Source organism: Polypterus senegalus, chromosome 7, assembly GCF_016835505.1.
Source record: "Polypterus senegalus isolate Bchr_013 chromosome 7, ASM1683550v1, whole genome shotgun sequence".
In the NCBI taxonomy this organism is placed as follows: domain Eukaryota; kingdom Metazoa; phylum Chordata; class Cladistia; order Polypteriformes; family Polypteridae; genus Polypterus; species Polypterus senegalus.
This window is the reverse complement of record NC_053160.1, coordinates 166,418,549-166,669,320: the sequence shown is the minus strand read 5'-3', so window position 1 is coordinate 166,669,320 and position 250,772 is coordinate 166,418,549. Positions and strand designations below refer to the sequence as shown.

The 250,772-nt window shown below is 38.7% G+C and overlaps 5 protein-coding genes across 15 annotated transcripts; 4 read left to right on the top strand and 1 right to left on the bottom strand.

The window, feature by feature from the left end:
- The first annotated feature begins 19,739 nt into the window (after window positions 1-19,739).
- LOC120532976 (UDP-glucuronosyltransferase 2A1-like) lies at window positions 19,740-22,069 on the top strand. Its single transcript, XM_039759536.1, has one exon. The coding sequence runs from the start codon at window positions 19,911-19,913 to the stop codon at window positions 20,739-20,741; it is 831 nt and encodes a 276-aa protein (XP_039615470.1). The 5' UTR covers window positions 19,740-19,910; the 3' UTR covers window positions 20,742-22,069.
- Window positions 22,070-30,916: 8,847 nt separating this feature from the next.
- On the top strand, window positions 30,917-164,563 carry LOC120532975 (UDP-glucuronosyltransferase 2A1-like). 8 transcript variants are annotated; one of them, XM_039759535.1, is made up of 9 exons: window positions 109,768-110,208; window positions 110,578-110,605; window positions 121,451-121,462; window positions 130,734-131,102; window positions 150,049-150,197; window positions 152,850-152,981; window positions 156,062-156,149; window positions 159,457-159,676; window positions 160,736-164,563. In XM_039759535.1, the coding sequence occupies exons 1-9, from the start codon at window positions 109,882-109,884 to the stop codon at window positions 161,016-161,018; spliced, it is 1,608 nt and encodes a 535-aa protein (XP_039615469.1). In that variant the 5' UTR covers window positions 109,768-109,881; the 3' UTR covers window positions 161,019-164,563. The 8 variants fall into 8 exon arrangements, with proteins under 8 accessions (XP_039615464.1, XP_039615465.1, XP_039615466.1 ...); XM_039759533.1 differs by lacking the exons at window positions 109,768-110,208; window positions 110,578-110,605; window positions 121,451-121,462 and adding exons at window positions 133,099-133,105; window positions 143,701-144,323 and having other exon boundaries at window positions 130,170-131,102; XM_039759530.1 differs by lacking the exons at window positions 109,768-110,208; window positions 110,578-110,605; window positions 121,451-121,462; window positions 130,734-131,102 and adding an exon at window positions 30,917-31,617.
- LOC120532977 (UDP-glucuronosyltransferase 2A1-like) lies at window positions 79,100-80,143 on the top strand. The gene has a single exon (XM_039759537.1). The coding sequence runs from the start codon at window positions 79,498-79,500 to the stop codon at window positions 80,080-80,082; it is 585 nt and encodes a 194-aa protein (XP_039615471.1). The 5' UTR covers window positions 79,100-79,497; the 3' UTR covers window positions 80,083-80,143.
- Window positions 164,564-181,639: 17,076 nt separating the features above from the next.
- Window positions 181,640-227,595, bottom strand: ythdc1 (YTH domain containing 1). Of its 4 annotated transcripts, XM_039759522.1 has the most exons (17): window positions 227,400-227,594; window positions 213,584-213,685; window positions 208,985-209,244; window positions 205,377-205,794; window positions 204,789-204,878; window positions 204,128-204,181; window positions 202,635-202,729; window positions 200,293-200,401; window positions 200,086-200,203; window positions 199,868-199,952; window positions 198,318-198,484; window positions 195,964-196,043; window positions 190,844-190,917; window positions 190,206-190,265; window positions 189,295-189,360; window positions 183,606-183,740; window positions 181,640-182,545 (listed from the first exon to the last, which is right to left on the bottom strand). In XM_039759522.1, exons 1-17 carry the CDS (start codon window positions 227,425-227,427, stop codon window positions 182,318-182,320), a joined length of 2,169 nt encoding a protein of 722 aa, XP_039615456.1. In that variant the 5' UTR covers window positions 227,428-227,594; the 3' UTR covers window positions 181,640-182,317. The 4 variants fall into 4 exon arrangements, with proteins under 4 accessions (XP_039615456.1, XP_039615457.1, XP_039615459.1 ...); XM_039759523.1 differs by lacking the exon at window positions 190,206-190,265 and having other exon boundaries at window positions 227,400-227,595; XM_039759525.1 differs by lacking the exon at window positions 204,789-204,878 and having other exon boundaries at window positions 227,400-227,593.
- A 7,852-nt stretch (window positions 227,596-235,447) lies between these two features.
- On the top strand, window positions 235,448-250,243 carry dnajc25 (DnaJ (Hsp40) homolog, subfamily C, member 25). The gene is made up of 4 exons (XM_039759520.1): window positions 235,448-235,768; window positions 242,640-242,792; window positions 246,867-247,337; window positions 250,107-250,243. Exons 1-4 carry the CDS (start codon window positions 235,457-235,459, stop codon window positions 250,227-250,229), a joined length of 1,059 nt encoding a protein of 352 aa, XP_039615454.1. The 5' UTR covers window positions 235,448-235,456; the 3' UTR covers window positions 250,230-250,243.
- Window positions 250,244-250,772: the final 529 nt, after the last annotated feature.

The window sequence follows — 250,772 nt, the reverse complement described above, 5'->3', positions numbered from 1 at the left end:
TTATTTAATTCCATGACGCTCATTCTGCCATGGCAGACATTTCCAAAGCTGTTGATTTTCTCTTTTAACAGCGCTGTCAAAATGTTTTGTGGACCTGAGCAGATCAACATTACTGAGGCCTTCACTGTTCTTTATTTTCAGTTATTGTGTGATGGACGCAGGTTGTTGTTTATGTGTTGGTACATTTTGTGTCTTAATATTGTTTGGTTGCTAATTAAGGAAAAAAGAAATAATTAAGGGGCCTGAGTCTTAAGTTGTGCATCGATTAAAATGAAGGCAAAGAGTTAATTAGCAGCAAAATAAGCTCACTAATTAAGAAAACGGTTAGAATGAAAACCTGCAGCCATAGGAGCTCTCCATTTAGGACCCCTGTCCTAAATGCACTCAATTGTCCTGTGCACATGGCCACTTTCAGTCTTACGCAGTCATTTCCAACTTAGTTTTGTTATTCATTTTGATTTAGGCCTGCTTCCAGTTGCTTTAGATTTTATGCTTTTGTAGTTTTTTTTTTTTTTTTTAATTCTGTTTTACTTTCCTATCTCCATTATCTTGTATTTTCTGATAATTGGTGTAGGGGACTCTTCTGTTTTTGTTTTATTTAACTAAAGTGTGGTTTCCAAGTTTCTTATTTTTTTTTGTTAACTGTCCAAAATAGCTCCTTAATTTTTTTATTTTTTTTATTTTTTCAAGGCCCTTGTTAATTTTTAGCCCTGTTATCGGTTCTTGTGAAATAAACTAGGTTAATAAAATGGCACAGTTCAGGAAAAAATGAGTAGAGGATAGAGGGACAAATTATAGCTGTTATTATGTACTGAAACAAACTTTTCTTTTGAATCTGCTCTGTGCTAAACTGAAATGTAGCTGAATGACTCTATGCCCAACTCTGCTTTGGATTTATCAAACTTCATGCTGTACCAGGCGGGCCATATCACAAAACTTTGCAACAAAACAAAGGGCGTTGGAGTGTGTTTCTGCGTTAATCAAGGTTGGTGTAACATATGTGACAGTTCTTTTTAAATCCTGCTCTCCAAAATTTGAATTACTTATTATAAACTGTAAGCCGTTTTATTTACCATGAGAGTGTTCCTCAGTAATTCTAGCCAGTGTTTACATGTGCCCTTGTGCTAATGCTCACAAAGTGCAGTGGCGACTCGCTGGTGTAATCTCCGAGATTGAAAAAGACAACCCAGACTCGCAAATCATGATTTTGGGTCATTTTAACCATGTCAGTTTTAACCAGGTCCTTCCTAAATATCTATAGCAAATAATATGTCCAACCAGATATGGAAATTTTCTAGATTGCTGCTCTGCTGCTATTAAGAATGTATATCGTGCCCCCTTGGTAATTCTGACCATTCTGTGAATCACCTTATTCCTGCTTCCAAACAAAAGTAAACTGTAAAGTCAGTAAAAAGTAAAATAGTTAGAAAGTGGACCAACAAGACAATAGAGGGGTTTCGGGACTGCTTTGCCTGATCAGACTGAAGTGGCTACAAAACTGCCACTTCCAACATAAACAAATACACTGATGTTGTAACTTCATTTATTAGATTCTGTGAAAAAGTTTGCATTCCAACAAAAACAATTGTGAAATCTAGCACTGATAAGCCTTGGTATACCTCAGAGCTCAGACAACTGTGCCCGGAAAAAGAGTGTGCTTCCAGATCTGACAATCATAAGGAATACAGGAAAACCAAGTATATCTTAGAGAAAAGATCGAGGGTGTGAAAAAGAACGCACATCAGTCTGGAGAGGCCTTAAACAGGTCACTAACTACTTGAAACAAACATCAAATAGTTCTGCAGATCCCAGTCTGGCTAGTAGTCACTTTGAAAGACAATGGGACATAAATCTACCAGATGGTCTCAGTGTTACTACTCTATACTCCTATTCTTCTCAGCTAAACCCTCCTCTCATCACTGCAAAAGACATCTGCAGCTAATTCAAAAATCAAAATATTAAAGCCCAGACCTTATTTCCCCTTCCACACTCAGGCACTGTGCAGACCAGTTGTCTACAGTATTTGCAGACATTTTCAACCAAGGTCACAGGCCTAAATGACTACAGACTAGTAACTTTAACCTCTGTGGTAATGAAGAACTTGGAACATCTTATTCAGAATTTCCTCAAGAATCCTACAAAAGACTTCCTGGACCCATTTCAGTTTGCATCCAGAGCCAACCAGTCTGTGGATGATGCAGTGATTTTCGGTCAGAGCTTTATTTACCAACACCTTGAAAACCAGAGCCAAATGTGAGGATTTTTTTCTGGACTTTAGCTCTGCTTTCAACACAGAAATCCCAGAGCTCCTAGATAAGAAACTCACCCAGTTCAACCTGCCCAGATCAATCTGCCATTGGATCACCGACTTTCTTACATATAGGAAACAGTATGTACAATTGGGCACACACAGGTCAGGTCAGGTCAGGTTGGGGAGCATGAACTGGTACGGCGTATAGTCGCACCCAACACACGACAAAACAGCTCGGGATCCTGGTTGGTAACCCCCCAGGCAGATACACGGTCCAGTCCCATCCTCCAGGAATGACCCTCCATCTGCCGCAGCCAGGTGTTATGTGGGCATCCCCTTGGCCTGGTCCAGCCACTCGGGTCTTCAACAATGGATCACCCTCGGGGAATGGTGCCACATGGCCATAGTGCCATAACTGATGCTCCCTCACAAGCGATACCCAAGGATTCTCCAAAGAGACAAAGTACCGAAGGAGTCTGGTCTTCTTCTAAGATCACTGGATAGTGTCCATGTCTCGCAACCATATAGCAAGACAGGAACTACCTGGACTCTAAAGACTTGAACCTTCATCCCTTTGCATAGATATCAGGAGCACCACACACCCCTTTTCAGTGACCTCATGACCCCCCATGCTCTCCCAATCCATCTAATGACTTTATAGGAAGAGTGACCAGAGACATGAATGTCACTGCTGAGGTAAGTAAACCTCTCAACAAGGTCGACACTCTCTCTGCAGACAGACACACTGCTGATGGCTGTGCCCAAGAGGTCATTAAAGGTCTGGATCTTGGTTTTTATCCAGGACACTCACAAGCCCAGACACTCAGACTCCTTACTCAGTCTCTTGAGAGCCCTGATCAAAGCTTCCATTGACTCTGCAAAGATCACAGCATCATTAGCAAAGTCAAGTACAGTGAATCTTTCTTCACCAACAGATGCCCCACAGCTGCTGCAGCCCACACACATGTCCGACTTATTAAACCTTACTACTGGTGCATGCAGGGATATGTCATTTCCCCACTATTCTCATTTTAAACAAATGACTATATCTCTGGTGATTCACCTGTCAAAAATCTTAAGTATGAAGATGAAATAACACTAATGGGCCTCATTTCAAACAATGATGAGTCCATATACTGACAAGAGGTGAAAAATCTGACATTGTGGTACAGCCATAATAATTTGGACCATAATATTTAAAAAAGTCAGGAGATGATCATAGACTTCAGGAAACAGTAACCTGCTCACCTATCATTTCCTATAAATGGCTCAGCTGATGTGATGACAGAATCATTTAAGTTTATTGGCACTGTGCTGTCACAAAACCTTAAGTGGGACAATGACAATACATGCATTATTAAGAAAACCCATCAGAGAAGGTTCTTTTTGAGTCACCTGAGAAAATTCAATCTCCTTCAAATAATATTAGTCCAATTCTACACAACCATCATCGAGTCCATTCTGACCTCATGTATACCAGTCTCGGTTGGTGCTGCCTGTCAGGCTAAGGCCGAACTGCAGCGCATCATAAGAGGCTGCGAAAAGATCACTGGCTGTAATTTACCGCACATTGAAGTCCTTTATGTGTCCAGGGTAAGGAAAAGGGCTGCAAAGATCATAGCTGATCCGACTCATCCAGGGCGTCACCTATTCCAAAGACTTCCCTCCAGCAAAATGTCTTCATGCAGTGAAAGCTAAAAAAACATTTCATCTAAACAAATTTTTTCCATGTACAGCTTTTCTTACTAATCAGGTCTGAGCTTCTACTCAGTATCTATGTATACCTGTGCATCTGACTGCCTGGACATTTTTCTCCTACTATTTCTTTATTTTTTTGTATTGCTCTTCTATGCTGTATCATATTTTATCATTTTATATTTTAACTTTTTATATCTATCTTTTGTTTTCTGTGTTGTCCTGGTATGTTGCACCAATACTATAAAGACAAAATTCCTAGTATACATTAGTGTATCTTGCCAATAAAGTGAAATTAGGGCTTTCAGGTGCCAAAGCAGTGGATTGCAGTCACATTAAGGATACATAAAAGACTCTCGTTTGCCTCAAATCCTCACTGTGGCTTTGCCGTCAGCTCCCTGCTTTCTGAGTACGTCTCTTGCTCTGAACAATAGTTTGTATTTTGTTTTGAATTTTATTTTTTCTGGTTTATTGTTAGCTGTCTTACATGATTAATGATAATGTGGCTCTATCAGCTTGCTGGAGATTTGAAAATGTTAAGGTCAAGTTATACAAATTATTTCTGATTTTATTTCTATCTTTCAGTAACTGAACAGGAACTTGATCTGACTTTGTTATATCAAACTTTCTGGTGCTTTTGCTTATCACTTAGTTTCCCATTTTAGTCCAAATTTGATTATTCTTGTACCAAGGTGGTACATTTGTGAGTCCTATGGCTTAGGTAATAAAGAACCAGAACATAAACAGGAGGAAATTGGATAATTTATGAGCAAGAAAACAAAGAAAAAAAATAAGAAATGACTGTCAAAAAGAAAACAGAAACCAAAGGCTGTTTATAAAAAAAAGCCAAATATCTTTGTACTGCCTTTCCCCAGCTACGCCACTAAAGATCACATTCAAATCTAAAATTTGGGCACAAGTTATAGCACAACACCATTTTAGTAATGGTAATGCAATGATGCCAACACAGCACATCACTGGCAATGGGAATCAATACTGAAAACAATATTACCGCATCCATGAAAAAACAATAGAAAATTATCATACTTGCAGGAAAAACAACTTTAAAACAGCAGTTAGGTGACATAATAAAATAAAGATAATTATCAAAATAACAAAAAGAGTTATCATCTGTGAATAGGCTTCCTGTTTGTGCACTACTTTAATTTTCGAGTTATATGTTTTAGTATAAAATGCACACCTATGACACATTGTGAGCATATGACTAGATGACGTGACATGCATTATGGAACATGAGTAATGTGAGATTTTTTTCATGGACATTTTTGACAATAGCTTGCTTTTTGTCCAGCATTGCTCATCTTAAACTCCCATTCTATCAGAAATATTTTTATCTTTGTCTCCTTTAAACATTTTTTTGGTGAAAATCTTTTTCATAACCCTTTAGCATCCTGGACTCATAGGCTCACAAGGTTTTAAGATATTTTAAATAAGCAACTATTGTACCAGAATGTCACAGTTGGCTTAAAGTCATCCTTGAGAGAGCGCCAGAAGATTACCAATATAACAAAGGCACTTTATACTAACTTTTATCTATGTGGTTAAAGTATGCAGGCACTTCTCTAGAAAGAAGCCTCTAACCTTGAGTCTCAGCCCCATGAATATTCTGCATTATTAACTGTAAATCCTCCAACTTTACCTTTGAAGTAAATGTGCTCACCTAAATATTTCCTTGCTATCACCTGTATGTAAAGGTGCTCTTCTAAATTCATATCTATAAAAGCTTTAGCTGAACAAAAAAATCAATCAATCAATCAACATTTATTTATATAGCACATTTTCATACAAGAAAAATGTATCTCAAAGTGCTTTACAAAATGAAGAATAGAAAAATAGAAGACACAATAAAAAATAAACATAAGTCAACATTAATTAACATAATAAGTAAGGTCCAATGGCCAGGGTGGACAGAAAAAACAAAACAAAAAAAAAACTCTAAAGGCTGGAGAAGAAAAAATAAAATCTGTAGGGGTTCCAGACCAAGAGACCGCCCAGTCCCCTCTGGGCAATCTACCTAACATAAATGAAACAGTCCTCTTTGTATTTAGGGTTCTCAGGGAAGGACCGGATGATGATGGTCACGTAGACTTCTGGCTTTCAGTCCATCAATGTTGGAGCATCATGATGCTTTGAGTAGGTGGTGGTGGAACAGGCCGCCACCACAAAGAAACCGGAAGAAGAAACAGAAGAGAGAGTAGGGGTCAGTACGGATTTTGGAGCCACTGTGAATAGTTATTATGATGAATTGAACATACAGAGTATCAGTATTAAGTTAAAGTGAAGTTATAGAAAGGCCATGTTAAAGTAATGTGTTTTCAGCAGTTTTTTTAAAGTGCTCTACTGTATTTGCCTGGCGAATTCTTATTGGCAGGCTATTCCAGATATTAGGTGCATAACAGCAGAAGGCCGCCTCACCACTTCTTTTAAGTTTAGCTTTTGGAATTTGTGGTAGATTACGTGTTTTCTCGCACCCTTGTACCCTCGGACCACACGTCAGACACCAGATAAAAGTCCAAATTATTATTTATTATAATAATTATGTGCACAAAGCACGCTCCTCTCCACAATTCTCCAATAATAAATCACAAATACAATAAACCAATCCTCCACTCCCAGACGCTTAGCCACCCTGCCTCCCAACTCAGCTCGCCGTCTGGGAGCTCCCACAGTCCTTTTATATCCCCCGACCCGGAAGTGTTCCCAATCCAACAGTCCATAAGTCCTTATTCCTTCCGGGTCAGGGTAAACAATGCTTTTTCTCACCCCGGAAGCCCGTCGCTCTTCCTATGACGAACTTCCGGGTCATAGGGCACAAAGAACTCTTCGGTCCTCCCTGCAGCTCCCTCTTGGCCCCATGGCATCCAGCAGGGCGGTGCATAAAAACTCCATTGTCCATGATGCCCTGCTGGTCTTCTGGGGACCTCCATTCTGCAAGGAGGGCTCCACCTGGCGGCTTGGGGGTATTGACCGGGATAAACAGCCGGCCATCCTCCACAAATTATAAGGAGACACTCATTTGAGGATCCAAGGTTACGATTTGGAATATAAGGTGTCAGGCATTCCGATATATAAGATGGAGTGAGATTATTTAAGGCTTTATAAACCATAAGCAGAATTTTAAAGTCAATCCTGAATGACACAGGTAACCAGTGTAGTGACATCAAAACTGGAGAAATGTGTTCGGATTTTCTTTTCCTAGTTAGGATTCTAGCAGCTGCATTCTGCACTCGTTGCAAGTGATTTATGTCTTTTTTGGGTAGTCCTGAGAGGAGTGCGTTACAGTAATCTAGTCTACTGAAAACAAAAGCGTGAATTAATTTCTCAGCATCTTTCAATGATATAAGAGGTCTAACTTTTGCTATGTTTCTTAAGTGAAAAATGCTGTCCTAGTGGTCTGATGAATATGCGATTTAAAATTCAGATTACAGTCAACGGTTACCCCTAAGTTTTTTACTTCCGTCTTAACTTTTAATCCTAGTGCATCAAGTTTATTTCTGATAACCTCATTGAATCCATTATTGCCAATTACTAAAATTTCAGTTTTCTCTTTATTTAGTTTGAGAAAATTACTATTCATCCATTCAGAAATACCAGTAAGACATTGTGTTAGTGAATCGAGAAGTCGGAGTCATCAGGTGCTATTGATAAGTACAGCTGTGTGTCATCAGCATAGCTGTGGTAGCTCACGTTGTAACCTGAGATAATCTGACCTAACGGAAGCATATAGATTGAGAAGAGCGGACCCAGGATAGAGCCTTGTGGAACACCATATGGATATCATGTGTCTTTGAGATGTGATTACCACAACTCACAAAGAATTTTCTCCTGCCAGGTAGGATTCAAACCAATTTAAGACACTGCCAGAGAGGCCCACCCATTGACTAAGGCGATTTCTAAGAATATTGTGATCAATGGTGTCAAATGCAGCACTCAGATCTAAGAGGATGAGAACAGATAAATGGCCTCTGTCTGCATTTACCCGCAAGTCATTTACTACTTTAACAAGTGCAGTTTCTGTGCTGTGATTTGTTCTGAAACCTGACTGAAATGTATCAAGAATAGCATGTTTATTGAGGTGGTCATTTAACTGCATAATGACTGCCTTCTCTAGAATTTTACTTAAGAAGGGCAGGTTAGAGATGGGTCTAAAATTTTCAAAGGCAGAGGGGTCAAGATTATTTTCTTGAGCAGGGGTTTAACTACAGCAGTCTTAAGACAGTCTGGAAAGACCCCCGTATCTAATGACGAATTAACTATGTCCAGAATATTGTCAATTAGCACGCCTGATATTTCTTTGAAAAACCTTGTTGGTATTGGGTCAAGGACGCAGGTGGAGGGTTTCAGTTGAGAGATTATACTATGTAATTCAGGTAAATCTATCCTGGTGAAAGATTTAATTTGTTTATAATGGAGTACTGGGGCTTTGGAGGTTCTGCAGTGTTGGGGAGATATACTATGTTATCTCTAATATCATTAATTTTTTGATTGAAAAATACAGCAATGTTCTCACAGGTTTCACTGGAAGTATTCTGGGGGCATTCCTTTGTGTTACCTGGTTTAGCAGACGATCAATTGTAGAGAATAAGACTCTGGGATTACTAGCATTGTTATTTATAATATTAGAGAAATAGTAGCACCTCTCAGGGCAGACTGTGTTATTGTATTCTTGTATTATTTTAGCCTTCGATATCTCATAATGGATAGTTAGTTTAATTTTCCTCCATTTACGCTCAGCTCTATGACATGTTCTTTTTAAATCAGACACTCTTTGGGTCTTCCATGGAATAACAATACTAGAAGATTTTTAACTGTCTTTTCAGGTGCAACTATGTCAACAGCAGTTCTTACTTTAGAATTAAAGTTTTCCACTTTACTATTTACATTATCCTCGCTATTATAGTTGGCATTATAAACGGACTGATTGCTTAGAATGTTTGTAAGTTTTAAAGCTGCTGATGAGTCAAAGAAGGGTTTCAAAGAATGCTTCTCATGAGTGTTTTCTATCTTTATTTCTATATTAAATAGTAGAAGGAAATGGTCTGATAGACCGATATCAATGACCTGCTTTATATCAACTTTAAGTCCTTTAGTAATCACTAAGTCTAACGTATGACCTGCTTTATGTGTAGGCTGATTAACAGCTGTCTCAAATCAAAAGAGTCCAGGAGGTTCATGAATTCTTTTACTTTTTGGTCACACTGATTGTCGATATGAAAGTTAAAGTCGCCGACTATTAAGAGTGTGTCATAGTTTGTAATTAAAATTGACATTAAGTCAGAGAATTCCTCAAGGAAAGACGCGTTATATTTAGGAGGTCTATACACGGATAATACTAGAACGTGAGAATCTCCATGAATAACAACGGCGAGATACTCAAAGGACTTAAATTTACCAAAACTAACATCTTTACATTTTAACCGGCTCGAGTAAATGTTTGCCAATCCGCCTCCCTTTTCCCTGGCGGTCTGCACGAGTAAAACTGTAATCCGGGCGCAGATTCGATTAAAACAGCCGCTTGTGAATTAAGCCATGTTTCATTTAGTGCAATAAAATCAATCTTTCTATCACTAATAAGATCGTTTATAAAAAATGTCTTGTTAGTTAAAGCTCTAACATTTAATAGTGCCATATTTAATGTTTCTGAAGGGCAGAGCTGAATTTTATGCGTGTTATTGGTAATCGGAACAAAAATTAAGTTATTTTTGTTAACGCTCTGTGTGTATTTTTATGTAATCTACAATCCGTTTTTATAGTCTTAATGCATTGTTGATCTGAAGTAGTAATTTCAATTAAATTATTGGTGTTTATGCCGCACTGCCTAGATTTTTTACTTGCATTAAGATTGGTTATTAGATTATTAATGTTGTGCACTTTAACGGAAGACTCTGTTAAGCCATTATGTCCTATCAAAGCAGTAGCATTACGGAAGGGGTTAAAAGTAGAAGTAGACAGTCAAAATAGACGAATTACCTTAGCGATGTTTTTGGAGAGGACCCGGGCGCCAAATCTATTCGGATGCAGTCCATCCCGCTTGAAGAAGCGCGGCCTTTCCCAAAAAAGATTCCAGTTGTCTATAAACCCGATGTCTTGAGTCTCACAGAGGCCTCTCAGCCAGTTGTTTAAACCCAGTAGACGACTGTAGTATTCATTTGATCGTCTGACGAGAGGTAGTGGACCCGAGATGAAGATTTTTGCGGATGGGGTCCTCTCCGTGTCTTCAACTAGTGCTGCGAAGTCAGCCTTGAGAACCTCCGACTCTCAGTGCCTTATGTCGTTTATGCCGGCGTGTAGAATAATGGATCCAAAATGTTGGAATATCTGTGATTGCAGTGCAAGACTTACATCTAGAATGGTATGTTCATGAGATGTCTTTGTTAAATATATTTCTTATATACTTGCTGAAGTCCAGAGAGCCTTTGTACTCTATTGCCGAAGTGAACCTGATGATTAAGAAGAATAATCAGGAATGAAGAATATTTCTCTAGGAGTGCATAACATATAAAAGAACATACTGTAAATATTCTTTTATATGTTAATTGGTGGTTTGGGGGTTTGTTTTGAACTTTCAGTCTGTGAGAAAATCATAATAGACACCAGTTATATTAATCTTCACATATCACTGGAATTTGAATAAAAACCATATTGCAAAGCCTATCACCTGAAAGGATAGCTGAGTGATTGAGCTGAAGGAGAGTGGATTTGGATCCTAGTCTGTCCACTGTATATGTGTATGTGTCACTTGTACATTCAGACCATGTCTTCAGGGGGTTTTCTCTGTGTACTCCAGTTTCTGATATGTGCATGTTGGGTTAACTGGCAACTCCAACACTGACCTGTTGTGAGTGAGTGTGGCTGTGTGCGAGAACACTTAATCCAGAGTTGGAGCCTGCCTTACACCCAATGCCTCAAAATAGGCTCAATATGCCCATGAACCAAAACTAAACGTTTTGGATGGATTTAAAAAATTAATGGATGGATGAAGTGGCAAATGTTGATTAGAATATGCGAGTAAGAATTTCACTGTACTCTGTATGCATGATAATAATGACTCTATAAATCTATATAAAATAAAAATTACACTCAAAATTTCTTTGGACATCTCAATTGAAACCAGTACATGCCAGTACATACTAACAGTTTAGGAATTAAGAATCCAAAAAGACATAAAAAGGAACTATTAGCACCAAAATAATTTCCACCATTATTTAGTACAGGGTATCGTGACTGGGAAAACTCAAGGAGCCCACAGTAAACATTGGGGTGCCAGCTGATCAACTCTGTTTAATGAAAGGACCACAAATGTATTGTGGCTCATTACAGAAAGAAAAGTCGGCCAAATCCAACCTTGCTTAATAACAGAAAATCAGCGACAATAAGTAGTATAGCTTTAACAAAACAAGTTTGTCTGCTTCAGGTAGTTCAGGGGCTCCTTCCACTTTCAGCTATAAGGTCAAAATGAGATGTTGTACTTCTGGCACTCCTCCTTTTATTGGATCCCCACCTGGAGGGGCGAAGAGGGGTCTGGTGTGGAGGTTCTTCTCAGTACTGCAGATGAAAGAGGTTAGTGACAATGCCTCATCCTGGTCTGGGGTAGAATCACTTACCTTAGTTAAGCCCTGAAAGTAATCCCCAGGCACACCTGTGTGACAATGGATAATAATGCAAATACCCACTGCTTGCATTTGATTTAAACAATACACAGCTGCAATTCAGAACAAATAGTCCACCTGAAGCGAAGCATGGTTGGGTATAGCCAGTATATGGATGGGAGAACAACTAGATAAAGCTTGGGTTGTTTCTGGAAGAGGTGTTGGTGAAGCCATCGGTGGCACTTACCCCCTGGTCTATGTGTGGCTGTGTACTATTTTTTAATATGGCTAATTACTCGCTGTAATGTAAAATAGTTCTATTATGCATATGTAACAATTCCCATGAAAATAAAAATCTGTTTAAACTGTACATCCACATCCCCATATGCGAGCAACAGACCCGCAAAGAGGGTAGTGCGTAGCACAGGCCCGGTGTTGGTGAGAGAAGCGAGCAGGGGGGCAAAGCCCCAAGTATATATGTATATATGCACAGGTAAAAAATGTGTTATGTGATAGAGAATTTTTTTTTTCATTTTTGAATTCAACACCCAAAAATACATAAAGATTCCAAACCGATGCCCTTAAAGTGAAGGCATTTGTTGGGCATGATTTTCATCCAACACTCTTAAAGGTGTCTGCCAGAACTTCAGTGAATTGCTGTCCAGTTAGGAAATGCCATTTTACTATTTTTGCCAAATACTTTATTATTTCATTCAGGTAATTTTTACGCTCTTTAAATCTTGGTACAGTATCTCACAAAAGTGAGTACACTCCTCACATCTTTGTAAATATTGTATTATATCTTTCATGGGACAACACTGATATTGATACAATGTAAAGTATTCAGTGTACAGGTTGTATAACTGTGTAAATTTGCTGTCCCCTCAAAATAAATCAACACACAGCCATTAATGTCTAAACCGCTGGAACAAAAGTGAGTACATCCCTAAGTGTAAAATGTCCAAATTTGTGTGGCCACCATTATTTTCCAGCACTGCCTTAACTCTCTTGGGCATGGAGTTCACTAGAGCTTCACAGGTTGCCACGGGAATCCTCTTTCACTCCTCCATGATGACATCACGGAGCTGGTGGATGTTAGACACCTTGCACTTCTCCACTTTCCGTTTCAGGAAACCCTCACAGATGCTCAATAGGGTTTAGGTCTGGAGACGTGCTTGGCCAGTCCAGCACCTTTACCCTCAGTTTCTTTAGCAAGGCAGTGGTCGTCTTGGAGGTGTGTTTGGGGTCATTATCATGTTGGAATACTGCCCTGCGGCCCATTTTCCAAAGGAAGGGGATCATGCTCTGCTTCAGTATGTCACAGTACATGTTGGCATTCATGGTTCCCCCAATGAACTGTAGCTCCCCAGTGCCAGCAGCACTCATGCAACTCCAAATCATGACACTCCCACCACCATGCTTGACTGTAGGCAAGACACACTTGTCTTTGTACTCCTCACCTGGTTGCCGCCACACATGCTTAACACCATCTGAACCAAATAAGTTTATCTTGGTCTCATCAGACCACAGGACATGGTTCCAGTAATCCATGTCCTTAGTCTGCTTGTCTTCAGCAACCTCTTTGTGGGCTTTCTTGTGCATCATCTTTAGAAGAGGCATCCTTCTGGGACGACAGCCATTCAGACCAATATGATGCAGTGTGTCTGAGCACTGACAGGCTGACCCCCCACCCCTTCAATCTCTGCAGCAATGCTGGCAGCACTCGATACGTCAATTTTCAAAAGACAACCTCTAGATATGATGCAGAGCATGTGCACTCAACTTCTTTGGTCGACCATGTTGATGCCTGTTCTGAGTGGAACCTGTCCTGTTAAAACGCTGTATGGTCTTGGCCACCATGCTGCAGCTCAGTTTCAGGGTGTTGGCAATCTTCTTATAGCCTAGGCCATCTTTATGTAGAGCAACAATTCTTTTTTTCAGATCTTCGGAGAGTTCTTTGCCATGAGGTGCCATGTTGACCTTCCAGTGACCAGTATGAGAGAGTGTGAGAGCGATAACACCAAATTTAACACACCTGCTCCCCATTCACACTTGCAACCTTGTAACAATAACGAGTCACATGACACCGGGGAGGGAGAATGGCTAATTGGGCACAATTTGGACATTTTTCACTTAGAGATGTACTCACTTTTGTTGCCAGCGGTTTAGACATTAATGGCTGTGTGTTGAGTTATTTTGAGGGGACAGCAAATTTACACTGTTATACAAGCTGTACACTGACTACTTTACATTGTATCAAAGTGTCACATCTTCAGTGTTGTCCCATGAAAAGTTATAATAAAATATTTACAAAAATGTGAGGGGTGTATCCACTTTTGTGAGATACTGTACATTAAAAAAGGTTTGTTAAAAACGTATCAATGTATGTGAAATTTGTTCTATTTTAATAATGGTTTGGGACAAGGGGGCAAACAATTTTGGATGTCTGGCCCAGACTAGAAATCCCATTCTTGTTCAAATAATGTGATTAATTTACCAGTAAAATCACAGAAAATTGCCTGCACTGCTTGAATTGGTTGACCAATTTTAATAATAATAATATTTTATCCCTGAGGGAAAATATGTCCTTTTGCCTTTTTTGTGGAGGTGTTGAATAATTAGACTCAACTTGTGACCTCTCCGATTCTTTAAATGAAGTTCTTTATAGCAAGTGCAATCGCTACAGGTTGTCCAGTAAGAACAATCAGAAAGAGGAGATGTCCAAATAATTATTTATTAAAATACAAATCCATGCCACTCATATCTTCAAAAGTTGTTTACACCAGGGTCAGATAGTGAAGATTATATAAATGATGTACTGAATGTGTGTGTGGGTGATTGTGTGTGGTTTCCTTAAAACAAATGACACAGAAATACTACTATAATAAATGCAAATAATAACTAAGAACATGACTGAATTAAATAATGCAAAGGCACGCGCATTTACTACAAAAGAGAATTTACATTAGCAGCTGAAAAGATTATTTTCAAGAAAATATCCGTATACCTTTTCAAGTTGTTTTAGAAGACATGTTGCGCTCCACTAATTATGAAACATATGCCAAATTTGAGAGAACAGCTGAACCACAGCCTCGATTGCTCCATTGTGTTTGCCGACCACTGTTCAACAAGAAGTTGATTATCCCAGCAAGAAACTGGCAGGATGTCGTCATAGATACCCGAGAAAGTGGAATATTGAATGTGCCACCCACCAGTGCAGCTGCATGCATCTCTCAGAATTTTATTGGGTCTTTCCACGTTTTCAGAGCCAAAACAAGTTAAGCACAGGTACGCGCAGTAATTTCACAGTGGGCTGGGTGAACGATTACGATACACAACCGATTGCAGTAAAAAAGAACTTCGTCCCAGCCAGAACAGCGCCCGGGCTTTGCACCGAACCAAAACACGAGTGCTCGAATTGAAATTGCGTCCGTAACACCAAAGCGCACTGGACAAAGGCGATCGATGCTTTTTCAATAGTTGTGGTAAGGAAACTGCTTCATAATCAGGGGCGGATCTACCGGGGTGGCACGGGGTGGCAATTGCCACCCTGAGAAAAAGCCTTGCCACCCCATTTGCCACCCCAGCACTAGTATCTCAGTGTTCTAAAAATAAAAGAGTTTCCTCGACCGATTTACAGCAGCAACGCTCTATTATGATGACATAAAAATAGCATATACCCGTAAATAATAGAACAAAATCGTCTTTCTATTAAAGCGTAGTCCGAACAAACGACTCTTATGAACTGCTTCGTTTTAGTGAATCAAAGACATTTAGTGCAACCAGCGGGATCATCACAGACAAATTCCGGCATTTTTAACAAACCGAAGCAGTTAATTTTGATATCTTCGCGTATATCAATGACTAACAGTTTAACTGTAAACTATTTTCAAAAGTATGTTGTTCAGTAGCTTGCATCTTCAAGTCCGAACCTTTGATAAGTGGCGTCACGTGACAACAACGCCGTGTCCAGTCCATCGATATGCTGGAGTTGAGAAACAAAACCAGGTACTGAATTACTTTCATACTTAACAAATGAATGTTTAATTAAACATGTCTTAGTGTTGCCTGAGGTAGATGCTTGCTAGTTATATGACAACTAAACAGCAAGTATGTCTAATCAGTTCTATTTAACGCTAACCTGTATTACCTTGTTAGCTAGTGCAGCAATCAAAATATTCCATAGGAGCACATGAATTTACTGAGTTATTGTATAGCTTAATGTTTTCATATGTATTCATTAGGGACGTGAAATTTTTCAGTGTAGTGTATGTTTAGAAAGCTATAAAGTCTAAACTTCATACTTGTTGCATCTCCCAGGATACTATGAAAAGAAAGGCTGACATCCAGAGTTTTTTTAAACCAAAAGAAAAGGAAAATCAGAATCAGATACTGTGGGAGTGGAAGGTGAAGATAAGATAGAAAAGGGTACAAAAGAAGTTGTGGAAGACAGAGGAGGTGATGGAGTGTTGGACGAAAGAAATATAGAAATGGATGACAAAGAGCTAGAAAGAAGTGAAGAAGCAGAAGATATCCAGCATGAAGTGAGTGAAGAGGTGGAAGAAAGATGGTTAAGAGAGGAAGAGAGCTCAGACATTGAAAGAGAGGAGAGAGAGCTTGAAACACCAGCACCCTGTTTGTCAGGTGTCCATGGTATGTTGTTCATTGTGCTTTTCAAATATTTCTTTACATAAATAAAAAATAAGCACAACCTATTTGATTTATTTAACCTATAATCATTTAAAGAACCATAGCTCAATGTATGTTTAACCTTGCTTATCGTGGTTACAGTCAGTGTTCTTTATTAGATATTGTTGAGATATATGCCTAAAAAAAACCTTTAGACAAAGGTTGCTGCAGTAGTAGCTGTACATGAATGATTAGGTGTTAAATGTTTCATACTGTAACATTTAAATATAAGTGATTTTTATTTTACTTTACTAGGTATATCAAAATTTAGGTCAGAAGGCCCAGCCAAAACTACATACCTTCCCAAAGAAGACCTTTCCAGGCGGAGTCCGGAGGAGCTTCCGTGCTGATTGGTACCAAACACATCCATGGCTTGAATACTCACAGTCTAGAGATGCCTGCTACTGTTTTGCATGTAGACATTTTCTCTTCCTGATGCTCCAAAGAGTGTTTTTACCTCCTTTGAGGGGTACAGTAATTGGAAGAAGGCTACGTTTAAAGATAGTGGGTTTTCTTCTCATGCCAAATCTGAGAACCATGTAAACGCAATGGTAGCATGGGCAGAGAACAAAAAAACGCAGGAAAAAAAAATACTTCGCTGTTGGGTGTCATGGATGAACATTACGAGAAAAAGGTAACAGAGAATCGAAAATACATCAAAACATTGGCCAAAATTCTTGTCCTAACTGCTTCTGAAAATCTAGCCCAGCGGGGTCACAGAGAGTCTCCAGACTCAGACAGACGAGGTGTTTTTCTGGCCATGCTAGATTTGTTGGGCAAACATGATCCCATTGTTAAAAAGAGACTTGAACAGCAAGCTAAAATGCTAAGTATACAAGTAAAACCATCCAGAATGAAATACTGTCTTGTCTGGCAGAAATGGTGAAAGAGGAAATCATGAAAGAAGTTAAAGAGAGTGTACAGTTTTCTGTGATCGTAGATGAGACTAAAGATGTTCAGAAAAAAGAGAAAATGTCAATTGTTCTGAGATACTATTACAATGGTCTGATTTACGAAAGCTTTCTAGAATTTCAAGAGGCAGAAAAGCTTGATGCTGCTGTGTTAACTGAGAAAATAATTGGCTGTTTGGAAAAGTATGGTTTGGAGTACAAGAAAAATCTTGTAGGTCAGGGGTACGATGGAGCTGCTGTAATGAGTGGGGCCCATTCAGGTGTCCAAGCGAGAATAAAAGCAGTGGCCAAGCATGCATTTTATGTGCATTGCAGTGCACACAGTCTCAACCTGGTCATAGTAGATGCCGTCAAAAATGTGCCAGACGCTGGGAATTTCTTTTCTTTGTTGGAAAGACTTTGTGTTCTTGTCTGGATCTTATATGTCCATCAAAAATGGCTTGAAGTACAGCGGAACATGTATGATGGTGTATCAAGGGAGCTCCAGCGACTCAGTGATACACGCTGGGCTTGCAGACATGTAGCATGTCGCAATGTCATGGATAGATTGCCTGCTATTTTGCAAGTGCTTGAAGAGCTCTTGGATGAGAACAATCCTCAAAGAGCCGTTGAAGCAAAAGGCATATTAGCCAAAATTGATGTCAGTTTTGTTGGATGTCTTGTGCTCTTTCGAAAGGTGTTGAGTGACTCTAATATTTTGTCTGAGATGCTCCAATCTAAATCTGTTGACCACTCTAAGGCTGTTGAACTCATTGACGCACTAAAAGAAACACTGACAAATTATCGCAGTGAGGCTTTTTTTGAAGACCTATGGTCAGAAATACTTAATACGTGTGAAAAGAGGCACATTTCAACAACATTTCACACCAAAAAGCGGTCAAAACAGATGGCTACAAAATTTCAAGATTCCATCGTTACTTCCACACTTGGACAGCATGGAGAACCAGACAGCAAGGAGACTTTTCGAGTCAAAGTGTTCTACCCAGTCTTGGACACCATGATTGGGGAAATGGAAAGACGTTTTTCAGATACCGATTGCAACATCATGAAAGGCATTCAGGCTTTAAATCCATCAAGCTGTAGTTTTTTAAGGGAGGAAGAGATTGTCTCTTTGGCTAATGCTTATGAGTCAAGTGTTGAAGATATTAAACGTGAGCTTCACCAGGTAGGGAGAGTCCCAGATAGACTTAAGATGAATGGAAAAGAAAGTCCTACTACTCTGATGGAGTTTGCTCATTTTCTGGAACCATATAAGCTTGTTTTCTTTGAGCTGTTCAGGTTGTGCAAAATAGCTGTAGTGTTACCAGTTAGCAGCGCAACATGTGAAAGGAGTTTTTCAGCTCTGAAGATAATCAAAAATGACCTAAGGTCTACAATGGCAAAGAGTAGATTGTCGAATTTGGCTATTCTCAGCATTGAATCAAAACGCACCAAGGCCTTGAATTTAGATGACTTTGTTAAAAGATTTGCTGAACAACATGGCAATCGTCGCATTCAGTTACAGTAGGTTCAGTTACTTGCATTCTTTAGATGTGAGTAGTAAATATGTCTGCAACTGTACACATATGCACCAAAGCTGTTTGTTGGATGGTTTAATAGACTGCTGGTCATAACCTTGTTACACCAAAATTTGTAATTTAGTTTTCGGTCCATCCAAATTTGTTGGTTTTGTTAAAAAAAGAAGAGATACTTGGATTTAAAGGGACTTTTGTTGCTTTACTTGCACTAAAATTATTGAATTTGTTTTTATGTCTCATCCAAGATATTTGAATACTTTAAAATGTCATTTTGTTGCTCTTGTTGCACTGAATACTGTGATTTATTTTATTCATTTTGAAGACATATGTTGGTGATTTAAATGTGGTTTCTGCATATTTATTATGTGTTTTTGACTTAACGATCCATTGAGATTTTGTATCAATGTGCAGTCTGCATTGTTTGTCATGCTTAGTAAATTAAACTTGGCATAGACTTTGCGTAAAACGCATAGGTTTGCGTAAAACACAATAAAGAGAAGTTAAATATACCGTACCATCTCATTTAATTTATCTGACTTTCCAATCCAGATATCAGATTCAAGTCAATCACAAATCAGCCTTTATTTCATTTTTATAGAACAATGTAAAATGTGCACCCTAGTGTATACACCGAATAAAGAATAGCATTCCTTGAATCCACAAAAACCATGCAAGGATGCTTGCTTCAGTGTTGCCACCCCTCATAATTTTAATGCTGCATTACACCACAATATGAAATGTGTACAATTACACCGGACATAAGACAAAAATCAAAGAAAATTAAGAGGTTCTCAGCAGCTTACTGTAAATTTTCGTCTGTCTAGACCAAAACTCTTGAAACAGTTTTACTTTTATTTTTTATCACCTAACAGTTTTTTTCTTAGCGCTAAGTTTCAACTAATGCATCAGTATACACTCATTTACAAAAAAAGGTTAATCACAGGACAGAGCGAGCATAGGAAGGCCCTTGAAACAGTGCTGTTGTGTTTTTTTGTTATGATAATCACCCCTCGTACGGTCTTCCTGTATCAAATGAGCAGGTGAGCCAGTCCTTACTGAGATTTGCAGGTCACCTGTTCATACCGCCTGCACAGTGTCCCCCGCCGTTCCCTTTGACGTTGTACGCAATGAGCTCGTGAAAACGTTACCAGAGTATGCTGAGAAATCTATTGGTCCAACCTGACACTCCGATCGTAAAACGGGAAGTACTGCATTAACTACTGGGGACGCTTTAGCAATGGGGCCTGCCGTGCGAATCTTATCCATTCTTTTCCTACAGTTGCTCGTGCCCAAGCCAACCGTGGCCGGAAATGTGCTGGTGTGGCCCACGGAACACAGCCACTGGATTAATATGAAAGTCATTTTAGAGGCGTTGGAAGGCAGAGGTCACAGCGTCACCCTGCTGCACTATTCTGCCTCGACGCACTTTCACGACACCGGCCGCTTCAAGACGGAGATCTTTAAGGTTTCGTTTTCATTGGAATCCAGTCTTAACATATTAAATGGCGGGGTGCACCTATTCGTGAACGAATCGCCTTCACTGTCTTCATTGCAATTTATTTTGAAGATGCGGGGCTTGATTAAGAAAAGAGTTGTGCTCAATAAGCAGGTGTGTGACGGGGTGCTCCGTAACGAGGAGCTGCTGGAAAGACTGCGTCAGTCGCACTTCGAGGTTCTTCTCTCGGACCCAATGTTCCCCTGCGCAGAATTATTGGCAGACAAACTTGGGATCCCATTTATCTACACACTCCGCTTCTCCTTCGGCAGCAGCATGGAGAGACTATGTGGACAGCTACCCGCTCCCCCCTCCTACGTGCCCGCTATCCCCAGCCAACATACGGACACAATGGATTTCCAGTTGCGCCTAAAGAACTTCATGTGTTACTTTGGTTATGACCTACTTTTTAACGAGTGGTCATTTTCAAATTGGGATTCATATTACCGCGAAATAACAGGTGAGTTTAAATGCATGGTGGTTGATGAAGTGCCGCTTTTCTTTCCACAGCCAGCCTCTCATTCTCAGAACCACATGGACCAGGTTGACTCTCTGGCGAGGGTGCAGCGTTGAAAAAGTGCGCTTCACAACAGGCCACACCTACGAGGAGGGGACCCCTAGTACTAGGAACGTCTCTGTATTTAGGGCGAATGGGCCATCTCTCAGCAGATTGAGCTGTTGTTCACAAATTAAATAAGCTAGGCGGTGAACTTCCCCTAATAAGACGGGAAAGAAAATAAACTCGTGTAAGAGCGGGTGTAGAGAGCCCGCCGTTCTCCTTACCAGAATTCGGCGTCGGTCCTTTTTGGCCTGTGGGCGACCTCGACCTAGATAGCGTATCAGACCGAGTCCTCGTATGTGTGGGAAGGTACAGAGAGAAGATCACCCCAGTTTGTGGACTACTTGCCAATTGTATTTTAATTTGTTTTATAACACAAAGGTAAAGATACAGCACGGAGCTACACAAGAACATTTCTGTCTCTTTTTTCACCAATTGCTCCTTATATTTGGCAGTCATTTTCAATTGTTATCGATGGTGACGGCTACCAAGTGCCGTTTGGTTGCCGTGATAAATGTGCTAACACACAGTGGACACGAGTCAGGCACCTCAGGTTTAAAACAAAGGATGCAGTAGCGAAGGGTCAAACTGAGCAGTATATTGACACAGCAGCCAAAATTGGAAAGTCTTAATTTTAAAGAGAGTCTGTCCCATCCGACGATTGTATCGCGGCATGAGAAAGAAAAAACTAAAAACTGAAAAATGATATTTTATATGACAGGCTAGAGACCGTCAATAATCAGGAATGTGCTGTCACAACTGATATTTGGAACGAATACTTTGAGAAAACCTCTTTTATACATGCTACCATCCATTATATTAATGAGAAGTACAATCTCGTGTCAAGCAAGTATGATTAAAACGAGCGAAAAACATTCGCGCTTTACTGTTTGAAAAACTTTAATGTCCGAGGAGCACACGCGACCGCTGCTTTGCGTGGTAACACCAGATTAAACTGTAGTGGCCACATTCTTAACACGATTCTCTCAGTATTTTAAACATACTGGACAACAAGGCAAGCTTACGAGGTCACGTAAAGAGCCTGTCGAGAGAAGATCTAGTGCTGAATTCAGTGATGCGGCAATTTACCGATTGGTCGCATCAACAATAGATACAACTGTGATCTCTTTTCTGAAACCGTTCAATGATGCGACATTTCTCAGCCAAAACCTTCAGTTTCTATATCTTTTATTTAAAAGGATCGCAAAGGCACAGGTACAAGAAGAGATTTTTAATAACTTGTAATAATCGCAACTGAATCCAATTGTACTAAATCAAAAGAGTGCAATGAAATTCACTGGCCAGCTGTTAGTAAAGCCCTCTTTCTTCACAGAGATTGCGAGTCGACGAGGAGATACCAATACGTTCACAGCGCTTTGCTTCTTTACAGTGACAGTGTGCTTGTGTAATGTGGTATGTTTTAAAGAAAATGACATTTGTCTGTGTTGCTTAGTGTGATGGGCTATAAATAAATGTTTTAAAGAAAATGAAAAATTCTGCTACATGTTATTGTTGATGGCTATCTACAGGACATAAATATGTGCATGTCTTGCAAAAGATTCGCCTGCTTTGATTAATATCTCATCCACTAACAATATGGTGATACTGAACTGCCTGCATCCTTTGAAAATGAATGGGTTCTGGGCACATTGGTTTCTAATCAGGTACTTCTCGATAGCTAAAAACAACAGTACTGTATTGTTGAACCAAAGTAAATGTGTTTACATAATTGTTCGACATAGGAAATTGGCATGCACCATTGTTTAAACTGATCATGTTGATCTATCTGGGGTGGGCTGGCGCCCGGCCCTTGGTTTGTTTCCTTCCTTGCGCCCAATGTTGGCTGGGATTGGCCCCAGCTGATCCCCGTGACCCTGTACAGTATTTAGGATATAACGGGTTGGATTATGGATGGATGGGTGTTGATCTATCCAGAGACTGAAGCATTTATATACTTCTGGGTTATTGACAGTAAAGTGGATCAGAGAAGTATGGTCTGAGACTCGTAACAGCTGCCTGCTTCCTTTATGCTTTTGACAGAATATCGCAGTGGCTACACCATAGCAACAGTGGCTTGTACCTGGCCCAGATTCACCTCGGCTTCAGGCCGGTAACACTTGTATTGAAAAGCAAAAAGTACTCTGAGAGAATGGGGAGTATTTGCTAGGCTACCAGTAATACAGCGACTAGAAAAGCGTATATTTTAAGCAAAACGTATGTGTGACGTGCGCGTATAGCAGTTACTAACATATAGATCGTATTTATTTCAATACAGAACAGTAAGCAGTTGCCTGCTCACAAAGCTTTAACAAGACATGTTGCTTACACTACTCGTTTGCTCCTTTCTGTGAAAAAGACTTGTGCTCAGAAAGTATTATTTAAGTCCCATCGGAAGATCTGTATTATAAACTGGTGTAGTAGAATCGTCGCAAAAAATGTAAATGACAGTTGGGCCAAAATGGGAAACCGAAAGCCACCTGCTTGTACAAGATCGTGTTAAACCGGCTTATCAATCATACACGATGAAGCAATGTGTTTCTGAAAAACCGTGGGTGGACGGTTGGGAAGGAGTACTGCAGGAGCGGGATTAAACAAATCAGTCCGCACGGATCTCTAGGGCACGGAGCACCACCGAAAAATAAAAAAAATACGTCCAAGTTTAAAACAAATAAAGTTATTTATCCTTAATCCGTGTCTTTATATACGCTTTGTGGAAAATATATGTAATTTTCAAAGAAAACAAAATAGTCTGAGATTCCGCCATTTTAAAAGAAGACAAGGTGTGTGAGCAACTATACAATATTATGTATTTATACTCCTCCAATGAAGTCACTATTATCACACAAGGAAACAAAAAACGCATCCTTAACTCAAGAAAAATAGAACCAAGAATTTGCGATAAAAGATATTGGGCAAGATATATATATTTTTTTTTACATTTATAGAAAACACAACTTTAGAACACAATTATTTTAGCAAAGGTATGTATACCATGTTTGTAAAGAAACAACTTCGACCTGAAAAATACCAAACTTATCCGATAACTGCTCGGAAAATAAATGTAATTGAAATGTAACAAATTACATAATTTATATAGTGTTCTAAATCAATTTAACATTGTGATATTTAGTCAATCTAATATTTTTAAACTTACATGTTAAGAAAACAATACGTTTTATTAACTTGCATATAACGGCTCTAGTTTTTGTCACTTCCTCGTTTTTTTGACTCAAAACTTGGTTTGGTGGCTCACCGTTTGTACAGTTTTGCTAGTGTGCCACAATGACTCATCCAGCAATACTCTTCCACTATACTAATATATTGGGAAAGCGTATCAGTAGGGTAGCCAAGGACTGAGGGCCAGGGAGATTAGGACAGGGCAGGTTTAGAACTTCACATAAAGGGATGAACAGCGGCGGAATAACAAATACGCATAGTAAGTTAATTTCTAGCTCAAGGTTAAAGTGCCGCAAATTAGCTTCTCCTTCAGAATATTTTAATTGAATTGTCCTCATTATCACAACTTGTATCTTCATTTGGTCACCTAAAATCACTTTAGTTTGTCCAATAAAAAAAATCGACACCAGAATATTAACAAATTGTGGAATGAACCTTCAATATGGGGCAGCATGGTGGCCCATGGTAGCGCGCTGCTGCCTTGTAGCAAGGAGACCAGGGTTCAAGTCCTGGTCCTCAATGTGTGGAGCTTGCATGTTATCCCCGTGTCTGTGTGGGTTTCCTCCAGGTGCTCCAATTTCCTCCCACAGTTCAAAAGCATGCAGTTTAGGTGAATTGTGGATCCTAAATGGGCCCATGAGTGTACTTGACCTGTAATGGACTGGCATAAGAAAAACATACAAAATATTTAAAGTACAGGGCCTAGAAAATGGATCTGCCCACATTTGCTTGGGAGGAGGGGGGTATCAGGTCAATCAGGAATATAAAATTATTGTCATCCAGCACTGTTCAATCTATAATAGAAAAACTGACATATATATGGCACAGCTATGTATTTGTACAGGTTTCAAAGGAAAATAATATTAGTCGGTAAAAATGGAAACACAAATTTGTCTCAGAGCAGGGATTGGTGCTTCATATGATTCTGACAAATAAAAACAAACTGGTTATGATTAAAGATCAAATAAATTACAGCAGCTACTTCCTATAGGCGATAGTATTATTGCTTCATTAGCACTCCTGAGACTGTGTTTTAGTGATTTTTGTTATCTCTCAAAGGTACAATTGCATTGTCTAGGAAAGGTTGAAATTTACTTTCTTCATTGGCTACTTTATAGAGATATCTTGGAGTTCATTCAAAACTGAAACTCAAGCAAAAATAAGTTATGGTCTGGAAATCCCACATAATAAACTCGCCAGAGTCATCCTATACAGCCTGAATGCAATATGAAAATAATTAAAATAAATAGGAAATGACATTAATATAAATACACATAAGAATATAAAGTGACATGACCTGATGTGCACAAGAACACTGCATGTTTTTGCCAGATGGGCCCTAAAGTTGTGTCGTTTCAGCCGTGCCATCCCACGCTAAGCACAAGGCCAGTGAACTCTTCTCTGCTCTTTCGCTTCTTGGCACAACCAAGAAATGTTAAACTTTTCTGTCAGCCAAGAACATCATTTTCAGTGGGCACTTTACCTTAAGCATTGCTTTGAGAAATACTACAACAGTTATAAACTATCAACAGAGCCTTAGAAAATGTGAAGTATTCACACATTGTTTTATTATCATTGACAAAACAGTTTCTTTTTTGGTTTAAAAAGCAATTGAATTTTTTTATTTCTATTGCCCCAAAAGTTTCTCTTTATTGAGCCTGACATTTTCCAACCATGTAATTTTTGGAAACTGTGAATTAGTGACATAACTGCTGCTTATTGACAGATGACTAAGATGCCAGGCATAAACTTATGGCTTTAAAGACTGCCAGCAGGGCTACTGTGCCCTCTAGGCAGTGCATAAAGGCTGCAAGATGTGCTTTTACTTTATAAAGCGTCATTCAATACAAGTGTTATATCTTAAGTATTTTCTGCAAATAATAACTGTGACCAGTGCTAAATTTGTAAGTTACAGAATGACCAGATTTGTTTGCCTATCTGCTGCAGAAAGGCAGGTGCATTGTGTGGGCTTGTGCATTTTTGATTATTTTGAGGTGGAGTAGAACAATAAAGAACCCTGTTCTGCTGGCCTTCTCAATGGCGTCATACCTCATTTGTTGTAGTCTGCAGTTTCGTGGGGGTTTGGATTCAGCACATATCATGAGTAGCTTTTTTCAGAACAGAGATTTATGGTAACAAAATATTACATTCTGAAATTTCTGAGCATTTGTGGACTATATGTTGGTCATTATACAATTTATTAGATATTATAAATAATATAGAGTGGAGACAATCCAAATTAAGTTAAACAGAATGTTATTCAAATACATCAGCAGAAGCTTTTTTCTGCTATTCAAAAAAGTCATTTTGAAATAATTATTGTATTATTTCACAATATTACTGTGTTATTAGGACTGTATTACAGTATAAGAATTCACTGAACAGAATTAGAAAAATGGATGAATAGATGATATTGTTAGCATTAGTCAATAAGAATAAATATAACTCATAAGATTATATTTTACATGAGCGTTAAAAGGCATAATTTGGTACATCACCAGTTTTCAGTTTCAAATGTATTGTCACATATGTGTAAATAAGGGATAAAAAGATCATTGACTGATTGACGATTACAACGTGACTGATTATAGGCAGCGCTGTTGCCTCTCACTTCCAGACTCCCAGGTTCAAATCCTTGCTACATCATTTTTTAATATCATTTACATTTTCTTCCCATATTTACATGAATTTAATGGAATTATAAGCAAGTTTCATTAAAGCGGGTCACATAACTGAGTTCATTTATTAACATTTGGGATTTCGTTATATCATTGGAAATGCATAAACAGGATTACGTGCACGGTACGTGGTGTACCACTGCCTCTATAATGAAGTGCGTATTTTTCCCCTCCTCTTTGTGCTTCAGTGATGTTACGGTTACTGCAGTAAAGTCAGCTTTCTGTCAGTCTGCCAATCTAAATTCGTATTGCAACATACTGTTAAAAAAGAAAGACATGAAGCACGTAATGTTCTTTCAAACTGGCCACTGCATTTGCATCTGTGGCCCTAGCTATTGTAATAAGTATCCTGGCCATTAGGGGGTCCATACTGCCTCTTATCTCGGTGTACCGTGCAGTGTGTGAAGGCACCTCAGTAACCGGTATTGCAAGGCGAGACATTAGCCCGTGGAGCGAGACTCTGTGCCGTAAGTGCGTGCCGGTGGTCAGCGTGTGCGTGTCACTTCCCTGCCACTGGCCCTGAAAATATAAACGTACACTATACTTAATACCCATACCCCAAAATCATTTTTCTAAAAGAACATCTCCAAGGACAATTAGAATAAAAATGAAAAAGGTGTGTAACAAAACATATACAAGGAATTATAATATGGTGGTCACTGCTGTTAATAACTATTAAAAAGGAACACTAGGCTGCTTTATTTAAACTCAGATTTTATTATTAGGAGACTCCTGTGACCCTGTAGTTAGGTTATAGCGGGTTGGATAATAAATGGATGAATAAATGTATATTATATAAGTTATTAGAGAGACAGTGATAATTAAGAGACACGGTTCACATTTCAAGGTGCACCTCCCAACATGCACGAGAACACGTATTATGGGATGTTAGCGGAGATGTAAGATTAATTTGTGTTTGTTTTTCCTTGTTTGTTATTTTCGGCAAGGAGTTATAATAATGGCAATAGCTAAGAATTTCTAATATACCAAATCAGTCACGAAGTGTGCGTTAATGACCAGAGGTGGGTTAATTTGCATTTGACTTGTAGGTTTGTTATACGTTAAGACGCAACGCTTTTTAAAGTGTACAGGTACTGTTTAGCATTTATTTGTGGAATGTGCCGTAGTGTTATTTACATGCAATAATAGTTTATGTTGTTACATTAATGTATTTTACTATAAGTTTATTGATACTGTTCACTGATAAACTTTATTGATTTGAATCTCATACTGCCGATAAGCTAGTGCCTAATTTGAGTTATACTGACATCTAGTGCACTTTTGTGTAATTTATCAATAAGTTGTACGTATTCTTTTTTTATTGTAGACCACACACACATATTATGCCTATTCATATGCAGGTGGATTGCTTCGAATAAATAAGTCAATTTCATTCTAAGCTGCTGTGTGGAATTCTCTGCATCATTTACCAGTGTCCTGACAGACACTCCGGTGTAAACACTTCAAGTCCTGAACTCATCACAGATACAATTATTCCTTTGCTACAAAACTATTGCTATTTATTTAAAGTATGCTGTGAAAACATGACAGGTAAAATGTGTTTGCTTAAAAATGTTATATGACAGAGATTTTTTTTTTCATTTTTGAATTCAGCACCCAAAAATGAAATAATCAAAACAATATTTTTTCAGCTATACCTGTGAAATTCAAATTAATGCCCTTAGTGTGAAGGCATTTGTTGGGCACGATTTTTATCCAGCACTCTTAAAGGTGGCTGCCAGAACCTTGGTGAACTGCTGTCCGTTAAAAATTGCCACATTTTACTTTTTACTAAGTAGTTCTTTTTTCAGGTCATTTTGTTTTTGGTTTGCATTTATAAGCCTTGGCACATAAAACATGCCTGATAAAAACATACCAACCTATGTGAAATTTGTTGTACTTTAGGAAATGTTTGGGGGAGGGGGGAAAACAATTTTTGGATCCAGGCGCAGGCTAGAAATCCCACTCCTCTGTCCTATCACCCGACATGGGTTTCAACTTGTAATGCCATGTGCAAATTGAAGTCATGCTTTAATTTATTCTCCTCTTTCCTTTTTTGCCGTTTGTTTTTTTTTTCTGCTTACACAACACATGTTCCCTGAAACGATTGGTACTGTGTCTTCATCTGTCACCCCTTGAATCCGATCCAGTGCAGGAACTTTTACTAGCCCTGTAGTGTACTGCAGGCATAGAAAGAGCAGGGCTAACTGGCACAGCAAGCAAGAAAAGGCTGAGTTAAGTCCTTAGTCATTGCATGGATCCTGTAGACTTATTAGCCAGGCCTGCCTAAATTGCCCTAGCCTGCGTATTTCTATGAAATGTATGGAGCTACACAGGCACAGCACCATAGTAACCGCGGTGTACGCCAGCAGATTCAGGCCGGAAGTGACATCACCGCGTGTCTAGACCAGCAGTTTAGTAATAAACGTTTATAGCTCGTCACAAATAAAATTGACATGCTAACCACACCATACCAACCCCTAACCTTAACTTCCCTCCAATAACTGGTGGTCTACAACTGCTGGCATGGACCTGCGGTGACTAATGGTGGTCTACCTCTGCAGCTGGATATTATGTGTCTATTGGCTAGCGAGGATCACTCTCAGGGCCACCGATTTGGCGCATAACCTAAGGGTCTATTGGTGTCGCAAGACGGGTCCTTTTCTTTTGTATTGGGTATATTTGGTCTCACGACTCTTTTATTGATTCGTTCCTATTGTTTGTTTTTGTTCTGTGTCGCCGTGGGATAAGGGTCGGAGGTTTGAATACCTTCCCACGACATGAGCCCTTGAGAATGGTTGGGTCTGGGCTATGAAACCCGATCCTGCTTGTAAAACACCTCCTGTCCTATCCCTTTTTGGCCTTGTGAAATTGCCATTTGAGAAGGATTTTATGAACTCCCGGGATTACTGAGGAAGAGTGTTAGTTTACTTTGGAGGTACGGTTCCACTTGCTAGAAACACGGTGATTAGAAATATTCATTTAAGGAAAAGCGCCACGCGTCGACGCCATAGACTAAACCTTAACGGATTGAAAGCGCAGCACCAATTGGATGCGCAACCCACCAGTGCAGCTGCAGGAGTCTTGTTTTATGGGCTTTTCTATGTGTTTAGAGCCCAAAGAAGTTAAGCACGGGAGCGCAGGGTTTTCACAGTGGGTTGGAGTGCATGATTACAATACACATAAACCCGCGTTACTTTGGATCCAGAAAAACAATTGGAGCGTGTACGTCCACAACAGAGAAAGAAGAGACGACAATCGTCGGCCCCCGCCCAATGCAGTGCGGAGCTCTAGAATCGAAATTGCGGCCGCTCGACCAAAACGCGCTGGACAAAGGCGATCGATACTTTTTCAGTAGTCGTAGTAATGAAACTCCTCCCTAGGAATGTTTTAATTTCCTACACATCACACATAACTGTCATTTCAATTCTGCATGAGTTGCGATTTTGCTACTGAATCGTTTTTCAGAAGCAGTTGAAGCGCGTTCTGTTATGTTTTCGCAGGCCAGTGACGCTCGTTGACGGGACAGTAACATAGGACAGTGCCACGCGCTCACGGGCCAGTGTGCACTACAGGTTAGAGATCGTAAACTCCAAACCGCACTGGGCTGGGGCTCAATATGCGGCCCCTAAAGGCACAGGACGCCGATTACAATATCCAAGGGTTCTAACAGTGCAAGCAAGTGCAGGTGCCGTTACAAAGCATAACCTTTTTTCTTGAATCCAGACACAATTACAAAATATGTAATGTCTGAAATTATACTGGACCTATGATAAAAATTAGCATACTGTACATTTTAGTTTGTTCAGACCAATGCATCCCCGATTTGTTTTTACTTGTATTTTTTCCACCTGCTAACAGTTTTTCTTAGTGCTACGCTTTAGCTACTGTAGCAGCTTGGTGATCGACGCTAGGTGGTAACACCCTGTGCGCAACAGGTGCACTTCTAAAACTACTTTACTATGTATACACTCGTGTGCAAAAAAAGACTAATCACAGGGCAAAGGGAGCATAGCAAGACCCTCGAAACAGTGCCATGCTGTTGTGTATTTTTTGTGACGATAATCCCCCCGTGTACAGTCTTACTGTATCACATGAGCACGTGAACCAGTGCTTACGGAGATTTGTTGGTCACCTGTTCATACCCCCTACGGAGTTTCCCCTGCAGTTTCCTTTGACGTTGCACACAATGAGCTCGTGAAAAAGGTTACCAGAGAGTGCTGAACAATCAGATCCAATCCCACGATTGGCCAGTCTGACACTCCGGTCATTAAACTGCAAGACAGTATTGCGTTAACTACAGGGAAAGCTTCGGTAATGGGAACCGCCGTGCGAATCTTATCCTTTCTTCTGCTACAGTTGTTGGTGACCGAGCCCGCCTTGCCTGGAAATGTGCTGGTGTGGCCCACGGATCACAGCCACTGGCTCAATATGAAAGTCATTTTGGAGGCGCTGAACAGCAGGGGCCATAATGTCACTCTGCTACTATATTCGGCATCGCCGCGGGTTAATTGCACGAGCCGCTTCAATACGGAGATCTTCCAAGTTCCTTTTTCACAGGAATCTTTGCCTAACCTATTTAACGAGATTTCGTATTTCTGGTTGAATGAATCGCCTTCGCTGTCAACACTGCAGTTCATTTTAAAGATGCGGGACTTGATTAAGAAAGGAGTTGTGTTCAGTAAGCAGATGTGTGACGGAGTGCTCCGTAACGAGGAGCTGCTGGAAAGACTGCGTCAGTCGCACTTCGAAGTTCTTCTCTCGGACCCAATGTTCCCCTGCGCAGAATTAGTGGCAGACAAACTTGGGATCCCCTTTATTTACACGCTCCGCTTCTCCTTTGGCAGCAGCATGGAGAGACTATGTGGACAGTTACCCGCTCCCTCCTCCTACGTGCCCGCTATCCCCAGCCAACACACGGACACAATGGATTTTCAGTTGCGCCTGAAGAACTTCATGTCATACTTGAGTTATGACCTACTTTTTAACGAGTGGTCATTTTCAAATTGGGATTCATATTACCGCGAAATAACAGGTGAGTTTAAATGCAGGGGTTGATGAAGTGCCGCTTTTCTTTCCACAGCCAGCCGCTCATTCTCAGAACCTCATGGACCAGGTTGACTTTCTTGCGCGGGTGCAGCATTGAAAAAAGGCGCTTCGAGCCATCAGGCAGGCTTGACTACCGATCACACCTCCGATATGTAGACACCCAGTACTAGGGGCGTCTCTGTATTTAGGGCAAATGGACCATCTCTCAGCAGATGGCGATGTTGTTGACAAATTAAATAAGCTAAGCGGTTAACGTCCCTTAACAGAGGAATAAAAATTAAACTCAAAAATGTTTAGATTGTGAATAGTTATTTTTAAATGTTTTAGTTTAAAATTATTTTTATCTGCATTTATGAAGACAGTAAAATATTATTAGAATATTTCCATCATGTCAAATGTACAAATGATGTATTTTTCAAGTCAAAGATATTTTTTAACAAACATGGTGTATATATATATATATATATATATATATATATATATATATATATATATATATATATGCATTAGCCATACAAAATTATGGTCTAAAGTTAAGTGTTCTCCATTAATTATTTAAAAATATATAGCCTGTCTTGGCGTTTTATAATGGAAGCCATGGGGCAGGGAGCACCATCGACAGTATATGTCATTTCAAACAAAGAAAATATATATTATGAGATCCAGCCATTTTAAAAGAAGCCAAGCTGTGTGTGAAACCTTGGCAGTCTTTCACCTCTCACCCAAACCCCCATGGTTGGCATCATTTCCTTTTGAAAGACCAAATCACATGAAACTTTTTTTGCCACATTCCAGGTACAGTATCATGATAATTTACTTCTGTATTTATGTTAGAACTCCTCCCACGAATTAGCTACTGTCACACAAGGAAGCAGAATATGCAATCTTACCTCAAGGAAAATAGTACCAGAAATATGGGATAAAAAGATTATTTCCAGATCCCTTTTGTCACAAACATATGTCGGTAGCACAGAAGGCATGTTTTCTTATATTGAAGCTGTTGGTAAGTTTTTAGGCTTTAATTTTCCAGTGGTGCTATGTGCCCCATAGCTTCCATTATAAAACTCCAGAGTGGGCAGGATATTTTTTTTTAATTCATAGAAAACACTTGACTTTAGAATACAATTCTGTGTGGCAAATGCATATACACCATGTTTGTGAAGAAACAACTTTGACTTGAAAAATTTTAAACTTATCTTTTAACTACAAAACAGAAAAGACTTTTAATTGAAATGTAACAAATTATACAATGTATTAATGCATACAATATTACTCTAAATCAATTTAACATTGAGATATTTAATATTTTTAAACATATATATTATGAAAACAACACATATTTCACTGACTTACAAATAACTTCTCTAGTTTTTGTCACTTTCTCATTTTTTTGTTTCACTTTTACTTAAAATATACAATCTTGTAGCTTGTTTGCATACTTACAGCTGTAAAAAGTAATATTCTCATAGCAGCATTAATATAATTTAGGGTCGCTGTAATCTAACCTGAGAGTGATAGGCACAGGGCAGCAATCAGCACTGAACAGACACCAGGCTATTGTGCGGTCTGCCCATGCACACCCTCACACTCACACTGGGCCAATCTGGAATCATCATTTGAGCTAATTTGCACATCTTTGGCATGAGAGGGGAGAACTACAAAGACAGTGACTGCCTTCAAATGCTGCATTCTGGAATCTTGAGCTGCTGCACCACAGTGCCATTGTTTAACTGCAAACATGTTCATTTGATTTGTACTTTTGTGTGTTCATTTTCTGCAGTATACTATGATTCATATGATTTTCATTTATTGATGTGGAAAATACAGTGCTCATAATAATGTAACATTCTTAAACCTGCTTAATCCAAGTAAGGGGCAGGGGGGCCGGATCCAGTTGCAGCGTTTTAACACAAGGCAAGAAACAGCCAAGGACAAAGTGCAAGGCTATCAAAGGGCTTGATCACCCATCCCACACTCCCATTCACATCAGAGCCAATTTGGGCCACCAGTTAACCTGTCAGAACATGTGTTTGGGGGTATGGCAGGAACACAGGGAGATTGTGCATACTCCACATAGACAATGACTGGGCACAAGATTCGTACCCAGTGGGCATTATTTTGATCTGTCTGTAATCTTCAGATTTAATAAGAAAAACTGCATACCAGGTTGCATTTAACCATAGATTTAATAATTCTGGAGTTATACCTTTAACCATAGATTTAATAATTCTGGAGTTATATTAAGCTAGAATACATACACACTCTAGGGGTGTGTGTTGAAAAGAGCTTTAATTAGTATTTTACCAGTTACTACAGGTGTCCGCCTCCTTTCCCTTTGACATTACACCCAAATGTGCTCGTACAGAGGTTGTCACTGAGAATTGATAAAAAAGTATAGATCACATGATCGCCCAGCCTAAACATAAACGACAGGAGAAGCTTTGAAAATGAAACCTGCTGCGCCAATCTTATCCTTTCTTTTGTTAAAGTTGTTCATAATCTGGCTGGAAATGTGCTGGTGTGTCTATAATCTTAAAATTTAATAAGAACAAGTACAAACCAGGTTATATGTATCATATTAAGCCAAAAACACAAATTATGTGGGACAATATCTGTTCAAAAGCAATGTAATTTTAATAGTATTTTTATCATTTACTACAGTACTGACCTGTAAGTTGTCCGCCACCGTTCCCTTTGATGTTTCACACAATACAAAGGTTACCAGAGTAAGAACAAGCAGTCGATTGGCCCAACCTGACACTCCGGTTGTAAAACGGAAGTACTGAGTTAACTACAAGGACGCTTTAGCAATGGGGCCTGCCGTGCGAATCGTTTCTTTTTTTTTTCTACAGTTGTTCGTGACCGAGCCCGTCCTGGCTGGAAATGTGCTGGTGTGGCCCACAGAACACAGCCACTGGCTTAATATGAAAGTCCTTTTGGAGGCGCTGGACAGCAGGGGTCACAGTGTCACACTGCTTCACTGTTCGGCGTCGCCTCACTTTAACGACACCGGCCGCTTCAAGGCAGAGATTTTCGAGGTTTCCTATTCACTGGAATCAAGTCTTAACCTAGTAAATGACGGGTTGCATATATTCATGAACGAATCGCCTTCGCTGTCTTCATTGCAATTTATTTTGAAGATACGGGAGTTTATTACGAAAACCGCGGAGCTCAATAAGCAGATGTGTGACGGAGTGCTCCGCAACGAGGAGCTGCTGGACAGACTGCGTCAGTCGCACTTCGACGTTCTTCTCTCGGACCCAATAATCCCGTGCGGAGAATTAGTGGCAGATAAACTTGGGATTCCCTTTATCTACACGATTCGGGTCTCCTTCGGATTAGAAAAACTATGCGGACAGTTGCCGGCTCCCCCGTCCTACGTGCCCAGTATCCCCGGGCTGTACACAGACACCATGGATTTTCAGATGCGCCTGATAAACTTCATGTCTTACTTGAGTCTGTACGTGTATTTTAAAGAGTGGTCATTTTCAAATTGGGATGCGTATTACCACGAAATCACAGGTAAGATCAAATGTTCAGCCTGATGTGGTGCCACTTTTCTTTCGCACAGTCGCTCATTCTCAAAACATGGATCAGGCTCACTGTATCAATCAAGTAAATGGTGTAACATGAAGGTCCTTTGGGAGATTTAGTATGTGAGTGTGCAATTTGGTGCACTTTAAAAACATTCTAATCGCATCATCAAAGAGTTTGTTATCACAGGCGTGTCCATTTCATATTTTTTAACTGTTAGTAATTTTCAAAAATATCAGTAATAACAATGCAGTTCAACTGTTAAAAATACAAGTGACCCACTGGTTCTTCAGAGCAATGTCATAGGGGAACCAAGTCTGGACTCCAAAAGGCCCATCCATATGAAGGTTCCAAAAAGAACCTTTGTTTATTTATAACAGATTTGTAAAATATCAATAAATTGTGATTTTAAAAGGATGCTTCTTCTGTGGTGGGCTGGCGCCCTGCCCGGGGTTTGTTTCCTGCCTTGCGCCCTGTGTTGGCTGGGATTTGTTCCAGCAGACCCCAGTGCCCCTGTGTTAGGATATAGCGGGTTGGATAATGGATGGACGGATGCTTCTTGCATTCATCCAGTAACACAGGCTTTCTTAATTCGGCTTTCAGTTTTCTTAATTCTCTGTTACTGTCCTGCCATTTAGCCTACCATACATTAAAGATTATTAGTTTGTTTTTCAACATATCAGGAAGTTTGCTTCAAAGCACAAAGAACCAAGTATATATGCAGAAAACACTTCAAAGAATGCAATGATGTGCTGCCAAACAATAACTCAATGAGAGACCAAACCCAATAAACATAAAAATGCCATTTAATAAACATTTTTAACAGTGTACGTGTATTAGTAGTGTACGTAAAAGCTTTTTTGATACCTTTTTACTGTATGAGCTAGCTGAAGTTGCCTTCATAAACAGCAGATTCCAGCTCAAGTGATGAAAAGATTCCTGTACTATTGTTAGTTGACAAATGTGAAGGGCCTGCGGCTAACTGGAGTTTACATTTATTAAAATACTCTTCAAACTTTTTTTTTTGTAATTTTAAATCAGTGGTGAAGTCTCAAGCTAAAACTGTTGACTGTATCCCACATTGATCAGCTACATGTATGTGTCATGTTTGAAGTTTGCATATAAAATGCAGTTTTAGAGAAATACTAATTTATTGTAATTTTTGGGTCAAGGATTCTTAAACTTTTTAAGCAACGTGGATTAAAAGTCACTTCTGGTGCCCCTAAGGGATTAAGCTTAATTAGTTTCATAGTATATCTACCCCAAACTGGGATCCAAGAAGTGTATTATTACCATAATGAGAGCGGAGCCATACATAGACAAATAATATAATTGACAAATTAATAAGTTTTTGTTTCCAAACAAGAATATTTCTCACATGAATTTTACTAAAAGAGAAAAGTGGACCACAAACATATTGTTAATAAAATATTTCTCATACAGAACAGGAAATAGATTTCTGAGGTATATCACTGACAGAGCTAAAGCTTAGTAAGATTTAGTAAAACTATGAGAAATTAAAACTTCTTTATAAGAGGAGGAGTGCAGTGCAAGGATAAGATGATTTTTTGATAGTTATTAATGCCTTGACTCATGGTGCTGGATATGAAAGAAGTAGTTAAAAATTAAATAATAACGTTATTTACCTTGTCTTAAATAAAATTAGTATATTTTTAACTATGTTAGTGCTAATAATTTATTTTCCTTTAGTCCCAGGGCTGAATCTTTTTCCAAAAAACTGTTTTCTGAAAAGCACACAAAGCAATGGTTTCACGCATACATCAATATTAAATACTTATTTATGACGGATGTCACTCTGCTTTTTGCTCCATGAGCATCAAAAGCACGTCAATTCATATACTTATTACATACCCATTTGTCTAAATACTAAGAAGCTGAAAGGCACTTTTCTTAAAAAAAACAAAAAACGCTTGAAGTAGTCAGGTAGCTGGTAATCCATAGTGTATCACTAGCACACTGCATCATTTGAAGTCCAGTAGCCAGCTTGCCTCCCATGGATCTCTGTTGGTGTAATCCTCCCAGGAGAATGTTACCATAGGCGCGTCAGCTACACGAACATGTCCAGCACTATGATAAGATGGGGACTGATCAACTGATCCAGGTTCCTGTCTTTCGTTTTCAATTTCCAGATTGCTTGCATTAAAATCAGAGTTTGTATGTGTCTGTGTAGTCTTCCCAGGTGAACGTTGCCTTAGGTGCATCAGCTGCGTGATCATCTGATGCAGGTCCTGACTTTTGTTTTCAATCTCCAGATCACTTGGCATCAAAATCAGAGTTCAAGAAGTCCGAGTCTGATTCAGTAATAATATGCACAAAATAAATAAATAAATAAATAATAGAGTATTTTGCTTTGCACATTCGCTTCACTCTCTTGCAAGATGTCAGTGCCATTGTAGATGTTGCTTACTCTCTGCTACTCACACACATGCAGAAATTAGACTTCAAGTCGACGAGTCAAACATTGTCCCGAACAACCAGAGTGTACCTATGACGTAACGGCAGGTTTCGTCAATGTTAATAGCTGATTTTCACCCTATCAAAATCATTACTAAAAATGTATGCACTTTTTGTATTTTTTTTACTAGTGATAGTATAAATTTTGACAAAGAATTTTGTAAACATGTCAGTGTAGTTTGAAATGTTTAACACTGATGACTGACATTGTGTTGAATCCCAAAGTCCATTCTACATCCTGCCCTAATCTTTTGATGTTTTCTGCTGTTCTCAATGATCTAACAAACAGAAATTTCACACAATCATATTAGAATTTATCAAACCACTTTAAAACCTCGGGTCACGAACGTCTCAGAACACGTACAAATCGGGTTACGACCAAAAAGTTCGGCAAACTTTTGCATCTGTTCACGACCACACACTCGGGTGACGAACAAGCCAGTTTCCCTTCCGGTTCGTACGCGCCGATGATTTCCACACGTGTTCAGTCTCTCCCTGTGAAGAGAGAGAGAGAGAGAGAGAGCACGCGAGAAGGCAGTTAAAGAATGCACCGGGCTTGTTTTTAAAGAGACAGATTCGAGCCTTGTTTTAATCTCGTTGTATTTAATGAAGACTTTTTTCTATTGGATTTTAACCTCCACTTCACTTCTGTTTTTATGGGATCATTTATTTATTGAAGGACTCTGAAAGCACTGCACTTTATTTAATTTGTACTTTGTTTTTGATTGTTGTTTTGTTGATTTTAATAAAAGCACTTGGCACTTTTTGCACCATCTGATTGCTGCATTGTAGTGTCTGACTGTCGTGCTCATCGGTAACATTACCAACGGTGACAGGTTTAAGGGCTCCCGGAAGCGAGATGGGAGCATGCAGCGATCCCACATCATCACAGACTTTACCTCAAAACTGTAATCTCCTCTCTGCCCAGTTTCTCCTCACTTCCTTCATGCCAGAACTCAACTCATGTAAGGTTAGTTTTCTTGGTTGTTTATGGTTAGTTTTTGTATAAATTACGGATTTTTCAAATGTTCATTTTTTTCCCTGTGCTTAAAACTCATTAAAAAAGTGTTTACAGAGGGCGGTTTGTAAGGCTATAGCGTGAACTCTTGTTAGTTTTCTCTGTTCAAGGTTTTCAATGTTTTTACATTTAGTTTAGTATTACACTGTGCATTCTATGGTATAATTAACTATTTTTGTTCTTAAAAATATTTAAAAAAATATATTTACATACAGTTCGTATGGTCCGGAAAGGATTAATTGTATTTACATACAGTCCTGTGGGGGAAATTACTTCGGGTCACGACCAAATCGAGTCACAACCAGAGTTTTGGAATGAATTACAGTCGTGACCCGAGTTTCCACTGTATGTTTACAGATATTAGATTCAATATATGGCATAACAGCAAACACAAGGTGAGGCACCGACCAGTTGTACATGACCTCCGAAACTGAACTTGGCATAAAACACAACTATGGTACCATATATACTCCCACTATACTGGCAGCATCTCTGACAACTGTTACTAGTTACTGCTTCACCAGTCCTTTTCATTTCAATATTTCAGTCGCTGCAGTCCCTTCATCTCACAAGCTTGTCTGCCATTCCCTGCTCTGTTTTGCTATCTTATTGATGTATTTGTCTGTTAGTCATCTTAGTTTGACTGGTTCACAGGTTGATGTCATGGGGAACATTATTTTTAGTACCATGGAAATGAATGTTCTCTGTGAAACATCAATAGCATTGTTTCAGATACTACTGCAATAAACATCACGCTTAATAGTGGATGGTATATCATAGTATTCACATTTAAGACAAACTTGGCTAATTTTACTACACAGTCATGTGATGAACCATCAGAAACATGTCCATGACCCAACAGATTAAAAAACACTGATCTAGATAATGCATCTAGCATTTTTAATAGCGGGGGCATAGTGATACAATCCAGTCAGTATACTTTCCAGCGTTTGCATCACATGCCTAGTCATTATCTGTGTGGAGATTGTTCTCCCACTGTCTAAGTGTGTTTTCTATAAGGCACTATAGTTTCTCTTTTGTATTCCTAAAGACATGGAGATTCAGCTAATTGGCAACTCTGAATTGGCCCTCTGTAGGCGTACGCATGAGTGGACCAGGCGCCCCATCCAGAGCTGTTTCTTGCCTTGTATCCAGTGCTGCCGAGATTGTCTTCAGTTGCCTAAAGCTCCGAATTGATTTTATCAGGTTTGAGGTTGCGGTCTTTAATAGTATGAACCCTTGTATCGTTGTGTTGCCTTTTTCCACAGTACCCATGAAAGGTTATACAATTGGTGGGCTCCAAGCAGTGGGTATCTTGGTCAAACATTGATGTTGTCACAACTGTCAAATGTGAAACTTTAAGAAATGTGATGTAAGCAGCTTGCAATTTACTGGAAGTAAGAATTATAAATGCCAGATGAAATATGGGAGTGAAAATCTGAAAAGGTTTAACCATGGGTTTGATGAGAATTTACAGGGTAATTCTAAAAGGACTGAACACTATACACAATATGTATTATTCAGTAAGTATCATAGGAACACATAGTCTAAACCAAATTGTGAATGGATTCTCAAGAGTTTTTTTTTTTTTTGATCATACACATGCCCCAAATGGGTCCCTTTTGTCACAAGGCATACATCAGTTCTGTGTTTTGTCGCAGATCCCTTGTAGCTTATCACCATTGACGATGATTTGCTACAAATCATATAACAACCATGAAAAAAATTAACGGTAACTCTACAATGTGGTGCATACTACATGTTTATATGAAACTTAGTTACTTAGTAGTACATTTTTGAATATGCTCAGATCTTTTAGAAATTGACAATTCTAGATATTGGTTAGACAAACAAGTAAGAATTTCACTGTACTCTGTATACATGACAATACTACCACTACTGCTACATTTGCCAATATGTACATTGTTACTGTGCATGATTGACTGCTGCTGTGGAATGGTGCCACACACCCAGGGTTGGTTCCTGCCTTGTGCCTGAGGCTACTGGGAGAGACACCAGGCATCCATGGCACTTAACTGGATTAAGGAGGTTTGAGAATTTCATTTTATTTAATGCAAAATGTACCCCACTGGATGCCTTTACTAGTTTATTTTAGCAGTGTTCACTTTTAGAAGCTGTGATAAGAAAAGTCGGGGACACTGGTTCAACTTTATGGCCACTTACCAAAAGTGCAATGAAGATAATGTAAGATAACTTTATTACCCATTGTTAAGATGGGTTTTGAAACATTGTGTTTATTTCATCAACATGACATACAACATAAAAATAAAATAAGTATAAAATTACATTAAGAACGTTTAAAGCCATTAAAACGTAATCAACATTTAACTCATCGTTAAACTTAAAAGATCGTAACCTTCATTCAGTTCTCTGTACTTCCCATTTTAATTGATACTGGTACACAAGACCATATAAGAGGACCCAAAAATGTTTTCCTAATGGATGAAGCCGATACTGGGAGTGCAAAGCATGTATAGGATATGAGATATGTTTCTGGGTTTTCCCTAAAGATAGCTTGTTCATAGAGTGCTTTTAGAGAATTGTTTTGTTGTTTTGTAATGATTTTCATGGCTACCTGGATAAGTCCATTTATTTTCAACCTATGATGAAATGCCGGGTTTCACAACGCTGAAATGCCATAGTCTAATATGCAGTTTATAGCAGCAGGTAGTAAACATTCAGACAACTGAGGCACACAAGCTTCAAGACAGTACAAGGATTGTGAACATTTTTAACTTTGACCTTATTTGTGAATAATGAAGCGAATGAAAGTAAATCCAAGATCAAATTCTTAATATATTCTAAAGGAAAAACCATCCATCCATTATCCAACCCTCTATATCCTAACACAGGGTCACATTGTCAGCCAATATAGCCAACTTGTGATTTAATATCCTGTATCTTATTTTATAAGACTAGCTGTGTTAACCAGCTATATGCAGGACATTTTATAAGACAGTGTGCCTCAGTTGCACTGCTTTGAATTTATCAGATATCAGTAGTACTATGTAACTACGTACTTTTCTGCGAGGGATGCTAACAAAGTTTCCGTTCTTTTATATTTTTGTTGGAAATGGTGAAGGCAGGAGGAGTAGTAATTGGGCATTAAAAAGTTGGTACAACGCTGGGAAAATTACATCACAGACGAAGGTGACTATGTACAAAAGTGATGTTATTTGTTTTTGAAATTCTTAATAAATAGAGTTAAAAAAACTTTTTGAACATCCCTCGAATATACTTTATTTGTAGGATTTTTGTGCTTTGTGACCATGAGCAAGGCACCTGCTTGTGATCCAATTGGACAAACAAAAGAAATGTAACCAATTATATGTCAAATGTTGTAAGTCACCTTGGATAAAAACAGCAGTCAGATAATAAGTAATAATAATAATATTAGGTCGCTGGAACTGCTTACTCAAACATGTGATATAATTACACAGGATTAAAACATTTCTGCTTTTTTTGATAATGGGTGAAAAACTAAATTTTATAGGAAAGTGTACCGTTTTGAACTGAAACGGGTAATCAGTAAGAATAATGTGCAATTTGAGTATATACTGTCATTATTAGATGTTTATGATTTTCACTTGGTTTTGTCATTCACTCAAGTTTTTCTTTTTTGTGTTTTTCATCAGTTGAATGTCCAAACTTGTATTATTATTTATTTATTTTTGCCATAGGTAGACAATAAAGTTCTAACACTGAAAAGTGTTTTACTTTAACTTATTACAAACAGCAATGATATTTACGGGGCTGCATGTTTGACAGCTTATGTAGTGAACGATGTTTTTACGTTTGGGGTTGTTTTCTCTTGAGCTTCACATGGAGGAAGTCCACAGATACGAAAGTATATGTATATGTAAAAAACGTTGGAGAGCAGTGGAGAGAGGTGGGTGGGGCATCCCTATTCAAAGTAAGCAGACACATACATAAATGTAGATGATTTCAGAGGGTGGGCTGGAGGTCTCCAGTTAGTCCATAGATGCAAATGTGTATTACAATGGAGTAGTTCATAGTGGATGCATCTTCAATCGTACAAACCGGATTCCAAAAAAGTTGGGACACTATACAAATCGTGAATAAAAACTGAATGCAATGATGTGGAGGTGCCAACTTCTAATATTTTATTCAGAATAGAACATAAATCACGGAACAAAAGTTTAAACTGAGAAAATGTATCATTTTAAGGGAAAAATATGTTGATTCAGAATTTCATGGTGTCAACAAATCCCAAAAAAGTTGGGACAAGACCATTTCCACCACTGTGTGGCATCTCCCCTTCTTCTTACAACACTCAACAGACGTCTGGGGACCGAGGAGACCAGTTTCTCAAGTTTAGAAATAGGAATGCTCTCCCATTCTTGTCTAATACAGGCCTCTAACTGTTCAATCGTCTTGGGCCTTCTTTGTCGCACCTTCCTCTTTATGATGCGCCAAATGTTCTCTATAGGTGAAAGATCTGGACTGCAGACTGGCCATTTCAGTACCTTCTCCTACGCAGCCATGATGTTGTGATTGATGCAGAATGTGGTCTGGCATTATCTTGTTGAAAAATGCAGGGTCTTCCCTGAAAGAGATGACGTCTGGATGGGAGCATATGTTGTTCTAGAACCTGAATATATTTTTCTGCATTGATGGTGCCTTTCCAGACATGCAAGCTGCCCATGCCACACGCACTCATGCAACCCCATACCATCAGAGATGCAGGCTTCTGAACTGAGCGCTGATAACAACTTGGGTTGTTCTTGTCCTCTTTGGTCCGGATGACATGGCGTCCTAGATTTCCAAAAAGAACTTTGAATCGTGACTGCCTGACCACAGAACAGTCTTCCATTTTGCCACACTCCATTTTAAATGATCCCTGGCCCAGTGACAACGCCTGAGCTTGTGGATCTTGCTTAGAAATGGCTTCTTCTTTGCACTGTAGAGTTTCAGCTGGCAACGGCGGATGGCACGGTGGATTGTGTTCACTGACAATGGTTTCTGGAAGTATTCCTGAGCCCATTCTGTGATTTCCTTTACAGTAGCATTCCTGTTTGTGGTGCAGTGTCGTTTAAGGGCCCGGAGATCACGGGCATCCAGTATGGTTTTACGGCCTTGACCCTTACGCACAGAGATTGTTCCAGATTCTCTGAATCTTCGGATGATGTTATGCACAGTTGATGATGATAGATGCAAAGTCTTTGCAATTTTTCGCTGGGTAACACCTTTCTGATATTGCTCCACTATCTTTCTGCGCAACATTGTGGGAATTGGTGATCCTCTACCCATCTTGGCTTCTGAGAGACACTGCCACTCTGAGAAGCTCTTTTTATACCAATCATGTTGCCAATTGACCTAATTAGTGTTTATTGGTCTTCCAGCTCTTCGTTATGCTCAAATTTACTTTTTCCAGCCTCTTATTGCTACTTGTCCCAACTTTTTGGGATTTGTTGACACCGTGAAATTTTGAATCAACATATTTTTCCTTTAAAATGATACATTTACTCGGATTAAACGTTTGATCTGTCATCTACGTTCTATTACAAATAAAATATTGACATTTGCCATCTCCACATCATTGCATTCATTTTTTATTCACAATTTGTTTAGTGTCCCAACTTTTTTGGAATCCGGTTTGTATGTCCAGCCTATAGGCTAGTGCTGTTGTCAGTAGTTTGCATAAAGCCTCCTGTCAGTGCCACACAGAACATATAATTTAACAATATTATTAATAAATACTGACAAATAAAATATCCATCCATTATCCAACCTGCTGTATCCTAACTAAAGGGTTACGAGGGTCTGCTGGAGCCAATCCCAGCCAAACCCCGGGCAGGGCGCCAGCCCACCACAGGGCACACACACCTCCACACCAAGCACATACTAGGGACAATTTAGAAATGCCAATCCACCTAACCTGCATGCCTTTGGACTGTGGGAGGAAACCGGAGCACCCGGAGGAAACCCATGCAGACACGGGGAAAACATGCAAACTCCACGCAGGGAGGACCTGGGAAGCGAACCCGGGTCTCCTAACTGCGAGGCAGCAGCGCTACCCACTGCGCCACCATGCCGCCCCAAATAAAACATTTACTGAAAAATAAAATATATTTAGGGCAGTTTTCTTTTTTCTATAATGTGACCAAATTTCAGTCAAAGCATTTTTGAGATTTTGGAGTATTTTTTCCTATTGTAGGGGTGTATTTTTTTATCCATTAATATTGATATAGTAAAATGCTGTTTCTTAGCAGGTAGCTGCTGGCATAGATGTGTAATCCTGCCAAATTTTAGCATTTTACCTAAACAATAAATAGTAGTTTTTTTGATGAATGAGTGAGTCAGTCAGTCAGTTAGATAGTCAATTCTGGAGATATATATACTGCTCAAAAGAATTAAAGGAACACTTTTTAATCAGAGTATAGCATAAAGTCAATGAAACTTATGGGATATTAATCTGGTCGGTTAAGTAGCAGAGGGGGTTGTTAATCAGTTTCAGCTGCTATGGTGTTAATGAAATTAACAACAGATGCACTAGAGGGGCAACAATGAGATGACCGCCAAAACAGGAATGGTTTAACAGGTGGAGGCCATTGACATTTTTTCCCTCCTCATCTTTTATGACTGTTTCTTCGCTAGTTTTGCATTTGGCTACAGTCAGTGTCACTACTGGTAGCATGAGGCGATACCTGGACCCTACAGAGGTTTCACAGGTAGTCCAACTTCTCCAGGATGGCACATCAATACGTGTCATTGCCAGAAGGTTTGCTGTGTCTCCCTGCACAGTCTCAAGGGCATGGAGGAGATTCTAGGAGACAAGCAGTTACTCTAGGAGAGCTGGAGAGGGCCATAGAAGGTCCATAACCCATCAGCAGGAGCAGTATCTGCTCCTTTGGGCAAGGAGGAACAGGATGAGCACTGCCAGAGCCCTACAAAATGACCAAACAATCAGAAAAAGACTTCATGAGGGTTGCCTGAGGGCCCAAATGTCTACTGCGCCCTGTGCTCACTGCACAGCACTGGGGAGCTCAATTGGCATTTGCCATAGAATACCAGAATTGGCAGGTCCACCACTGGCGTCCTGTGCTTTTTACAGATGAGAGCAGGTTCACCCTGAGTATATGTGAAAGACGTGAAAGGGTCAGGAGAAGCCGTGGAGAATATTATGCTGCCTGTAACATCGTTTAGCATGACTGGTTTGGTGGTGGGTCAGTGATGATCTTGGAGGGATATCCATGGAGCGACTCACAGACCTCTACAGGCTAGACAACGGCATCTTGACTGCCATTAGGTATCAGGATGAAATCCTTGGACCCATTGTCAGACCCTACACTGGTGCAGTAGGTCCTGGTTTCCTCCTAATGCACAACAATGCCCGGCCTCATGTGGCAAGAGTATGCAGGCAGTACCTGGAGGATGAAGGAATTGAAACAATTGAATGGCCTTCACGATCCCCTGACTTAAACCCAATAGAACATCTGTGGGACATTATGTTTCAGTCCATTAGGCACCGCCAGGTTGCTCCTCAGACTGTACAACAGCTCAGGGATGCCCTTATACCGATCTGGGAGGAAATGCCACAAGACACTATCCGTCGTCTCATTAGGAGCATGCCCCGACGTTGTCAAGCATGCATACAAACTCGTGGGGGCCACACAAGATACTGAAAAGCATTTCAAGTAGCAGAAATTAAGTTTTTGAAAAAATGGACTAGCCTGCCACATCTTCATTTCACTCTGATTTTAGGGTGTCTACACAATTGAGCCCTCTGTAGGCAGAAAACTTTTATTTCCATTAAAAGACTTGGCATCCTTTTGTTCCTAAGACATTGCCCTGTCGTTATTTGTATAGATATCCAACTTCATATTGAGATCTGATGTATCTAATGTGTTTCTTTAAAGTGTTCCTTTAATTTTTGTGAGCAGTGTATATATACACTATGTGCACAATTATTAGGCAAGTGAGTATTTTGACCATATCATCATTTTTAATGCGTATATTCCAACTCCAAGCTGTATTAACTTGAATGCTTATTGGATTTAAGCACGTCAGGTGATGTGTATTTGTGTAATGAGGGAGGGTGTGGCCTAAGGAGATCAACACCCTATATCAAGGTGTGCAGAATTATTAGGCAGCTAGTTTTCCTCAGGCAAAATGGGCCAAAAAAGAGATTTAACTGACTCTGAAAAGTCAAAAATTGTAAAAAGTCTTTCAGAGGGATGCAGCACTTTTGGAATTGCTAAGATATTGGTGTGTGATCACAGAACCATCAAACATTTTGTTGCAAATAGTCAACAGGGTCGCAAGAAACGTGTTGAGAACAAAAGACGCAAATTAGCTGCCAAAGATTTGAGAAGAATCAAACGTGAAGCTACCAGGAACCCAATATCCTCCAGTACTTTCATATTCCAGAGGTGCAACCTACCTGGAGTGCCCAGAAGTACAAGGTGTTCAGTGCTCAAAGACATGGCCAAGGTAAGGAGGGCTGAAACCCAACCACCACTGAACAAGAAACATAAGTTGAAATGTCAAAACTGGGCCAAGAAATATCTGAAGACAGATTTTTTTCAAAGGTTTTATGGACCAATGAGATGAGAGTGACTCTTGATGGACCAGATGGATGGACCTGTGGATCAGTAATGGCACAGAGCTCCACTCCAACGTGGAGGTGGGGTACTGGTATGAGCTGGTATTTTTAAAGATGAGCTAGTTGGACCTTTTGCATTGAAGATGAACTCAAAATCAACTCCCAAACCTACTGCCAGTTTTTCGAAGACACTTTCTTCAAACAGTGATACAGGAAAAAGACCATGATTTTTATGCAGGCCAATGCTCCATCACTTGCATCGAAGTTCTCCACTGCGTGGCCAGCCAGTAAAGGCCTTAAAGATGAAGGAATAATGACATGGCCCCCCTTCCTCATCTGACCTAAACCCTATCGAGAACTTGTGGGCACTTCTTAAACGCTAGATTTACGGGGGAGAAAAACAATACACCTCTCTGAAGAGTGTCTGGGAGGCTGTAGTCACTGCTCCACAAAAAGCTGATCGTCAACAGATCAAGAAACTGACAGACTCCATGAATGGAAAGGCTTATGACTGTTATTGGAAAGAAGGGTGGCTATATTGGTCATTGATTGATTGATTTATTTTTTTTGAAATGTCAGAGATGTTTATTTGAAAATTTTGAGGTGTTTGTTTATTATTCTCACTGTAACAGATGAAAATAAACAAGTGAGATGGGAAATTTTTCATTTTTCCATTAGTTGCATAATAAATCTGCACACTAATAGTTGCCTAATAATTGTGCGCACATATGTATTCCCCTGATGATGTTCACACTCACATTTCCGTTGTGAAACATTCAGGTTTCAGGTTTATTAACATTTTGGATTGACTGATAGCACTGTGTTTGTTCCATATTAAAATTAATCCTCAAAAATACAACTTGCCTAATAATTCTGCACTCCCTGTATATACATACATACATACATACATACACACTGGCCACTTTTTTAGGTACACCTGTTCAACTGCTTGTTAGTGCAAATATGTAATTAGCCAATCACATGGCAGTATCTCAATGCAGTTAGGCCTGGAGACATTGTAAAAACCACCTGCTGAAGTTCAAACCTAGCTTCAGAATGGGGAAGAAGGTGATTTAAGCAACTTTGAGCATAGCATGGTTGTTGATGCCATTCATGTTTGAATATTTCAAAAACTGTTGATTTACTGGGATTTTCCGTAACAACCATCTCTAGGAGTTACGGAGAATGGTCTGAAAAAGGGAAAATATCCACTGAGTGGTGGCTCTCTGGACAACAATGCCTTGTTCAGAGGTTAGAGGAGAATGGCCACATTGGTTCGATGTGATAGGCAACATTAACACAAGTAACCACTTGTTACTACCATAGTATGCAGAAGAGCATGCCTGAATGCACAACACAATGCTAAGCCAGCTAAGAATAGGCAACTGAGGCTACAACTTGCATGGGCTCAACAAAATTAGACAACAGAAGATTGAAAAAATGTTGCCTGGTCTGATGAGCCTCGATTTCTGCTATAACATTTGCATGGTAGGGTCAGAGTTTGGCATCAACAACATGAAAGCATGGATCCATCCTGCCTTGTTTCAAATGGTCAGGCTGCTGGTGGTGGTTTAATGGTGTGGGGGGATAATTTCTTGGCACACTTTGGGCCCCTTAGTGGCAACTGATCATCGTTTAAATGCCACTGCTGACCATGTCCATCCTTTTATGACTTCAGTGTACCCATCTTCTGATATACAGTATAGTTCCAGCAGGATAATGCATCCATTTCACAAATTCCAGATCATCTCAGACTGGTTTCTTGAACATGACAATGAGTTCATTGTACTCAAATGGCCTCCACAGTCACCAGATCTCAATCCAACAGATCACCTTTGGGATGTGGTGGAACATGAGATTCACATTGTGAATGTGCAGCCAACATATCTGCAGTAACTGCATGATGTTATCGTGTCAATATGGACCAAGTCCCTGAGAAATGTTTTCAGCACCTGTTGAATATATGCCACAAACAATTATTGCAGTTCTGAAGGCATATATATATATGCATACTAGTGGGCTTTGCCCCCTGTTTGCTTCGCTTGCCAACCCCCTGGCCAGCGCTGTGAGCTAGCCTCTTTGTGGTTATGCCGCTCGTATATGGGGATGTGGATATATAATTTAAACAGTTTTAAATTTTCATGTGAAGTGTTAAATTTGCATCCACGTGACGTATAACTGCCTTTGATTGCATTTCGTTTCTTTCACTCTATTAAATAAAACAACTTTTTCGAATGTTGGGAAACTGTTAAAGTTTTAATACAAATGGCATATCAAGATTTCCTTTGGTGTCTTAATGTTATCTGTGGGAGATGTACTACATTACCTTTCTTAGATACATCCTTCTTTCTACAGTAATTCGTGCGGTGGAAGACCGGACGGTGTTAACGGTTGTAGATATTCTTCGTGATATTGTAAGTTGTTGTTTTCATCTTCTGCATGATCACCACCAACTGTTTCAGCATAGTCATCTATGGATACGAATTTAACCATTTTTCCATGTTACCGATTGACATTTTTGGAGTAAATTCATTTGACTTCATCTCTTCTCAGTGCTAGGATTGACCATATACTAATTTTTTCTGTTGATAACCCTTCATGATAAAATTCTTCAATAAGATTTGGAAATAATACGTTCTTTTTGATTGGGGACTTAAAAGGAAGGAAAGGAGGAAAACGTTAAAATTTATATGAGCTAAGAGTGCAGGAAGTGTGTCTGACAAAAGCATTCACAAGACTGAGAGGTGAGAGTACTGTGGTCTTGTTTGAAAATGGTTGCTAGGAGGGTGTGACTTTTAAAAATATCATGGCAATATTCTCGCCTTGCAGGACCTGAAAAAATTATTTCCAATAAGTCACGTCTCATCTCCTAAAAAGTCTTGTTGCATCGAAAGATTAAAAATATATATATATATATAAAATATATATACATATATAATGTACAAAGTATATGTAGATGTGTCCGCATCATATTTGTGGGCAGTGCTTGGGCCCAGTAATCAATCAGGTTACACGTGCCACCTTTGACAGCATGGAAAATTCTAAAGGCTCTGACACTTGACGTCCGTCATAAGGCTTTATAGGATAGTTGATATGCTCCATAATAGTAAAGGGAGAACGAAACTATACTGTTTATTGCATAACATGGGATTTCTGCTTACTTAGGAAGCTTTTATTTTTTGCACTCTGGTCTATACAAAATTGTTAACTGTATCAATTTAAAAAACAGCTTTTATTTAAGAATCACAGATTGTGGCCTTAAAAATCCTCGTGGAATCTTGAATCAAAATATTTTGTATCATTGCCTTACAGAAGCACATAAAATATACTTTTGTAAAGAGAAGTACCAAACACATGTAAATTAACAGTTCTTTTTTGGCTCAGTGTATTTTGGTGAACCCTGTGATTGACTTCTCCTTTTCAATGCCCCATTTGCCACTGGGATAGGAAACAGCTTAGTACACATCACAGTACAACTTGTACAATCAAACACACCATATAATAGAAGTAACAAGTCAAGTTGGGGAGCATGCACTGATACAGTGCATTGCTGCACCCACTACACGATGAAACAACTCGGGATCCCGGTTGGCAACCACTCCAGGCAAACACACGGTCCAGCCCCACTCTCCGGAAATGACCCTCTATCTGCTGCAGCCAGGTGTTATGCGGGTGACCCCTTGGCCTGGTCCAGCCAATCGAGTCCCCAACAATGAGGATCTTACGAGCTGAATCACCCACGGGGTAATGTGCCACATAGCCATAGTGCCGTAACTGATGCTCCCTCACAATGCAGGTAATGTGCCTCATTCGGGACTCCATGAGCAACCACTCATTCGACACAAAGTCAAACCAACGGTACCAAAGTATTTTCCGGAGAGACACAGTACCAAAGGAGTCCAGGCTTCGTCTCAGGTCACTGGATAACGTTCATGTCTCGCAACCATATAGCAAGACAGGAAGCACCAGGACACTAAAGACTTGGACCTTTGTCCTTTTACATAGATATTGGGAGCGCCACACACCCCTTTCCAGCAACCACATGACCCCCCATGCTCTCCCAATCACTCTACTGACTTTTTAGGAAGAGTCACAAGAGATATGAATGTCACTGCCAAGATAAGTAAACCACTCAACAAGGTTGACATTCTCTCCGCAAACAGACACACTGCTGATGGCTGTGCCCAAGAGGTCATTAAAGCCCTGGATCTTGGTTTTTATCCAGGACACTCGCAAGCCCAGACACTCAGACTCACATTGATATAAAACATAGGTTGTTTCAGGTATCAAGCTATATAAACACCAACATGAAAGCTAAGTTGACTCTAAAGTGAATAACAAAAAACGTAAACACATAAAACAATTGAATCAATAAAGAAAAATGAATAACAGATTAGGAATAATGGGAATCAGAACAGCACTACTCTTTTAATAGTACTATTTTACAGTAAGAGGTGGAATTATATTAAATCATTGATTAACAAGTTTACATCCATCCTCCAGAAATGTACTGCAAATGGGTCACAAATGTGCATAAAAAATGCAAACTTATTATCTCTTTAGATAATCCACTGGAGAGGTTTTACTTAAAATATAAAATCTAATAGCATTTTTCAGTACTTACAGCTGTACTAAGTAACTTTCTCAAATCAACAGCAATGCAATTTTGGCAGAAGGCAGCAATCAGACCTGGACAGGCACCAGTCTATTATGGGGTCAGCTAACACACATCCCAAGATTCAGACTGGGCCACTCTGGAATCATCACTTAAGACAGGGGGGGCCCAACTCCAAGCACAGAGGACTACAATGGCTCCGGGTCTTCATTGTAAACAGTTTCTTAATTAATAACCAATCTTTGCTGCTAGTTAATTTAATTGATTTGTTATTTAAGACTCAGACCCTTTAAATTGGGGGGGGTGGTGGGGTAGCCAACGTTGGTCCTCAACGGCTGCATATTTTTGATCAAACCGATTTGCTTCATGAGAAATCATTTATTACTGATGAAGCTGTCATTGCCTAAGTGACATTTTTCCCCATTTCATTTTGGTTGTCTCGCTTGTTAAGAATTTGTACCCTTAATTGCTTATTTTAGTCTTAAACAGCTGCATTCACTATTTTTAAATATTCTTTAGTAGTAATTAGGTGCAAACAACCAAGGAACCAGCAGCTCTCCATCTAGCTTGTTTCCATTTACACCTGTGTGTATTTGTCGTGCTGTGTTTCATTTAGTCAGGTACTGAAGAAGTGAAAATTATTCATTGTTTTAGACTTCAAATCATTAGAATGATATCATTAGAAAAGAAAAAAATCTACCATTTAAAATATACCTTACATTGCAGAGTTAAAACAATAACAAGTAATGATATTAAATAAGATCTGTTATTGGCAAGTATTGTTTTCTAATTAGATAACTGAGCTAAATTAAAAATCCAGCCATTGCAGCCCTCCATGAAGACGTTGATTACCCTTGATTTAAGTTAATCTGCACAATTTTGGGGCGATGCAGGATTTTGTAGTCAGTCAACATTAATTTGATCTGACTGTAATCTTCAAACTGAATACGATCAAGTACAAACCAGGTTATGTTAAAACACAGATTTCGTATTTTTTAATCATATTAAGCCAAAAATACATCAGACAAGATGTGCTGAAAGTCAATGTAATTTGAATGAGTATTTTTGTCAGTTACTACAGTACTGACCTACACGGTGTGCGCCGCCGTTCTCTTTGACGTTTCACACAGTGAACTCGTACAAAGGTTACCAGAGTAAGTAGAACAAAACAGTCGATTGGGACAACCTGACACTCCGGTCGTAAAACGGAAGTACTGTGTTAACTACAAGGGAAGCTTTAGCAATGGGGCCTGCCGTGCGAATCTTATCCTTTCTTTTGCTACAGTTATTCGTGACCGAGCCCGCCCTGTCTGGAAACATACTGGTGTGGCCCACGGAGTACAGCCACTGGATCAGTATGAAAGTCATTTTAGAGGCGCTGGACAGCAGGGGTCACGATGTCACCCTGCTGCACTGTTCGGCGTCGCCACACTTTAACGACACCGGCCGCTTCAAGGCGGAGATCTTCGAGGTTCCATTTTCACTGGAATACAGTCTCAAACTATTAAATGACGCGTTGCATTTCTTCTTGAACGAATCGCCTTCTTCATTGCAATTTATTTTGAAGATGCGGGAGTTTATTACTAAAACCGCGGAGCTCAATAAACAGATGTGTGACGGAGTGCTCCGCAACGAGGAGCTGCTGGACAGACTGCGACACTCGCACTTCGACGTTCTTCTGTCAGACCCACTAATCCCGTGCGGGGAATTAGTGGCAGATAAACTTGGGATTCCCTTTATCTACTCGTTCCGGGGAAACAGCATAGAGATATTGTGTGGACAGATGCCCGCACCCCCCTCCTACGTGCCCACTGTCCTCACCCTGCTCACGGACAAGATGGATTTTAAGTTGCGCCTGAAGAACTTTATGTCTTACTTGGGTGTGTACCTGTTTGCTCACGAATGGTCATTTTCAAATTGGGATTCGTATTACCGCGAAATCACAGGTAAGTTCAGATGCTCAGCCTGGAGAAGTGTCGCTTTTCTTTCGCACAATCGCTCATTCTCAGATCATGGATCAGGCTGACTGTATCAAGCAAGCAAATGTATGCAGGATGTAACGTGAAGGTCCTCTGGGAGACTTAGTAAGCGAGTTTTAAATTTAGAACATTTTAAAAAATTCTAATCACATGTGAAAGTGTTATAATTGTCTATTTCAGAGTTTTTAACAGTTATTTTCAGAAATATCAGTAACAGCAATTAATTCCAGTCTTAAAGTTGCCCGAGTGGTTCTTCAGGGTAATGGCATAGAGCCGGTCAACATGAAGGTTGCAGAAAGAACCTTTGTTTATTAAGATATATGAAGAACCACAAATAGATAAGATTTGTGAAATACCAGTAAATCATTATTTTAAAAGGACTCTTCTTGCTTATGTCTAGTAACACAGGCAAAGTCCAGGTTTTCTTACCAATCTGTTGTGTCATGCTAGATAGTCTACCATACATTAAATATTTCACTTTATTTTTCTACATATTAGGAAGTTTTCAAAGCAATAAGAACCAAGTAGTGTACGTAAAACCTTTTTAAAAACATTTTTGATACTTTTTTTACTGTATGAGCTGGCTGAAGTTGCCTTCATAAACAGCAGATTCCAGCTCAAGTGATGAAAAGATTCCTGTACTGTTGTTAGTTGACAAATGTGAAGGGCCTGCAGCTAACTGGAGTTTACATTTATTAAAATACTCTTCAAACTTTTTTTTTGTAATTTTAAATCAGTGGTGAAGTCTCAAGCTAAAACTGTTGACTGAATCCTACATTAATCATCTATCTGTCATGTTTGAAGTTTGCCTATAAAATACAGTTTTAGAGAAATACTAATTTATTGTAATCTTTGAGTCAGGGATTCTTAAACTTTTTAAGCAATGTGGATTAAAAGTCACTTCTGGTGCCTCTAAGGGATTAACCTTAATTAGTTTCATAGTATATCTGCCCCAAACTGGGACCCAAGAAGTGTATTATTACCATAATGAGAGCGGAGCCATACATAGACAAATAATATAATTGACAAATTAAAAAGTTTTTGTTTCCAAACAAGAATATTTCTCACATGAATGGTACTAAAAGAGAAAAGTGGACCACAAACATATTGTTAATAAAACATTTCTCATTCAGAACAGGAAATAGATTTCTGAGGTATATCACTGACAGAGCTAAAGCTTGGTAAGATTTAGTAAAACTATGAGAAATTAATACTTCTTTATAAGAGGAGGAGTGCAGTGCAAGGATAAGATGATTTTTTGATAGTTTTTAATGCCTTAACTCATGGTGCTGGATATGAAAGAAGTAGTCAGAAAAAATAAATAATGCTGTTATTTACCTTGTCATAAATAAAATAATTATTTTTAACTATGTTAGGGCTAATTATTTATTTTCCTTTAGTCTCAGGGCTGAATCTTTTTCCAAAAAACGGTTTTCTGAAAAGCACATAAAGCAATGGTTTCACACATACATCAACATTAAATACTTATTTATGACAAATGTCACTCTGCTTTTTGCTCCATGAGCATCAATAGCACGTAAATTCATATACGTATTACATACCCATTTGTCTAAATACTAAGAAGCTGAAAGGCACTTTCTTATAAAATACGGCTTGAAGTTGTCAGGTAGCTGGTAATCCATAGTGTATCACTAGCACATTGCATCATTTGAAGTCCAGTAGCCAGCTTGCCTCCCATGGATCTCGGTTGGTGTAATCCTCCCAGGAGAATGTTACCATAGGCGCGTCATCTACATGAACATGTCCAGCACTATGCTAAGATGGGGCCTGATCAGCTGATGCAGGTACCTGGTCTTTCGTTTTCAATTTCCAGATTGCTTGCATTAAAATCAGAATTCGTATGTGTCAGTGTAGTCTTCCCAGGTAAACGTTGCCTTAGGTGCATCAGCAGCTGCGTGATCATCTGATGCAGGTACCTGACTTTTGTTTTCAATCTCCAGATCACTTGGCATCAAAATCGGAGCTCAAGAAGTCAGACTCTGATTCAGCAATAATATGCAAAAAATAAATAATACAGAGTATTTTGCTTTGCACATTCGCTTCACTCTCTTGGCAGATGTCAGTGCCATTCTAGATGTTGCTTACTCTCTGCTACTCGCACACATGCAGGAATTAGACTTCAAGTCAACGAGTCTAACATTATCCCTAACAACCAGAGTGTACCTATGACGTAACAGCAAGTTTCGTCAATGTTAATAGCAGATTTTCACCCTCTACCCCGGATGTCAACTTTTCTTGATATAAGCCCTCAGGGTTACGTTTCAACAAACATCGACATCCGCATTAAAAGAGTTAAATAAGGGTTTTTAAATGACTTCCACCATTAACATTACATCCTTCTGAATAAGTTTGGTAATTGTTCTGCATATACCATTTTTCATTTAACAGCTTAATAACCTGAGCACAAAAAGTTGAGTCACATATCAAAATTATTACTAAAATTGTATGCACTGTTTGTATTTTTTACTAGTAATAGTATAAATTTTGACAAAGAATTTTGTAAACATGTCAGTCTAGTTTGTAATGTTTAACACTGATGACTAACATTGTGCTGAATCATAAAGTCCATTCTATATCCTGTTCTAATCATTTGATATTTTCTGCTGTTCTTAATGATCTAACAATCAGAACCTTCGCAAAATCTTATGATTTGAATTTATCAAACCACTGTAAAAATACATTACACGTATGTTTACAGATATTAGATTCAATATATGGCATAACAGCAAACACAAGGTGAGGCACCGACCAGTTGTACATGACCACCGAAACTGAACTTGGCATAAAACACAACTATGGTACCATATATACTCCCACTATACTGACAGCATCTCTGACAACTGTTACTAGTTACTGCCTCACCAGTCCTTTTCATTTCAATCGCTGCAGTCCCTTCATCTCACAAGCTTGTCACATTGAGCTACATTATTTGTATGAAAATGTGCTATATAAATAAATGTTGTCATTCCCTGCTCTAATTTGCTATCTTATTGATGTATTTGTCTGTTAGTCATCTTAGTTTGACTGGTTCACAGGTTGATGTCATGGGGAACATTATTTTTAGTACCATGGAAATGAAAGTTCTCTGTGAAACATCAATAGCATTGTTTCAGATACTTCTGCAATAAACAGCACGCTAAATAGTGGATGGTATATCATAGTATTCACATTTAAGACAAACTTGGCTAATTTTACTACACAGTCATGTGATGAACCATCAGAAACATGTCCAGGACCCAACAGATTAAAAAACACTGATCTAGATAAATGCATCTAGCATTTTTAATAGCGGGGGCACAGTGATACCATCCAGTCAGTATACTTTCCAGTGTTTGCATCACATGCCTAGTCGTTATCTGTGTGGAGATTGTTCTCCCACTGTCTAATTGTGTTTTCTATAAGACACTATAGTTTCTCTTTTGTATTCCTAAAGACATGGAGATTCAGCTAATTGGCAACTCTGAATTGGCCCTCTGTAGTTGTATGCATGAGTGGACCAGGCGCCCCATCCAGAGCTGTTTCTCTCCTTGTACCCAGTGCTGCCGAGATAGGATTCAGTTGGCTGTCTTTAATAGTATGAACCCTCGTATCATTTGTTGCCTTTTTCCACAGTACCCATGAAAAGTTATACAATTGGTGGGCTCCAAGCAGTGGGTATCTTGGTCCAACATTGATGTTGTCACAACTGTCAAATGTGAAACTTTAAGAAATGTGACGTAAGCAGCTTGCAACTTACTGGAAGTAAGAATTATAAATGCCAGATGAAATATGGGAGTGAAAATCTCAAAAGGTTTAACCATGGGCTTGATGACAATTTACAGGGTAATTGTAAAAGGACTGAACACTTTGAAATATGTGTTATTCAGTAAGTATCATAGGAACACACAGTCTAAACCAACTTGTGAATGGATTCTCAATAGTTTTTTTTAAATCATACAAATGCCCCAAATGGGTCCCTTTTGTCACAAGGCATACATCAGTTCTGTGTTTAGTTCCAGATCCCTTGTAGACTATCACCATTGACGACGATTTGCTACAAATCATACAGCAACCATGAAAAAAAATTAATGGTAACTCTACAATTTGGTACATACTACATGTTTATATGACACTTAGTTACTTAGTAATACATTTTTGAATATGATCAGATCTTTTAGAAATTGACAATTCTAGATATTGGTTAGACAAACAAGTAAGAATTTTACTGTACTCTGTATACATGACAATACTACCACTACTGCTACATTTGACTGCTGCTGTGGAATGGTGCCACACACCCAGGGTTGGTTCCTGCCTTGCACCCGGGGCTACTGGGAGAGACAGCAGACATCCATGGCACTTAACTGGATTAAGGAGGTTTAAGAATGTCATTTTATTTAATGTAAATTTACCCCACTGGATGCCTTTACTAGTTTAGTTTAGCAGTGTTCACTTTTAGAAGCTGTGATAAGAAAAGTCGGGGACACTGGTTCAACGTTATGGCCACTTACCAAAAGTGCAATTAAGATAATGTATGATAACTTTATTACGCATTGTTAAGATGGATTTTGAAACATTGTGTTCATTTCATCAACATGACATACAACATAAAAATAAAATAAGTATAAAATTACATTAAGAACATTTAAAGCAATTAAAACATAATCAACATTTAGCACATCGTTAAACTTAAAATATCGTAACCTTCATTCCATTTGTCTGTACTTCCCATTTTAATTGATACTGGTACACAAGGCCATATCAGTCCCAAAGGTATCACGTTCTAGTGAGCTGAATTACTTCCCGCCTGTCACTCTGACGTCACATGTGATGAAGACCATGAAGCGGTTGCTGCTTCACCACCTGAGACCACAGGTCCGCCACGCCAACGACCCTCTGCAGTTCGCATACCAGGAGAAGGTGGGAGCGGAGGATGCCATCATCTATATGTTACACTGATCCCTCCCCCACTTGGACAGAGGCAGTGGTACTGTAAGAATTATGTTTCTGGACTTCTGGACTTCTCTAGCGCCTTCAACACCATCCAACCTCTGCTCCTTAGGGACAAGCTGACAGAGATGGGAGTAGATTTATACATGGTGGCATGGATCGTGGACTATCTTACAGGCAGACCTCAGTATGTGCGTCTCGGGAACTGCAGGTCTGACATTGTGATCAGCAACACAGGAGCGCCGCAGGGGACCGTACTTTCTCCGGTCCTGTTCTGCCTATATACATCAGACTTCCAATACAACTCAGAGTCCTGCCACGTGCAAACGATCACTGACGACACTACTATGGTGGGCTGTATCAGGAGTGGGCAGGAGGAGGAGTATAGGAACTGTGACACACGTGTGCATAGGATGCAGCTGAAGGGCTTAGAAAGGACTGATTTTACATCTGCCCAGGGGGAGGCGGGGTACACTGATGCTCTTTCTAAGTTCCCTACAGGTCTTTCCCGGGAAATCCCACCAGGAGCCACCACCTCGAAGCGGGACACATCACTTCCGGCCCCGAGGACGACATCACTTCCGGTCCCGGGCCCGAGGACGACGTCACTTCCGCCCAACGTCCTATAAAGCCTCCCGTCTTTGCTCTGGGAGGCAGTTCTGTTTTGGACTCTGTCGTGTAAACTTGACTACATGAAACAATTGCTTAAACGGGTGGCTGCCCCAAACCTTGCCCTGCCACGAGTCTCTTCTTGTTACAGAACCTAATCAAGGACTTTGTTAAATGGTGCAACTCAAATCACTTACACCTGAACACCAGCAAAACCAAGGAGCTGGTGGTGGATTTTAGGAGACCCAGGCCCCTCATGGACCCCGTGATTATCAGAGGTGACTGTGTGCAGAGGGTACAGACCTATAAATACCTGGGAGTGCAGCTGGATGATAAATTGGACTGGACTGCCAATACTGATGCTCTGTGCAACAGAGCTGACTATACATCCTTAGAAGACTGGTATTCTTCAACATCTGCAGTAAGATGCTGCAGATGTTCTATCAGACAGTTGTGGCGAGTGCCCTCTTCTATGCAGTGGTGTGCTGGGGAGGCAGCGTAAAGAAGACGGACTCCTCATGCCTGGACAAACTGTAGAGGAAGGCAGGCTCTATTGTAGGCACGGAGCTGGACAGTTTGACATACGTGGCAGAGAGATGGGCGCTGAGCAGGCTCCTGTAATCATGGAGAATCCACTGCATCCACTGAACAGCATCATCTACAGACTGAGGAGATCGTTCCTCCCCCAGATTATGTGACTCTTCAATTCCACCCTGGTAGACATTAACATTATACAAAGTTAATGTCTGTTTTCCCTGCATTTATATCTCTCTTTAATTTAATACTGTTTTTTTTTTTTTTATCAGTATGCTGCTACTGGACTATGTGAATTTCCCCTTGGGATTAATAAAGTATCTATCTACCGTATGTGTCTATCAGAGGACCCAAAAATGTTTTTCTAATGGATAAAGCTGATACTGGGAGTGCAAAGCATGTATTGGATATGATATATTTTTCTGGGTTTGCCTGAAGATACATAGTGTTCATAGAGTGCTTTTAGAGAATTTTTTTGTTGCTTTGTAATGATTTTCATGGCTACCTGGATAAGTCCATTTATTTTCAACCTATGATGAAATGACGGGTTTCACAGTGCTGAAATGCCATAGTTTAATATGCAGTTTATAGCAGCAGGTAGTAAACATTCAGACAACTGAGGCACACAAGCTTCAAGACAGTACAAGAATTGTGAACATTTTTAACTTTGACCTTATTTGTGAATAATGAAGTGATTGAAAGTAAATCCATTATCAAATTCTTAATATTTTCTAAAGGAAAAACCATTGTCAGCCAATATAGCCAACTTGTGGTTTAATATCCTGTATCTTATATTATAACACTAGCTGTGTTAACTGGCTATATGCAGGACATTTCATAAGACATGTGCCTCAGTTGCAATGCTTTCAGTTAATCAGATATATCAGTAGTACTATGTAACTACGTACTTTTCTACGTGGGATGTTCAAAAAGTTTCCGTACTATTATATTTTTGTTGGAAATGGTGAAGGCAGGAGGAGTAGTAATTGGGCATTAAAAAGTTGGTACGACGCTGGGAAAATTGCATCACAGACGAAGGAGACTATCTACAAAAGTGATGTTATTTGTTTTTGACATTTTTAATAGAGTTAAAAAAACGTTTTGAACATCCCTCGAATATACTTTATTTGTAGGGTTTTTGCACTTTGTGACCATGAGCAAGGCACCTGCCTGTGATCCAATTGGACAAACAAAAGAAATGTAACCAATTATATCTCAAATGTTGTAAGTCACCTTGGATAAAAACATCAGTCAAATAATAAGTAATAATAAGTAGTAATAATATTATTATGTCACTGGAGCTGCTTACTCGAACATGTGATATATAATTGCACAGGAGTAAAACATTCCTGCTTTTCCTAGTGACTTGGCTTTTTTTTTTTTGATAATCGATGAAAAACAAAATTTTATAGGAAAGTGTAATCTTTTGAATTGAAACAGGTAATCAATAAGAATAATCTGAAATTTGAGTATAATCATTAGATGTTTACAATTTTCACTCAAGTTTCACTCAAGTCATGTCCAATGTCCAAATTTTGTATTATTATTTTTTTTGCCATAGGCAGACAAAGTTTTAACACTGAAATCTGTTTTACTTTATCTTATTACAAACAGCAATGACATTTACAGGCTGCATGTTTAGACAGGTCATCTACTGAACAGTGTTTTTACTTTTGGGGTTGTTTTATCTTGTGCTTTCAGTGGAAAAGAATAACTGCTGGTACTATGTCTTGGAGGCTTCTTAAATGATTGGGGATCTCCATTTAAAGTCCACAGCTACAAAAGTCAGTCAGTCATTGTCCAACCTGCTATATCCTAACACAGGATCACAGGGGTCTGCTGGAGCCAATCCCAGCCCACATAGGGCGCAAGATAGGAACAAATCCCCAGGCAGGGCACCAGCCCCCCACAGGGCACACACACACACACCTACATATTAGAGACAATTTAGGATTGTCAGTGCACCTAACCTGCATGTCTTTGGACTGTGAGAGGAAACTGGAGCACCTGGAGGAAACCCATGCAGACACAGGGAGAACATGCAAACTCCACGCAGGGAGGACCCGGGAAGCGAACCTGGGTCTTCTAACTGCGAGGCAGCAGCACTACCACTGCACCATCATGCTGCCCCAGATGCAAAATTATATGTAAAAAATTTTTGAGAGCAGTGGACAGATTGGGATGGGGCATCTCCATTCAAAGTAAGCAGACAGGCATGTAAATGTAAAAGATCTCAGAGGGTGGGGTGCTGGTGGGGGCCCTCGCGCTCTCTAAGATGCAAATGTGTATTAAAATGATGTAGTTGATAGTGGACACATTAAGTTTAAACTTATACCATTTGTTCCCCTTGTCTTAGATCCAAGGTCACTACTTCTGCCTTCTCCTTGACATCTTACTTCATGTGAAGCAACACCAACACTTAAGCTTTACAGGGCTTGCTAACCATTGAGCTTCTCCAAACATTCTCATTTTCATTACACATTTCACTGTACGTGGCAAACATGATTAAAAGTTGTTTTTCCTATCCAAGACACCACCTCTTCTTCAGTCATATGTTCAGCCAATTGACTAATGCTGCTGCGTCCTTTGTTTGCATAAAGCCTCCTGTCAGTGCCACACAGAACATGTAAGTTAACGCAGTATTAAAAAATACCAACAAATAAAAAAAATAACTGACAAATATATCTGGGCCAGTTTTCTTTTTTTTTTTTCCTATAATGTCACCAAATTTCAGTCAAAGCATTTTTGAGATTTTGGAGTATTTTTTCCTATTGTTGGAGTGTATTTTTTATCCATTAATATTGATATATTAAAATGCCCTTTCTTAGCGGATAGCTACTAGCATAGATGTATCTTCCTGACAAATTTTAGCATTTTATATAAACAGAAAATAGTATTTTTGTTGATGAATGAGTCAGTCAGTCAGTCAGTTAGTCAATTCTGGATTTATTATATATATATATAATATTTTCAGGGTGCTGTAATGGTGTTGGGGATGATTTCTTGAAACACTGTGGGCCCCGTAGTAGCAACTGATCATCATTTAAATGCCACAGGTGACCGTGTCCATCCCTTTATGACCGCAGTGTACCCATCTGATGTATATTTCCAGCAAGATAACGCGCCATGTCACAAATCTCAGATCATCTCAAACTGGTTTCTTGAACATGACAATAAGTTCACTGTACTCAAGTGGCCTCCACAGACACCAGATCTCAATCCAACAGATAACATATAGGATATGGTGGAACAGGAGATTCGCCTCGTGGATGTGCAGCCTACAGTAACTGCATGATGTTATTGTGTCAATATATGGACCAAAGTCCCTGAGGAATGTTTCCAGCACCTTGTTGAATCTATGCCAAAGAATTACGGCAGTTCTAAAGGCATATATAAACTACTCTAAAAAATTAAAGGAACACTTTGAAAACACATAAAATCTCAATGGGAAAAAAAATCATGCTTAATATCTATACTGATATGGACTTGGTAATATGTTAGAAAGGATGCCACATCGTTTGATGGAAATGAAAATTATCGCAGCAACTCAGAATCATACTCAGTGGTTTGTATGGCCCCCACTTGCTTCTATGCATTTCTGACAACATCGGGGTATGCTTCTAATGAGACGATGGATGATGTCCTGGGGGATCTCCTCCTAGATCTGGACCAGGGCATTACTGAGCTCCTGGACAATCTGAGGTGCAACCTGGCGGCATCTGATGGACCGAAACATAATGTCCCAGAGGTGTTGTATTTGATTTAGGTCAGGCGAATGTTGAGGCCAGTCAATGGTATAAATTCCTTCATCCTCCAGGAACTGCCTACATACTCTCGCCACATGAGGCCTGGCATTGCCATGCACCCGGAAGAACCCAGAACCCTCTTCACCAGCATAGGGTCTGACAATGGGTCCAAGGATTTCATCCCAATACCTAATGGCAGTCAGGGTGCCATTGTCTAGCCTGTAGAGGTCTGTGCGTCCCTCCATGGATATGCCTCCCTAGGCCATCACTGACCCATCACCAAACCAGTCATGCTGAACGATGTTACAGGCAGCAAAACATTCTCCATGGCTTCTCCAGACCCTTTCACGTCTGTCACATATGCTTAAGGTGAACCTGCTCTCATCTGTGAAAAGCACAGGGCACCAGTGGTGGACCTGCCAATTCTGGTATTCTATAGAAAATGCCAATCGAGCTCCACGGTGCTGGTCAGTGAGCACAGGGTCCACTAGAGGATGTCGGGACCTCAGGCCATCCTCATGAAGTCTATTTCTGATTGTTTGGTCAGTGACATTCACACCAGCGGCCTGCTGGAGGTCATTTTGTAGGGCTCTGGCAGTACTCATCCTGTTCCTCCTTGCCCAAAGGAGCAGATACCGGTCCTGCTGATGGGTTAAGGACCTTCTACTGCTCTGTCCAGCTCTCCTAGAGTTATTGCCTGTCTCCTAGAATCTCCTCAATGCCCTTGAGACTGTGCTGGGAGACACAGAAATGCTTCTGGCAATGGCACATATAGATGTGCCATCCTGGAGAAGCTGGACTACCTGTGCAACCTCTGTAGGGTCCCGGTATCACCTCATGCTGTTAGTAGTGACACTGACCATAGCCACATACAAAACTAGTGAAAAAAGTCAGTGGCCTCCACCTGTTAAACCATTCCTGTTTTGGTGGTTGTCTCATTTTCGCCCCTCTAGTGCACCTGTTGTTAATTTCATTAACACCAAAGCAGCTGAAACTGATCAACAACCCCCTCTGCTACTTAACTAACCAGATCAATATCCCAGAAGTTTCATTGACTTGATGCTATACTCGGATTAAAAAGGGTTCCTTAAAATTTTTTTGAGCAGAATTTTTTGTATCATTGCCTTGCACAAGCACATAAAATGTAGTTTTATAAAGAGAAATACTAAAGACATGTAAATTACCAGTTCTCTATTGGCTAAGTGCATTTTAGTGAGTCCTGTGATTGACTGCTCCTTTTCAGTGCCCCTGTTGCCATTGGGATAGGAAACAGCTTAGTACACATCACAGTACAACTTGTACAATCAAACATATCATATAATAGAAGTAACACGTTGATATAAAATATAGGTTGTTTCAGGTATCAAGCAATACAAACACCACGAACATGAAAGTTAAGTTGACTCTAAAGCAAATAACAAAAAATGTAAACACACGAAACAATTGAATCAATAAAGAAAAATGAATAAAAGATACAAGGCAAGATACAGCTCTGGATGGGGTGCCTAACCCACTCATGCATACCCCTACACAGGGCCAATTCAGAGTTGGCAATTTGCTCAATTTGCATGTCTTTAGGGATATGAAAGAAGAATTAGAGTGCCTTACAGAAAACATACCTAGACGGGGTAGAGATATTCACACAGATAACAACTAGGCCTGTGATTCAAACGCAGGGAAAGTGTACTCATTAGATGATGTCACTGTGTGTCCTGCTATTAAAGATTCTTGATGCATTACCTAGAGCAGTGTTTCTTAATGACATGTTTTTGATGGTTTATCCCATAACTGTGTAATATACGTAATTACCCAAATCCGTTTAAGTGTGTATTCCGTGGTGAGTGATATACTGTCCAATATTTACCGTAATGTTTCTTGCAATAGTTTCTGAAACAACGTAAATGATGCTTCACAGAGAACTTTCATTTCTCTGGTACTTTAAAATAATATTCCCTATGACACTTCAGGATTCAGCACAATGTCAGTTGTCAGCATTAAACATTTTAAACTAGATTAATGTGTTTACCAAATTCTTTGCTAAGATTTATGCTATTGCTAGTAAAAAAACACCAACAGTTCATGCAGTTTTAGGAATAATTTAGATATGCGAGTAAACCTTTTGTACTTAGTTTATTAAACTGTTAAATGAAAACTAGCTTATACAGAGCAATTACTAATCTCATTCAGAAGGTGGAGCTCATTTGAAAAAATCTGTATAAAATATTGTTATTTAAGATAAGGTAAATAAAACAGCATTATTTCATTTTTTTGGTTTCTCTAGCACTTTTGCTGAGTTTGTGCCAAACACTATTCTAACCCTGACCATCTCATCTTCCTTTGCATAAGCACAGTCCTTCACCAGCAATTTTAACTCCGTTACAAAGTGATCAAAAGTCTCGTTTATACCTTGCGTCTTCTCACTAAACTTGTATCTGCGAATATCGTATTCATCTTAGGCATGACAAACACCTCGTAGCGGCAGCGTGTCTATTGGATTGCTGCTGACGGACGGCCTTATATGGGCAGGCACTCAGTTATGTGGGAGGCGTGGGGATGGGGGACGCAATATAGGCAGGCAGCTAACTACGTGGGAGGCGGGGTGATGGGGGATGCAACTTGCCACACGGCGACCGAGCTGCAGGCTATGGCTGTATATATGTACGTAAGCAGGATTCAGTTATGACCATTACACGTAGAATTTCAAAATGAAACCTGCTTAACTTTTGTAAGTAAGCTGTAAGGAATGAGCCTGCCAAATTTCAGCCTTCTACCTACACGAGAATTAGTGATGAGTCAGTCAGTGAATCAGTCAGTCAGTGAGGGCTTTGCCTTTTATTAGTATAGATTACACTGTGCATTCTATGGTATAATTAACTTTTTTTGTGCTTAAATATATATTTACATACAGTTTGTATGGTCTGGAAAGGATTAATTGTATTTACATACAATCTTATGGGGAAATTATGTTTGGGTCACAACCAAATCGGGTCATGTCCAGAGTTTTGGAACGAATTACAGTGGTGACCAGAGGTACCACTGTATTGTCAAGGTTGGGTCACACAGTTGCACAAGAGACAGGAAGTTGAGTCCAGGTTTTAAAGGAAAATACAGGTGCTATATTACTGTATAGAGAAGGCAGGTACAGTCTCAAGACTTCAGACAGAATAGGAGTTGTTAGGAGCCGCAGCATGAGTGATCATCCTGCTTTAGCTCCCATCTTTAGATTAGAAGAACACAGTGGCTCTGAATCACCGCTGTGGTAGACTTGGTCTGGAGAAGACAGATCAGGAGCCTCATGTATAAACGGTGCGTTCACACAGAAATGTTCCGTAAGAACGTTTCCACGTTCAAATCGCAATGTATAAAACCTACATTTGGCGTAAAGCCATGCACATTTCCACGGTACCTCATACCCTGTGGTACACAAGTTCTCCGCTCAGTTTTGCAGACTGGCAGCACCCAGCGTCAAAGCAGTGCTACTGTTCCTGTATGGTTATCCTTTCTTATCCTGAAGCTGCTTTATAAATAAACTGAAATTAACCGCATATTGTTTATTAGTGTAATGCATCTGATTGTAATAAACCTGTAACAATATAATGGTCCAGGGAATAGGCATTGTATTCCAAATACCATAACTGCTTTAGCATTGTTACTCTCACTGCACCTTCTGCTTCTTCTTTCAGCTGCTCCCGTTAGGGGTTGCCACAGCGGATCATCTTTTTCCAAATTACTCTCACTGCACCACTTGGAGTATTTTTATCACTATATCTGAGTCGGGAATCACAGCAGCAGCTGATCGGAAAGAGAATTATCGGTATACAGCATCAAACATGCTGCCTCAGCCACGGCAAAACATTTCAAAGCCTTTCCTGTACGGACCTCACGGTTCAGAAAGAGTTTCATCCCAAGAACTATAAACGCACTCAATCAATTGCTCCTTGTAGAACTGTTTATACTTAAAATGCAATTACCCCACTGTAAACTTGCACTACAGTTATAATATTGCACAATCTGTGCCACTTTATAAAGCACGTATTTACATATGATGGCGATTTCATTTTTAAGATGAAATGCAGCAAAATATGTTGATTATATTACAAACCAGATTCCAAAAAAGTTGGGACACTATATAAATCGTGAATAAAAACTGAATGCAATGATGTGGAGGTGCCAACTTCTAATATTTTATTCAGAATAGAACATAAATCACGGAACAAAAGTTTAAACTGAGAAAAGGTATCATTTTAAGGGAAAAATATGTTGATTCAGAATTTCATGGTGTCAACAAATCCCAAAAAAGTTGGGACAAGGCCATTTTCACCACTGTGTGGCATCTCCCCTTCTTCTTACAACACTCAACAGACGTCTGGGGACCGAGGAGACCAGTTTCTCAAGTTTAGAAATAGGAATGCTCTCCCATTCTTGTCTAATACAGGCCTCTAACTGTTCAATCGTCTTGGGCCTTCTTTGTCGCACCTTCCTCTTTATGATGCGCCAAATGTTCTCTATAGGTAAAAGATCTGGACTGCAGACTGGCCATTTCAGTATCCGGATCCTTCTCCTACGCAGCCATGATGTTGTGATTGATGCAGAATGTTGTCTGGCATTATCTTGTTGAAAAATGCAGGGTCTTCCCTGAAAGAGATGACGTCTGGATGGGAGCATATGTTGTTCTTGAACCTGAATATATTTTTCTGCATTGATGGTGCCTTTCCAGACATGCAAGCTGCCCATGCCACACGCACTCATGCAACCCCATACCATCAGAGATGCAGGCTTCTGAACTGAGCGTTGATAACAACTTGGGTTGTCTTTGTCCTCTTTGGTCCGGATGACATGGCGTCCCAGATTTCCAAAAAGAAATTCGAATTGTGACTCGTCTGACAACAGAACAGTCTTACATTTTGCCACACTCCATTTTAAATGATCCCTGGACCAGTGACAACGCCTGAGCTTGTGGATCTTGCTTAGAAATGGCTTCTTCTTTGCACTGTAGAGTTTCAGCTGGCAACAGCGGATGGCACGGTGGATTGTGTTCACTGACAATGGTTTCTGGAAGTATTCCTGAGCCCATTCTGTGACTTCCTTTACAGTAGCATTCCTGTTTGTGGTGCAGTGTCGTTTAAGGGCCCGGAGATCACGGGCATCCAGTATGGTTTTACGGCCTTGACCCTTACGCACAGAGATTGTTCCAGATTCTCTGAATCTTCGGATGATGTTATGCACAGTTGATGATGATAGATGCAAAGTCTTTGCAATTTTTCGCTAGGTAACACCTTTCTGATATTGCTGCACTATCTTTCTGCGCAACATTGTGGGAATTGGTGATCCTCTACCCATCTTGGCTTCTGAGAGACACTGCCACTCTGAGAAGATCTTTTTATACCCAATCATGTTGCCAATTGACCTAATTAGTGTTTATTGGTCTTCCAGCTCTTTGTTATGCTCAAATTTACTTTTTCCAGCCTCTTATTGCTACTTGTCCCAACTTTTTTGGGATTTGTTGACACCGTGAAATTTTGAATCAACATATTTTTCCTTTAAAATGATACATTTACTCGGATTAAATGTTTGCTCTGTCATCTACGTTCTATTACAAATAAAATATTGACATTTGCCATCTCCACATCATTGCATTCAGTTTTTATTCACAATTTGTTTAGTGTCCCAACTTTTTTGGAATCCGGTTTGTATACAGATAAAACTTGAACTTCATTTAAATAATCTGTAGCGTTAATAATTAAACATGTGAGGACACGGTGCCGCAGCGCTAGCAAGTTCCTGCCTCGCGCTGTGTATTTACTGAGGCTGGCGCGACACTGGAAGGATAGCCGGATAGAATAATAAGCATGAGCTTTACTTTTCACTCTGACTGGGATTTATGGAGCGGAAGAACATGGAAGTTGGCAAACGCACAGATTCCTGCATCTGGATTTTTCTGTGCGTAAGCACATTTCGGCATTCTACGCACAGCGTTATGCATGAGGCCCCAGGAGAGTGTGGAGAAGAGAAGATTAAAGCCCGGTGTTAAATGTTAAACATAGTGCGATAAACACGGTATGTGGTAACCCAGATACTGCAGAGGACAACCAATTGATTTGCTCTTGGTTTACTGTTTACCATATGCAGCAGAGCAGCTTGCATCACTGCTGTTATACATGGCAAATTGGTTACAGTACTATATGTATTTTCTCCATTATAATGAAATTTCCATTATGAGAAAATATTTTTATGGTCCAGTGAGTTTCATTAAAACAAGATTCCACCTGCATTAATAAATACTAACAAATAAAATATATTTGGGATAATTTTCTTTTTTTCTATATCATTATCAAATTTCACTTAGAGCATTTTTTTTCATTTTTGGTATTCTTTCTGTTGTAGGGATGTTTTTTATCCATAAGTATTAATTTATGAAAATGTTTCGTAAAGGATACTTACTAGCCTAGATGTACAATCCTGCCAAACTTTAGCTTTTTAGCTAAACAAGACATAGTATTTTTGTGAGTGAGTGAGTGAATGAGTCCATCAGTTTTGGATTATGTATAATGTATGTGTATGTGTGTGTTTCAGCAGAACATTTATGGGCAGTTTTTGGGCCCAACAATCAGGTTACACATGCCAGCTTTGATAGCACGGAAAATGTGGAAGGCACTGACACTTCCATCAGGAGGCTTTATAAGCAGTGGCGGAATGTATTGTGGGGCACTGGGGTGCTGCCACCCAAATATTTTAAAAATTCTACTTAAATTAATCATGTAATGTGAAATAATCATGAAATAAATTTTTTATTTGCACAATGTGCCTGGTGTCAGCGCATGTCAAGATCTAAAAATTGTTTCACACTTCTATTTGTTCAATTTCTGCGTGAATTATAAAGAAAAATATGTGTGAATAGCTATATTTCCAGAGTGTAGGGCACTGGAGTCTATGTAAGTCCTTGTTCTTTTGGGAAGCAGGTGACCTGAAGCTGCACTTTAATTGTTTGCTTTCAGATTTTTCCATAAACGCAGCTCTGTGTGCCCTGGGCACTCCCACATTTATTGGCAGTGAATTAGTGTTGTTTGAGGGTTTTTTTTTAATCTAACTAGGGGCTCCGCCCCTTGCTCGCTTCACTTGCCCACCCCCAGGTTTGGTTTACCGGATATACAATTTAAAGAGATTAAATGTTATTTTCATGGGAATTGTTACATATGCATTATTTTCACTTTTACTTTAAAAACCATTGTAAAAACAATACTTGTCCTTTATTTCCAGCCCCGGATGTGGTTACATCTCTTTCTTGCAGGACGTATAACGCTGCTTGTGTTGTGAAGAGGGTGCGGTTGATCGCACGCTAAGGATATGCCGGATCATCTGCTGTCTTTCTGCTGCTGGTGAGGTGCCTGTTCTGGTTGTCGCATATCGTTGTTTTAAGAGTTGGGAGCACATGATGCGTGTCTGCCAAAAGCAATCCAACAACTGCTGGTTTGATGTCTGTGGACTTGTTTTAAATGGTGGCTCATTTCCTTGTCTCACGTGACGTAAAAACAATACTTGTCCTTTATTTCCGGTGGTTAAATGTCTTTCTCGCAGGACGTATAACGCTGCTCACGTTGAGAAGGGGGGGTGGGGGGTGATTGGCAGCATCGATCATTTTAAAGCCTGTACAGCCACTCTCCTTTTTGCCACTTCGTGTATCTGCTGCTCGCGTTGTGATCGCTTCTCCGTGATAATAAATATACACCTGACCGAATTATGTTTTCTTTGAAATTAAGCTTGCGGTTGCTTTAACTTTTGCGAGTCCACAGATTCCCATACCGTATGTTCCATTATTGTGTAAATCTACATTTTGTGCATTGAATGATGCGAAGACAAAAAGACTTTTTTTTCTGCTCTTTGCCTTTTATCTTTGACCTCGCTTTGTCCTGCTATTTTTTCAATTACACCTGGTCCTGATGATTAATTTCCTTTTGTTTGCACTAATGTGATCTTTACTATCCTTTTTTTTTTTTTATATACTGTAGCGACTGACGTAATAAAGAGTCACAAAAGTTTTACTTGAACAATCGCCGACTTCATAACACAACTTTCTAGCACCCTCTCCAACTCCTCATTCCCCGGGTCTCCCCCATTACCACATTAATCAATACCTCTCTATCAGTCTTCCGTGCTGTACTCCGCCCTCCCTCATCGGAACTAACAGTCACTTAAAACACAAAAGGATTCAACCTGGCTGGGACACTACAATACTTTAGAATTTTACTGCTTTCATATTTTTTACCTTTCTCTGTATTTGTATCGCACCATCATTTGTTTGAGCATTTTGAATTCCACTGCTTTCATAATCTGTTATCTGCCTTTTTTTCTCTCACGTCTCGTTTCCCTGCTTTTCCTTTCCATGATTTTTTGTTATAATAGAGAGTTATGATTCGACAATCATCGATGCGCTGTGCCATGTTGGTATCAATTGTTCACAGTTCACACCCGCCTTTAACGTTACGTAACTACAGATGAGTGAGTTCAACTTTAAGAAGATGGCAACTTAAAGTAGAAGTTCAGAAATCAAAGAAACTATGTTTATTTCTTTAATGAAACATTCCTTCATGAATCATTCACTTGAAGAAAAAACGGAGACAAAGGACCTTGGACCTGAACCACCTGACTTAAGCACGTAATCAAGGATGAGCTTACATGCTGACTTTTTCTAGCTCTTGTTATGACATACTGTAAGCTAATTATGAATACAGAATTGGCAAGTATTCGTGTGTATGTATTATTTACAAGGAGAACAGTTCCTGAAATTTTTTAATTCCTGAGTTTTTAATACTGCTTTTAGGGTTATTTTATGTAAGTGATCCCTTCTCCAAACCATGCATTAAAAAGGTTAAACATTGTGGTGCCTAAACCTGTAATGTAACAACAGTTGCCTGGATAACAAAGGGTCTTATTTTACTAGGCACTCTACCGCTCCCGCAACTATATGTATTCAAAATAGCCATGACGTGTAATCACAGAAGCAATTCAATGCTGTGCTAATTAATGTTATCTATACTAATAAAAGGCAAAGCCCTCACTCACTCACTCACTCACTCACTCACTCATCACTAATTCTCCAACTTCCCGTGTAGGTAGAAGGCTGAAATTTGGCAGGCTCATTCCTTACAGCTTACTTACAAAAGTTGGGCAGGTTTCATTTCGAAATTCTACGCCTAATGGTCATAACTGGAAGGTATTTTTATCCATTAACTGTAATGGAGTTGAGCTGGAAGGGCGGAGTTTCGTGTGACATCATCACGCCTCCCACGTAATCACGTGAACTGATTGTCAACGCAGTGCGTAGAAAACCAGGAAGACCTGCAAAAAGCGCTTAAGAAAACATGCATTATATAATTGAGAACGCAGCGAAAAACAATAAGAAGCGGCGAAAGTGACATATACTACCATATTCATGAGTGTTGCTGCCTCGGAAAGAAAGCAAGGTGTAAACCTAAACTTTAAATTAAGTTCATAGACAGGCTGCCGCTGGCGTTTCACATGCCCACAGGTAATGCGGGATACAAGTTTAATGAGAGGACGAGGATATAAACGAGTTTTGATCACTTTGTAACTAAGTTAAAATTGTAGGTGAAGGGGTGTGCTTATGCAAATTCCGAGACTGTGTTTGTGGGGATTGACAGTTAAGGCGGGTGGGGAGTCACGTCATCATCTCCCTCCCATTCATCTAATTTCGGTCTGAGCTGAGCTCAGCTAATGCCGTCTTCGAAGCAACTTTGTCAGACTGCCACCAAATACTCACAGAAAAATCCACAAGTTAATACACACGCTGTCTCTAGAGTTTCTCCACACTGAATCCTCCAGGCACTACTTACAAAAGGTCACATTGACAATCGTGTTACGTTATTTTTAAAATCTTTCCTTTTCTTAGCACAAGCACAGCTGAGAAGCTTCGATGCATGTGCTCCATAACGCTTAAAAATAATGCATTTAATCACACTTTGCATTACAAGCAAAGGGGAGCTTTTGTCAATGCATGATTTCCTGGTACTGTACACGATTACATTGATCAGCATCCCGATTCATTTTACCCTCGCACCACCTTAGTTTGAGAAGAAGTCTGAAAAATATGAGGTTAACACAGAAAAACATCACCAATTCAAGCTTTATGAATAATCGATTCGCCATCAATAATTGTTTTGGTAAAGCCATCCTCCTTCCATTTTATAATTTTTCCGCCACTAGCCATGATTAAATGAACGGTAAATAAAGTAAGAGCAAAGCGAGGGTGACTTATTTAGGCAGGCATATATATGACAGCAACACTCATGACAATGTCAATCATGTTACGTTATTATTAAAATGTTTCCTTTTCTTTTCATTACTTCTTTAACACACTACTTCTCCGCTGACGCTGGATTTTGCTATATATATAATATATGAATGACCTCCAAAGAGCGCTGAGACTTTTGATATCATGAACGTGTCTGCAAAAACTGTGGTCTCCTGCCCAGCAAAAGTCGAGCAGCCAGCGCGCGTGCATAGCTGTGCCGGCCTTTGAGACGCTGACTGCGCTTCTGCCTTAAGTCAAAGTGAGCACTTTTAATTTTTTTCATCCTCCCCTGCGCTATAGCCCAGACAAGTGCAAACACGGACCCCTTTTCTACACCAAAAAATAATATTAAGGCGATTCACACTTTCTTTTGCGTATACGATTATGAGGTCCTCACCTCGGATTATGAAACACGCACACGAGTGGAGGACTGACAGTGCCATCACAGCCGATTAATGGCGGGACGTCTCACCAGTCTACACAAGAGCGATCATAACGCCAGCGAACACATCTCTCTATACTATATAAAAGAAAAAGGCAACTTTCCTTTCTTTACACCTTTTTTCCTTTTATCCCAAACCAAAGCCTTTCTCTCTTAACACTGCAGAGGACACAAAACTAATTTTCTTTAAATGCCGGTAAGGCACATTACCAGAGGCACAAATTTGAACGTTCACATAGAAAATGTAATTTCTATACCACAGCCGTCGTGTAGCGCCTTTCAAAAGGGATCTACTACCGAGAGATGATCCATATACATTTTAGCTGCTGTTAGTTACTTACCTGTTGTGTTACACAGTCTTTAAAATGTAGTTTACCTGAAACCACTCCAGTAGTGCTCAATGTACCTGTACTTCTTAAAACGTTAATGTTTTACTGTTTAATAACTATATTTTATTATTTTTCCCTTGCACTCAGTGACCAAAGCTATACACACACATATAGACACATACAAACATACACACAAGTATATGTATGTGTATATATATGTATGTATGTGTATATATATATATATATAAACACACACACACCCCTATCTACATTATATATATATATATATATATATATACATACATACACACACACACACACACATACATACATACACACATATATATAATTTGTGTGTGTGTATGTATGTATGTGTATATATGATGTAGATAGGTATGTATGTATATATATATATGTGTATATGTAGATATGTATATAGATATGTAGATATGAAGATATGTATGTGTATATATATGTATGTGTGTGTGTGTGTGTGTGTGTGTGTGTGTGTGTGTGTGTGTGTATATATATATGACAGCAGCAATCCAAGCTGTGAGAAAACACTAAAAAGGAGGCGTGTCAGACGTTGTGGTACATTTTCTGATGCAGTTAGACTAAAAAACTTTGTGGCGCTGCCAAATACACAAAACAATTACTTTGACAATCATGTTACATTATTTTTAAAATGTTTCCTTTTCTTTTCATAACTTCTTTAACACATGACATCGCTGCGAAGCGCTGGTATTTTGCTATATATATATATATATATATCACAGCGACACTCATAACAGTGACAAAACAATTACATTGACAATCATGTTACGTTATTTTCAAAATGTTTCCTTTTCTTTCTCTTTCCTTCTTTAACACACTACTTCTCCGCTGCCAAGCGCGGGTATATATATATATATATATATATATATATATATATATATATATATATATATATATAGAGATAGATAGATAGATATGAAAACAACATATATATATATAGATAGATAGATATGAAAACAACATATATATATATATAGATAGATAGATATGAGAACAACACTCATATCAATGACAAAACAATTACATTAACAATCAAGTTACGTTGTTTTTCAAATTTTTCCTTTTCTTTTTCGTACCTTCTTTAACACACTACTTCTCAGCTGCGAAGCGCGGGTATTCTGCTAGTTTATTTCATAAAATACAAACTAAATATTAATAAATATAAATGAGCAAAATTATTTGCATACAACCTGAAAATAGACTTGGAATGTTGTGATTCAGACTCTTGTCTTTTCATTTTATACTGTATATTGTGTGTTTTATTTCTTTAGTGTGCTTTAGTAATAGGCCTACTGTTTGTTGAGGTCATGCAGGTTAAGAAGGTTGAATTGAGCGAGAGCTCAACAGAGAGAAAAACATTAATTTGACAGTGTTGTTCACCGTAGGCTATTATTGATGTCTGTAGTTTGGGTTCTATCATAGCAGTTAAATGTTTTTTGTTTTGTTTTTTGCATCATTGTAAAGTGGCTGGGTCTTTGAATTTGTGTGTGTGCATCTTCCAACGTTGTGTGCATTACTAAGCAGGGTTTTACTAGAGGATCCCCCTTGCTCAGCAACTGATGATGAAGTACTATAAACCGACTTATCTAGGTAAAATTTTATTTGTCTTCATAGTTTCATATATGCCCAACCACCAGCACATTTCTGGCTACACTACTAATAATAGTAATAATTCTTTATATTTATATAGCGCTCTCTGTGTAGGCAACATTACATTTTGCGTATGTTTTTACTTTCTCATATATGAAATATAGGGAAAGTATTGGAAACTTCCAAAAATTCAATTTCGAGATTTTGATGAGTCTGAAAATACAATTTTTGGAATTATTTCTGTGTGTGTGCGTGCATGTAAACACGATAACTTGAGTATGCTTTCACTTAGATCAACTAAATTTTGCATACGAGTATTAGGAACAAAACGTAGATTTCTATCAACTTTAGGGCTGTTTCTGCTAACCAGAAGTGGTACCTAACCTTTTATTCATGCAGCTGCAGAGTCAGATTTATTCAACTTTATTTTTATAATAATTGTTCAATATAATAATTTGATTTGTTATTGATGGTTCTTTAATGGACATAATATAAAGATATAATCATTGTCTTGTAGTTTACTCCTCAAATATCCATCCCCATATCTGAGTATACAAGAAAGTCGAGGGGAGACCACTCCCGATTTTTTTTCTTTTGCTTTCTACTAAGTTAGGAACTGTGCACCACCCAAATTTTTTTTACCAGCAGCCACTATTTACTAGACATTGGATCTGCTCCAAGCAAGTCAAGGATTAAACTATACCGTTTATTACATAACATGGGATTTCTGCTTTCTTATGAAACATTTATTTTTTATACTATGCACTATACAAAATTTTTAATACTATAAATTAAAAAAAAAAACTTTATTTTTTTAAGAATCGCTTATAAATTGTGTCGCTAAAAATCGACATAGAATTTCGAATCAAAATATTTTGTATCATTGCCTTACACAAACAAATGTATTTTTGGAATGAGAAATGCCGAAGACATGAGTGTTAGGTAAATTGCCAGTTCTCTGTTAGTTCAGTGTATGTTGGTGAATCCTGTGACTGACTACTCCTTTTCAATGCTCCTGTTGCCACTGGGATAGGAAACAAATTAGTACACGTCACAGTACAACTTGTACAATCCATGATACTATGTATTGTGATAAAGCTGGCACGTGTCAGTATTCAACATAGATTGTGCCAAATATCAACCAATATAAATACCACTAAAATGAAACCTAAGCTGACTCTAAACCAAGCTATAAAAAACATAAACACTTGAATTTGAATCAATAAAGAAAAAATGAATAACAGATAAGGTATAATGGGAATCAGAGTAGCACAAACCTTTTAACTGTACTACTTTTTTACATTGAGAGGTGGAATTAAATTGAAAATTACACTTTGTTGAACATATTTATATTCATCCTCCCCAACTATGCTGTGAATGGGGCAAAAATGTGCATAAAAAATACAAAAATCTTTAGATAATCCTCTGGAGATGTTTTACTTAAAATATATGAGCTTATAGCATTTTTCAGTATCTACATCTGTACCAAGAAACATTCTCAAATTATTATTAATCCAAGTTAGGAAAACTAGAAGGTAACTTGAGAGCAGAATGCAGCAATCAGCTCTGGACAGGCACCAACCAGTCTATTGTGGGGTCTGCTCACACACACCCACTCTCAAACTGGTCCATTCTGGAATCCTTAAATAGGCCATGGGTGCCCAAATTCAACCCCGGAGGAATACAATGCTTACAGGTTTTCATTCTAACCCACTTGTTAATTGGAAACCAGTTTTTGCTGCCAATTAATTTAATTGTTTTACTATTTAAGATTCATACCTTTTAAATCAGGGGAGGACATCATCGGTCCTGGAGGGCTTCAGGTTTTTGTTCCAACCCAACTCTTTAATGAGACATCATTTATGGCTAATGAAGTACTTATTGCTCAAAAAATGGCTTAATTGTAATTTAATCACTTGTTAAGATTTTGTACCCTTAATTTATTTAGGTCTTTAATATCTGCATTCACTATTTTTAAATTCTCCTTATTAGCAATAAGATACAGATAACCAAGGAACTAGCAGCTCTCTATCTAGCTTTTTTTCCATTTACACCTGTGTGTATTCATCATGTACTATTTGATTAAGTAAAATACTCAGAAGGAACTGAAGAAAAAGTGGAAAACTGAAAATGACTCATTCATTTCAGGCTTCATATTTTTTTGTATTTAGTACACTGTATTAATCCCTCAGGGGAAATTGTCCTTTCATATGACATTTTGTGGTCGGAGTCAGCCATTGTACAGCACCCCGGAGTAATTTTCAGGTTAAGGACCAGTGGGATTTGAACTGGCAACCTTTCAGATACCAGCACAGATCCTTAGTTTCAGAGCCACTACTCTGCTTCAAATGATGATATTATTAGAAAGGAAAACGGTGTTGTACCATGTTAGCCATTATGAATTTAGAGAAAAGCCAAGCAAAATGACACCTTTTATTAGCTAACTAAAAAGATTACAATATGCAAGCTTTCGAGGCAGCTAAGGCCCCTTCTTCAGCCTGAGGGTGGGGTGCTGGAACCAATCCCAGCCAGCATAGGGCACAAGGCAGGAACAAACCCAGAACAGGATACCAGTCCATCACATGGCAAACTTGTGCACACACACATTCCCATGATATTAAATAAGACCTGTTACTGGCAAGGATTGTTTTCTAATCAAGTAACTGGGTTAGAACAAAAACCTGCAGCCCTCCAGGATCAACACTGATCACCCTTGAATTAAGCTAATCTGCACAATTTTTGGGTGATGCAGGATTTGCAGTCAGTATGTATTAATGTGAGCTGACTATAATCTTCAAATTCAAATACAAACCATGTTAAGTTTAAACATAGATGTCATCATTTCTTTTAATCATACAAAGCCAAAACACAAATTATGTAAGACAAGATGTGTTAAAAATACTGTTAAAATTACATTGATTTTAATCAGCTACTACATTGATGACCTGCTCGATGTCTGCCGCATTTAACTTTTACATTGCAGACAATGTTCCCGTACAAAGGTTACCAGAATAAATAGAATAGTCGACTGGGCCAACCTGACACTCCCGCCGTAAAACGGAAGTACTGAGTTAACTACAGAGGACGCTTTAGCAATGGGGCCTGCCGTGCGAATCTTATCCCTTCTTTTTCTACAGTTATTCGTGCTTAAGCCCACCTTGGCTGGAAATGTGCTGGTGTGGCCCACGGAACACAGCCACTGGCTTAATATGAAAGTCATTTTGGAGGCTCTAGAAGGCAGAGGTCACAGTGTCACCCTGCTACACAGTTCATCGTCGCCGCACTTTAACGACACCGGCCGCTTCAAGACGGAGATCTTCGAGGTTTCCTTTTCATTTGAATCCAGTCTTAAACTATTACATGACGGATTGAATATATTCTTGATAGAATCGCAGTCGCTGTCTTCATTGCAGTTCATTTTGAAGATACGGGAGTTTATCACGAAAACCGCGGAGCTCAATAAGCAGATGTGTGACGGAGTGCTCCGCAACGAGGAGGTGCTGAAAAGATTGCGACAGTCGCACTTCGACGTTCTTCTCTCGGACCCAATATTCCCGTGCGGAGAATTAGTGGTGTCCTTCGGAAACTGCATGGAGAGACAATGCGGACAGTTGCCCGCTCCCCCCTCCTTTGTGCCCATTGTCTGCACACAGACACTATGGATTTTCAGATGCGCCTGAAGAACCTCTTAATTTACTTGGGTGCTGACATGTATTTGTACGAATGGTCATTTTCAAATTGGGATGCGTATTACCGCGAAATCACAGGTAAGATCAAATGCTCAGCCTGATGAAGTGCCGTTTTTCTTTCGCACAGTCGCTCATCTTAGAACATCATGGATCAGGCTGACTGTATCAGGTAAGTAGATGTACGCATGGTGTAACATGTAGGTCCTTTGATAGACTTGGTGAGCGAGTTTGTAATTTGGAGCATTTAAAAAATTCTAATCACATCATTAAAGTGCTTATTATTACAATTGTGTCTATTTCATAATTTTCAAAAACATCAGTAATAACAATGTAATTCCTCTCCTAAAAATCAAGTTGCTCAAGTGGTTCTTCTCCAAAGGACCCATCCAAATGAAGGTTCCAGAAAGAATCTTTGTTCATTTAGATCCATAACAGGCCCCATACTGTGAATAACCACAAGTAAATAAGAGATTTGTGAAATACCAATAAATCTTGATTTTAAAAGGACTTTTCTTGCATATGTCCAGTAACACCGGCGAAGTTCAGGTTTTCTTACCAATATGTTATGTCCTGCTAGATAGCCTACCATATATTAAACATTTATGTTTTGCATATGAGGAAGTTTTTCAAAGCACAAAGAGCTAACTTCATATGCATGAACATTTTCAAAAGAATGGAATGGTGCCTTATCAAGCAATGGCTCAATGAGGAACCACACAGCCCAATAAAGAATCATAAAATGCTATTACAGAATCATTTTTAAGAGTGTACATGTATTAGTAGTGAACATAAAACCTGTTTTGTTTTGGGTTTTTTTATACCTTTTTACTTAGTTTTATGGTAAACGTGTTTAGTCTAGTTTGAAATGTTTAATGCTGATGGCTGACATTGTTTAGAACCCCAATGTGTCATGGAGAATATTATTTTTAAGTACCAAAGAAATGAATGTTCTCTGTGCAGCATCAGTGGCATTGTTTCAGAAACTGCTGCAATAAACAGCACTAGCCAAAGCCCGCCGTAGCATACAGCGGTGTAACAACAGGAACGGAAAACGGTGAGAAAGGAATTCAGAAATCAAGAAGAAATGAATACTTCTTGAAAGACGCGGTTGTGAATAGGTGTTTTGGTGGTGACGACAGATAATGAGTCAAAAGATCTAACCCTAGAAAAAGCCACGTACAACTGACCATTGCTGAAGACTGGTCGTTAGAATTATTGTGAAGAGTAAACAGCATGTGGGTATGAAGAAGGCCGCGCTTCTGAAATTCAGTTACGTAAATATAATCAATAACAACCTGAAAAAGATGTTGTTGTAGAATGCCTCTAAGTAATTCTTGCAGCTTAATCCAAAAGAATCGTACTACAATATCAGGTCTGTGCTCCGGTCTTTGGGTATCTGACAGTGCATGTAGAATTTCCGGCCAAGCAGGATTACATGTGAAAGTGATAAATAAATGAGGCTGTCCGAATTTACGTTCTATGGAAACTCTGAAAGAAACTCTGCTCTAGATAATGCATCAAGCATCTTTCCTGTGTTTCAATCACATGCCTAGTTGTTATATATGTGGAGATTGTTCTTCCTCTGTCTAGGTATGTTTTCTGTAAGGCACTATAGTTTTTCTTTTATATTCCTAAAGACATGCAGATTCAGCTAATTGAAAACTGAATTGGCCCTATGTAGGTGTATGTATGAGCAGGCCAGGCACCCCATACAAAACTGTTTCTTGCCTTGTACCCAGTGTTACTGATATAGGCTCCAGCTGCCTATAACTTTGAGTTGATTTTACCAGGCTTGAGGTGGTTATCTTAAATATTATTAACCCATGTGTCATTGTGTTACCCATTTCTTTAAATAGTGCTTTCCTCAGTACCCATGAAACATTATACAACATTGGTGGGCTCCAAGCAGTGAGCATCTTGGTCACACACTGATATTGTCACAATTGTCAATTGTGAAACTTTATGAAATGTGACACAAGTGGCTTTCAACTTACTGGTAGTAAAAGTTATAAATGCCAGATGTAGTATCTGAATGGAAATCTCAAAAGGTTTAACAATTTGCAGGATAATTCAAAAAGGATTGAGCACTTTAAAATATGTTATATACACACACACACACACAAGTCAAGTCAAGTTAGGGAGCATGCACCGGTATAGTGCATTGCCGCACCCAGTGCACGGTGAAACAACTCAGGATCCCGGTTGGCAGCCTCCCAGGCAGACACGCGGTCCAGTCCTACCCTCCGGAAATGACCCTCCATCTGCCGCAGCCAGGTGTTATGTGGGCAACCCCTTGGCCTGGTCCAGCCACTTGGGTCCCCAACAATGAGGATCTTATGAGCCGGATCACCCTCGTGGAAACGCGCCACATGGCCGTAGTGCCGTAACTGACGCTCCCTCACAATGCAGGTAATGTGCCTCATTCAGGACTCCATGAGCAACACAAAGTCAAACCAATGGTACCCAAGGATTTTTCGGAGAGACGCAGTACCAAAGGAGTCCAGTCTTCGTCTCAGGTCACTGAATAAGGGTGTATTTTTATCCATTAATATTGATATATTAAAATGCCCTTTCTTAGCAGTTAGCTACTGGCGTATAGAGGAGGAGGAGGAGGTTGGGAGCATGCATCAAAGCGCAATTTGTTGCAACGTCTGGTTTTCCAAATGTAATTGGAGCTATTGACTACACACACATTGCTATAAAGGTGCCTTCAGCGAATGAATTTTCTCATTTAAATAGAAAGCATTTCCACTTTATTAATGTTCTAATTATCTGTGATGTGAAAATGTGTGTTATTAATGTTGTTGTGAGATATATAACTGTCGCGCCAATAATTACAGCGGCTTGCTGCTCAAATGGTATGAGTTACGGAATTCCACTTTCCACTCCAGTGTTGTTGACAGTCGCTTTTTCACATCAAATTTGATATCTGACCACTACTCTCTTCTTTTGGGCATTGTGTGACATTTTGAACTTGAATTTTTGAGTGCCACACCATTCTGTGCCACTCCTTCAACTTCATTTTGTTGCTTATACCACTGCTTAAGCTACCAAATATTATGTTTTTCTATGCCTCCACTTCACTGAGCAGGATATCCATTTCGTGTTTGCTGAACTTTTTCTGTTTTACTTATGCTTTTGCCATCTCCTTTTAACAAAAACACTGAACGAAAAGGCGATGTTTATATTGACTTAAGTATTTAAATTGGCAAAATTCTGGGTGGAGATGGGGTGGTACTGTGGGCTTGTGCATCTGTGTTAAAATTCATGTTGATTGGGATTTATGAAAGAAAAGTGTGTAGAACTTTGCTTACAAACAGTTTTATGCATCTGAATTTTTTTGTGCATACACATATTACATCATGTTTTAGTTAGAATTCTATGCAAGGCGTTATACATGAGGCTTCTGGACAGGCACCAGTCGTCGGCTCACACAAAGCACCACATTCACATTGGGCAACTCTGGAATCATCGCTTAAGCCAGGTGTGCTCAATTCCAACCATGGAGGGCTGCAATGGTTCCAGGTTTTCATTCTGACCAATTTTTTAATAAATAACCTGTTTTTTGCTGCAACTTAACTTAATTGATTTGCTATTTAAGACTCAGACCCTTTAAATCAGTGGTGGGCAATAACGGTCCCTAGAGGTCCTCCAGGATTTTGTTCCAACCCAGTTACTTCATGAGAAGTCATTTATTACTGATGAAGCACTTATTGCTCGTGACATTTTTCTGTTTCATTTTACTTGTCTAGCTTGTTAAGATTTTGTACCCTTAATTGCTCATTTTAGTCTTAAACAGCTGCATTCACTATTTTTAAGGCACCTTATTAGCAATTAGGTGCAAATGATCAAGGAACCAGCAGCTTTCCATCCAGTTTGTTTCCATTTGCACCCATGTTTTATTCATCAGTCACTATTTCATTTAATACTTGGAAGAAAACTGAAGACAAAGTGAAGAGCTGAAAATTACTCATTTGTTTTAGGCTTTAGATCATTTGGATGATATCATTAGAAAGGAAAAAAAAACTACCATTTAAGAATTACCTTGCATGGCAGAGTTAAAACATGTAAAAGTCATATTAAATAAGACCTGTTATTGGCAAGGATTGTTTTCCAGTTAAGCAACTGGGCGTAACAAACATCTGAAGCTGCTGTGGCTCTCCAGGACCAACATGGATCACCCTTGCTTTAAGCTAATCTGCACAATTTTGGGGCAATGCGGGATTTGTATCTAGTAGGAATTAATTTGATCATTAATTTTTTGGCGACTTACAACGTTTATGATGCTCTTGGTTACATTTCATTTTGGTATTTAAATTGCAGCACGAGCAGTTTCAATTGACTTGGTCATGGTCACACAGTGTCAGTAGCGGGATTCTGAACCCACAACCTCAGAGTATGAATTCCACAGCCTTAACCAATACACTACACTGACTACAATGTTCAAATTTAATAAGATCAAATATAAACCTGGTTACATGTAAACATAAATTTCATATTTTAATCATATTAAGCCAAAAAACAAATGCATCTAAGACAAGAGGTGTTCAAAATCGATGTAATTTGAATTAGTATTTTACTCAGTTACAACAGTACTGACCTGCACAGTGTCTACCGTCATTTCCTTTGACATTGCACAGAATGAGCTCATACAAAGGTTACCAAAATAAGTAGAATAAACAGTCAATTGGGCCAACCCAACACTCCGGTCGTAAAACAGAAGTACCACATTAGCTACAGAGGATGGGCTGGAAATGTCCTGGGGCCTCATGTATAAACGGTGTGTACGCACAAAAACACGCACATTTTCACAGTAGCTCCAACCCTGGCATACGCAAGTTCTCAGCTCGGTTTTGCAAACTGCCAGCACCCAGCGTCAAAGCAGTGCTCTTCTTCCCATGTGGTTTCCCCTTCTTTTTTAGATCCACATCCCTGATGCGGCTTTATAAATACACTGAATTTAACTGCATACTGTTTGTTAGTTTAATGCATCTTATTGTAATTAACCTGTAACAATATAATGGTCCACAGAATGGTCAAACTATTCTAAATACCATAGCTGCCTTAGCATTGTTACTCTCACTGCACCTTTTTCTTCTTCTTCTTTCAGCTACTCCCGTTAGGGGTTGTCACAGCGGATCATCTTTCTCCATATTACTCTCACTGCACCACTCAGAGTATTTATATCACTTTATCTGAGTGAGGAATCACAGCTTGTACAGCAGCTGACTGGAAAGAGAATTATTGGCATACAGCATCAAGAACATGCTGTCTATTGAACTGCTCTCAAATGGCAAACGCTTCAGAGCCTTTCCTCGCAGTTCAGAAACAGTTTCATCCCAAGAACTATAAACACACTCAATCAGTCTATCAATTGGTCCTTGTAGAACGCTTTGTACTTATATGTACAATTACCTCACTGTAAACTTGCGATACAGTTATAATATTGCACAACCTGAGCCACTTTATAAAGTGCATATTTACATATGATGACAATATCATTTTTAAAATGAAATGCAGCAAAATATGTTTATTATATTATACAGATAAACCTTTAACTTCATTTAAATAATGTATATTGTTAATAATTAAACATGTGAGGACACGTTCCCGCAGCGCCAGCGAAGAGCTGGTGCTCCGTTCACGGATTGTTCCTGTCTCGTGCTGTATTCTTGCTGGGGGCTGGCGCGTAAAGGGAAGGATAGATGGATGGAATAATTAAACATGTACTACGAAGATATTTCAATGTTCCTTAAAAGTTTTGAAGAATCTGCGTTCAAAGCTTACAGGTGGCTTAACGTTTATTACAGAGCTGATTGTGGCGATTGGTTATATGGAGAAAGAAAAGGAAGGACAGGAACTGGGAGTTAGTACGTTTGAAAGAGACAGTACTGCTGCAATAAATTATTTAATTGAAGGTCGCGCAGCAAGCATCTTGCGTGAGGCATGAACAATCACTGCACCACCGTGTTCCCATGTTTAATAACATGCTTTAACTCCTGTCATTATTAAAATTATATCACGTATACATCTCAGTATTTTAATTATTCAGAGAGCTGTAATATCATGAATGTAATGGATTCTGTGTCCTGTCAGAGGAAGAGAAAGCCCGTTTAAGAAGCACGTAGTGATTCACACACACAGAGCACATAAAAGATCAAATACAAAACAAAGCACTTAACATGCTACTTTGGTTACGTTGGGATTTGAGAAAGGAGTAAATTAAATGATTTTAAGATGACTTTTCTGATCTACTTTAATGACAAAATAAACTACATGATTAAAGTGGGAATTTAGAGATTAAAGTTGACATTTCGTGCTTTTTTCCCCCACTGTGTGCATATTTTTTTTTCTCTGTACCCTAATAAGCTTTTATATGAGACTCAGACGGTAGGCTACAACTCGGCTTTTCATGGCGACTTTGATATCTGACAACTTCTTTTTTATTTTGGGCACTGTGCGACTTTGTCAACTTGAGCTTTCGAGTTTCTCCAACACTCTGTGTCACTCGATCAATTTCCTTTTGTTGTTTATAGCACTGTTTAAACCAACAAATAGTATGATTTTCCTTGCCTACATTTGGTATTTTCTGAAATTCTTCTATTTCCCCCTTTGCTTTTGCCATTGCTTTTTCACAGAACGCTGAGCTTAATGGCTATTTATGTTGATGTTCATATTCAAAGAGGCGTAATTCTGGGAGGAGACGGGGCTAGACAGCAGGCGTGTGCACATGTGTTACTTTTCACGCTGACCGGGATTTATGTAGCGGAAGAACATGGAAGTTGGTGTCCGCACAGATTTATGCATCTGGAGTTTTTTTTACATAGGCACATTTTCACTTTTGTCCATATGCCATGTTATAGTGTGAATTCACAGCCACTGGATTAATATGAAAGTCATTTTGGAGGTGCTGGACAGCAGGGGCCACAGTGCCACTCTGCTGCACAGTTCAGTGTCGCCACACTTTAGCAATACCAGCAACTTCAAGACAGAGAACTTTGAAGTTTCCCTTTCACTGGAATCCAGTCTTAACCTGGTAAATGACAGGTTGAATATATTCTTGAACGAAACGTCTTCAATGCAATTTACTTTGAAGATGTGGGATTTTATTATAAAAACCGCAGAGCTCAATAAGCAGATGTGTGACGGAGTGCTGCTGGACAGACTGCGCCAGTCGCACTTCAAAGTTCTTCTGTTAGACCCAATAATGCCATATGGAAATTTAGTGGCAGATAAACTTGGAATTCCCTTTATCTACATGTTTCGGGCCTCCTTCGGAAAACAGCATGGAGAGACTTGCCTGCTCCCCCCTCCTACGTGCCCGCTCTTCCCAGCCTGAACACAGACACAATGGGTTTTCAATTGCGTATAAAGAACTTCATGTCTTGCGTGGGTGCGGACCTTGTTTTTAAAGAGTGGTCATTTTTAACTTCGGATTCGTATTACCGCGAAATCACAGGTAAGATCAGATGATCACTCTGATGAAGTGTCGCTTTTCTTTCACACAGTCGCTCATTCTTGCAGCATCACGGATCAAGTAAGTAAATGTACGCATGGTGTAATATGAAGGTCCGTTAGGAGACTTGGTATGAAAGTTTTAAATTTAGAGCATTTTTAATCACATCGTCAAAGTGTTTTATCACAAATGTGTCTATTTTATAATCTTTCATTTTCAAAAATATCAATAATAGAAACGTAATTCCATTCTTAAAAATAAAGGTGCCCGAGTGGTTCTTTAGTGTGATGCCATAGGGGAACCATGTCTAACCTTTGTTTATTTAGATCCATGAATAACCACAAATTGATAACAGATTTGTGAAATGCCAATAAATCATGATTTTAAAAGGACTCTTCTTGCATACATCCAGTAACACTGGCTAAGTTCAGGTTTTCCAACCTATCTGTTTTCCTGCTAGGTAGCCTGCCATACACAAAATATTTCATTTTGTTTTTCTACATATTAGGAAGTTCTTGTATTTCAAAACACAAAGAACCAACTTTATATGCAATGAACACTTCAAAGAATGGAATGGTGCTTTGTCAAGCCAAGTACTCAATGTGGAACCACACAACCCATTTAAGAACCATAAAATGCCATTAAATAAACATTATTTTTAAGAGTGTCTATGTGTTAGTAGTGTACCTAAAACCTGTTTTTTTTTTGTTTTTGTTTTTTTTTATACCTTTTTACTGTTTGAGCCAGCTCAAGTTGCCTTCTTAGACAGCAGGTTCAAGCTCATGTGATGAAAAGATTCTTGTGTTATTGTTAGTTGACAGATGTGGAGGGGCCTGTGAGCAACACTAGTTTACATTTATTAACATATAATATTCTTCAAACTCATTTTTTAAAGTTTTAAATCTGTGGATCAAGTTAAAATTGTTTAAACATGATTGATAGCTGATCACTGTGGAAGTTTGCCAACAAAATACAGTGTAAGAGAAGTACTGACTTACTGTAATCTTAGTGTCAGGGATTCTTAAACTTTTTTATCTGAGGAGCCAAAAACTGGGACCACTGATGGACCTACATTTTTGGTGCAGTGAAACTTGAACTATTGTAGAGGACGATGCGCAAACAGCAACGAGGTCAGGGTAACCACTGTTATATTCTTCATTGTGGTTGTTCAACGATAGATCACCACAACCATTGTTAAATGGAACCACTACATTAAAATTACTGTAGTAGTGAATTACACTATCATTATTATTTTTAAAACTCCTTCTCATACAGTAGAAACCCAAATAAGCAACATGGACTAAAGTCCCATCTGGGTCCGAAGCTTAAGCTTCATTTCTTTCATAGCAGATCCGTCCCTGACTGGGACAAAAGAAGTGTGTTATTACCATAATGAGAGCAGAGCCATACACAGACAAATAAAAATGACTATAATAAAAACAGTAAACTGTTTTTGTTTCCATTCCAGAATATTTTTCAAATGAATGTTACTAAGAAAGAAAAGTGGATCACCAACCCACTGTTAATAAAAATAATTATTCAGAACAGAAAATAGATTTTTGAGGTATATCACTGCTAGTGCATAAGCTTGGTGAGATTTAGTAAAGCTAAGGTAAATGAATGCTTTCTTACTTAACCTAGTCACTTGAATCATGGTGCTGTATAAGAAGAAAAGCAGTAAAAAAAATAATTTAATGCTGTTTCTTTACCTTGTCTTAAATAACCTTATTATTTTTAAATAAAGCTTTCAAATGAGCTCCACCATTGACAATACATCCTTTTGAATGAGTCTGGTAACTGTTCATCATATGCTAGTTTTCATTTAATAGTTTAATAAACTGAGTACAAAAGATCGAGTCGCATACCTACATTTTTCTTAGAAATGTATGCACACTTTTTATTTTTTACTAGTGATAGCATAAATCTTGGCAAAGAATTCAGTGAGCACGTCCATCTATTTTGAAATATTTAATGCTGATGACTGACACAGTGCTAAATGTCTGCTGTACAGCCTGTCTAATCATTTACTGTTTTCTGCTGTTGTCAATGATCTAAGAAATACATCCTTCATATTAACAGTACATTAAATTTTATCAAACCACTTTTAAATCATGTTAAGAGAAGGCATTTGCCCTTGCCAATCCTCTCTGCAAGTCTGATACAGATATTAGTTTCAATGTATACCATAACAGCAAACAAAGTGAGGCACCGACCAGTTGTACATGACTACTGAAACTGCATTTAGCATAAAACACTACCATGGCACCTCGCGTACTTCCACTATACTGACAACATAAATCTTTTCATCTTTGTGCCTCACCAGTTCTTTTCATTTCCAGAGCTGCAGTCCCTTCACCTCACAAGCCCATCTGTCATTCCCTGCTGTCTCCCGCTGTCTTATTTGAGTCTTTGTTTGTTAGTCATCTCAGTTTGACTGTTTCACAGGTTGGTGTCATAGGGAATATTATTTTTAAGAGCCATAGAAATGGTTCTCTGTGATGCATCAATAGCGTTATTTCAGATATCACTGCCATAAACAGTATGCTAAATTGAGGACTGTATATCAATCATCACAGAGATCACACTTAGATTTGGGTAATTTTACTAAAGTTCATGTGATTAACCATCACAAACATGTCAGTGACCCAACAGATTAAGAAACACTGCTCTAGATAATGCAGCTGTGAGGTTGTTTTTAGTGTAAAAGAAATACTGAGTACATGTTTAGTCAATGTAGCATAAAGTATGACCAAGACATCTTTCATGCATTTCTACAAAAGTTAAGTTGCTTTTATGTTATACTTTTACTGACATTAACATCAGAACCATATTGTTAGCATACTGTAGAATGAGGCCTTCCCCTGTTTTCATACATACTGTGATGAATGCACAATATCATTACTACCATGTTGAATAAATAAAGAATATTGTTAGGGAATCAAATACAAGAAATGTATGACATTATGTGTGCATTTATTTATGGTAACACTCGTTCAACTCCAACTATATCTAACCCTGCCTCATCCCATGTCCTGCAGAGCGGTGTACCTGCTTCAGCTCATGCAACTGCAGGTGTTTCACCGCTGTGTTGTCAGGTGCAACTATTGAATGAGTAAAAGGAAAAACTATATAAAAAAAATATATATGCAAGCTGAAGAAACCGCTCTCAGGGTAAATTTAAACAGTAAACTAATAAGTTGACATTGATCGTTTATTTCTTTGTTTTAAGATGTTTGAGTTGGCAGACTTCACCAAAGCTTTTCATTGAGAGATTTTGAAAGTTCAAAAATGTGTAGAGTGTGCTTTAGAAGAGGTATCGCAACAAAAACTGACACATCCCTGATAAATTGTCTTGAAGAATAAGTGTGCCAAATTTTAAGAAAATTGGTACACTGGGGTCCAAGATGTTACAGACCGAGAGACAGACAAACATGAGTACTGCAGTAGGTGATTTTCACATTATATGCAAATACACCTAAAAAAAAGGCTCTTTTGAGTTATAAGACCAAGAGCTTCACTATAAACTGCACTTCCAATGAGGGGACACCCAGTACCAGTGGCACTTCTGCATTTACTGCAAATTGGCCAACTCTCAGCAGGTGGCGGTGTTGTACAAAAATTTTAAAAAGCAGTATATTATTGTTCACATAATAGCCTCAATGTCTTGTCTAGAAAAATATATACTTTCTTGGAGTATGTGAAATTTTCTTTATGCCTGGAGCCACTAATCTATTTCTGGGCAGCATGGGCCTACATCGTGCAGTGTTTTTGGACTAACGTTGTTCGGGTGTGCACATGTGCAGTCTTAAGTTTTCAGTTCAGCTTTGGGATTTGAAGAATAGCACCCTTAGAATTGACTTTTTTTGTAACACAATTTAAAGTTTGCATGAATTTCTAAACCTTGCTATATTGTACTATGTGAAACACTATGTCTTTCAGTAGCAGCCTCACATGATTGATGTTTCTTGGCTCCTTCCATGCGGCTCCAGTGATATTTCTTTGTGCTGTGAGACCCATGCTTGTGTATGTATACCCCTACTCTCTTTTCTGTTTCTTTTTCCGGTTTGTTTGTGGTGGTGGCCTGCGCCACCTCCACCTACTCAAAGCTTCATGATGCTCCAACAATGATGGATGGATTTAAAACCCGAAGTCTACGTGACCATCATCATCAAGTCCTTCCATGTGAACCCTAAATCCAAAGAGGACTGTTTCATTTATGTTAGGTAGAATGCCCAGAGGGGACTGGGCAGTCTAATGGTCTGGAATCCCTACAGATTTTATTTTTTTCTCCAGCCGTCTGTAATTTTTTTTGTTTTTGTTTTTTTCTGTCCACCCTGGCCATTGGACCTTACTCTTATTCTGTGTTAAATAATGTTGACTTATTTTATTTTCTTACTGTGTCTTTTATTTTTCTATTCTTCATTATGTAAAGCACTTTGAGCTACTTTTTGTATGAAAATGTGCTATATAAATAAATGTTGTTGTTGTTGTACTGCCACCAGCTCCAAATTGCACCACTCACCTGGAGTCACAATTTGTCCTCGCTTTCCCCAAATTTGTTAGTTGAACCAATCCAAGCCTGGCTCCTTCCCAAGATCACCAATGGGTTTAAGCAGAGCAACAGATTTTGTAAGTGCTGTTGTTTAAGTACTTCATCTGTCTCTCTCAAAAACACGTAAACCCTCTGCATGACTCCTCCATATAGCATGGCCACTTCTCACAGGATCTCCCTGTCCTGTCCTTGTGGCTGCAAAATAATTTTTATGCCAAAAATGCCACTTCCCAATTCAGTTATATTGTAATATTTCCCTCAATTAACCCTTACCTTAACAGATGGCACAGCTTTCTAGCCAGTTAAAGTTGGTAGCTGTATTGAGCATAAGGTCTGGGCTTTAGCTATAGAGCCCTTAATTAACTGACAGCATTGTAAGAAAGTGTGGGAGATAGGAATTGATTCATTAAACTCATTCTTTGGTTTGGCCTTTGGCAATGGCAGTAATTAGACAGTTTAGTAAGTCTTCTACTTTATTCAGCCTACTTTCTCTGCAGATGAAGGTTCCTGGTCAAAAGATTTATTCAGTAATATCTTAACGAAATCTCTTGGAACAAAGCTCCCTTATAATGAATCTGGCATAAAACATGCCATGGGGCATGTACAAATGTAAGCACCAGTCAGTTAGAGTGCTGTGGTACTGATTGTGCCACTTCCTTACATCAAATATTCCTTGTCTGGCATTAATATTGTGTGTAGCGTACAATCCAAAGTGCATTTAAGATAGTGCAGGCTAACTTTATTACTCCTAGGGGAGACTGACTTTGAAACGTTGTGTCCACTTGATCAACATGACATTCAGCCTAAACATTAAATAAATATTAAATTATGTTAAAAAAACATTAAAACCTAATCAATATCTAGCTTATCATTAAACTAAAAAGATCATGAACTTCCTTCCATTTCTCTGCACTTTACATTTTTAATCGACATTGGTACGAAAGAATGCATTTAAAGACTCAAAAAAGCTTGCCTAATGGCTGAAGCTGATGCTAGGTGTGTGAAGCATGTGTGGGATCTGAGATGATTTTCTGAGTTTTCCTGAAGATAGCTTGTTCATACAGTGTTTTTAGAGAACAGTTTTGACATCCTCCAATAATTTTTCATGGCTGTCTGTCCAAATCCAGGTAATTTCGACTCAAGGTTGAGTGAGATGTTCCCAAATCAGGCTAAAATACCATAGTGTAATATGGTATTACCGCACATAAATAGAGAAGGATTATTTTTGTTCTTGCCAAACAGCCTTAATTATGTGCCTCTGAAAGAGTCTGCCAGTAGCGCAAATCCCAGCCATTTAGTAGCAAGTAGTAAACATTGGGACAACTGAGGCACACAAGCTTCAAGACAACACACTGATTGTGAATAGAATTGTGGGCTTTGACCTATATATGTAATTAATGATGTGACATCAAATGCTTAATATTTTTCAAAGGTAAAAGACTATTATAAACCTGTCTAACCTACTTGTAGCTTAATTACCAGTTTTTTTTTTTAATTTTTTTTTTATTTTTGCCTTCCAAGGATAAGGTTCTAGTCCATCACACACCCCACATTCACATATAATAAAATTTTCATAAAAATCTAAGATTTATAAGAAAAAGTTCTATGTCTTTTTTTTTTTTTTAATAAATCATCCTTAGGTGAGATAGCAGTGCTGTGTCATTGTGTGTCTGCAGTTAGAAAAACTAGGTAAAGGTTAATTCTAGACTGATAAAAATAAGGTTAGGGTCACAGCTCTTTAGGTCAAAAAAATTACAGCTAAGACACAATATTAATTTTATTACCAATATCATTGTTCAAGAGTTATTCACCACATGACTGCAACTTTCAATTGAAATAATGCCAATTCAGAAAGTGGATAATTTTTTTTTCTATTTTTTTTTTTTAAATCTGATACTTAATTACACCATAGAAATATTAAGTCCAGCACTTTGTGTATAAAATTAAAAAACACTGTTATGTGAACTGTGGCCAGTGGATGGCAGTGTGATGCCTAGGTTGCCCACAGCCTTTGCACCTTTTAGACAAAACAATAAAGGTAGGTGCAAATGAAAATGCATTGTGTATTTTTTTATTATTTTTTTTTTCAAAGAGTCCATGTTCTAATAAACAAAGCGTAATGCCAGTTGATCATTCTTCAATAAATACATATTTTGATAAAATCCAGTGCTCAGTTAAAAGGTTAAAATTCAATAATTAAAAGTAATAAATTCATCTAATAAAACCAAGGATAAAATCAATTAGGATTGGCCTTTATATCTTTTGCAGTGGTGCCCACTCTCTCACTTGTCTAGCCCCCCTCACCCATCTCCTGGGTATACTCAATAGAACAAAGCCAAGAGCAAATGAAGCTCCCCACCAAATGCCTGTCCCGACCACCTTCCTTCTTTTTTTGTCCACTGAGATGCGCCAACCCCAACTACAGTATGTCTTCAATCCACTGGATTCCTGGGAGCATTCGATCATTCCTGCTCTCGACTGTTCAACAAGAGCAAACCAGGCCGCCCCAGGAGCGACTCTTACTCTGCTCCTTCATGGGTTTTCCCTGACTGCTTCACTGCCTTTCTTCCACAATGCTTCAAATTCAATCATTTCCTCTAGTTTCACCAGTCAACCTTTCTCTAATTTTCTTCCCTCTCTCTCAATCCAACTCAGGGTCTTTATACTTTGTGGGTGTAGTTGCATTGCTTAAAAGGCCGCAGAGTGTCAATGAGGAACAGCTGAGCTTTCCCCATTAAACACCCCGTGGCCACACAGCTTTGCACTGGCATTCATTCTCACCCACTAGCATAAGCCACACTTTTTTTATTTGAAAAACTCGCACCACCACGGACCCCATGCTCACTTTGCCACAGGCAGTACCTGCTTGTGGTTCAGACCACAACAGTTTTACTATAAAGTTAAAATTTTTACACAGAATAACAACATAGAATTTTGGTTGCCTCCTGGAAAATTAAATTTGTTTATTATTTTGGTGTGGCACTTGGTGTGGCTAGCTACATCTTGTGTTCTGCAAATGTATTCAAATTCTTTTCATGCCATATTCTTATTACGTTACAAAGATACATGCATTACTTTAATGCCATTTTGATATTTTATTTAATCTGGTAATGTTTAAAATAAAGGCTTAACTGTGGGAAAAAGGTGATTCATTAAATACACATTTAGACCTACCATTGGCACCTGATGCACCTGATGGTCCTGATGTACACTTGTCAACTTGGTGCAGTGAGTGTTATTTCTTTTTCTTTTTTCCTTAAATCCTTGTTGGTCAAGGTCTACTGGACTCGGATTGTGTGTGTGCCTTTGACTTTGTTTGTAATAACTCACTGTGGACCCTCCACAGCTTTACTTCCTTCACTGATGCTGATGACTGGAATTGTTTTCCTCTCCTCCATTTCCATCTGGCTATAGTTCAACAAGTAATTACTGGACAGATACTGCTGGGCCCTGTTCACTATATGTTAAGCGGTTTCAAAACACTGTTTTCTTGTCTGTTTAAACAAGTCTGTATCTTTATGTACAGTCATCATATAAGTAGTAATTTGTTATGTTTGTATTTGCATCTACATTTGAACCTGTCATCACGCTCTGCACCTTCATACAGTGAGGAGAGCTTTACAATAATAAACTGAACTGAATTGTACATTTTAATACAATAAACTAATTTTAACTCGGACATAGTGGTATATCTTATTCAAATTAAATTCAACATCTCCTCTCCCATCCAACAACAGAACAAGAAATATGACGATTTAAATTTGAATATGAAATCATAATTCAGAAATAAGATTTTTTCAAGGCTGTTATAGCAACACCAGTATAAATGGAGATTGCCAGTACCTGCAGTGCCACCACTCAGTGTATTCTTATGGGGCCTTTCACTGCAACAGTCAAGTCAATTTACTGTTTAATTATGAAGATATGGCATATGACACAAATTTTTATATACAATTTATAGAACAATTTCCAGAAGGCTAATAGTGCAGACCACCAAAACAATTCTAATTCAGTCACTTCAGAAGTAACAAAAACTTAAACATGCAGCACATATTAAAAAGTAAATATTGAAAGACTTTACAAATCCCTGATTCATCCTTATGTTGGTCTTTTTGTGTGGATTACTTCTCTGATGAAAGGTGAGTTGAACAAATGGAGCAGATATTTCTCCTGTATTTGTCTGTACTTTGCTCCCCCTGGTAAGCTTTCCAGTTCACACTGAGAAGTAGCAGCTCCCTATCATGATAATGCAAACACCACTGTGGACAGAAGAGATCACAGCGACTCGGTCAGATGTTGCACCTGTTGTGAAAGGTGGAGTTAGACTAAAAGTCCCAATTTTTCCTTATTTCAGCTTTAATACAGGAAAACCCTGAAAGAGCCAAGCATATTCTCATACTGCAGTAGACAGATGTGGGACCCTCTAAATCTGGAAAACCCTTCCCCCTGACATCAGCTCTGATAATTTGGACATAATGATTGTTTTGAATCATAAGCAATTCCTTGTGCTCTTTAACAGAGACCTGTGACTATATCTCACTAGACTCCAGCAGTATGTGGGTGAGCAGGGTCCGAAGAGGCTTTCCATCTCATATCTCAAGGCAACAGTTGTTTCAGACTACTACGTATGGTTTCCTCCAAAAATTCCATAACACAGGCATTATATTATCAGAAAATTTAATTGGAATATCTCCTAAGTCAGAATGTTATGCAAAATAAAAGAAGAAAACAATATAGAAAAAGGAGGGTGATTTGCAAGCAAAAAAGCAGACAAACAAATCAGTTATGATTTAATGTATATACAGTAGATTACATGCAGCATTGTATTTCTGAATAAACTAAGCAGAGAGAGGGAATCTAATATATCCACAAATTATTCACCTTAATACTGAGGTCACTGGTCTGCGGTAGAGTCTCAGTGTAACATTCTGTACTTTTCAGCATTCTGCTTTTACTTTTACCTGGTTGCTAAGATGCTACCTGGTTGCTTGAAGCACATGGTAACTGTCCCGAGTTGCCATGGTGGCCTTGGTATATAAGTTTGTTTTGCACAGTAGTGTATTTCCTAACTTTGACACTCAATATTTAGGTCAAAATGTTCTAAGAGATTTGATTTAAACAACATAAATAATCAAATGTTTTTCTGCTGTTGATCTTGGCTTCATTCTTTACTCTTTGTTTTGATCTTCTAGTTGCTAGCAATTGCTCTCTCTCTTTGTATACCAAGCTTTGTCTTTGTCTCAAACTACTCTTTAGTATTCATCCCAAAAAAACTGTTTTAATTCATTTCTGCCACTCGCCAATTAAACTAATTGGGTTTTGGTCATATCTGCACAACACCTAGTGTTTTATACATGACATACATTATTGGCATTTACATATTCACAGAAGTGGTGACCAGGAAGATTATGTGACTTACACGAGTCCATTTAGTATACCTCATTGAACCTGAGACGTTTTGGTATACTGTTTAGTTCTTCAGTCACTAGGCTTCAGTCACCTCTTCTCTTGTGTCTTCTTTTCCTCTTCTTGTGTACACAATCTCAGTTCTTTCAGGAAGTATCAGAAAAGCTCTCCTTAACATATTCAGCCTAACAGAAGCCATTAGTTTTTTCAAGCAAGAAAATTGAGCAGTCAACATTTTGATCGGCAGTATATTCAGAGGTACATGATGCTACTTCATCTACTTTTTGTTTAGTTTAGCCAGCAATAAATAACTCGGAGACAATAAGGCCCCCACACTGGAAAATAACGAGGGAAGGAAATATCTAAATAAAGTAAAGTTTAAGTGTGATGGTTGAAAATTGAAAATGGATCAACAGCTTCAAAGGTAAGTATGCTCACCATTAAGCCTTTGTCAAACCTCATTTTGTTTCACTTTTCAATCTGAAGCTATAGTCTGCTAACCACTTCAAGCAGTCAAAACCCCATAGATAGTTTAAAAAATACCTACCTACTCCTGTTTTTTCTCCTCTTATGTAGTTGTGCTGTTCTACCTGTTTTTCTTTCCTGGTTAGATCCAGTTTGCCTCTTCTGTCAAGACAGTAATAGACACACCTGTTTGAAATGTACAGTTTTTTTTTGTAATCTATCACATGGGATAAACTTTATTTTGTAGAAAAAAACTGACACGTTTCTTGAGAATGTCATTTTTGAGCCCACAACTGAACAGAATAACGGGTTTAAGTAGTTAACAGGCTCTGCTAATACAATTAAAAAGATTTTTCGAATAACCAGTTAGCATGTAAACAGGGTTATTAAGGATAAGCGAAGGGGGTTTACCATTAGGACACTGAGGTGATTGCTGCTGAAAATTGGGCTTTACAGCCATATGTGAATAATAAATTAAACATCAGTCATTTCAAGCTGTAATTACAAACACTAGTAATGCCTTGACTGTATTTTTAAATTAATGTAATGGTATCTTGATAATAAAAGGTATCAATTTCTATTAAAAAAAATGTAAATTTCTGGGTGACTCCAAACTTGAACAGTTATCTGTTAAAGACCGGTAACAATATATTTTTAAAATATTTAATATTTGATATTCCTTGCCTTATATGCACTGTCAGCATTTGTCCTTGGCCATTCTTTGGTATCCTCGTGTGTCTCAACCTATCTTGGCTGGCGCATCTCAGGCTGTATTATTTCGAACTGTGTTGCTTGCCCCCTGTCCACTTTTTAACTACCACCAATGGTAGACAGGCCCCCATTACCCACTGTGAAAACATTATTTGTATTTTTTTCAAATACCTTCATCGTTCGAAGGCAACTCTCACTTTGTGTGAGCCGACCTCTCTTTCCTTATCCACCAAAGTACATGAAACATTAGTACTTGTACTCATGACAATAAAGAATTGAATTGAACATTAGGAAGAATATCTTAATCACTGCCTACTGTATTTATGTAGTAAATAAGATTAACAATCAGAGGAATGCTCTTAATGCCTCTTCAGTAAAACCTGACGTGTTAGCAGAAAACAGACACAAAAGAGAAATGGGAACATGAGAACTTGAGAAGTGTGTGAATTTCTTATCAAAAACAGCATTGCTAAACCTTATTAGGAGAACATTTTGGCTCTACTCAATAATGAGGGGTTTTAATTTAATTTGCAAAAGCTTCAAAGAAGGGGGATATATTACGAAGTAAGACATGTTCAATACAAAGTAAAACAATGTATGAATGTTGTTGGGTCACTTTCTTAAATACAACACCAATTCCAAAAAAGTTGGGACGCTATGTAAATAAAAACAGAATGCAATGATTTGCAAATCTCATAAACTTATATTTTATTCACAACAGAGCATAGAAAACATATCAAATGTTGAAAGTAAGACATTTTGCTATATAATGAAAAATATTAGCACATTTTGAATTTGATGGCAGCAACATGTTCCATGGGACTGGGCCATGTTTACCACTGTGTAGCATTCCCTCTTCTTTTAATAATGGTCCATAAACATCTGGCCACTGAGGAGACCAGTTGCTGGACTTTTCTGAGAGGAATGTTGTCTCATTCTTGTCTGATATAGGATTCTAGCTGCTTAACAGTCTTGGGGGTTCTTTGTCGTATTTTTTGTTTCATGATGTACCAGATGTTTTCAAATGTTGAAAGGTGTGGACTGCAGTTAGGCCAGTTTCAGAACCCAGACTGTTCAACTACGAAGCCATGCTTTTGTAATAGATGTAGTATGAGTTTTAGGATATGCAAGGCCTTCCCTGAGAAAGACATTGTCTGGATGGAAGCATATGTTGCTCTAAAACCTGTATATACTTTTCAGCTTTGATGGTGCCTTTCCAGATGTGCAAGCTACCATTTCCATAGGCACTGATGCACCCCCATACCATCAGAGATGAAGGATTTTGAACTGAGCGCTGATAACTAGCCGGATGGTCTCTGTTCTCTTTAGTCCAGAGGAAGTGACGTCCATGTTTTCCAAAAAAAAAATGTTTCAAATTTTGATTTGTTTGACCACAAAACAGATTTCTACTTTGGCCCAGAGAAGATGCTGGATCATGTTCATATATGGCTTCTTCTTTGCATGATAGAGCTTTAACCTGCATTTGTGGATGGCACAGAGAACTGTATTCACAGACAGTGATTTCTTAGTAGTATTCCTGAGCGCATGCAGTGATTTGCATGACAGAATCAGGCCTATTGTTAATGTATTGCCACCTGAGGGCCTGAAGATCATAGGCATCCATTATTGGTTTTTGTCCTTTTTCCTTGTGCACAGAGATTTCTCCAGATTCACTGAAACTTTCAGTGATATTATGTAATGTAAATGATGAAATATTCAAAGTCTTTGCAATTTTACATTGAGGAACATTATTCTGAAATCATTCCACAATTTGTAGGCGTTTTTTTTTTCCAAATTGGTGCACTTCTGCACATCCTTACTTCTGAGAGACTCTCCCTCTCTAAGATGCTCTTTTTATACCCAATCATGTTAGTGGCCTGTTGATGATTAACCGAATTAGTTGCAAAATGTTCCTCAAGCTTTTTCTTTTTAGTGCCACATTCTTTTCCATCCTTTTGTTGCCACAGTCCCAACTTTTTTGAGACATGTTGCTGCCATCAAATTCATAATTACTTAATATTTTTCTTGAAATAGTAAAATGCCTCACTTTCAACATTTGATGTGTTTTCTATGTTCTATTGTGCATAAAATAGGGGTTTCTGAGATTTGCAAATCATTTGCATTCTGGTTTTATTTATATTTTACACAGCGTCCCAACTTTTTGGGAATTGAGATTGTACATTCATACATCTAGTTTTTCATTTTGCCTGCCAAGGAAAGTTGCTGGATCATGCAATCTAGTTTGGGGTCACTGAGGTGATACACTGTGCAGTTCTGGTCACCACTGTACAAAAATACATTGTACAGCTAAAATCTGTTTATATACATTTCAAGTCACCCCAGACAAGGCTCGAGTTAATTCATAAATCTTATACTTCAAGTTCCAAACAAGTCATAATGTATTTTTCAACAAAGTTAATGCAATTTCTTAAAATAAAGTGCAAATATATATGTGTGGTGAGAATACAGATCTATTCATTAATCCATCTATCCATTTCGTTAGGCATCAATCACTGGGAGCAAAGCAGAAACAGAACTGGACATGGTGTCAGTCCATCACAGGGTGAACACACACAAGCCATTTTCAGCAATGCCAAGTCAAATAACCTGCATGTCATTTGACTGTGGAAGGAAACCCATGCAGACTTGGGGAGAACATGTCAGCTCTACACCAGGAGCACCCAGGATTTGAGCCCTCGTCTCCATGCTGTAAGGTAGCAGCACTACTATTATGCTACTATGCTGCACAAGGACTGACATAATGATTGAAAGTAACACAAATTAAATTGCAATGAGTAAGAATTAGAAATTATGAAACACAGTGGTAAAACTGTAAAGTGTAATCTCTCTATTATAAAAAAAAATCCTGTGAAATGAATGATTAGGAGATGATACATAATCTTCACGTTTAGCTCACGAAAGACAAATAAAAGAACCGCGAGACAAAAGAGAATGGGCAAAAAAAATCAGTAGTGTAAAGGGAAGCAGCACACACAGATACAGGTGTCTCAGTGCATATAAAGCGTATAAAGGACAATAGTTATATATGAAACGTCGACAAATAAAAGATCGCATTAGCACAAAAATAAGGAAATCATCAGGACCAGGGGCCTCATGTATAACGCCGTGCGTAGAACTCGCACTATAACATGGCGTAAGCACAAAAGCTGAAATGTGCTTACGCACAGAAAAATCCAGATGCAGTAATCTGTGCGTACTCCAACTTCCACGTTCTTCCGCTAAATGAATCCCGATCGGCGTGAAAACTAACGCTCGTGCACGTGCTTTATCTAACGCCCCAACTCCTCCCAGAATTACGCCTCTTTGAATATGCAAATGAATATAAATCGCCCTTAAGCTCAGCCTTCTGTGAAAAGCAGGGGGGAAAATATAAGAATTTCAGCGAATACCAAGTGGAGGTAAAGAAATAACATACTATTTGTTCAAATAAACCGTGGTATAATCAACAAAAGGAAGTTGATCGAGTGACATAGCGTGTTGGAGAAACTTGAAAGCTCACGTTCACAAAATCGCACAGTGCCGGAAATAAAAAAGAAGTCACGTATCAAAGTGTTGTAGCCCACTGTCTGAGTGTCATATGAAAGCTTATTAGGGTACAGAGAAAAAAAGGCACACAGTAGAGGAAAAAGCATGAAATGTCAACTTCAATCTCGACATTTCCACTTTAATCACGTAGTTTATTTTGTCATTAAAGTAGAACATCATAAACTTCATCTTAAAATCGTTTAATTAACCAGTTTTACAAATCACATTGTAATTAAAGTAGCACGTTAAATGCTTTGTTTTGTATTTGATCTTCTATGTGCTCTATGTGTGTGAATCACTACTTGCTTCTTAAACTGGCTCTCTTCCTCCAACTGGACACAGAATCCATTACATTCGTGATATTACAGCTCTCTGAATAACTAAAATACTGAGATGTATACGTGATATCATTTTCATGATGATAGGAGTTAAAGCACGTTATTAAACATGAGTTTCACGGCGCACTGATTGTGTGCGACCTTCAATGAAATAATTTATTGCAGCAGTACTCAGGGGCGGCTCTAGGCTTGTGGTGGCCTGGGGCAGAGGAAGAATCGGTGGCTCCTTCACCCGCCAATGTCAGTAAGGTAGCTTATGCACAGTGGATGGCCACGTCCGTTGCAGACACTGCATAGCCGCCTCGTGCTCATGACACAAGCATTTAACTTTTGCCGCAACTTGTTGCTGCGTTTTTAGCTGTGTTGTTATTTTCTCTTTCTGTTTTATATTCAATATATAATGGCGTAGCCGCCACTGCAGTCCTTGCTTTTCTTTCCCAAATACCCACTCACCACACAAACATCTCTGTAATAGAAGTTAAGCCATCTGTAAGCTTAGAGCGCCGATTCTTCAAAACGTTTAAGGAACATTGAAATATCTTCGTAGTACATGTTTAATTATTCTATCCTTCACGACACTCCCAGTGAAGAATATAGATTATTTAAATGAAGTTAAAGTTTTATCTGTATAATATAATAAACATATTTTTCTGCATTTCACCTTAAAAATGATATCATCATCATATGTAAATACGCGCTTTATAAAGTGGCTCAGGTTGTGCGATATTATAACTGTAGTGCAAGTTTACAGTGGGGTGATTGTACTTATAAGTACAAACAGTTCTATAAGGAGCAATTGATTGAGTGCGTTTATAGTTCTTGGGATGAAACTGTTTCTGAACCGCGAGGTCCGTACAAGAAAGGCTTTGAAACGTTTTGCCATGGCTGAGACAGCGTGTCCTTGAAGCTGTATACCGATAATTCTCTTTCCGATCAGCTGCTACTGTGATTCACACTCAGATCCAGTGATATAAATACTCCGAGTGGTGCAGTGAGAGCAATATGGAAAAAGATGATCCGCTGTGGCAGCTCCAAACGGGAGCAGCTGAAAGAAGAAGGTGCAGTTAGAGTAACAATGCTAAAGCAGTTATGGTATTTGGAATACTATGGCTATTCCCTGGACCATTATATTGTTACAAGTTAATTGCAATCAGATGCGTTACACTAATAAACAATATGCGGTTAGTTTCAGTGTATTTATAAAGCCGCGTCAGGAAAATAAGGTGTAACCACACAGGAACAGTAGCACTGCTTTGACGCTGGGTGCTGCCAGTCTGCAAAACTGAGCGGAGAACTTGCGTACGTCAAGGTATGAGGTACCGTGGAAAATTGCGTGGCTTTATGCCAAGTGTAGGTTTTATACATCGCGATTTGAACGTGGAAAAGTTCTTACGCAACATTTCTGTGCGGCCCCAGGTGTAATTGAAAAAATAGCAGGACAAAGCAAGGTCAGAAATAAAAGGAAAAGAGCAGAAAAAGTCTTTTCGCATTCGCAACATTCAATGCACAAAACGTAGATTTACACAATAATGGAACATACGCTATGGGAATCTGTGGACTCACAAAAGTAACGACAAATTTAATTTCAAAGAAAACGCAATTCGGTCAGGTGTATATTTATGATCACGGAGAAGCGATCACAATGCGAGCAGCAGAGACACAAAGTAGCAAAAATGAGAACGGCTGTACAGGCTTTAAAATGATCGAAGGACAGCGCAACAGCAGTCCGTCCCCCCCTCCCCCTAACCCAAAATGGGAGCAGCGTTATACATCCTGCAAGAAAGAATTTAACCACTCCCGGGGCTGGAAATGAAGGACAAGGATTGTTTTTAGAACGTCAAAGACCAGGCAGTGAGCCATCATTTAAAACAAGTCCACAGACATCTAACCTAGCAGTTGTTGGATTGCTTGTGGCAGACAAGCATCATGTGCTCCCAGCTCTTAAAACAACGACATGCAACAAGCAGAAGAGGCAGCTCGCAAGCAGCAAAAAGACCGTAAATGATCCAAAGGCATATCCTTAGCGTGCGTTCAGCTGATCCCCCTTCACAACGCGAGCAGCATTATACGTCTGGCAAGAAAGAGATGTAACCACGCAAATGCCAGAAATAAATTACAAAAATGTTTAAAGTAAAAGTGAAAATAATGCATATGTAACAATTCCCAAGAAAATAACAATCTCTTTAAATTGTATATTGTCTGCCTAAGGTAAAGTCATCCCTGATGGAGGATCGCAGGGATCGTGGGAAAGAGGGGTCCTTTCATATGATTAGCGCTATTTCAGATCAGGAATGGCAAAATGGGGGAGGCAGCTTGATGAATGAGGTCTCCAGGACTTAAAACAAATCCAAATCATATTATGTGATATCATCTAATGTGAAATTCTACTCTGTACTTAGAATTTTTATTTTTATACTGTATTGAGGATTTATTCTGTTCTATGTATTGTGCTGTATTGTATTGACCCCCATCTTTTTGACACCCACTACACGCCCAACCTACCTGGAAAGAAGTCTCTCTTTGAACTGCCTTCGATTTTTTTCCCTATAAGGGTTTTTTTTTGTGGGAGTTTTTTCTGGTCTTCTTAGAGGGTCAAGGCTTGGGGGGCTGTTAGGAGGCAGGGCCTGTTAAAGCCCATTGCGGCACTTCTTGTGTGATTTTGGACTACAGTAATCCCTCGCTATATCACGCTTCGACTTTCGCGGCTTCACTCTATCGCGGATTTTATATGTAAGCATAACTAAATATATAACGTGGATTTTTCGCTGCTTCGCAGGTTCTGCGGACAATGTGTCTTTTTACTTCCTGTACATGCTTCCTCAGTTGGTTTGCCCAGTTGATTTCATACAAGGGACGCTATTGGCGGATGACTGAGAAGCTAACCAATCAGAGCACGCAGTTAAGTTCCTGCGTGCTGAATGCAGTGTTAACCAGGAAGTCTCATCTCGCCATTCAGCATCAACGTGTTTCGCTGTGTAAAGAGTTGTGCTCTTTTGTGTTTATCTTTGTGCATAGTCAAGCCCTTCATTATGGCTCCAAAACGATCTGCTACTGCTTCAGGGGCCGTGCCCAAGCGCAAACGGAAGATGTTAACGATTGCCGAAAAGGTAAACGCTTTGGATTTGTTGAAGGCTACGATTCTTTTTATTTAAAAGTAGGAAAGGAATATAAGATCTACGGCCGCAGTGTCCTTTTAACCAGGGTGCAAAACAAGTTGTAAGTGGATGTAATAAGGCAGTAGTCTGGATGGAATCTGCTTTAGGGATTTGGATTGAAGACTGCCAGAAGAAGAACAACAGCAGTGCTACACAATCGCCTGAAGTGGCTCCTTTAAGGGCTGTAACGCTCTCCTTTGTTGTGCAGTAAAATAAAACTCATTGTTATCGGACAAGTCATCGTGTCATTGTTGGTGAGTAACCATAATTAATTTTCTACTTGCAGTACTTAGTACATGTACGTACGTTTAGTGTCACTGTACACACATTTACTGTATACTGTTTTTCTTGCATTGTACGTATTTATTGCTGGTGGCCTGTCTATCGTAATGGCTGTAAAATATGTGATATCGGAGACACTCAATATCTTTAAAATAATATTTAGGTTTTACTGTATATAAACAGTGTGTTTATGTACATAATTTCAGTGAATCTTACCTAATATCTAAGAGAATACAAAGGGATTATGCTGTATAACTCTGCGGGGAATATTTATAAACAGTTTGGGAGAGTTTATAAGGGCTTAAAATATATAAAAATAACCATACAAACATATGGTTTCTACTTCGCGGATTTTCACCTATCGCGGGGGTCTGGAACGCAACCCCCGTGATCGAGGAGGGATTACTTTATACCCAAAAAATAAATTGTATTGTATTGTATATCCGGTAAACCAAACACGGGGGTGGGAGAGGCCCCTAGTAAATAAAATAAATGAGAATTATTAAAGGCAACACAGTAAATATAAAGAAATAATAAATAAAACAAAGAAATCCGCATAAACAATCATGAAATATTTGTTAAATAATGAACAAGTACTGTAAGAGCCATTTTCCTAGTTATATAAGATTCATAAATATTTTACTAGATGACAATGTATAATCTATGGGAGGTTCCTAAAATCCCCATAAGTTGAGTAAAATTGGTATATTCTAGCTATTTCTATCTGCTTTGACTAAACCTTATTCTTCAGTTAGTGACCAGCCTTGCCATGTGTAAGATGTAGAAGGCATATGGTTTTAAACTGTGCCTACGGGCCTTTTGAGTGTGTGAAGTAAATCGTAAAACTGCATTTATTTAAGTGCATAACCGTACGTTTAAAGCGTACAGAAGAAGAAGCTGTAAACCTTTAAGTATATAAGAAGTTAAGAATCCTTAAATATACAGTGGTGTGAAAACCTATTTGCCCCCTTCCTGATTTCTTATTCTTTTGCATGTTTGTCACACAAAATGTTTCTGATCATCAAACACATTTAACCATTAGTCAAATATAACACAAGTAAACACAAAATGCAGTTTTTAAATGATGGTTTTTATTATTTAGGGAGAAAAAAAAATCCAAACCTACATGGCCCTGTGTGAAAAAGTAATGTAGTAGTGTGATGATCAGAAACATTTCGTGTGACAAACATGCAAAAGAATAAGAAATCAGGAAGGGGGCGAATAGTTTTTCACACCCCTGTAGAAGAAATAAAGAACTTTTAAGTACACAAACAACTAAAGTTTCTCAAGAAAAGCTAAGTTTAGAGAAGATACATTTTTCCTTTATTTTGCCTTTTATTCTATGTGTGCAACTGCTTTTTTTCTTTATTCCTGTGTGGATTATTTGCTTTTAACTTTACTTTCACTAAATAGTTTTAAAATGAACTTTTGGACTGAGAGATTTCTTTCTGCATGCATTTTACCCGTGCTTGATCTCGCCTTATACTTCAGCAGCTTCAAGTACAGAGGTAGATCTCAACAAAAACTGGTAAACATGCAGAAAACAAAACAGAAAAAAATACAATTTAAAAATAAGAACAATACATGTAATATGTACATAATTAATATATAATGCAGTGTATAGAAAAAACTCGCCCCATTAAAATACTCACATTGTGTTGCTTTGCTGCCTGAAATGAAGACACATCAAAAATATTTCTCCAGCTTTAGAGGACTGCAATCTTCAAGTCATTCCACAGATTTTCAATTGGGTCTGGGCTATGACTAGGCCATGCAAGGACATTCAGCTTTTTCTCCTTCAGCCACTCTGTGGTCAACTTTGCTGTGTGCTTCAGGTCACTGTCATGATAGATTGTGAACCTTCTTCCCATTGACAACTTTCTGGCTGAGGGCAGTTGGTTTTCTTCAAGAATTTAACAGTATTTTGCCTACTGTATTTTTCCTTCTATCTTGACAAATACCCCAGTCCTTGCTGCAGAGAAACACCCCATCAGCAGGATGCTGCCACCTCCGTGCTTTACTGGTGAGTCGTGGATTGTAAGCTGCATTGGCTTTCTTCCAGATATACTGTTTGTCATTGAGGCCAAATAGTTTGATTTTGGTCTCATCTGACCATAACACCTTTTTCCATTTTGTCTCAGAATCTTCAAGGTGCTTTTTGGCAAAGCTCAATCAAGTCTTAATGTAGCCTTTCTTGAGGAGTGGCATTTTTTCTGGCAACCCTCCCATACAAGCCACATTTGTGATATTGTTGTCACATGCACACAGTGACCACTGTTTGTTAAAAATTAATGTAACTGCTTCAAAATAGGCCTCTTGGTACCTTCTCTGACCATCTTCCATCCAGTGTGGAGGAATAGCCTGATCCGGGAAGGATCCTAGTAGTACCAAACACTTTCCACTTCTTGATTATGGGCTTTACTGTGATCCTAGGGATTGACGAAGCCTTTACATTTTTTTTGTATTCATCGCCTGACCTGTGCCTGTCCACAACTTTATCCCTGAGATCTTTTGACAGTACCTTGCCACCTATAGTCTGTTGATTGCTTTCAGTTGCACTTCTGAGCACTGGAATGCACTACTGTATGCTGAACTAATCAGAATAATTACAAGTGACCACACATTTATGATATTGCTATTATACTTTCACTTGGCTGTTATAAGTTGCATTGAGTAAATACAGCTAGAGAAATATTTTTGTGTGTGACTTTATTTCAAGGTGGCACGGAGGTGCAGTAGTAGCACTGCTGCCTCGCAGTAAGGAGACCTGGGTTCACTTCCTGGGTCCTCCCTGCATGGAGTTTGCATATTCTCCCCGTGTCTGCATGGGTTTCCTCCGGGTGCTCCGGTTTCCTCCCACAGTCCAAAGACATGCAGGTTAGATGCATTGGCGATCCTAAATTGTCCCGCATGTGTGTGCTTGGTATGTGGGTGTGTGTGTATGTGTCCTGTGGTGGGCTGGTGCCCTGCCTGGGATTCGTTCCTGCCTTGCCCCCTCTGTTGGCTGGGATTGGCTCCAGCAGACCCCCGTGACCCTGTGTTAGGATATAGCGGGTTGGAAAATGACTGACTGACTTCGTTTCAAGCTGCAAAGCAACAAAATGTGAATATTTTGAAGGGGTGATTCTTTTCTTAACATATGTATAATATGTAAACTGTCATGTAAAGAGAATGGGCTAAAAAGTACAAATCTTGCACTACTTCTAGATCAATCACAGGCAGTATATTATTGGTTCCTATAGCAATGCTATATTTCTTTCTGTCTTGCACTTCTCAAATTTTACTACTAAATAGAGAGTGTTCATTTTTTTACAGTGTGTCAAAAAAGCCTAAGAGCTGCTGATTCTGAGCACTGGAAATCCTAGGCTTACCTTTAGATTTGTACATATTGCTGTTTTATTACTGCAAAGAAGTCTTTTTGTAGCTTACTTCTAAAACTATCATGGCTTTTATAAAGGGAATTAAAATTGTGAATGCAGTGAAAACATATAATGAAGGGGATTTCTTATAATCACTGAAAATCTGCATTGTGTATTCTTTATGAGAGAGAAAGATTAACAAGCCTCTGAAATGTTTCTCTCTGTTACCTAGGCAGAAACAAGTAGGTTTATCTTACTAATTGTATATTTGTTTTGTTTTGAAAGCTGAATTATTAAGGTCTTAAGTTTCACATTATTAATGCTGGACTTTACCCTATATAATGTGAAGATTGTTCTAGGTTTAAAACAAGATTTGGAGGGCAGGGCCCTTAGCATTGATGACTGATGAAAACCTTTTAGAGAGCATGAGGTGATTGGATGAGTCCTGTGAAATGCAAAGCGTCAGCAGCTTTAACACTCAAAGCAAGAGACTCTTCCAGAATTAATTCCCAATTCCAAGATGGTGCCAGGTTGGTGGATGATCTCTACCGTCTTTCTTCATTTTTGCCTGATGCAGAGCACTATGAGTGGACGTGTACTTGTTTGGCCTACAGAACATAGCCACTGGATTAATATAAATTCTATTCTGGAAGAGCTGACCACCAGGGGCCACAACGTTACGGTTTTGCTGCACACAGCATCCCCCTCAATACAGTACAACCAGGCAAAGGGCATTCAGGCAGAATTTTTCAAAGTGCCATTTTCAAAAGAGTTCATTAATGAGATGTTTGATGAAATGTTTAACTTTTGGATATATGATGCTGCTTCTTTGTCTTCAGTGCAGTTTGTTTTGAAACTTAGACAAATGTTTAATCGGTTTGCCAATGTCACAAAGCAGATATGTGATGGTGTGCTCAAGAATAAAGAACTATTTGAAAAACTTAAGCAACAGCGCTTTGATGTGATGCTTGCTGATCCACTGTTCTTTGGCAGTGAAATGATTGCAGAACACCTCGACCTTCCCTTCATCTACACTTTGAGGTTCTCATTTGGCAGTACAATAGAAAGACTCTGTGGACAGATGCCTTCTCCTCCATCCTATGTGCCTGGTGTCTGTCTGCAGTACACGGACAGAATGACCTTCATAGAGCGGTTGAAAAACGTACTGTTTTATATGAGTCAGGATTTCTTGTTTTATGAATTTGCATTTTCACAGTGGAATCCATACTTTAGTGAAGTTAAAGGTAAGTGACGTTCTAAAAAATAAATAATATTTAATGGAGTAGGCAAGCAGCTAAAGCAGGTAACATTGTTTGGGTACTGTGCATGAATCCAGTTTAATGCGTTACCGTGGATTTATGGTCCTCCGCCAGAGAAATGTTGTAGACTATGGTTGATTGATGGCATTAAGTAGTGCATGTGCATGCGTGTGTGTGTGTGTGTGTGTGTGTGTGTGTGTGTGCGCGCATGCGTGCTTGTGTGTAGTGGTAACATTGTGCCATCTACTACTACTGCTACTACTTCATTTTCAAGTTTACATTATATTATAAAAGTACCTGCAGGAAATCTGTACATTTGTTGTTTCATTTTGATTTATTCAGCTGCTACACCTTTTACACCTGCTCCTCTTTCATTTTTATGCTGTATACATATGTAGAAGAACTCAAGTGCAGAGAAACGGCACCCTCATAACTCAATGTACTCATAAGCCAAGTAGTCACTAGCACTGAGGGAGTCGTCTTTGGCAGAGCACACCTAAACACTTACTGAGTGGAGTGAGGACTTAAGGATGCCATATAATAGAACCCTGTTATACTTTTGCTGTGATGCAGAGCCATGCAGCTGAGAAATTACAAGTTGCTGGTTGTTACTACAGTTCATTTTACAATCTGAAAGATTTTAGAAATAAGTATTCTACGCTCTTCCCCCTTGTTGGAGGGTGCATAGGAATATGATAACCCAGTCTGCATTTGTTTTGTAAATTTGGAAAAAGCATATGACTATGTCCGTCGGCATGTGTTTTGGCAGAAACTGGTGGAATACTAGTTAGTCACAGCTTGCCAGTTAGACACACACATGTTGCTGTGTCACATTTTGCCAAAGGCAGCTACATCATTTATAAACCAATGAAATTTATATTTCATTTTATATCATTTTTGCCTGTCGTCACGTGGACCAGGAGTTCAGAACTGTGAGGCAGCAGTCGTAAACACTGTGTCATCATTATAGGTTTATCTTTCATTATGGATTTCCTTTCCCTGAAATTGCTTTATTCATTAGATTGGCAAAGCTAGATGCCAGTCTTTTGCAGGTGACACACATTAGCCCAGGATCAGTATACTATCAACAGTGAAAGTAAGGACAGAGCAGGATATCCACGGAAAACCCACACAAAGAAATACATAACTTGGTTGGACCAGGGATTCAGGACTGTGAGGCAGCAGTGCTAACCACTGCGTCATCTTGTCACACTGTTTCTGATTATGATATCCTTATTCATCCATAATCCAAATGAGATTGTTAGGGGCCATACATACTACTGCAGGGAACCCACTGGTAATTGCCATATTTCATCTCCAGTTTAGCAACACAACTCCATGTTAACACCCCTTTTAACTTTACATATAATTTTAGATATAAAACTTCAAATTTTGTAATTAAATTGTACAATAGACTTTAAAAGTATTGGATTGAAAATTACCATGTTAGTTGCTTCCTCGGCTCTGCTCATTGGTATTCCCCATTGAACATTTTATAGATTTGCCTTTCATTTTAAGTCTCCTGTTTGTCTCTGTGTGTGTGTGTGTGTGTGTGTCACAGTTTCTTGAGGATGGTCTGGAGCTAAAATGGCTGGACAGAATAATACCAAAGTCAAAACTTGAGCCTGTTATGAGATGATGATGTGCTGATTAGTGTTTGAGCTAAATCGTGTTGGAGAAAGAGGCACTCTGAAAGAACCCTCAAATACCATAATTCTGCAGTTAATTATGAATTCTTCTCGTCAATTACTATTGTAATGACCCATTTTATGATCAGGAAGATCAGCATCAGAGAGGTAAATAATTACTGAAATGTTATAAAATAGTTTGGGTAATTTGGTTCCTAGGGTGCAAAGCCTACTTACACTCACATCCAAATTTTTTTTCTTTTTTTCTAACTGGTAATATTGACTGGTGGCATGTTTGGCATCCAGTTTGTGGTGGGACTATACTAGAAGTTTCCTTTATGCACACAGACTTCTCTAATATTAATACAGTCACGCGCTGTGGCTAATAGAGTTGAGGCAATTCATACTTCCGGCCAGGGGTCATAAGAAAACAATAGGGTGATAATGTCCTAGAAATTGCCAAAACCAGCCGTAGTAATACATTTTCTTATTCATTCAGCCCATACTGCCTTCCTTACACCAGAGTTTCTCAACCTTTATGGTACCGTGACCCAGTTTTGCCTTTGCAAATTCATTGACAAATCACTAGTAGCCCCCATGGTTGAAACAATAGTGCATTTGGGGATCCCCATTAATAAAACAGGGAAAAATGTTGAGCAGCGTTGCTGACTGCTTAGGTAAGCCACCATGAACTATTTGCTAATCAATAATGGAAACCTGCGACTAACCAGTGGCAACCAGGATCATGACCCAGTGGTTAAGAAGCTATGGCTTAGACAAGCCTCTCACAAACCTATGTAATATTGATCCAATTTAAGTAAGTGTACATGCCCACTGGTTGGCCCTAATTGGTTTGGGCTTTGTTACTTATTCTGCTAAGATAGCTTCTGGTGTCCTGCCTCCTTGCATTGGACCATGTTGGTTTAGAAAAGATGTGTTTTATTTTTTGTTGGTGCTTTAACCTGCTTGTTATTAACAGGTGCATATAGATGGAAATGACTATGAAGTAACAGCCTTTTAGCATTTATTGTGAATATGTGCTTGTATCTACTTTGCACTTTGTTAATTGCCTCTTCTTGTGCAAAATGAAGTAATCAAACTCTCAGTTTAAAATTGCTAAAAAATGGAAGAAAACATTAAAACTAAAATAGTAAATAAATAGTAAAAACCTACAACAATTACTTATAAAAGTAAACCTAATACTGTGTGTTTTAAATAACAACAGAAATGCCAGCTAATTACACACAAAGCTTAATCAGAACCAAGACGATTTGATACTTGGTTGCAATTAATAACAAAGGTGAAATCTGTTAAAAGCATCGAGTCTTTAGCAATGACTTTGTAACTTTCACTGAAATCTTATCATGTTAGAATTTGTACTTGTACAAAGGTTATGTGTGTTTGCCATGATAAATGCAATTCTAATAAGGCCCAGGTTATACTGAAAGGAGGACAAAGGACATGAACGGTCACACTGCTGTTTTGTCAAGCTTTAGCCATGCAATCTGCTATGCATATGTGCTCCCTTGTGCTTCTTCAGTTGTTCATGACTGAGACTGCAATGGGTGAAAAAGTCTTGGTATGGCCCATGGAGGACAGTCACTGGATCAATATGAAGTTCATTTTGGATGAGCTGGTCCACAGAGGCCATGATATAACTGTATTGCTATATTCAGGATCCACAATCTTAAAACAGAACAGTAGTTATAACTTTGAGACCTTTGAGGTGCCTGGTCCACATCAGTCTCTACCTGAATTTTTGGAGGATATTCTTAATTTATTGATGTATGAAACATCTTCACAGTCTTTACTACATTTAGCATGGAAAATTAGGAGTCTGTTTAAGAAAGGGGCACATATAATGAGAGGCATCTGTGATGGAATCCTTAGAAACGAAGAACTACTCAATAAGCTTCACCAAACTCAGTTTGACGTTATCCTCTCTGATCCACTGATGACCTGCAGTGAGTTGATTGCTGACAAACTTGGAATTCCTTTCATCTATACCTTCAGATTCTCATTTGGCAATACTATGGAGAGACTCTGTGGACAGCTACCCTCCCCATTTTCCTATGTTCCTAGTGTTGGTCTGCAGTTCACAGACAAAATGACCTTTGTAGACCGGATGAAGAATACACTGGCTTACTTTATTAATGACTTTTTATTTTATGAATGGGTATCTTCAAACTGGGATTCATACTTCAGTGAAATTACAGGTAAATTAACCCTAATGCATATCATATACATTTTTTTAAATTTTTACAGATCCATGTTTTTGCATTTCATATATCTGTTATATTTTAAATTGTAGGTTTTTCTCCTTGACCAATGTTATTCAGGATACATGTTTAATGTTTTAAGTTCTATTTGTCGTCAAACTGAACAATTTGAATAACCATGGGTTTGCAAAGCCAACCATGAGTCTGCTATGCTATTAGCAGTCAGCATTCATGCCTAAGACATGCTTTCTTTTTTTCTTTACCTCGTGATCAAGTTGAAGTGTTAACGCCTGCCATTAAATAACTGTGTCACTCAACCTGCACATATTCCACTTGCATAAATATTGTTGGTTTAAAATATGTTACAGTGCCCATATAAAGAACTTAGTATTAGTTTTCGCAATGGCAGGTTTGTGGTCCTGGTCTAGACATATGGTCTCCATTCTTCCAAGATTTCAGAAAAGCATGTTTTACTTTGAAGGCCATAGTGTTTCATTCATTGTGAACAGAACTTTAAATTACATATTCATGCAAGTTGAATGTGGAAAGGTTAATAGACTTATAATCTAGGACACTGTTTCACTTCTTTATTATTATTTTTAAGTGAACATACACTTTTATATTTAATGATTGTTTGCTGTTTCTAGTTGATAAAAGCCATAGTTGTGATTGGCTGCAAAGCACACTGCAGGAATCTTCTAAAAATGTTCCACGTGTGTTTGCTTAGATTTAGGTTGGCTGGCAACTCAGTAGCTTTAATGTTTTAAAGAATGTCCCTAATTATGACGGCAGTGTATGGCCATGCAATATCATTTTTGAAAATATTTCTTTCGTACTTATGAAGAGTATAACAAAATTTGATCACCTTATGGACACTTGATTGATCATTGTGCCCTTAAAGTTAAAATGATTGCAGAATAATGAATTAAGATGATTCAGACTGGGGTGTAATTGTTTAAATAGGAGCTACAATATACCTGTAACAGTTTAATTCTTTAGAAAGTATCCAAAACAGTCATTTTCATCCAGCATATTTTGTTATCTGTACATTTTTTAAATGTAATACATACTGTAATAGGATATTTAAATGTAAAATATGGTATGAATGTATCATAACAGATACACAACAGGTTGCATAGCTAAAGAACATACTGATGGTGATGTGTGTTTTTTTTTTTAAACGCAATGCTACAGTCATGCTCAATGTAATGTAAAACTACCTAAATACCTGTTAATGAATATGGGGAATAACTTGTTTTGGGCATAATAGGAGAGCTGAAATGTTCAGATCTCACATTGGTAATGATAGCTGTTAGACAAGTTGAACTTAAGAAGGCAGGTCTGTTGATATCTCACGCTAAAATAAGGTGTATCCGTTTTTTTGTTCCGTGCGGGTATTAGACATTAAAAAAAGCATATTAATTATTCAGGATCATCATGCCACAAAACATTTTGAGATAAGTTTGAGCTTTAAGGTGTTGATAGTTGGTAACACTTGAAAAAATATTAGCCATGAGATGTGCTTTGAGGATTTTCTGTATTCTCTTTATTAACATATGTTTATCTAAAAGTGCATTGAGTGGAAAAGTATTGGTGTGGCCTGCAGAGTAGAGTCACTGGAATAATATTAAATTTATTTTGGACGAGCTTATCAACAGAGGTCACAACGCAACAGTCTTACGGCATACAGCTTCAGGCATCATCAACGATACGCAAGGTATTTTCTTTGAAGATTTCAAAGTACCTTTTCCAAAGATTGCTTTCTCAAATCACTTTTATAAGGCATTTGAATTTATGACATATGAATTACCTAATTTGTCTGCAGTACAGGCAGCATTGAAATTACAGAACCTGTTTACTTTACAGATTTATTAAAACAAATTTGTGATGGGGTACTCAAAAACGAAGAACTGCTTGATAAATTACGTCAATCCCAATTTGATGTCCTCCTTTCTGATCCAATGAATATCTGTGGTGAGCTCATAGCTGATAAGCTGGGGATTCCATTCATTTACACATTTAGATTCTCTTTTGGTAACACAATAGAAAGACTCTGTGGACAGATTCCTGCTCCTGCTTCTTATGTCCCTGGGATACCTACCCTGTACACAGATAAAATGAACTTTGTGGAAAGAATGAGCAACTTGTTGCTTTATTTATGCCAAGACTTTTTATTTTATGAATTCGGAATTTTAAACTGGGATCCATACTTTACTGAAGTTTCAGGTAAGAATTTTACTTAATTTGTATTTATTAAAATTTGGTTCATAGATTGTTCCAAGAATGGAATATTATGCATGCAATTTGCATTCTAGCGAAATAAGTAATACTGAGAAACTCAACAAAGTCTTTGATAATCTACCCAGCCGTCCATGCATTTTCTGAAACTGCTTAGTTCAGTTTTAAAGTTGCAAAGAACTGGAGTCTATCCCAGCAGCACTTGTCACAATACAGTATCCAAACCAGTATAGGTCACCAGTCCATTGCAGGGCATGCTCATGCACACACCACACTCACTTAGAACTAGACAATTCACAGTCATTAGTTAACTTAGCCTGACCATCTTTGAGGAAGCAAAGCTTAAGTAACACAAGATACATAAAAAGAAAGAAAAACATACTTTCCTGTAATGTACAGCATCTAAGATCATGTTAGAAGTGCATTTATGTATTGCAATTTTTTTGTTTTTTAGAGAACTTTATGGAAATGTTTACTCTATGCATTCCTAAATTATATAAAAAAAAAAGACATTAGTAACATATACAAACACTAAGGGGTTCCCCCTGCTCACTTTGCTTGCCAATCCCCCCAGCCTGCGCTATGCGCCAGCCACTTGGCATCTCTGCCACTCGCACCCTAAGGAGACGCGGTCGCTCCTCCAAAACACCCTCTTAAATGGTAATACAATGGGAAACAAATATTTTTTCTCGATCAGCTGCTGTGCCGTGTGATCTGCATCTCATGTGGTGCTTCGAACATTTAAAAGCCTGTACAGCAGCTGTCTTACTCTTTGTCTTTTATTTCCAACCCCAGGAATGGTTAAATCTCTTGGCACAAACTCTCGTCTCACGGGACGCGAGTTCTTGATATTTCTTAGTTTATTATTTAAAAACGGAATAAGAATCTGAAAATCTAACAACATCACATTAAGGTTTGATAAATTCTGAAAAGAATGATACCAAACATATATATGTAGGTTTTAAAATAAGCCCAATTTAAAGCGTGAAAAAAAGCAAGACATAAAAAGATCACATAAAATCGTTGCACTTTTAGGCTTAGGATTTTATATATAGAGAGAGAGTAGATAATTCACTACTGCGGAATTTGAATATGCAGGGCACTGCCAAAGTGACAAAACTTTCCTGGACAGTAGCTAAACTAGAAGGTAAAAAATGTGTACTTGTAGAGATACTAATTGTATTTAGTATTAATGTAATGCAGATAAATTAGTATGCACTGAAAACTGGACTGCAAGACCTATATTGCTTGCTGAATGTGTGGACTAGTAACTTGAATTCACAAGTTTGCAGGGTAAAATTCTCAAAGTAGGTTCACTAAAGCCAGTGTCACATTACTGCTGCCAACTCCCTAAGATTGTGTAAGTCTGCAACTGAAAATTGCTTGAAACGTTGTGTAATGTGACAAGGACTTTGACACCTCAATCAATTATTGAATCTAAACTGGGATCAGAGCGACAATAGTATTCTGTATACGTAAAATTCCTTCGCATAAATGAAAGAATAACATACAAAATGCTGTTTCTAAGCATCTTTAAATTGCTGCTACTAGCAAGAAAAATCAAATTATTCAGGCTTGGTAATATACACTGCTCAAATAAATTCAGGGAACACATAATCATCACAGTCTAATACCAAGTCCATTAAGCTTCAGGGATATCAATCTGTCCAGTTATGAAGCATAAGCAATTGTGAATCAACTTCACCTGAATTGGTGCAAAAGAAAGTGACAACAGGTACACTGGAGAGGCAATAGCAAGACAACCCCAAAAAAATAAACATTTTTGAAAGGAATGGCTCTCTCCTTATCCTCCCTGACTGATTCTGCTCTAGTTCTGCATTGTGCTAGTGTCCTTGTCTCTACTGGTAGCATGAGGCAGTAGTCCACCTCCTCTAGGATGGTACATCCATATGTGGCATCACAAGAAGGTGTGTGCTGTGTCTTCCCAGCACAGCCTCAAGAGCTTGGAGGAGATACCAGGTGACACACATTACACAAAGAGAGCTGGACAGGGCTATAGAAGGGCATCAACCCAGCAGCAGGACCAGAATCTGCTCCTTTGTGTGAGGAGGAAAAGGAGAAGCACTGTCAGGGTCATACAAAATGATCTCCAGCTGGCTACTGGCATTCACGTTTCTGACCAAATTGTCAGAAATAGACTCCATGAGGGTGGCATGAAAGCCTGACATCCTCTAGTGGGATCTGTCCATCACCATGCAGCTCGGTTGGCATATGCCAAAGAATACCACAATTGTCAGCTCCACCATTGGCACCCTGTTCTCTTCACAGATGGGAGCAGGTTCACACTGAGCATATGTGACAGATGTGAAAGAGTCTGGAGGTGCCATGGTGAACATTATACAGCCTGTAACATCATCCTGCATGACCATTTTGACGGTGGGTCAGTGATGGTCTGGAGAGGTAAATCCTTGGAGGGTCGCACAGACCTCCACGTGCTAGGCAGGTCTCCAGACTGCTGTTAAGTACCGGTATGAAAGCCTCAGAGCCACTGTCAGTGTGCAATGAGTCCTGGGTTCCTCCTGGACGATGCCCAGCCTCATGCAGCCAGAGTGTGTAGACAGTTCCTGGATGATCGTGGCACTGATGCCATTGACTGATCCGCACATTCCCCAGAACTGAATCCAAATGAAAACCTCTGGGACATTGTATATCGGTGTATCCAACACCTAACTTGACTTTGATTTTCGGTTGTGGATGTGCCTACGAATATTTAGCGGCAGCGTGTCTATGAACGTAATTTAAACTTAAAATTTACACCGTGCTTTCCTATTGATATGTCCTCAAAGGCTTGTTGCGCTTCAGAGGGTTGTTCCTCTCTTACTGCATCAATAAACAGCTTGTCTTTCTCTTTATCTAAGACATCACACACAGCATGCATGGGTTTACCTCTCCCAGTCTTGCAAACTTTAGCGAAGTGGTTAAATTTTCCACATCTTTTACACTGTCTTCGTTTAGCTGGACATTGACTTTTTCCACCGTGTGCTTTCTTTCCGCAGTAGCTGCACTTATGAATATGCATGTATGGGTCACTCGCTTCATATTCTTTTGCTGCCATCTCAATTGCGTAATGCGTTTTTTGTTCAGCGCTCTTTGGAGCTTTTGCCTGTTGTCTGCGTACTGCGTTCACAGTCAGTTCACGTGAGCCGCTCGGAATACATGCATCGAAGGTTCTCAGCTGTGCTTGTGCTATCTCGTGTGATCTTGCGATGTCCACAGCTTTATTTAATGTTAGCTCAGACCCGACACTTAAAAGTTTCTCTCGCACTTTTGCTGAGTTTGTGCCAAACACTAGTCTATCCCTGACCATCTCATCTTCGTTTGAATAAGCACAGTCTTTCACCAGCAATTTTAACTCCGTTACAGCAATTTTAACTCCGTTACAAAGTGATCAAAAGTCTCATTTGTACCCTGCGTCTTCTCATTAAACTTGTATCTTGCGAATATTGTATTCGTCGTAGGCATGACAAACGCCAGCGGCAGCGTGTCTATGAACTTAATTTAAACTTAAGCTTTACACTGTGCTTTCCTATTGATATGTCCTCAAATGCTTGTTCAGCTTCAGAGTGTTATTCCTCTCTTACTGCATCAATAAACAGCTCGTCTTTCTCTTTATCTGAGACATCACACACTGCATGCACAGGTTTACCTTTCCCAGTCCTGCAAACTATAGTGAATTGGTTCAATTTACCACATTTTTTACACTGTCTTCCTTTAGCTGGACATTGACTTTTTCCACCGTGTGCTTTGTTTCCGCAGTAGCTGCACTTATGAATATGCTTGTTTGCGTCACTCGCTTCATATTCTTTTGCTGCCTTCTCAATTGTGTGATGCGTTTTTTGTTCAGCACTCTTTGGAGCTCTTGCTTGTTCTCTGCGTACCACGTTCACAGTCAGTTCACGTGAGCCGCCAAATCACTAGTAGCCCCCATGGTTGAAACAATAGTACATTTGGGGATCCCCATTAATAAAACAGGGAAAAATGTTGAGCGGCGTTGCTGACTGCTTTGATAACCCACCATGAACTATTTGCTAATCAATAATGGAAACCTGCGACTAACCAGTGGTAACCTGGATCATGACCCAGTGGTTAAGAAGCTATGGCTTAGACAAGCCTCTCACAAACCTATGTAATATTGATCCAATTTAAGTAAGTGTACATGCCCACTGGTTGGCCCTAATTGGTTTGGGCTTTGTTACTTATTCTGCTAAGATAGCTTCTGGTGTCCTGCCTCCTTGCAATGGACCATGTTGGTTTGGAAAAGATGCGTTTTATTTTTTGTTGGTGCTTTAACCATATATATATATATATATATATATATATATATATATTGTCAGGGATGCCAGGGGCCATGACCCGGCCGGGACGACATAAAGGACCGGATGTGGGTCTGCATCCACCCTGGATCACGTGGGGTCGCCTTCCTGGTTGCTCTGGGGGCCACGGGTACAGGGCATGGAAGCCCTACCCTGTAGGGGCCCGTGGTCACCGCCAGGAGGCGCCCCAATGCCTTGGGGACCTGTTACCCCAGCGCTTCCGCCACACCAGGAAGTGCTGGGGGGAAGAATTAGGACGGCGCCCGGAGAGGCATGCTGGGAACACCTGGAGCTTATCCGGGGACTGTTTAAAAGGGGCCGTCTCCATTCATTCGGGGCTAGAGTCGGGTGGAAGAAGGACAAGGCAGAAGAGAGTGGAGGCGGCCAGAAGAAAGGCATTTGAGTGGCCAGGACTGTGTTGGGGTTTGTGCACTTATGGACTGTGGGTCTTAGTGACCATATTATTTGTAAATATATTTGTAAATAAACGTGTGGTGGTGATTTACAACATGTCCGCCTGTCTGTGTCCGGGTCAGCAACAGCAAGGCTGCCGGCAGGCACATCGCCACCGCAGAAGGGGAGGCAAGATGGCCGCGGACCAGAAGTCCCTCCCCCTGATAGGCACGCGATTGGACGGTGTGTCTCGTGTGCCCGCCGATGACTGTAGAGAGGCGGGACCAAGGAATGTCCATCACGGGCAGAGGGGAAGACCCAATTGGGCTGGAGGAGAAGACCCACAGGAAGTGGCCGGCGTCGGAGGCTGACAGACAGGTAGGCTCCGCGTCGGTTAACTTCCTGTCTTTGCCGGCTGCTCTGGCGGAGCTGGAGGCGTCCCTTGAGCCCGCGGAGCAGTGTTTGTTACAGATGCTACGTGCCCTCCGGGCTGAGGTGCTGGAACTGGAGAGAAAGGCGCTCGCAGCGCTGAGGATGTTTCGATCGACAACGGGACGGCGCGACGCTGGAATCTCCAGCCGGAGAGATACGGCGGAGACGGTAAGTACAGCCGACTCCATACAGCATACGGGAGGGTCTGCCAAAAATGGCTGTGATGTCAACGATCAGTTTCGAGTAAGCATACCCTCCGACAGGAGGTGCGGCGGCGCGGGCTGTATGCGCGGCGAGGGGGGAGTCCGTGAGGACGCTGAAGGGACACGGGCTGCTTAGTGCGGGGGCAGAGGGAATCCCTGAGGCCGGCGGAGAGAGCGCAGGCGGTGCCGGCGTTTCCATCGTTGAGAGGGACACGGAAGCCGCGGAGAGGGTGCCGAACAGGCAAGTGCCGGGGTGCCGATTGGAGGGGGGAACACTGCCCGTGTGTGGCACGGGAAGGGTGCTTTGGCAGCGTTCTGCCCCTGTCTTCTCTTTTGTAGGGACGGACCCCGGGCGAGCTGTAGGACCCCCTTCGTTGGGGACCTGCCCTCTGATGTCGGACCGTCTGCGGAAGGATCTCTCTGCTGGTGCGCGAATGCCACCACGGCTGGAGGAGGCTGCAGGGGAGCAAGTGGCTCCGACCAAAGGGGCGCGGAGGCCTCGGAGGGGGTGCCGAACGAGGAGGCCCCAGGGTGCCGGTAAGAGGGGGGAGCAGGGGAGCACCAAGTGGTGGTGCTCAGGTCGTGTCTCCGCCCCTGTCCCTGCTTGGAGTGTGGGGCCGGACCCCGGCTATCCTAGAGTTGGACCCGCTTCGGGGCTGCGTTGCACTCGCGGGACGGGCCGCTCTTTCCCCCCGAGTGGTCTTCGCTGGCTGTGGGGCAGTGTCAGGGATGCCAGGGGCCATGACCCGGCCGGGACGACATGAAGGACCAGATGTGGGTCTGCATCCACCCTGGATCACGTGGGGGTCGCCTTCCTGGTTGCCCTGGGGTTCACGGGTACAGGGCATGGAAGCCCTACCCTGTAGGGGCACGTGGTCACCGCCAGGAGGCGCCCCAATGCCTTGGGGACCTGTTACCCCAGCACTTCCTGGTGTGGCGGAAGCGCTGGGGGGAAGAATTAGGACGTCGCCCAGAGAGCTGCCGGGAGGACAGCCGGCACTTCCGCCATGCTGGGGCGTGGCCAGAGGAGGCATGCTGGGAACACCTGGAGCTCATCCGGGGACTGTTTAAAAGGGGCCGTCTCACACACACAAATATATATATTGTATACACACATATATATATATATATACAGTATATAAATATATATATATATATACATATATATACACTGTAAGATATGGCCGGCTATGTACCCCGGCCAATACCCCCAAGCCGCCAGGTGGAGCCCTCCTTGCAGCATAGAGGTCCCCAGAAGACCAGCAGGGCATTATGGACCATGTAGTTTTTATGCACCGCCCTGCTGGATGCCATGGGGCCACGAGGGAGCTGCAGGGAGGACCAAGAGTTCGAGAGTGCCTATGACCCGGAAGTTCGTCATAGGAAGAGCGACGGGCTTCCGGGGTGAGAAAAAACATTATTTAACCTGACCCGGAAGGGAAAAGGACTTGTGGACTATTGGGCAGAAATACTTCCGGGTCAGGAGGTATAAAAGGACTATGGGAACTCCCAGACAACGAGCTGAGTTGGGAGGCAGGGTGGCTAAGCGTCTGGGAGAGTGGAGGATTATTGTTGTTGCTATTATTATTATTGGAGTATTTGGGAGTGGAGGGTGCTTTGTGCACATTATTGATAGAATAAACATCATTATTGGACTTTTACCTAGTGTCTGACGTGGTGTCTGAGGGTGCAAGGGTGCGAGAAGCGCCTTATTCTGTTACAACACATATATATATACACATATATACACACACATACATCCACATATATATATATGCATACAGTATATACATATATATACATATATACGCATATGTATATATATATATATGTGTGTGTGTGTATATATATATATATATATATATATATATTTACACATACACACACATATATACATATATATGCATATACATATCTACATATATATATATATATACATATCTACATATATATATATTAGAGGTGGGACTTGAAAAATTAATCTAATTAGAGGCTTTGTAATTAATTAATCTTGATTAATCGCATGTAATCACACAAGAAAATTTGACCCAAAGCGCAAATGTTTTTTTTAATTTAAAAGGGTTTTAGTGGGCGACAGAATCAAATAATAGACATGGACATGAATATTGTAAACTCAAGCTCTTTTAATTTCTGAAAAAAAAAATGCATTTAAACTGCATTTCAGTTCAAAACAGAAACAAAAATATCATCCCTGGCTAAAATTGGGCAGACTTAAAAATAAAGTGGTATTCTAAGTACTTTAAGTACATGTTCAGAATGGTATTGTCTTTAAATAATAATAACAAAAATTTCAACATAAAGTGCAGTTTTTCTTCTTAAAAAATAAGGCAGAAACATAAAAGGTAATTTGACCAGCTTCACCTTTAAACTCCGAGTAACCTTAGCCATAATTATTTAGTACATTAGGCTAAAACAGTGTGATCATTGAACATTCTGTAATTAGATGTAATTAAAATTACTAACTGCACAGAAGTCCAATGAGCCCCAGTAAGAGCCACAAAGTCCGATTTCTGTAATGCATCTAAATTTGCTTGCTTTTCAGTGTGATAAAGCTGTTGAATTTTACTTGAAATAGTCTTTCGGCACGGCAGTTGGAAAGTTGGATAACCTGACGCTAACTGTAGCACATTTTCCAACCCCCTATCTTCCACCACTGTTAGTGGTCTACAGTCCAAAGCAATCCATTTTGCAAGAGAATTTGTAAGTTTGACCGATGTTGACTTACGAATTTTGGTCCTGAAGCCAGTCATTTCATCAGGTTTGGGCTGCCGACACCTTTTGTTGGTACTCGAACTTGTACTGGTAGTGCTAACATCATACACAGTTTCTGTGCTCGCTGTAGCATGTTTTGCATTTAGGTGGTACCGTAAGGTTGAAGTGCATCGGTGGTATGCAAACTCCTTTTTGCACAGTTTGCAAAAAACCACGCTTTTATCAAGGCTTCCGTCGAGTAGTCTTTTGAAATGAAATTTGCCTCCGATCAGTCCTAACAACGCGCTTTCTTCAGACTCTTCCATTTTTGTAGCTCTGATGTGTGCATCAATGTAATCGATGTACCAGGAAATTATGCATTGACAAAAGTTCCCCTTTGCTTGCAATGCAAAGTGTGATTAAATGCGTTTATTTTTTTAATGCGTTATGGAGCACATGCATTGAAGCTTCTCAGCTGTGCTTGTGCTAAGAAAAGGAAACATTTTAAAAATAACGTAACATGATTGTCAATGTAACCTTTTATAGGGTCTGTCCCTGAGACTTATCAATTGTCATCTCAAAGCAGAGCTTTACTGGAAATTGGAGGCATTTAAATTGAAATGGGAGATCAGAGGGTGTAACGGGGATGCGAGGAATACAAACTCTCTCCCCTGAGCAACTGCCAGTAAAAATAGTTGCCTCAATTAGGTTCTTTTGCAGACACGTGACCTGAAGTCTCGTGCCATTACAAAGTCTCGGTGGCTGTAAGGTTTTCAGTAATATTATTGGTGTCCCAACCCTCAAAATTAGATTATGCTCAGTAGTGCCTGGAGGATTCAGAGTGTGGAGAAGCCCTAGAGACAGTGTGTATATTAACTTGTGGATTTTTCTGTGGGTATTTGGTGGCAGCGTCACAAAGTTGTTTCTGCGAGACCGCGTTAGCTGCGGAGCTCAGCTCAGAGCGAAATGAAGTGAATGGGAGGGGAGATGCTGACGTAACTTCCCCCTCTGCCAACACAGTTTCTCGAAATTTGCATAAGCACAGTCCTTCACCAGCAATTTTAACTTAGTTCGAAAGTGATCAAAATTCTCGTTTATACCCTGCGTCCTCTCATTAAACTTGTATCCCGTGAATATTGTGCTAGTCGTGGCTTGACAAACGCCAGCGGCAGCCTGTCTATGAACTTAATTTAAGGAGCGTGTCTACAAACTTAATTTAAACTTATGGTTTACACCTTGCTTTGTTTCCGCAGTAGCTGCACTTATGAATATGCTTGTATGCGTCACTCGCTTGATATTCTTTTTCTGCCTTCTCAATTGTGTAAAGCGTCTTTTCTTCAGCGCTCTTTGGAGCTCTGCCTTGTTCTCTACGTATTGCGGTCACAGTCAGTTCACGTGATTACGTGGGAGGCGTGATGATGCGAGACACAACTCCGCCTCCCACGGCCATCGAGCTGCAGTCTATTACAGTATATGGGCGACAAAATAGGTTCCAGTTATGACCATTACGCGTAGAATTTCAAAATGAAACCTGCCCAACTTTTGTAAGTAAGCTGTAAGGAATGAGCCTGCCAAATTTCAGCCTTCTACTTGCACGGGAAGTTGGAGAATTAGTAGTGAGTGAGTCAGTGAGGGCTTTAGCTTTTATTAGTATAGATATGTGCTTGTATCTGCTTTGCACTTTAATTGCCTCTTCTTGTGCAAAATTAAGTAATCAAACTTAATGGAAGAAAACGGTAAAACTAAAATAGTAAATACAGTGGAACCTCGAGATACGAGTTTAATTCGTTCCAGCACTGCGCTTGTATAGCGAATTTCTCATATCTAGAACAAACTTCCCCATTGAAAATAATGGAAATCCAGTTAATCCGTTCCGCACCCCCAAAAATATCAACATAAAAATACATTTTTTAGCTGATGGTTCTTCTCTCTCGTGCGTGTCTCTCTCTCCTTATCTCTCTCGCTCGCGCACGTGTCTCTCTCTCTCTCTCTCCTTATCTCTCTCGCTCGCTCGCTCACCTCTCTCTCTCTCTCCTTATCTCGCTCGCTTGCGCCTCTCTCTCTCTCCTCTTGAGGGCAGTCGTCTCCTATTCTCCGTCTGCATGTCTGCAATATTTTTGAATACGCTTATACGGTGAACTGCTACAGCGAAACAATGAAATCATAAGCGCACAAACGCATAGATCCTCACGCAACGGGAGAACAAGGAACACTGAGTGAGCTGACGGACTGGCAGCGTCAGCTTGGGTGAATCCCCCGAGTCGAGGCAGATCGAGAAATGCGTCATGCATAACCACAGCCTGGCTCGTGGCTCGTTACGTGAGCCAATGCTCGTATTTAGATCCAAATTTTTTACTCGTACTTTCCTCGTATCTTGAATTTCTTCTATACAGAGCTGTTTGTATCTCAAGGTTCCACTGTAAATAGTAAAAACCTACAACAATTACTTATAAAAGTAAACCTAATACTGTGTGTTTTAAATAACAACAGAAATGCCAGCTAATTACACACAAAGCTTAATCAGAACCAAGACGATTTGATACTTGGTTGCAATTAATAACAAAAGTGAAATCTGTTAAAGACATCGAGTCTTTAGCAATGACTTTGTAACTTTCACTGAAATCTTATCATGTTAGAATTTGTACTTGTACAAAGGTTATGTGTGTTTGCCATGATAAATGCAATTCTAATAAGGCCTAGGTTATGCTGCAAGGAGGACAAAGGACATGAGCGGTCACACTGCTGTATTGTCAAGCTTTAGCCATGCAATCTGCTATGCATATGTGCTCCCTTGTGCTTCTTCAGTTGTTCATGACTGAGACAGCAATGGGTGGAAAAGTCTTGGTATGGCCCATGGAGGACAGTCACTGGATCAATATGAAGTTCATTTTGGATGAGCTGGTCCACAGAGGCCATGATATAACTCTATTGCTATATTCAGGATCCACAATCTTGAAATAGAACAGTAGTTATAACTTTGAGACTTTTTATGTGCCTGGTCCACATCAGTCTCTACCTGAATTTTTGGAGGATATGCTTAATTTATTGATTTATGAAACATCTTCACAGTCTTTACTACATTTAGCATGGAAAATTAGGAGTCTGTTTAAGAAAGGGGCACATATAATGAGAGGCATATGTGATGGAATCCTTAGAAATGAGGAACTGCTCAATAAGCTTCACCAAACTCAGTTTGACGTTATCCTCTCTGATCCACTGGTGACCTGCAGTGAGTTGATTGCTGACAAACTTGGAATTCCTTTCATCTATACCTTCAGATTCTCATTTGGCAATGCTATGGAGAGACTCTGTGGACAGCTACCCTCCCTATTTTCCTTTGTTCCTAGAGTTGGTCTGCAGTTCACAGACAAAATGACCTTTGTAGACCGGATGAAGAATACACTGGCTTACTTTATTAATGACTTTTTATTTTATGAATGGGTATCTTCAAACTGGGATTCATATTTCAGTGAAATTACAGGTAAATTAACCCTAATGCATGTCATATACTTTTTTTTTTTAATTTTTACAGATCCATGTTTTTGCATTTCATATAGCGGTTATATTTTAAACTGTTGGTTTTTCTCCTTGACCATTGTTTTTCAGGATACATGTTTAATGTTTAAGTTCTATTTGTCGTCAAACTGAACAATTTGAATAACCATGGGTTTGCAAAGCCAACCATGAGTCTGCTATGCTATTAGCAGTCAGCATTCATGCCTAAGACATGCTTTCTTTTTTTCTTTACCTCGTGATCAAGTTGAAGTGTTAACGCCTGCCATTAAATAACTTTGTCACTCAACCTACACATATTCCACTTGCATAAATATTGTTGGTTTAAAATATGTTACAGTGCCCATATAAAGAACTTAGTATTAGTTTTCACAATGGCAGGTATGTAGTCCTGGTCTAGACATATGGTCCCCACTGTTCCAAGATTTCAGAAAAGCATATAGCATGTTTTCTTTTGAGGACCATAGTTTTTCATTCATTGTGAACAGAACTTTAAATTACATATTCATGTAAGCTGAATGTGGAAAGGTTAATAGACTGTGGCGAGTGCCTGGGGCTACTACCCAGCCGGGATGCCCAGGAGGACCTGAGGAAGGCTTGCACTTCCTCCAGACCACAAGGGGGTGACCGCCATGGTTGCTTTGGGGACCACGGGTGGAGAGCTTTGGAAGCTCAACCCTGGAGGGGCCTGTGGGCGCCCCAATGCCTAGAGAGCCCTGGACGCACTCTGGGTGTCCCCGTTCCTCTTCCCCCCCAGCACTTCCAGGTGTGGCGGAAGTGCTGGGGGGAAGAGGAACAAGGACACCCAGAGTGCTTCCGGGCGCGCAGCCGGCACTTCCGCCACACAGAAGAGTGTCGGGAAGCACCTGGAGCTCATCCGGGTGTGGTTAAAAGGGGCTGCCTCCCTCCATTCGATAGCTGGAGTCGGTTAGAAGAAGGACGAAGTCTTGGAGGAGAGTGGAGGCGGACCAGAGAAGAGAAAGGCATTGTGAGAAGGCTTGGACTTGAGGGGTGATTGCTGGTGCAGCACTGGGTTTGTGCACTCTATTGTAAATAATAATTGTAAATAAACTTCGTGTGTGGTGCTAAAAACATCATGTTTACCTGTCTGTGTCCGGGCTGTACCCCACAAGACATAATCTAGGTCACTGTTTCACTTCTTTATTATTATTTTTAAGTGAACATACACTTTTATATTTAATGATTGTTTGCTGTTTCTAGTTGATAAAGCCATAGTTGTGATTGGCTGCAAGGCACACTTCAGGAATCTTCTAAAAATGTTCCACGTGTGTTTGCTTAGACTTAGGTTGGCTGGCAACTCGGTAGCTTTAATGTTTTAAAGAATGTCCCTAATGATGACGGCAGTATATGACCATGCAATATAATTTATGAAAATATTTCTTTTGTACTTATGAAGAGTATGAAAAAATATGATCACCTTATGGACACTTGATTGATCATTGTGCCCTTAAAGTTAAAATGATTGCAGAATAATGAATTAAGATGATTCAGACTGGGGTGTAATTTTTTAAATAGGAGCTACAATATACCTGTAACAGTTAAATTCTTTAGAAAGTATCCAAAACAGTCATTTTCATCCAGCATATTTTGTTATCTGTACAATTTTTTTTAAATGCAGTACATACTGTAATAGGATATTTAAATGTAAAATATGGTATGACTGTATCCTAACAAATACAGAACAGGTTGCATAGCTAAAGAACATACTGATGGTGATGTGTTTTTTTAATTTTTTTTAAACGCAATGCTACAGTCATGCTCAATGTAATATAAAACCACCTAAACACCTGTTAATGAATATGGGGAATAACTTGTTTTGGGATTAATAGGAGAGCTGAAATGTTTAGATCTCACATTGGTAATGATAGCTGTTAGACAAGTTGAACTTAAGAAGGCAGATCTATTGATATCTCACGCTAAAATAAGGCGTATCCGTTTTTTTTGTTTCGTGAGGTTGTTAGACATTAAAAAAGCATATTAATTGTTCAGGATCATCATGCCACAAAACATTTTAAGATAGGTTTGAGCTTTAAGGTGTTGATAGCTGGTAACACTTGAAAAAACATTAGCCATGAAACGTGCATTGAGGATTTTCTTTATTCTCTTTATTAACATATGTTTATCTAAAAGTGCATTGAGTGGAAAAGTATTGGTGTGGCCTGCAGAGTACAGTCACTGGAATAATATTAAATTTATTTTGGACGCGCTTATCAACAGAGGTCACAACGCAACAGTCTTACGGCATACAGCTTCAGGCATCATCAACGATACGCAAGGTATTTTCTTTGAAGATTTCAAAGTACCGTTTCCAAAGATTGCTTTCTCAAATCATTTTTATAAGGCATTTGAATTTATGACATATGAATTACCTAATTTGTCTGCAGTACAGGCAGCATTGAAATTACAGAACCTGTTTAAAGACTTTACAGATTTTTTAAAACAAATTTGTGATGGGGTACTCAAAAATGAAGAACTGCTTGATAAATTACGTCAATCCCAATTTGATGTCCTCCTTTCTGATCCAATGAATATCTGTGGTGAGCTCATAGCTGATAAGCTGGGGATTCCATTCATTTACACATTTAGATTCTCTTTTGGTAACACAATAGAAAGACTCTGTGGACAGATTCCTGCTCCTGCTTCTTATGTCCCTGGGATACCTACCCTGTACACAGATAAAATGAACTTTGTGGAAAGAATGAGCAACTTGTTGCTTTATTTATGCCAAGACTTTTTATTTTATGAATTCGGAATTTTAAACTGGGATCCATACTTTACTGAAGTTTCAGGTAAGAATTTTACTTAATTTGTATTTATTAAAATTTGGTTCATAGATTGTTCCAAGAATGGAATATTATGCATGCAATTTGCATTCTAGCGAAATAAGTAATACTGAGAAACTCAACAAAGTCTTTGATAATCTACCCAGCCGTCCATGCATTTTCTGAAACTGCTTAGTTCAGTTTTAAAGTTGCAAAGAACTGGAGTCTATCCCAGCAGCACTTGTCACAATACAGTATCCAAACCAGTATAGGTCACCAGTCCATTGCAGGGCATGCTCATGCACACACCACACTCACTTAGAACTAGACAATTCACAGTCATTAGTTAACTTAGCCTGACCATCTTTGAGGAAGCAAAGCTTAAGTAACACAAGATACATAAAAAGAAAGAAAAACATACTTTCCTGTAATGTACAGCATCTAAGATCATGTTAGAAGTGCATTTATGTATTGCAATTTTTTTGTTTTTTAGAGAACTTTATGGAAATGTTTACTCTATGCATTCCTAAATTATATAAAAAAAAAAGACATTAGTAACATATACAAACACTAAGGGGTTCCCCCTGCTCACTTTGCTTGCCAATCCCCCCAGCCTGCGCTATGTGCCAGCCACTTGGCATCTCTGCCACTCGCACCCTAAGGAGACGCGGTCGCTCCTCCAAAACACCCTCTTAAATGGTAATACAATGGGAAACAAATATTTTTTCTCGATCAGCTGCTGTGCCGTGTGATCTGCATCTCATGTGGTGCTTCGAACATTTAAAAGCCTGTACGGCAGCTGTCTTACTCTTTGTCATTTATTTCCAACTCCGGGCATGTTTAAATCTCTTGGCACAAACTCTCGTCTCGCGGGACGTGAGTTCTTGATATTTTTTAGTTTATAATTTAAAAACGGAATAAGAATCTGAAAATCTAACAACATCACATTAAGGTTTGATAAATTCTGAAAAGAATGATACCAAACATATATATGTAGGTTTTAAAATAAGCCCAATTTAAAGCGTGAAAAAAAGCAAGACATAAAAAGATCACATAAAATCATTGCACTTTTAGGCTTAAGATTTTATATATAGAGAGAGAGTAGATAATTCACTACTGCGGAATTTGAATATGCAGGGCATTGCCAAAGTGACAAAACTTTCCTGGACAGTAGCTAAACTAGAAAGTAAAAATGTGTACTTGTAGAGATACTAATTGTATTTAGTATTAATGTAATGCAGATAAATTAGTATGCACTGAAAACTGGACTGCAAGACCTATATTGCTTGCTGAATGTGTGGACTAGTAACTTGAGTTCACAAGTTTGCAGGGTAAAATTCTCAAAGTAGGTTCACTAAAGCCAGTGTCACATTACTGCTGCCAACTCCCTAAGATTGTGTAAGTCTGCAACTGAAAATTGCTTGAAGTGTTGTGTAATATGACAAGGACTTTGACACCTCAATCAATTATTGAATCTGATCTGGGATCAGAGCGACAATAGTATTCTGTATATGTAAAATTACTTCGCATAAATGAAAGAATAACATACAAAATGCTGTTTCTAAGCATCTTTAAATTGCTGCTACTAGCAAGAAAAATCAAATTATTCAGGCTTGGTAATATACACTGCTCAAATAAATTCAGGGAACACATAATCATCACAGTCTAATACCAAGTCAGTTCAGCTTCAGCGATATCAATCTGTCCAGTTATGAAGCATAAGCAATTGTGAATCAACTTCACCTGAATTGGTGCAAAAGAAAGTGACAACAGGTACACTGGAGAGGCAATAGCAAGACAACCCCAAAAAACAAAATATTTTGAAAGTGATGGCCACAGACAATTGCTCTCTCCTTATCCTCCCTGACTGATTCTGCTCTAGTTCTGCGTTTTGCTAGTGTCCTTATCTCTACTGGTAGCATGAGGCAGTAGTCCACCTCCTCTAGGATGGTACATCTATAAGTGGCATCACAAGAAGGTGTGTGCTGTGTCTTCCCAGCACAGCCTCAAGAGCTTGGAGGAGATACCAGGTGACGCACATTACAAAGAGAGCTGGACAGGGCTATAGAATGTCATCAGCCCAGCAACAGGACCAGAATCTGCTCCTTTGTGTGAGGAGGAAAAGGAGAAGCATGCCAGGGTCCTACAAAATGATCTCCAGCTGGCTACTGGCCTTCACGTTTCTGACCAAATTGACAGAAATAGACTCCATCAGGGTGGCATGAAGGCCCGACATCCTCTTGTGGGATCTGTCCATCACCATGCAGCTCGGTTGGCATTTGCCAGAGAATACCACAATTGTCAGCTCCACCATTGGCACCCTGTTCTCTTCACAAATGGGAGCAGGTTCACACTGAACATATGTGACAGATGTGAAAGAGTCAGGAGGTTCCATGGCGAACACTATGCAGCCTGTAACATCATCCTGCATGACCATTTTGACGGTGGGTCAGTGATGGTCGGGAGAGGTAAATCCTTGGAGGGTCGCACAGACCTCCACGTGCTAGGCAATGGGTCCCCTGACTGCTGTTAAGTACCGGTATGAAAGCCTCAGAACCACTGTCAGTGTGCAATAAGTCCTGGGTTCCTCCTGGACGATGCCCAGCCTCATGCAGCCAGAGTGTGTAGGCAGTTCCTGGATGACCATGGCACTGATGCCATTGACTGGCCCGCACATTCCCCAAAACTGAATCCAAATAAGAACCTCTGGGACATTGTATATCGGTGTATCCAACACCTCATTTTTGACTTTGATTTTCGGTTGTGGATGTGCCTGCGAATATTTAGTGGAAGCGTGTCTATGAACTTAATTTAAACTTAAGCTTTACACCGTGCTTTGCTATTGATATATCCTCAAAGGCTTGTTGCGCTTCAGAGGGTTGTTCCTCTCTTACTGCATCAATAAACAGCTCGTCTTCCTCTTTATCTGAGACATCACACACTGCATGCATGGGTTTACCTTTTCCAGTCCTGCAAACTGTAGCGAACTGGTTCAATTTACCACATTTTTTACACTTTTTCCTTTAGCTGAACATTGACTTTTTCCACTGTGTGCTTTCTTTCCGCAGTAGCCGCACTTATGAATATGCATGTATGCGTCACTCGCTTCATATTCTTTTGCTGCCGTCTCAATTGTGTAATGAGTTTTTGTTCAGTGCTCTTTGTTGTTGTCTGCGTACTGCGTTCACAGTCAGTTCACGTGAGCCGCTCGGAATACATGCATCGAAGGTTCTCAGCTGTGCTTGTGCTATCTCGTGCGATCTTGCGATGTCCACGGCTTGATTTAATGTTAGCTTAGACCCGGCACTTAAAAGTTTCTCTCACACTTTTGCTGAGTTTGTGCCAAACACTATTCTATCCCTGACCATCTCATCTTCATTTGCATAAGCACAGTCCTTCACCAGCAATTTTAACTCCGTTACAAAGTGATCAAAAGTCTCATTTATACCCTGCGTCTTCTCATTAAACTTGTATCTTGCGAATATCATATTCATCGTAGGCATGACAAACGCCAGCGGCAGCGTGTCTATGAACTTAATTTAAACTAAAGCTTTACACCTTGCTTTCCTATTGATATGTCCTCAAATGCTTGTTCAGCTTCAGAGGGTTGTTCCTCTCTTACTGCATAAATAAAGAGCTCCTTATCTGAGGTATCACACACTGCATGCACGGGTTTACCTTTCCCAGTCCTGCAAACTTTAGCGAATTGGTTCAATTTACCACATTTTTTACACTGTCTTCCATTAGCTGGACATTGACTTTTTACACTGTGGGCTTTGTTTCCGCAGTAGCAGCACTGTCTCAATTGTGTAATGAGTTTTTGTTCAGTGCTCTTTGGAACTCTTTGTTGTTGTCTGCGTACTGCGTTCACAGTCAGTTCACGTGAGCTGCTCGGAGTACATGCATCGAAGGTTCTCAGCTGTGCTTGTGCTATCTCGTGCAATCTTGCAATGTCCACGGCTTTATTTAATGTTAGCTAACACCCGGCACTTAAACGTTTCTCTCGCACTTTCGCTGAGTTTGTGCCAAACACTAGTCTATCCCTGACCATCTCATCTTCGTTTGCATAAGCAGTCCTTCACCCGTGAATATTTAGCGGCAGCGTGTCTATTGGATTGCTGCTGAAGGACGGCCTTATATGGGCAAGCACTCAATTACATGGGAGGCGTGATGATGCGGGATGCAACTCCGGCTCACACAGCGACCAAGCTGCAGGCTATGGCTGTATATATGTACGTAAGTAGGTTTCAGTTATGACCGTTACGTGTAGAATTTCGAAATGAAACCTGCTTTTGTAAGTAAGCTGTAAGGAATGAGCCTGCCAAATTTCAGCCTTCTACCTACATGGGAATTTGGAGAATTAGTGATGAGTCAGCCAGTCAGTGAGGGCTTTGCCTCTTATTAGTATAGATTAACATGTCTGTTTATTGTACTTTTGAATAAATCTGACTGCCAATGGATGATTGTTTAGATATATTGGTTTACATTAAATGCAGTGTGAGAAATCTAGGTGCTTTCTGTCAGTTGGAGGACTCCACACAATCTATATATATAATTTACTAAGGCAAGACACACATGGAAAACACGGCGGAAGGGGCGTGGATTCACTAAGCCGCCTGACAAGTGAGACACCTATAGCGCAAGCAGGAAGGAGCCACGCCCACCAACTCCAAGACCATTGGATACGACGACAACTCGCAGAGCCACGCCCACCAACTCGGACGCGACGACATAGAAAAACCGCCGCCGTTTTTTATTCGTCTGTCGTAGAGGTCACATGCAGCTCCGACCCACGTTGACTGTTCATAGAAGCATGTTTTTTTTTTTTGCGGAGGTGATTAGCCATATGCAGCGTGTAAAATGGTTTGTGAGGGGTATCCCATGGGATCCTTAAAACATTCCTTTACAACTGAGGTGGAGAAGAGCCTTGGTGAGAGAGGTAAAGAAAAACCCAAAGATCACTTTGGCTGAGCTCCAGAGATGCAGTCAGGAGATTGGAGAAAGTTGTAGAACGTCAACCATCGCTGCAGCCCTCCACCAGTCAGGGCTTTATGGCAGACACATGACAGCCTGAATGTAGTTTGCTAAAAGACACCTGAAGATTCTCTGGTCTGATGAGACCAAGATAGAACTTTTTGGCCTTAATTCTAAGCGGTATGTGTGGAGACAACCAGGCACTGCTCATCACTTGTCCAATACAGTCCCCACAGTGAAGCATGGCGGTGGCAGCATCATGCTGTGGGGTGTTTTTCAGCTGCAGGGACAGGACGACTGGTTGCAATCGAGGGAAAGATGAATGCGGCCAAGTACAGGGATATCCTGGACAAAAACCTTCTCCAGAGTGCTAAGGACCTCAGACTGGGCCGAAGGTTTACCTTCCAACAAGACAATGACCCTAAGCACACAGCTAAAATAATGAAGGAGTGGCTTCACAACTACTCTGTGACTGTTCTTGAATGGCCCAGCCAGAGCCCTGACTTAAACCCAATTGAACATCTCTGGAGAGACCTAAAAATGGCTGTCCACCAACGTTTACCATCCAACCTGACAGAACTGGAGAGGATCTGCAAGGAGGAATGGCAGAGGATCCCCAAATCCAGGTGTGAAAACCTTGTTGCATCTTTCCCAAGAAGACTCATGGCTGTATTAGCTCAAAAGGGTGCTTCTACTAAACACTGAGCAAAGGGTCTGAATACTTAGGACCATGTGATATTTCAGTTTTTCTTTTTTAATAAATCTGCAACAATTTCAAAAAATCTTTTTTTTGGTCTGTCAATATGGGGTGCTGTGTTTACATTAATGAGGAAAAAAAAATAATTTAAATGATTTTAGCAAATGGCTGTAATATAACAAAGAGTGAAAAATTGAAGGGGGTCTGAATACTTTCCATACCTGCTGTATCTGTGTGTATAAAATAATTAAAACTGTAACAACCACACACAACATTTACATTTTGTGCCTAGGCTTTATGATATTTTTTCAGACTGTAGCTTCAACATTTTAGCTGTGACAGACAATCAGTTTGTCTGAATTCTGCTCCATCTTACACAGTAAAAATTACACTAATCCTTTTAATTAGAAAAATATATATATTTTTTTTATAATACACTGTGTCTCTCCCTCTACACTTTGTATGTTTTCTTAATTGGTGACTCTAAATTAATCCCAGTGTGTGTACATGAATAAGTAACTATACCCAATGATGGACTGGCACCCTACAAATGGCTGATTTGTGTTTTCTCCATGGTGCTAATGGCCCTGCATTTCTGTATTGGTATAAAATGATTCCGAGAATGAATTAATGAATGAATGAAGGTATTGTAAAGTTACAAGGTGAAAAACATATCTGGTGCAAGCATGAGTGATTTGAATATATAGACATTTGCCATTTGGATTGGTCTGACATTCAATTACAATTCGGACCTCCTGAATACAAGTGTTTGTACACAATAAACAGAATACTCTTCTTTGGTCATTTGGTTTTAATAATCCGTGTGCATTACTTCCTCCTAGGCTCATCAAGCAACCGGTGACAGTCTACAAGGGAGATAAATGGAAAGGAGTATACTTCCTCATCCATTCCTGCAGTACTTAGATCACACATTGTAAATGTTCTTCCTAGACATAAAATTGCCATAATGAAAATAAATTGGATTAGGAAATTAAGATAAAAATTACAGCCTTCAACATTTTTGTGTCAAAGCCAAAAAATCATTGGTATCAATATGACAAAAGCAAAACTCTAAACAAACTCATAGTCCAAATCTGTCAGAAAGTTAGTTAAGAAAACAAAATAGTGGAGGTAGAATTAAAAGAATAATTACAAGTCCCAAAAGCAAAGTAAATACTGTATGCTATTCTCAATTCAAGAGTTTCAAAAAGGAATTTTTTTCAAGCCTTATTATAAAAATTAGTTATTTGACATGACTTGACAAGTAAAAAAGAATGTGAATAACTACCTCTCAGCAATACTGTGGTAAACTAAGTAGGTAAAAAATTGATGGATGGGTATTAAAACTAAGTGGGAATAAGAAAGCATTCTCGAAAGAATATCTATAGAATGGAGGCTGGTTCGTATTTTCACCTTTGTATTTAATTGCTTGTTTGTTTAAAGCATTGTAATAATTGATTACATCTTGCCTGAAGAAGGGGCCTGAGTTGCCTCGAGCTTGCATATTGTAATCTTTTTAGTTAGCCAATAAAAGGTGTCATCTTGCTTGGCTTTTCTCTACATTCATAATGGCTAACACGGTACAACACCCTAGTACTACAAACTTTGTAATAATTAACTCATTTTACAGTGGCTTCTTTTATCCTTTGCTTTAAAAAGGCACATGACAGCAAACAAAGGGTAGTTTTCCAAACAGACTAAAGAATCACCTTTTCCAGAATTGTATTTATCCAAGGCCAGTCAGTTGTATTGTACTTTTGTACTTTTGTCCTTCTACAGTACCTTGTATAAACTGTTTCTGAATTTTTTTACACAGCAGCAACTTCATGTGTTAATTTTAATTTGTTTTTCATGTTATTTTACTAAGCTATTTCAAATGAAGCCTGGACCAACAACCTGGCTGGTTATGCTTGATTTTCAAAAAACAGCTAGGTACATATAGTAACTTACTATTTTAATTAAGAATGGTCAGACAACTATTCAGACTAGAGAATGTTATCCTATTCTGTTTGTAAAGAGATTGCACATTTTCCCCAGGTCTGCTTATGATTTCTTAGGTACTCCCACCTCGCAAAGATCATGCAGGTTAGTTTAATAAGCGACTGTAAATTGGATATGAATGATTATAACAAGAAATGGACCAATGATACTGACTGCTTGTCTCTGATATTCAAAAGACACTTAAGATTTTAATTAAGAATGGCCACAGAACTGTTCAGACTAAAGACTTGACTAGTTTTCAAAGACCTAGAAGATTATTTTATTAAGTCCTATAAATGAAACGCTGTTGACATTTACAGAGCTAAATTTGAAATAAGGTGAAACGTGAATAATCTATTCACACTTGTGACACACACTGGATGATATAGTAGAGAATGTTGTCTAAGACAGAGGCTCCTTATAACACTGAGTATGTAGCGTTCACTTACCCAAAATGTTTTGATGTGCTTAACTTGTCAACTTTAAATGGCTATAATGTCCCAAATGAGATGATTTGTTTTCACACCACCTGCATACTTCATTTTTTCAAGTGTACATGGATGTTTACAACCACTGGTAATTCCTGCTAATCTCTGTGTGCTAAGGCCATGTTAAGGCGAAGTCACATTATGTGACTTCTAGTTGTTGGGCCTGTCAGACTTGCCGACTGCAGTTGCTAATCTCGCCACCAGACCATGTTAGTTTACACAATTGAAAAATCACTGGGCATATCTCACTTAGTGTCTGTGTACCGAACTTCCAGAACAGTTGTGCTCGTCCCTTTTTCTGACCGCCAGTAACATGCTGCCTGACAAAGCCAATGCTGTACAAAAGGTTAACAGGTACAGTGACACAATCATTATCTTTTTTTTTTTTCCTTTTTTATATACTGTCATGGTATGTAAAACATGAGACATCAAGCTTCTGGTCTGTCTATGAAGTCCAAAACACCCGTGTTCCCTATTTCTTGTTACTGCATTACATGCATTGTACTTCCAGAAGAGTATTCATTGATTATCAAGCCTCATGGATACAAAGCTCGCCCCTACAAACAAAGACAAAATCAAACCTGTGTGACTTTGTCAGAGGGAGTTGAGGAATAGTTATATTATGCGACTGCATCCATCTGACTCGATAAAATTATATAAATGAAGACAAAGACTGAAAATCACTGGAGAAGTTGCCTAATGTGACATGGCTTTTAGTTTAGCCTTTTGATTAATGTTAACAGTTAAATGTATGGCTATATATTTTAAATATGTGAAAGAACTAAAAATGTTATAGTTTTAAATGCTATGGAAATGCCTGACACTACCATAAATTATTAAAAACCCCATAATGTGACACAATGGTTTACACATTTGTTCATAGGCCTCAGTGTAGCTGATACTTTCCACCAATTCTTTACTATGGGGCAGCAAAATGATGCAGTTAGCACTGCTGACTCACAGCTAGTGAATTTAAATATCAACCAAGTCATCATCTATGAGGAGTTTGCACATTCTCCCCATTTTTGTGTCTCCCCCCAGGTAATATCTGTATGTTGCAAAGATATGCAGGTTATGGTTAATTAGCGACTCAAATTATCCCGGTATTATTGAGTGTGGCTGTAAGCATGTATGTGCCCTGCGATCATTAGGTACCCCATTCAGGATTGGTGCCAGCCATGTACCATAAGCTATCAAGACAAACAAGCAGAGATGGGGGACTCGAGTCACATGACTTGACTCGAGTCACAATTTTCAGGACTTGAGACTTGCTTGATTGAAGTAAGAAAATGACTTGACTTTGACTTGAGAGTAAGTGACTTGAGACTTGACTTAAAGTGGAAGACTCGACAATGACTTGAACTTTTAAATATAATTTGTTTAATATAAAATAATTTAATAAAATAATTTTGACTCAGCAGCACCATAATTGGCGCCTGCGCCCTTAACGCTGCACAATTCTTAACGTTACCAAGAAGAAGAACGCTGCACAACTCAAACCGCGCCAAACATGGCAGACAATAGTCGAACTCCTCATATAGTCACGTTTGGCTATAAGGACTTTGAACTAGACCGTACTAACAAAAAAAGATTTGCCAGATGCAGAGAATGCAACGCGAGAGTATCAGACACGACAACCACAACATCAAATTTCATCCGCACTTCAAAAACCACAAGGAAAGGTAAGGAAGTCGAATTCTTTATAGTCAATTTAATAAAACGATTACTAATTAACTAAAATAATCTTTTCTGTTTGTCATAATTTGGCCTTGGTTGCATGTTTTTTTATCAGAAATGTGATGATCATCTCATAAATAAAACGCTATAACGTTACCAGTGGCGTAGCCACATTTTGATGTTGAGTGCAACTTGAAATGAAAGGGCTTCTCGATATTACATGTAAACTATAATGTCTATATTAAATGTGCGCATTTTCAAGCGTTTGTATGGACTGACTGCGTGTGGTTAGTTGAATGGCAGCTCGTGTAACGTTATACTGCATGAAAATCTAAGATGAAAGCGTCGGTGCAATCACTTCTCCTTCAATAACTCGTTCAAAACTTTTTGGTCATACAGACAAGAATAATTTCATCGTTCGAATCGGTTACGTTAAGTGTCTATAATTTTTTTGTGTACACTCACAATAGCAACAAAATGTCGTGTGCTGTATAACAATGAAACCAGTTCAAATAGAAAACAAATATATCAGATTATATATTATGTATGAAACGTGTATATTGCGCGTCCACCGCAGAGATGACGATTAAGCTTCATGACTTCATCACTGGGCTATATTAACATACATTATATTCTGCTGAAATGAAAAAGATCCGTTCATTTTAATTAACGAGATTCATCACTAACGTTAGATTAAAAAGAGTGGATAAATCCCTTACTGTGCCTTATAATGGACAGCATAAGTATTAAAGCATCATATATAAAACATTTCCTCGATCATTAAGAAATTGTTTTTTTGAGGAAAACATTTCAGGATTTCTCTCTATATAATGGATATGTATGGCACCCCGAAGTTTGAATTTCCAAAATGCAGTTTAAATGCAGCTTCAGAAGACTCTAAACGATTCCAGCCGAGGAGTCTTATCTAGCGAAACAATCGGTTATTTTCTAAAAAAATGGACAATTTATATACTTTTTAACCTCAAACGCTGGTCTTGTGTTGTCTCTGCGCAGTCTGTGTGATTCGGGCAAATACAGTCTTAGATTGCAGCAAAAGTGCAGACCCAGTGTTTACACAGTTAACATGTATAGAAGCTCAAGTGCCCTTTACAAAAAAAGGTAAAAACAGCATTGCAGGATGTTTTTGACATTAAAGATATAAAAGAGATTGTTGTTTTTTTGACATCTATTAACTGTATTTACCCGAATCACACAGACTGCACAGAGAGGAGACAAGACCAGCATTTGAGGCTAAAAAGTATATAAATTGTCAATTTATTTGGAAAATAACCAATCATTTCGGGCATTCTGAAGCTTCATTTAAACTGCATTTTGGAAGTTCAAACTTCGGGGCGCCATACATATCCATTATATATAGACAGAAATCCTGAAATGTTTTCCTCAAAACAAAAAAAAAACAATTTCTTTATGACTGAGGAAAGAAAGACTTGAACATATTGGATGACAAGGGGGTGAGTACATTATCTGTACATTGTTGTTGTCAAAGTAAACTAATCCTTTCAGATTGAATTGCATTATATATTTTGGACTGAATTTCTTAGTTTTAAACATTTTGTGTAAGCAACACAATTTTATTTTCAGATATTAATGTAGCACAGATATGCATATAATTTAAATATAGCAATGCAAATAAGATACATAATATATGTATATAAGTTCATCTTTTCTGTAAAAATTTTTCTGTGCAAAAATAAACGTATCGAAAATTTAACCTCTGTTTGTTTTAGTACTGCAACTTGACTCGACTTGACTTGCTTAGGGTGAACCCTTGACTTGACTTGACTTGCTTGATTTGTCTTAACTGTGACTTGAGACTTGACTCGAGACTTGATGGTTAACACTTGAAACTTGCTTGGACTTGATCATATGCGACTTGTCCCCATCTCTGCAAACAAGTAGCTCCTCAACATATGATGAACCAGATTATGTTGGCTCAGAAAAAAATATAAACCAAAATGGGCAAAATCCAAATAAACAAAAACATCAAAGTGAAAACCATCCCCACTTTACAAAAGTGAAGTGACGACTAACTCATGGGTGTCCACTTTCTGAAGAGCCTCCCAGCCCCTATGTCCTGGGTTTTCAATGCCACTCAATGCGTGGGGTTTGCGTATTCTTCATTTTGTCTTCAGGAGTTTTCTTCCAACACCCCCAGATCTTGTATGTGATATTAATTGATGACACTAACCCTGCCTCTGTCCTGCAATGAACTACTGTCTTGTTCAGGGTCTGGTCCTGCCTTGTACTGGCTACTTTGAAGTTAGCATCCCACAACCCTGAAGCAGATGACAAATAAAGTGCTGTATGGACGCAATCCATAAGGAAACCTTTGCTCGCAGTTGTAAAGCCATGACAACGGGCCTGCTTTTTGAACCCTAGTTACTGTTTCCGGTAGTCGTATGTGGCCGTTATTGTTTGGGGCATTTTGTTTATAAGAGGGAGAGCGCACACCCTTTAAAACACTCGGCTTCCCTGCCCACAAAGGTTTACTGCTGCGGTTTTTTTTTGTATGTGCTTATGGATTAGATGAGACGACGCGTAAAATCTGTGCCTTACCCACGAACCTTGTCTTATCAATGTCGAAATCGCGACCTTGCAAACATTAAATCATTAATGCGGGTAGCGGAACTAAAATCTCAGACCAGAAACTCCAGAGGGCTGTAGCAGCGCCGCAGCTCCCTGTCATGCCGCCTCCACGTTTCTCTCTCACGACTCTTCTCGTACTGTTGGCCTGTGGTTCGCAGCTTGTCACAGCTGGTAAAATACTGATATGGCCCGGGGACTATAGCCACTGGATCAGCTTGCAAGCCGTTACCGAATCGCTGGTTGCAAGAGGCCATGCGGTGACCGTTTTAGTTCACTCCGCCACCAAGTTTGTGAAGCACCAGGAAAGCGCGGGGTACGATGTGGAAGTGTTCGATGTCTCCTTCACAAGCCAGGAGGTGGATGGCCTTCTGGAGCAGATGCTGTCGGTCAACGTGTACGAATATTCATCGCTGTCATACTGGCAGCTGCTGTCAAGAAATAGCGGCATCATGCACAACTTCACGGCGCTACACAAACACGTCTGCGATGGCTTGTTCGGGAACCGCGCCCTGCTGGAGAAGCTGCGCGCCTCTCGCTTCGACGTGCTGCTTTCCGACCCGGTCTTCTTTTGCAGCGAGTTGATTGCAGTTAAATTCGGTATCCCGTTCATCTACACCCTGCGCTTCTCGATGGCCTACACGATCGAGCGACTGTGCGGCCAGATGCCGGCGCCACCGTCCTTCGTGCCGGCTGTTCCCACACTTTACACGGACAAAATGAGTTTTCTACAGCGGTCCGTCAACTTTTTCTCCTTCATGGCTCAGGATGTCCTGTTCACGACGATGGGCTCATGGAACTGGAACGCATACTACAGTGACATGTTGGGTAAGTCTTGTATACAACCCCTGAAAAACCTCAAATGCATCACACCTCTGTCCTACTTCTAACCGTAATACTCCAATGCTTATCAATAAACAAGTAAGCATTGTTTCTTTGTGGATTTCATAGAATAACGTTTATATAAAAACCTTCGCCAAGTGGCCAACAGAGAGAGGTGAGGACTGATAACTGAATTGTCAGCGCTGTCTTAGGCCTGATGTGTCACAAATACTCGACAGCACCAGGTGCACCATCGGTCTGTATTGTATACTGTCGCCATAAACGGCAAAATCACAAGACATGTCCAGCTCCATTTTTATTGTAGGTGGTAGTAGTATTGAGTAGTACAGGGTACAGTAACAATCATACTCATTTGTGACATGAAAAACAATGTATTAAAAATACATAACTTCATTTTATTGAATAGAAAACACAAACGGACATGAACATAATTGATAAGTCCACATCTGTGATAAATATGACAACAATGTAAACATATGTAGACAAAGTGTAAGGCGGCACAGGAAATATTTAAGTGCTATATTACACATTAGCTATGCATAAGAACATTAAAAGATACTGGTGGAAGATACCCATACTGAGCCAGGACATCCAAATTAACAATTTGTGAGCTTGGTGGCCTGTGGGGAAAAAAAACTGATCTTTATATCTGCTTGTTTTGTCGTAATTTATTCTATAATGACTGGCATCATTGTATACATCATAACACACACAATCATTGACCCAGTTTACACTGGAGATCTTGAAAACTCCTTTACAATATATTTTAAATCATAACAGCATTTCAAATCCATTTAATCCATTTTATGGATGTGGAGATCCTAGAGATGACTGTGCGCAGTATCCTGCACAACACAGGAAACCACTTTGGACAAGGTGGTCACCCATCACCAGACACGCTCACACACATAATGCCAATGTGGAATCACCAGTTAACGTACCGTGCATACCTTCAGTAGTACTAGAGGGAACATGGAGTGTCTGGAGCAAAACCCACACAGGCATAGAGAGAGAGATTGCAAACTCCACATAGGGAACATCTTGACACAACCCCTGTGAGACAGTGGCACTACCTGCAGTGTTTTAAATCAATTTTATTCATAGGGTGCTCAATCATATGGTAATTGTAATTAAGATGCAAACATTAATGCCACATTGAATAATATGAACATCTGATTTCCTGATTATTTTCTGCTTCACCTTTGGTTATTTACATGTAAAAACGGGACACTCCCTAAAAAATCAAGTTGGGCTTTATTAAAAACTAAGAAAAAAAAATTTAGTTTGGTCACTAACAATGAAGAATACAATGCACATGGTAAAAGAAAAAGAAAAAAAAAAAAACTACTCCCACAGTGACAGGCCAAGAGTTCAGTTAAGGTTCCTTAATCTCCAAGACGGGAATGCTTGTAAACTGCACAAACAGGTTAAGTGTTATTGTCCTGTGTATATAGTACATGCTGTACAAGGCAGAAGGAATTCTTAATGTGGCATGTCTTCTTAGAATAGCTGACAAAAACGCCTGTAGCAAAAATAGCATGCAAAAATATATACAGTTTTATACAATATGTATTTGTTAGTATTTGTGTGTGTGTGTATATAAATATATATATATATATGTATTTGTGTGTGTATATATAAAATATACAGTGCCCTCCACTATTATTGGCACTTCTTATAAAAAATTAGTAAGAAGTGTTAGAAAAAAACTCTTGAAGAACCGTCATCTTGCACTGAAAATATGAGAAACATCTGACTTTTAATTGAAACAAGCTCATTCTAAAAAAAACAAAGTCCTCATCAACAAATAAATATTTTTAACAAAAACACATGTGCCACAATTGTTGGCACCCCTGACATTTAATACTTTGTACAACCCCCTTTTGCCAGTGTAACGACCTGGATTCTTCTCTTGTAACCTTTTATAAGGTTGGGGAATACAGAGCATGAGACTGAGTCTGAGACTCTCCAGATTATCCAGGGTCCTAGGCCCTCCTCTTCAGCTCACTCTACAGGTTTTCAGTAGGGGTTCAGGTCAGGGGACTGAAATGGCCATGGCAGAAGTTTGATTTTTGTGGTCAGTTAACCATTATAGGGCTGATCTGGACATGTGTTTCGGATCATTATCCTGCTGGAAGATCCAATGACAATCCAGTTTTAGTTTCCTGATGGAGGCAGTCAGGTTTTGATTTAAAATCTCCTCATATTTCATGGAATCCATGATGACATGTACACTAACAATGTTTCCAGGGCCTTTGGAGGAAAATCAGCCCCACTACATCACAAAACCTCCGCCATATTTCACAGTTGGGACAAGGTTTTTTTCATTATAGCTGTCCTTCTTCTTACAACAAACCCACTTTGTATGTTTATTGCCAAAAAGTTACATTTTTGATTCATCAGACTATAGAACACGGTTCCTGTCAAAGTTGTAGTAACGTTTTACATACTCCAGGCACTTACGTTTGTGGATAAGTGAAAGAAAAGGCTTCTTTCTGGCATACCTTCCAAATGATCTGTTGGCATGGAGATGCTGTCTGATGGCAGTTCTGGAGGCTTGATAACCCCAGGATTTTACTTTTTTTTTTTTTGCAATTCCCCAACAGTGATCTTTGGAGATATTATTGGCTCTCTTACCATCCTTCTCGCTGTATGTGGGGGTAAAATAAATTTGGGTCCTCTTCCAGAAAAATTTGTCTCAGTTTCAGTTGATGACCACTTTTTTATTATTGCCCTGTCTGTAGAAATGGGCATTTTTCAGGCGAGTAGGTGTTTTTTTTTATAATTATTTTCTAAGTTATGAAGGGCAACACACTTCTCCCTCATTTAGATTGAGTGTTCTCTTTTCTTTGCCACCCTGATGGTTGGATAAGGACATTTGGTTCTGTGTTTCCTAACATTCCTATCTTGGAGATCGAGGAACCTTGACTGAACTCTTGACATGTGACTGTGGGTGTTGTCTTTTTTTTTTTTTTTTTTTACAGCGTACATTGTATTCTTCATTATTACTCTTTGTATTATTTGTCAGATACTGTATAATATACCCACAGTGTTAGTTATGGCATTATATTTTATATTATATATTACAGTGGGGCAAAAAAGTATTCAGTCAGCCACCAATTGTGCAAGTTCTCCCACTTAAAAAGATGAGAGAGGCCTGTAATTTTCATCATAGGTATACCTCAACTATGAGAGACAAAATGAGAAAAAAAATCCAGAAAATCACATTGTCTGATTTTTGAAGAATTTATTTGCAAATTATGGTGGAAAATAAGTATTTGGTCAATAACAAAAGTTCATCTCAATACTTTGTATTTTTTTTTTGTTATATACCCTTTGTTGGCAATGACAGAGGTCAAACATTTTCTGTAAGTCTTCACAAGGTTTTCACACACTGTTGCTGGTATTTTGGCCCATTCCTCCATGCAGATCTCCTCTAGAGCAGTGATGTTTTGGGGCTGTCGCTGGGCAACACGGACTTTCAACTCCCTCCAAAGATTTTCTTTGGGGTTGAGATCTGGAGACTGGCTAGGCCACTCCAGGACCTTGAAATGGTGTGTTTGGGATCATTGTCATGCTGAAAGACCCAGCCACGTTTCATCTTCAATGCTCTTGCTGATGAAAGGAGGTTTTCACTCAAAATCTGACGATACATGGCCCCATTCATTCTTTCCTTTACACGGATCAGTCGCCCTGGTCCCTTTGCAGAAAAACAGCCCCAAAGCATGATGTGTCCACCCCCATGCTTTACAGTTGGTATGTTGTTCTCTGGATGCAACTCAGCATTCTTTCTCCTCCAAACACGACCAGTAGAGTTTTTACCAAAACGTTCTATTTTGGTTTCATCTGACCATATGACATTGTCCCAATCCTTTTCTGGATCATCCAAGTGCTCTCTAGCAAACTTCAGACAGGCCTGCACATGTACTGGCGTAAGCAGGGGGACACTTCTGGCACTGCAGGATTTGAGTCCCTGGCGGCGTAGTGTGTTACTGATGGTAGCCTTTGTTACTTTGGTCCCAGCTCTCTGCAGGTCATTCACTAGGTCCCCCTGTGTGGTTCTGGGATTTTTGCTCACCTTTCTTGTGATCTTTTTGACCCCACGGGGTGAGATCTTGCATGGAGCCCCAGATCGAGGGAGATAATCAGTGGTCTTGTATGTCTTCCATTTTCTAATAATTGCTCCCACAGTTGATTTCTTCACACCAAGCTGCTTACCTATTGCAGATTCAGTCTTCCCAGCCTGGTGCAGGTCTACAATTTTGTTCTGGTGTCCTTTGGCAGCTCTTTGCTCTTGGCCATAGTGGAGTTTGGAGTGTGACTGTTTGAGGTTGTGGACAGGTGTCTTTTATATTGATAACGAGTTCAAACAGGTGCCATTAATACAGGTAAGGAGTAGAGGGCAGAGGAGCCTCTTACAGAAGAGGTTACAGGTCTGTGAGAGCCAGAAATCTTGCTTGTTTGTAGGTGACCAAATACTTATTTTCCACCATAATTTGCAAATAAATTCTTTAAAAATCAGACAATGCGATTTTCTGGATTTTCTTTTCTCATTTTGTCTCTCATAGTTGAGGTATACCTATGATGAAAATTACAGGCCTCTCTCATCTTTTTAAGTGGGAGAACTTGTACAATTGGTGGCTGACTAAATACTTTGTTGCCCCACTGTATGTTATTTTAAAATGAGTCAAGAACACTGGGACACAGTTGGAAATGTGTTAAAAGTAAATTTTACACAAACATTAGGAAGTATTTCTTTACACAGAGACACTTGGAATAAGTTACCAAGCTGTGTGGTAGACAGTAGGACTTTAGGGACTTTCAAAACACGACTTGATGTTATTTTTGAAGAATTAATTAATGAGCTTTGTTAGGCTGAATGGCCTGTTCTTATCTAGATTGTTGTAATTTTATAATTGTTATTTGTATTTAATATGAATTTCAATTAATAAAGTTTATCTAATCTAATATTTGTTATTAAGATGGCTGTTCATTTTACTATCTGTGGACAGAAATTGCCCAAACAATTCAGATGACTACAGTATAATTTTTCTGTAATGTTCAAAACGAAAATTGTTTTATTAATTATAAAAATAATGAATTCATTAAAATGTAATTGTGCAAGTTATTTCTTGCACATGATTATTTCTTAAATTTTACTAGATGTTTGTTTATATTTATATGTGTATTTATTCTGTTCCAGGATAACACTATTTGGATGTCTGTTGTATTTGCTTTCATATCCACATGTTCATCTTATGTGTACTTTGTGTCCTGGGGATTACCGCTCCTACCAGTACAAATCACACAGGCTTATTCTAGTACCATTGTCTACTGTTACTTTCTGTTTTTAACTTAAAACATTTTTTTCCATCCATTATCCAACCCACTATATCCTAACTACAGGGTCACGGGGAACTGCTGGAGCCAATCCCAGCCAACACAGGGCACAAGGCAGGAAACAGGGCCCAGGCAGGGCGCCAGCCCACCGCAGACATTTTTTTCCTCTGAAACAAAACATTGAGTTATTCAGGTTTATGGATTAGTGATTATATTTAATTTGAGGTGCTTTTTTTAATTTTTAAATATGTAAATTTAACATGATCTCACAGAAACTTAAATAGTAATAGATATTTAAATGCTAAAGAAAGTTTTTGGCTACACTAATTGGGAACTTCATTAATGCAGTGTATTATTTTTCTTTCACAAGGGAGACCCACCAGCCTCTGTGAAATGATGGGGAAGGCTGAAATCTGGCTGATAAGAACATACTGGGACTTTGAATTTCCGAGACCTTATCTTCCTAATTTTCAGTTTGTTGGAGGACTTCACTGTAGGCCAGCCAAGCCTTTGCCTGAGGTACTTGTACAGTTATTTTTTTATATGAGGTTGATTATAAGTAAAATGTGATTCCAGATCCAATATTCAATTAGTATTTTTTTCTATTCGATATGAGGACCAATTGAGTAAATATTTCAACATGTGGAATACTACAGACATATACAGTAGCATGGGTCCTGCTGAAACATAAAATACACTTGTACACACTGTGGTATTCACTTTGATTGGTTACATAATAAATCACCTAATAAATGTGAATAAACTATAAAAGATTTTCACAAAACGTAATTTGGTGTACAGTACAACCCCAAAATTAGCAGGGGTTACGTTCCAAGATCCCCCGCGAATTGTGAAAAACCGCAAAATTTGAATGTGGTTAAAAAAAAATGCCTATTTTCATAGTTTAAACCCTAAATATGCCCCCAAAACACTTAATTTAATTTCAAAATCAGCTTAATACATTACCTAAAAATAAAGAATGTAAAGGTAAACCTGTATACTGTACTGCTATGTCTCCCGCAGTGCTAGAATGTAAAATACCGATATTACCACTATATGTACTGTAATTCATGCAAGCGCGTTTTCATTGCCAGAAGCCTTAAGACAGTGCAGCTCGTTTCGGCGGCATCTTGGGGCTTTAACCCTTAAATTACCACATACTTGGGCGTAAATGCATCCCTGGACGCCAAATACTTTTTTGCTGCACATTAAGTAAACATCACAATTAACAAAGAAAAAGTGAAATATTAATGGAACACATTTTTTTTCATGCAAAGAGCATCACAATTACTGTGACACTGATCATTTTACACACTGCTAATGAACTGGAAGTCTGGAGACTTGATAACCCCAGGATTTTACTTTTTTTTTTGCAATTCCCCAACAGTGATCTTTGGAGATATTATTGGCTCTCTTAACCATCCTTCTCGCTCTGTGTGGGGGTAAAATAAACTTGGATCCTCTTCCAGAAAAATTTGTCTCAGTTTCAGTTGATGACCACTTTTTTTATTATTGCCCTGTCTGTAGAAATGGGCATTTTTCAGGCGAGTAGGTGTTTTTTTATAATAATTTTCTAAGTTATGAAGGGCAACACACTTCTCCCTCATTTGGATTGAGTGTTCTCTGTTCTTTGCCACCCTGGTGGTTGGATAAGGAAATTTGGTTCTTTGTTTCCTAACATTTGTTTCTCTGTTAATCAGGAAGTCATTGATTTCAGCTGGAAAGTTCCTATACACTCCAATCAGTTCAGTTTAAATGGGAAATATGCTTCAGTTACATTGTTTCACATTAGTTTCCAAGGGTGCCAACAATTATGGCATGTGTTTTTGTTAAAAAATATTTATTTCTTTATGAGGGCTTTGTTTTTCTTTGAATAAACTTGTTCCATATACAGTATATGCAAATATACAAATACTAACAAATATATATTGTATATATTTTTGCATGCTATTTTTTTTGTGCGGGTGTTTTTTGTCAGCTGCTCTAAGAAGACCCATTAAGAATTCCTTGTACCATGTACAGCATGTACTATATACACAGGACAAATAACACTTAACCTGTTTGTGCAGTTTACAAGCATTCCTATCTTGGAGATCGAGGAACCTTGACTGAACTCTTGACATGCGACTGTGGGTGTTGTCTTTTTTTTTGTACATTGTATTCTTCATTGTTACTCTTTGTATTATTTGTCAGATACTGTATAATATACCCACAGTGTTAGTTATGGTATTATATTTTATATATTATGTTAAATTAAAATGAGTTTGTCAAGAACACTGGGACACAGTTGGAAACTTGTTAAAAGTAAATTTTACACAAACATTAGGAAGTATTTCTTTACACAGAGAACCAGAGACACTTGGAATAAGTTACCAAGTAGTGTGGTAGACAGTAGGACTTTAGGGACTTTCAAAACTCGACTTGATGTTATTTTTGAAGAATTAATTAATGAGCTTTGTTAGGCTGAATGGCCTGTTCTTATCTAGATTGTTGTAATTTTATAATTATGTTATTTGTACTGAATATGAATTTCAGTTAATAAGGTTAATCTAATCTAATATTTGTTATTGAGATGGCTGTTCATTTTACTATCTGTGGACAGAAATTGCCCAAACAATTCAGATGACTACAGTATAATTTTATTTATTTATAATAAACATTTTATTTATCCATGTCTCATTTGTTTTAATTGTATGTTGACTGAACAACTAAATTAGATTTATTATATGCCTCTCTGTAAAATAGAACTTGCAATTTATTAATCATTTATTACATTTTGTGGATTCTTCTAGTTTTTCTTATTTCCAGAAACCATACATACCTTGTCAGTTGAAATCTGATATGGTTGCATTTTATTGTCTATCTGTCTGTCTGTCTGTCTGTCTGTCTGTCACATTCACCAAGAGTGTTAATATCGAAAATCTCAACTAAAATATAAAGATGATTTAATTTGAGCTGCATGAGTAAACCTTTTTGACCTTGCCATTAGGAAAATAATAAATGAGACCCATTTACTGATAATCTGTTATTTTTGTTTTCTGTTTTATACGTTGGTTTAACTTTATGAGCAGATTTCAAATAGTTGCCTATCTATAATTTTAATTGTATTCATTACACTAAATATAGAAGTTCCTAAATATTTAAACATGCAAGAAATATTTTATTTTTCAGGATATGGAGGAATTTGTTCAAAGTTCTGGAGATCACGGCATCGTGGTGCTCACTTTTGGCTCAATGATTAAAAATCTCACCAGGGAAAAGGCAAACTTGATAGCATCAGCTCTAGGGCAAATACCTCAGAAGGTGGGTAAAGCTGTAAATTACCAAGTATAATTCAACTGTTTAACTGGATTGTTCCAGTCATTCCTTAATCCAGCAGGCAAGAGGCTGAGTTTCCTCATAAGGAGCAAAATATTATCCTGAACAGGTAGAAGTGCCTTGTTGAACTTTTTGAGAACACACAAACCTAACACTTAAATGAACTGAATTTGAAATCAGCAGTAACTCAAAAATACAAATTTTATTTGCCATGACACCTGCACTGTAATTGATGTTTTTAAGAAATGCAGAAATAAAGTTAAAGTAAATCAGAAGGGACTGCATTCACCAAGAAGTGGCAGTGTCCATTCTTACCTTAGTCTAAATAACATAACTGTATAGTATTTGAGGATGGAAAGATTAACCCTATAATATTAAAGACATGGGTGTAAACAGAAAACCCAATTAAAAGTTTCAGGCTTATTGTTGTAAAACACATTCATTTCTGGCTTCATGTTTTGAACATTTAATGATAGCACAGGTGGCTTCTTTGTTGATGACTTTTTCCATAAACCTTTTGAGTGCCTAATTAGCACTTCAACCTGAACCATGGAACTCTAATTGAGCCTTCACTGTCACTGTGTGCCTTATAAAGTTTCATAAAACAATCTTTTTTCTCCTCAAGCATATTGCAGGCTTATACGACCTCTCCTTTATCATCTTTCATATTTCTAAAATGAGATGTCCCAACCTCAGTATTGTTTAGCTTTATTTCTAGCTCGCATCAATTAAGGTGTTTAAATTTCCTCATCTCATTCTCTCATGTCTGCGGTGGGCTGGCACCCTGCTGCCCGGGGTTTGTTTCCTGCCTTGCGCCCTGTGTTGGCTGGGATTGGCTCCAGCAGATTCCCGTGACCCTGTAGTTAGGATATAGCGGGTTTGATAATTGGATGGATGGATGGATTCTCTCATGTGCTACTTTCCTTAGTTGCACCTAAAAGCTTTCCTTTCATTTTCTTTGAAAGGTAGTTGACTACTGGCACGCTGATTCAAATTTCTTACGTACTTGCTGTCTTAGATAAGATTCTGTTTTGGAAATTACAAAAAAATCCATCAGCCCCAATGCACTTGTACTGCCTAATGGTAATTGTAATCTCAACTCTGGCACTAGTTTTGAGGGCCCTTCTGTTACAACTCCTCTTGATATGCCACGTAGTCTGTAGGGGGTTTTTCTCAAGGTTCTTCTTATGTACCAGATATGTACAGGTAGGTCCCATGGAAATTTTAAGCTGACTCAGTTATGAATGAGTGTGGGTTTGGTTAAATATGCCCTGATATTAATTTGCATGGACTCCATGATTAGTTCCTAAATGTGAGCTTAATTACACCATTAACTGAAATCTACGGGTGGAGATTTTCTTTGTCCATGGACCAGGTATTTGATGACTATGATACTAATCCTGAAACACAGTCTTGCTTTTGTGGTTTCTACATTAACTTGATTGAGCTAGAAATGATCTCCGCACACTAGTCAAAGTTCTTATGTTGGTATGCTCTTAACACTTTCTGAAGCTGAAGTGTGAACAGTGGGCAGGAGCTGCCTCAGGGTTCTAGAGATAGACTATTAGTGTTGCCTACATTAGGCCATTTGTATCAGGTGCAAGTCAGCACTAGAAACAGGGATTTTATTATTAATATTAGTAGAAGTAATAATAGTTTAAATAGCTTTTTAAGGTAAAGATGTTATAAGTATTTGCTACCTGCTTTACTGGACTGGCAGCGCTGTCCAACTCTCAATAGTAGAATGTCAGGGCAGATTGTTTCATCCCAAGTTAGCCAAAGCAAAAGAAGGAAAGCAAAAGAAGATATCTTCCACCATAGAGAAAAGCAGAAGGAGTTTCACTTCTTGTCACACTATCACTTTGAATCTTATGTTAGATGGTAACTAATTAAGCTGTACACTCCTGTACCATTCATTTCATTTGAGCAACACTGTCCGAACTGAGGACACTATGAGTCTAGTCATTTTTACATTTTTTCACAAATCAATTAACCCAGAGGTCGCCAAGTCCGGACCTGGAGGACCACCATGGCTGCAAGTTTTCATTCTAACTCTTTTTTTAATGAGTACCCTGTTTGTGCTGCTAATTAACTTCTTGTGAATTCATTTTAATTGAATTGCTTTTTTAAGATTTCCTCCTCTGAATTTCTTCACTTCTTTCCTTAAACGACATCCAAACAGAAATGAAATGTGAAGCGAGGGAGCCAACAGAAGACCAACTAAGTGAGGGCCTCAAACTCCAACCAATTTCACTCCAACCAGCTGCGTAATGAGGTGCCAGTTCTTGTCGTTAATTACGCCCGTTCTTTAATTTTGTGGCTTGTTGCTGCTCTCATGGTGTATTAGCACACATTTCTGAAATTGTTGATTTTCTCTTTCTAAGAGCACTGGTGAAATGTTTTGGGGACCTGAGCAGATCGACATTCCTGACACCTTCATCTTTCTTTATTTTCAGATATTGTATGATGGACACCAGTTGTTTCGGCTCATTTTGTATCTCATTGTTTGGTTGCTAATTAAGGAAATAGAAACAATTTAAGGGTCTGAGCCTTCAAGAACAAGTTAATTAAAATGAATTGAAAAGAAGTTAATTAGCAGCAAAAACAGGTCACTCATTAAGAAAAGGGTTAGAATGAAAACCTGCAGCCATGGTGGTCCTCCAGGACCGGAGCTGGTGACCCCTGAAATAAAATAAAAAATCATAAAATCTAAATAATTAGACAATAGGCAATATTCATTCTTAAACACTCAAAAGAATAAAATATGAGAAGTCTTATTACAAAAAAAGTATCAATTTTAAAGTGAAAACTCAAAATTAAAGCTATGTATAAAATGAGTATTAAGTGTAGTAATTTGAATAGGCCTTGTCTTTCAGAACAATTACATTGTTGAGATTCATACTTGTCTCTTTGATAGCCTAACCAGCAGAATGTTATTAATGGGATGCCTAATGAAATTCAAAGTGAAATTGTATGTGTCAGCTTAGAAAGCCTGAAAGGATGTTGGATAATTACAGTATACTGTTGTGTGTATTCTTAAATACATGTTCTCTTTCAATGTTCAGGTTCTGTGGAGGTACAGCGGTGAGACTCCAGAAACATTGGCCCCCAACACTCGGCAGTATAATTGGATCCCCCAAAATGACCTTCTCGGTGAGGCTTTCTGGTCCAGTATAACATTTGTGTTTTTTTTTTTTATTCTTAATTGCTTTTAAAAGTGCTGTCTAACAATGCTAACATAGGTACAAGGTGCTGTAGAAAACTAACAGTGGCTGCATTTTGTGTAATAAAAACTTGTCCAAAAACACAATTTTGAACAAAGTCGCTTGAACAGCCAAAAAACAACAGTTTCCATGTTTTGCAGTAATTAGGTAAAATAGATATTTCAGATCACTAATTTGCATTAGTCTTGGCAGAACAGGGCAACAGACAGGAACAACCTAGGATGTTAATGCCAGTCTATCACACACATCCACACTTGTTAATGCTGAGCACATTTAGATTTACAGAGTAAAAAAATCTTTGGTGTATTTGAGACATCTTAGAAAACCATACTAGAACATTAGAAGAATCTAGTTGAGAACAAGCCATGCAACCCAACAAAGCTTGCCCATTTTATCCACTTAATTCTTCCAAAATAACGCCAAGTTTTGAAAGTCCCTAAAGGCCTACTGCCTACCACACTACTTGGTCACTTATTCCATGTGTATGTGGTCCTCTGTGTAAAGAAAAGCTTCCTAATATTTGTGCAAAATTTTCCTTTAACAACTTTCAACAGTGTCCCAGTTCTTGATGAACTCTTTTCAAAGTAATAGTTTCGATCGACCATACAAATTCCCCTTATAATTTTAAACACTTCAGTCAGGTCTCCTCTTAATCTTCTTTTGCTTAAACTGAAAAGTCTCAGCTCTTTTAATTTTTCCTCATAACTCATCCCCTGTAGCCCTGGACACAGCCTAGTTGCTCTTCTCTGGACCTTCTCTAGCTCTGCTATGTCTTTTTTGTAGCCTGGAGACTAAAACTGCACCCAGTACTCCAGTTGAGGCCTCACCAGCACGTTATAAAGCTTGAGCAGAACTTCCTTGGACTGAGCTATTTAACCTAACATATCTGGAGAAGACCTATATATTCACTGGAAGAAGATGCAGATTGCTCACTAATATAATGGCAAAGACAGGAATTGAATCCTGTTCTCTAGAGCTGCGACACAATGATGGTACTTTAAAAAGATCTTCTTTTCAGTATTGTATGTCCCATATTAAATGCTTCAGAATGGCTTTCACTATGTAAAAAGTGTTTTAATGAAAGCTAGTGTAAGTGAAGTTGTAAATATCTTTTTACGTTTCATTGGCTTTTCTGTTGATGGGTGCCTCCAGATACTTTGCTCTTCCATTTTTGGATGTTCTGCCCTTTGCGGCCTGAGTGCCTCTGCTCTATAATACTGCCGTTGCCCTTATATTAAGCTGAATAAAGAGCTTGTTAGACAATTATCGATACCATTCCACTGGCTCTGAATTGACTTTTATTTTTATGCTGTTTATCAGGGTTTCCATTTACAAGTAGAATTTCTGGTTTTAATATCAGCATTGATTCATGCAGTTTTCTATCATTTTAAATAACAGATTTTTATTAGCCCAGATATTTCAGACTTGTCTAAATGTCTTTGGGTGTATTATGGTGGCGTTTTGTCTGGGGAAGCAGCAGTAGTGGCATTTGTTATTCTAACTTGCAGTTCGACATAATCAAAAATACTCAAAAAAGTATAAACATTTGTAATGAAAACTTATTTTTATACTCCCTGGTATATTTTAAATAAAATGGTAAAACGGAGTAAGAAATGAATTTTGTGCCAAGCATGAAACCCAAAGAATCAAAGTGAAAATCCCATATGCACTCCGGCATTTCTTCCCTGACTATTTGCTCTTGTTTAAAAAAAAATAAATAAATGCAAATATTTATGCTATAGCTGGTGCTGGTAAAGTGCTGTGACATGGCGTAAAGGTACTATATTAAATAATGTTTTTTTTATTAATGCCTTTTTAAATATATTTTGTTAGTTTTCAAAAATACATTAGCATGAGTGCACTACATGTATTGTTTTTATACTGTATTCTGTTTCAAAATGAACACAACCATACTTTTCCAGTAAACACAATATTGCTAAAACATCAAATCATAAGATTAGGAACTGAATGTAAAGGTTATTGGCTGGGAATGCCAGTTTCAGAATGCACCATAAAAAGGGTTATTTAGTTTGTGTTTAAGTGAAGAATATTGAAAAGGAACAGAGCAACTTAACGTCACTTAGAAAAGTCAAAATATTGGAGAAGACGTTTCAGAGGATTTCACCTATTGATATTGTTATGCGGCAAGTAAACATTTTTAACAAGAAGCTATAGGCCATCTCGAGGGGCGGTTAATGTGGCATAACATTCTGAAACACGCTTAAGCCATTTGACGTCCTGGGTGGGATGGGGCATTTTATGTGCTGAGCAATAATTGCACAACATAATTATGGCATTTGAATCTTTAAAATATTAGATTAGGTAAACTTTATTAATCCCATGGGGGAAATGCAGATGCAAACGGCAGTAGAAACATATGAGACAAAGATACAGACTCACAAGACCGATAATACAGCCAATCGATGAATAAATTAAAACTTGACGAGTGATGGCAGTGGGCAGAGACACTTCTTAGCACACTGCGGTGGAATGAACCTGTAGATGAACGTGATCCAAGAGAGTGCCTCCTAGATGGGATGGAGGGGATTTTTCGTGATGGAACCCAATTTTTGCCACTATCCACTTTTCCACAGCAGCTTCCAGTATGTCCAGGGTTTGTTCTGTGATGGAGAAGGCTTTCCTGAATAGTTATTAATATACAGTAGTTTGTCAATATGGATCTGCTTTTAACACTTTACAGGTACTGTTGTGATCTAAGCAATCGTAATTTTAAAATCAAACCAAATTTCATTTTTCTTATGCTATTATAGAAAGTACAATGCGTAGTGAAAGGCTTAGATGCTGAACTCAAAGACAATACGTTAAAAAAATATAAAAAGACAATAAATAGTAAACACTCAACTCTGTAAATGCCAATATGTACAATGACAGCATTGTATTAATAATATAAAATCAATAAGTAACTTAATATAGGATAATTAACAATTAAAAATAGGGCATCATGCAGCTCTAGACACTGTCCTCATTTAGAGGTTTGAGATTGTAAATGGATTGTGAAAAGAAGCCCCTCCTGAATATCACTGATGATTTTCTTTGCGCTGGTCCGAAAATGTTAGTGAGTACCCACCTGGTGATGTGTTCAGCTGACCATACCACTCTCTGCAGTGCCTTGTGGACAAAGGCTGGCAAAATAATACTCCTGTGGATAACTTAGAACAATATTTGACTTCAGGGGGCTTAGTCGTTAATCTGATATTTTTCTACTGTTTCACTAGGTCATCCAAAAACAAGGGCTTTCATCACCCATGGAGGAACAAATGGTATTTATGAAGCTATTTACCATGGCATTCCAATGGTTGGCATTCCAATGTTTGGAGATCAGCCTGATAATATGGTTCACATGAAAGCTAAAGGCGCAGCAGTTGTTGTCAACTTCAACACCATGACAAGTCAAGATTTGGTAGATGCCTTAAATACTGTGATAAACAATCCAACGTAAGTGTAAATGTGTGTATCTGTGCTGTACGTCTTAATGTATGCTTGTTCTGTGGTAGCAGCCTCTTTAAATTCAGATAAGTAACGGGGCTGCAGAGACCCAGGGGCCTGTTCTAGTAGAAATGGGGGCAAATCAGGAAACAGCCCTGGCTGTTGATTAGGCGACACCTCCATCCTCTGTGCAGCTCTGATTGTACAATACATTAAAACAATCTAGACGAGAACAGGCCATTCAGCCCAACAAAGCTCGCCAGTCCTATCCACTTGTTTCCTCCAAAAAAACATCAAGTCGAGTTTGATTGTAGAGTAGTACTGTGTACAGTATGTGCTAATAAAAACGGTAATTGGCATATATTTCTTGATACTGATACGTTCACGGGTGCTACAAGTGAGTTAATGATTGAAGAGCATGGTTTCCCATCATACTTTAGAGTTAAAAGTGTCTCTTTGATGCACTGGGTGGAGGGATTCCACCTGAAGATTTAATCATTTAAATGGCTGTGGCTTATTAAATTAGTTATTTAACATTTACCTTAGAAAGCAGTTTGGCTGTTTACCAAAAAAGAAAGGATTTCACTAAAAGATTTGTTTCTGAATGTGACTTTCACTGATTTGGATAGCCAGGATAGAAGAGGTTTAGGAATTCTGTTCTAGATCACTATACTGTAGGATAAACCCTGGTAACAATCTCAATATGAATAAATATAACATTCCTAAGCCAGCTTATTCATTTAGAGATGAGGGAATCCGGAGAATTGGGCAGAGGACTGGAAGCAGCCCTGGACAGGAAACGCAATCATCCTCGCCGTAACACCGGGCCAGTTTAGAGCAACAGTTAACCTTTAACATTTGTCTTTGAGGATGTGGGAGGACACCTGAAATCTCTTTAAGGCCAGACATCTTTTTATATTTTCACCCACTGGTTGAACCCTAGCACGTTGGATCCCTAAAGTGGCAGTGCTAATCACTGTTCCACTACTGCTCTCCTCTTAATGTGAATATTCAAACCATGTGACCTGTTTGTCCTGACTTTTCTTTTCTTGCATTTGTCTTTAACAGGTATAAAGAAAGTGCTATGAAGCTGTCCAGGATACACCATGACCAGCCAGTGAAACCTTTGGACACAGCTGTGTTTTGGATTGAGTTTGTAATGCGCCATAAGGGAGCCAAGCACCTGAGGCCTGCAGCTCACAACCTCACGTGGTACCAGTACCACTGCCTGGATGTGATTGCATTCCTTTTAGTTTGCATTCTTACTTCAGTGATTATCACGTACAAATGTTGCATTTTCTGTTTCCGAAAATGCTGCAAGAGGTCAGTGAAAAAAAGTAAACGTGAGTGATGACAGAATATACTGTACATTTTTTTATATATATATATATATATATATATATATATATATATATATTTTAGTCCTATACATTCTGTTGGGTAAATCAGGGGAACCAATAAGAAGTTATTAAATATTTTAGTAGAACTAGGATATCTTGATGTAGACAGCCTTGGAAGGGATGATGGAGAAAAAGAAATCTCAGGACTTTTATTTTTTAATTTATGATCTGTACAATTAAACTATTTTGGTCAAAAATCCTCATGGTAGCCACAGACAAAGGCTGTTTTCATATTAAAAGACGCACACCTGATTAAAGCCATATGGCCAAAACACTGTGATTCACACCTAATTTTTTAGCATGGAAATAAACTTTTATCTCGTTTTCCTTTTTCAAATAGAGTAGAAGCTGAATCGGCTCCTCTTCATTGTCTGCAAGCATTTACAGCCTTACAGGAGCTCATCCACTGTCAGAGTAGGTCAGCTATGGCGGTAGACTCAACAGTCAGGCAATGATGCTCTTCCATGATGCTGCTTTACTTTACGTACTAATTTATGATATTGCAGATCTCGTTCCAAATCAAGCAGGTTAAGAAGAAGAAAAAAAAAAATAAACTTGGGGTACCAGTTGGCAAACATGCCTCTTTAGCACTGTGATACACATGCCGTTTCATGCACTTCTTCATTCTCAGGGTGCTGTTACCAAAGCGTGCAGACGACTGCCAGTCTGTTTCCTTATTTGCTTTGCTAGCTGCATCGTCACTCTTTATCCCCAATGTGCATTACTTTAATTCCCAATTTATTTTCTTTTGTTACAAATAAAGCTGAAATCCTATATTTTCTTAATTATGACACACTTGACCAACATGAAGTGCTAATGCATCACCTGAGCATACTTCAAGAAAGTTGTAATAATGTGTTTATTTACTGCTTGATTAATTGTTAATTGGAACAAATGTATGGATAATGCAACAAGAGAGGGAGTCCACAGACATTCTAAAACGCACAAGTCTAGAGAGTCTCTGTGAGGTTTTGTGCAGGCACAGACTTTTGCTTTCATTTTATGCAGTTATGGAAACACTGTCCATCACCGCATTTGTAGTACTTCTCACTTATGGGCTTTCCTACATTATTACATAGAGCAATTGAAGCACACTTCATGGAGGGCAAGCACAGCTAATTCCAGTAATTAGACCAAATAAGTTAACGCATTGGCAGTCACAGAGGATCATCCAAACAAAAAATTTTAACTTAATTAGCAAGAAAAATATATTTCCAGGCATATAATTCTGGATTAAGATAAAGTTGCAGCAGGCCATACACAGACATGAGTGCAACTGTCTACAACTATGCGGGTGGTGTTTGCTACGCCATCATTGACATTGTCACATGCTTTAGAATCTTAAACAGACTACAAAAAGATTTAAAAATTAAAAATTTGCTAGGACTGCAAGTACAATTGATGAGCAAATGCAAGAAGAAGGAGTCGGAGGAGTAGCCATTTCTTGATAGGCCATGTCCTACATACAGAACGTTACTTTGAGGAAACTTGAAATGTTACACGGGAAATGAATAGAAAAGCTAAAATATGACATTAAGGAGTCAAACCACATTGAAGTCAGCACATTGGATAGCAGTAAGCAGGATTAAATAGACAACATTAATTCAGTTGAAAACTGCAATAAAGCATCACTGACTGAATTAGCAGCTGAAGCAGTTGTAGGTTGTGCCACAGCAGCACAGACAGCAGTCGTAACAACTGTGACATTTATTTATGTAGCACATTTTGTACATTGAATATTTAATGCAGCTCAATGTGCATATGGCAATCAGTTAGATTATATACCTAGAAAATGGGAAAAAAAAATAGAGGCGTCACATTTTTTTTACTTATTTCAAAACATTGAATCATTGTGAGGGAAGTCTGGGCATCTCTGCTCAAGCTGCTGCCCCCGCGACCCGACCTCGGGTAAGCAGAAGAGGATGGATGGATGAATCAATCATTCTTCCTCATCACAACATTGTGTTCATTGAATTTGATTTGGATAAGTTAAAACTAATAGACCATTACAACATATCACAGAAATCATCAAAATGAAAAATTAAGCCCATAAATCAAATTATTGATTATTCCTTATTAATATCACAGTCCATTCTCGTTATCCACTTTCCTGGGTAAAAATGGGTTTAGGATCCAGCAGACCCAATTCACTATAAACGTTTGCTAACCTTTACCATAAACACATAATTTCCTGTGCCATTCCTGTAAGGTTTATATGAAGGTATTTTGATCTTGTTTTTAACAAAAATGAAAAATGTAAAAGCATAAAAGAATTCAAATTTAAAATGTGAGTAGCGCACTTTAACATCAAAATGCAACAATAAAATGAATACAGTAGTTTAAAAATCTCTTGCATAAAAGAAGTCTGACATAAAACGTGAAAACATACTTTAAAAGCAGAATGTAATAAAAATTAACTTCATGAACCTGAATCTCGCCTTGAAATCTTATCGTAACAGCGTGGAGACGTCGTGAGAACAAGATCTCCTCTTCCCTTGGTGGAGTTTGGGTCACTGCTGTGTTGATGGGCCTCCCAGAATTTTTTTTTTACTGCTACACATAGCCATGAATAGAAGCACGTCGACCACAGGTGTCTTGCAAAATGGATTATACTTTTATAAAATCTGTGGGAGTGGAATTTGCAGATTGCGAGGATTTGCTGTAATAATTAGTATTTGTTATTTATCACCATTTTCATTTTGTAATCTTGCTTATTCTTCTGTTAATCAGAAGACACAGTGTGAAGTGTACTAGCTAACTGATGTCAATGGTGGCCGATTTGTGGCCACCAGTCCAGGGACATCTTCTTTAGATCACCGACATTGTGAATTATACTATCAGGATTTTCAGGGCAAAGCCCAAATCATGGTGATGAACTGGCTGTCTGGGTCTTCAGATTCAAGCCAACTAAACAGCCATTTGTCTGAATCACAGAGGTCAGTTCATAAACGTTGAGCTGAGGACATCAATGAAGTAGTAACGAAGATCAATTTGAGGTCCCACCTGATGTACCTTATTCAGCATTCCAGGAAAAGAAGGTGTGCTGTGACCAGGGTACTCCACACAGGGCATCATTTTAGATAAAATGCTGAATTTCTAATTTGATAAGATGTATTTTGAAAGAATTGAATCAGCATAAAATCTTAGGGGGTTTTCTTTCTGTTCATAAAGTACTGAGCTGCCTGTCTCCTGTTTTATTTTTTTTAATGTTTTGTTCATCTCTGTTATGTGGTGTCCAGCTTTCTGTTTGAAAATCCCACCTGATGTCAGCACAGCACCTCTGCTACTTGTCGAGGGCTTGCTTCTTTCATCTACTATTAAAAAAAAAAAAAAATGTTGATTTTAAAATTCCTGGTGACGCTAGTGTGCATTAGCCAAAGTCAATCTGTTTTGTTTTGTATTCCTGAACATTTTGTACATTGCAAGTGATGTCTGATAACTCGGGGTGTTGAGCCTTTTGTGCCTTATTAAAGACATTCTTCTGACGCTTCTCCAATTTTCCTCACGCTGCCCTTAACTTGAGTGCCTGCCTGGTTTGATTTTATGTTGTGTTTGCTTTCTGAATCTCCACAGCCTAACAGATCAAGTAGGTTAAGAAAATGGATGGACACTGAGATGTCACTTGCAGCCAGCCCATAAGTCCCTAAAGTGCCAGTAGTGTGCCAGGAGAGTGAAAAAGTGACTTCATGTAGACCTAAATAATATCCTGCCCAGTGCTTTGAACTGATCTGCTCCATTTGTCTAAGGTTATATTTCTTATTTTCTGTACCATATTACGATAGCCTAAAATGTTACTCTTAATGTCTTTTGTGGTTTCTATATTGATTGACATCAGTTTATCGATTCACTGTCGATTTGTGTCATCATGACTGAACTCGGTGACGACTGCTAGACACAAACTGACTTGACTGTACTAGTTCATATGCCACAACTGATATGACTCATCATCTTCTTCTTCTTCTCCTTTTGGCTGCTCCCGTTAGGGGTTGCCACGGCAGATCATCCAAAATTGTTGTCTGCATATTGATTTGGCAAAATTTTACACCGGATGCTGTTCCTGACGTAACCCTCCCCATTTATCTGGGTTTGGGACGTGAGGCCTTGTTTACTGTGGCAATTTTCCACTCTTTTAAGCTGAATTTAAATAAAAGTACAGTGGAACCTCGGTTCACGACCATAATTCATTCCAAAACTCTGGTCGTAAACCGATTTGGTTGTGAACTGAAGCAATTTCCCAATAGGATTGTATGTAAATACAATTAATCCGTTCCAGACCGTACGAACTGTAGTTAACTATACGATAGAATGCACATCTAATAGTAAACTAAATGTAAAAACATTCAATAACACCGAGAAAACCTTGAACAACAGAGAAAACTAACACTGCAAGAGTCCGCGCTAGAGCCTTATGAACCGCTCACTGTAAACACTTTTTTTTAATGAGTTTTAAGCACAGGGGCAAAAAAAATAGGAATATTTGAACAAATCTGAACTTTATTTAAAAACCAACCACAAGCAACCAAGAAAGTAACATTGCAGGAGTTCACGCTAATAGCCTTACAACCCGATCGCTGTAAACACTTTTTAATGAGTTTTAAGCACAGGGAAAAAAAATTAACATTTGAAAAATCCGTAACTTAATAAACAACCAAGAAAAGTAACACTGCAACAATTCACGCTACAAACCGAAAAATGAACATTTGAAAAATCTGTAATACAAAAACTAATCATAAACCACCAAGAAAACGAACCTTGCATGAGTCGAGTTCTGGCATGACGTGAGGAGAGGACGTTACAGAGCTTAGAAGCCATGGTTAACTGCAAAAGCACACGAAATGCCGTAGAGCACTAAGAGATCACAGGTAAAGAACTCACGTCTGACCGAGAACAATGCAACATATGCAGAAATCATCGGTGCGCACAAACCGAAAGGGAAACTGGCTTGTTCGTATACCGAGTGTGTGGTCGTAAACCGAGGCAAAAGTTTGGCGAACTTTTTGGTCGTAAAACCGAGTTGTACGTGTACCGAGACATTCGTGAACCGAGGTACCACTCTATATCGCAGTATATCAAATTTGATATGATAACTTGAAACAGACAAACGTAATTGGCACCTATTGTTTACTTTATTCAGCAAAAGTCACTTTTTTTTGAGTTTTGATTCAACAAAATATTTCAAATAATAACGCAATTGAAAATTGCATGGACAAAAATGATGAGACCCTTAACCTAATATTTTGTTGCACAACCTTTAGAGGCAATTACTGCAAACAAGTGATTCCCTATGGCTCTTAATGAAACTTTTACACCTGTCAAAAGGTAGGTTGGCCCACTCTCTTCCTAAGCAAATTCCTCCAACTGTGTCATGTTTGAAGGATGCTGTCTCCAGACTGCAGTTTTCAGTTCTTTCCATAGATGTTCAGTAGGATTCAAATTGGGGCTTATAGAAGGCCACTTCAGAATAGTTTAGTTTGAAATGTTTTGTTCTTATTCTGTTGGAGGATCCATGACCAGTGACTGAGACAGAGCTTTCTGACACTGTGCAGTATGTTTTGCTCTAGAATGCCTTGATAGTTGTGAGATTTTGTTGTTCCCTACACAAACTCAAGGTTCCCTGTGCAAGACACAATAAAGCAGTCCCCAAAAAATAAGCAAGTGTCCTCCATGTTTCTCAGTAAATTTGGTGTTCTTTTCTTTGAAAGCTTTTTTTTTTCGTGTGGTCATAGAGATGATGTGACCTCCCAGAAAAGCTCTAGTTTTGTCTGATCTGTCCAAAGGACATTTTCCCAGAAGCATTGTGGCTTGTCAATATGCATCTTAGCAAATTCCAGTGTGGCTTTTTAATGTTTTTCTTTCAACAGTGGAGTCCTCATCCATTAAGCCCACTGTCGCATGGTTCTTAACCTTTTAGTTCAACTTACATCTCTTTGGAAGTTGTCCTTGGCTTTTGGTGTATCATTCTCATTATCATTATGCCCATTCTGGGGTCATTCAGCGAGGTTGGCTACAGTCTCATGGACCATAAACTTTTTAATAATATTTCCAATTGTTGTCACAGGAACATGAAGATGGTCTTATAGTTTTTGCCTTTAACATGCTTGTTTATAATTTTATTTGTGATTTTCTCAGACAGTTCTCTCCTTTGCTTTCTCTGGTCCATGTTTAGAATGGGACACACTCCAAACAGCATAGTGACTACTTCTCTCCATTTAAATAGGCTGAATGGCTGATTGCACAATTGGAGATATGTGTGATGGTAATTAGGGGTACCAGCAAATGTGTCCAGGCCATTTTAGAATATCTTTGTGGAATAAGCAAAACTTGATCTCTTTTCACACTTGCTTTGCTTTACATGATGACAGATCAAAGCCATGCAGGTATACGAGGTGAGACACAATTATTTCTGAATTACATTGTCCCCTTCTATCTATTCCCCCTGCCTCCCAATCTCTAAACCAATCCATACGTATCTTCCATTGTCTTCTTGCTTGAGGCTCTTCAACAGGGTTGCCGTTTCTGTCTTCACTTCCATCCATTGAAGAAAAGTGTGTTCCCTTCAGGTCACTTTTGATTTTCGGGAACAAGTTAAAAAAAATCACATGGAGCTAAACTGGGTGAATAGGGAGGAGGAGCGAGGACAGGAATGTTTTTGTCAGTCATACTGTAAGTGCTTTACGGAAAAAGCAGTGCGATCATTTTGAACAACCTTGATTCACCGTCTTGATGTTTTCATCTGTCCGAGATCAGCGTGGGCGACCTGGGCATTTAACATCTTCCACATTTTCTTGTCCTTCTTTGACACGTTTGTGCCACTCAAAAACTTGTGTGCAAGACAAACTGTTATCACCATACACTGTTTTTATCCTTTCGTAAGTTTCTGTGTCCGTTTTGTTCAATTTCGTGAGAAATATTTGATGTTGATTCGCTGTTTGATTTTTTCACCCGACATTATCGGGGCAACTCGCGTAGCGATTGTTGTGCAGATACCGACTGGGCTCTTCACAGGATATACGTAGCCGGTCTGCGGTTTGAGAGGGGACATAGTTCTATGATTCACGTCCAGCCGACCTCCAGACGGTTTTCCAGGAAAGCCCCGAGCCCAGTCCAGTTCTCTTTGTGTCTCACCTCGTATATTGGACAGTTGCTTTTCATTTCATCACTTTTTCAATGAGCTCTAAGGGTGCCAACACATTTGTCCATGTCTGTAACGTAACATAACATAACATTCTCAAGTCTGGTTAACTCAATTCAGGGTCGTGGGAATCACTGAAAATGTCAGCTGTTATTGAGACGTTATTTTTAAATGCAAAGACTTGCCATTTGCATCCAGCAGGGGACACGTGGTCTCTGAGAATATTATATTTTAGAATTGTAAACTGCAACCAGTTTGTTCGTCCTCAGTAACTAACCATGGCAGAGATGTTGAGGCAAAAAGATAAAAGGAGTACTTCCTGCCATTTATGAGGGGGAACACAACTCTTTTCAGAATCTGTCAATGGCACAGAGTAAGGCGTAGGTATTTAATATGCCGCCACATATCGTATGCCCACAGGCTGGTGATCAGTCAACCGAGGGGCATTGTGCCGAGTTTATAAAGTCTGCTGTTCATTCGGTCGGTCGTGCAGGTGACTTTGGCATTTTTTGGGTTTTTTTCTAAACCACCAGGGCAGATTTTCAAGAGACAGTGATGTTCACATCCGTCAACACTGAAGGACTTGCTGATAAAGAACTTAAAGTTAATCACTGAGGTGACACTGAACTGCTGAGGCATCTACAGCAAAGCATCAAGAAGAAACCCCCAGAGACGTGACGCGTTTAAAATTGGATTCTGATAGATAGAACTTTATTTGTCCCCAGGGGGCAAAGCTATTTTAAAAAAATATATAAATAAATGTACACACACAGCATGGTCCAAACACCTGGCAGAATGGCTAGAAAGCAAGAAAATTAAAAAGAAATAAAAAGTTCTGACTTGGCAGTCCCAGTCGGGATATTATGCAGACGTATTGCTGTTGGTATGAAGAAGCCCCCCTTAGTGTTTCTTGACACACTTCTGCTTGAATAATCTGTTGTCTGAAAGTCCTCAGTGTTGGTGTGTCAGAGTGAAGATGTGCAGCATTCTCTCCTTTGCTACGACATCCAGGGGGTCCAAAGTGTGTCCTATAACTGAGCCTGCCCTTTTAATCAGCCTGTTGATTCGGTGGGCCTCTCTTGAGTGACGTTACCAGCCCAGCACACCACAGACTAGAAAATCTTAGTGGCCACCACAGAGTTGTAGAAGATGTGAAGGATGTCACCTCCCTCATTGAAGGAACAGCCTCTTAAAAAAAATAGCCTGCTCTGCCCGCCCTTTGTTCTGTAGTTCCTCTGTGATCTGAGACCTGCCCAACGTGTCCTTAATGTGGACCCCTAAGCACTTGGACCACCTGTACATTCACTCCTTGAGTGGTGACCGGACGTAGAGGCTCTTTGGTGGTTTTGCTGATGCCATTTTTTCTGCACTAAGACACAAACTTCTCCCCCAATCCCCTTTATCAATACACCCCAAAAGTGCAGAATCATCTGAGAATTCCTCCCCGTGACCTAACCTGACCTGACCTGCTGTTCCATTTACAGTCGGAGGTGTACAGAGTGAAGAGAGAAGAAGAAAGGCCTGCTCCTTGTGGTGCTCCAGTGTTGCTCGCACAGTGTTTGAACCTCATGAACTGCGCTCTGCCCGTCAGATAGTCCATTATCCAGGATACCACAGAAACGTCCGCCGGCATGTCTCTTAAGTTTACTGCTCAACAGGAATGGCTGGATGGTGCTAAAGGCTCTGGAGAAATCAAAACATCATCCTCACCGTGTCGCCAGCTTTGCTCAGATGAGAATAAGCCTTGTGGAGCAGACAGATCATTGCCTCCTCCACTCCAATCTTTGTTCAGCAGGTAAACTGCAGTGGGTGCAGGTGGTCTCCCACAAGAGGATTCGTATAATATGGGACCAGCCTCTCTTAAGGTCTTCATGACAGGAGATGTGCCACTGGTCTGTAGTTATTAGGTGAAGAGGCGCCTGCCTTCTTTGGAACAGGAACAATGCAGGATGTTCTCCACAGCAGTGTCACTTTCTGAAGCCTTAGGGACAAACTGAATAGGTGACGGGGGACACCACAGAGCTGGTCAGCACTGGTCTTATGAACCCAATGACCGACTCCATCCGGTTCCACAGCTTTTCCTGTGTGTAGCTTTTCTCAGTTGTCTCCTTACTTGGTCTCCAGTAATGGAGAGTCCACACTGATGGTCAGAGGTAGACTTGTCACTGGCCACTCCAGTTGAGGTGGTAGGAGCTGCTGATGTATTTCTACACACCTGCACACCCCACATTATCGGTCAAAGAGTTTATGACCATCAACAGTGTGGTCAGTGTCCAAACCGCTATATCCTAACACAGGGTCACGGAGGTCAGGTGGAGCCAATCCCAGCCAGCACAGGGCGCAAGGCAGGAACAAATCCTGGGCAGGGCGCCAGCCCACCACAAGCCTGTCACTGTACCCCCGATATTCACCAGGTCGCGCTGTGACTTCTTTTTGTACCTGAAATAAAAATTGAGCCAGGAGGGAAGATGATTTGCTTCCATGGAAGAGAATCAGGAAACAACGCTGGCGGCTCTGGACATGGTAAGAACAAATGAGTGGAGGAAATGTCAACAGGAATGGCAAACTGCATGTCCAGGAAAATATTCTGAAGGTGACCAAAAGGGAATTGCTGTAAGTTTTATAAGAAGGTTTTTTTTTTTTACAGTTCCAGGAATCTTGGGGTCCTCAACTCGTGGACACAACCAATGAAGCCGACAGAACATTACAGAGGTCTTACAATGTTTCAGGGGGTCTGTGATGATGGTTTGTCCATTTTCAGGACGATGCTAAGCATGGGCAGTAGGGATATCTTAGGAATTGACTAACTGTGCCACTTTATACTCCTAGAACCATCTCTCTGCTGATATATGTCAGGGTGAGGAGCACACATTGGTACCCACCACACGACAAAGCAACTCAGGATCCCGGTTGGCAACCACCCAGGCAGACACACGATCCAGTTCCACCCTCTGGAAACGACCATCTATCTGCCTCTGCCAGGTGTTATGTGGGTGACCCCTTGGCCTGGTCCAGCCACTCAGGTCCTCAACAATGAAGGTCCTGTGAGCTGGACCACCCTCAGGGAATGGAGCCACATGGCCGTAGTGTCGCAACTGACGCTCCCCCAGGATTTTCCAGTGAGACACAATACCAAAGGAGTCCATTCTTCATCTCAGGTCACTAGAGAGCGTCCATGTCTCACAACCATATAGCAAGACAGGAAGCACCAGGACTCTAAAGACTTGGACCTTCGTCCTTTTACAGAGATAGATAGGCACTACACACTCCCCCCGACCCAAATACTGACTTCATAGAAAGAGTCACCAGAGACATGACTGTCACTGCCGAGGTAAGTAACCCTCTCGACGAGGTCGACGCTCCCTCCAGGCCTTTAAGGACCACTGTCTGTTTGTCTGTCTGTCGAGTAGACTTTCTGTTGACCTTCACTCCATTTTTTAGGAAACTCTTTCATTAGTGTCTTAAAATGTCTTCATTTATGAAGCCCAGATTGTTAGAACATTCTGCTAACCACCTGCAGCCTCAGTCAGCCAGTCTTAATGTCAGAGTCGGTCAGTTTCTAACCTGCTTAGTCCTAAATTAGAGTCCTGGGGTCCCAGCTGGCGTGGGACACAAGACAGGAACAAATCTTGGACGGGGTGCCAGTCCATTACAGGGCAATCACACCCTTAGGGCCTATTTAGGGTCGCCAGTCCACCTAACCTGCAGGTCTTTGGACTGTGGAGGAAACCCGAGCACCAGGCTACGTTTAATTTAAAATGTGATTTGTGGAGAACTTCCGGGATGTGGTCTACTGAGTAGACGTGTATTCGGCTCGCGCTGCTACACTGTACTATATTTATCTTACAAACCTCACACTTTTTGTTCTGAAACCCAGATTTAGGAACTTTTACGTGTATTACTTTGAATCCAGCTGTAGAATGCCTAAATCGAAGGATAAATCCGAACGAGACCAAGAAAACTCACCGCCGTCGGCTCCTGCAACTATGGCGCAGATTAGCCTTTTGCTAGAAGATCACAGAGCTGCGCTGTCTGCGGACTTTAAGCATTCTTTTGAGAACTTATCGTCTAAACTGGACAGTGTTCAATCTGCAGTACACGACCATAGTCTGCGTATTAGTTCTCTCGAGCTTGCTCATACCGATTTTGATCAACGTTTAGACCAGATCAAGGCGGAATGCTCTGCGCTCCAAAAAGATAACGAGTGGTTAAAATCCAAGATGGCAGATCTAGAAGGGCGCAGCAGACGCAATAATATTCGGATTGTGGGTTTACCCGAAGCTATTGAGGGTCCACGCCCTACTACTTTTTTCTCTCAACTCCTTGTCGATGTCCTTGGATCGCAGGTGCTTACTTCGCCGCCGGAGCTGGACAGGGCACACCGGAGCCTAGCTCCCAAGCCGGCCGCCGGGGGGAAACCCCGGCCGGTTATCCTTCGTTTTCATCGCTACCAAATAAAGGATCTGGTGATTCGCGAGGCACGTAAGAGAGATGACCTGGTCTATAACGGCCATAAGATTCGGTTTTACGAGGACTACACCCCTGAAGTGGTAAGGCAGCGCGTGAGGTTCAAGGAGGCCATGGCAGAGCTCTACAAGAGGGGATACCGACCTGCGCTTCTTTATCCAGCTAAACTGCGCATCGTTCTGCCGACCGGAGAGAGAAAATGGCTGCAATCTGCGTCAGACGCCGACAAATTTGTGCAAGATTTGTGCAGAGACAAGTAATTATTTTTCACCTCAATGATCCTTTATCTGCACGGTTGCAGGGCTCATTCTATGTGACACTGAATTAATGGTTTTAATTAATCATTGAGGACATTCTGCTGGTTTTGAGGTGTTTGTTTTATTCTCTAGACTGGTATGTTCATCTTACCGGGTGAGGTTACTTTTTTCTTTTCTTTTTTTTATAATGTTATGTGGATAGTGTGGTGGGAGTCCTAGATAGGAGGTTCTAGATGTTTGGATTATGCTGCTGTCTTCTTCATTTGGGGAAGGGACTAAGAGGGTGAGGGGTGGGGGGGGTTCAGGCCCATGTTTATGTGTTTTGTTTGTTTTCCTTTGCTTCTTTTCATTTACTTGGTTTTATTTGGATTGCAGTGTGTCATTTCCTTCACAGTGTCGGTGCTTAATGTGTTGCAATGTTTGCTCTATTCTTTCCTTCCAATTCGGTACTATAGCTGTACAGTAACGTCGCTTGGAAAAAAACAATATGGTTGACAGTAACATTATGGGGAGCCCGATTAGGTTTCTGTCCTGGAATGTGAAGGGCATGAATGGTCCAGTCAAGAGATCTAGAGTTCTCACTCATTTAAAGCGTCTCAAAGCAGATGTTATTTTTCTTCAAGAGACTCATTTGCGTATTAAGGATCAGAACAGACTTAAAACGCCATGGATAGGTCACGTCTTTCATTCCAGCTTTGATTCCCGAGCAAGAGGTGTTTCAATCTTAATTAGTAATAAAATACAGTTCTCGCTCCGAGACGATAACAGACAAAAATGGAAGATTTTTAATTATTGTAGGGACTATCCTGCACAATCCTATTGTCTTGGTGAATGTTTATGCCCCAAACTTTGACAACGCCAATTTGCTAATAACCTTTTGAGGATGATCCCCAATTTGAATACACACCTTCTGATCTTTGGGGGGGATTTAAACTGTGTTATTGATCCAGTACTAGATAGATCTGCCTCCAGCATAAAAGCCCCATCTGCCATGTCAAGGTCATTTTCAGACTTCATGACTCAAAATGGATACATTGATCCATGGAGATTTCATAATCCACAAGCCAGAGAATATTCTTTTTTTTCCCATGTTCATCACACATATTCTCGTATAGACTATTTTTTTATTAATGACTCTTTAATTTCAAAAATCCATAATTCTGAGTATCTCCCAATTGTTATTTCAGATCATGCGCCTTTGGCTATAGACATCGCTTTGTCCACCTACCATACAGCTCGACCCGCTTGGAGGCTCAATTCCTTGCTTCTTTCAGACCCGGCCTTTTGTGAATATATTTCTGTTTCCATTGATGACTTTTTAATTACGAATAGGTCAGATACCATCTCAAATTCCTTATTATGGGAGACTCTTAAGGCTTATCTAAGAGGCCAGATTATCTCATACGCATCTCATCTGTCCAGATCTAAGAAATCCAGACTAAAAGACCTATCTACAGAAATTCTTAAACTTGATCACCAGTATGCCCTGAAGCCTTCTCCAGAAATATATAAGCAGCGTCTTAACTTGCAACTTGAGTTTGACTTGATGTCAACGAGTGAGGTGGAGCAGCTGTTATTACAGTCTCGTGGTAACTATTATGAATACGGGGAGAAAGCTTCTCGTTTGTTAGCTCATCAACTAAGGCATCATAATGCTGCCCGTCACATTATGCAAATAAAAAATACATCAGGTACTTTGACGTCTGACCCAATTGAAATTAACTCTGTCTTTAAGGCATTTTATACCAGTCTTTACACCTCAGAGTTTCCTCCCAACTCAGGAAATATGCAGCAGTTTCTTGACAGTTTAGTTATCCCCACAGTTGAGGCAGTTAAAGCAGTAGAAATTGATGCCCCTTAATTTGGATGAGGTCATATTTTCGATTAAATCCTTACAATCGGGTAAATCCCCTGGTCCTGACGGATTCTCTTCAGATTTTTATAAGAAATTTTATCCCAAATTAGCCCCATTACTCTTGTCTGTCTTTGAGGAATCATTAGAGCAAGGTTCTCTCCCCATGACGCTGAGACAGGCCTCTATCTCACTATTACTTAAGGAAGGGAAGGATCCGACTTTTTGTGCTTCTTACAGACCCATAAGCCTTCTTAACGTGGATGTGAAAATTCTGGCCAAGCTGTTAGCTTCTCGCATAGAAGGAGTCCTCCCATCTATTATTTCAGATGAGCAGACAGGTTTTATCAAAGGAAGACACTCCTTTTTTAATATTCGCACCCTCTTTAATATATTGTACTCCAAACATCATAGTATTCTCCTGAAGTGGTCATTTCATTGGATGCTGAAAAGGCATTTGATAGAGTGGAGTGGGAGTACCTCATTGCAGTCCTGAAGAAATTTGGCTTTGGCGATAGATTTATTTCTTGGATTCGTCTCTTGTATACTTCCCCCCTAGCTTCTGTTTGTACCAATAACATAAAATCTGACTTTTTTCCTCTATCCCGTAGCACACGTCAAGGCTGCCCTCTCTCCCCCTTACTTTTTGCTTTAGCTATAGAGCCACTTTCGATAGCTCTCAGGACTTCCTCTTTGTTCCAAGGCGTGACTCGTGGAAATATAGAACACAGGGTGGCCTTGTATGCAGATGATTTACTTCTGTATCTCACAAACCCGACTAATTCCCTAGCACATGTTATGGAAATACTAAAAGATTTTGGTTTCTTCTCTGGATATAGACTTAACATTCAAAAGAGTGAATGCTTGCCTATAAACAAAGCTGCAGCTGCTCAGACAGACTGACCTTCCCTTTCACCTGAGTTATACTGGTTTCAAGTATCTGGGAGTGAATGTGACTAGCTCACCTAAGGCTCTACGGGCTGCTAATTTCACTCCTCTACTGTCTCATGTAAGGTCAGCTTTTCAAAGATGGGCTAATTTGCCGGTATCTCTATTGGGCAGGGTTAATGTAGTTAAAATGAATGTTTTACCCAAATTTTTATACCTTTTCCAGTGCATTCCTTTGTTCTTACCCAAATCTTTTTTTAAATCTATTGATCAAATGATCTCCTCATTCATATGGAGAGGTAAGTCTCCCAAAATTGCAAACCATTGCTACAAAAGTGCCGACTCAGTGGAGGTCTGTCTTTACCCAATTTGATGTTTTATTATTGGGCAGCTAACATCCAAAAATACATTTATTGGCTAAAAGATCCTCAGGCATTTTGGTGTCAGCTAGAAGCTCAATCATGTTTTTCAACCTCTCTCCCCGCTTTATTATTTTCATCCCTCCCTGTATCCCTTACTCAATATACAGATAACCCTGTTGTACTTCACTCTCTTAAGATATGGCATCAATTTCGACGCCACTTCAAATCTGTTTCTGCTTCAGCTTTGGCCCCACTATGTAATAATCACCTTTTCCCCCCTTCCCTTTTAGACTCTGCGTTTAATTTATGGGATAAAAAGGGCATTACATGTTTTTCCGATCTTTATAAGGATAATATCTTTCTTAACTTTACGGATATGTCGTCCCTATATGGTTTGCCTTCATTTCATTTATTTCGTTATTTTCAGGTTAGACACTGTGCTTCCACTATTTTTCTGAGTTTCCCATTCGCCCACCTAAACAGTCTTGGGAAGACTTATTGAACTTTCTTCACATAAGAAATCTCTTACCTCGCAAATATATAATACTGTTCTTTCAATGGACAGTTGCTCTGACAGTAAAACTATTTCAAATTGGGAAGAGGAGTTGGGTCTGGACTTCAGAGATAGTGTAGTTAAGGGGATTCGTACTTCCTCATCTTGTGCAAGGCTTTCTCTTATTCAGTTTAAAGTAGTACACAGGCTACATTGGTCAAAGTCTAAACTATCAAAAATGTATCCCAATGTTCCTGACCTATGTGACCGATGCAACTCCTCTCCCTGCAATTTAAGCCACATGTTTTTTCTTTGCCCCAAAATCCAGTTATACTGGACCTCCTATTTTGACATTATTTCTCATGTTTTTGGAATCCGACTGGAACCCTGTCCTTTGATCGCTATATTTGGGGTTCCTGGAGATCATGATACGTCTTTTAATAGTACACAATTGAATGCAATCGCTTTCACTTCACTGTTAGCACGACGTAGAATATTATTGTCCTGGAAGGCTCCGCATCCCCCGACCATAGCCCGCTGGCTGAAGGACTTTATGTTCTTTTTAAAACTTGAAAAAATCAAGTTTAGTCTGAGAGGGAGGGCTGATGGGTTTTTGAAGGTCTGGCAACCTTTTGTTTCGTATTTTAGATCCTTGGAAACAATTGCACCTGATTGAACTTTATTTATTTCCTATTTTATTATTATTATTTTTTTTTTTATTTAATTGTTAGTTATTTATCTTCTTATTTTTGTAACATCCTGTGTATTAGCGTTTTTTTTTAATTGCTTTCTTGTTGTTTAATTATTTAATTAATCATTATCTATTTTATCTATTTATCTTTTTTGTGGGCCTATGGGTGGGATATGGGGTTTAGGCATTATAGGTTTATTGTTTGTATCTGATAGTCAACACTAAAATGTTTATCGATACCTTTGGCATTTTTATGTATTTGAAGAGATGTGTATTTATGTTGCTGTTAAATGGAAAACTGATAAATAAAAGGGAAAAAAAAAAAAAATGTGATTTGTACATAAACTGAGCCTGCTTGCATTATTAACAAAGAGACTCGTATAAAAGTGACAGCCGCTTACGTTTAACCAGCGCAATCTACGAAAAACAAGCTTGATACAGAACTGACGGCAGTGAACAGCTCTGGAGATCCCAAAATGTAAGATCATCATGGAAGGGTCCTAGGCTGACCCTGTCTCACTTTCAGACTCTTTTACGATGTAGACGTGCACAGAGCATCCCAAACTGCCACTACAGACCTCGTATGATTACCCTCAACCAGCCTGTCACAAAGAGGCAGCTCCCACTTCTGGTCTCCATTAGGGCTGACAGCTTCTTTGGTGAAATACTTCCCAGTTTCTATCTATACTGTAACTGCAGGTGACGAGGTGGAGCACCAAAACAAGCAGGAGAGGTGGTGTAGGCCTTCATTCAGGCACAATGGAGTACCACTCCCTAACTTGCGGTTCCTAATGTGCCTAAAGCAGAAGCCAAGCATAAGTGCGACAGATCATCTTAACACAGCCTTGAAGGGTAACAGCTCTTTCTGCTATGACTCTCATGATGCAGTGTTTCTAAATGGCCAGGAGGCTCCTCAGAAGAAGCGGATTGGTCTCCTGAACCAGTGCGGTCAGTGGATGGAACCAATGGAGTGAGAGACACGGAGCTTCTGCACGGCTCTGAATTAATGCCAGTCATGTGCTTCTCTGCTGCACCTCTTGGACCGATGGGAAGTTATACTATAGGGGCCGACGTAATATTTCTTTGAAGATGGATATCGTGGTTCTGAGGCCAAGAAATTTAATTCATCTTACACTTCCTTGTTTTTTAACTTCACTTTCCACCAGGCCACAGTCGCCATATGTTGGAGAATCCTTGGTTAAGCAACTCCGAGTTTGCGCATTATGACGTCATTAGTGCAATATTTGAAAAACCCTGCAGCATGCATACATAACCCAAAATCTAGATTCACTTAAGAAAAACCTTTGTGTCATTATTGGTTTTTCAATTTACTGGTTACAATTTTTTCTTTGTCCCCTGATTACATCTCATGTTTCTTGCCAATAGTTACAGTAAATGAACATTTTTGGCTTAAAAGCTTAGAGCCCCAAATTTTGATCCTGACTACACCACCTGAGCTTCGTTATTTAATTGTCTTTCTGGTTACGAGGTCTGTGTTAATTCTGACTTCCCATGTCATCTCTCAATTCCATTTTTTCCTGCACAACTAACACACCAACTTCCCGGTCACGTTCAGGCCTTTTGACCAATTCTAGCTTGGCATGACTTGTGTTCTCAAACTCAGTCCTGGGGACCCGCTTTGGCTGCAGGTTTTTGTTCCAGCCAGTCTCATAATCAGTGACAACCACCAATTTGAACACTGATCTCATTCAGTTAGCTGGGATTTCTCTCTTCTCTTATTCTACATTCAGAAAATAGCAGCACAATTTTTACATGTATAAGACATTTAGAAGTGCTATATAAATATATAAATGTACAATAAAAAAAATCCTGGGACGAGACACGACTTTCACAGAGAGACACTTTCATATCCCACGAGACGTGTCTTTGTGCCAAGAGATTTAACCAAAGACAAAGAGTGGATGACAAAGTAGAATGTCGTAAAAAATTCAAAAACATCGGCGCGGTACACATGCAGAGTCAGTTACAGAAAATGGAAGTACGAAAATTTGAAAGTCTCAAAAAAATTACAGTAAAGATCGCATTAGTGCAAACAAATGGAAATTAATTCTCTGTGAAATAAGGGAACAACGAAAAAAGATTGAATATATTGTTCGGATTTAAACTTTAACTCAAAGAGACTTGTGTATCATCTAATTCGTGTCACCATCAGGGAAAAGCAGTTTCTTCCCAATGAAGAGGTGTATCCGCCAGAATTAAAAGATTCGTTGTTTGATGAAAGTGAAATCCACATATGCGAGTGGTAGAGATGGAAAGTGGCTGGTGTGTACTGCAGGCCAGGGGGTTGGCAAGCAAAGCCCCCTATTATATAAAAAATCAAACTTAGTTTTTTAAATCCTATATTGTTTCCAAAAGACATTTCACTTAATTAGCCCAGGAGTCCAATTAAAAACAGATGCTGATTAACAAAAACCTGCAGCCACAGAGGGTCCCCAAGACCGAGTTTGAAAACCCCTGTTCTAGAGCCTTCTACCATCTCAGCTGTAGCCCTGGACTAGGCTAAACATTTTGTGTTTGTAAGAATTACTTCTGAACGTCTGAAATCACTTCAGTTTGTCTTTTTCCAGCGACTCGCCAATATGAGAAGACACATATGACATGCCATTCTACTTGTGTTGTTGTCGAGTATGGAAGATGTCAGGCTTTTTTTGTGCCATGACACCACCATTTAAGCTGAAGACACCAACAGCACAAATGATCAGAAGTTGAAGTTGTCCATGCATCATCAAGCGACCCCAGTGGCACACGCCCAATGGGCTACAAGGGGTGAAAGTTACTCCTTATCACTAAAATACGCAGATCGTTAATATATGGAGTGCTGTTTCATGCAATTATGGTACTTATTATATTTGATTCTTTATCAGCTGTCCTAGCCATCTAAGAGCCACTCTCAGAAGATTATAGATGACAAATTTCAAACAATCATGTGGGGTCCCCCCCTTCCATGAATTTAATATAACCATGAAAGCTTAGTGGCGAGTTAGAGAAGTCGTCCAGAATCAGCCGTGATCCATCTGCTGCTATTGATAATCAAGTGCGCCGGTCAGAGCCGTTAGTCGGGGCAGGGGTTTCAAGCCGGTTGAGAAATGCCATTTAAGACTATTTCAAGGTCATGACTAGAAATGTTTTTTTTTCTTTTCTTTTGATAACTTACTAGGGATCTAATCCCCTATTGACCACCATCAGAGGGAGAAAATATCATATTCCCAATACAATTACAAATATTTAAATTGAAGGATACGGTTTAACATTTTGAACATTTGACCCAACTATTCCTGTTTGTCATGAAGTAAGTCATTCCATCTATTATGAACACCCTGAAGTAGGGTGGCTTATACTAATTAGTTGTTTTGTTTTTCTTTTTTTTGCCTGTACATTAAAAAAGGACATGGAAGCCTCTAAGCTTGGGTTTCTTTACTGGTTCTGCCCTGGTATTCTCTAAGCATACCAAGACCTTTCTACGGTACATGCAAAGTTACAAGAAAAGGTTTTCTTAGAACTAGTGAATGTTTTTCTAAATTCATCCAGTGGCATGCAAATGTTTTCACCGTACAACTGTACAAAACAAAAACAATACACTAATCTCATAAAATGCTGAAATGCATCATCTTCAAACGTTATGACTTTTGGTGGCCAGTTCATCTTCTGCTCAAAACCTTTACCCATTCCAGATGGTGGAGCATAGCAGAGAGGTGAACTATAAATGAATGCTGATGCCCAGCATCTTCCAACCAACCCAGTGCATCTAAAGTGTTAGAAGCCCTCCAAGGACTTCTTTTAAAAACTTCACGTGGGGTGTAGACCAGAGTTTGTGCCCCAGAGACCCAGTGGTGACAACCTCTGTGAAGTGCTTGATGAGAGTGCCCACAATTACACAAATACAAGATTATCTTGCTCCTAGAGCTTTAACATCTTAACTGATGACATTCTCAGACCGAGGTGTAGGACTCGAGAACAAGTTTGTTACAGACTGGCATACTTGTGTAACACACACACACACATTGAAATAAAAACTCATGCACACAGTCTATCCATTTAAGCACTGTTACAGCCCATCACTTCCTCACTACTCCACATTAGGGACTTACTGGCTTTAGCATGAACAATACACGGGTGTCCCCAGGAGTAACCTAGACCTACAGCTTTGACAAACCATCAAGATTAAATGAATACCTAAATATGATTATTTTGTTTGTTACATACCCAGTAGTGGTGGCTAAAATAACATTAATAATCCTATAAACATAACTGCTATGTGTATGGGGCACAGTTACATTCCCACTTTCATGTCCACATCGCCGCTCTCAGGTTCCATGATCAGTGAGTATTGCATACCTTATCTTAAAACGCACACCCATCTTCTTTGTTTCTTTGAAAGGAAAAAAAAAGCACAAAGACAAACACAGAACTGACTCTTTTGCTTTTTATTTAGGTACAAAACGTATCACTAAAAAGATACTTCAATTTTTTTTCTTGCTAAAGCACAACTCTGCAAGACGTATACGTGTTTGGGGCTAAAGTTATGTACCAATGATCTGACAAAATTGAGGATGCTATTAACTGGGCAATATGGCAATAGAGTGTTAATATTTTAATTTAACACTGGCAAAATCATAGATAACTACAACTTAAAAAAAGCTTTCTACAACACTGCCTTTGTCATACTGTACAGGTACATCTTTGACTAGCAGCAAAATTTAAACTTAAAGGTGTGCAATTACTATCATCAAAGATGTGTTTGAATAAATGGGAGCATTCTGCTGTTTTCAGTATGGACAAAACTAAATTAAAGAGAAAAACACTTAACTAGAAAAATGATTAAAATTAACAGAATATAAAAAATATTTACATACATTTTATTCACCTCAACCGTTCTTTACCACATTTAAAACAAAAGATCCAGATTTCTCTTTTTGGTTACCTCCTCCAGTTTTTGTTATACTGCATGCATTAGACATACGTGGGCAAAAGTATCATACACATTGTAACATGAGAACAAAAACATTACTTCACTTTTATTTTTAAAAGGGTAACTTCAGAGTAAGGTCTCACTAGTGTAAACAAATGTTTCCAAATTTTGCAGGTGATTATCTTCGATACCGACCCCGCTCCTTTTCACGCTCTCTGTCCCGTACTCGTTCTCGTTCTCTGTCCCGGTCCCTTTCTCGGCCTCTGTCACGCTCTCTGTCTCTACGTGTGTCACGTGGCCGGTCACGGTCTCGATCTCGTTCCCTTTCTCTGGGACGACTCCTGCGTCCGCTCACCACAGCCTGAGTACGCCTTAGAAAATCGTCCACTCTCATGTCATAGTCATGCTGGAATCATAAAAACATGAGTTAGAAGAAATCCTCTCTCGAAGTCTCACAAAAATGTTATTTCATTTTCACTCTTCAAGCAAACCTGAAGGCTGAGCCCAGACACCCATGGCCTAATTCTTTCAGTCACTACCCAAAGCCTGAAGCCAGAGATGAGGGTAGGAACATAGATCAACAGGAAAATCGAAAGCTTTGCCTTTCGGCTCAGCGCTCTCCTCACCATGACCTGCCAGGTAAAACATCCATATAACTGTAGGCGCTACTTCGATCCACCTATTGATCTCCTGCTCTCTAGTTCCCTCACTCATAACTAAAACTCTTGAGATGCTTAAAATCCACACCGGAAACAAGTCTGACTTACTGCCAGCAATGCAAAAGATTTTCACACCTACTCAAATCAATTAAGTGTCATGGTAGACTGGGGCCTCTCTCAGCAGCACTGGGCACAAGACAGTCCAACACGGGACCCACTAGTGCACACACATTCCCAATTTGAACTCCATTTAACCTAACAAACAAGCTTATGGGAGAAGTAGCAGGAACACTCGTTTGGGGAAATGTTCACACTCCATACGTATATCAGGGTGTCCAGCTTAAACGCAGAGTGCTGGCACCATGCTGGTAAAGAACTAACCACTTTTACAACTTTTAGTAAATTCACTGTTTGCCAAAAGGAGTGTAAGACTAGAGGCATCCAGTGTTTTCACAACTGTAATCCAATCTTTGCTGTAATTTCTCAATCATAGTCTAGACCTCTACCCTAGGTCCTGTATATATCAAAATGGTTTTCATTTGCTGGCAACACAATGAAAAACAAATGATAGTGGAAACATAAAAACCATTACCCAGGAAAGAAATGAGGAGGTGGGGGTTGATTTGTTTCAAACCTTTTTTTGTAAAACTTGAGTTATTTTTATGGAATGCTATTTGATTGTAATACAATAAAAAAATGAAGTTTACTATAGGACAAGCCAAGTTATTCTACTGCAAGAGAGAGAGAAAAATAAATAACTGATTTGTGTACAAAAGTATTTTTTGATAAGCTCAAAGGCACACTTACCACTCGCTTATCTCTGTATCTTGCATCATGTGGCACTGGATGGTGTCCAGAATAAGGAGGATGCGTTTGAGGAGGCGGCTGGTGATGCTGGTAGTAAGGATGATGTGGTGGTTGTTCCATTCCTGGATATGGTGGCTGAAAAACACATTTAGAGTTCTTAGATTACTTACCATTAAATTTAAAACCAATTCTTGACAATCTTTGGAGAAATTCACATTTGGACATTTCAGACTTATCTGAACAAACACAGCCCAAGTTTATCTTGATTCCCATACATTCAACTTTAAATTAAAACTGCAAGGGATAAATGTGTCAAACGGCTTTAATCTTGATATTTTTCTAATACAAAATGATTATTTGTGGTCATTTTACTTGGGTTCTGTCTCTCACCGGACCAGAGGAAAAAATGCTCATGAGTAAAAAGTTTAAACTAAAGCCCCTATTGACAACTGTGCTTTACCATTAACTTGGTGTTCACAATGTTACACACAATGTTCAAGATGGCCTTACTTCTTGATTTTTGAGTTACCTGGTATAACAGTACTGGGAAGGAAATTTCTTTTTAAAGCATTACAGTACCAGCAATTTGCAAGTTTCAGTAGTGGAATGATGCTCAGTTGTATACTAGCATGTTTGCAACTTAGCCACCAAACCACTCCCTTCCCCACAACCCTTTAATGATGAACCATTTGTATTACATCCACCTTGATTCGCCTAAGGGGTTCATGAAACACTAATCCCCTCATGCTACATCCCACTGTTTCATGTATATTAATACAGACACGGAGATTACACGGCGAACCCCCAAATCTACATGTATTGACTTAAGAGTGCAGCGAGGCTGTATGGTAGAGTGATGAAGCTGTTGTGAGACTGGTGAGTTAGTGTATGTGGAGTAGTCCGTTATCTGCTTCAATGCCATTTACTTGGGTCCAAAAGCTGGTATTGATGCTGAAGTCAAAATTTTAATACCAATTCAATACTACATTGCACGTTAGCTTAGCTTTCCATCTAGATCTCATATGTAAGAAAATCACGAAATAAGGATGGGTTTAACATTGGTCTTCATTATTTGATTTGCAGACGCTTATTTCATATATCACCCTTCACAGTGTGAAAGACAAAGGCCATCAACTCATTGTTTAGCTGGATTAATCAAAATTACACCTCATGAAGCAAGGTTTCTTTCTTTATTTCAAGGAAGTATCAGTGTGTAAATGACACAGATAAAAGAGAAAAAACTTCAAAACTAAATTACTTTCTACACTGATTTTAAAGAGCATCAAGGAAGTAAAACTTATAAAACAAGAATTCAACCGATAAACCCCCAACCTAGTTAAACTAAGATGTTAGTCCTGCAGACATGCATACTTCTGGCAGTATGGTGTTTAGACTTCAGCTGATGTGCACCTTCACTCCTTTCATCATTATGAATTTCAGGTAGAATATTAAGACACACCCAATGTTACGGGAGAGCTTCCAGTTTGGCAACATATGGGTTGCAACTCTGCTGTTAACAAGTTTATCTGTTTAGTCTCATCAGACTATGACCCCTGCTGTGCACTGGAACAGTTCACACTGAATAAGACTCCACTGGGATGACAATTTGTACTTAACAAATCTGAAGTCACAGACTTGTCATAGAATTGTGTGGATTATTTTCTCAATGTAATGGGTGAAGCAGCTACCACAAATGGAGGGGTTCAAATACAGCAGGCAAAACTGAACAAGGAACAGGTTCAACGGCATCATTTAATAGATGCTGTACCTGACATCTTGGTGGTGAAGCAGAAGTCTCAGATGATGCTTTCAATTTACTAGTTAATCTAAACTATTATCTTCACTAATTGTAACAAGCACAGGGAGGTGACTGGGAGAACGAGAGTGCAAAAAAAAAACACACATGAAATTAGGTTCCCACACAAGACTGCTGGGCTCAGTCTAATATGGAGAGAAGTTCCGCAACACACGGAAGCTTCAGAGTAAAGGAGCTACTTCTTTCTGTATATTCAAAAGGAGCTGAGGTGGTTTGGGCATTTAGTTAATACACACTGAAGAAAGGTGTTTTCCTGTGTTCATCTCTCTTATTTCAAGATTAAGCCCAAATACACTTAAATTTCTATACTCAACACATAATGCCTTTAAAGTGCACTCATGACTACAGTCCCTGACAAAAGTCTTGTCGCTTGTGTACAAATTGACCTGAAGTGCCGCTAAAATATATTTCTAATCAAGATTTTGTTACAAGAAATGGGTCATTTTAATCCCATCAGCTTTTGTAATAATGTTTCAGTGCAAAACGAAACTGACAAAAAGTATTCTAATATTCACAGCTTGGTAAAGCCCATTGAGTCAATTTTTGGCAAGACAGAAGTGTTATCGCCTTGTCAGATGAGCTTCACCTGTGACTAATAATGGATCAATTAGGTCTCAGGTGTGTATAAAAAGAACCCCAGTACACTAGACCTTCACATCAACTGCAACTAGACCTCTACAAACATGCCTTCACCCTGAGACTAAAGTGTTGATTATCAAGAGGCTGAAGACCAAATCCACTGCTGATGTGGCAAACACCTTCAATGTGTCTCAGCGTCAAGTTCAGAGGATAAAAAAAAGATTTGAAGAGACTGGAGACGTTTTTGACAAGCCCAGATCAGGAAGACCCCGCAAGACAACTGCTCGAGAGGACCGTTTGTTGGCTCGAAAATCCAAGGCCAGCCCATTTTCCACGAGACCTGGACACCTGAAGTCCCTGTGTCAACCAGAACAGTTTGTCAGATTCTGTCTCGAAATGGCCTCCATGGTCGAATCAGTGCCCATAAGCCAGCACTAAACAAAAGACAATTGAAAAACCGTGTGGCATTTGCCAAGGCCCACAGCCTGCTAAAAGGATGGACGCTGGAAAAGTGGCAGAAGGTGGATTTTTCAGATGAATCTTCTGTTGAATTACACCACAGTCACCGCAAATATTGCAGGAGACCTACTGGAACCCTCATGGAGCCGAGATTTACCCAGAAAACAGTGAAGTTTGGTGGAGGCAAAATCATGATCTGGGGTTACATGCAGTATGGGGGTATGCGAGGGATCTGCAGGGTGGAAGGCAACATCAATAGTCTAAAATACCAAGAAATCTTAGCTACCTCTTATATTCCCAACCATAAAAAAGGCCAAATTCTGCAGCAGGATGGTGCTCCATCGGATAATTCCATCTCCACATCAAAGTTCCTTAAAGCAAAGAAGATCAAGATGCTCCAGGATTGGCCAGCTCAGTCACCAGACATGATCATCATTGGGCATATGTGGGGTAGGATGAAAGAGGAAGCATGGAAGACGAAACCAAAGAATATTGATGAATTCTGGGAGGCATGCAAGACTGTTTTCTTTGCTATTCCTGATGACTTCATCAATAAATTGTATGAATCCTTGCCAAACCGCATGGATGCGGTCCTTAAAGCTCATGGAAGTCATACAAGATATTAAATTTGGATCTCACAGCACCACTACTTAATTTGCTGACATATTTTTGGATTTGCAGTAAAGTTGTTCATTTTCTGTATAGGCGACAAAACTTTTGTCTTGCCCAAATTTGACCTTTCTGTCTTGATTAAATGATAAATCTTTTTTCAGTGAAACTAATTTATTTCAGTGCATTAAACATCATTTGGGAGGGCTTTAGCTTTTCATATGAGCTATTTCTAACACCAGTTGATTAATTAAAAGTCAGGTTAATAGCAGGAGTTTCTACAAAATAGAGAAGCAACAAGACTTTTGTCAGGGACTGTACAACACAGAAATTATTTGGTTGCAGGGAACAAAGTTAACTTGTGCTGCAGTTTTCCTGTGAGGTTAAAGCAAAGTTTAGAGTGTGAAGGATCATTGCCATTGATCACACAAAATCCTGCCACATCCCTAGAACCTGCACCTCTGTTCTCGCACAACCAATAATCCTCCTCATATGACTGCCACTTTACTTTTAAAACGTCCTGCGTAAACTTAGGATACTGCTGCAGCCAGTATTATTCTTGTCAACGAAAATTAAAGTGAAACATGTCATTAATTTAAAAAAATTTATTATTTTGTTAACTAAAAGTAAATGAAGAAATGTCTGAAAACTAAAACTTAATGAAAATGAGAAGAAAACTGATCTAATGTTTGCAATTTTAATTTTCATCACACTAGTCTTTGTGCACAATGCACATGCTAGCATGCAGCTGCCAATACATTTATTAAATATTATTTAAAACTGTGCAGTGGTAATATTAGTTTAGAGACAAGAATTGATCTGTATTTGTGCACATGTACAAGTACCCCTCACTGCTGGCTCCAGAATCTGTGGATGTCACTGGTCATTTCAGCCATCAGTCAATTTTTCCTTCTAGAACAGAGATAGAATACCAAAGCCTCATCGTTTTCCAATGACTCATTCTGTAGATTTCATTGGCCATTAAGTGACCATCAGTCATAGACGCCCTGCTGTCAGCGAATGGCAGCAGCTTTCACCAAACTTTAAGGAAACAGTGTATAAAACATGTTACTTTGGAAGATACAGCTAAGTAGTTTAAAAATCTAAGCCACTGAAAATTGCTCAAGCTTAAATAGTCAACCCCACACTTAGGCTATGTAGAGTTATCTTCCTTTACCACATAAGGAATTTCATCCTTATTTTGCATAACTATTGCTTGTTTGCTGACAACACCATTGCAGCAACAGATTAAGCAGATGTGCAGCACACAATCAACCAAGCTGACATTACATGTATGAATTTAGTTTTTATTGGGTTATTAGTACTGATATTTCACAGTAGGTGTTCTGATGCCATAGAATGAGGACCTAACATACTATTGTGATGAATTTGTATATTTTAAATTAATAGCAAATGGTCAGACTGCAAAAATCTTAATATACTTAGAATGCCACAATATTGTGACGTGACCAAGCTGTTCATGGGAGCTCATTATTAAAACACTAACAATCTAGACAAGAACAGGCCATTCAGCCCAACCAAGCTAACCTATCCTAACCACTTAACTGTTCTAAAATAATATCAAGTCTAGATTTGAAATAGGTCCCTAATTTCCTACTGTCTTAGCAAACCACTTGGTAGCACTTTTTAATTCTGAATTCTTCAATAGGCAATTCCATTCGGGGTTTATTTCAATATACCATCGCTGAAAAATTTTTAATAAAACAAAACAAAGTGAAAAATTATAAAATCAAAATTAAAATGGCAGCAAATGCATGCGGATGACTAAATTCTCATTAATGGAGATAAGTGGAGGTTCAACATATTCTGTCTATACATTTGAATGGGGAATATGGCATTGGAAAAAGACACCAAACACAGAATGAAAAAGATTACCAGTACTGACCTGGTTTAATATTCTGTCACCTCCATAGCTCTGGGTGTGGCAGCTACTGCTCAAAAAAACAACTCACTATATGTCCATAGCAGAAATAAACGTTGAGAAAGCACTGGTCTTTTAAATACTGTATAGTGCAATTTCCCATCACATGCTAAGCTAGAAACTTGCATCTAAATTATATTTAAATTAAGGTAATCAATATTCAATCAACATTCATTAAATTATGAGATTAAAAAAGTAAAAATAAAATATGATGTGAAAGCACGCTCCATTATCAATTCTATAATTATTGGGGACTTAAACTGATAGAAAAAGGAACTACTTGCCATTCCTTGCCAAGGTGGTGGTGGTCCAATGTTATGATGGAATTCACGCATATAATCATTGTAAGACTATAAGAGAAAAAGAAATTAATTTTAAACGTATACAGCACAAATTTTTAAAAACATGCATAACAAGTTGCTTTAAACATAATTGACTACTGTAATAGGTGTCTTTTTTGGCATTATAAAACCACTGTATAAAATATTATACTTAGAATATTAAATCTCACTTTGAAACAATGTCACAAGTGATTTGTTATAATTTTCTCTCGCTGTAAATATTTTGGCTACATACACTTTCCAAAATATAGAAGGTGCAGATTTTCCTGCATACAGCCTTGAAAAGATACAATGCTGGAGTTGTCTTTTAAGAAATAAAAAAAAAAGCAATAAACATTTTGAACTGAATGATTGTACTATCTGCTGAACCATAATTCCATTTATTTTAAAGATCCTTTCTTAGTGTTCAGTCATATTTTAAGACTGCCTGATATGTCAAGATTGAAGTCTTTCTAGGTAGTTTGGATCTAATAGTTATCTGGGTTGGCAGGGTTGTACTAAGCTTTTTCTCTCTTCTAATCTTAGAATGTAGATTGCCAATCTACAGAAATGATGAAGAGTGTGACTGCATCTTCATATACGCAAATTTAACTTCCAAAACTTTCAGTAAAAATCAGTCTATTTTGAGTGAGTACTATGGGACCTTGGTTAGCGCAGTTAATTGGTTTCAGTGATTAGAGCGTTAACCAAAAAGCATTAAGCTAATGCCTAACACTCTTCCACCAGGAAAAAAGTTTAAATAGACTATATAAAAACAGGAGAAACTACCTATTGCAACACTGATTACCACAAAATAAAGCTAGTGCAAATATATAAAACATGCAAATAAATTAATAAAATAGACAGCCACTCACCAGTGAGCCCGGTTTATCAACTGCTGCTGCTCCAGTTAGGGGTGGCCAGCAGGGAAGACTCTAAAAAGGAAAGGGTAGGCTCGGCAGGGTTTTCTTACTTTCTCCTGCATTAACCCACAAAATGTTTTCCAAGCACACAGGCTAACACTAAACAATATACACCAGTCAAGACTTACAAGGTTCATGAAATGAGTCAGCTCACAATGTGGTGAAGCACCCTTTATCTGCTTCTTCTTTCCTCTTGCTTCAAATGTAGTGTATCCCTCCCTCCCCGTCATTATTACTATTTTTATTACTAATGCGCTTGTGTGATGGGCTTTATTACATATTCAAAAAGACGTATTCTTTCTTTTAGGGAAAGGGTTTGTGTACTTCAGTGCATACTGACCCCATTGTTAAACACAAGAAGGTTGCTTGTACAACCAAGAAGGAAGGTATTAAAATGAATTTCTTTATCTTGCGCAATGTGATTTGATATAAACATTATGATACGATCTGAATGCTGCAGCTGGTACTTTTAAAAAATAAAATTTAAATTGATCAATTCAAGAACGTTAACCAAAAGAGGCATTAAACAAGGTCCCATAGTATATCAAGTTTTTATTGTTAACAGTTCAAAATCTTCTAAATAAACTTACCCCATTAAGAAACACATCACGTCTAACTCCAGAAAATCGTCTGTTGGGAATGAAGTTACTTGTTAAAAGTGTATCTAAAAATGTCAAGAACAGAGGGAAGGGGGAAAAAAAGTTAGACACAGAGGACACCTACCTTAATGAAGTAGAAGACAAAGATTAAAGTAATAACTAACAGCTTCACATGTTAAAACAATGTACATTTACCATAGTCAGCTTATGTTATTAATATCCTTTCACATTAATACAAGCTAACCTTAAATAACTAAACTTAACATTACAACAATATAAACAAACTGTCCAATTATGGTAAATATACTAAGCTAAATTTAGCAGTGCTGCATAACTGGTATTTTGACCTTCATTTCCTACTCATCCTAGAATTATTATACTTAGGGCTGAGACAATCAGTTGATCAATGCATTTTACCAAATATAATAATTATTTTAAACTTTTAATAGTAACAGTAGTATATCAGTATAAAATGTATCAAAAAAAAAAAAACTAGTTTAAATTTAATATTCAGACATCAGCGAATATGAAGAACTATTAAAGTTTTTTTTTTTTAGTTTTTATCCATGTTCTTAGACCATCCATGTCAATTTCCATTCATATATTAGGCAGACTGGCGACTATAAACTGTCCCAGTAGGAGTGGATGAGTCAGCATACAGTATTTTATGCTTAAGTTTAACTATGTAATGAGAAAAAATGTTTTTTGGATTAATTTTGTACAAGGACAGCAGTATGTGGTATTAAAAGTTAACCAATTGCTTCTTTAGAAACACTAGCCTATCTAGTTAACATTTAAAAATTGCTGAGGCCACAGGCATGACTTTACTGGAAAGAACTATGGGATTGATGTGCCGTTTCTCAAAGGGAGGCTGTCCAGCAGATATCTGCTTGCCCTCATAAGGGGTACTTATCAATCTTATAGTCACTGCACAGAAGAATCCCCAGCAGCTGCTTATGCAAATTATCTTTTACGATTGTTTATTTCCTGCTCATGTATTGTGTTGTAGCTATTAAAATTATCCTGTGTATGGAGAGGAATGGCAGATATGTATGTTTTCCAGCTAAAGTTGGAGTGTAAGAAAAGGGAGATTTATCTTCAGTAGAAATTAAAAGAGAACAAGTCCAGACCTTTTCATTTTGTCCTGTAATCAACATGGACACTCCTTAATGGACTGTGGGAATTAAAAGCAAGTTGTGTTTATGACGGCAGGTCACATTTCTAATTAAAAAAAAAACAAAGAATTGCACTCACTGCTTAGTATAACAATAGGCTTGTTAGCTTATGAGCCAAATGTGTCGATTTTATATATGAAGTTGTTAAGCATGTTAGACTTGTATCTTTTTGATAAAACAAACACCTTATTAGAACTTAAAATATGACAAGCGCTTTAGTTTATTGCATGTATACTGTGGATACATGTTTTGGTACACTTATTAGCTTAAAAAATTATATTTCAAGAGCGTGTTATTTATTTTATTATACTTTATGTTCAATAAACCATAAGCCTAAATGTTACTAAAAATACCAGGTAACACCTGCTTCTATATAGGTATTTTAATTGTGTTAATTAAAGCAATTAATATTCACTTACACATAGGTAATTGCACAGAAATTTTAGCGATTGTTGAGGCATGTCTTAGGAGGAGCTTCACTCTCACTAAGAACAACAATAGGATATTTCATAAAAGTCAAACAGAAAGACATCAGCAGCTATGGGTAACCACTGAAATGCTAATCCATCAATTCTAATTTGTGTGTGTGCTAATGCAAAAAAGAAAAGCAGCTCTAGGAAATGTGACTACAAATACCACTGGGGAAAAAAGAATGGCCATCATTTTCCTTACGCACAGTTTGAAACATTTGCTTTGCCAAAGTGTATTGTTTTGGCGCACACCATGGCCCAACACCTTAGCACCAAATTTTTTTCTGCACATTAGTGGTAGGTTTTAACTGCAGGGTTGTCTGGAAGTATACATGAAGGTTGCAAGTGTATTTTTATATTCCTGGCTTAGATGAGAAACATCCTTTTAAGAACTGGGCAGGCAATCTGCCTTGGTACCAATCATTTCAGAAGGCAGGGTCCTCTATAACCATACTGTAAAGAACAAATGTTATTCATGTCACATGCACTGTTTACTACATCAACCAAACTACTTTCAAAATCACAGGTAATTATAAGTAGAATTATCATAGACAAAGCACCTAAAGGATGTTCATGATTTACACCAGTTTCTTGTCTCTAGAGTGTGGTTATTTTAAAGGAAAAGCAGTAAACCAGTTAATTATAGTCGGGCAATTGCTGAAAGAAAAATTTACTCCAAAGACATCGGCAAAATGACACTACTGTTTCTAAAATGACTCACTTAAAACACCATTCTGACAACCCTCTTGAATGGGCCACTCATTTTAATAATGTAAAGTATGACCAAGCGTGACTGCACCAACCACTGGACTGCATTCACACTGCGCTTAATGTTCTGGACCCAAGCACATTTACGTCATGAGCATGTGACTTCAAGTAAAGCAAAAAAAAAAAAGACCTGAACAAGGTGACAGCATGCATGTCAAAATGATTTTACTTATTTTGTGGTTGTTTTGGGGTCGTGTTGGGCAGGATAACGCTCTGCCTTCTTACAGATATATTGAGTTTGCAGCACAGCAACTTGCTGTTAATTGTGCTTCATGTACAAGAAGATTTTTACGGCAACAAATGATGTTATGGGAAGAATTTGCCGTGTTTCTTGCCAAGTACAATTCACGTTCATGTGTAAGGCGAGAATAAAAACCTACTTTTAACTCTAAAGATATTGAATGAAATCAGAATGATGTAGCATCATTGATGTCATGTCTGTTTACCATGCTCGGGCACGTTTAGCTATCACACTGTTCCTGAATGCTACTGAACGGTGCTTGGGCCCATCGCTTCTAAGTGGGCCTAGAACACAGTACAGTTGGCCTGCAACAAAATGATCACACTAGTCAAACGTACTAGGGTTGTGGGGTTATATACGGACAAACGTGCTCGAGCATGGAACAAATTGTCAGTGTAAGTACACCCTAAATTAAGGTTTGCAACAACTTTAACACTGCAGAGCAGATATTCGGTAATCAGTACACATACAGCCGCTTCAATCTCTTTTTAAATGTATTGAACGACAAACCAAGAATGGGCATCGATGACAGGTATTTTCCCTCGACCCACTATATAAAAAGGGTATGCCACTTACCCAGTGATACACAACTGACACCTTGCAGCCTTATATAAATAACACTGGTGGGTACCTGTTGGTATATTCAAACAACTGCAATACTGCTCCATTTTCAAACACTTGACATGTGCATATCTGCTATACATCTGCATGGTGTTGGTAAATAAAAATCATGACAAAATATCTGCAAATTCAAAAAAAAAAAAAATACTGTCTCTTAAAGATTCTTTCTCTTGGACCTGGACAAAACAATGTCTTCCCATTGTTACAGTATATTAATTTTTAGGAAAGGGAGACTGAATTTTCTTTATATTCTTTTAGGGCATTTTCCACTGCAGATCCTTTGTCCTAGTTATTTCAACTTTCACTGTGTACTGCATCTAATAGAAAGCTGCCTTTAAAGGAATGCCCTCCTTTAAGAGAGCAAATCAATTCCCTTTAAAGCTTCAGAAAATTCTTTCCACTAAAGATTTTCAATCACTCCTTCAACAACCCACTGGCATAGTTGGATACTATGGATTTCAAACCCTGTGGTTGAGGGTCAAACCCCACTACTGACAGTGTGACCATAAGTAAGTCACTTTGCTTTCCTGTGTCCCAATAAGAAAGACATACGAAATGCAACCAACTGCATCTCAAATGTAAGTTGCCTTGAATAAAGGTATCAGGTAAATAATAAGTAATCATATTCAAATTTGTATTTTTTTTTTATTTAAAGACAGCCCCGTATAATAAAATATTCATCCATCCACTTTTATGCACTGGAAAGCAGCAGCAAAAACTGGATACGGTCACAATCATACCTTTTTACAAATTTTAAAAATTAAGAAAAGATCAATAGTACTGGCAGCATTACAGATACATAATTTTGCTAGAATTACAGAAAAAGTCGGAAGCAACTGCCAAAGGTTTGCAAATCAGAAGAAATAGTAAAAGATAATTAAGCATTGAACATTTCTTTGATATACAATTTAGGATTGGTTCTTTTTTTAAATTGCTTTATTAAATTTTGCTCACACTTACACTCCTATGTAAACCTTTCTAAGAATATTCTGAAAGATAGAAATGCTTATAGGCAGAGTTGCAGTTAGAAGTTTTTTAATGAAAGTGTTTGCTTTGTCTGACTATATGCTACTTCAAACAATTAACAAAATGATAGTGAAGAAGAGCTTGCTATAGTAGTATTAAAATTCCCAATTCCACAAGAACATTTTAATATGTCTACACAAGAAAAAAAAAAAAAAAGTACATTAATATACAGAAAGGACAGGAGCGGGAAGCCTTCCATATCCACTTTAGGGGATAGGCCGAAAGGGAAACATCACTTAAGCACTAATGAGGTTTTAAAATTGATAGCTTTTTTTTTTTATTTTTTAAACAAACCCTTGTTTTTTGGATGTAATCCTTTCTGAATGATAATTATCAATAACCCTTTTTTAAATGTGTTTGATTTGGAACATATTTGCAATAACTTACCAAAAGTCCACCAAGTTACTTAATCAGTGAAAAGGTCTTAGCAGTACTTGTATTTGCCCCAACTCAGAAAAATGAGTCAAGCTTGACAAAAAATTACTTTGTTAAAATAAAAAAAATATCAGTAGAAGGGAACAATAATTTAGTTCTAGTTCTGTTTAAGGCATAACCAAAAATACTTTCAAATCAGCTACAAATATGCAAAAAAAGTCATTTTTTCCCTACACACTGCTATAATATATTCAAACTTGGTAAATGGCACTAATACAAATGATGGCCTCAGTCCCCATTATGAACCCTAACGACCCAACTTGTTTCTCAGTAGAGACCAGAACATTTTCGGATCACTCTTTTTACTCTAGATTATAACAATTTTTCAACTAAATCTTTAACTTTTAATGAAACTATTCAGATCTAAATAATAACCTGGTCTCTGAGGAAATTCTGGTTGATAGTCAATCCTTGGTCTTTTTCTGCTGTGCATGTCATATTCCTCTGGCCGACGCCTATGTAAATTAAATAGTTTATTAAACAACAATAGATTTAACACAATTAAATGAATACAGAATATCAACCTGTGTACTTCAACACAAGAATTAATAATTTTTCAACCCAAAAAAATCAAATGTTAATTTCAATAAAGGAAATGTGTTGTGAAGTGATGAACCTTTTATGAGATTTTTCTTTTTATCTTTTAACAGCACCCATGGCTGAAAGGTATTAAGTTTTACGAAGAGAAGGGCTCAGGCTAACATATATGATAATTTTATAGAAAACCTATTCTAAGAGCCTTGTTAATGATGAGAAGTGAAGCAGAATAAATACTATCTAAAGCTAAAAAGGACATTTAGAAATGCATAAAATGAGACACTGTAATAAAAACACATTATGACAAGATAAGGCATACGGCCTATTATGTAAAAAAAAAATCAATAAAAATGCATGATTGCCTCACAATTCTTAAAGTATTTTGTTTTAAACTTTCACTAAAGTATCTTCTCTCTCCCTCATTTTTATATACATACACACATATACAGTATGCTTAACCATATAACATATCACTCACCATATTCTCTCTAGATTAACACCACCGTAGTCCACAAACACCCCATTTCTGAATACTCACACATAATCAATACAAGTGTCACATCTTTTTTGTGTCTAAACCTACTATAATCAAGTATTGTACTTAATCAACACTTTAGTTATCATTTTGTTTTACAAAAGACTAACTCATTAACAAAAAAAAAGTTTAACTTAACTTAAATCAAGTTCAAAAATCTGGTTAAAGTAGTGACATACCGCTTTTCTTGTAGTTTTGAGACTGTAAACGATGGCATTAATTATGACAGTAAAGTTCATATAAAAAGTCCAACTAAAGATTTTACGTTCTAAAGCCAAGAACATAAAGGAGAGCCTGGCAGGCAGAGTTGGTATGGCATTTTGGCAGCATTGGCATTGTTTTGTTTTTTTTTTTTTTAAACAGTCCATTGCAAACAAAAAGCAAGGGCAATTCCATTTATAAACAGCACCGTGTATCCCCATGGCTCACACCTTCAGCTGGGTTCTCAGTCCATATAAGCCTTAACAGGAGGAGGGGGTGGGGAAAAAGAGCTGCCAGGGGTCCTGCTACCTTATATGTGTAAAGTCCTTTAGATCAAGGAAAGGGAAACTCCAAGGATTTTGTTTCCTACCTACCATAACATGGGCTTCTGACAACACAAAATATCCAAAGTCCTTTTGAGAAGCGGGTAGCATAAACCATTAAATTTCCTTCTATGCAGGCATGGAGAATGCTTTAAAACAGCATTCATATTTCAGTTCATTGCCATATTGCTCTCTTTCCTTTTTATCTTTACTTTGGGAACAATCTTAAAAACACCCTTTTATTCCCAACACAATGCCGCGAACACAGAGTTCGGATAAAGCAGCACAAAGAAGTTGATATCTGAAATCATAAAGTGGTCCATACTTCTGCACTGCTGCAGACAACAAGAAAGACTGCAAACAGACACAGAATGAGCCCGGCTTTGGTTTGCTGCCGAGTTTCCCAGTAGCCACAGATTCACCTTTTCAAACTGGCCTATCTTTTTCCAGCAGCTCAGCAGGAGGACATCTGCATTCTTTTCTCGGCTACTTTTATTTTACTTTACTTTGGGTTAGTAAATGATTTTTTTCATTGGTCAAATGCACCATGAAGACAAAATTCAGAAGGTCCCGCAAAAATGCTCCTCTTGGAAAAATATTTTTTTTATATTATTCTCCCCCTGAAAAGTGAGGCATCATCTTCTGCAAAATTATTATGGCTTCTTTAAAAAAGTCCCATATTTGATAAGGTTTATCCACAGGGATACACCTGAAAGAAAAGGCTTTTGCAAGATATTAAAACAAAGGTTCTAAAGTGGCAAAATATATCTAGTAAAGGAAACATGCACTGCTTACACCTGCTTAAAATTTCTGGGGGAAGAAAGGGTGATTTCCTATAACTGTAGCCAACCTTGCTTAAATCCTCAATCAACTTAGAAATTGTACCACTTACATACAAGATCTCCTTCCTGAATTCAGGTTTTCTTAAAAAAAAAAAAAAAAAAAAATAAAATTCAAAATTAAATCACTGCTGTGTAATCCCCAATGAAGCTACATGTCGTCTGTGCAGCTTGATTTGAGGATTTCATTCCTTCTCTTCTTCTGAAGACAGCACTGGGATGATGAATCATAAAAAGTTCCATCATGTTACTCCAACAAGAGTGCCTACTAGCAGTCCAAAGAACGTTTCTAACCTTCCCACATCCCGACCAGGTTCTCTGCGAGTTGGACGTCCCCTTGATCGTGGCTGAGAATGCATCCTCCTCTTGTGACGCATTTTGTGAATCACCTGATACAAGTCAATATTTTCATCAGGAGGAAACAAAAGGCAAAGTTGTGTTCCACATTCTGGTTCTATCTCCTTTAAATAAAGACAAAGAATCAAAATAAAATATCAGTATCTGCATGGAATTCACACATGAAAACAAATCAGTCAAGTATAGAATGTGATGGTTATATATGTAAATCGGAACCTTTCCAAAAAATGCTATTCATTATGCTTCATTTCATCTTCTGACAAATCATAAGGTATGTTTAATCCTGCTAATATAGCACATTTTAAGCAAAATTAAAAGAATGGACAAGATTAAGAAATGTTCTGCCCACTTTGGAAGCCGATACCAAAAAAGAGTAACTATAGGTGTTGACAGTATCTGACACTTTAAAATACATACTACAAGAACAATGTTATTATCCAATATGCTATTAAAAGAGTAATAGTACCTATCAATCCATTGTAAAACACCAACTACACCCATTAACTGATTTCCCTCTAGTATCAAAGAATGAGATATTTGTTTAAAAAAAAAAAAAAAGGAACTGATGTTTGACCAACAGAGATGCAGTCTTGCATATTGAACAACACATGCTGCTTAACTAACCTGAAATTGTATTTCATCTAAAATGGTGGTAGAATTACAGACTCAAACTGTGCTTAGTAAAAGTACTTAATCATCAAACCAATGATATTGGAGGCTTATTGCTTTTCTAGCAGTATCATATAATATTCTACCTACAGTATGTATACAACATTATATTAACCATGTACTAGATATAACACCTTATATTACTAAAAACTGTTAACATATAAAACATCATAAAAAAGGTGTTTATATGCGTTTTTTTTCCCTCAGCTCCATCAAACAGGAGAAAAGCACACAAGTCAAACTAGACATTCAATCACAGTCAAAATGGGATGATTTATCTAACAAACATTTTTAGAATGAAATGAGGAAACCACAGAACCCAGAGACAGACAGACAGACAGACAGACCAGTTCAATTAAAAAAAAAAACAATGGCAATGGCAACTATTAAAACCAAGTCTGCAGAACTGGGAGGCAGTAAGTGTGACCACTACACATTTCCATAATTTGGAATACAACTTCATAATTCTAATATTTTTATTAATATGAATGAGCTTAGATAAAAATGTACACCATGAAACAAAGACCTTTTAATTTTTTTCAGTAATAAAAAGATAAAAAATAGTAGTTAAAGAAGTTTTAAAAGAAAAATCCTTTGTGATATTACAACATATTGTACAAGTCAAGAGTCAACAGGAAATTGGCATGTGTTTGTTAGTTTTGTATGGCTATCAACATATAAATAAAGCATTAACACATAAACTTGAAAGTGCACTTAAATGTTTTATGAAAAATGGTTTGAAAGCGGATTTTCAGACAGCAAAAAACTCAAAATCTTATTACTCAAACATTATAAATAGTTAACTAAAGGACTCTCACCTGGCCATCTCGTCCAATCTTCACAGGTTTATGTTCATTCCATGGATTTGAGAGGTGTGCAGATTTTGTAAAAGGTAACTCTCTTCTGCAATAAGGCAAAGACACAAATATTAACACAAAATGAAAATATCCTTTAAAACAAAACATTTATATGAGCTGCCAGTGAAGGCATCAGCAAACTGACTTACCAAAATATAATCATAAAAGTAATTCTCTACCTGCAAATCCAATCAATCCTGAATACCCCACCAAGCATTTTTGCATTCATTCCTTGTGGCAAAACCCAGTGTATCGGTGATCCCCCATGATGAGATTCTGACGAAAGCCTAGCAAAACCTTGAAATGGAGAATGGAGGGAGAGGTTACTAAAATAAGCTTAAAAAAATAAAAAATAAAAAAGTTCATTGATTAAATTGACACCTTACCTTGAAACATTCCACTTTCTCTCACTGAAAATATCAAAATGACACTTCTGGCTGATCTAAATGCTGCATTTAGTTTTTTCTCATTTACTGGCAATGTAGACCACACTCCCTACAAAAAGGAAACCCCACCCCCCCAAAAAAGGTTGAATTTAGAAATTCATCATTCTGATACCAAAACAGCTTAGACAATCGAATGACTAGCTTTCAAAGAAAGGATGCTAATAAATACAGTTTAACTTTTTTTTGTAACTGAACAGATCATCAAGAATTATAAACATAGCTCTGTATGCTCTAGGGCTATCAAAAGTATCAAAATATCAATAAGTATTTATTTTAAGATTATTAAATATACTTCAATACTCATAGCATCTTCAATTGTCATAGCATAGATTATACAGCCCACATTACAATTTCACTTCCAGTTCACCATGGGTTGAGTCACTGCCTCATTTGCACCACCCACTCAAGTGTTAACAAGACAACTACAGCAGCATCAGAGTCTTCATCAACACCTTCAATTGTCTAAGATGGTAACTGGACTGGTATCTAGACCTATTTCAGCTTCGTACCAAATGGGGACAGAAAAATCACGACACTTTTAATTCTGTATCAAAGATTTGCTGCCACACAATATCAGCTAAAGTGATTAATACAAACAATTTAGTCAAACACTTAAAGGACCGAAATGTGAGTCAATACAAAGAATTTTGAGTGGGATCTTATTTCTAGATTGCAGACACATTACTAAGTATTAACCTGTTAACTGTTTTGTTTGGAGGGTGGTGGTGTTTATTTTTTTTTCTACAGGTTAAACGTGGACAGCAATTATATTTTTTTCTGCTGGCCAGTCTCACTCTGCACTGTTCATTCAGGGCAATGCTCTTTAACACTAGGGCTCCAACACCCACTTGATTTTTAAACTCCAACCCTGAAGTGTGCTCCCGCAGCACATTACATTCTTTTATGACGTGTGATTTTAAAATATTTAAGCACATCTCATTTCATATATATATATATATATATATATATATATATATATATATATATATATATATATATATATATATATATATATATATATATATATATATAAAACACCCAACATCTGTCTGTTTGCTTTCCACTTATAATTTGCCTGAACATTCCGGTTGATTTTGCAACATCTCTCATCACGTGAACAAGCATAGTTTGCTTGCGCTAATCCGAGACAGAGGCTGTGGGCCGAGGGGAGGGGAGGAGAATGCGTGATGTCAGGAGTAGGGGACAGGGCCCTCCTCACTGTCCTGTTTCACTACTACGCAGGCGGAGTTGCTGGGGACAGCTAGTTTACTATATAATGTAAAGTGCTATAACTTTTCAGTGCTCAATTTGCATAAACAAGGGCACTACTCCTCTGTGTGCTCATATACTTCCAGCTGTGCTTCACAGTGTATTTATTTAGCACATCATGACTCATTTGCAGCCCAACAAAAGCACACCATGGCCTCATTGAAAAGCATGTTGACTTTAAAAATGCTATGTGCACGGTTTGCTTTTTTGCGAAGTGCTGTGTGTTACGTTTGAACAACTGTTTACTGAAGACCACATGATAGTTTAAACTGGAATGTTTATGTAACACTTGTTTTAATGTTTTTTACATAACCCGTTTACAAAAGTTGACAATACTTGTTCAATTAACATTTAATGGCATTTGTAACATTTTATTGTGCTACCTTCGTAACACTACTTATTTTCTTTACAGGATTTAAACTCAAGTACAGAACTTTAATCTTTTACAAAATACTGCACTACTTGAAGCATTTGCATGTAACTAATATTTCTGTTTTTTGTTTTTATCAATGTACATTTTTTTTATGTATATAGAATGCAAATTAATTTAAATACATTTTCTAATGAGGTACATTATAGATATCAAATTGAGTATCGAAAATGGTGTTGAATTTCAATAATTTTCTTTGTCTCATATCGAAGTTTGAAATTCTGGTATCATAAGCCTAGTAACACATTTATCTTATTGAACCTGTGCATTACACATGTAATTCCTTCAGTAAGCAAACCTGCTTAAATACAATGTAGAAATAAAATTAAATTACAACCAGATCTAATATAGCAGGTGGAAAAGATGAGTGGATAACTGAATCAGAGTAGTACTTCCAAAGGAGTTACATGTTAGAACAACTAAAAGATGCCTCTTTCACAAAACTAAATGCAAAAGTAACTCTGATCCCCATTGTCCCCAACCCCTGTCAAATGTACAACTCAGTACACTGATCAAAAACACATCACTGTTTTGTCTTTACATTTAAAACAACTGTGTAGCATAACCAATCACTTGACTTTACCTTTGCTTTTGCCAAGGACACATTTTCATGGTTGTTGCTCTTAATGAGGAAAAACCTTGCATCACGAAGAATATACTTTAGCTTACTAGTTTGATCTGAAAAGCAAACAAGTGATAGGCAAAATGAGTTTTGTATCACGTGTACATCAATAAATTAACAAAAGCAACTGAAAACAAAATTTTGTGAAAAAAAGTTGTGCTATAATAAAATGACAAAGAAAGCTACCCCAAATAAGCAATGCCCATCAACTCCAACTATAATAATTGTTAATGCACACACACCCACATTTATATTCTCATTGTTATTTTCCAAACATCGTCATGGAGAGAATGCATGCTGTAATTATTCAGCACTGGATAATAGATGCTTTTACTGTACCTTTCAATACTATTTTATTTATTGGCAAGTATCATTGACATAGAAAAGTGAATAAAGAGTGAATGCAGAGACAATGTCACAAAAACACAGATGTAAAACTAATAGCAGTATTTGTCTCAAAGATAGTAGCACAAGTGTTCAGAGTTCCACAGAAAAGAGAAGTTGAGTGCCTGTGCATCTGTGTACCCGCCTACATGCTAGGATTACGTTGATTACTTAGATTTCAACCCATCTTAAGACGGGAAGCACAGCAAGAACCTCTATATAAGGAATTAAATACAAGAACTACTAAAACTACAAATCTGTCTAGTTTAGGAGAAGTCATAGAACATAGGAAGCACCAAGGAGTAAACCAAAGTGAATAACCCTAAATTTGAGCAAGACAGATTGAAATGTCCATAATTTTAAATTCAGATCCATCATACAAAATGAGACATTCTGCTAAACCATAGCCAAATTGTTCAGATTATTAGGCAAAATTCACAACAACAGAACCCCATCATCCCACAGCTTCTGCTAGAACATCTGCAACTAGGAAAAGATGAACACTTAACACAATGCATATCACTACCCTCATATTTCTACAATGCAAGCAATAACTTCAGCTAAGGTTTTTTTAATTGTTTAGTAGCAAAAACATATAGCCAATAACTTTTAAACAAGTGATGACTTTTTACATCCAGGCAAGTGAAGAGGCTGTGCATTGAACATCAGAGGAGATGTATGCTTCCAACATTCTGTTGTGGCAGGCTTCCTACTTGCCTAAAAAAAGGAACCTGGACCAGGAGAATGTTGGTCAGTATATATTTATTTTGCCTCCCCTATACTCTGTCTCATATTAAAAGTTTCCTTCTTTTGAATCACTATATCGTCTCCAGTCCCAAAAAATAACAATCCTTCATTATCAATAAATCAGCAATACTACATTTCTACTATCCATATCCATTGGTAAACACTAACTTTTCCCAATTCTAAATTGTAAACACTAAATTTTCCTAATTCTAATCAATGACCAAAATGTGATTTAGAAAAGAAAAAAAAAAAAAACCTAAAGCACAGTTACAAATGACAATTCTTGTTAGAATTTACAGTTTTAAATAGTAACTGCTACCAACCTTTACGAACAGCTCTAACAGAAGATGAAAGTTTTTCATGCTTCTTTTCAGAACCTACAGAGAAACAAAAAACACTAGACATCAGAGCCTAACAATTACCAGCAGTTTCTAAGTACAAATAACAGTTTTACTGGAAACAATTAACTGCCATTTTTAAATTAACAAATCTAATTGTTTTCTATTTTATACTTCATTTTAAAAACAGAACACACAGCTTAAATGGAAACATTTCGAATGTGCACTTAAATTTTTTGACAAAAACTTATGTTGTATGAAATTTAGACTATATGAGGTAGTCAACAGGTGTCACAAGAACACAATCAGACTAGTAATACATGGTAATACATAATATAGCCCTGGAAAACCAGCTGATGAAAAAATGTTCTGTAGAATAAGTTAAGGGATTTGCTGAATTCAATTTTCAAATGAACATTTTCAGATATAAAATATATTAATATAAAACCTATACTGCATCCTACAATAACCCATGAAGTCTATTTTAGATGGAGAGATCACACATGCAAATATGCCACTTCAACTGGTCATTAAATACCAGAAAGCAAGAGGCATTTGCAGCCATAAAAGGGAGTCTGGACTTTCCTTCAGAATCATGAGAAAAGGGATAGACAGTAAAAACTGTTGGGTGTGGGATCTTTAATACCTGCATATGATTCTGAAGCTGAGCTTCCACTTCTATCAAAAACGATTGGAGAAATCCCTCTAGCCCGCTTCTTCTCTTTTTTCTCCTTATCTGAACAGTAAATTGGAAAACATTTATTTCCCTTGTGTTGGACTGTCCACTTCTGTTAAATGGAAAGGACTGTTCTGAAATACTTAGAAAAACTACATTACTTGAAGGTTTCCATTCCTTTTCTATGCATACAACTGACATATCCAGGTAGCAACCAAGCCATAGTGAAAAACTAACAACATATGATTAATGCCTGCTCCCATAAGCAGACAGCAGTCATTAAAATAATTTGGTAACACAGCTGCAAATAAACAGACTGTATGAGATCTACCACTTAGGGGCATAAGTTATATTTTAAGGAAGAAAAAAAAAAAAATACAGTATTTTTTTTGTGATGAGATCACTTAAGTGTAATCCACATTCAAAATGGTGTGACTAACCAAACAATCAGCAAAGATGAATAGTGATGCCTGAATGTGACAAAGCACAAGACAGCAAAACACTGTGTGAAAATGGTTAATTAAAACTATTAAAAGAAAGAAAGAAAAACAAAAATACCTGAAACCTCAGATCCTGATCCAGACTGAACTGATTCACCTTCTGAAAAAGACACAGACTCAGATTCAGAGTCACTGGCCTCACTTCGAGTGTCATAATCATTCTGTTCATTGCCTTCCCGTTGATCTGCATCTTCTTGTTCATATTCCTCCTCCTCTTCCTCCTCCTCCTCTTCTTCCTCATCCTCCTCCTCTCCTTCCTCCTCCTCCACCTCCTCTTCCTCCTCCTCTTCCAATTTTTCATCTTCAGCCCCTTCCTCCTCCTCCTCCTCTTCCTCCTCTTCTTCCATTTCTTCATCAGAGTTATGTTCAGAAGACGCAGAGCTCCTTGTCTCTTGATCAGAGCCATACTCAGAGTTTCCTTCTTCTTTAGAAGAATGGCTTGCTTTTCCGCTTCCATCACTGGTGCGTCGCTGCTTCTAAATTTGAAAAGTATAAAAGAAAAGCAAGGAAACTAAGATAAATTGTTTTAGAGTAGAAATCAACAGAACAGAGAAAAATGACAAATGGTTCATGTGCTATGGTAGTAACATTTGAAAATGACATACAGTACTCCGAATATCCTTCACAATTAATTCTATTGTCTCACATGGTATACTAATAGAAACACATATTGTGCAAAAAATAAAAAAAGGACAATTTCTATGGAAATATCTTAACACAAGCTCTGTAAAGCTAGAACAGTTTTATTTTTCAGCATAAAAACTGAAGCAAGCCTAGCAGACTTTTATCTCTATTAAATAACTTTGCCTCTTCACATTAAGACGACTATCAAAAAGCTGCTCATGACACTCTACATCAAGTCACAATTCAGGATCGAAGATAAAGAAGTGGTACTTTGCAGTAGCTGGGGGTCCAAATCAGTGACTTACAGCACTGGTCTCTATCTTTTTATCTTAGGGGACTGTGTTCCTTTCATGTGAATACGGACATCCTTTACATATTCTAGATTTGTGTGAGAGCCTGTGCAATTGTCTATGATGTTGTGTGCTGGGTCGGTAACCACTTCAGGACAGGCTCATCTAATCAGGTTAAGCAGGCAGGCTCAGTTATACAATGTACTCTCAAACTTGCCGGGGGTAGTAGGAGAGAAACGCATGAGAAGAAAACTCGACATACTATCAACAGAATTCTTGTAGCCAACAAAATGTCAAGAAACTACTAGTGTACTGTCATGCCTAATGTAATATGCCTTTATTATGCCTCACTTTTCTGACTTGATCAGTCAGATCTGTCGTCCATCGTTTTTTATTCATTCTTGTAAATCTTTTGTGTGTCGGAGAGATTATTATTACTGTTTCTTATATTTCTCGAGTTTCTGACAAATTTCAACCTGGGAAAAAAGTACTAACATTTAGAGCAAGACAAGAACCATATAGTCAATCATAATTTAGAGTAGACAAGTGATTAAACTTATGGCAGTTTCCTCTAACTCTGGTTATTTACTAGTATCTCCACAGCAATAAAAGCTAAAAACATAAGATGGTGAAAAGAGTGGGATAAGAATATTAAAATAAAAATAAAAAAACTTTAAAGAATTCTTATTCAAAATCATGAAAGCCTCAAATAATTATTTTATTGTAGGGCATAAAGTATTTTAGGGGAACATTTTATTACATGTTAAGGAAAAATTTGTTAAAGTTTTAGAGACCACTTATCAAACTATTATTCACCATGCTGCACTTAATTTCAGAAATGGTCAAAATATTACAAAAATAGAGACCTCTCATTGTCCAGTTCTAGAATAGCGGCATGTGAATAAATTGTAAGTTATACTGGGAGATTAAGTATGTAAATCTGCAACTACTATAGTAATTTTAATAATAAAATATGAAAGTCTGTTTTAATGAGACCAGCCAGTGAAACACTCGGAAACGCTGGATGGGCTATGAAATAAGCCATCTTCCCATCCAAAATAAGGTAGTAATGGCAAAGTAAAATTTTATATAGATATGTAAGTTTTTCATCTGTCTCACCGTTGGCTTTTTTTTTTTTTTTAAATCAAAGGCATTTTACACTGGTAAACAAAGTATCTTACGCAGTTCATACTGTACCAATTTTGCTTTATTCAACTTTTGGGGGAAAACAAGCTCTAATAATCTATGTCTTTAGACACCTGCTACTATATTAAGTTTCCAAATCTTTACAAATTCACCTTAAGAAATTTCACTTGGAATAGACTTGACTATTTTGCAAGTATCTGTACCCTCCTTTTCTTTTCACAGTTGCTATGTTTAAATTCTGCCATCTACTACAGTTGCTCCATTTATTTTAATGAGCGGTTACACTTTATGGCCACCATAAAGCATCTGGCCTTTTTTTTTTTTAAACAAAAAAAGCAAAGCAGAAAATGCATGGCTAGTCAAATCGTCAGAAATGGCAAGTAGACAGCTCAACCGAGCTAGAACATCTACACATCACCTAGAAGGAAACATTACCTTTCTTTTTGGTTACATAAATGGACGGACATGATTAAGAAATATTGTTTTATTAATCCAAACATTGTATGTGAAGATGTGCACTATTGCACCATTACCTAGTAATTAAGAAACTATAATGTAAATCAAAAGGTAGCTAGTTCAGTCCTCACCAATAAATTAGTTACTTAACCTATCAATGTTATAACTGTAAGGAAACAGCTGAAGTACAAAGTTCTGTAAAAAAATTAAGTACCTTGGAATTGTACTCTCTATGTAAAGTCACCAAGTAAGGATTTTCATCACATTGCAAAATTGCTTTTAACATAAACTACAAAAGGTCTAAGTATTTGTGCAGCCATCTGAACATTTTGACTTTCATACGCACTTCGTAGTATTTACATTTCTTGTTGTGTTAAGAATTAGAATAATTTGCAATTATACTTGCCCGGTGCTTTAAACAGTATTCTGCCATGCTAAGCCAAGTGCCATTTGATGATGGGATCTCTCAAAGGCACTGAAGTTGGTAAGAAATGATCCATATGCAAGCTACACAAATAAAAGAACTAAGGATCCTACAAAACAAATTCTCAGCACATGCTTTAAAAATGAATAGCTTGGCATTTGCTATTTGGAACTTCCCCAATTTTTTTTTTTTTAAATGTTATTTATCTCATGTAGTTTGTAGTGAAGGCTGAGAAAAAAATTCTTATTGTGCGTTTTCATGCAGAATTAGAAATGCATTTAAATAATGTGAACATAATGGTGACCTGTGTTGTACCATGGTAAACAATGTAAAAACCATGGAAGACATCAAAAATTATTAGATAACTCATATCGGATAATCCCCATGTCCATTATCCAGTCATATGCTAAAAATGTTCAAAGCAAACACATTTATTGTAAAAATATCATCAATAGTTCCAGATAAATCAGCATAACTCAAACAGGTGTTAATGAATTGAAGATCTTCCTCTCTCATTCACTAATGAAGAGTCTCGACTCCTAACATTCAATAAAATAATCAATTCACTTGCTCATACTTAATATACTTTCACCACATCGGAAATTATATATTCCAGCAACATTTACTTAGTTAAATGTTTTCATTGTATATATTGAACAATTTAACAGGTTCTTCTCCTACAGTAGGCAAAAATGTAGGGATTTCCTAACAATTAATTTTACTCACAGTCTTCTCATGATGAGTCTTATGAACATCCCTAGAGCTGCTTCCTCTTCCAGAACGGTTTTTCCTTTCAATGCTGTCTTTGTTTCTCTCATAGTGGTAATCCTCATTCTTGTAATCTGAAGTATGCCTACTTTTTGAATTCACAGGCTTTTTGCTACTGCCCGCTGAAGATCGACGAACAGCCATTCTGGTGGAATGACTTGAAGATCTTGGCCTTTTGCTCTCGTTATTTTCACTTCGGTCATTTTTTCTCTTTGGTCCTGTATTAGAAAAAATATAAAGCAATGAAAATTTCTGGACGCCAATCAATGAAGACAGGAGAAAATCCTTTTACTAGACCTTAATTGTGCTAATGTACAGACATAGGCAGGGTTATAGAAAGTAATCAAATTTATTGCCAATAACAGAGTATTTAAATAGCAGTCAATAATTTTGTTAATTACTAGGGGGCTTCGCCCCTACTCGCTTCACTCGCCACCCTTACAGCCTGCGCTACGTGCCAGCCACTTCGCGTCTCTGCCGCTTGCGTATGTGGATTTCACTTTTACCAAACAAAAGCAAATCTTAATTCTCATGGATATGCCTCTTTATTGGGAAGAACCTGATGGCAACATGAATTAGACAATCTACATGTCTCCGACTTAAAAGTTTAAATCCGAACAATATATTTGATCTTTTTTCGCTGTTCTATTACTTCACCAAGTAATTTCCGATTGTTTGCACGAATACGATCTTTACTAACATTTCTTTGTGACTTTCAAATTTTCCTACTTCCATGATCTCTAACCAGCTCTGCATGTGTATTGCGGCAACATTTCTGAACCTCTTTACAACGTTCTACTTTGTCATCTACTCTGTCTTTTACTTCTGGCCCCGGGCGTGGTTAAATCTCTTGGCACAAAGTCTTGTCTTGTGGGACTTAAAAGTATCTCCCCGAAAAAGTCACATCTCATCCCAGGCTAAAAAGTCTCGACTCAGGATTTTTTTTTTTTAATATAATAGAGAGATGATTTCCTTACATATTTTTACTGACCAACAATAATGTTAATCACAATTTAAGCTGTGGCTGAAAAACTTCAGAAAATTAATATCTTGCAAGATATCTTTCTATTATATAAAAAATTCCAGGGACAAGACAAGACTTTTTTCAAGTCCTGCGATTTGAGACCTTGGTCAAGAGATATTTTCAAGTCACTCCCTCCTCTCATCCATTTTCAACCACGAACACAGTAATTTCACCTATCACTCTTGTGAATATTTTTGACAGACACAGTTCCTGCTCTCCCTGCTCTTAAATTTTAACTTTTTCCTCACTTCAAGTTCCCAATTAAAGAACACTTATATTCCCAAATCTTATTGAAGAATCTCATCATGAAGGGTTATCAACAGAAAAAATGAGTACACGGGCAATCTTAGCACTGAGAAACGAAGGCAAACAAATTAACACCAAAAATATCAATCGGTTACACAACAAATTGGTTAAATGCATATCAATAGACTATGCTGAAACAGTTGGTGGTGTTCGTGAGGAACATGAAAACATCAACTTACAATATCCCAAAGAATATCTACAACCGTTAACACCATCTGGTCTTCAACTTCACGAATTACTGTACAAAGAAGGATGTGTCCAAGAAAGGTAATGTAGTAAATCTTACGCGGATAACAGACAACAAAGGAGATTGATATATCATTCATATTAAAAACTTGCAAAGATGATTAACAAATCTCAGAGCCTAACATTCAAAAAAGTCGTTTTATTCGAGAGAAAGAAACGAAATTTAATCACGGACAGCCATGTATTGCATTGTCCAAACACAGAATCAATGTGATATTGACAAAAATTTAATTCAAAAAATTGTTTTTGCAGAAGTCTTACAGTAGAAGTGTAACTTTAAAAAGTATTTGCGTGTTAATCTCAAAGCCATCATGAAACATCTTACTTTCAAATTATTATGTTTTACTGTTTTTTATATGGTTAATTACTCACTGTAATGTAAAACAGTTCTATTATGAATATGTAACAATTCCCATAAGAATAAAAATCTGTTTAAAATTGTACATTCGCGAGTGGCAGAACCGCAAAGAGACTAACCGTAGCGCAGGCCCGGGGGATGGCGAGCAATGAAAGCAGGGGGCAAAGCCCCCTAGTATAAAAACAAAATTGTTGCATAGCACAACTAATTTGGGAACAACAGAAAATAAAACTATCAGCGTGTCTTAACACCAAGGGATAATCCAACAGTACTGGAATAATGACACTTTCCTCTGCTATCTTAAAACCCTTACCTGATAGTGAAGTGAATTGCAAGCTCATAGTTTTTACTGCTATCTGCCAGATAAAATTAAACAATTCACTCTAGGAAACATTTACAGATGCTTAAAGAGTCTACCTTGATGCCCAGAACAGCCTAGAAAGTGTTAAGCTATACCTTATAGCTAGTTACAAGAAGTGCGGTTATTCACTTTTCTGGCAAATGTAATTTTACAGTATACCTGTACAAGTGTTACGTAGGACAGTATTGTGCAAGAAATAAAATTAATTTAGGAAAAAAAACAGTGCCTCTGGAATGGCAGAGCAGGGTGGTGATCCCCCTCTTTAAGAAGGGGGACTGGTGGGTGTGTTCCAACTACAGAGGGATCACACTCCTCGGCCTCTCTGGAAAACTCTATTCGGGGGTCCTGGAGAGGAGGGTCCGTCGGATAGTCGAACCTTGGATTCAGGAGGAACAGTGTGGCTTTCGTCCTGGTCGCAGAACAGTGGACCAGCTCTACACCCTTAGCAGGGTCCTGGAAGGTGCATGGGAGTTTGCGCAACCAGTCTACATGTGTTTTGTGGACTTGGAAAAGGTGTTCGGCTGTGTCCCTCTGGGAATCCTGTGGGGGGTGCTCCGGGAGTATGGGGTACCGGACCCCCTGATAAGGGCTGTTCGGTCTCTGTACAACCGGTGTCAGAGCTTGGTCCGCATTGCCGGCAGCAAGTCAAACTCGTTTCCAGTGAGAGTTGGACTCTGCCAGGGCTGCCCTTTGTCACCGATTCTGTTCATAACTTTTATGGACAGAATTTCTAAGCGCAGCCAGAGTGTTGAGGGGGTCCAGTTTGGTGGATTCAGGATTGGGTCACTGCTTTTTGCAGATGACGTTATCCTGTTTGCTTCATCAGGCCGTGACCTTCAGCTCTCTCTGGATCGGTTCCCAGCTGAGTGTGAAGCGGCTGAGATGGGAATCAGCACCTCCAAATCCGAGACCATGGTCCTCAGCCGAAAAAGAGTAGAGTGCCCTCTCAGGGTTGGGAGCAAGATCCTGCCCCAAGTGGAGGAGTTCAAGTATCTTGGGGTCTTATTTACGAGTGAGGGAAGAATGGAGCGTGAGATCAACAGGCAGATCGGTGCGGAGTCCTACCCTCACCTATGGTCATAAGCTATGGGTAGTGACCAAATGAACAAGATCGCAAATACAATCGGCTGAAATGAGTTTCCTGCGCAGGGTGTCTGGGCTTTCCCCCTAAAGATAGGGCGAGAAGCTCAGTCATCCAGGAGGAGCTCAGAGTAGAGCCACTGTTCCTCTGCATCGAGAGGAGTCAGATGAGGTGGCTCGGGCATCTGATCAGGTGAGGTGTTCCGGGCACGTCTAACCGGGAGGCGGCCCCGGGGAAGACCCAGGACATGCTGGAGGGACTATGTCTCCCGGCTGGCCTGGGAACGCCTCAGGATTCCCCCAAAAGAGCTAGAAGTAGTGGCCGGGGAGAGGGAAGTCTGGGCATCTCTGCTCAAGCTGCTGCCCCCGCGACCCGATCTCGGATAAGCGGAAGAGGATGGATGAATGGAGATATTTTGAAAGCTAGGCATGTCACAGTAATTTTCAATATTATTTCTCTACATTGATAACCCAGCTGTATCACTTAAGTAAACAAGAAATGTCAGTAAAATTAAGAGATATTTACCCCTCTTGACATGTGGAAATTTGCCAGATATGAAAATAAGTACACTAATATGTCTGGAAAAAAAGTAACTTAACTTTAATTTTCAGAAATAAATTTAAAAATATCATTTTTTTTGCACAAAAACTTCAGATTATTAATGCATCATTTGAGGACAGATAAACTGAAAGGTCTAAGGTCCATCGTGTTGACAGCATTTAAAAAAAATCAAAAAAGCTGTAAATGTAATGCCAAATTCTGATATAATGCTGATGGCATGGCTAATGAATGAACTTTATAGCCAATCTGAGACACTTTGAAAATTAGAATATTAGCAGAAAAAGGTAATTATCATTGAACTAATAACACAGATATAAATGGGTTCAGAATATCTCTGTTTTATACAATTATCATAATGAACTCACATCTCAAAAAAGGTGTACTTTACCTTCAAGGAAGACTATAAAACAATGTCTAAAAACTGATAGTAACTAATTAAATAAGAAAATTAACTTTTAACAGACACTATAGTCCTAAGTATAAGGAAATCCATAAAGAAATTAAAATGACACTCGATTAGTACAAGTATACTACAGTCAGTTAAGAACATATACAGTCTGTTTGTCTGAAGTGGTTCACACTGCCACCTTGGCACCAAAAACACATTTATGAAAACTTGCCTTTTTTCTCGTTCATGTCATGCTCACTTTCTGGATTGTATAATTCATCATCTTGGTCAGGTGCTTCAGTCAAGATATCATCAAGGACATTAAGTTCACCATCTGAAAGATAACATTTTGGTACACTTTTAGTCACTTGGAAAAGAATTTGACATCATTGGAAGGGCATCTTAGTAAACCTAAGAAGTCAAAAAATGTATCAATTTCCCTGATTCACTTTATTCTGAATGTTAAACACAAAGTAAGAACCTTAAAGAAAATCTTATTTCCATGAGTTGCTCAGATATTCCTGACATAGCATCACATCTGTCACTCAAAGAATACTGCATAAACATGTTAAGTTACATTTTAAAAGTCAGTGCTTTAAAATAATCAATCAATCAACATTTATTTATATAGCACATATTCATACAAAAAAATGTAGCTCAAAGTGCTTTACAAAATGAATAGAAAAATAGAAGACAAAATAAAAAATAAACATAAGTCAACATTAATTAACATAGAATAAGTAAGGTCCGATGGCCAGGGTGGACAAAAAAAAACAAAAAAAAAATAAAATCTGTAGGGGTTCCAGACCACGAGACCGCCCAGTCCCCTCTGGTCAATCTACCTAACATAAGTCAAACAGTCCTCTTTGTATTTAGGGTTTTCATGGAAGGACCTGATGATGATGGTCACGTAGACTTCTGGCTTTCAGTCCATCAATGTTGGTGCATCATGATGCTTTGAGTAGGTGGTGGTGGCGCAGGCAAAAAAAAAATAAAAATAAAAAGCCAAAGCAAAATTTAATTGTGATTTTTTAAATCTTTTTATTATTTAGGTTTTAAAAACACACAAAAATTCCCCTCGTTACTGTAAATGCCATTTAACATTAGCGTGAATTGCGCTCTCTCTCCTGATTTGGACTTGCCTATATTTGCATATCCTTTATACCTCAATAAATCCTGTCATTATTATAAATATTATTGAATCCTGTTGCCAAAATGTAAATTGCTGTCACTCTTCTGCATACAATTAGAAAAGAAAGAAAAAAACAGTAGAAATGTCAAACTTATGATCACTCACAATGTTGTGATTCAGGAAAAGGCATAAATCATAAAGAACCTGCACCTGATAATTTCAGTTAGGTACAAAAATTACTACAAATGCAAAGGCATCCATTGTTTCACACAAACTAAAATACAAAATACACAGCCAGAATCAATTTGACGAGGGGAATAAAATGTGTGATGACACACTGTGGACAGAGCAAGCAAATGAACATATTATGGAAGACCACTTGCTCACAAAGTTTCTACAGACATGGGAGATACAGCAATACTTGTACATGCAAATATGAAAATAAACTGCTACCTTTCATTGTGTGTGTTACATTAACTTGCTGACACAGAGCAAAAAAGGGAAAAAAAAAACATTGGACTACCGCTACAAAATACAAGAGTGTACTCAAATTGTAAGATTGAGCATCTCAAGTTCAAAACTGAAACTGAACAGAATCAGATGTGATACTTTTAAGGTGCTGGAGAAGTGCTTAAAATTTGTTGGTAGTACACCTGCTAACCAAAAAGTAGAGCAGTGAAGTAGAAAAATAATTGTTTTATAAATGACAATTAAAAAAATATTTTACAAATGTCAATGTATTTTCAAATAAGAATTTTTTTTAAAAAGATTTGAATTATATTCAAATAGTGATATTTGTTTGACAGACCTAAACAAAACAAATGTGAATGAAGTGGACTTCTTATTTAATTACCTGTACTCAAATGAGCAACTGTGAGACAGCAATACATTCATCAATGTACTAATCAAATATATTGCATATGCTTTCACTTATGGTTTATACTAATGAACAAAAGTTTGACTTTAAAGCCAAACGAATGACAAATCTAGTCATTGCAGATTTGCATTTAGTGATATATGTCGTTTTATTTGTCCAGCTAACAGCGTGCTTTGTTGATAATGTGTCTCTTCTAAAACAGTAAATGTTGTATTAATAGGGAGATGTGCCTTGTCATTCGAAACACATAAGCACTAAATAAACTTTATTTTCTTATTAACACATGGCTGTGTAGGACACGATTTTAAAGCAATTCATCTCATTACCTTTTCATCTCCGGTTGTAAATGTGTGACAATACAAGTTAAATGATTCACACCTCATTTGATTAGTAATTACACTCTTAAACCACGCACAAATTCAATTGATTTAATTCCATAATGGGATAAAAGTGGCAATAGCTCAACCTTGTGTGTGCGTTTTGCTTTTTAAAACAAGTATGGTTCCTGCACTCGGGTGCTGAAACATTCATGTGTGAACACAAAAGCTTTCACAGACATGACATCTGCAGTCTTTCTTTTTGACATGTGTTGATTCAGTGCTGTATCAATACCACAGGGATACATTTTTATATTTAGTTCTTACTTACTTTTTCTCATATGAATATTTTGTCTTACTGAGTAATTTCTCTATTTGCAGTCACCCTCAAGTGCAGCACCAATACTAATAAAAAGCTGGTACTGCTATGTTTTAGGAACTTTAGTACCAAATTAGTACCCACGTAACTTTTTTTTGGTGACATATAGCACGCAAGTAAAATTTTATGAGACATCCATATACTTGATCACTACACAAACAAGCTACAAAAAGTAGAGCTGTATTGAAGACTTCAAGACCCTTAAGAACTGTTGATGTTTTCCCAAGATCAACATGAAACAAGCTTAATAGAAATAAGATGCAATAAGTTCACTGTCAGCTACAAAATACAGCTCAGATTCTGTTAAAAGAAACTCCATTTTAAAGAAATCCACATATTACATTTTTTTTTGGTACTGGCCAACTTTCTATCGAAGTAATGGGAAAAAAAAAACTCCCATTACAGCTTATATTTATGCCATTTCCAGGTTTCTTGAGGTATGGTTCGACTTCACTTAGATCAAAGAGAGGATTAATTTTTGGCTCACCTTTCAGCAAAAGTGCTGACTGATGAGCTTCACTCATTTTTCTAGTCAAAACTTTTCCAAAGAGATTAATAAATTCATGAAGATTTTACCCTATGAACAACTGCACACAATAATCTTATAAAGAACAGACAGCAGACACAAAGAGCTGGTGTAGTGAAAAATTCAGATCCACGTGAAAATCTACACCTGTCAATGTATTAGGCAGCAAAGTTAAGGGGAGCATGGTCCAAACACAGAGGGATGCTGTTTATGTAAATCAAGGGGTGCTCGCTCCGGAAAGCCCACATTAGTCACCAATGTGACACTCCTCGTTGTCCATAAAGGGGTGCATGCTCCAGACACCAAAAGGGATCCCTAACCCCCCAGGGGTTATTAGACCTTAAAGTCTAATAATACTGACCATACGCTTATAGAAATAGAGGGGAAATGTTTATGTAACTAAAGCAATTTACTTTACAGAAAAAGTAACAATTTCTCGATGCCACGGATACTAAGCAAGTAGAACACAGACACTGCCATTGAGATTGGCATTCCATAGTCAGCTTTGTCAATTGTATGTGCCAAAAGACCATACTATGTTTCCATTCCATTATAATGAATGCATATTAACAACAAATTAGCAATTTGCAATTTGTTTTAACAGAATTTGTCCTGTAACCACATTAAACAAAAATGCTAATTTATTCTAAAAAAATGTCTAATTTTGAACAAAATAATCCACTCTTTTCATATAGTAGTAAAAAAAAAATACAGTTTGCTCAATTTGAGCTTAGAACTGGATAAGTGAAATAAGGATTGTACAGTCTGAGTAACACACCATTTATTTTTTCTATGGACTTTTTTACATTTCTTGCCGGTGTACAGAATTGATCATGGTTAGCAAATTTGTGGACAGACAGACAGATAGATACTTTATTAATCCCAAGGGGAAATTCACACAATCCAGCAGCAGTATACTGATACAAAAAGCAATATTAAATAGTAATAAAAATGCATGCAAAAGCAGACAATAACTTTGAGTAATGTTAGCATTTACTCCCCCGGATGGAATTGAAGAGTCGCACAGTGTGGGGGAGGAACGATCTCCTCAGTCTGTCAGTGGAGCAGGACAGTGACAAAAGTCTGTCACTGAAGATACTCCTCTGCCTGGAGATGACACTGTTCAGTGGATGCAGTGGATTCCTCATGATTGATAGGAGTTTGCTTAATGCCCGTTGCTCTACTACAGATGTTAAACTATCCAGCTTTATTCCAACAATAGAGCCTGCCTTCTTAACAAGTTTGTCCAGGCGTGAGACGTCCTTCTTTATGCTGCCTCCCCAGCACACCCCCGCGTAGAAGAGGGCTCTCGCCACAACCGTCTGGTAGAACATCTGCAGCATCTTATTGCAGATGTTGAAGGACGCCAACCTTCTCAGAAAGTATAGTCTGCTCTGACCTTTCTTGCACAGAGCATCAGTATTGGCAGTCCAGTCCAATTTGTCATCCAGCTGCACTCCAAGGTATTTATAGGTCTGCACCCCCTGCACACAGTCACCTCTGATGATCACAGGGTCCATGAGGGGCCTGGGCCTCCTAAAATCCACCACCAGCTCCTTGGTCTTGCTGGTGTTAAGGTGTAAGTGGTTTGAGTTGCACCAGTTAAAGTCTTTGATTAGCTTCCTGTACTCCTCCTCCTGCCCATTTCTGATACAGCCCACAATTTAATTCGGAAGTTATCTTAGGTCATTAATATTACTCAAATATACACTGTTTGTCATTTTCCCTGCAATTCAGAGTACTGAAAGCAATTCAACAGAGCAAAAAAAACAACTATGGACAATGCACCATCCACCGCAGGGTCCACACAAATACAAAAAAAATACAAAAGCATCAATTGTCACTGTTGTGCCTGTCCATGTCTGACTACCCAAGTGAAACTACTTGGCTCCCAGTAGAGTCACTTCTTTGAAATTTGGCACAATTATCCTTTACAAAGATTTCTCAGAAACGTTCAGCTTCCATTTGGGATATCTCAAAGAGTGCTGTACAAATTTTGTACATTTCAAAAAGTAGTACTTAAAAAGAATCTGCATGTTTAGAAAAAAAAAATAGAGTTGTGCGACCTTAATTACTGATTACATTTTGGGTTTCAACTTCACCCAAAGTGCGGTTGCCTCTGCTATAATATTCTACTTTTCTCCACATCCTCACCTCACCATAAAACAGATTCCCTCATACTGTCAGGAGGGCAAAATCCTATCAACACCTTGTGCACTCACATGCAGAATTCAACATAGATTTCTACTTTGATTGGGTGCTTTTTCAAAAAATTGTTTAATGGAATAATATTTTTTTAATCAAGGGTTGCATACTCTTTGTACTTTAGGCTGAGAAAAAATTTTCATCTTCTGTTTTCACAAACAAAAGACAAAACAAAAGTTTCTGATACAGTGGAACCAATTAGTGACTACCACTGGAGAACAACAATCAAAAACATTTAAGGGAAAAAAAAAAAAAAAACTTGTCTAATATCCCATATATCCTGTCACCCAGTCATACGCTCACACGTATTTTGTTGGTAAAATATTGTTAAATAACTCTGGAAAATGAAAGTTGTCAAGCAAACAGTAAGCTGCCCTCACACAATGCTATGCTTTTCATTTCAAAACAGGCCACTTGAACAATGAATGAAAACTATATAGACTCTGCTTTCAAATATGATAGTAAAATATTACATAATGTGATAAGTAAATTATTAAAAAATGTAATCAATCTGATATTAAAAAAATGATCTCTGTCTTGGATTACACAGAATTTTGAAAAGTTTTAGCTTTCAAAACGGTTAAATGAGTCCTTGAACACAGCTAAATGTTACACCATGCACATTTTTTCAATTTTTTTCTTCACAGCTATAAACAAGACAGACCTATACGTGAAAAGAGAGTTAAGTATTCATATCCTGTGCATGTCTGCTCTGAGGTCATGCATGATCCTTCCTCCCAAAATTCCACACAAAATTTAACACACAGCATTGAAAAAGAACTTTCCCCTGCCACAATTAAAGTCATCTTTCTTTTTACTTACAAAAATTTCATTTTTCCATTGTTTTCTCCCCATATTCATGGATATATTCGTGTTCATTTGTTGGGAAACTCCTATTAAGTGAACCATTACTTTTAAATTAAAACAATTCTCTCCAGCGGCTAACTGTCATCCAATGGGGTACTAAAAGAAATGGGAGAGCCTTAAAACTTACCAAATATGTCCACTTCAAAGCCTAGATTGACCGCAAGTATAGATACAAGTCACAGCTGAGCTGACAGTTAGGATTATTAAAAGTATTTGAAATAAAGTAATTGATTTTAAAATTACTTCAATACTCATTTTTCAGGTTACTAACTCTACTGCCTACTTTTCTTTGTATCCTATCTAAGTTTGAAATTTTGGTATAGTGAAAACCCTACCGGCCGATACCTGGTAGCATCAAAGCCCACAGAATTATAAACTGTTATATCTGTTCTCAATTAAAAATGAACATTATATTTTTTCTCCCCAATCAATACAAACAACGTGGGATACTGAATTAAAAAAGAACGAAAACTTTGGGGTAAAGTACTCCTTTAAGGTTTTTGATTCACATTAATTCTGAAGGCCCCTTGACATCTCACTCGAAGCAGCTGCTAACAGGGAAGTTAGTTTTGTTATGTTGTTTGACAATTTTCTTTAATTAACAACAGATTTCTGGAGCAAATTAATGTACAGTGGTGTGAAAAACTATTTGCCCCCTTCCTGATTTCTTATTCTTTTGCATGTTTGTCACACAAAATGTTTCTGATCATCAAACACATTTAACCATTAGTCGAATATAACACAAGTAAACACAAAATGCAGTTTTTAAATGATGGTTTTTATTATTTAGGGAGAAAAAAAATCCAAACCTACATGGCCCTGTATGAAAAAGTAATTGCCCCTTGCTAAAAATAACCTAACTGTGGTGTATCACACCTGAGTTCAATTTCCGTAGCCACCCCCAGGCCTGATTACTGCCACACCTGTTTCAATCAAGAAATCACTTAAATAGGAGCTGCCTGACACAGAGAAGGTGACCAAAAGCACCTCAAAAGCTAGACATCATGCCAAGATCCAAAGAAATTCAGGAACAAATGAGAACAGAAGTAATTGAGATCTATCAGTCTGGTAAAGGTTATAAAGCCATTTCTAAAGCTTTGGGACTCCAGCGAACCACAGTGAGAGCCATTACCCATAAATGGCAAAAACATGGAACAGTGGTGAACCCTCCCAGGAGTGGCTGGCCGACCAAAATTACCCCAAGAGCACAGAGACGACTCATCCGAGAGGTCACAAAAGACCCCAGGACAACGTCTAAAGAACTGCAGGCCTCACTTGCCTCAATTAAGGTCAGTGTTCACGACTCCACTATAAGAAAGAGACTGGGCAAAAACAGCCTACATGGCAGATTTCCAAGACGCAAACCACTGCTAAGCAAAAAGAACATTAGGGCTCGTCTCAATTTTTCTTTTTTATTTATTAATTTTATTACAATCAATACATAGCAATCAAGTTTTACAAAAAAAAAAAAAAAGAATTATGCTAAGAACAGATCGATCCCCACCCTTGAGAGAGAGAGCAAGCCAAACGGTGTAAAATTTAAGGCTTTTAAAAATACCTAAATCAACAAATTCTCTGTGCTTTATAAAATCATTTCAAAATATTACTGATTAGATCCTGCCATGTTTTGAAAAAGTCTGCACAGATCCTCTAACTGAGTATTTGATTTTTTCCAATTTTAAATAATATAACACATCAGTTTCCCACTGACTTAAAAGAGGAGAGTTTGGGTTCTTCCAGTTTATCAGAATAAGTCTGCGTGCCAACAGTGTAGTGAATGCAATCACAGTTTGTTTGTCTTTCTCCACTTTAAGACCCTCTGGAAGAACCCCAAACACAGCTGTTAATGGGTTAGGAGGGATTGTGAGTCCAAGACTGTCTGAGAGGTAATTAAAAATTTTTGTCCAGAATAATGTTAATTTGGAGCAGGCCCAGAACATGTGACCTAGTGAGGCTGGGGCTTGGTTGCAACGTTCGCAGGTTGGATCATGCCCTGGAAACATTTTGGAGAGTTTTAGTCGAGACAGATGTGCTCGATATATAATTTTGAGTTGTATAATTGTATGCTTTGCATATGGAGCTTGAGTGAATTCTCTGCATTGCTACTTTCCACTCCTTTTCTGATATATTAATTGAGAGGTCATTTTCCCAGTGTCCTCTTGGATCTTTGAAAGGAAGGGATTGTAAAAGGATTTTATATATTATAGAGATGGAGTCTAACTCCTTGAAATTGAGCAATAATTTTTCCAGCGTGGATGAGGGTGCAAGATGAGGAAAATCTGGAAGGTTCTGTTTAACAAAGTTCCTGATTTGAAGATAGTGAAAGAAATTTGTAGCTGGAATGTTAAATTTGGAACGTAATTGTTCATAGGATGCAAAGACGTTGTCTATATAAAGGTCTCTAAGCAAGTTAATTCCAAATTTTTCCAGATATTAAAAACTGCATATGTTTGTGAGGGTTGAAAGAGGTGGTTCTTTTGCAGGGTGCCACAGAAAGAAGCTTCTCCGTCTTAAAATGCTTTCTACATTGGTTCCAGATTCTAAGTGAGTGGAGCACAATTGGGTTATTAGTGTATTGCCGATAACGTGTGTTTATTGGAGCACAAAGCAAGGAATACAAAGAAGTACTGCAGGATTTTACTTCTATTGCGGTCCATGCCTGTGTATGTTCTTCTATTTGTGTCCAGGTTCTCATCGACTGTATATTTGCCGCCCAGTAATAAAACTGGAAGTTAGGTAGAGCCATGCCGCCTTCTGCCTTTTGTCTTTGTAGGGTCGCTCTTGATGCGTGGATGTTTAGAATTCCAAATAAATGAGGTTATTGTTGAATCTAATTGCTTAAAGAACGATTAATTAATGTATATTGGTATGTTTTGAAATAAAAAAAGGAGCTTAGGAAGAATATTCATCTTAACAGTGTTAATTCTTCCAGCTAGTGTGAGAGGAAGGGTTGACCATCTATGCAAGTCGTTTAATTTTTTCCATACAGACGTCTGTATCGTCTCAATTTTTCTAAGAAACATCTCAATGATTGCCAAGACTTTTGGGAAAATATCTTGTGGACTGATGAGACAAAAGTTGAACTTTTTGGAAGGCAAACGTCCCGTTACATCTGTCGTAAAAGGAACACAGCATTTCAGAAAAAGAACATCATACCAACAGTAAAATATGGTGGTGGTAGTGTGATGGTCTGGGATTGTTTTGCTGCTTCAGGACCTGGAAGGCTTGCTATGATAGATGGAACCATGAATTCTACTGTCTACCAAAAAATCCTGAAGGAGAATGTCCGGCCATCTGTTCGTCAACTCAAGCTGAAGCGATCTTGGGTGCTGCAACAGGACAATGACCCAAAACACACCAGCAAATCCACCTCTGAATGGCTGAAGAAAAACAAAATGAAGACCTTGGAGTGGCCTAGTCAAAGTCCTGACCTGAATCCAATTGAGATGCTATGGCATGACCTTAAAAAGGCGGTTCATGCTAGAAAACCCTCAAATAAAGCTGAATTACAACAATTCTGCAAAGATGAGTGGGCCAAAATTCCTCCAGAGCGCTGTAAGAGACTCATTGCAAGTTATCGCAAACGCTTGATTGCAGTAATTGCTGCTAAGGGTGGCCCAACCAGTTATTAGGTTCAGGGGGCAATTACTTTTTCACACAGGGCCATGTAGGTTTGGATTTTTTCTCCCTAAATAATAAAACCATCATTTAAAAACTGCATTTTGTGTTTACTTGTGTTATATTTGACTAATGGTTAAATGTGTTTGATGATCAGAAACATTTTGTGTGACAAACATGCAAAAGAATAAGAAATCAGGAAGGGGCAAATAGTTTTTGTATATCTATATATATATATATCTATATATATATATATATCTATATATATATATATATATATATATATATATATATATATATATATATATATATATATATATATATATATATATATATATATATATATATATATATATATAATTCACTAAGGCAAGACAACCATGGAAAGCACACCGGAAGGGACGTGGATTCACTAAGCTGCCAACAAGTGAGACGCCGATGGCGCACGCAGGAAGAAGCCACCCCCACCAACTCTAAGACCATTGGATGCGACGACAACTTGCAGAACCACGCCCACCAACTCGGACGCGACGACACAGGAAAAACGGCGTCATTTATGTTCGTCTGTCATAGAGTCCACATGCAGCTCTGAGCCACGTTGACTGTTCATAGAGGCATGTTTCTCGCGGAAGTGAATCGCTATATGCAGCGTGTAAAACAGTTTGCGAGGTGTATCCTATGGGATCCTTAAAACAATCCTTTAAAACTGAGGTTAAAACATAATGAAGGAAGCAGTCTTTAAAAACCAATAAGCCCTGTGCCTCTGTTTCATTACCGTCTCACCTGCTTCACCAATGCAGGCCCTGCAACAGTCGAGACGCTCTCTCAGCAGCTGACCTTCTCTGTGCCTGACCGGTTCACACAGAGGCACCACACGACGTGGCAGGACTATCCAAGAGGAGACACGTTTGTCACAGATGTAAATCGCTGTATGCAGCGTGTAAAACAGTTTCCAAGGGGTTTCCCATGGTCTTAGACTCGGTGGCCGGGTGTCTGTCAGTTGCTCTTGCAACCGGGCACATGACCAGGCAGTTTGTATGCTTCGAGTGTGAGGGTGGATGCGACAGGACCATCTAAGAAAAATCATGTCGCGGCTGTGAATCGCTGTATGCAGTGTGTAAAACAGTTTGTTTGTTGCAGATGTGAATCGCAGTATGTGGCGAGGAACAGTTTGCGAGGGGTATCCCATGGTCTTACAGTTGGTGGGCGAGTCTCTGTTAGTTGCTCTTGCAAGCGGGCACATGACCAGGCAGTGTGTGTGCTTCAAGAGCGTGGGTGGACGCAACAGCACCATCTAAGATGATTCATATTTTTCGCACATGTAAATCGCTCTATGCAGCGTGTAAAATGCTGTATTGTATGTTGCCCTCTCCAGAATTACATCTTTTCATTCACCTACAGTCGTATAGACAATGAAGTAACCAGTCTTTAAAAACCGAGTTTTCGGTTACGACGCACGACCGCGTGCACCATAGCAAACTGTTTTACACACTACATACAGCAATTCGCATCCGCGACAAACATGCGTCTTCTTAGATGCTCCTGCACTTTGTACACACCACCCTCCCACCTCGCTACCACCGTGGTCGGGTGTCTTGGTTGATTATACAGTATATAGAAAGGCAGCCAAAACCGCACAGAGAAATGAGAAGTCTGTGAGTCACAGCTGCATCTGGACTGTGCACAGACGACAACTCCTCGAGTGATGAGTTAGAGGTGGGCACATGAGCAGGCAGTGCATACTGGACGAGAAATCAGCAGACTAGCTTAACGGAGGCAGCAGAGTGGACGTCGTCCTCCTCTCCTCCCGTTCCACCCTCCGCGCCTGAGCGCCGCACAGACAATTGTGTGTTGGTTCGTTCCGTGCATTGTTACAATGTTGCTTCTCTTGCTGATTTACTACACTTCCGATTTTTCAAATGTTAATTTTCTCCCTGTGCTTAAAAATCATTAAAAAACCGGCCTGATTATGCGGCGTATGGTACACCGCAGGTTGGCTAGTATTGTTAAATGACAGGTTCTACATTTTTGATGCTGAGGTTATTTTCTTTTTTCTTTAACAATTTCACGACACATTCATGCAATGTGGAAATTTTCTGATATTGCACCTGGCCATTTCAGGAGAAATGTGACTTTTCTGGTATGAAATGCACTGCTCCAAATAAAATGAAACCATAACAATGCCATATCAGTATGACATCACTGCTGGTTATTACTGAATGAGGAGAAATGTCATTGTTCCATCACAGTTTAACTAATCTGGGCAGCAGGTCAGACAGAAAAAATATTTTTGTCGCCTATCTGTATGTAATGGAATACAAACTCAATGCAATTGGGTTTCATTTTATTTAATGTAACAAACAAGACCCAATTTGTACTTGTGTTTTACATGCATATCAAGTGACTTCACACTTCTCCCACAACACCAACCTAAAAGCAACATGAAACACAAACTGAGATAGAGCTTTATTGCCATTACATTTACATGTAACTGAATTTGACATTATCTCCTTTACAACAAAGTACATAAAATAGACATTAATTAGAAGGTGAAATGCCTCGGTTATTGTTAAATCACTAAGGGAAATGAACAGCATTAATTCTTCCTTAAATTGTGCCATTGGGACTGATCACTTCAAGGGACATTCATATGAAACTTCCCATTGATGCCATATACATTCACAAATGAGTTTCCTTTCTTAAACATTTAAAGAAAATGGTTCAATGCTCATTATCTGTAGGTGTGTGGAGTGTGTGTCTGGGGGGATTGGGGGTTGAAAGGAAAACTGTATGTATAACATCTGTCCACAAAGTTGTTTAACCATTACCCAACTGTATTCTGTACATGTGACTAAAATGACATTTTGAAAACTCTAGCACATTAAAAAATTGATATACAAGATGCCTAGGAAACGTCTGAATTATTCAGAATACGTGGGCTAAAAAAGAATATTACAGTGCCATTTTGTGCGCATTCAAACTTATTTCACCAGGACCAGTACGTCACTTTTCAAATAGGAGACATTTTAAACAAAGGAACAGCATGCGAATATTATTCTGAAAATCAACATAATACTCGGAAATCGGGTGCATTCTACTAACGCATGAGGATTATGTCGTTATGAACAGCTGACAAGAAGAATGGAGACGGATCAATCAAACTCGTGTACTGAAATTAACACAAACACTTGAGCAATTCAGCAAGGAAAAGGCCGAGGTAAACAGCAAACTAGATGGACGATAAAGAAACAGGAAATTATTCTTCACAAAACTTGGGGCTGAAAATCGGTTCATATAAAATATACTTAAGAATTTTAACGTATGTTAATTTCACCTCTACCACCACCCCATGATATTAGAAAAGAAAAATGCTTAATATTTACAGTCAAAATAAATACTACCTTCGACGCCAGTTTGACTGAGACGTCAATCTGTTGACACATCAAATGTCATTAACTGCTACTTTGAAACAAAAAAAAACAAAGAGCTCAACTGCAAACGAATAATTATTCAAAAACTACACAAAAGTACGACAGTTCGTTCTTTTTCGGCAAAATTGAGATCACTGGAAAGACTAAAACTAAACGAGTAATCGAACCTTTACGACCGAACGGACGACTGCACTTACATCAGCGTTTTGCTCGTAAATGCATGCAAACAGAATCTAGAGGTCCAGAAATGTAAAAACATAGCCTTGTTATGAACGAGAGTAAATGGACGGATAAAATAAATACAAAGGGGCAGAAATATGTACAGCAGTCTTGCAAATCTTAAGTGGACCACCAGCACATCCGCCGAGCTCCATTTTAAAAGTCTGAGCCTGCAGGCAGTCGAGAAAAACAGAATGCGCTCACTTGGTGGCTCGATCATCGGCCTAGGCTGTGACTGTTTACTGCAGCGTTGACCCAAAAAAACAAAATCTCTCCGCGTTATCCGTACAAGCGAAAATAAATACTCGTCGTGATCGTTGACGTTCTTAATCACACCTTGGCTCCATTTTCAAATAAAAAAACACTAACATTACATTGGTCTCGGCATGCAAAACGTTGCTTTCTATCGTCCTAAATTGCATTTCATCAGTGGCAAAGAGTGCATGCCCGCATACATAAATACAAACAAAACAATACCTTTATCGTCTCTCCTATCCACCGCCATCTCCTCCCGTAACCCGTTCCTTGTGTGAACTTGTGAACAGACTTTTGTCTCCTCTAGTCTGTCAAAGAGCAACGCTTTCTCGGCCTTCTTCCAATAAACCCTTCACCTCCACAATTCTGCTCCAATAAAATGGCGCCTGACTCCCCACCTCTCTCTCTCCCTCTCCGTCTCTCGCGTGCTGTCGGCCACTCCACTTCCGTTTCAACGCGATAACCCACAATGCCATTCGAAAGTCTGGATATACTGTACATTGATGGCTTTTTTTCCTGTAAGCATAGACAAGTTATATTATGTCTAGTTTATTGTCATGTGTAATTAGTACCATGAAATGCTTTCTTGCATGGTCAATCAGAACAGCAGAGAAAAATAAATAAATAAATAAAATGTGTACATAAGATGTAATATATATATGTATATACAGTTAGGTCCATAAATATTTGGACAGAGACAACTTTTTTCTAATTTTGGTTCTGTACATTGATGAATTTACATAATGAATTTAAATGAAACAGCTCAGATGCAGTTGAAGTGCACACTTTCAGCTTTAATTCAGTCGGTTGAACCAAAAGATTGCATAAAAATGTAAGGCAACTAAAGTATTTTTTTTAACACAATCCCTTTATTTCAGGGACTCAAAAAGTAATTGGATAAATTAAATAACTGGAAATAAAATGTTCATTTCTAATACTTGGTTGAAAACCCTTTGCCGGCAATGACAGCCTGAAGTCTTGAACTCATGGACATCACCAGATGCTGGGTTTCCTCCTTTTTAATGCTCTGCCAGGCCTTTACTGCAGTTGCTGTTTGTTTGTGGGCCTTTCTGTCCAAAGTTTAGTCTTCAACAAGTGAAATGTATGCTCAATTGGGTTAAGATCAGGTGACTGACTTGGCCATTCAATAATTTTCCACTTCTTTGCTTTAATAAACTCCTGGGTTGCTCCTGGGTTGCTTTGGCTGCGCCACCACCACCTACTCAAAGCTTCATGATGCTCAAACAATGATGGACGGATTAAAAGGCAGAAGTCTACGTGACCATCATCATCATCAAGTCCTTCCGTGAGAATCCTAAATCCAAAGAGGACTGTTTCATTTATATTAGGTAGAATGCCCAGAGGGGACTGGGCGGTCTCATGGTCTGGAATCCCTACAGATTTTATTTTTTTCTCCAGCCGTCTGGAGTTTTTTTTGTTTTTTCTGTCCCCCCTGGCCATTGAACCTTACTCTTATTCGATGTTAATGTTGATTTATTTTGTTTTATAATTGTCTTTCATTTTTCTATTCTTTAATATGTAATGCACTTTGAGCTACTGTTTGTATGAAAATGTGCTATATAAATAAATGTTGTTGTTGTTGTTGTTATTGTCCATCTGTATCATGAAATTCCGCCCAATCAATTTGACGTCATTTAGCTGGATTTGAGCAGACAGTATGTCCCTGAACACCTCAGAATTCATTCGGCTGCTTCTGTCCTGTGTCACATCATCAATAAACACTAGTGTCCCAGTGCCACTGGCAGCCATGCACGCCCAAGCCATCACACTGCCTCTGGTATGCATTGGATAATGAGCTGTTCCATGCCTTCTCCATACTTTTTTCTTGCCATCATTCTGGTAGAGGTTGATCTTGGTTTCATCTGTCCAAAGAATGTTTTTCCAGAACTGTGCTGGCTTTTTTAGATGTTCTTTAGCAAAGTCCAGTCTAACCTTTCTATTCTTGAGGCTTATGAGTGCCTTGCACCTTGCAGTGCACCCTCTGTATTTACTTTCATGCAGTCTTCTCTTTATGGGAGACTTGGATATCGATATGCCGACCCCCTGGAGAGTGTTGTTCACTTGGCTGGCTGTTGTGAAGGGGTTTCTCTTCACCATGGAAATGATTCTGCGATCATCCACCACTGTTGTCTTCCGTGGACGTCCAGGTCTTTTTGCGTTGCTGAGTTCACCAGTGCTTGCTTTCTTTCTCAGGAAGACCAAACTGTAGATTTTGCCACTCATAATATTGTAGCAATTTCTCGGATGGGTTTTTTCTGTTTTCTCAGCTTAAGGATGGCTTCTTTCACCTGCACGGAGAGCTCCTTTGACCGCATGTTGTCTGTTCACAGCAAAATCTTCCACATGCAGGCACCACACCTCAGATCAACTCCAGGCCTTTCAACTGCTTAATTGATATGACATAATGATGGACTTGAACACATCTGCCCATGAAATAGCCTTTGAGTCAATTGTCCAATTACTTTTGAGCCCCTGAAATGAAGGGATTGTGTTAAAAAAATGCTTTACTTGCCTCACATTTTTATGCAATCGTTTTGTTCACCCCACTGAATTAAAACTGAAAGTCTGCACTTCAACTGCATCGGAGTTGTTTCATTTAAAATTCATTGTGGTAATGTACAGAACCAAAATTAGAAAAAAGTTGTCTCTGTCCAAATATTTATGGATTTAACTGTATATATATGTGTGTGTGTGAGTGTGTGTGCAGGTGTGTGTGTGTGGCTAGAGGGGTCTGAATCACATATCTTAAAATAGTCTTTTATTCTTGAACTTTCAACACCTACCAGATGTCATCATCAGAGGAAAATGATTAGACATACAGGAATCAAAGGCAATATAGAGCAGATTAGGAGGGGAGGGTAAGTGGGTGTAGGAGGGGTGGATTAGTAAGGTACCATTCAGAGAGCGTTTGTCTTAAAGTCTTTTTCACTACTTGGATGTTCGTCTTTTTAAGCCTGCATATGCTGGGTTCATGTCCAAATGTCTGCAAATGGCATTTTCATTTGATAGCCACGATTCATCCAGCTCAATGGCACTCTTAGTATTTTCCCTGTTAAACATGAGTCCGGTTAAATTAGTAAGTGTTTATTTCAAAGACTGTGATGTTTTTTTGTGGCTATCAAATGAAAACGCCATAAACAGATATTTGGAGATGAACGCAATATATGCAGACTTAAAAAGAATAACATCCAAATAATGAAAAAGACACCTTACTAGCCCACACCTCTTACACCCACCTACCCCCTCCCCTCCTTATTTGCTACATATTTCCTTTGATTCTTGTACTGTATGTCTAATCATTGTCCTCTGATGATGACACTGATAGATTTTCAAAAATTTAAGAATAAAAAACTATTTTAAGATGCATGACTCATTTTCTTCTTTTGTGATATTACTATCTATAAATATCAAAAAGTATCACAGACCTTCACTTCTATATACTGTATACATCTCTCTATTATAATAAAAAAATCTTGGGTCGAGACGTGATCTTCTTGGAAAGACACTTTGACGTCCCATGAGACAAGGCAGTGAGACAAAAGGACAGTTGCTGTACAGGTTTTTAAATGATCAACGCGCAGCGCAACAAGCAGAACTGGCAGCTCAGCAGCATTCAACCCCCCCACCCTTCATAATGCAACTGCAGAGACGCAAAGTGGCTGGTGTGTGTGTGTTCAGTTCAGTACTCAACACTATCATCCCAGAGAAGCTCATAGGGAAGTTGAGCCTGCTAGTCTTCAACACTTCCTAACACAGAGATCCCAGACAGTCCAAAACGAAAACACCATTTTCAGCACAATCACACTGAGCATTGGCACCAGCCTCCAGTGAACGTAGCCCATGTCTATTCACTTTGCTAACCCACAACTACATGGCTGTATACAGCTCTAACACCATCATTACATTTGCTGATGACACAATGGTGGTGGTTCTTGTCAGCAATGGGGATGAGTCACCTTATAGAATGAAGATACAGCTACAGGTGAACTGGTGTAAGTGCAACAGTCTGTCTTTAAATGGACAATAAGAAAGAGATAATTGTTGATTTCCATGCATCCCACACCCCACTGCACATCAAGATCTCTGTAGCTAAATTGGGTAAGAGCAACAAATTATTTGGTGTGCACCTTGCAGTTGATATCACCTAGACAATTAACACCACCTCCATAGCCAAGAAGGCACAGCAGTGTCTCCATTTTCTTCAGCTTTCTGTTTCAACTACATGACTCTTTGGATAATACAGTGCTTCCTGACTTTAGTCCTAAATACCCTTCCCTGTAAATTAATTCTTACCACATTCTACAGGGGGCACCATCAGAAGAGTTCTAACCAGCTGCATGACTGTCTGGTTTGGAAACTGCAGGTAAGGATCCCACAACATACAGGAATCAAAGGAAATATATAGCAAATGAGAGGGTGGGGGTGCAAGGGGCAGTTAATAAGGTAAGGTTTGGAGTGTGTTGGTCATAAAGTCCTTTTTATTATTTAGGTGTCCTTCTTTTTAAGCTTGCATAGGCTGGGTTTATGTTGAAATGTCTGTTAATGTCATTTTCATTTGAGACCCATGATTTAGCCAGCTCTCTGGAATCACAACGTGGTCAGAAGGAAGAACCCACAATGCACATACAAGTTCAACCAGACACGGGTTTAACTGGAACACAGTGCAAGTAAAATTCAGAGGTAATACTAAAAGTACCAGACAGCCAAGACAAATTCTTCTTAAGAGAGACAATAAAGATTAACCTAACCTAATTACTGTATACTAACTATTTACACTCCTAGCTTTATTAATACTTTCCAGTCCTCTACATTAGTGAAGCACAAAGTTTTCACTCTGCGTGAAAAGATGGCACACCGAATTCATAAAGAGCAGCTAGATATCCATATCTGTACTGCCTTTCAAAATCTATCTTTCTTTTCCAATAACATCCATCCTTGGTGAATGCATTTTTTCAAAGACAGAGAAGTTATTTGGTAAAAATGTAACAGTTTTAATCCCAGTACAGCACAAGAAATTGTTTTCTTAAATAAAGTTAAAAAATGAAGGCTGAAGGATTCTATTTTCTGTATTCTTAAAACCATGTTACAACTCCTTGAACACAATCTGAGTCACTAAGACATTTCCCTGCCTATTTGCCCTTTGCCAGTCATGTTGCCAAAAGCACACACAAAGCTGATTTGATACACTTACTGTAATATCAGCTTAAATTCAACACCCCAAAAATCCACAACTTAATTTTTGTTAATAATTACCTATAATAATAATTAAAGCATATATTATTATTATTATCTTCTTATATAATACGCTACCATGGCTGTGTGTTTGTCTGTCCATGATTTTAAATCATCTGTAGCTCGTAAACCATTTCACCTATTGACCTGAAAAAATTTGGTACACATATACTACGTGACATCTACTGTCCACTTTCCTGGTGATTATTTTTGTTACTCTTTTTATTTTTATTTTATTTTATTGTAGAATCAACTATCGGCAGAGCGCAGCAGGGCGGTTGTGTGGCGTATGCATATGAGCACCATTTTCATCCCTACTACCTTCGTCATCACTTCCTCTACCTCTTCATATCTTAAATTATTCTTGAGGCAGATTGAAGACTTAAGTGCCAGCTTAAGTGAAAAATTAAGAAAAACGCACTAAGTAATTGCAACACAAAAACTAACTTAATCAGTTTTAATGCGAAAAAATGCCGACGGAAGAAGAGAAGAAGCAGGCCGCTAGGGTGGAGAAAAGAAGAGCTGCTCAAGGAGCAGGAAGTGCATCAACCTCTGAGCAAACGAATGCTAAACGTACTGAGAAAGGGGATGAAAACTATGAAAGCCCAAGTCAAATGTATTCACAGCTCGTTATCGTGCAGTCCACTGTTACCGGTTAATAATAATAATAATACTAATAATAATAGAAGTGACAATAATTATTGTATTAAAAGCAAAACTGGGAATAGTGTTCCATTTCTAGGTGTTTCCATTTCTATGGTTCCTTTATCATGAAATTAATTCCCACACTTTGTAGCAAGCTATTGTTTCATACTCACACAATTGGTCCACAATTTACTGAGCAAAATGTACAGTTTCCAATAGTCCCTTTTGAAATTTAAAAGCTATATCTGTGCTTGTTTTTTTTTTTCAAAAATCTCACTTCTTTCTGCATTTTAACAACATTTCCTGTCATTTCTTTCATTTGACCATCTAGATTTTTAAGTTACTTCAGAGTGAAACATTAAGTAGTGCTCTTCTTCCATTATTAAATCCAGTTAATCCAGGAGGGAGTTGTAGAGGCTGCAGGTACGACACAATGAATAAACGAAAAATGTTAAAGAGGAAAGAATAACATAATATTCTCCAACCTGTTTAATCCAGTTCAGGGTTGTGTGGCGAGGAGCGTACAATATGTTGCTGGACTGCAGAGCAAAAAGTTTTCATTGACACATGTTCCACAAATGATTGGCATGTGTCAACTAAGCATAATATAACAAAATAATGGTGTGCATATGTTCTAACACAGATGAACCAAAGGAGCCTAATGAAAAAGAAGGGGTACACAGTTTCAACAAAGGATCAAATAATGATCCTAATAAAACATGAATGGTGTTTACAGGAATTGAAGATCAAGGTCACTTCCATTTAACACGTGGAAGGTGGACCTCCCAAAGCTTCAGTATGTCACATCCATCTCCAGTCACAAGCCTCTGAATGGTGTCACAGATTACTTGAGGTCTGCAGCCAGACCCATCTCAAAGTTTCATTTTCAGTCCTTACCACTAAATCTCTTTTGTGACTGTAATTTGTCATTTAACTTACCAGGGGTCTAGTTGTAGAAATAGGTTACTCCTATATTAGATATTGTAACTGTGTTCTTTAAGTCATTTAAAAAAAATGAAAAAGAAAAAAAATGCCTAAGCAAATCATATTGCAAAAAATAGTTGCACTCAAAGCATAAATCCAGTTTCTACAATAATTATTTCTAAACTAGAGTAGAGTAACAATTGCTTGGGAATGTATCAGCCAAGCATTGTGACATAGAATCATACTAGTTGAAGGTTATCTGTGGCACAGTTAATGAAGAATTTAGCAACACTTTCTCCAAGGAGGAAATAGTCAATGAGAGAAGTGACGCTGATTGTAATGACAATTACAGGATTTAACCCACATGCCCTGTTACAGACAAAAAAGGGTTTTGTCTTTGTCTTTGTATCAGTAAGAGGTGACAGCTGCACATGGTCAGTCTTTGTTCTACTACAGAATGGCCAAGGGCAGATCTGTCAATAGAAGACTGTATACAGTGTGTAAAAGGACTGCCATTACCAATCATCTTATGATTGAACTATCTAATAAACAGCAACCATGAATGATATCTGGTGATGTGCTGCTCAGGTAAGATATTCAGAGTGCAGCATCTTTGTCCATCAGGTCCAAGAGAAATGTGGGAAACATGTAAGAAAATAAATTAACATAAATCTATGCCAGGAGCGTCACTAGCTTCAGCACTTATTGGGAAATTAGCCTCAGCTCCCTGCAGACTGGGAGGAGGTCCCCTACGAATTTTTGAAACAGGAGAACTCATAGCTGGCCTACAGAAGATCAGGGGCTATAGAGGCGTCCATGTGCTGAACAGATTGGTGGGCTCTGTAAGATCAGGGGCTACATGTCAGAGGCCAAAAGATAAAGCCCCAGAAGCCCCACCCCCCAACGACACCTTGGTCTGTGTCAGTCAAGACTACTTGAGTTCAGCACCAGTATTCAGACAAGCTGAGTAACTAAAGTATAAAGACAAAGACAGCATAGCCTCATACTTAAAATCTAACATCTACATAATATATCTAAAATACATATTATATACTTAAACATTAAAGGGGTGGAATTAGGAGGATATCAAGTACAACCTTAAACGTGCGAAACTCAGTTCCACGTTACGAGTGAACCATTTAACGTTTCAATGGCGCTATGAACTAGCTCGCACCCACTCTTGGATTGATGCGTGAATGCTGTGCACATGCGCACGACGTAAAAGTAACCCCGATTTTAGAAGATTCCTGCTTCAGACCTTCGCAACTCCGCAATTCAGGGGCTCAACAGAACAACCCATTTGATTGGCTCGCCAATAAAATTCTCTGCTAGATTATTATGGCAGATGTTTCACTGTACGTGTGTTCCTCACCAATCGAGTACTACATTTCCCAGAAGTCATCGGAATATTTCGGGCGCCTTTTATGGACGTCAAGGAGGCGTGACGGAGTGCTGACATGGCTGTACCCACGGTGTTCATGCGTCTGAAGAGCAGACCGGTTTTCATTTATCTGTTTTTTGTCAGCTCTTTTCTCCCTTCTGCAATCGCACTAATCGAGGGTCTTTATTGCGGAACTCAGGATTGCTATGAAGTTCTTGGCGTTCCTCGGGACGCCTCCAAATCGGAGATAGCACGCTCTTACCGCCAGCTCGCCAGAAAGTATCACCCGGACAGGTTCCGAGCTGGGGACCCTGGTCTGGCTGGGGAAACGGCTGAAGGTGCTCACAGCAAGTTTCTCCTAGTAGCTACTGCATACGAGACACTGAAGGTAAAGTGGTTTGCAGGTGGACCCGGACGGATTTGTTTTGTGGCTTTAAAAATTACGTACGCTTTCAGAAAAGTTAATGATAACTTAGTTTATGTAGGATGTCTCATGTTCTCCCAGTGGTTGGCTTGTACTTTTCTCAATGCAGTTCGATCTATTTTTGAATATGCCTTGAGATAATATTGGCGTCACGTTCCAGAATTGGTCCTTCCTTTAGCAACTGACGCTTTCTCCCAAACCACTTGAGGATAAAAAAACAGATACAGAAATAGATGATTTGGCGCGAAGTTATTGGTAGTCTTGGTTCATCCGCCACGGCATATCCGTAAATGCCACTGTAAATTTGATTGGCCGATTAGAGCATTTTTGTTTTAGAGGGTCCGGCAATTTGAGTTATCGCTTTTCCCGTGGGTTGTTACTTCCTGAACCTCCTTCATTTTTTTCTGTTCTGTAATTAACGGGACTTAAAAATTTTAATATATTTGTTGTTTTCTATTTGTTATACTATGGGGTTGAAGCCAGATCATTACATCTCTTTAATGTTGTTACGTGTCCGCCATTTCATTTTATAGTATTTTTATGGTATAACGTTAAGTGTTTGTATAGTAGTGTGTCAGATGTGATTAAAAATGAAACAATTAATTCGTGGAAGTTTAGGGTGAGTAGAGTGACAACAATGGACAAGAAAATGTAATCCATCCAAACTACAGGGTTACCGGGGTCTGCTGGAGCCAATACAGGGCGCAAGGCAGGAAACAAACCCCGTTCAGGGTGCCAGCCCACCGCAGGACACACACACACACACACGCAGTAGGGACAATTTAGAATCGCCGATGCACCTAACCTGCATGTCTTTGGAGTGTGGGAGGAAACCCACGCAGACACGGTTACTGTGCCACTGAGAAAATCTAATCTCTTGGTAAATTAGATTTTTTTCCCCCCAAGTGTGCAAATGTTTTCTAAATAATTGTTCATATTCACAGTAAGTAAAGTAATATAATAAAAAGCCTAACAGAACCAAGCTCAAACGCAGACTAGTGCCCTTCCATTTTGCAAGTGAAGTTCTGGTAATTTTTAAGTAGAATAATAATTGAAACTTCCATTTCATTTACTGCAAGTAAATCAAACACACAAAAAAAAATTAAGCATAAAAATTGTAAAAGAGAAACTTACAAGTAATTCAGAGTGTAAGTAAATAGTCACTGCTGTGGGCTGGCGCCCTGCCCGGGATTTGTTTTCTGCCTTGTGCCCTGTGTTGGCTGGGGTTGGCTCCAGCAGACCCCTGTGACCCTGTAGTTAGGCTATAGCGGGTTGGATAATGGATGGATGGATTAAATATTCATAAGCACAAATTCAAAACACTTATCGTAGACTTGGATATGCTCATTTGTTCTGTTAAAATGGAACAATTAGCAAATCATGTAGCTGAAGTGTTGGCCATTACAGTTTTTGAGAAGTATCTGGATTAGATATGAAGGTGACGTAACTCTTATAATGTGTGGCTGACAGTTTATTTTAAAGGCATTTTGTGATTTCAGTTTGTGTGCCATGTACAGTAATTACTTGTGTCTTTTGATTTATCAATGCATTTACTCACATATTTCTTTAGTTTGCAAAAACAGGGATGCTGGTTACAATGGATGAACTATTGGGATCTACCCTGGGTGAGATACTAGGCCTCCGACAAGGGAGCGCCAAGCATCTCTGTCCAGGACTTTTCTCTCCAGCTGGTTCCAGGTCATCCCCATGGTGGTGGTAATAATAATAAGTTTTATTTATGTAGCGCCTTTCATACACTCAAGGACACTTTACAATTCAATAAACACATTAACAAGACAGTTGAAATTACATAAAAGAAAATGAATAATACTCATTGAAGAGATGTGTTTTTAACAGGAGTTTGAGATGAGTAATAGATTTTTCCTTGCAAAGGCTGAGAGGAAGAGCATTCCAAATTTTAGGGGCTATCAGACTGAAAGCTCTGCCACCTGTAGTTACTAACCTGTATTTAGGTGCAGTGAGTAAGTTAGTGTCAGATGATCGTAACACACAAGCAGGAGTGAAAGGAAGCAGCAGCTTAGACAGATAATGAGGGGCTAAACCATGAAGGACTTTAAAGGTGAGAAGAAGAGTTTTATATTTAATTCTTGAAGAAACTGGTAACCAGTGCAAATCATAGAGGACAGGAGTGATGTGAGCAGATTTTTTCCTGTGTGTAAGTAAACCATGGTCTTGATATCTGCCTCCAACTCCCTGCACCAGGTGTTCTTTGGTCGACCTCTTTTACCCTTTTTGTGGGGATTCCATGTTAGGGTTTGTCTGGTGATGTTACTTGCAGGCTTTCACAGGTTGTGTCCTATCCAGCCCCAATACGATTTCTTCTTCGACGGGCAGCTAAATTCGTTCTCTGCCAGAGTTCACTGTTGCTGATGGTGTCTGGCCAGCAAATGCAGACAACCTTTCGTAGGAAGTTGTTGAAAACTGACACTTTGTTGGTGGTGTTGGCTGTAGTTCTCCCATGTCTCTGCTCCGTATAAATGTTGGTGTTGAAGTGCCTAACTTTGGTGTTGAGTGGCAGTTCCTTGGAACTCCAGATGTTACATAATTGTATGAATGCTACTCGTGCTTTCCTGATTCGTGATCTGACGTCGGTCTCTATCCCACCCTGCTTGTCAATGACACTGCCCAAGTAAGTAAAGGAATGCTCTTCCTCTAATACTTCACCATCCAGCATGACCGGTTTGGTGCCGACTGCATTTATCTTGAGGATCTTGCTTCTTGCCCCAGTGTATGCTAAACCCCACTTGCACAGAGGTGGCTTAAGCTCCAGCTCTAGCTTTGCCACAACAAGGTGGTGATCCAAAGCCATGTCCGCTCCTCTCTTTACTCTCACGTTCTGCATTGATCTTCTGAACTTTGTACTGATGCAGATGTGATCAATCTAATTCTCAGTTATGTGGTCTGGCGATATGCAAGTAGCTTTGTGCGTCTTCTTTTGGGGAACAATGCTGCTACCAATGATAAAGTGGTTCCGTTTACACAGGTCTGTTTGCCTTTTGCCATTCTTGTCCATGTCCCCTGGTCCACGGCCTCCCATGATGTCTTCATACCCAGTGTTGTCTTTTCTGATCTTAGCATTGAAGTCCTCTATCAGGATGTTAACATTTCTCTCTGGGTACTTCTCAATAATGGACTACAGTCTGGTGTAGAACTGGTCTTTGACTGCCTCTTCACTGTCATTGGTAGGCGCTTAAGTACTGTATGATGTTCATGTTGATCTTATTAGTTCAGAAGGATGTTGTGATGATCCTTGAGCCATGGGCTTCCCATCCTATAAGAGCTCTCTGAGCTACTTTAGACAACATCAGTGGTACTTCTTGGGTGTGGGTGGGGAGGGTGAATTATCCATTTCATGTCTGAAGTACATCATTATCTCTCCTGAGACCACTCGTTTCTGTCCAGCCTGTGTCCATCTGATCTTACTGACTCCAAGCAGAGTGATGATGTAGTTTTTAATCTCCGCTGCTACTTGAAAAGTCTTCCTTGTCTTATACATGGTTCTCGTGTTCCAGTGTTGGCTGCCCTGATCGAAAAAAGAGTGGTCAGTCTTGAGGCTTACAGAGAGTTCTGGCTTTCTTCACATGGTGTCATAAATCTTCTAGTTGAAGATCCATCTCTTCCCAGGGCCGAGTCCTGTTGATCTCTTGTTGGTGTTTTTTTTAGCTAGGTTTTGTTTAATGGGGTGGGGTAGATAGACACACGCCCAAATATCTTTCTTTCTCAGCCAGGCTTGGGACCGTCCATGGCAGAGTTGTACCTGTAGAATTATAGTAAAAGTGTGTTTTTGTAAATTTGTACTTACAGTTAGGATATAGCGGGTTGGGTGATGGATGGATGGATAATAATATGCATTTATGATTTAACAATGGGGGCAGCACGGTGGCGCAGTGGTAGCGCTGCTGCCTCGCAGTTAGGAGACCTGGGTTCGCTTCCCGGGTCCTCCCTGCGTGGAGTTTGCATGTTCTCCCGTGTCTGCGTGGGTTTCCTCCGGGTGCTCCGGTTTCCTCCCACAATCCAAAGACATGCAGGTTAGGTGGATTGGCGATTCTAAATTGGCCCTAGTGTGTGCTTGGTGTGTGGGTGTGTTTGTGTGTGTCCTGCGGTGGGTTGGCACCCTGCCCTGGATTGGTTCCTGCCTTGTGCCCTGTGTTGGCTGGGATTGGCTCCAGCAGACCCCCGTGACCCTGTATTCGGATTCAGCGGGTTAGAAAATGGATGGATGGATGGATTTAACAATGGAATTTGTTTACTGGTTTGGATTGTTCATATATTTTTTCGGTATACAGTAATCCCTCCTCGATCACGGGGGTTGCGTTCCAGACCCCCCAGCGATAGATGAAAATCTGCGAAGTAGATACCATATGTTTGTATGGTTATTTTTATATATTTTAAGCCCTTATACACTCTCCCACACTGTTTATAAATATTCCCTGCACAGTTATACAGCATAATCCCTTTGTATTCTCTTAGATATTAGGTAAGATTCATTGAAATTATGTATGTAAACACACTGTTTATATACAGTAAAACCTAAATATTATTTTAAAGATATCGAGTGTCTCCGATGTTACAGCCATTACGATAGACAGGCCACCAGCAATAAATACGTACAATGCAAGAAAAATTGTATACAGTAAATGTGTGTACAGTGACACTAAACATACGTACATGTACTAAGTACTGTAAGTGAAAATTAATTCTGGTTACTCACCAACAATGACACGATGACTTGTCTGATAACAATGAGTTTAATTTTACTGCACAACAAAGGAGAGTGTTACAGCTCTTCTAAAGGAGCCACTTCAGGCAACTGTGTAGCACCGCCGTTATTATTCTTCAATCCAAATCCCTAAAGCAGATTCCATCCAGACTACTGCCTTATTACATCCACTTACAACTCGTTTTGCACCCTGGTTAAAAGGACACTGCGGCCGTAGATCTTATATTCCTTTCCTACTTTTTAAATAAAAAGAATCGTAGCCTCATTGATGCTGAAATGGCGTCCTACAGCGTTGTAGCTTTTCCCTTCCTTCAACAAATCCAAAACGTTTACCTTTTTGGCAATCGTTAACATCTTCCGTTGGCGCTTGGGCACAGACCCTAAAGCAGTAGCAGGAGCAGATCGTTTTAGAGCCTTAATGAAGGGCTTGACTATGCACAAAGATAAACACAAAAGAGCACAAAAGTTAACTCTTTACACAGCGAAACACGTTGATGTGGAATGAGCTAGACGAGATGTCCTGGTTAACACCGCTTTCAGCACACAGGATCTTAACTGCGTGCTCTGATTGGTTAGCTTCTCAGCCATCCGCCAATAGCGTCCCTTGTATGAAATCAACTGGGCAAACCAAGTGAGGAAGCATGTACAGGAAGTAAAAAGACCCATTGTCCGCAGAACCCTTGTTGGTATTAAATGCTGATTAGGTTTTGGGTGAATTTTTAACTATTCAGCTTGAAACTGTTAACGTTCAAAGTTTTAAAGCAAGTACCAACAGTAGCCAAACTACTGCTCTGAGGTTCATAAAATCTGACATATGCATTTAGAACTTTGAAGGAAAGATTTTTGTGAATTTTGAGTTCAATCACAAGTGAAGCAAAATTATACCTTTTATTGGCTAATTGAGTAGATTACAATATGCAGTCTTTTAATGCACCTTCTCCCTGCCTAAACAAGGGACCAGAGCTGCCATGAAAGCCTGCAGATTATAATCTACTCAGTTAGCCAGTAAAGGTATTATCTTGTTTCACTTCTAGTTGCATCCATGAATGGATAACATGGTATATCACTTTACTACTTGAAGTTCAATCTGAACCTCAAGCTTTTAATTTTCACAATTCACAATTTTCTAAGATATCACAGCAGCTAAACTTTAATTCCAAGGAATACTAATTAAGTTTTTTTTGTCTTTTTAAAATCACCAGTCTTTATTTTTTTGTTGGTGGTAGAAACTTGTGTTTTTGTTTAAAAAAAAAAAAAACGTTTTCCTAATTCAGGTTTTAAAATTGACACCTTCAGTGTATAAGTTGGTGGCACTAATCTAAGAACATCTTAGCTGCATGACGGAAGGTATCAGTTTCCTCTACTTCTCTAATTTTTTAACATCTTCAATTAAACAGGGTTGATAGTGTATAAAATTCACAATGTTCTGGATGAATTGTTCAAATTTAGGCCATAAAATGTTAAGCACAAATAATTAATATTTTTATGACTTTTTTTTTTTTATAGATTCACTTTTAAAGTAGCCTGAAATGTGAAAAATAAGCTTCAATGTAGTGCATCTTATATACAGGGTGGCCCATATTTATGTATATGGCTTTTTACAGGCTATAGCATGTAAACTACTGCGCAAAAAGTATTGAAAATGGCATCACTGAGAGTGGGAGTAACAATGTGCTGGATCCCACCAGACTCTTTCCTGTGGGGTTACCTAAAAGGCAAGATGTATCAACATCGCATCCACAATGTGGCTGAGCTATGTGAAGCTATCACAGAAGAATTTAAGAGAATACCGGTACAGATGTGTCAAACTGCCTGTGACAACGTTGCTCTTCATCTTCAGGCATGTATTGATCTGGATGAACAGGGGATGAAAAAACATTTAAGGTTCTTAATGTTCATGTTCCATTATGTTACTTGTTAATAACATTGGTAGTTTCCCGACAATAACACCTTTTCAATCCTATACATAAATATGGGCCACCCTGTTTATTTGGTTAAATTCAGACTGGGTAATAGCCGTATGGTGTAAACATAAAGTCATGTTACAGTTTATTTTGTAACAAGTTAAATTTATTCTTGTATTATTTTTGTCAGGATGAAGAGTCTCGGAAAGATTACGATTACATGCTTGATCATCCTGAGGAGTATTATAGCCACTATTATCATTATTATCGCAGAAGACTAACACCTAAAGTGGATGTCCGAATAGTCATTCTGGTGACTGTGTGTGCCATATCTGTTTTTCAGGTAATGTCTTAACTGCAGTACTTTCAGAAAGTATTCAAATCACATACATTTTTCCACATTTTGTTACGAAACAGACATAACTCTAAAATGGACTGAATTTTTTAAATCCTCATTCTACGCATAATCATTTCTGAGTGCATGTGAATGTTGCAGAAATGCTATGGACAAGTGAGTGGCAATGAAGGTTTAGTTTCTGTAGGACTTGTAATGAAAATGCCCTGCAATGTGGTTTGAATGTTTACATTTTGTGTTAAACATGCAGTACATTTACTTGGCATATTAGTGGAGTGACCGTTTCTTGTTCATTAGTTTATAAATCTGTGTTTAAGAATGCAGGTATTCTCTTTCAAAAGTTCTGTCGTTCAGGTTTTATGCTTCATCCCTGTGAAAGGGTCTCCTCTGCTGTGTAACACGTCTCAATATAGCACTTGTTGCTCTCTTTGTCTCTTTCATTCTAACATGACACTGGGTCCTTTTCTTCAAGTTGTTTCCTCTTTGAATTTGTTAATTTTTGTAAGCTTGCTCACTGTTACCTCTAATGTCCATATTTCAGACATGAGTAACGCCCTTATTTCTTTCTTGCTCAATTTCATGTTATTGAAATATATAATTTTGCACTGTACACTTTTGAGACTCCTTGCACTACGCTTTTAGACTGGAAATGTGCAGTATGGACACATGTTCTTTGATTGCTCATGTGCCAAATTCCTGCTTCCTTTTTCCACAGAGGTTTGTCACTACATAATGGATATAAAAGTCCCCAATTCTGAACATTCTTGTTTTTTCTGTCTTCCTGATACAAGGAGATTTCTTGTTCATCATGCAAAGCTCTAAAAGGCTCTCTATCTGTAAGTCTCTGCCCTTCTAAAATGCTAGCTGGCATAAGATATTCTGGATTCACCAGAGGCTCACCCTACAGCAAAAAAAAAAAAGCTAAGAAACCCTGATCACCAAAGTTGGAGAATTCTGCCATAAAGAACATGCAATCTTAAAAGATGAGTTTACTGTGGACAGGCCTTTGATTGTCTTGGCACTTAGTTGATCTTTTTTTTTTCTATCCCAACAGATAGTATGCTTGTGGGCAATCTTCATAATGGAGTTGCTTCACCATAAACTTTATCCACTCCAGTTTTGAAATTGTAAAGATTCTTCACACTTTGCACAGAGACATATCTATAAGGAGCATGTGTGTAGGGGGTTGTTGTATTTGGAGCAGATGAATATGACACATGTAGAGTAGTGAGGAGTTAGTTATGATCGGAAAGGCCCTTGTCATATGTTCTATAGTTTTAATAAAAGTATGCCTTCCAAATACATGGGGCACTAGAATAATTGCTCACAGAGGTCTGGTCTGTCTTACCTCTTATTAGTCTGTCCCATGCCCATGAGAAGGAAATGGAAAGTGACATACTTTTTTTTTCAGTTAACTCATGCATTAGGAAAAAAAAAATGCATGCATTTTGTGCACATACAACTGGATGATGTGACATGAGAAACATGACTTTTTTAAAATATTTTTGCTGTTGTTGAGCATTGGTCCTTATAGACTCCGGTTCTTTTAGAAACATTGCTATCCCCGCTCTTCATGAGATTTAATTTTTTTGGCTGCCTTTACAAACCGCATGGGGTAAGTAACATTTAAAAAACATAAATTTTCAGTGGGGTATGCCTTTTAATGTCTGCTGAGTTTGTTTTATTCTGAATTCATATGTTAGCAAATTTGTTCTCTCATTAGTTCATTTATATGAGTTGCATACCTGAGATTCAATTAATAGCTCCCATTCAGAATTACTGTATATCTGTTATGTCCCATCAGCCTGTGAGAGCAGCTTCCACACTCTTCTGTTTTCTAGTCTTATTCTGACATTTTTCTCTGGGTTAACATTCAAATGTCCCTGACAATAATAACCTTTACCTCACCCACCTGATTGTCCTCCGAGATTTGTTGCTGCTTCCACCATTGTAACTGGTCTGACAGTCATTTATAAACACATGCCTTTTTCTGCAGTGTTCCAAAGGCAAGTAATGCTTTATTCTGAGCTGTTCATTTTACTTTGTCACAATGCACATTTTTGTCCACATTGCCTCTTCAAACCAAATATGTTCACATTTGTGTGGGGGGCGAATATTGCTTTAATGTACAGGGTGAGGCAGAAAGGACGGACATTTTTTACAAAATCACAAAATTGTTAATTTTTTCTTACAAAGAAATGTATTGAAAGACTTGAGTTCTTATTGAAATAGCATTTGACAAAAGCAAGTGTGGAAAACAACATTTCCCATGTGGTGTCCATTATCACTGATGTATTTCTGAAGGTGTTCATGGAAGTTGGCCCCCACTCTTCAACATCGCTCTGTCAATTTGGACGACTTCCACGCGAATGGCTTACTTCAGTTCCAATGTACGGGACTTACACGTGTGCCTTGAGGTGACCCCACAAGAAATAATCGCACATGGATAAGTCAGGGGACTGAGGAGGCCAATGAATGTCATCAAACCTGGAAATGAGGTGACCAGGGAAGAGAGGGTGAATAACATCCATTGATGCTCTAGCTGTGTGGGAATACGTTTTCGTCGTAATTCAGGTAAAAAAAAAAGTTGTTTATCATCTCGATATAGCGCTCAGAGTTCACGGTAACAGCATTCCCATTATCGTCTTCGAAAAAGTATGGACCAACCACGCAAGTTTTGTCCATGGCGCACCAAACCGTCACTTTCGGGCTGTGCAGTGGTCTTTTGTATATTTTTTTCGGATTTTCAGAAGCCCAATAACAGCAATTCTGTTGAATCATCAAGCCGTTGAGATGAAAATGAGCTTCGTCACTCATGAACAAAATTAGGTTGTCATTTTGCTCAAAAATTGCTTCCATTTCATGTGCTAAGTTCAGTCTTTGTGCATAATCCCCGGCCTTCAACTGTTGCACAACGGCCAATTTGTAGGGATGGAAATGCAAGTCTAAATGCAATATACGCCTTACCGAAACGATTACTGAGGCCAAGTTCAGAAGAATGCTTCCGAGCAGATCGACTCGGACTGCGCAGCATGGCTAGTCGTACGCTTTCCACATTTTCAGGGGTACGTGCCGTTCGTGTAGCCCCCGGCGGTCTTTTGTTCATTAGTGAACCTCGTGTACGAAATGCTTTAACCCAACGTAGGATAGTGTTACAAGCGGGAACAACTTTATTTCTGTGAATATTGAAATGGCAACGAAACTCACGCTGAACTGCGGTAATAGATTGGCTGTTCTTGACAAAACAGTCGTATGCAAAGACGCAGTATTCTATTGTCCGCGGCTCCATGGCTTCAACTAAAAAGAAAATAAAAAAAATGCTAAGACTTCACGAACCTAACGCCACCTACCGCAATCTGTCACTACACCTAGTGGTGAGTTCTAGCCATTTCAAAGACGTCCGTCCTTTCTGCCTCACCCTGTATTAAATTTGTCTTGACTGTAATGAATATTACCTGTCTCTAATTCAAATGAATAAAATATAAAAAAAAAACAAATATGTTCACATTATACCTTTTCGTTTCTCATTATGTATCTTAATACTTGTCTTTCACAGTAATCCAATTTTACCGATTGTATTTCCTTTGCATCATCACTAACTGGTTTTTATTGTAAAATTTATAGTTTCTACATGGATCCCTTTCACAAACTTCATTTTTGACTTGTATTTTCTGTACCCTATCTTTTGATTAGGATACAAAGTACATTTCTGTGGGAGATGTGCAGAGTCATTGTTTGGTGTATTCACCATTTGCCTTTCCTTGTAATGAAGCAGAGACTCCATTGGCTTTCTCTCCTGTTTGTTTTCATATAACATCTATGTGGCTTTGTGTCAGCATCTACATGCATTGCAACTTTTGTTCTTGCTAGCTTATAAGGGCCAGTGCTACTCGTCGTAGGCTCCATTTATTTTATAGTAGCAGTTGTAAAGTCAACCAAATTCCTCCAAGGGACAAAAAAGTGGTTTTAGACAATTAAAAGATGTATTACTGAATATCAATGACTCTTTGCATTTGCTGGGTTTAAATTTTATTATACAATGCTAATATATGTTTGTTTCAGTATTTCAGTTGGTGGAGCAGTTACAATGAAGCCATCAACTACCTGGCTACGGTGCCCAAATATCGGATTCAGGCAACTGAGCTGGCAAAGAAGCAGGGCTTGTTGAATAAAACTAAGGAGAAGGGGAAGAACAAGAGATCAAAAGAAGAGATCCGTGAGGAAGAGGAGGAGGTCATCCGAGATATCATCAAGAACAAGATTGATATTAAAGGGGGTTATCAGAAGCCCAATATAACTGATATCTTACTTTGTCAGATCATTCTCTCGCCCTATTTTCTTTGTTCCTATGTTATTTGGTATTGTGGCTGGATTTACCGATTTAGCATTAAGCGAGAGGAATATGGTGAGGAGGAGAAACTTTATCTTATTCGAAAGAATATGCGTATGTCTTCATCTCAGTTTGACAGCCTCGAAGACCACAAAAAAGAGTCTTTTCTTGAGCGACAGCTCTGGATCAAGGAGAACTTTGAGGTAACTTTTATCTGCTTCTTTTTCTACTAAGTGGAGAATAAAAAAATGTGTTTGGCCAATGTAATGCACTGGCCATGAATCTTGAATACTCCGATTTGATTGATGTGTGCAAGGTCTCAGGAATAAGAAGTGCAGCACGATTTTTTTACTCTGAAAATGTTTGATGAAATATAAAGGGAAAATTAAACTTTGGACTTTTAATGCATCCTGTATTTCCATTTCACTTTGAAAAGATAAAGCTGCATGTAATAGCAAAACTGATGAGAACAAGAAGGAAGGCTTCACTTCATCATAGCCAAGTTTGAAATCCCCACAATTACAATATTGTAGTCCAAAATGTGTTGGTTTATTTTACATTGCGGCCTTATTTTGCTTTTATCCACTTAAGTCTTAGACTGTTTATTCAGTTAATCTTTGTTGTATATATTAGTCTTAAAGAGGGCTGTTTTGGGTTTCTTTTTGTCTTGCATAATTTCCTTCATGATTCAGTTTTATATAGCTTTGATGAGTATAAGATAGTCTCTTACCATTTCATGGGTTATTCTCATCTGTGCCATTGATGTTATAGATACTGTATGCTAACATGTCCTGTATAGATGGGTTATCATAGATAGACTTGGCAAACGCTGTACAAAATGTACAAAAATAAGATCAATATCACTCATTGTTTCCTTGAACTCTTTTTGGCAATGATATGTGAAGCGGTGGAGGATTTTATATATGAAGGGTTTTTGTAATGTGAGAAAGTAAGCATATCTCTTAAAATGTTTTCTGTTTTTCATGACCGTGGACATATCAAGTGTTGATCTTCATTTAAACAGTATAATTTGATGAAGGTGATGTGTTGGGGGCAATGAAAATGTGACTTGGCATATGTGTTCAAAACATTATTGCAGTTTCCATTTCTGGAAAAAAGTCCACCTCTTTTCCCTAATAGTTGGCATTGCCCCTTCAAATAGGTGTTTCCTGTAACCATCTAGCAATTTCAGACATCATCTTTGAGGAAGTTGCTGTTCAGACATCAGCTGCTTTGATGTTTGAGGGGTATCGTCCATGCCCAGCTGGTATTAAAGTCATCCCCCAAACCTTCGAACCCTCTTACCTATACCCCTATAGCAAATTCACAATAACATTTCTGATCTGACCTTTCATTTAGCCATTCTAGAACCCTCCATTTCTTTATTTTCAGCCATGACTCGGTAGATTTACTGGTGTGTTTTTTTTTTTATATTATGTTGTAAAGACCACTTTTGGTTGACCTTCAAGCTTCAGACAGATGGGCTCACATTGTCCTCAAGTGTCCTCTACTACAATTAAGAATTTGTAGTGAATAGTATGACGATAAGCTGTCAAAGTCCTGATGTAGCAAAGCAGACCCAATCGATAATATTTCCACCACCATGCTTTACAGTTGCTGTCAGGTTCTTCTGGACAAATGCTGTTGTTTTTGCCAAGCATTTGTTCTCATACCATTGGCAAATAGCTTTATTTTTGCCATGTCTATCCAGAGTGCTTTATTCCAGAAATTCTGTTTTTTGCTTATGTGTTTATGGGCTAACTTTTCTCTTGCCCTGAGATGCTTTCTGGACAGCAAAGGTGTCCTTCTGGCGCAACTTTATGTAAACTGGATTTGTGTAGCCTTCTCCTAATGGTAGACTTATGACATCAATAGTGGCAACAGGTAGCTCAAGATCCTGGTGATGAAATTCTGGGGTTCTCAGAGGCTTCTTTCAGCATCTTGTGTTTTACTCTTGGACTGAACTTGCTTGGGTGGCCTGGACAAGTTGGCAGTTGTTTGAAATAGTCTTCACTTGTGGGTTTTATTGTGGATGTCTAGTTGTTTGAAGATCTTTTTAAATCCCTTCATAGACTCATAGGCATGTATAACCTTCTTTCTGGTGGGCTTGGAGACCTTTTTCAATCTAGGCATGGTGAAAACAAGCACACACTTCAACAACAAAGAGCTATAAAGTAATTTGCCAAGGTTTAAATAAGACCTATTCACACAAGATCCTCTGTAATGATGTTCTGTTCTGATCTGTAAATCTTGGAATTGTAACTACCTTTTATTTTGACATTTTTGCTCAAAGAAATCAATTTTGTACCCTTGTCCTGTAAAGTCTGTTCCCAAACAGTCCTTCAGGTAGATATTATTCAGTTTAGTTTACCTCTTTTGTGGATTGCTGTTGATAAAAGCATTGTTTTAGCAAATAAATATAAATGTTCTAGTCATTTGTACCTGAATCATTTATAATTTTAAATCATGCAATGGACTACAAAATGTAAATCTGATTTCTTTTTTTTATATTACCTTTATCTGTTGATACTGTTTAAATGAAGATAATATGTTGATACATTATTTCCACATACATTGACAAAAAAACACCAAACTACTTTTTCACATGACTGTATAGTTGGGTTATCATGTACTTGGAAGAATTTTGGAGAAGATTCTTAGTGCCACAAAATACATAAAATAAGATCAATATCACAGATTTGTTTCCAAGAACTCTTGTTACAATTATTGGGAATTATATGTGGGTTGTAAAGTATTTTAAATAAACTCTTGCAAAACAATTTCCAAAGGCAATTTAACATTTAATGCTCACAAAGATAACCAAACATTTTTTTAGAATTTCTAGCTACTAAAACTAGAAGTTTTATTTTGAAGAATTAAAATGATGCAATATGCCCACACACTCATAACTTATCACAAAGATTGTGCAGTTTAGAAGAATTTATGGATGTCTTGTTTTTTGTTTAATGCAGGTGTATAAACAGGAACAGGAAGAAGAAATGAAAATGAAGATGGCTATGGACCCACGATGGAAAAGATATAGGAGGTGGATGAAAAACGAGGGTCCTGGAAGGTTAACTTTCATTGATGACTGAAGATAAACAACAATTTGGGATTTTGCGACATAAAATATATATTCATATATTTGTTGATAATGCTTATCTATACAGATTATTTTCATAATTAAATTATAAGGGAGTATATGCACATGTGGAGTGACTTGACTCAGGAATCTGCACAGAACGCAGTAACCTCTTGTATCTTACTCATCCTTGAGTATTTTTAAAAAAATGAGATTAAGCCTACCTGAAACCTTTTAGAATGGACACTTAACAGAATTTTCATAGGTCTTTACATGTGAAATTTTCTTTCTGGTTATTTTTAATGATCCAGCAATGCAATTAAATGGTAAACTTTTAACTCTGAAGTTCAGAGTAAATATAAAGATGGCAGATAACTTATAACACAAATGCTTCTCCTAACATTACTTACTTTTTTATACTGTATTTTAATACATTTGTGAAAAAGATTTTTTTTTTTGCTGAATCTTCATTGTTGAAGATTCTTTACTTAAAATGTTTAAGGTGGGGAATAAAAAAAAAAAAAATTGCTAGATGAGCATGTGACCTGAAACAGTA

Bases quoted from the DNA above. Each gene is read 5' to 3' on its own strand.
- dnajc25 (XM_039759520.1), top strand. From the start codon at position 235,457: ATGGCTGTACCCACGGTGTTCATGCGTCTGAAGAGCAGACCGGTTTTC. The intron at 235,769-242,639 runs GTAAAGTGGTTT...TATTTTTGTCAG, and splicing joins CTGCATACGAGACACTGAAG to GATGAAGAGTCTCGGAAAGA. The intron at 247,338-250,106 runs GTAACTTTTATC...TGTTTAATGCAG, and splicing joins GGATCAAGGAGAACTTTGAG to GTGTATAAACAGGAACAGGA.
- LOC120532976 (XM_039759536.1), top strand. From the start codon at position 19,911: ATGGGGCCTGCCGTGCGAATCTTATCCATTCTTTTCCTACAGTTGCTC.
- LOC120532977 (XM_039759537.1), top strand. From the start codon at position 79,498: ATGGGGCCTGCCGTGCGAATCTTATCCCTTCTTTTTCTACAGTTATTC.
- LOC120532975 (XM_039759533.1), top strand. From the start codon at position 130,385: ATGAAACGTGCATTGAGGATTTTCTTTATTCTCTTTATTAACATATGT. The intron at 152,982-156,061 runs GTGGGTAAAGCT...TTCAATGTTCAG, and splicing joins TAGGGCAAATACCTCAGAAG to GTTCTGTGGAGGTACAGCGG. The intron at 159,677-160,735 runs GTAAGTGTAAAT...TGTCTTTAACAG, and splicing joins ACTGTGATAAACAATCCAAC to GTATAAAGAAAGTGCTATGA.
- ythdc1 (XM_039759522.1), bottom strand. From the start codon at position 227,427: ATGGCGGTGGATAGGAGAGACGATAAAG. The intron at 202,730-204,127 runs GTTGGTAGCAGT...TTTGCTTTTCAG, and splicing joins TGTTAGAGCTGTTCGTAAAG to ATCAAACTAGTAAGCTAAAG. The intron at 198,485-199,867 runs GTGAGAGTCCTT...CTTTATTTAAAG, and splicing joins AGATTGGACGAGATGGCCAG to GAGATAGAACCAGAATGTGG.